The sequence below is a fragment of the Corvus moneduloides genome, chromosome 7 (assembly GCF_009650955.1).
Source record: "Corvus moneduloides isolate bCorMon1 chromosome 7, bCorMon1.pri, whole genome shotgun sequence".
NCBI lineage: Eukaryota > Metazoa > Chordata > Aves > Passeriformes > Corvidae > Corvus > Corvus moneduloides.
Genome location: NC_045482.1, coordinates 8,701,493 through 8,989,850, shown reverse-complemented (window position 1 = coordinate 8,989,850; position 288,358 = coordinate 8,701,493). Strand labels below are relative to the sequence as shown.

Here is a 288,358-nt window from a genome sequence, read left to right as displayed (position 1 = left end):
TATTGGAAGCCTTTTGTGGGGCTGTTAACTGAGACTGTGTGTTCTGCCATCCAGGGAGTAGATTAATTCCCAGGCAGTAGTCTTGTTTTCTTCTTTCATGGTATAAAAGTACTGTTTTGGTGGGTTAACTATCTGTACATAGCAAGGAACAAAGGTCAGGGATATGTGTTGATATTCTGAATGAAAGAGAATTTTCTAAGAAATTGCTGAGAAAAGTCAGGAGTTAAGAAAACAAGCTGGACTTCAGGCTCATGAAGACCATAATCACTCATCTTCTGCCTTCTGAGGTGCTGCTTGTGGAAAGGTCATTAAAAAAAAAAAAGCTTGCGTTAATAAACACAGGCGTGATGCCAGGAGACATGAAAATACCGTGAAGAGCATTGTCTCTCCATTGCTGCTGTTCGAGCTGTAGTTTGTTGTGGCTATGAGCAAGCAGATCTCAGGAAATTAATGAGCTGCCCCCTGTTAAGCATGGTAGAATTTAATGGAAATGTGTTCTTAATTTCTGGGACCCCGTTTTTTACTTCCTCTCTCGTACTTCGAAGGAAGTATTTGTTAACTTGCTAGTCATGCAAGGGTGCATCATAGAGGGGGAGGGAGGTGTCTGAGGAGGGATGCAGGTCTGATGTGTCCATGTTCATAACGGGAAGTGTTTTCCACGCTGGGATCCTGTTCCAATGTGTTTGCTACTTAGAAACAAATATGCAACATTTTATTTTGGCTTGCTTTTTACATTGTTGTGCACAAGCCTGCGTGTCCGAGTACATGGATTGGAGTCTTCAGAGAATTGGCCTGTTCATTACCAATTAAAACCAGAAATTACAGAGCTTTCGCTCCGGTTTAAGGTGGCATCTCTGAGAAGTGACTTTGCAAATGCTGTCTTAAACAGCTCAGTCTTTTGATGAAAACTTGAAGACTGAAAGCACTATGTTAATTAGTGGAGCAGCAAATCAATAAACGTATCACTGTTGCTTCATCCACTGTCCAAATAAATGAGTTCAGTATTTTACATCTGCATTTCCCTTCTTTACCTCTCACCCCACTGAGATTAAGAATTTAAGATCTTCACTGCACTTGCAGCTGTATGAAGGACAAATTAGAAACTGCTACTTTCTGTGACTACAACAGACTGATGGATTAGAGAATTTTTTTTTGAAAATTACTTTCATTGGAACAGCCAGATAAAGTAATCTATTTTAGATCCATCTTTGCAAATAGGTCCTGTTGAAAAGGCTGACTGCTAAGACTGTTTGGCTCTCTGAATGAATCTTGCTTTTGAAAAGTGTTTAAAGATTTAAGCTTAGCCGTAGACATCAATTTCCAAAAGCTTTTGGACTTCAAACAATGAGCTTAACTAGCCTCTAGAATAACATGAAAGGTAGCAAAATGTCTAGAACATCTACTGAAAAAGCCTCTAATATCTCTAAGTGTCCAATTTATCTCTGGATTTAACGTTAAAATGGATGGAATTTTTAAATGGGGAAAAAGTTCTTCTAAATTATAATCATAAGCTGCTCTAAAACACTGTTCTGAACTGACTGGGACAGATATAGTTTCCTACACACCTATTTTGCAGTAAGATATGCTGCTTGAGGGGATGATTTACTGTTTCTGTCAAAAGGAGCTCCAGCTCCTGTTGCAAAATTGTTAGAGACTGAGTCTAAGGGGATTAGCAGATTTTAAGTTTAAGCTTTTTAGTGTGTCATTTGGTTAATTTATGGTACCTCTTCTAGTGGCTGTGATAATGGTCTGCTTTCTAATATGATACCACGGATAGTTTTATAGAGAATTTTAATTGCCTTACAGTTAGCATTTTTAACTCCTCTAACCCCCTTCTTTGCTCATTCCTTTCCAGAAGTGAGGATTCCTGCTGTTGGACTCCAATTTATCTACTTATCCTTGCTACTCCTACATTGTAACACACATTCATTTTAGGTGTGGGGATGAGAATAAGCAGGTTTGTCAGTGATGGTGAATGTCGTCCTTAAATGTTTCCAGTTCCAAAATGATAAGGAGGCCACAGGGGGCTTGCCATGATGTGGCTGTATCCCCACAGACCAGATGTGGCAGTTGTCATGTTTCCATACCGTTTTAATTTGCACTAAAAGGGAAAGAAACAAGTTTTTCATCATTTGTCACCCAGTTCTTCAGTCAAATTTGTTCTCCTGTGATTGTTTAATATAAAATGTGATTTAAATGTTTTTTCAGCTTCTGGGTATGCTGTTTGAATAAAATTAATTTCATAACCTGGCACGAGAACCCAGGGGATATCAGAATCCTGACCTGCCTTCCTTTCCCTGTAATTTTTCCAAAGAGTCTCTTTGGGTGCTCAGCACTCCCCATAGGGAGTTCTGGGCTTGCAACAGGGGTGTGTGGGAAGGTCCTTGCAGGGGGCACGATTTTTTCCCGTAATTTTTTGATGGTGTCTGTTTCGTTGTCAGCTCTGTGTTGGTCACTGTACAGAAAATTGAGCCCGTCTGAGAAGGGCTGTTGCTTTTTACCACCCTCTTGTGCCTCCCAGTCCTCTGGGTTATTGTTCATTGCTGGAGAGCCGGTATTTCGAGGTGTTAATTAATATTTTACTTGCTTGTCGTATGTTTCTCAGGCCCACCCTACTGCATCCTTTTCTGGGATTATAAATGATGGTGTTTCGAATCCCAGTTTTCCTTGGGAAGTTAGAGTTACAAGCTGGCATCAAATTATCTGTGTGTCTCCTTATCACAGAAGGTTATTGGTGGAATTAATTTCCTTCTCATAGTCTCCAATTAAAATACAGTTTATCATGATGTACTTTATTGTGGCTCACATGAAAAGACTTTAATGGATTAATTTTCAGCAGGTGGAAATGCTATTTGTAAGGCTTTGGGTGATTTCATGTGGCACTGCTTATACATATGGGAGGAGAAAGAAAATTCTTGATCAGTTGATGGATTGTTTCTAAATTGGCTTTGTCCTTAATGTTACAGTTGCTAATAATGATTTATAATGCTTGACCATTTTTTCCTCCTTTAGGGGCAGATTTTAAAAATTACTGTATCCGAATGTTCTGTTCCAAAAAATATTGGGTTTGGGATTTTTTTTAGCACTTTTATTGTCTCATCCTGTTCCACAGATAGACACAGTGTCATGCTATGAAGGATAACCTTGAAAGCTGCAGTGTCACTGGTGGTGACCATGAATGTATTTGTACAACCTGAGGAAAGCTCAGTTTAATTATTAGCTATCAGGGAATAGTACTCTGGTACTAATAACTATTTCAGAAGTAATAAAGTTTCAAAGGATAATAGGGGCTGGTTTCTATTGCGATTTTTAATCTACTAAAGCAGCAATTAAGTGTGCCCTTCATAAACACCTGAATGCATGTTTGAATCCATTCTTTCAAGAAACATTGGTAAACAGCTCTTTATTTTTGAGGATATTCTCAAGTGTAATAGATGTCCAATACCTAAGTTTTAATATTAGGAGAATCACTTAGGTTTTGAAGGATTTTGATTTTAGTTTGACAGATGTGCTTGATAATCCCAAATCAATTTTGGTCAGATTAGAATAATTTGACAGGTTTAGGTGTTGATGGCGGGGGTGGGACCATTTTGCTCCAGTTGTTCTGCCCAGCTATTCTAATTAATCTCCACTTAATTTAAAGAAATTACTTACTGTATCTGATAATGAGTTAATTTGTAATTCAATTAGCAGCACCATTTGCAAGCCTTTAATGTGAGCAAAAACACCTGCTGAACTGCTCAGCCTGAGTGATACCTGGGCGGGGGTGAGACAGATCTCCCTCCCCTGGCATGCCAGGGCGGGCAAGGCCAGGTCACACCACCGCCCACAAAGATGGACTGGCACCACCTGCCTCAAATGCAGTAAATTTGTCCTCCTTGTAAGTAGCTGTCAAGTGGTGTGGCCAGGAAGGGCTTTTTTCCTGCAATGTTCTGTATTTGGGTCATGGTGTAAATTGACAGAACTATGAGGTTTAGAACACCCCATTCCTTGTGGGTTGTTTTAACCCAGTTGGCAAGGAAGTGCTCTCGCTCTCCTGCAATACTAAAATATCATTTTGCTTCTCCACAGCCCTATTTCCCACACTCCAGCTGCTGTGGAGATTTCTGGTGGCCATTTAGCAAAGATGTTAGGTCAGCGTTTAATTTGTTTTGCCTCTAGTGCCACTGAAAATGAAAGGATGCACCACAGAGTTTAGATTGTTAACAATGCTCAGAAGGCTTGGGGGTTTGGGAAAAAATTAAATAAGTGAATTTATTGGATAAATAGATATTTTGAGCTGTAATCTTGGCTAGACTGCATTGCTAATATTTTTTATTTTGAACAAAAAGGAGAGGTTTGGTTTTGAGAAGTTTATAATGAGAATACTGACAAACAGCTTCATTTTAAAACAACAAAACCCCCCAAAAAACAACCCTCTCTCAAACAACCCAGCCAACTAAAAGACCCACCAAATAGCCTGCTGATCAGTCACTTTCTAAAACTGTTTTACATCTGATTGCTCTAATTAATTGAAAAATGGAAACATGTTCTTAGCTTTGGGAAGCTATAATGCAGCAAGGAAAGTGGCTATAAAGTCATCTGCTCAAAATGCTTACACAAAGTAGCTGGCCCTCGTTAAATAGAAATTTTTGGGGTGGTATGATAATATGATCTGAAAGGCAGATAATGACATAACCAGAGTAAAAAAGCGAGTCTGCAGAAAAGTGGCACAACAGGAAGGGTGACAGAGGGTGGCATAACACTTAGTTCACTGGGAAAGGAAAGGACAGAGGAGGAAAAAGGGATCAAGTGTCTGTATTTCCTACTACACTGTGACTCAGGGTGGGATTTAAGCCAAATGACCAGATTTAATGCTTCTAATCACTTTTTTATTCTGCGGTTCTTTTTTTCTCCTCCATGACTAGCACCATTTAAGAAAAGACTTAACAGGCCAATGTTCATCTTAATTATGCCCTTTCAGGTTTGTGCACACTCACAATGCCAAGTATTCAAGGCAATCCAAATTTTTCCTGCCTTTGGCAGAGGGAATTAGATGCCTGCTCCTAACACTTATATCCTATGTGCTGTATGTCACAGCCCCATTGAAGTAAGAGTGGAAATGTTAAAATGAGGTTATGGCTTCTGAATATTCTAGATGTTTAGAATCACAAATAGAGGAAGGTAAAGCAGAGTTTGGCTGCCAGTTGAAAACTACTGATATGGATCCCTTCTATTTGAGAGTTGCTGGTTCTTGGCATGGTGGGTGCACAACTGCAGTGAGTCCTAAACACGCACACCTGTGTTATCTGCATTCAGAATTACACCAGGTGCCTCTTACAAAATTATTTTTAAATGAGCATCAATGCAAAGTGACAGCCACTGTTGTATTTGTTTGCTTTTAAAGTGTTCTAGGGACTTGGAGGTTTTTGTTGTAATGTGGTTCCCAAGAATTGAAGCTGCTGTTAGACCAATCACTGGCTCCTGTTATTTCTTTGCCTACCTGATTGGAAGACCCTTCCTCTGTTGTGTACTTTGAGAGCTCTTTATTTGTGGCTTTTATGAACAGCAAACATAAAAATCCTAAAATTTTGCCACTAAAATTTGAATTAATTAAATAACTGGGAAATGTAATTAAAATATCCTAGGGTTTGTTGGGTTTTTTGTCACTGACTTTTATGATTTACTGTTATTTCCATATTCCTGAAATATGGCTAAACTGGAATGCAATATTTAGAAATATATTTCCCTTGCATGCCACTCAAGAGGACATAAGCCCCACTTATGTGCTTGAGCTCCTCTTGAACAAGTTAACTCTGATCCTTAAACACTCTAACTCATTTCATAGTTCCAGCCAGGATTTTTTTCCATATGGTTGTATTAAACATATTCTTGGATTATTGCCAGTTTACCAGGTCATTGTACTATCACCAGTTTACCTACTCACTTTTTCATCTTACTGCCGAAATAATCTTTGTGTGCTCAGCACTTTCACAAGTGTTTCCAGCTATACATGCCTCGTTATTGAATTGCATCAAACCTGATCCCTTCAGGACCCCACTGATTCAGATCTGGTTTGCTGATGTTGCCTATATCTGGTAGAAGCTGTACAACTGTTAAGTCTTTAAATTTAGAAAGGAATTGTTGAGTAGTTCATTAATGTGTCCATTATAAAGATCTTTAATTATGTTGTGAACATCTGAGTTGAGATAATCCCGTGGGAAAAGGCTAGCTTGTATCATTATTTTTGCCCTTATTGGTCAGGTCTTTGGCCTTCTGTGCTTGAAAAGCAGAGGGAGATTTTTTCCAGCTCAAATGCACTTGTTATCAAATACTTTGATAATCCCATACTAACTTTGAAGTTATTTTGTCTTATGTTTATGTCAGACAATTACTTCCACAGGATCGTGGGATAATTCAGCTTCAAAGGGACCCCTACTCCAACCTGCTCCAAGCAGTGTTAGATGTGAGACAAGGCTGCTCAGGGCATTAACCAGGCAGACCTTGAAAACTTTCAAGTGTGGAAACTGCACAGCCTGTCTGGGGCCCCCTTCCTCCATCTTCATGGTGAAAAGACTTCTCTTATCCCTTTCACCTTCACACAGTTTCTATAAATTTCTGCAGTGTTTGAAGTTAAGGGAATTTTTTCATAGTCTTTATTAAACTGCCCTAAGTTATTACTTTAAAAATTTTCGTAAGTGATGAGACAACATATAGTTATTAAATCAATGCAAATCTGAGCAGGAATGGTTTTGTACAAACTTTCTGCTTTGACACAGAAAAGAGTTTTGTTGCGAAAACATTTTCCATTCAAAACTGAAGAACTGTGATGTTTTCCAGATAAATGAAATGTTGTAATTGTTCTGTAACAAGATAATGTTCTGTATCTTCAGAACAGACATCTGAGTGGCTGAAGGTTACTGCTGCTGCTGCTGGAAGTTGTCACTGTGCAGTGGGTAGATGCTCCAAGTCTAGTTACCACAAAAAGCATGCTGGGTTAGACAGCATGAGTTTGTGCTTCAGTTGGCAAAAAAGCTGTGCTGTCCCTGGGGACCCTGATCCAAGGCAGAAGGAAAGCTTTTCCAGAGCTGAGCTCTTTCTGTAGAGGAAATGGGATCTGCTTGCATTGTTTTATACCTGTTTTGAGAGTCTCTGCTGAACAGGCGTTTGCATTGGCATCCGAGGCTGCCAACCCAATGTACCTCACAGGCACTGCAATTTCGCTGTGATCTCTCCCATGTGAATTGAGGTATACTCTGGGTGAATTACTGGGAAGAAGGATGGGAATTGTGTTGTTCTAGTGGAAGCACTTTAGGAGCAGACACCGAGTGTGGGGAATGATTCCTGCACTGATCATAACACAGTGCTCTAAAGTGCTGTCCCTTTGTCTCCCAGAGCAGACTTAAGGGAGTGCTTTGGTTTATTAAATGTCATTTATCCCTCAGCTCTTTTAGTTCTTCTCAATCTTCTCTTCCTTGTAGTGCTGAGGAAAACACAAATCCACACTGGACAATACTTGGTAGGTCGTTTACTCAGCAAAAGTCCAGCAAAGTCACTAAGAGAGAGGGAGCCAAATTCCAAATAGCAGACAAGTGTTCATAATGATGGACTTCAAGCTATTCAAGCTTCAAATTGCAATTACTATTTATAGCAACTTTAAATAACTGGTGTCCACATTTAAAACCCCAGCCCCACCTTAGGGTAGACAAGAGGTACTTCAATGTGGGCCTTTGTTAGGATATATGATGTCATAAGGATGGCTGAAATGGATCTGTAGGTTTGCTAGCTTGAGCACTCTGAAAGTCTTGGTGTAAAGCTCAGTGTCTTTTTTTGAAAACATGTGATTCCCAGCGCTGTTGCTGCACTTGGTCGGGTGAAGTGTCCATCCAACTTGTGTCTTTTTTCAAACTGTAGACATTTGAGACTACTTAAGGAAAGAGCATTAAAAAAGGTGTGAAGCAGAGGTTGATATTTTTCCTAGTACACCTTCAATTTAAAGACTCCCTGGGGCAGTATGCATTAGCAAGTGTTCTGGAAGGTGGCAAGATGGCACACTGATGTGCCTAGGCTCATTTTGATCACTAGTTAGATAAATACAGTGTTAAAACTGAACTAGCATTTGTCATCTCTCCTACCCTAATAATTTCTTTCAAAATCTGTCTGATAAATCGCATTCAATCTGGGAAATTCAGCCTGACAGTCAAACTGTAAAAATCACAAGAATGGGAGTGTTCACCTAAGTGGCACACATAACCTAAACCCAGTCCTTTGCCAACAGTACACATGAATTATTATTTAAGTACTTAAATATGGTCCTTGCTTGAATTAGCTGCAAAAAAATGCAGCTTGTTTTTGGAAGACTCATCCAGTTGTTCTTTTTTATTGTTTCCATCACTATAGGGCAGAGTTAAGGCTGTTTGGATGCCCTCAACTGTAATTATGCTATTGCAAGCAATTTATGAAATGTTTACATGCATATAATGCATTGTGTATTAACTTCATTAACCCTAATGCGCTTTGGATCAGGTCCAACGTTGATGTGTTGCTGAATTTGTAAAATGCTTTGGGATACTTCAGATAAAAGGCACTGTGATAAAGTGGGAGTTAGTAATTACCATAAGCATGAGGAAGTGGTTATATTTGACTCTAGCCATTGACCCATAACTCTTGGAAAGAAATTGAAAACGAAATGATAGATACTGCAGAGTAGCATCCCATCAGAAAAGCTGTGCAATTTCCTAGGCTCTAATCTAACTACCCAGTTCTGAAGGCAGAGGGTGAGACATTTTCTTCTGGTTACAGTTAAACAAACTGCTGGATGCTTCTTTTTCCAGCCTGCTCTTTGTGCTGAGCTGTAGGCTCGCCTGAAGTGTGTCGCAGCCTCCAAAGCATCAGCATGGCCAGCTGCACTGTTCTGAAGACAATTCCTTTCCACAGTGCCCTCCTTCCTCTCAGCTGTCGTGACCATCCTTTCCTGTATTGCCTTGGCACCGTGACACACGATGCACACGGCGCACAGTCTCTGTGATCAATCACCTTCTGGTGATCTGGTATTGGTGTTTACCTTCATGAAATTGCCCTGCTGAGTGTTGGCAAGGCTGCAGATCGACATGGTCAGATACCCAGCAGAACAGGAATCTGCCACGCTCCAGATCTCATGAAATCTGGGCATCATCCTTTTGGCTGCCAGCAGTGAAACTTGGTTAGCAAGAGACAAGGAGCAAATATCTGTGAATTTACAGTACAGCACGTCTCACTGAAGCCAGGTTAGGAGGAATACAAGTGGTTGTAGTAAGTGTGTGCTTGCTGCAGCTGAGGGGGGACCTCATCCCAGTCTCCAGCTTCCTCATGAGGGAAAGCAGAGGGGCAGGCACTGAGCTCTTCTCTGTGGTGACCAGTGACAGGCCCCAAGGGAACGGCCTGGAGCTGTGTCAGGGGAGGGTTAGGCTGGATATTAGGAAGAGGTGGATTTTTGGAGCTGTTCTGTGCAGAGCCAGGATCTGAACTTTGATCCTAGTTGAGTCCCTTCCAGCCCAGGATATTCTGTGATGTCAGCATAAGAAGGGTGAGCACATTCCTTCTGAGGTGAGGTAAGGAAGGCAGCTTGCCTGTCTAGTTTGTACAGTCAGCAACTACTAAGCCCACCTTGTCCTTTTCTTGGGATTTATATTTGGGGGTTTAAGTTGTCTTTTTTTGCTTTTTGAACAGAAGATTGTTCAATCCCTGTATGTTTATATAGAAAATCCTATTGGAAGTGATCCCAGTGCTAACTGTCAATCACCAAATGTCACTATAGCATGGCCAAGAGCTCTCTGGGCAGTATGAAAAACATGGAAACACTTACAGAGACTTACATGAAAAAGATAAATAACTTTAAAACAATCATTGACTCTTCTATTGACAACAGATAATGGTGAAAGGAACTTGGGGATGAGGGCATGACCTCCAAGACTTGAGGAGGGCAGTGCACTTTCAAATGTAAAGTGAAACGTGCTACTGAAATCAGTCTATCTCTGCAAAGCCTGAAAGTAAGGTCCTGGAATGAAGTTTAGTTTTCATCACTCTTGAAAGAATCATACTATCCATGGCTCAGGAACATGAATTCATCAGCAGTGTGTTCTTTGTCCTGCTGAGGGGTGCCCCTCTTCTGGCAAGTGGTGGTTGGTATCCTGTGGATTGTAGTTCAGCTGTAGTGCTGTGTAGGGGCCTGAAGGCATGACAGACAAAAGGGCTGAACTTCCTCTCCATTTTCTGGTATTTAATGACTTTCCCATTGTATTAGAAATATTATTTATTGTATTTCCTACATTGCATGGTAAATATTTGTCATGGTGAGTAATTAGCTTGTGTGTCATAGAAAAGGTCACAAAAAGTGTACCATTTGACAAGAGTTGCAAACCATCGCTTTCTTCTGGTGCCAGTTTTTGTGTACAAAAGCTACTTCTCTCTGCTGCAGAGAGCACAGTGGAAGTCCCAAAAATGCAAATATCCTTAGAAGATGGATGTCAGAACCATCCCCATCATTTAGAGGGCAGCTTTGTTTCTGGACAGAAAACGTCCTTGATGTATTTAAAAACAAAATTAAAAAAACTCCTGGCAGCAAGGAGTCCAAACCCTCCTCTCCCAATGAGAAAGAAGTTACGTGTGCTGTGAGGCACTAGATATAATCTGCTTACAAAGAGGGCATATTTTTGCCAGTAAAGCAATTTATTTAGGAAAACAGACATATCAATCTAAGGTAATTACAAATTGCAACTGGAAAATTAAAGTAAGTACCTCAGAGGCACTTGTTGTGGAAGGAATTTTCAAATAGAAACATACTGGGTGGAAAAATACAATATGTATTGTTTCTGTCCACAGTCTAGATTAGTTGCTGCATTAATATGCACTAATGTACATTTATGCACTCCTGCTAATCATATCCAGAGCACTTCTGAAGTAAATAGACTCGCTGTGTTCCAGCTAGTCCTGTTGTACAAAGCACAGCACTAATCAAGCAAGTTATCTGTGCAATTAGGGAATAGAAATCACTGGGGGCATCATGTATTATGATTTGTCTGCTCTATTTTTAAGATCCTGAAATGAAAATAGATAATAAATTGTGTTAGTGGTAAATTTTTATTATTCTGTCTTGAAATTAGTGTTAGACAGGCACCCAAATGGCACATGTTGTCAGAAATTGCTGCCTTCTTTCATCCCTTCCCCCCTCCCACTCCCCATGCATGACATGTTGTTGAAGCACCTAACTCTCCTTCCTTGCCAGAAAGGCAAGAATGGGGCTACTGTTAGGTCCTGAGCTATCCTAGAGGCAGATGCTTTTCTCTGCCTTGCAATACAGGGAAGGAAGGGACAGAGGGGAGAAATCAGAGGGAGTCAGGGAAGCAAGTGCTCTGATCTGTGCAAAACACTCTGAAATGCCCCTTCTGACAGAGAGTATCTTGGAGTCTGGGGGAGGGAGGATGTCCTTGGGCTGGGCATCAGGAACCAAGAATTTGCTCTTTTTGTTTGACTAATTACCATCAGGAAATTTCTGGCAGCCTGAGTGTGGACATTCCTGTTGGAGCTCCAAAAGCAGTGTCAAAAAAGACTGTGGCAGTGGATGCCATCAGTGCAGACTGAGCACACCCTGGCTCGGGTGGGCCAGGAGAGTGACAGCAGCCAAACAAACTGATTTTTACAAAGTAGGAAAGGCTTTGCACATAGGGAGCAATCATCTCTTCCACACGTTTGCCTGAAACATTCATATTTTGGCTCAAATTCCTGAAATTACTTGTTGTGGCTTCTTCTGCATTTCCATTTATAGCCTCAGAAAACTGCTGTTATAAAACCACGACTAAGGTATGTCATTTGGGAGGGTGCAGCACCACACTGGTTCTGGAAGTCAGTAACCAAAGATGGTCCATGAATATAGGAGCAGAGGAGATATCGTCTGAACCAGGAAGGAAACTCAGAGTTAATATTTTTTCAAGCAGAAGTTACTTAATGAAGAAATTTAATCAAATATCCTTGGTCCTTCAGACAAGTCAGTGCAAAGCTGTGATGGAAAAGTAGCAAACAGGATCGGAGGTCCTTTACCAAAGTCTTAGACAAGGTAAATGTACAAGCTGAGAAGGATATATTCAGGTTTTCTTTATCATAACATATCATTTCTTTCCCATAAAATAATGTGAAATTGTGTCAAGGGATAGGTGACCACTAGTAGTTTTTAACCTAAATGTTGGTATGAGGATGCAGATTGTACTGAGTTAACTGTTCCATCCCTCTGGAGAGTGGGGTAAATTTCTAAATATGAATAGTTTTGAAGACTGGATACATCCCACTTGTTTTTACAAGTTGAAAAATAACCTAAATATATTTGAAGGCACTTTATTTTCTCTGACTTGGTTGTTTATGTCCAAGTGATATAAGCCAAGCACATGTGAGGTCTTTCTGGGGGGCGGTGGAGGATTGGTGTCAGTGTGCCATAAATAGAGCTCTTAAATAGTCAGGCCTAGGGGCTCTGAATAAAGGGCAGTTGTTAGAGGGTGCCGAGGTGGATGTGGACAGCAGGAATTTATCCACAGTTAGCTCTGAAAGAAAGCACTCCTTGCACATGTGTATTGACCAGTGCATCCCAGGGGTGCCTGCTGCCAGGTAATCTATCGATTGCAGATGGATTGCAGCAAGATGTACAGCAGCTGGAGCTGACCAAAATTGTTAACTGCCAAAAAAGTAGCTGGCATGTTTGATCATCTCCCTCCACGCCTTCCTCAGATTCCTGAATATATGTGTATTCACATCTGGCTTTTTCAGGGTGTTTGAATAAAGCAGGTTTGTTTTTTACAGACTTTCAGTAGCAGATAAATCAATAGTTGTAGTCCTGAGGGGCAAGGAGGTGACACTGCCAGCCAGCCACGGGACCTGAGCCACAGCCTGTGGAAATCATCTCTTGAGAAAGGTAAAACACATTCAAGCTGCAGAGAAAGGGAAAATTGAGCAAAGAAACAAAGTTTAGTAAACTTAGTAGAAACCAGAAAGGAGGAAGGGCTGCAGATATTGGGCAGACTGAACAGGACAAACCATGCTGTCTGTTCAGTGCTTCTGTCTCTCCATATTTCTCATGTTTGCTGGTCTTTGGAATTTTATGGGAGGTTTGAATTCATTTTCTTACAAGATTTTATTTTCAAAATTAAAATCCTGGGGTTTGTTAAAATGAAAGGAAATAAATTTATTATTGGGTTTTCAATATTCCAGTGTTTTTGTTATTGAGGTGCTATAATTTATAACCAGCAACTTTTCTAGGCATCTCTTCATTGTTTGATGTTAACTAGATGAAAAATTCAAATTGCAAATATGGATCTGAATCACAGATGTTTTGAAAAGAGAAAAGAAATCCACGTTCCACATACAGACCTTATAGGTGGAATATCTTGTTTTGGAGGGAGGGAAATAAAAAAAACTAAAAAAAAACCAACAACATAAAGCAAAAGCAAGCAAAAGCCAACCAAACCTCCAAAAACTAAACCCACACCCTCCAGAGGGTTTCAAAAAAGTGTGCCCAGAGGCCCTGGCTCAGTGAAGTAGCGCAGTACCTGCTTGGTTTCCAGGAGCGGTGCCTCTTTCAGCATCAATAACAGAGCACTTAGAGCACTGATCAAGCAACTTGCTCGTTTGGAGACAAGATTAGCTTCAGCTGATCATATCTGTACCAGCTTCTGTCTCCTTCAGACCTTTCTCCACTCCCTTGAACAGAAAACAAAAAGAATGTGTTTCTATACCTCCGTGGAAAATGGATTTGAGCTTCTCTGGAAATGTTACCCTTCTGTTTATACAGGACCTGCTTGCAGATGGGGCAATCAACAGCACTTTTGTGTGTGCTATTCTAGTCATCAGTGTCAGAAGGTCATGTTCTTTTCTCTTAAAAAAGAGAGGAGGGGTTTTTAATAACTCTTAATTTTAAGAAAATCTGCTTTAGGAAACATCTACCAGTCAGTGTTGCTTTGTTATACAGTTCAGTATGCCCCTATAAAACTCAGTGCCAAAGCAAAAAATGGGATGGTGAAATCCTTTCAGTCCAGAAACACAGCTGGACTGCAGCTCTGGTGCTTTGCAGAGAATCTGAGCTCTCTGGAATACACACTTGAATTGTCCTGTAGTCCCAAATACATGCCTTGGATGTGGGCCTCCATTTGATGGGATAAGCTTGGTAATTGTGGGTGAGAACATGGTGCCATCTGAGTGCTTGTCTGAACAGCACCTGCTCTGTCAAGGGGATCGTGTAAAATCTGTCTGGACCTTGGTGACTCCAGTGTTTCAGTACTCTGTCACAACATCAGAGCACATCCAGGTCCTCTGGGTCCCACTTTTGTTAATAGAATAACTTCACTTTTAATCTTCTTCCCACATCCTCTTCCTCCAGTTACCAGGTGAAAAGTTGCAAGGCTAATGAGGCATCCCTTTCCATGCTGGGCCCTCCCTGGTGTGTGTCAGTTTTGGTGTTAAGGGTAGAGGATAGAGGCCAGGGCAGGGTTCAGTGCCCAAGATTGCCTCAGGATCACTGTCAGTGTACTGCTAGTTCAAAAAAAATCTAAAAAAAGGGGCACTTTTTTGAGTAGCTGACAACAACCTATTTTTGCCAAAAACCTGTCTGTTCAGGCATTGAAGTCAATGGAAGTTTACAGGTGCTGTGGCTAAGTAAGTGCATTCCTTTCCACCTGAATCCAAACAATGTGGATCCCCATGTTCAAAAGCATGAAATATAATTGTAGGTAATGCTCACACAACACCTTGGATGCAGAAGGACAGCAATTTTTAGGTTCTGAGACACTTGGAGATGCGACTTTTGTCCCTGTAGTTGCCGAAGTTGTCTGTCTTATTTCTTGGATCCTCCCAGTACGACATTTCTAAACAGGCATCAGAGGATTTGCAAGGCAATGCAAAATGACATTGGAGATACCGGTCCCAAACAAAGACAGGTGAATATATGATAGATACCAAAAGGTCAAATTCTGCACTGACATTTACCAAGACGTCTCTGTAGGTCTTGATATTTTTTTCTATTATCCCTGTGCTTATGTTTTATATTCATGCTGTCTAGATTCTACAGTTCTGACCTCCAAGCACACCTCTTATTTTAACCATCTCTTTATACCTGTCCTCCTCTATGTGTGTCTAGATGTTAAAATAATTGCTATGTACCTTGCTATACATTTATATGAAGTTATTTAAGGGTGATAAATTGGAGTGCTGCAAAAGCATGAATATGTTTATAGAATATAGGCTAAAACCCTGGTTTTCTAAGAAAACAAATCCAGTAAAGGTCTAGTAGATAATTTGGGAGACCTTGAAAGAGGAAACTGTTGGGAGAATCCTACATTCCAGGCACAGCAAGTTACTAAATGCTAACAGTCATAGCTGTGGAGCAGAGAACAACATGATGGGAGAATTGCTGAGTTTAGGTTGCAATAGGAAGAAAGCATAGAAAGGTAGAGAACCTTTAAGGCTAGACTTGGTAGGAGCAATTTAAAAGTTCTTTGCAGGGCTTGTTTTACTTAAAGGCAAACAATAGAAGCAGAAGTAGGTGGTCTCATAAGTCTCATGTTACGGCCCTTTGTGGATACCATGAAGTTAAATGAAGTTTTGCCCCATTTTCTACGGGTAGCTAGGTAAAACCAAGATAATAACTGCAAAATAACCAGAAGACCAAACTTACCCTTAAATGAAGAATTTCTGAAGGCCAGGAAATAGTTGGTCTGAATCCTGAACTTTGCTCTTTGGATTTGTGAATGCATCAGTAACTTACATTTCTCATTGCTGCCTGCAGATCATGGGATGTGACAGTTTTGAGGGTCTCCATGTCCAGTGTGGTCTCATAGTGACTGTAATTTAAAAGGTGGTGTTTGAAGAACTTAAAGACGACAAAGTTAAGGTCTAATTTGTTTGGAAATGCTAAAGTGCTTTGTGCCACCTCGGTTCAACATCCTTGTTCATGCTCTAAAATACAATTTTAAGTACTTGATAATTTATATCAATGTGCTGCTTCTCTTTCTTTCTGAATTTGAGTATCTGCCATGGGTTGTAAAAGGATCTTGCAAAATAGAAGGGATTTCAGACTTAAAACTCTGTGCTGTTTAAGGTTGTGGAGGGGCACTCACCTTGTCAAAGCTTCCTCGGTGATGGGCAATTGCTTAACAGGGTCTTTTGTACAGGCAGTGTGTTGGAAGCATTGCTGTCACCTCTTGTATCTTCCCTTAAGTTAAATCAGAAGGACATAGCTGGCCATTAAAATGTAACATCTAAAAAAATGGTGTGAACTGCTTGTGAAGTTCCCTGTGAAGTAACTTCAGTTAAAGGTATTTCTGAGCTTTTTTCCTCTATTGTAAGCCCTAAGCCCTAACCCGCAACCAGAACATGATTGTAAATTAAATGTATTCATAGACGCTGCAAGACAAGACAATGCAAGACAAGACAATGAAGTGGGAATAATCCTGTGGTAATTGCATGGCTCATAGCAAGAAACTCAAATTTTCGTTTTTTTCTTTTCTACCCTTTTATACGTTAGTTGTTTCATCAGCAAAAATCTGGGTCACACGGGGTGGGTGTTCATGGGACTTTTAAAAACATTCCAGAATTAACAGAGCCATAGAAATATGAAGCATTCTTCTTGTAGTAATATTGCTAATCATAAAATGATATGTGATTAAGCGCAAATTAAGTAGTAAAACAAAATAACTGACTGAGTAAAAAGATCATTAAACTGAACAGAAGGTGATATTAGGAGCATAAAACCACTGAGAAACAAGTTTATATCAGAGTAACAAATAGGTTCTCTAATCTGAGATCTGTATCTCAGCTTGTACTCAAAAAGCACTTCCTCTCTTTTAAGGGAAACGGGTCTTTAAGTACTCAGAATGCAGGAGCAAGTTTCCCTTCTTGTCTGTCTGCATGAGGCAAACACGATTGGGAAAGAGATTACAAAGAAATAAAAGGACATTTGAAGTGTCAGTGATGACAAAGTATGATCCAATTCTGCTGCTGCTCTTTTTAAGTAGGGTGGTAAAACTGCATTTTTATGTAAAGTGACTTTCCCCTTTTGGTTCATCTCCCTATTTAAAGTGCATATGGAGAATAACTTGTTCCACTGCTGTTGCCTCCTTTCACGGGTGAGTTTTGATCAGAACTAAGCTTTTGATGTCAGGTAACGTTTATTCTATTTCATTGGAAACAGTTACGTGATCTCTGTCAAAGAGCAAGTGCTTTGCTTATCCTCCATCTGCAACCTTCCTTTTAGAATTAGCCCTGGGCGCTCACGAGTCACATCTCTGAACTGCTGCATCCCAACACGCTTTTTGTTTCACTGGTGAATTGTGCAAGTGCAAGCCTTTGTGTGCATAGAGCAGTTCTGTAGTTTTGTCTCCTGCTTCAGTGGATTCTTCGTGCCATTCCCAGGTTGCCTATTTTTTGTTGCTTTTGTGTGCAGTGCAGCTCGCTTCACTTGCGACGTGCTGCAGCTTGTGTGTGTTTGCTGCTGGTTGGGAGAGTCAACATTTCTCTGATTTTAGTTTTCCGTGACTCCACATCATTCTTAAATAAGGCTTTATTTGGCATGACACTGCATTTATTGTAAAAGGAAGAATAGGACAGGTAACACTCTTTAAAATTAGAAGTAACAAACTGTAATACAGAAAAGAAAAAAATGCAAGGTTGTTTAGGTATTTCAGTGAAACCAACAGTAGACTTTCCCAGTGATAACATATCAAATGTAAAAGTTGTGGACCAGTATTTTAGAGGAAAACTCTATTTTAGACTTTGGGTCACTAAAGAATATTACTGCTGAGGATGAGATTTGCAACAAAAAGGTACTAGAGTCCTGATGAGGGAAACAGAACTATAAAGCTCAAGTAGCTGTTAGCTACAGCACACTTCTGATCTAACCACTCAGCCAACATCCATATTGGAAATGGAAATAGTTTTCAGGAGAGGAATGAGGTTCATCCATTCTCTCTGAATAAACACAGTTGTCTTTGCTTGTCTCCCTCATTGTCCTCATCCTATGAACTTATATGTATGAGGCCCAGATTTTTTTTCTCTGTGTACAGAAGCAAGGCTTATTGCTGGCTTCTCTAACTTGGAAGCTTCTGTCTGTAACAATTTCACCAACAATGAGGATGTTTATTGAGTAGAAACCCACTAGAGGTTGGGCATTTCAATTAGAGAACCTCACTCCTTGCCAGGGCCTACCATAGCAGATGTCTCATTTTCTAATACAGTACTGAATTCTTCCTGACATTTAAATTTTTGTCATGGCAATGCTGTTCTGCAGATATGGAGGCAAACTAAATTAATCTGCTGTGCTTTAAGGGGAGGAGAAAGGGTTTGAGTCTTTGTGCATGTGTGTGTGAAGAAATGCCATGACAACTAGCAAAACTCTTGATGGCTTTGTTATGGCTGTTGTTTGTTTTTTAAGTAGTAGAAAAGTATTCTGAAGACATATGGAAATGCAAAACAGCCTAAGAAATGAGAACTATCTGATGGGATACATGACGAAAAGCAGGTGTACTGTGTGGGAGGGCAGTGGAATAGCCTCCAGGACTTTATTTATGAGAATGTCCTTTATCTCTGTCTTCCTACAGCAGACATGTGGCAAAACTGTCTTTTCAAAAGTGGATCAAAGAATGCTACCCGTACATTCTTCTCGTCTCCCATTTATCCTTCCATGTCTGTCATACAACCCATTTATTTTAGGCTCCAAGGAAAGTGGAGAATTAAATTTTCTGCCAACTTGATTTCAATGCCATCTTCCTTTGTTTCAGATTAATTGGTGCACAGTGTGATGTTCTTAAATAAGCTGTTCTCTAGCACATTGAAAGTGATGGAGAGGCAAGGGGATACGTGATAGTGACAGTACAGCTGCTCCCTTATAGGAGTGCTGTGGCTTTTCAGAGGTGACTTGTGGTCTTCAGGTTCTCTTCAGTAAATCACTGATGGTCCCAAGACCAGATAAGTTCAGTGGATGTCGGCACAGAAACATAATGTCACTTCATACTAAAATTTGCCCAGAGTCATCAGAAAGACTAATAACTTGCCAAGTACTGCTTAGGTGCCCTGTGCACCTTTAGGGTTATTTTCTCATGTCATGAGCATGCTGAGATGCATCTTGCAAATGAGTTGAGATGTGGGTTGTCCTTTCCTGAAGCTATTCAAGCACTGCCCTAAATGTTTCTTTTCTGATAATTTTTTCTAATCGAAGCATGTTAGAAAACTATTGGCTTCTGTTTACTTGAAGGTGAAGAGAAACAGCCATTAGTTGGACATTTTCCCTCAAAAAGGAAACAGTCTCTTTTTTAAAATCACAATTAAAGCAGCCTTGCTATTATTAGCTCCTTTGGGCAAAACCTCAATTACCCTGTCTCTAGGAGGAACAGTGAGGGCGAGTCAGGGAGGAGAAGGGGGAAAGTAATGATGAGAGAACAGCTGGAAATTAAGGCCCACAGAAATGTGGGAGCTTAGTCTCATCCAGCTCTGCCTTTGGATCCATCTCTGTTCTCGCTGAAATCAGTGGCATGGCTCCCACTTCCTGCAAAGGCATGAGAAGCACTGCTGAACCCACAGTGCTGTTTTCTTAGGATACGTATTTTGGAGATGAAGAGAAATGGAAAATCATCAAACACACTGTCAGCAGTTGCATAATTGACTGTTTGTCCACTGCTGTGTGATAGCTGCAGATAAGAACATGGGGCCTAAGCTCACTGTAGGTCCATCACTGCCCTTCTGCACACCCCTTGGTAAAGATGTGGCGTGACTTTCCAAGACAGATGTGCTAAAAGAAACAGAATAACTGGGATCATCTATATCCATGGATTTCATGAATGGTGTATTGGAAAGAACATTAAATACCAACACAAGTCCAAGTAAGAAGCCTGCATTCTGTTCCAAGCTCGCAGATGGATAATTCACTATGCAAGAGATTTTCATGACCAACATTTCAAGCAATCCTGTTTGGCTTGGACCAGCTTTCTTTAAAAAGGGAAAAAAAAATCTTAACTTTTTGTGTCTGGAAGTTTTGATTTCTTTTGGATAGAGTGTAAAGAGAGGAAGCAAAGAAAAAAGCTGCCTTGCGGATTCCGCCCCCCCACCCCCCACCCCCCTTTAAGCGACTGAGAGAACACAGGAATCTTTGTTAAATCCAGTTAAACTGGAAAGTGGTAACTGAAGGTTGGATGGCAATGAGTCTTTCATAAGATGTGTGCTATGCTATGAAAGGCAGTGCCACAAGATTTCATTCTAGCTAGAAATTTAATAAGAACCATGAAAGTGGTTGAAGTATTAATAATATTTTAAATACTTATTCAAAAGAGAAAGCTTTAAAAGACATCTAAGTCTTTGTGGTATAAGCTCTTTCTTAGACCATAGTGAAAGAACTTCTTGTACCATCCTTACTTCTCTCTTCCCTTCCTCTATTGCTTCCATCAGTTATCCTGCTTGCATTCTGAATCACAGAACTCTGTACCAAAATACTCTGGTTTTTCCCACTTTGAACAAACTGAGCCTGCTCATTATGAACAGCAGTCTCAAGCACATTGCTCCAGGAGACAGTGTTAAGTACTGCTCTCTGTTTGGCAAGCAACAAGCTGTGAGTTAATGCTCCTGGGTGCCCACCCTCCTATTTTTGTCTGATTTCTGTGTTTAGCACAGTGAAAGCAGAGTGCTGGTGATGATGATTTTGGTACAATTCATTGCACTGAGTTACAGTAACTGTCTGGCTAGAAGGATTCTACCTTAGCATGCTTGCTGATGCTCCTCTCACCTTACTGGGCAAAATTCCCTCTTGTAATTGGGCAAATGAGCCTTCCTAAGGGATGGTGCTTCGCCTGGTGCTTCAATGCCTGCGAAGCTGATGAGGACTTCTCATGTTCATGTTCAATATCTGTGTGCGTGCACAAGTGCATACTGCTTTTTAGGTCTTAAAATGCAAGGCCACTCTGGGGAATGTTTTCCTTTCTCCCAGAGGGAAGCTTTTAAATATCTATATTTAAATAAATGTAAAAACCTCTGCTAATTAGCTCACAGTAATAAGTTTTACACGTTCATTTTCTTACCCATGTCCACTTAACATTGTGGATAATGAAGACAGGTGATGTGAGCAGCACTAAAATGTCTATCTAATCAACACCAAGATGAGGTGTATGCTTGCAAGGGTGAGGCAAAACACTGGCGTAAACACACACAAGATACCTTAAGCATTTTTCCCTCCAATTGCAAATGTTGTTGCAACAGAAAAGCAAATATTTTGCCCTCTATTTTGTCCCACAGTCATCACTGCTAAAGTTTAGAGGTTGCTTGCCCCTTTCAGCTGCAGCTTCCACATGCGAAAATGCAACATTGCTATGGTAACAAGCTGCTTCTCCCATCCATAAAAATAAAGGGCCAGCTTTTCTTCCCCAGTGATAACATCTTCTGTTTAACTGCCTTGAGCAGTGCTGACAGGGGCAATCCTTGTTACAATAGCTGGTCCTTCTTGGTCAAACAAATTAGAAAGTACCTGCGGGAACGGACTGTGATGGACCCAGTCATAAATCCTTAACTCTGACTGATATTTAGTGCTCTAAACAAATGGATGAAGTATCTCTCTGGCCCTCCTTCCCTGCAAGGTGCAGAGCACTCGTGTTGGTTTCTTATTTGGAGTAATATATGATGTTGAATTCCAAGTATTTTGTTGTTTGATTTTTAAAATAAGGTTTCAACCCAGAGTGCTTTAGGTTAGACGCAGTCTGGTAACGAGTACCAGGGACTGCCATCTAAGACACTTCACAGGAGTAGAGGTAAAATATGGTAATTACAAAAATGTACACGGCCCCCTGGCCTAGGAGATCATTGTACTGTGTCCTCTGCTAGGATTCCTGGCCACCTCTTGCCAGCCTTTCTGCTGCTGTACCCACATGCCTCTCACGTGCCCTCTTGAAGGACAACACCGTTCTCAACATACAGTTGAAAAATGAAATGCAGAACGGGAAAGAAGAGTATTTTTACTCAAATGTATTTTCCTATATTTATGATATATTATTTCTAGCCTGTGCTAGAAATTACAGGCAGATACCTCACTGGGTTGTCGAATTTAGTCAAAGGTGCGGAGCTGAAAATCCAAGTGATCATACCTCTAAGTACCTAAATATACTAAGCTGGGGAGAAGGATGGTAGGACCTGTGCTGAAGTGACTTGCCACAATAGCCCAAGAAACTTATCCCACAGCAGTGAGATGGGCAAGGAGGGCAAATTGCTCCCACAAAGGGGAGAGGAAGATGGAGGAAAGGCATGGCATGGACATCCAGGGACTCAGGAGAAGTTTTGAGGGTTTTCTCTTTCCGTGGCTTGTAGGTGTGAACGGATGTGCCTGAGGCCAGACTGTGTTTCCTGGCGTGCAGAGCTCAGCAGAACATGTACAGGGAAGGGTGCTGCCCCCCAACAGGACCATGCAGCCACACAGGCTCCAAGAGTCCACCTTTTTCATCCCTGCATAGGAAGTGACTCTCCATCCAATATCTTGAATGATGGAGCCAGGCATAGAAGACCAAAAAAGTCTTCAGGGTGATATTATTTGCTTTCATAATAGAAGGAAACGAACAGCTGAGGGGGGCAGAACAGCAGTAAGTAATGAAGAATCAAGGGTACGCCTGTGTTTGATGGATTGTGTTGAGAATGAGCAATACCAGCTCAGTGCACTAGGGTCTGACTTTAGGAACATTTTCCTGATGAGCTCCCTGGTGGTAAAACTGTGTGTAGCTGCCATTTAGGGGCTTGTACTCCTAAAGTCAGTAAATGCAGTCTCATGGTTAGTGCAATGAGGCATTATATTCCTCTATTTTTTTAGCATTATCATTTTATTCCATTTGTTTCAGATTTCAAGGCATCCTAGTGTTCAGTTTTCCTTACTCTGAAATGTTCTCTCTGTTATTCAGGTGAAGTTGGGTACAGCAGGCTTAAAACTTGGTCCTCCCCAGCAGAGATGCTGTTTGGGATAAGGATGGTTTCGAAGTGTTGTCTGAAGTGACAGTACTTTGGAACTTGAGTGTACATCAATACCTGTTGCAATCTGTGTGTATTGCTCTTAAAACATAAACTATGAACAGACATCTAGAGCCTGAGACAGACTCCATAAAAGAAAATAATTACACTTAATGCTGAATATTCCCTGCAGGGCCTGCCACTGTGGGAAAATGTAAAGAATCGATACTTTAGGAGTGAACCAGAGTGTTCCAGTAATGTTCCAAAATGCATGTGTTGCCAATATGTCTGTATTTCACAGTGAAAGCTAATCCTTCCTAAGGTCTGAGGGCGTGAAGCCCTGTTACTCATTGGCTAATAGCAGGCTTCAGCCACTGACAAGTCAGCCCACTGATACACAGCATGGAGTGGTAGCTGTTGCTGCAAATGGACAAAAAAATATAGGTTTAAATAACTTACATGGCTTTTTGTGCACTTGGCGTACAAGCAATATCTTGTGCAAAGGTTATTCAGGGCCATTCCATCCCTTTCTGTACTTTGCTTAATTGGAGTCCAAAAGCATTTCATAGATAAAAAGATGCTTCTGCAAGCACATTTGAATTGAGGTCTTTGAGGTTTCAGAGAATTTTCCCCTGCCTTCACCAGTTTATAAGAGAAAGCACCTGGGGAGCAGTTTTCATTCCTGTAGCCATAGCTCGTGGGCTTGCTCAGCGGCGGGAGGGCAGGTCAGACAGTGTCTCCTCACGTTCGGCACAGCTCCCTTTGAAGCAATGATGTGATGCCATTCCGGGGTGATGGCAGTCCTTAGGAAGCCTATATTCTTCTCCCTTTTAAGAGACCAAAGGAAATAATTGGTTTGTAATGGTTGCCAACAGCGCAAACGCTGCGAGAGGGCTGTTATGTGTTTCTCTGCTAAGTGATCACTCCATGGGACCTCCTTTACCGATCCTGAACACACCCGAGGCAGCTCCGTACTCCTCCAAGGCACCCCTCTGCGTGTGCTCTGCTCAAGCTAAAAGGCACCATATCACTGCTAAAAAAACCTTGCAAAGTCTTAAGGCTGCGGCACTGCAGATGTGTGATGAGGGTCCACAATTTGTGTATCTGATCTGTGCGTCTCTTCTGCACTGACTGAGGGATTGACAATTGATTCTTAACTGTTAATATTGTTAGAAGTTTTTTTTCTTCAATGATGTTCAAGTAGAAAAGTCCACCAAACACTATCTTTTCTTAATATGAACATTTTAAATAATATTGGTTACTTTCTCCCTCCTTGCTTTCTTACCTTGCTCAGTAAAAGCCTTTTCTCCAGTAGACAACACTGAAGCAGTGTATCTAAGTATAATTTTTGCCTTTGAATACAACAAATAATTAAAGAAAACTGCTCACTGCTGCATGTGCTACTTCCTGGAACTTTACCATCGTTATCAGTTTGGAGTATAATTGCCTCTTTTTTTTTTTCCTGAGGAGGGAAGGAGGCATGCAGAAGTTTGATCAAATACTGTAAGATTTAGGTGTTTGTTCTTGGTGTCCTCAATTTCATCACCCTGTAAAATTAGTCCTCCTCTACCCTTTCCTTGTTTGTTTTTTTTTCCTCCCTTACTGTTTTTGGTTTTGTTTTGGGTTTTCTTTTCCCTTTTTTTAAGGTAGTGGCAATATCTGTAAAATGACCCAACAGTACAGACTGCTTGAAGAAAGCTCTCAATCTTTATAGATCAGTCTTGAGAATTTGTGATAAATTTTATCACCCTTTAAATGAAAATGTTCTTCACTTCTGTGTGTTTCTTGCTGTTGTTGAAGTTTTAGTGTGAAACCCCGAAGACCTCAATGGGTGAATTCAGGCCAAGTACAATGGGTAGAGGGGTGTGTTTATCTTGGAACATTTCTCACTGTGGAGAAGAAGAGAAAAGGAAAGGGAGAATGACCTTTCCAATCCTGTCTTGGGCCTTACTTCTTGGCGACAGAATGAAAAAAAAGAAAAAGACATCTAGGTTTGCCAAAGAGCATTATTAGAATGAAAACAGGCAAAACTCAATAAACAAATGATCTTCCTGTAACTAGTCAGCTACAGGTGTAAATTTAGATCAAATCGTGCTTCTCTTAGGGCAGCAACATAGTTTGTGACAGCACAAAGTAATTTTGCTATTTAGATCATTTAATTGGAAGTAGAGGGGGTTTGAGACTATGAGCAAAGCTCTGGGGGCTCCTTTTGTGCTTCTGGGGCATGGTGGCTTTTTGCCTGGGGGTCCTGTTCCTCTGCTGTAGAAGCACAGGACTGAAGATTTCCCCTCCCTGCCTGGCACTGCTGCGTTAAAACACAAAAGGAAAGAAAGATAATGAGGGTTTTTTCAGTTTATATCTGAGGGATGTGGAAGGTGGTGCAGAAGATAAATGCAAAATCAGGCTTCCTGTCCATATAAAACAAGTAATAATTTATGCACTTTTAACTGGCTGCACCTCATTACACAGTAGTAAATGTTGATGCCAATATCTTACAGCTGGCTTGCATTTGAAAGCCCTGCACATTTAATTGTAGGGTACCATTTAGAAGGGAAACTCTCCTCAATGACCACACAGGCATTACTGGAAAGGATATTGTGGTGTGCAAGAGACCCAGTGGTAGGCATCCAATGGTTTGCTTCTACCTGAACTTAATGGATGGTAATGCATCTTTTATGTCATGTATAATGATAAATTTACTACGCTAATAGGTCCATATGCCATAAGAATAGACCACTGCTCCAGTAAGTTCCTCTCGTCTATGAAAAATTGCTTGTGTATTGAGAAGAGGTTGACAGGTAAATTGCTGGATGCTACCATCTTTGGTACAATGATGAACTATGTCTCCAACAAAAACTATTAAATCAAAGTCTGTTAATGAAAGAAGGAGGGGAAAACAAGAAATTAGGTAAGGAAGAGAATCACTTCAATTCTCTTAAGTAAACATACATAGAATAGGACTGCTTTAAAGAAGGGCTCTGCTGGACTGCTGAGCTGCAAAATAATTCTTTAAAATATTCAAATATTAACTTCAAGCAATATACTTCCAAGGCAGTTGCCAATCCTTTCTTTTTCTTATTACCTCAGCATTCAAAAAATATATGCAACTATCTATTCAAAATTTATTGAACTATCAATATATTGAACTATCTATCAAAAGATATTCAAATACTTTGGCTTTTTTTACAAATTCAGAATTACTTGGAAGAAATCTGTCACATACCTAAGATCTTTTTAAGTTCCCTCCTTTCTCTCCCCCATTTCCCTTTCTCCCTCCTACTCTCATCCTTCGTTTTACTTTCATCCCCAGTGTGCAGTATGACCTCAGCTTAGTGGCAACAGGGAAATACATTACAGAAGAAGTTAAAATCACCTCTTTAGACCCTAGATGCAGATGGTCTCCCTTAAAATGGGGCAGTAGGGCAGCTAGGGGATGTGAGAGTGCTGGCAGACAGGTGTGTTTGTGTTTTTGAAGGCAAATCTCCACTGGGTAGGTGAAGGATCTCTAACAGACACCAGGTGTGTCTGCAGTGGGAGGATCTCAAGTGCATCATTAGCACCCATTATTTTGGTTTAACTGTAGCTGAAATATTTTAACATAAATTAAAAGTAGCATTTCTTACTGGCAATCTCTTCAGCAGTGAGAAAAGCATAGAAAAAAATTAAGATTGCCATATTTCAGCAGATTGTTGCAAATTTGGGCCGAGTGGAACTGTGTCATCTGATCCTGCTGGAGGTCATGGCTCAGGCCTTTCCACAATGGGACTGGATGGAGAATGGATGACATTTGCCCAGAATCAAAAATAAACACAATCATCATTATCATTACAGTCTCATTGTTTGCTGCACCAAAGCATGAATGTCACAACTGTGGGGGTTTTGTAAGGGCTATTATTAGATCTTGACCCTGAAAACGTGCCAGAACTCTGCTAAAAACAAAAAAAAAAAGGACATTTTATTTGAAAGAAATTCATTCTCCTTAAGCAAAATAAAAGCATGAATTTAACAGTCAGCTATCATCTTTGAAAAGCCACAGTAGAATTTCTTTTCTGTGAATAATGAGAGAAAATGGACAATTGCAAGCCAGTTTCTGCTCTAGGGGCTTAAAATCATCTCTGCCAGTGTCATAGAAAAAAATCCAATTAACCCCAGGAAGCATGGGGTCAGGCCCATATTTTGTAGGGTATCTTGCTAGTAGAGTCTATCCCAACGGTTCCAAACTCGTGGGGCAAAACAATTATCAGTGTCAGGCTGCAGTCTACAAGGGCTGCATATGCTTGCATCAAAACTCAATATGATCCCCCCTTTACTACTGCAGAAACATGTCAGCCTTCATTGTGCTGCTTTCCTGCACATTTGATTAAAGAATCATATAAAGTGAAGCTGTTTGAAAAAACACATATGGTACTTGAAGGATCTCAGATTTTTAATTATTAGTTTATCATGCCTTAAGTAACAGAGGGAAGAGTTGTGGTCAGGGCTGCGTGCATCTTGGATTTCCTTTCTAAGCAACTTCAGACAATGCTCTTGTACTCCATTAGCAGTGCAGATTTCTTCTCTGCTGAGGCCCAGGAAATGAAACCTTAAACGGGCCCAAGAGCTGGTAAACCAGTAACCCAAACGTCTTCATTGATTGGAAACCTCCGTAAGCAGAATGACCAGATTCATTATTTTCCCTTTGCTATTGACATGGCTGTAGTAGTAAGGCTACAACACAACAGCTCCTATGCAAACAGATTTTTTGGAGGCAGACCCAGCTCATAGTGATGACGAGTAAAGGCTTTTTGAGCTGCCGGGCCCAGTGCAGCACTCAGACTCTTGAGTGAGCTCCAACCTAGATACCCTGGGTACCAAAAGAAATGGTTTAGTGGCCGTAGTGTGAAGCCACCTTGCATTTTCTCTTTGGGTTTGAAGCCTGTTTTATTAGCCTAATTTTCGGTGACTCTGCCAATGGAATAAACACGTAAGGAAGAAAGCAAATATAAAAGCGAATGTTTATGAGATAGAGGTTGCACCCAGATCATTGTGAAGAGTAGAGACCTGCTGGAGGCTATTTCAGCACAGGACATTTTCCGGAGTGCACTTCTGGTCTCGGAAGCCTGTACTTTCAGTCCTCAGGCTTCCTCCATCAGCTCCTCTACATGTTTACTCTTTGCTTTTCCATCCATTACTCCAGCCTTTTGATGACCAAAATGACTCACTCTACCCTTCACAATCTGGGCAAATTTCACCTGTAACTGGGCTCTCACTCTGATATGTTGTTTATCATTTGGAGTAATGCAAAATTCATCTCTTGGTTTTAAGCTGTGTTTACGTAACAGGGACACAGTTCCCAGTCATAACTGAGTTTTTATGATTATTGTGGCTATCCACTCCTACAGAGTGCTGGAACAGTAGCCAATGCACGTATTATTAAATGCATAGCCATTTCCCAAACATTTTCTGGCAAATCCCACTAAAATACTCTTGAAAATAAAAAGCTTAATTAATTATGCTGAATGTTTGGGCGTTGGATCCAAAATACCACAATAGAGAATTTAAGGGAGGAAAAATATTTGAAAAGAAATCTTGTTACGTTCCTGTTTATGCCAAAAGCCATATAATTTTTCAGCTTTATTTGTGAATATAAAAATGGAAGTTTTATCCCCATGATCATTTTAGCAAGGAAAATACAGATACTATTTGTCAACCGTAAACAACTAGTTCTAATGGGAAGTAAAGACTCTAAATTGATGAAGAAACGAGCATGAGATAGGAGTTTATCAAGGAATTGCAGGGGATCCTGTCTGGGACAACACAGAGAATTAATTTCACAGTGCCATTGCTAGCTAAAACAAACTGATGATTTAAAGAAAAAAAAAGAAAAAATAATTCCCACCTCAAAATATCTTACCAGTATTTCCTTAACTGTCTTGCTTTCAAGAAAATACTGTCCTCCTTTTCCCCTTCGGCTTGTACTCAGTTTCAGGACATTTTCTCATGGCAGCCTCTCTTAGTTCTCTACCTGTGGCCTGATGCTACTGGAGCTGATGGTCACCAATATTCAGAATGTCTTGGTGGGAGTTTTTGGGTTCAGACAGCCATTTCTTCTGCAGTCCTTCCCTCTAAAAAGGCTGCTTTTCATGTAAGCAAAGAAACCTAATTGAAGTACAGGAGATCCTATTTTATGCTGTCTTCTAATTTATCCAGAAGAATAATCTCCTTGAGAAATGTAATAGTCCTTTAGTAGTTGTTCAGATTCTATCTAACATTTAAATATTATATCAGCATGGAAGCTTACATATCCATTGGTTTGACTCTTATATTAATAACACCAAGTCTCCAGTGTTTCCCATTAATTTTCTTTGGAAAGAACTTAGGCTGGATGCAGCTACTACACTGCATCTAGAGCAGACCTGGATGCCATATCTGCCTATATGATCCAGGCATCCACACTTGGAGACATGGAGGGAAAAAAAAACAATGAATCTTGCTATTAATAATAGAGTGATATTGTATTTTGTGGCCCTAGCTGAGGAGCAAGGATGTCACAGAAGAGTGAAATTTTTGTGTGAGTTAAAGTTCAAACCCATTCTTGAAAACAAACAGCGCTAAATTTAGCATGCTTTATCTACTCTGTTTCAAGCTCCCTCATTGCCACTTTTCACCCATTAGGCTGTGACATCCATCATCCTCTCAGTCCAAAGAGGCGAGGGATCTGATCACTTCAGCTGGAGGTGAGCAGAGAGTGCCCACCCAGGCAGAGTGTTCTGATCTCACTCCGCTTTGAAATATTCAATTAAAATATGTGTAAAGGATTGACAAGACCCACCAAAAGTGGCTCAATATTTCAAAGAGAAGAACTTGTCATGCTGGGCTGCAGGGTGTGAGAATCTACATAGGAGGGCAAAGAGAAAAAGATTTTTAGTTATAAAATATTCAGGAATATCTTGGCTCAGCTGGGGAAAGAGGATAGGCATTTGCTGCTGGAAGATAAAGCTCACAAGAAGAGTATTTCAAATTTAAACATATCTGTATTATTCATCCTAGCTTGAAAGAGATCGGGCAGTCCCTGTGCTTGGAGAAGTTGATTTTTGTTCTTTTAAATCCTGGGTTTAAGTTATGGCCACTGTGGCCATTGTGACACCGCTGGTTAGGCTGTTGTGAGATGGGTGCAAAGCCCCTTGAGTTTAAAAATGTGAATTTGCAACCCTAGTACAAAAAACACAACCAGCCTTTGCATTCTGTTTGGGCTAATTGCTGGCTTTTCAGCTATGTTTTTCCACAGTGACTGGAGATTTGCTTTACTCAGGTTGAGTTTGAAATCTGGTTTACTCTGACAAAAGGAGGAATACTTTCTCCTCCTTTCTCAGCAGACTCACTGCAGGCTGATGCCTGGTTTTATGCTTCTGACTCCTTCCACTAAGAGTAAAACTGGATTGATAGCGAGCTTTTAATTACTCTTGTCACAAAATTATGCTTAATTCTCTCTGAGCCCACTAAAAATGCATTTAAAGTTTTGCAGATTTTGAGTAGGTGATGACAATTTCCTGAAACGACAAGAATCATGAATTTACAATCAACTTGGTATTCAGAGGAACAGCCACGAGCTGTGCTTGCTCTTGTGAAACGTAAGCGACGGCACTACGAGGATTCCCTTCAAATCTCAGTTCTCCTGGTGGTACTTGAGCATCCTGAAGCAGTTACCTGTTTGTGACTTCCAGCAGCAGCTGCTCTTTTCTTACATACTGCAGGGGACAAGTTACTGTGAGAGAGGAGTGAGGAATAACCGGAGAATCCATGAGGAAGGGGATCCAGGAATGCAGCCCAGAAATGTCAGCAAGAGAACAGTGAGGATATGCTGTAGGTCCAGCATTCTCCTTCCTCACTGGCACAGCTCATAACTGAACAGACCCAGGCAGCTTCCTGGAGAGAAGTCTCAGCAAATGCAGCAGCTCTTCCTCACATCCCAACAAATCCACAAGGCTTGTTTCCTCCATAATTCTCCTGTCTAGTCTCACATGGAGAGCTCTGCTGCATTTACAAGGTGTTCAAGTTCCCTTTTCTCCACCCAGCTCTATTCCAGGCCCCACCTCAAGTGCCAGCCCAGGGATGTGAAATGTTGTTTCCTGATTACTTGCTCCCAGCCAGCATGTACATGTCCTGCCGTAGAAATGATTTGCAGGAATTTTTTTGAAAATGTCATACACACATAAATCTTGAGATAATTCCTACTTGTGCTGGTTTGTGGGGCTTGTCTTTGTGAATTTATAGTTTACAGGAAACCAAATGTGCACTCTACTAGAAATTACAGGAAGAAAATGCTAGTCTTATTTAACTGGAATGGGGAAAGCAGTTTTTCTAGCACTTTTGCAGATACTCCTAAAAAAGCAGTAGGGAAATTATTGGTACTGTATTTCTTTCTTCTTCCCTCTGCATGTGGAGCACACAGCCTGCAGCCTCTGGAAATCTGTGATTTCTGGCTTCTCTTGTAAGAAGTGCTGGTCATCTCCAGCTTGGGCATCTTTCTGCGGGTTTGCATTTTAGGGGCTCCAGTGTTCTACACTGGGGAATTCAGGTACCCTCCACAGTCCAGTGGTGGGAATTTCAGGAAATCCCACACCTGTGGGTGTTCCTGTTACTTCTTTGAGTCACTTTGCCGAAAAACCACAGTGGCTGGAGGCTGTTGCCTCCTCCAGGAGGGCGGTTCCCTGTTCAGTGCCCCATGTGTCCGTAAACACCTCCACCTTCAGACAGTGTCCCTTAAGGCTGTACAATTCAAGATGCAGTGTGGAAACAAGGGGAGGGATCTGCTGGACACCTCCACTTAAGAGGAATATTAGGGATGTGCTGGTCCAAGCTTTCTCCTCAGACACCTTTCTGGCTGTGCTCCATATTAGGCTTAGCTGAGCTCAGCTGAGTTCTTGTGATAGCCCTGCAGTGCTCTCCTTCCCTTTGTCCTTTTAGCATGAGGGCCAAAGGTAGCTCTCTTCCCCCTCTCAGGGAGGAACAGGCTGAGGGGGATCACTTGGTAAAATGCTGCAGCCCCTTCAATTCTGGAACAGGTAACTGTTCAAGAAAAGGTTCAGGCAAGACCTGAGGGTACTCTTTGGAGGGGAGAAGGTCAGTGAAGGAGAAGGTTGTGAACACGAGTTCACAAACATTGTCTCCCTCTGTTAGTTTTTTGCCTGTTGTTACATTCAGATCACAAACCCTCAAGTAACTGCATCTTTCCTTTTAATGAATGCTTTTTCACTCCAAAAATGCACACTGTTTAACAGCTGAAATACTTGAAGAATGTGTTCCTGCTATTTCTAAAGCACTCATATTTTGGCACCCCAATAGTCTTTGGGATGTTGCTAGCACTGTTCTGGGTGGGTCTGAGGGGTTTGGTGTTCATCACAGATCTGTGCCTGGCTTCCTCCCTATGGCTCATTCATAGAGTGGACACAAAGTAGATCTAAAGCTCTTGTTTTCTGTGGTAATTCAGAACGGCTTTATTCTTGACTATCCAGTGGAATTTGCAAATAAAGGAGCCTTACCCAGCTTTACAATCTAAACCTTTTGTATTTCCCAATATTAAGTGGAGGGCTTTGTTTCATTTTGCTGTTCGAAGAAGAAATGAGGTCTGGCATTCCATTAAGTGACAGATGAATTCATCCTGGACACATTTCCTTGTGTTTCAGGATGGAAAACAAGCAGCATGAATTGAACTCTGTGCCCACCCTCTCACCCTGAAATGTGTGTGGTGCCAGTGTGGTCTCCTGCAGACCAGCAGTAGGGTTGTGGCTACTGCAGGGTCTAGAAAGAGTCTAGACCTTTGTTACTGCACAGAAAAAGAGATCCTGGTATTCTGGAAAACTTGGCAAAAACTGACATAAGGGGAGAAACAATTGCGTCATGGCAACTTCCTTGTCCAATAGTTAATAGTGGGAGTTCACACTCCTCAGCTCAATCCTGGCAGGGACAAGAGATGACAGCTGGTCATATTCTGAAGTTCAAGATGGAATTTATTAGAGGCTGCTGTTATTAGCTCTGGTATTTCCATTGACAACCAGGTATGGGAGTCTCTCTTGCCACCTCACTCTGTCACAGGAGAGCATTAAGTGTAATTAAGTCTTGAAGATAATTGTTAATTACAGTTGTGCCACATCTCAGAAAGTGCCGGTTACTCCTCTGCTGTGGAGCTGGTCTGTGCTCTGAGCACACAGCCCTGTTGCCTGAGGTGGATAAGGCTGTGTTCTGAGCTGGGGTAGCTGGCTCAGCTCCACCAAAGCAAGCAGAATAAGGGGATGCACATCCACTGATGTTCTGACGTTTACACAGGTCATTCCAAGTCTGGTCCCAAACGTGCCAGCTTCAGTGGACTTTGGCTCAGGCCATATAAGTACAAGAACATTGTTCTGTAACACAGAGTAATTTCCATAATGGTAAATTCCCGGGGAAGAAACAGGTTCTGTTTTCGTTACATTCACAGTTGTGTTTCAGTCCTAACAGCAAACTAGAAAAGTCTCAGAAATATTCCAGTCAATCTCATAGCATCTTAAAATATCTCTCCCTAATTAAACAATATCCAATTCATTCCTTGTGTGGAAACAGAATGAAGCAATTCATCTGTGTCATGGTTTTGAGGCCACGATAGACAGTGTTTTTTGCTATGTGGATTGAATAAAGACCTATGAAATAAATTATTTCAATTCTTCAAGCTTAATCCTTGCCAGCCTCTCAAAATGCAAAATTGTGCAGTATTAAACATTGAACCCTTGTTTAGACTGCTGTATTTGCTATCATGCTGCTTTATTTTGATGGCTTTTGCTGCAATCTTGTGCAACTCTTTCAGAAACTTTTAGTATTGTCTGACATGTGATCTAACTTGACCAAGAAGATGCATATTCAACAATATAGATTCCACCAGGACAATCAGTATATTGGCATCAAATAAGGTTTGATCAGTATTTTGCTATCGAATCTAAGGATGAAGATGGCAGCATGGACTAGTTTGCTGAAGCTGCATGCAACTCCACCAGAATGTATTCATACTGTAACAGTCTATGTTGTAATATTAATTATTTATCTTACTTTACAATTGTTGGAAATGATCATAAATCAGGAAACTATGAGGAAAAGTAGAGGAATTCCACATAACTACCCTTTCCTGACTTTTCTTCAAGATCTTTCTCCATCCTACTTGGTTCTGCAAGCAGTGCCTTAAAGTGAGCTTAGATTGCTACTAAACCCTCAGTGCTCCCCAGCTCTTATGGAAGCCAAATTTAAGGTAGTTTTCAAAACGTGTTCCGTAGCGTTCGCTTACATCAGGACAGTGGTGTTAAATTAAGCAAGACATAATATTTGAAAGGGTTTATTAGGTATGTACGACCGCTCCAGGAAATGTCAGGTGCAAAGATGCCATCTGGGGAAGTTCCTACCTACGTCTGAATGGGATGTGAGCAGTGAAGGTCATGAACAGAGTGGGGAAGAGGCACTAAACCTAAAGTGACTCCCTAACTCTATGATCCTTCAAAACTTGAGCTCTCCAGCAGCATTCAATTGAGCAGTTGTGTTAAATATAGTGTTCAGCTTCAGCTTTGCGTTTTGGCTGTGACTGTTTGAATTCTCATCCAGCCTCCTCCACTCTGTCTGTCTTGGTAGTTTTCCTGCTTCCTTTTCCCTGCTCTTGGCACTCTGTTCCCTGGCTCCCTTGCCAGCTTTCTCCCCTACCCACCCTGCCACGGAGCCTGAGAAGGAACTTGCTCCCCACCGTGGCCCTGTGAAATGGGACAGCAGGACCCTTCTCCCTGTGAGGCATCAGACACGGCACAGGCTGCATCAGGTGCTTTCTCTTCGGATGGCTAAAGAGCAGCTCCTTCACAGCCTGCTTCATAGATTTGGGAAAGAGAGCAGAGAATGATAAGGGCTGCTGCTTTTTTCATTTTTTTCAGTCCTTCATCTCACAATGCACCTGCCTCCTATTTCTTTAAATCTGCAGCAGAAAGATAGGCAGGAGGCTGGAGGGGAAAAAAAAAGAAAGTTTTAAAACCATAACAACAGATCTCTAAGAAAAAGGCAAGTTTTATCTGCTTCAGCTGAGGCAGCCTGTGAGTTGAATTCTGCCAAATTCTTTGTCCATCTCCCTTTCCAATGCCCTTGTCTGCCCTGAGCACAGTCCTCACCTTCTCTTTTCTTTGACTATCCCCACATGTCAGAGAAATTCATGTTCTCATTTAAAATGCTAGTGTTGCTGGCTCTGACTTCTCATATTTTCTTTTCTTCAGACTCCTGTGATACTTGGATGTATTTTTCTAGACAGAGCTCAAGAATCTAAGGGTTATGTAAAAAGCTGTTTTTGTTTAAAGGAAGTATTTCTCTGGACTTCTTTTTGAATATGAAGAAAAGTTTGCAAAATAACTAAAATATTCTCTAGAGGCTTGAAAGTCAGCAAGAGTGCAATTCTCTGTTTATTGATATATTTTTGTTCAGCCTTTGTGGTTTTAGGCAATGTGACACAGGCTGGTTTAGAGCTGGAGGTCAGTAAAGCTGGATGAAGGGGCTGTTGTCTACGTCTACAAAGAGCAAAATCAAGATCCCATGTCCAAACCTGCTGGAGCTAGGTGTGGATTCACTTTCCTGTGCAGAGCCACCTCTCATCTCAGTATCTATGTGATCTGAGGTACCACACGTGTCCCTTGAAAATATGCATTTAGTCAAGGCTTCGTGTTCGCTTTTGTGGGTCAAAGCCCAGAAAAGGCCAAAAAAATAATATTCCCTGTAGCAATATTCTCTTCCCATGGCAGTGCCTTAACTCTGCAGTAACAAGGACTAAAAGTAATCACCCCAATATAATAATTTCCCTTCTCTGGTAAGAAACAAAAGCTCTGACACATAGAACAGCTTTGCTGCTATTTAGGAGAGAAGCACGAGTATGGTGTTATGACATTTGTGCTGGGGAAACTGAAAAGAATGAAGACAGTATTCTTATTTTTATTGCCCTGACAGTTCTACATCAGTGGACTATATGAGTACATATTGAGCGGTGTTGTCAAGAGCTCCAGCAGTTTCTCTCCAAAGGGAGCTCACTGCTAGTGCTGTTGGTAGATTCTAACGTGGCCTCAGAGGTCACATAACATCATCCTGAAGACTTTCATGTCTCTGACCTCTTCGTGATGGGTGTGAAATGGAAATCTCCAGGCAACGTGTATTCTCTGCATCTGAACTCAGGAAAGAACCAGAAAGATCTAGCTTTACTATCCCATCACAGAAGCTGAGGGACCAGAGTCACCACTGCTCTGTCTGAGCAGCACCACTGATCCACAGACTCAGTTCCCTCGCAGCTAAAACGCAGCTTGATCCCATGACATTCAGGTGGATGGGGACACAGAGCACTTTACCTTCATGTCCTCCAGCAGTTTTCTGCGGAATGGTAAAAGCACATTGCTCTAGACCTGCCCAGGCCCCTTCTCACCACCCAGATCTTCACCCTAGCAGTGAAGATCAGTGGCAGTTCAGTCAGTACTGTGGAAGGGCTGAAGGGGGGCAGTGTGTTTTATTCTGTTTTAGAGGGTTTATGATGATCTTGGACTGAAAATTTTGAACTTTCCAGGCAATCTATTTAGTGATTGGTGTTGAAACAGTTACCCAATATTTTTACCTCAAAGCAGAGGTTGTGTATTTCTTTTTTATAACAGATTTGTGTAGACCTTAGGAAACAGAACCCAGATCTTTAGTTGCATTAATTCAGTGACTGACATTTTTTTTTAAATTTTGAGTACTCATAGTGGTTTGATGTACTAAGTCAGTCCAATGTTTATTAATAGCTTTCACTTTATATTTGCTTCCTTATCTTTTTAATAAAATGAGAATATTACTGAATAAACATGGTACAGTTTCACTGATATCACCAAAAATGGATGTGATGACTGAATCATGACCACAATTAAAAGAGAACAGATAAATCTGGAGACTCAACTGAGCAAATCACCAGATTAATATGGCAGATAACTTGTCAAGGGTTATGCAAAATGTATTTGCTTTGTGGTACTTTGGCATGAGGGGAAGTTGAAAGGGACTATTTTGTTTCAATCCAGGGCTCGAGCCTGTCCTAGGCAGCATGGTGTGGTGACCTAGACAGCAAAGACAACACCAGTCCCTTCTGGCCTTAGGCCCTTGCCAAGTGACACTGCCCAAAACAGATGGCAATCCATCCTGGTTTGTTTAATTTGCCCTCGGCAGCTCTCTGTGAATGCGCTCTCGTTAAATCTCACTGTTGTTGCAAGTTTCTAATTTATTGTTGGTTTTTGTTACTCCCTTCTGCACAGTAAGACAGAATCTGTCAGCCACATAAATGCTATTTAAATCCTACACATTAGCAGTTTTTAAATGACATTCCTCACTGACTGTGGACTGTACAGAACTGATGGTGGCAGACCCAGAAAGGGGCGCTTTTGGAAAATGAGAATAGCTAAGGAGTAAATATTATTAAAAGTTTCCTAAAATGTGTGTATTCACATTCATTACTGGAACATGAAGACATTTTTTCATCATGATAAAAATAAAATGCCTTTGAAGTTTCTCAGCTGGTCCTTTTTTTACTTCAGTGTATGAATGTCCTGTGGTTGCTAGTGGCACCACAGCCAGTCTCTGCGGGAAGCTGTCTGTCAGGTTTTTGGGTGGCTTGACCAGGCAGGAGAGAAGTGGCAGGTGACATTGATGCTGGCCAGAGAACTGGTGCTTTTCCTTCCTTCTGCCCTGCCGTTTCCCACAGTCATTTCCCAATAAAGTGGTTTTGGGATCCTTTGTGTCCTGAGCAGTCTGGTGGGAAGGAGAGGGCACACTCCCCTTGCACCCATCATGGGTGGACTCCATATCACAGTGGAAGATCCCATAGCCATTTGGATTAATAAGCATGGATGCTGCCTTTCTGCCTAGTTTGTCTGGTGTTTTTTTCCTGGAATTGCCTCACTCTCTTGTAGCCAGGTGTTCTTCCAGAAAAGCAGATTAGGGGGAGGCAGTGGTTTGGTGCCAGGAAGAAGGGTGTTAATGCTGCCACTTAGGTTAATGGACATTAGTTCTGCTGACTGTGGGTCTAATGATCTAATCTTCACAGTCACTGCCTTTTCCTTACAGTTGCTATTCCTTGATCTAAATTAGGAAATTAATAGTTGTAAGATCATAACTTGCTCTGATGACTTTTAACCTAGAATCAGAAGTTGCTTTCTCACGCCTCCAAATAGATTGCTTTTCTAACTAAACAATTAAAATTTTCCCAGCTCAGCTGGAAGCTGAGCCTGTGTCCCTCATGTGTAGTCTAAATTGTACGTAATTGCTATTTAATTTCCATTAGAATATGAAACAGCAGCCTAAGGTTCAAAAGAGACAAGACAAATCCTGTAACCTTTACAGGAGCAGCATTAGTTCCGTGTTTGGGTGGTATCAGATTGTGGTCACAAGGGCAATTCATTAAGAAGTAGTTTTGCTGCTCTTTGCAAGGACTCCAACTTCTGCTTTTTCTCCAGAATAATTCCCATTTGCACAGAGTCGATCCTTGCTGCTGATGTAGAGGAAAAAAGCAACAGTAGGTGTCGGAGAGCAGAAACCATTCTGAAAGCAGGCAGGAGCTGAGCATGTACCCATCTGTAACGTGTGGGTTTCTATCACTGGAAAAATCCTTTTGCTTCAAGAAAAAACCCTCCCTTCCACTCCCACCTCCTTTGCCTCATCTCCTTACTGGGAGCAGTGCTTTAAAGTGCCACACCAGGGAGGGCAGGTGGGCGAGGACAGCAGGTCACCAGCCCATTTCTCAGTTGTGGAGGCTGAGCCCAGGGAAGGGGCAGACCTGTCCCCAAGGCCATGTACAACTTCTTAGAAATATTTTCCTGTTTCACATCTTCCATCAAGAATTGCTGACTGGCAGTGCCCTGGGAGAAGAGTCGATCCAGTTTTTGTAGGTGTTGTGCTTGCCCTACATTATATTAATATTTGTCCCTCTCCTTAGCCAAGGAGAATTGGGGAATGGCTCATGTGTTGGCTCCTGTATTCAGCTTTTTACTGCAATTAAGTGTTTAAAATGTCTCCTTGTCTCCTGGTACTATAAATATTTAGATAGCTTATTGTATGATTATATTTGTGCATGCCTCCTGTGATACAGGCTGATGAGAATTTAAAGAAAAACAGAAAAAACAACTCTGAGAAACTGGGGAAAACTGAAAAGGTCCATTTCTAGGCATATATTTGGGTTGTGTATAGCACTTTATGGCAGTTACTATACAGCTAGAACATTTCAAAATTTTCTCTTCCTGCAACAATTAATAGCCTACTAATAGCCATTTTTCATTACTCAGACTGCAGTACCCTAGGTGTGCTATCTCTGTTCCAGAGACAGGAGCTGAGTCTCAGGGTCGGATAAAATCTGGAAAGAACAGAGGCACAGAAACACAAGACTGGGGGCAGGGGGGATGCAGAATCAAATGATCACAGCAAAGGCTGGGACAAATCTCATCATTTTAGATGCGTGATTGGTTTTCTGTGTTAAACACATTTATTTCCCCTTTTCCCATCACATAAAATCAAATCAGATAAATATACTGGCAATTCATGCGGATTTATTAAACAGGCCTTAAAGTAATGTGAGCAAAGATACCTTTTCATGTCTCTCATAGGAAAAAGAATCCTGTTAAGGTTTTAGTTTAAGAAATATCAGTGGAGTGGTGTTGTTGGGGGGTTTTTTGCCATTTATTATTGTAGGGCCAGGATCCAAGTCAGCCCTTCATTTCAGAGTAAATATCATCCTTATTTAACTCCAAATATGGATACTGCATGTGTCTTGTATATTACTACAAGCTCCAAACCAATAGCTCATGTTTTGCTATTTCAAAGCACTGGAGCTTTGTTTTGTCCCTGTTCTTCAGGGGACTGCCGGAATCATTTGACTGAGGTCAGGAGATACTGACACCAAGCCAGACTGAACGACAGATGACTCAAACCACATAGCTAACTCAGATATAGCTTATTCATTGCTTGAGTTGGGTATAGATTTTGTTTTTCTGATCTCTCTGCACACAGATGAAATTTGTTTCCAGCCGTCATCTGCTGGAAGAATAGAGATGCCGTATTTAGCACAATCTAACTCAAAGCTCAGTGAAGTGTGCTGAGACATTCCTGTTGATAGCTGAAATTTAGGTTGGACCCATACAGTTTTGAACAAAATTCACATTATATTGATTAATCAAACTTTCAAAAGCAAGTATGTTGTCACACCTTTCCAAATCACACAGCTGTTTGCAGAGGTGGCCTTCCAGCATTTGGGAAAAGTGGGATCTGTCCAGAATGCTCCTGCAAATGAATCACAAAGCCCAGAGATTGCCTCCAATGAGCATCCTCTAACCAAGGAGAAGATAGCTAACTAAGAGCGCGTTTCCAGCTGACTCAGAGAAAACAGCTGCCACCAAAACAGCCCCGAGCACTCAGCACAACCTCAGCCAGGATTTTGAAGTGCTTTCTAGGTATAAAGCCAGAACTTAGCAACACAGCATTTGTAATTTGCAGGCATAGGTTTGTGTGTAAGGAATGGAGCCAGCAGGAAAGGGAAAAAAAGAAAAGAAAAAAACCCAACAAAATAGAACAAAACAAAGCAAAACCCCCCAAATTCAACATCAACAAAAAAAATCAAATTCTTCTTGCACAGTAGATGCAAAGAAGTGAGTTTATGTTCCAAGATGGGGAAGAAGCAGAATACCGCTTCTCGCTTTTGGGTGAGCATATATACAACAGCTGTTGTATCTGCAAAACTTTGTGAAAGATGTGGCCACTTTTCAGAAAGCAATTTACACCAGATGTCTTCAAGGAATGAGCAATTCAGAGGTGTAATTGGAACCAAGCTTTGTGAGCAGAGGAATGATCATTCAGTGGTCCATCTAGAGCTAGGTGATGTACTTTGTTTTGTCACCCAGAATTTTTCACTGGTTTGGTCTTCATTAATTTGGCAGTGTAATAGAGAGTGTTTCCCAGGGATAACACCAGGGAAGTTCTTCTAAGAGCCACTTAGATATTTGCCATCTCTGTATTCTGTTGACCTGCTTAGGGATGAGATTGTGGGTAGTTCTATCATTGAGGATGCATTTAAGCAGAAGAAAAGTGATCTGGCAGTATGGGAGGGTCTTTGTTATCTTTCATCATCCTCTGCACAACAGTAAAATGACCCATGACTAGGCATGAAGAGATCTGTGGGAAGCCACTTAGTTTCTGGTTTTGTCCCAGAGTGCCTACTGTATATGAAATGGTAATTTTCTTCTCATCTAGATAAAAGAAGTGACTTTACACTAGTATTTGACATGTCAGATTTGGGTGTTGTGGTTTTATGGTTGTTGCTTTTGGTGGGTGTTTTTTTCCCCCAGAAAGGGAGATGCTTTGAGAACCACAAAAAAAATCATGAGAAAGTGAAATGATCCTAAGTAGAACAGAATTTCCACCAATTAAAAAAATGTGAGCTTTAAAGAAAAATTAAGTAATTAATTGGGAGGGGGAAAGAAAAACAAACCACCATGTGCACTATACTTATGAAGACGTAAGTTTGTAATGTGTGTGCCCCGCCAGAACGGCTACCTCTGTTCTGTTATTGTATTCCATCCCTGAAAAAAGAGTGCATGGAAAGTGAGTGTAGCTCTGAAAGGACACTGGGGCTTAGCTTGTCCACAAGTAATGACTTTTCTCCAGCTGTTGGGGATTAGTGGATTAGATGCCATTCCTTATGTCTGTGGCTCTTAATGGGTGATTACCACATATATATGTTTTTCCTACTTCTGATGCTTTTGTTTGGAGAGCAGTCCAAATTTTTAAAATTTGGGATGCTAATTTTATAATTAAGTCTCAAGAGAAAAGTTACTGGGGATATATCATTGCAGTCAACAGAGGATGTAAATCAAACTGCAGGCAGAGTAGCAGTTCTCTGAAAATCCCAGCAATCCTGGAATGCTGCCTCTTCAGATGCTTTGGACTCTCTTCCTAAGGCCTCATTCTGAAGTTATGAGCAGTTCCTCTAGTGCTTCCCAGGCTGATTACATATTTTGAATCACTTGGAAGGAAACAGAGGGTGTCAGAGGGTAGGTGATCAGAAAAAAAAAAAGTTACGAGAAACAAGGTATGTAAAAATAATGTGCCTAAAATCTAGAAGACAAGTTATGCATAAGTGTCAGAAAAGGAGGCCTTAATTTTCTCCAGGGTTAGGCATCTTGGTTTTGTCTTTGAGGTTCCCTCTTTGTGTCCCCACATTGTGTGAGTGCCTTACTATCTGTTGCATCTTTCTTTATAGAGACCACAGACATTATCCTCATTTTAGCATCATCATACAAATCCTCACCCATAATCACACAGAAGTGTGTGGCAGAGCACTAAGGTCTCTTCTAGTTTTAGGACAGTGTCCTAACTTTGGACTACACTTTCAACACATTGAGCATCCACGCCAATGCAAGGTATATGCAGCAGCTGATGGCAGCTGGCACAGATTCATCAGCACCACATTTGTGTCTACTGGTGTCTAATTTGTCTCTAAAGACCCTTTACACGGGTCAGAGTTTCACACAGATTTTACTTGTAGTCGGTATCATTAGTTGAATCTCCTCTTGAGGTCCTTTGGTGTCTATTAAAAAGGAGCTCAGTTCAGAGCATGTCTAGGGTCTCTGTCCTTTTCCTATTTGTCTGCTTCAATGAAACTTGTAGGAATTTAATTACTTTTGAGAAATCTGTGATTCTCTAGTTTGGCTGAAAGCGGCCAATTAAATAAATAATGTATGAGGGAGAAAAGAGTTGCATGCACATAATCAATGTAATCCCATAAGCCCTGTTTCCACTGGAAAGGAGGCTGGGACCTGACCTCCTCACCGTGCTGTGAAGCTTTTCACGTCTCTAACGGCGAGGATGTAGCAGGAGTTATCTGCACTAAAAATGAGCAATAACTGAAAATGATTAATACCTCCATAAAGAAAGCACACATAAGAACTTAGTACTTGGTTTTGTTTGAAGCTCTGTATGAAGCTTTTTTCCCCTAAAGTTTTCACAGTGAGGTTGTAGGAAATTATTTAGCCCAAATGGGCACATGCACTCAAAACAAAGGTTGCAGCTGCAGCCAGATTAAATAATTTCTCGTGACAAGTTAGTTTTGTTGTGGTTGTTCCTCTAGTTAGATGTGAACCAACTGTGATTTCATTAAGAGCTTGCAGTGTTCTTTTAGTTGTGGAAGTCCTGATCTAAGTGACTTAGCTTTTCGAGCAATAGAGAGATGATCTCATTATCATTCAATGAGCCAGGCAACTTTTGCTGGTTAGAACTGCTGAAACTGATGGGACAATGATTGTCACCGTTTTGAATGCTCCTGTGGTTGCTTCCGGAGGGTATTACCTGGGAAGACTCTCTTAACATCACACACCAGTTACTATTTTGTCCACTGTTGCATGATAAATAACAGCAAAGAGAAATCTGTAACCTTGCTAATCTACTCTTTGCCAAACCACACATTTTATAAATAGGGCAAGAGGAAGACAAACCACTCCTTCCCATTTCTCAGCATAGATGAAGTGACAGAGTGGGAAGTGATTTCCTCTGTATTCCAAAGGTTTCATTACTTTTTATAAAATACCGTGTAGCCCATTAAGAGGAATGATAAATTATTAATTTTAAATTACAGTTCTCTAAATCAATACACAATATACATTTTGGTCACCGTATTTGTTTTCTCTCCTTCACTTACTTAGTAATTAACAAAATTCTGTAATGTGCTATGGGTCTCCTAGGTATTACTAACAGAGAGAGTATGTGGTAATTGCAGTTGAGAACCCCAAGCTGGCTATTTATTTAATGCTGGTGTATCTCCATGCTTTGTCACTATCTATAGCAGTGCTGTAATTTTGTTTTCATTTCGTACATTTTCCAGAAATTTTACTTCTAAGCCGTTTGAGGGTCTCTAGCAAACATATCATTTGCAGAATGCCGTTGAGCATTTGCCCCTGGAGCACCATCTCTCACGGGTAGGGGTTCTCTAGATGAGCAGTCTCGGCTCTGTCGCTGCTCCTCAGGCTCACACTTTCCCTTGGTCGTGGCTGGGCTGGGCACCCAGCCAGACACCAGCACCAGCCCTTGTGGCCTTCACGCTGTGCTTGCTGCAGGACCTCCTGGCACAGGGGAGGGACAGGCCACATGCTCAATTCCTGCCCCGGTGGGAAGTCAGAAATACATTTGAACTCGGATTTGGGAAGCGCTCCTGAGCTTAGATCCAGCCACAGCTTCCCCACCTCTTTGGGTCAGCTGTAACCAGCAAATGTGCCTCGGGGGAGCCATGGTGGGCAGCTCAGGTCTGCCCTGGGCAGCTTTGCTAATCAGGCAGGGAGACTTTGTCTTTTAAGTCTGTACTGGGGCTGCTTTCCAGCACAGGACAAATTTCTGCAATAAAGTGCTGGCATGTTGTCTTTAGGTACTGTATAGAAAGGTAGTAGTGCTTCTAAGAAACTGTTTTCTCTATATTTCAAGGTGCCAAGTTGGTTAAAAGTGCTTTTGAAGGTCAAACAAGAAAACGGTTGATTTTGATTCAGCAAAATAACCCAGATGCGTTTGTAACAAAAGTAAAGAGGATCTGACCAGGCAATCCAGAGCTTACTCCCCACATCTTCTGGGCCATTTTACATTCTCTGAATGACAGATATGTCATATGTATATTAGAACAGATTAATGTGACGGGGAGGAGGGTTTGGACTGGATCTGCCCCATCAGTATTACAGAAAAATGCGCTGTTATGGCAACACAAACCCTTAACAACAGCTAAGCCTGAGAGAAAAGAAACCAGTATTATACACAAATAATCTGTGCTTGAAATAAGTATTATTGACACAAAAAAAGAGAAGCCCTCTTCTCTGGGAAAAAAAGTTAATAGTTCTAACTAAAACTTGCTGCTTGAGGTGTGGAAAATCCCCAAGAGTGCCAGAAGATCTGTGGTACCACACGTAGTACGTCACCTGGCCCTGAGCAGAGTTAGTCTCTGTTACAGCAAGAACATGTTCAGAATCCTCCATCTGGGTTCATGAGCTCCTGAGCGTTCACGTTTCCTCACAATGTGTAACGAACGGTGTGAGAGCAGCACTGCTGCTACCAATAGTTCTGCCTTTCTCACTCCTGAAAGCCTTGGATCTGGGATTATTTTGCTTCATTTGCTGAAGCCATTGGCACTAACCTCGACTCTGGAGACATGTGATATTAAAGAATTTTGTATGCAGTGTTCACATCCAATCCAGATTGGTTTAGCTTTCTATTTGGACAGAGCTTGGAAGGTGCTAATCACCTTTCTATCTCCCAAATAGGGGCTTTGCCAGCACACAGCATTAACAGGCCCCACAGATTTGATTGTGCATGGTTGGAAAGCGTTCTGCCTCAGTATCAAAGAACATTTCAGGCAGCAGGCTATTAAGGCAGCCATAATTTAAATTGAAAAAGATGCTTTGGCTTAAGTGTGGGTAATAGACACTGTTCTCAAAACAAGGGCTGAAACTTCCCGATGCCACCTGGCAACAGAGATGGGGGCAATGTGAGGGAGTTCAAACCTCTCTGATCCCTAAACATTGCTCAAACAATTGTTTTCAAGTGTGTGAGGAATTTCTGCCTTCTGGTCACTCAAAAAGTACTTGGGTTTTTTTTCCCCTCATGGTCCCATATCTGTTCAGAGGTGGATTCAGGAAGTACCAAGATAAATGAAAGGTTTTACTTGACTGCTTAGTAGGCTTTTCTAAATCTCCTATGCTGTACAGTTTGCATTAGTTTTAGATTAAGTTTATTTTTTAGATTATCCACACTGGTTCAGCAATCCCTTCTAAAGCCCAAACGATGTAATAAATAATAGCTGAGGAAATCAGGAACCAGGCTCCATGTGGAAGAATCTTTTTAAGGCACACCAGATGTTCAGAGTGGGAGATTGAATCAGGGCACAGGTCCATAAAAGGAGAAGCATAATAAGTGAAATTCATTTTATCAAATTTATCTTAAAAAATTTTCATCACCATTACCAGAACAGTTCTTTAGGGGAAGCCATGAATTCATTAGATAGCCTGTATTTGCAGAACCACCACCTTGTCTTCTACACTTCAAGGTGAGCTTTTCCTTAATAGTTTCTAGTGCCGTAATAAAAAGAAATGAGCACAAGATTCTCTAAAGTTCATAGGCAGATAATAGCATGTAAATCAAGGACTAACTATGTTAGTCATGAAAGCTGAGGGAAAAAAACCCCGGCTAACTAAAATAACTAACACACATTTATTTCAGTGGGATTGGAATGTTAGCCGACTTCTTTCCAGTGCTAATACCAGCCTCCACTTCCTCATATGGGAGAAATATGGGGGGCGGGGGGGGGAAGAGGAATTATGACCTTGTGTGAGAATGGAAGCTTTTTTTACATGACTCATACAGCTTCTGGTACCCCTATTAATACCAGAAAGGTTACAGTTCACTGATGTAATTTATATTAACGTAGTTTAAGTTCAACAGTTCCTTCTCAAACCTGAGAGCAGAGTTCCATACAAGGCTTTGGAGAGTATCACAGATTGAGTGACACTCATCTTCTGTAAAGAGTTCAGGTTCATAAAACCAAAATAAAGCAGTATGTTCCCAGCTCAGCTCATCCCGACTTCTCAGTGAAAGTTCATCCTTTTTTATTTTTTTAAATAGTCTGAAATACTACATACTCTTCATGCAAAACAGGTAGCAGACCTAACTTACCTGACAAAACTTACCCAGCTACCTTCCTTAAATTCCCTCTGTAGCCTGTGGTTGGATTGGAGTGGGAGGAAGCAAGAGGAAAGACAAGAACACGCATGAACTCGGGAGCAGAGCTGGAAATTAGGAAGTGTTGTTCCACTGGAGGGCACGGAAGGCAGGTCACTCAGGACTCCTAACCTTTGCTGGTGCCAGTAAAAGCCCCCTGCCCTCACCCTTATTTTGCTTGTGGCTGGAAATGGTTTGGGCACACTGTGTATAACAATACTGTATTATGCTATTATCTTATTCTACCATATTACATAATACTGTAATATTCTACACGCTCACACTATTGCTTGATGGGGCTGAAATACTACAAGCCTGCATTTCTTCTTCCTATTATAATGGGAAGCAGCAGCTCTATGCCTTCACTTCTACAGATGCCTTTATAGGGCAAGATTGAGAGAAAAAGATATCATTAGTCTAATGAGTGTGTGAGATTCTAGCAATTACATTTTCTCCCTGCTTTGCTCCTGGAAACTGCCAGGTACCTATAGGGAAAGAGATTATGAAAGTTAGTTTTCTTTTCTCGCTAACCTAATGAGTATGGAAACACAGAGCTGGTGTTCCCTTGGCTAATTATTTAGTCAGAAATCACTCTGGCTGTCCCTGACATGAAACCAAGAAACAGAAGGAGTATAATAAATATAGACTGGGGTTGCTGACCAGGAAAATATATCACAGCTGAGTGGCTAAGGCCTCAGGACATGCTTTGTGAAAAAACTGCATTTAAAGTAACAATAAAATCAAATATAATTAAAATTTTAATAACATTTCCAGCAGAATTTCTAGTTTATATATTAAATGGCCAGGTGTGTGAATAAAGTTGTGGCGTACAAATCCTCTTCCTTGTTTTAGGAGGGATTGAATAGCTAAAAGAATTTAACTGGTTTTGTTTTCTACCTTTACTTAATTCACAAAATTTAGACTTGGGATATAAATCACTGCCTAAATTGAGAATGAGATCTCTTCTCCTTCTCTTCTCTTCTCTTCTCTTCTCTTCTCTTCTCTTCTCTTCTCTTCTCTTCTCTTCTCTTCTCTTCTCTTCTCTTCTCTTCTCTTCTCTTCTTCTCTTCTCTTCTCTTCTCTTCTCTTCTCTTCTCTTCTCTTCTCTCTTCTGCAATTCAATGTTATCTACTGTAGTTACACAGTACTAAAAATTCATTTCAATCCTCTGTAGAATTTCTAACTGTGAGCATCCCTCCTGGACCCCCTCCCCTTAGGGGTGTTAGTTCATGTATGCTTGAGAAAATCAACTCTAAATAGACATAGCTCAACTGTTTAGTTAAGAAAATCTGACTTATTAACTACATAACCCCCCTGGGACTGGCAGTACCTCTTCTTGCACGCTAACAGGGGTACTGCAGAAGCATAATCTCAGCTTTTCCCAGCCTACTTAAACAGCCCTTAAATCTCACTTAAAGAATTAAAGGGAGATTTCAAGCATGCTTTAGTGAGGAGTGCATTTTTGCCTTGAGTTATCAAAAACAACAAAGCTAAGAACTTTGCTATTTTTAGGCATGTCTGGGGAGAAGATGCCACAGTTCCATGCAATCCCTGTCCTGTCCCAAGGTGCAGTTGGAGGGGCTGCTTTGCTCCCGGCATGCAGCAGCAGCATTGCTCCCTAACCGGGAAGGTGTCTCAGCCCTGTGAAAGCCATAGGCCTCATATCTTGAGAGCCATCTACTGGCACCTTGTCTGTTATCAACCTATTGCATATCCACACACCCTGCTCGCTTTACAGAGCTGGCACAGCACAGATTTTACATCCTCCTGCTATGACAGGAATAAGAACCATTTAGAGCAGTCTAAGCTCATAAATTACCTGCAGGGGATCTCTTGGAGTCCTTCTTGCACCAGACTCCTCCACGCCCTGTCTGCATCCTGCAGTGAGGCAGTGGCTAATGTAGGACAGGGGATTGCAGAGAACTTCTCATAATTGCTGTGTATTTCTCCTGCACAGAATTTAACGGTGATTGCCTTGCTCCAAAGTTGTGGCAAGTTCTAGGAAGTAAAGGAAAAACAAGTGGCAAGGCTCTGTTCTGGGCAGTGTGTGCCATTTCCATAGGAAGCCAAAGCCTTTGCCAGTCCTATCCTCATATCCTCACCCATCTGGGGTGGAGATCCTCCAGCAGAGCTGCAGCAGGAGGAGGGTAGACACTCAACCAAGACAACTTGTGCCAGAGGGTCCCACTTCTCCCAGCAGCGTGGGACTGCAGGAAAGCAGGGTGTGTGCTGTGCCTGGAAACCTCACTGCACAGGGTCCGGGAGCAGAGTGGGGTCAGCAAAGACACGGATCACCAGCAGAGGAAAACACAGCTGGGTGGCTGTGGAGAGGGATGAGTAACTTTGTGGATGTCACAAGTGCAGAGGTGTCTTGCTCACCTTCAGTTTGGGTCTCCCAATATTAGATCCAAAATCCACTTCTCATGTATTGGGCAGCAAATACCCAGGATGCTTTCTGTTCATGTGTCACAGACCAATGAAAAATTACTCTGCCACTATTTGCAGAGTAGATGGGAGTGGTATTTAGGACTGCACTCTGCCTTTAATTCCTCTTTTTTTAAATGGAAGCTATTAAACTTTCTGGTTAAGGCAGCACGAGCTCTGTATTATTCCAGAGCTTTACTTGATGTACTTGACAAATGTTTTTTTTTTAATAAGTTACTATTTATATATATAATTTGACATCCATGTTTTAGCTAGTGAAGAATCTTCATTTGCATTTTTTACTGTTTGGAGTTGATATGCCTTCAAATAAAGGTAATTATTATTTAGAAATTGTCTGATCATAAAAAATGTTTCTATCATACACAAGCAATGACATTTTAAATTAAAATTTAATTACATGGAGTGAACTGTTTTCAAGTTTCAACAATATTTCACTGCATTGCTGTTTTGTTTCATTTAAGGTAAAGTTAAATACATGTGTGATAGCTTGCAAATCAGATAGGAGATTAGTGTGGCTTACTAAGATACTCTACCTGACTACTCCACCTGAAATATTGGTGGCATACATTAAACGGGAAGCAGTATTCGCTTCCCTTAGAACACCATCTCTGTGCGTGCTGTTGGTAGTCTGTTGTGTACAATGTCAGTATTGCCAAAACACCCCTTTCAGATCCTGAGATAGAAAGTGCCAAATGATGTTATACAAAACTGCAGCTCTTCTGGGCCTCTCCCTTCTCAGATGTGGAATCTGATTTCATAATATCTAAAGCATTATGTTTCGTGCATGCGTGTGGGTATGAGTGTGTGTGTGTGTGTGTGTGTGTGTGTATGCAAAAATTTCTACGGATTTTGACTTCTGATCCAGGTGCAAATCCTTCTTATGCAAATCCTTCAAGAGCTTTTTCTGTTATACTTGATTTTCATTGATGTTCCGTTCCCAAGGACAACTGGAAATGCTCCCATGACCCTTCATTCTCTGACCTGAGACAGGCCAGCTGAAGGCTGTCCACCAGGCTCTCACTGAGTGCCACACAGAACCACACCACCACTCTGGTCACACTTTGGCACGATACCACGACAGAGCAGTTGAACTTATGCCTATATTTGCCTGGGGTGTACAAGTGCCCTTTAGATCCCAAACCCTTGTGTTTAACGGGTAGCAGTGTCTTTGGGCTCACACACTGTACCCATGCCATGTGCTCGGGACAGCAGGGACACTCTCAGGACTGTGGCAGGGACACTCATGCTGGCAATGCATGCAGTGGTCAGACACTGCCCATTGATGCCTCTCATGAGTAGGGGCACAGGTGCCAGGTCTCCATTCCTACGCAAAAGGAAAGCATGGGCAGGATGTTATCTGTTAGAATGATTTAGTAATATATCAGGAGGCACAGAGCAGAGCTTACAGATAAGGGCTGGCACAAGGTGCTGAATACAAAATGATTGTTTATTGTTTCATAATGCAAGAAGTAGGAGTATCAAATGATGTTAGCAGGTGCCAAGGTTAGGAAAGTTATCTTCTCACACAGCATGAAGCTTGTGACCAGAGGTCCTCCTGGCTACCATATGTTTGCGTGGTTTGTGGGAAATTCATGGAAATAAAACCTGTTGGGAACTATTAACCACAGAGACACTCTCTGTCACCCCTGAGCAGTCCCATCTACCTGTCCTCAAGGCTCTGCTGGAGACAAGCCAGAAATGGCTCCAGTGACGAGCAGTGCTACATCTCTCCGTGGCTGGGCTCTCTGCTCTACAGACAGACACAGTTTCAGGTGTTTCTGTTGACAGTATTGCCAAGCAGAGACAGGACAGATAGGTCAGACTGCTTGGGATTTGTTCAGTTAAACTATGAATTCCCCTTGGTGGCTTGCAGGAATTGTATCTAGGTAGAAGGATCCTGTGTGGTCAGTTGAGGTGAGCTGAACTTAACTTCTGCAAGCTCCACTTTCATAGAGGGTGAAGCTAAAAGTTGACAGAGAAACACCATTTGAAAATGCTGGTTTATGTCTGAGTTGTTTTTCTTTTCCATTGAAACTGATTTATTACCTGCTAGGAAGAAAAGCAATCACTGCAATTCCAATGAGGTAAAGTAGCTAGAAAGACCAAAGATGTGCTAAGGCTGCACTTACTTTTACATTATAATTCTTTCAGGCCCGTTGTCTTAAAAACAACTCTGGGTAAAGGAGCCCAAAGATAGAAAATGAAAACAAGAAATTGGATGTTACGTTTCATCAGACAGAAGAAATTGTTCACATGGCCAAGAAACTCATGTCACACAGAAATTATATCGGTGAATAGTTGCTCTGGGTTTTCTCCTTGCAGGCCCTGGTTCTGAATTTCCATTCAATACTGTGCTGGGAAAAGAGCTGCAAAAATAAAGCTCAAGTCTCTCTACAACAGTAAAGTTCTCACCATCCACCTCTTTCTCTATCTGCTCTTTGAAAGGCTGTCAAACCATTGAATCCCTTGCAGTGCTGCCTGTCCTGAGAGAAGGAGGTGATTTCTACTGCTGGTAGCAAAATGTCCAGTGCTCCAAATGTGCTCATAAGAGTAAAGTTCTTTGTAAATTAATAATGAAAAAAGACTGTTACGTTGGCTAACCCTGGTAGTAAACCAGAGTTATGAATTTCTTCTTCTCCCTTGAAGATGTTTTGTTGCTCTTCAGAAATAAACACTGCTGAATAACCATGACTTTTTATAAATAATACACCCCCTCTTACAAGCTGCATGAAACGTTAAAACTCCAGAATGGACTACAAACAGGTTCATAAACCTTTAGGATCCATGCATTTCAATCCATCTATTTAAAACTGAAGATAAAAGGATCACAGTATTTATTTGCGTTTTCCATGCCCATTGTGCACTTTTTCCTGACATCAATTTCATGTGTGGAACAGCACCGAATAGTGTTCCAGTATGAATTGCAATACTTTGTTCTGTCCCTTGGCATGTGCCGGCAAATTCAGTTGAAAGCAAAGAGTAACACAAGACAGCTTTTTTGGCACAACGGGTCACCAAAGTAGTGGAATGTTTCAGTCAAAACTCAAAGTGTGAGACATTGCTGAAAGGCAAGTTGTCTTTCAGGCAAAGCTGAGACCTTTCTTCATCTTTATACATGAGAAATCTTGCTCTGAAGCAGTTAATTACAATGAAAAATGTGGCACTCTTTTCTCGTAAGTGTATATGAATTGCACTTGGATTCCATACTAGTTCCAGGGAACAACAAGCCATATTTCTCTCACAAGCAAGGGGGAGAAAAAGTCTGTCATGATATAGATGTATGTAATCTACTTGTTGTTTATAGACCCAAAGGATCCCTCAGAGCATTAAAAATCCATGTGATATCCAAGAGTGGCATACTTTGCATTGAGATATGTGATGTAGCTGAAAGCTGTATAAAATCTGTAAAACTGCATGTAGGTAAAGAGCTACTGCCTGTGCATTCGAGTGAAGCCATGTGTGCTTTTCCTGCACACATGAAAAATAGATGATCATAAAATCTGCTTGAGATTCACAAACTTCTGACAGAAACACGTGTCTAGGCTAAGTATGCCAACTTTTGGTCAAAGCAGGCCTGAAAATATACAGACCTGGAATAAGCATTGTTTCTCCACAGTGAGGGGAGAAATTCCAGCTTCATACAGAGCAAGTGCATACAGGTTGTGTGTCCTTCACTGGTCTTTGCTGGAATAGGTAACATCCTTTCCTTCTGCGTTGGGTCTTTTGACTGGCAAGTGGGCTTCCAAGCCTTTTCTGGTGGGATCTTTTGAATCAGACCCATGCTTTTGTCAAGAGGCATTACCATTGAAAATAGGGGATCCCCGCACTCCATTCTCTTTAGGATTGGCTGGGACCATGTTTGGGCAAGTCTGTTGTAGGCTAAATAGATTTTTTCACTTTTTTTTCCTTAGGAACTATAACTAGTGGCGGTAGCTTGCGTAGCTTACACACGTGTAGCTCTCAGTCTCTCAAGAATTGTGCAGAGTGGGGTTTGGTTGGGGTTTTTTCAATTCTGTCAATGTGTGTTTCATAAACAGGCTGTGATGTGGTGTCAGCAGGGAAGAGGCTAACTCAAATGTCCCTCGTACATTTGGTGGGATTTGTTCTTAGCAGCTGTGGAGCATTAGCCCATACTTTTAGTGCGGATTCAATGAAAACATTGTTTGTAAATATTAACTGAACTGTAAAAACTTTTTTTTCACTGATATTCTTGGCCAAGGTTGCCTTCCTAGGGCCTTCAGAGACATCAGAAACAGGCCATAAAGTGTTTTAAAGATAAGGATCCATGAACTTAGCTTCATAGTCTTTGGATAGACAGAGAAGAAAGAGAACAAGTGTTGTGTACCCAGAGCTTGTGTTTTTGAGGAGGTTTTGGTACACTCATCTTGTACCATTTGGCTTCTCCCAAGTTGTGGGAAACTTTTTGGAATCTGCAGCCTCCCAAGAGCAGCACAGCCAAGATATAACACAAGTGTGAATAACTGAGGTTGCATAATTCCTCGCCAGTACAGCGTCTCCTGGCCAAGCACAGCAACAGAAGGCATTACTCACAGACACAGCTACGTGGGACTGGGATCAGGTGCAGTCTGGCCCCTGGCCTCCTCTGCCAGCTGCTGCTGCCCAGTCCCAGCTCAAGGAGTGCAGTGCAGAGCCAGGACACACCCTGCCCTCGCTTTGAGATCTTTGAGGGCCTGAAACATCTCGAACAGCTGCTTGACAGCTGGGAGCTGATCTCCGAGCATGGGTACGCATGGCATGGCCACGTGTATTGGATAAATCTGCACCAGTATCAGCTGCCCTTGAAGCCTCTCATCGGCCTGTTTCTTGTAGCATAAGCACCTCAAAACTGTGCAGGCCTCAGTAAAGCTCTACAAGAGATGGGTCTAACACTCACGATGTAGCCTGCCCTCATCACTTTCTACAAGGGCTCTTCCAAGAGGGTTGATTATTTTTGCTGCTCATCTGGCATTAGAGTCCAACAGGTAGCTGCAAGGAACCCCACTGGTAGCTCAATAGCATGCCCTCAGTATTTCAGTGAGGAGATGCTGGTCACAATTTGTACCTCACACCAGCCTAGCGCTGCCTGCACGGTTTACAAGTAGTGGATTTTGTGCAGCGGTGAGATGGGATGGGCACATCAGGGAGTACAAGACTGTAGATGTCAACTAGCCTAAGTGTTGAAGTATAGCTGGGAATAATGTGCTACTGAGAGATGGTGTGTGCGGTGTCGCATTAAGAGGGTAGAATGCTTTGGAGCAAAGAACTACATGAAAAAATGATTGCATCTCAGTCTCCACAATTCAAAAAAAATTGCTAGAGAGCGTAATTGAGAAAAGGGGCTTGCGGGCCTAGCCGTCCCTTTTGGAACAGACAGGCGTATTCTTCTCTTATAAAAATGTTTTTATAAGTAGAGTTTTCATATCAACAACAAAAATCTTTTTAAGGAGAGTACCAGTGCTAGTCAGAGCAAACACTGTTCTACTGTGCCGTAAGGAGATTGCCCTTCAGACAGTTTCAGGTTCACAGTTCAGGTGTCATGTTGCGGCAATTACAGGACCTCTGGTGAAACTTCCACATCCCAAAGTCTGAGAACCAGCATACAAACAGAGGGGCTTCTTCGTTGTTTCCAAGCAGTGCCTGTTGTGTGAGTGGCTGAAAATAAAGCAGGGTGATTGTTAGTCAGCACCGTGAGCCTGAAGCTCGGTGGCTGCAGTGTTATACGGCACTCTGGGGACAACACGGGCCAGAGCCGGGTTCTGCTGCTGGATTTAATGGTACTCTGTGAAGGCTGGGTACACTCGTGGCATCATCTTGAGCGTGAGTTATTGTGGCAGGAGGGACACGTCAGAGAGGGTCTGGCTGCTCGTCTGGGAAAGACTGACCTAGCAGTTTCATTCCCTGTGTGGTCTGGCTAAAATGGTCCACAGATGAGGCCAGTGGTGCCTTTATGACCTGTAGCTACGTGGAAATGAAGGCAGGTTGGGGTGGAAGAAGGGAGGAGAGTGGAGGAAAAGAAGAAGAAGGGAATAGAAACTGCAGGCTTTGTTAATTGCAACCAGGAGAATGTAGAAAAGTGAGACCACACAGAAGAAGCAGGGAAGCGGGAAGAAGAAACAAGGGGGGAGCAGAAGGATAGGAAGGGAGAGAAGGACATTCCCCTGGAGAGGATGTGTGACTGTGGTAACTGGCCAGCCAGGACATTTTTGATTTTTAAGCACCTCAGTGATCTGTCAAGCAGAAAGCTGAATTTTAGCAAGCAGTAATGAAAAAGAGAAAAAAAAAAAAAAAAAGTTAAAACAAAAAGGAAGAGGGAAAAGAGGGAAGAGGGGACAGGGGAAATAAAAGGAATGTGGTAGTATATGAAATAACCAAATGGCATAAAAAAGTGAAGTAAGGAGATAAAATGAAGGAAAAAAAATTATCTGGCACCAGGTGCTCAGCTGGCAGATGCTCTGTAAGCCCACAGAAGATGAAGCATGAGATTCAGTGCAACCACTAGCAGGCAGTAAAAATTAGTATTTTCTTTCTGCTTAGGTCTTGATTAGTAAATAGGAAATTGTAGGCACGGATTTGTGTGAATCTTCATCAGAGTTTTAGAACACATTGGAATGTGCAAATTGATACCCTTTAATTGTAGCAAAGGCTTCTGGAGTACAGGTGGGCAGAAGAGGTCAGTACAGATAGCAGCAGGTGGGCAGAGCAGGGAGCAGACAGAGATGCACAGGGGAGAAAGGAGGCAGAAGAAAACCTGGTTTAGATCTTACAGAGATGCTAGACGGGAATTAAAGGAGCATGAAGTATTCCTTGGCTCCCGCATACCATGCCCCTGTATGAAGGGATAACAAGCAGTAGTACTGGTGCAAGGATTTGTGTGGACTCATCAAAGCGTGGATGCATTGAACATGTCAGCCAGTGTTTTTAAGAAGCAAGTTCTAAATCTTTAACTTAGGGGTCGAAAAGGAGGTCATACTTTCGGGAACAGCAAATTTCCAGCAGAGTCTCCTCGGACACATTCGGGGGTCTCCAGGCCCAGAGGGAACCGTACCCTATTCCCGCCTGCAGCGCCCACTCTCGGGGCTCGGCCGTGCGCTGCCGGAGCCCTCGGAGATGCCGAGCTGCCCCCATGGGCGGAGGAGGGGCCGGAGGAGGGGCAGGACCAGCCAGCCCAGCCCAGCCCGCCTGCCGAACGCCTGGCATCCTCCCCGCGGTCCTGCCCGGCCCGGCTGCTCCGCCGGCTGCTCCCACCGGCACGGGCGGCCGCGGGGTCCAGCGCCCGTGTTTAGAAAGCGCTCCCCTGCTGCCGTCTGCAGAAATCGATCCGATCTTTTTTTATTATTCTCCAGTCTAACGCGTCCTTGTCTCCCAAGCCGCCGGCCGCCCCATCCCGCCGGCAGCACGGCCGCACGTTAAGCGCCGGTCGGGGGGCAAGGGGTCCGATTTACCTGGCGAGTGTCTGTCGGCTTCGCTACGCCCGGGCGCCGATCGCCGACGGGCCCGGAGATGCGCGAAGGAGGGGGCGAACTTGGGCCGCCCCGAGCCCTGCGGCGGGGCCGGGGCAGGGGCTGGGCCGGCGGCTACCAACACCGACCGCGGAGGGAGGGTGAGGGGGACACTGCTCCTGTGCTCCCGCCGCCCGGGGAGCGAGGGGAGTCCCCACCGACCGTCCTGGCAACCGCCTCCTAAAACTGAAGCCCCAGATAGGAGCAGGGGAGGAGGATCCGCGGCGCAGGGCGCAGCGGGGAGGCGGCTCCCGCAGCCCCGTGGCACATCGCCGGCTGGAGGCGGCGGGATGCTGCTACGGGGCTGCGCTCCGCCAGCGTGCCTGAGGTGTGGGGGGCAGAGCAGCCCTCCGTGCCAGCGTGATGGTGCATTTTCCTCCGGCTCCGTGGCGGGGATGGTGGGATGGTGCTGCAGCCCGAGAAAACCTTGGCCGCTGCCTGCCGAGGCTGGGCAAGATCTTTCCTCTCTCTCTTCTCCCTGTTTTCCCCGCAGTGCTCGTTTCTTCCCCATGTCACCTCTCCGGCCCTCTGCCCTCTCCAGACCCTACAGCCGTGACCGCGTTTTATTTTCCTAACGTCGCATCCGCGCGTGATTAAATACCGGCACCCGGGCGCGCGGTTGGCAACTTCAGCAGCGCCCGAGCGTGTGCGGTGTGTGTGCGCGGAGGGTGTCACGGATGTCCCTGCCCGCGGGCGCGCTTGCCACCTGCGGCTCGGCGCCGGCCCGGGCCGTACGCGCACATGTCTGGGCGCGGAGGGGCGCGGAGAGGCGCGGCGCTGCCTGGCCCGCGCCCCGACGGGGCCGGCGCATCCCCGCAGCCGGCGGGACGGCGCCCCCGGGCGCAGGGGTGCGCAGGGGTGCGCAGCGCTGCCCGCGGCCCCGCTGGCCCGGCCCGGCCCGGCCCGGCCCTGCCCCGGGCGCTGCCGCGGGGCGCAGCGGCACCGCCGGCCCCGCCCGCCGGGCCCCGCATCCCGCTCGGCCAATGGGGGCGGCGCGGCGGCGCACGTGACGCGGCGGGCCGGGACCTGCTGCTTCCCCCGCGCAGAGGGATGCGGGCGGCAGAGCGGGGCAGGCGGCGGCGGCGGCGGCTGCGCGGCGGCGGCCCCTCCGCGCCCTCCCCCCGCTCCCCGCCGCCCGGCCCCTATGGCAGCCGCTCCCCGCCCCGCCGCCGCCCGCACCCCCGCGCCGCCCCGCCGGGCTCCGCCGCTCGCCCCAGCGTAGCGCCCGGCCGCCGCTCGCTGACCCGCTGCCGCCGCCGGCCGGGGCCCCGGGATGCCCAGCGGCCCCGCCGCCCGTCCCTGCCGCCCGCCGCGCCGCCCGGGGGGCACGCCGCCGCCGGAGAGTTGAGTTAAGAAGTCATGGTGCCCTGGGAGCCCTCCCCGCCCCGGCAGTGCGGCGGCGGCGGCGGCTGGACGCTCTGCGACTGCTGCTGCTGGCTGCTGCTGCCCGCCGTGCTGCTCGTCCTCGCCCGCCCCGACAAGCTGGCGGCCTTCCCTACCTCCTTAAGTGACTGCCAGACGCCCACCGGCTGGAACTGCTCCGGTAAGCACCGGAGCACCCCGCGCCCGTCCCCGCCGAGCGTCCCGGCAGCCCCGCCGTGCCCCGCCGGGCGCTCGGAGTTGCGCGGACGAGCCCTGGGGAGGCAACTTCAGAGGGTGATGCCACGTCCCGTTGAATGCACGGGAACAGCGAAGGCTAAAAGTCCCGGGCGTCGGGGCTCGCCGCCGCTCCCGGTGCGACCGCAGCCCCCGGGGCCCCGCTTGCCCCTTACTCCGCGGCGCCGGGCGCGGCAGCCGCGCCCTCCGCCGGTGCGGGCGGCTCCCCGGGCAGAGAGAGAGCCCCGGCTCTGCGCTGGAACGGGGCGCTCGGCTGCGGGAGCGGGGCGCGGGGATACGGCGCCGCGTGTGCGCAACCTGCGGGCGGCTGTTGCCGTGCGCACCGAACGGAGAGCGGATCGGGGTATGGGCGCCGCGACACCGGGAACCCGCTGCCTGTTCCTTAAAGTCGGGCTGACCTTTGTAACGGGTTTCCTATGTAGGTTAGGAGCTGGCCATTCTCCAGTGCGTAAATTAACTGGGAAATTAGACTGTAGTAGCCTTCTGAGGGGAAGAGCGTTATTTGGGGTACTGTGTGCATCGCACATGACGTGTTAGATCGGGGGGAATTTGCGCTGTGAGCTCTTCGTTTTAAACATGTAGCGATATGGTTAAGAGCACTCGGATGTTTTTTAAAAAATCAATGGATTCAGATCTTAATGGGTTTGGAGTCGGATATAGCTGTTTTGTTTAGTGTCTTGCCACTCGCTGTTGGAGTGGGAAGTCAGCTAGCGAAATCTGAAATTCATGCTTGTATTCGTGAACTGAATCTTCAGTCAGATCTGTTGGTTTTTCCCGGAGAATATGAAGGCAAAGAGCTCGGTTCACTCATCGGCTCGTGGGGAACCTGGCACTTCTCCTGTTAACTTAGAGGTCATCAATCTTCATTGGGATCAGGCAGACCATCGCAGAAAACACACAGCCTGTTTGTCTTTATTACTGGGGGCTTTGTTGTGTCATGGGCTGGAGAAATTCCAATTTGGACTTTTGTCCAACAGATTTGTGATCGGATAGGGATAAGCTAGTGACATTTCCAACCCAGAGCCATGAAATAGCATAATTACAGGGTGACTTTTGAGGAAGCCCAATCCGTGAAATAGAAAAAAAAGTCGGTGAGGTAGTGGGGGATAAGAACTCAGAGAAACACTGAGGGAGAAGCAAGAGGAAAAGTGAAAAGCTGAGGACAGGGAAGGACAAAAGAAAATCTGGACTCTATCACTTCATCAACAAGGTTGTTGTGCTATGTGCATTAAAATGCCATTATTCCGTATTGTTCCTCTTGCTAGACCAAAGCTGACTTTTTTCTTTCCTCTCTTTACATTTGAGGTTACGATGACAGAGAAAATGATCTCTTTCTCTGCGACACCAATACCTGTAAATTTGATGGGGAGTGTTTAAGGATTGGAGACAGTGTGACTTGTGTCTGTCAGTTCAAGGTAAGAAGATTGATATTTCGTTCTCTAATTCACTAATGAGAATACAAAACAAGGGTCTCCCTTTATAACCTATCACTTGGCAATTTATTTCTCTATGTGCAGAGAAGTTAGAGGGAAAACCTGGCAGCGTGTATAAAAGCTGGCAGGAGAACCAACTGGTGTCAAGAAGACATAAGTTTCTCTGGGAAAATGCAGACGCTGTGGCTTTAAATGTCCATTCTGGTCTGCAGTTCCAGGTTGTACATTTCTGATTTTTCATCTCTGCCCTTTTAACAAGGATTTAGAGTCCTTTCTAAATTCATTTCTGATACAGATCATGGCTTATTGTGTTCGGAGTTCTGATCTAGTTAAAGAAATGGATCTGTAATGTGCTTATGCAATATTTTCAGGAAGGGCTGCATAGTGACAATGCTTCTGCCTGTTTATCTGCCCAGCTGATCAGATTAAGGAGCAATCCCTCTGTTCCAAAATGATGAACTTCCTTTAGGTTTTATATAGTTTTAGGAGAGCTATTACTGAGTAGTAGGGGGTTTTCCTTCTATTTCTTCTCTCTTTCTCTTGCAGCTACATCTAAACCTGAGCCATTCTCAAAGTCCGACGATTTCATTATGAACGATTCCATTTAATGTTTTAGCTAACTCTCAAAACAGCTGGTCTTTAAATAATGACCTGAATAGAAACCGCACAAATTAAAGGAGTTTAAAGCATGTACCAGCACAGGATTGTACGTGTGTTTACGCCCCAGTGTTTCTCTGCATTTTAATGTGGATTTGTGCAGTTGTGAAACTTAGAATGCTGATTTGAGTGTTTACAGTAGAGCAGGCCAAATAGTGCACAGCTCAAGATTGTGCACATCTGTAATGATTATGTTAATATTGAGCTTTGATAGACTATTCACTTTGAAGCATAGCAAGTATCGTTTATATTTCTGGAGCCAAATGTTCCTTCGGAGAAAAAACCCAAGTGATAATTTCCTTCATTTTAAACAAAGAAGGAATTTTCTCTAATGAGAGCAAGACAGTAGTTCCAAAATGCTTGTGTTTCCCATGTTGGAAGGGAATTCATATTGACCATGGGAGTCTTTTATTCCATTTGGAGTTTGCGTGCAATCAAAATTTCAGTGTGAGAATGCTGTTCTGAGCATTTGCCTTGGCTCAGCATATGCAATGGTATAAGGGTTATGGTCTGGTCTGTTTCCTCTTTCGAAGAAAAATCTGTAAGGCAGTGAAACGTCTGTGACTTGTCCCATTGCCTGGTGGTAAGCCAGGGCAGATGTTGTGCCATGAGCCTTGGGAACTTAGAGCAGCCACTGAGAGTGCTTGGGTCTTGTCTTTGGTCCCTGTGTGATGTTGCCATGTGGCATAAAGCAGTGAACTCATAGCCTGGAGGGTGCTAATTCAGATATTGCTGTCGGCGGGGAAGAAGGCATTGGGAGCACTGTTTTTCCAAGGCAGGGTGCTGATGCCTGGTGATCTGGGGTAAATGAAGCTAAGTAAATCTCTCCAGGCTGTGTGGTCCCCTCTTTGAGAGGTGAACACTACAAGTATGCTGAGTTTAGCAGTTCTGTAGGGGGAAGTTGAAACAGATTTAAGGAAATCAGGTAGTTGGTATATGGATATGTAAATAAGATCAAAAGAATGAGTCAGGCAATTGTGGGCCCAATCACTGGGCAATAGGTTGAAATCAACAGCAATCTTTGGTTTCAGTGGCCTTTGGATCAGGCCCTGTAAACACTCAGAGCTCTTTGTCTTGCTGTGAGCCCTCTGTGGAGCCGCAGGGCTGACTGTGACCTTGGAGGGCAAATTACCTGTGGCTGATGCTGTGCCAGCGCTGCCCAGGGCAGTGTGGTGCCGGGCTTCTGTAGTCAAACGCGAGCACTTTGATACAGGCAGAGCTTGGGGGGATGTTAGCTTCTCTTGTAACATCAGTGGACAGTGTGACAAGCCAAAAAGATATGCCACTGGAGTAGAAAATTAATTTCTAGTGTGGTGTCTGAAGCTGGCTAAGTGAGGCAGAGCTGCGCAGGTAATTTATGTCATGAGTAAGGGGGCCCCCATCAGAATTCAGGGCTCCCATTTCAGTGACAACTCTTTGTGGTGATAGTGAGCAAATCAGTAGCAGACTCCTCATCACTGTAACTGTGTTTTGTTTTCTTCAGAAATTTGAGGGAATAGACAAGGATGGAGAGCTCATTTTGCTTCTGTACTGATGAAGAGTTCTGGGCTGACCAGCCTTTGCCTTGAGGGGCTGAAGAACACAAAAGTGGGGAGCAGAGCTTCTGCAGTCTTTCTTTGGGTTTGTTCAAACCAGAATCACAGATGCTTCGTGTCTGTCCAAGTGGAGTTAAAATGAATTTGTTTTTATTTGAAGGGGTGAATATGATCAGACTGCTCCGGAACATCCAAGTTAGACTTCCAACTGGAGAGCCAGCAGGCATGTGCTGAGAAAGAGGTTCATATTGGCTGGTTCTCTTGTCACAGTCTGCTGTGACACCTCACAGCAGGACATGTATTTCATTGAGAAACACCATGTCCCACTCTGATCAGGAGATGCAGACCCATCCCCTGTGCAGGACAAGCCCAGACTTCGGTTCTGGCAGGCAGAGAAGGCACTGGCACAGTGCTGGCTCCAGCCGGAGGGCTGAGCGTGAGGGAAACCACCACCCCTCCCTTCCCTCAGGCTCAGTGGGTCCAACACAAGGTGTAGAGCTGTGCCAGCAGGCATGTGGTTGGAGACATGGCTTGCTGGGGTCTGTACCTGTTTGCCCAAAGCCACCAGTCTGGCAGCTGGGCTCTTCCCTCTTACATTTCATGAGCTTATCAAAAAAATATTCCAGCTATTTCCATCAGTGTCTTTTCTCTTGAGTCAACAAGACTGTGGACAAGTCACTGTTTTTTATGGAAAGATGGAGTCCTGTTTTCATGCATGTTGAATCTTCCACGTGCTTCAGTGTTTGTGGAGCTGCAACATCACCTTTCTGACTTCCAGCTTTGTTGTATTTCTGGAATATATTTTTGGGCTACTTGGTTCAAGAGTTGGGTGGCATTTTGGGAGTAGTTGATCCGTGAAAGTAGGAGAAGGTCAAGCTTTTAACGGTGTTACCAGGAGGACGAGTTACACAGGTTACCATTATCTTTAGGAAACAAATCACCTGCTTTCAGTGCTCAGTACTGGCCCAAAGACTCCCAAAGCTGCTTTGTCCCTGGCTGTGGCAGTGGACACTCAAGGCTGCAGGTGCTGAGGAAGGCAGCCTTTGCCTGACACTTGGCTGAATTGGATGGCATCTATTTCCCTGCTCTACAGCTGTATTTTAAAAACTGGCATGTATAAGAGAGAAGTGGACAGTGTGGCACTGTGCTGCTGGGTTTAGTTTTGACAGGGATTTCCCTAAGGGCTTGATCAGTCCTTACTTGGGGATGAAGAATCATTCCTACATCTAGGGCCTGGTCTATTGACCCCTAAACCAATGACAAAAGCATGTCTCTAGACTGAGGAAACTGACATTCAACACCTGATATTCTCCAGTAGTAGCAGCAAGTACTTTGTGATAGTGATGAGCTGTGAGTACAGGATTCAGCATGGGCAAGTACAAGAGTCTAGCTGTAGTGGGTTAGGAACCACCTGGTGACAAACATCACAACCCTCTCCTCAGTGGTCTTGTTTTCTTCCCTGGGTAACTTCCACTACAGTTTCCAGCTCAAAGCCAAGGCAGGATCCATCTGGAAGATAACCCTCCCTTGCTCCCTGTGGCTCCTGCCTTTTCCATCTGAATGCTAGTTTTTCAAAGGTGCTGGTGGGAAGAGTGGACTCATACTTCCTGGGATTCTGGTGTCTCTCAAATGCATTTTAAAATTGCCAAGCTTTGGAAGAAGTTCCAGCCTAGCTCGTAGCACTCCTTTCCGTGGATCAGGAATTCACCATTTATGTGGGGCTGTCTGGCCTTTCAGATCTGCAGCTGAGTCAGTGTGAAAGATCGTCCCCCGCTCTGGGCAAAACCAGCAGAGGAGTTGCCTTTATGTTTCTCGGGCACAGAAGTTGCCGCTGTATTTCTTGGGCAAAGACTCCGACCTCGTTTCTGCATGTAACAAAGCCTGTTGAGATACTCCAGGCCAAATTCCTCACAAATCCTTGGGTGACAAGCAGATATTACACCTAAAGTAAGCATGATTTGACGCTTCATGCTTTAAAAAATAAGCACAATTGTGTTAATTGTCCTGGTTATGTATTCCAGATCGGCCTCCAGCAATTGCTGTTGAGCTTCTGGATGAAGTTGGCATTTTATGCTTGAAACATTGCTCACATTTGGAACATAATGGTGAAAATAGCCTAGAAACATTTTTAATCAACAGTTTAAAATCTCTGCATGGAGCCCTTTGTGAGGAGCAGAAGGAGAGGATTTCTACTGTTGTGGCTGCTGTTTTTCTTCCTTGTTCTGAGGGAAGAGGGTGCTGGGGGTGGGCAACAGCTTGGGAAGATTTAAGAGAATACAATGCAAAAGGAAAATGTCATTTGTTTTGGCCCAATCAAAATGTCACTCTGACCAACTATGAATAATTTCTTGGCAGCTGCTCTGTGTGGAGGCCTGCAATTAATGCAATCTATGCAATTGTTTGTGTTAATCACTTCTGTAGTCATTCAGTTTAAAGCATTTTTGACGTTAATATCCCTGATATTTCAGTTCTGTGTTTTACATTGTGCCCAACAAACACACCTCAGACTTTGTGGCATAATACAGCTAAATAGGATGTACGATTTCTTCTAAATTTTTACTTGGATTTAGGCAGAGGTGAGCATTTGTAAATAATAATTGTGATAATTCCATTTGTTCTAATTAAACAATGAGGCATACCAGGAGTAGGGTAATCACGAGATAATCATATCCCTGGTATAATTGCCATGTACAGGGCACATCCAAGTATTTCTAAGCCTCCAAGCATGATTATCTTGTGATAAATGCACCCGGTAGGTTGCCCAATTTCCAGTATAAAATGAAATGGTTATTTTTTTAAATGAACGAGAAGGGGAAAAACTGTCTTCCAGTGGTAGAGGAAATCAAGCAGAGCTCAGCAGGAGTTTGAGCCAAAGCAGGGGTGCGTGGTGTGAGAAACTTGTGCACTGGCTGAGCTCTCTGCAGTGCTGCCGCCCCTGCCCACTGGCCACCGTGGGGAGAGCTTGGACCTTTGTGGAGCATCCCAGCTGCAGCTTGCCAGGAACGGGAATGTCTGTGCAGAAAGAGGGATGGACTTTGATCGTTGGTGTCTCAGAAATAATTTCCCTGTGTCCAGTCAGTACTTAAATAGCTAGACACACACTTGTGTGTGTGCAGACCTCCGTAGCACTGAGGGCGTGTGTGTGCAGGAGGAGGGATAGAGAGAGCCTGTTCATGACCATTTGTCTGGAGCCATCCGATGGAAACACAGGAGCTGTTACTGCAGATGTGGGGAGTCATTCACCTTGCCCATATTCCTTCCCTGGGTATGCCCCCTGCTCCTGCTGGCAGTGAGAGACCTCTCTGGGGTACTTACTGAACACTTTGCACGTTCAGACTACCTTTCCCCTAATCTCTTCAAGTCTGATGTTTCTTTTTAAAAATACCCCTCCCTCTCTCTCTCTTAGTGGCTGTAAAGGTGAGGACAGGATTGTCAGTGTTTCCCTCTCAGTTGTTTTCCTAGGGTTTTAATGCTGGGAAGGAGCAGGGCGTGTGTGTGGGGACACCTGAATGGGTGCCATGCCCCCTGCTCGTGTGACTAACACTGCTGCTCTCTGTCCTTTCCCATCAGTGTAACAATGACTACGTGCCCGTGTGTGGCTCCAATGGTGACACCTACCAGAATGAGTGCTACTTGAAACAGGCTGCCTGCAAGCAGCAGAGTGAAATCCTGCTGGTGTCCGAGGGATCGTGTGCCACTGGTACGTATAACTCACTCCAGGCTGCCTGCCCACCTTGCCATGCCCCCCAGGAAAATGGCCTGTGGATGGCCATTTGAATTCTTGCTTTGGATTCATTACGGGTTAATTCTTTGCAGTTTGGGGCATGAGAAGTCACTGCCATCATTCCCTTTAAAGTAACTTAGTATAGGCTCACAGTCCATGATACACTGTACCCCTGGCACTGTTCGGAAGAGTTCAGCACAGAAGTAGATTTCTTTTTTAATTTGTATCTTGTGCTCCTGATCATCCTGTGCCCTGCGTACACTTCTGAGCTGTTATGACAAGTGAACTGGTAACAGATTAAGTGAGCAGATGTCTGATAAATGGGCATCTGGATTACCACAAACCTCTCCATAATCTGGAGAGAACTGGAGCATTATTGCCTGCAATCCAGTTTCTTAGGTTTTTCCTTAACCTTATAGGGCCAGATTCCTAGCTGGTACAGGAACCAGACCACTGGTTGTAATGAGTCCTCCCAATTTACACCAGCTGAAGATTTAGTCCAAAGCACACAAAACAAACAGGTCTGTGCCACCTTGTGAAAACTGACTGGCATATAAGGCAGCTTTGCTTAACTCTGAGCCTCGTGAGCTGTTTATATCTCAGCTTTTATGGAACAGGTAGAAAGGTGAATGAGCAAAATATGTCAGGAAAACCGAGTTGCTTATGTGCAGGAGTTCTTGATGTTTTTCTTTTGTGCTCAGTATCTGTTAGAGGTGGGCAGTGAAGTTGACTTGAAAAGAGCAGGAGTAAGCCTTTGTTCTTGAGAGAGTTCTTTAAACTTAAAGCAGAATTTTTTCTTGGCTGAGGATGGAGGAGTCAATAAAAAGTACATTAGACAAACTTTTTTCAGTTCAGTAATTTCATGTTTCATACACCTGAGAGAAAATAAACTCCTTTCCCTGGAAATGTTGTTCTTCTCTGAAGCTGTTACCTGACAATTTTCAAGAAGAAAAAAACATATGCTGCAATTTTTTTGTCCATAAATTGGTATTAAATGGAGTTCAGGCTGACAAAACCTACTGTGGTGTAGGATTTGTTCAATTTAGTAAATTCTCTCAGCACAGCAACTGGTCTTTTCTGGGTTCAAACGTTTTGATTAAAGGGATAATTTCAGCACATTGCTACAACTTTTCTGAAACTTGTTTGCCTGCTGGCAATGACTGTGTTGGCAGCGTTCCTTTGAAATACATTGTGGATTTCAGAAACAGAGAAGGGGGGGGAAAAAAAGTTTTCCTGAAGTCTTGATCAAGGTCTTTGGCCTCTTTTTCCTTCTTTCAAGGAGGAGTTCAGTTGAGAGGGGAGCAGCCGTTTTCCTTAGGTTTTCCCTATGGGATGGGGCAGAGAGAGAGGGTGCTCAAGAACCCCCAGAAGAGACCTGGGCTTCTGGGAGAAGTGGCAGTGAGCAGCCCTTGTGGCCATGCCTGGCAGGGGTCTGGGCACTGAAGGGTGGGGCAGGAGGCGAAACACGAGGTCCTTTTCCTCCAGGGAGCCAGAGAACGTGGTGGCTCACTGTGGCAGGCAGGCGAGAGCAGATGTTTATTTCTTCTTCCGTGCTGGGGAGATCTGTCACACCTGGAAAAGCAGCACTTCCCAGAGCCATGAGGGCTCTGCAATGCAGACACCTTTCTTTGCTCTTTCCTCAGCAGTTCATTTGGGAAGGAGCATCAGGACAAAAGATGAGATCGGGAAAATTCAGGACATGGTCGCTGGGAAAACACCATTATTTCTATTCCCCTTTTCAGCCACCTTTTGCATCTGTCCTTCGCAGCCTTGCTGGATAAATCTACCATTTGAAGCAATTCTTGCAACAAATTATTTAGCAAAGATTTTCTTTTTCTTTCTTAGTTTTGAGCAGTGATGGCATGTGCAAGTTCAGATCCACCAGACCTTGCTGCCAGTAAATGAGATCTAACAGTTCATAGGGTACTTTGATCCCAAAGCAGCTTTTCCAAACTCTTTCGCTTAATCGTGATGCTGATAAAGGCATAACTGTTGCACTAAGGGGAAGGATAGGATGGCAGCCACCCTCCCTTCCCTGCAGAAGAAACTACTCTTTGGTGTTATTTTTGGTAACCCTCCAGGAGTGCATTTCCGTGCTTTGCCTTGCTTACAAAGTTTCTTACTGAAGCTCTGGGCTTGGCAATTTTGTGATGTTGCACTTTCTAAGTTTGTGACTCTCATCATTCCAGGCAACAAAATGTCGAGCAGAGGAAAAAGAAAGCACTCAGCAACAGTTTTGAAACTCAGCAACAACCTTGAGAAAAATGACATTTTAATAATTTATCTGATGACTTTGAATAATAGTAATTTAATGGTTTATTCCAGCTAGTCATGATCTGATGAGATGTCACTGTTTTCTAAAGATAATGATATGAATTTACAATTGGTGTCTTCTGAAACAAATGGATTTTAAAATATTTCCTTGGTGAGGATTTGGTATTGACCAAGTGGAATAACTTTGCACAACTGTTGATAACAAAGATATATCGGTCTAAATACAACAAAACAAATTAGAGATTGCTAAGGACATTGCAGTATTCTATGGCTTACGTTATTTTCATCTGATACAGAGACTTTGAAGAAAAAAAAAGAAATGGAAACACGAGAAAGATGGCTTGAGTGAATTACATTCAGATTAGATCTCTATAATTTACCCAGGGATGCCATCTAACACGAGGTACACTGTACACTTGCTTTGCATGCTCACAGGACATACTGGAGCACATGAATGTAAATTTCTTTCTGTTCTTTTTTCAGATGCTGGCTCAGGATCTGGGGACGGAGGTAAGAGCCCTCTTTTAATATCTCTGTACTTTTGTGTACACACATTGTCTTCCACAATTTCGGATTCTGAGTGAATATGCTTTGCAATTTAGTTGTTGCACTACATATTGTCTTTCGTTCAGCTCTGTCTTTGAAAAAAGTGGTATTTTGCATTTCAGTCAAGCTGGAACCTAATCATGACATGCTGTTTTCTAGGGAAATTCAGAAAGCTGTGTTACTTCTAATGGGACTTGGAATTATTCATAGGTTGTGCTAGGAGCTCTATCTCCATCTACTGTTACAGTTGCACTCATTTGTTTTATGTTTAGGGTAATATTTCTTTTGTTTTTAAAACATGAGCCAAACCCTTGGCTCCTCCTCACTGGAGGATTCAAGCCAAATATTTTGTGGTAGCAGAGAGCATTCTTTCAAAGATATGAAGAAATGTCACAGGGAAAGAAGAATGTGTTTTTGTAAGAACAGCAACAGCAAAACTGAATGTGGAAATAGCCTGAGCCCTTTGTGGCATATGGGGAATACTGTAAAATGTAGGTAAACTAGCATTTAAGTTGGGGTTTATTTTGGGTTTATTTTTTTTATTTCTTGCTGCAGTCATTAATGGATTTGCTTGCCTGACAGCAGTCCTTCTTGGAAGCACAAGTGTTGGGTCTGGGTAGTGCCCTGCCTCGGGGTAGGGAGTGTGGCTTTTAGGGCTTGTAGGTCAGGCTTCCCTGGGAGGGCCAGGGCTAGTCTGGGTACCTGGGGAAGGTTGTCCTTGAGAGTTCCCTTCATTCTGCCCCAGCTCCCTGATAAGCTCAAGGAGCCCCATGGCAGGGCAAGGGCAAGGCCAGCATCAGGCGGGGAGGCTGCTGGGCTCCTCTGGCTGGGGCAGCCACCAGCAGCTGAGCCAGCTTTTGGCATGACACAGACAGCAGGGCTGGGCCCTGACCCAGTTTTGTGGCTGCTCCTGGTTGGGTTCAGGTTTTTCAAATGCAGTCACGTTACTTGGCAAAGTATCCCCTAGTCGTTGTTTAATTTTGGTAACCAGGATATCAGCAAGCACAATGTGTATGGAACATATTATTTTTACCTGTGAAAAGGTCAACAACATGAGCATGAGGCACTTCAAGGGGGCTGATTTTCTGACATCAGACTCAGGCTGTTTTCTGGAACTCAGGTCACTTCAAGATGCTTCAAGTCTGGCTCCCCAAAAACTGCAACGTGAAATATTGCTAGTTTTTTCCAGCTATTCCTATTTTACTCTGATGTCCTTGTAAATTGTCTTTTTAAACCATTACACCAGAAAAATACCTTTTTCAGTGCTTATCAGAAATTTACAATTTGATTTATATGTATGATAGGATTTACACACCAATGGTCAATAAATTGGTTTTCGAATGAAGTTGTACGAAATTCATCACGCACGTATCAAGGAAGACAGATAAGGTTTTCACTTTGTTTGGTAACTGAGGAGGTGGGAAAACAAACTTGGCCACTTTCTGAAGGTAATGAATTCCATTCTCAGAAAGCATAGGAGTTAAAAAGCATGATTTCCAAACAGTTTCATTTTAGAAGTTAAGGTCGGCAGAAGATGAGCAGAGCAGGGCCTTGGGGCTGATTGCGCAGGTAGTAAGGAAGCAGATTTGTGAATGAGACGGAACCAAGTTGGGACATGTGTTTAAAGGTCTACAAAGCTGCCTTGTATTATTCAAGATTTAGTAGGCAGCTATGGCTGTTCTTGAAGTACAAAAGTATATTTATGTGCCCTAAGAAGCCAAAGAAGCTAAATCCAGGCAAGTAAATACTGTCACTACATCGTTCTTTACTAGACATGGTCTTGTTGTAAAAGCTGTAATAAATTTTGGATGTCATCACAGTAAGCCTTGTAAAATCCACTCCAGCAGTCATGAGTGGGGCATGTTCCCATAAGGAACCTGAGGTCTTAGGCAATCTTGTGTTTCTGATTTTTCCTGAAAATTCTTTCTTTCTTGTGCTTCTCCAAGCGGTCTCAGTTAACAGAGTAACCAGTGCAGCATCTTTTTTATCAGAACTCCTGCCACAGGGACCCTGCCAGCCAGCCAGCTGGGAGATAAGGGAACCAAGTTTTCAACAGGCTTGTATCTCTTGGTTGGATTTCTTTGGTCTGATGAGGTACACATCCAGTAACAAATTAATTCAAGTTGTGTTTTTCTGGTTCTTAAAACATGGCAACTTTCCAGGTGGTTTCCCCCATGACTGACACCAGTTCAGCTCCCAATACTGCTGCTCCTTCAGTGGAGCTTTTCACATGAAGCTATAATTGCTAAAGGGCTCAGAAGAGCTGGAAAGGGGTTGGTGCAAGGGACAGATGCAGATAAGCACACCGTGTGGTCATACAAGCCTCCTTTTCTCAGGACACTGGTCAGAGCATGAACAAAACAGCCAGAGGCTGTGTTTCCCATCTGGGTTTGCAGGGAAGTCTTCTCAATTTACTGTGTGGGATTTGGGGTTTTTTGCTCTCCTATCAGGGATGCTGACATCAGAGAGGTCCCAGCTTTTCAGCATTTTACTGATCTTGAGGGCTTTCCAGAGGTGATTTAATCCTCTTCTATGCAGCAATAACATATAAAAGTCCCCTTATTTGTACAGTGATGAGGAGATCTTAATCTCATTTGATTACTGACCCTTCAGCATACACTTTTGGGGATACCCAGTAGATGGGTAGGACAGTAGGTGTTCGAGTTTCTTACTGCAGAAGACATTTTTCCCTGTAAATGAAGATGAAAAATGCAGAATCAAGAGCCATTTCAGTGTTTTGATTGCAGAAGCTGGGAGTATGGTGTGGAATTATTTAAAAACCCATATCCCAGAAAGATACTAATCAGAAAGCCAGAAAGGATGGATGTGAAAGACTTTATACAGAGAGTAATTTAAAGAGATTCCATTCATTTTCATCTATGCCATTCTCTAGACAACTGGGTTTTTTTAGAACCCAATGATTCATGTTTTGGTCTTGAGCAGCTTTATAATGAATTCTTGCTCGTTTCCTGGCTTCCTTCTAACAGCAACAAACTCAAGATGCTGTATTTCATTATAGCTCTTAATGGGCTAAGAACATCTCTCCTTGGTTTCATTTTCACACTGAGCACTTCTTTGCCCTCCCTGCATTGTCTGCACTCCCAGCTCTGTTGACTGGCTTTCATTCACAGTCTGATGGATTCACTGGGGGTGACTGTCACGCTGGGTGTTGCTGTGACCCCCTCCATTGCAGTGCATAAGCACCTACCTTGAATTAGTTTCAGAATCTCCTTCAATTTCCGTTCAAGTCCTGATGACTTCAGTGGGAATTCTATGGGGTCCTAGGTACACAGATCTTATCCTAGTTTGAATTTATGTTAATTCTTTATGATCTAGAATAAAGCAAAATTAAAATAAACCAACCAAACGAGTGATAATTCATCAATACCATCATCACCATTTATTTTACAGTAGCATCTAGATGCTAATTCTAAGATTAGGACTCCAGCATGGTACACCCTGACACTGTGAGGCACTTCTTCACAGAGAGGGAGAGAAATAAAAACTGTGAAGCAGTCTGGATATCCAAGCTGGGCAAGGGCTGGAAGCTGCATCACGCTTCAGTGTCTGAATTGGGAATAGCACATGCTGCTTCAGAGCCAAGCCAGTGCTGGGGCTTTTGAACCCCAATGTTTGTCAGCAAACCCATATGACATCCAGAAAGATTCAGAGATTATACTGCTCTTAAATTTATTCCTGATCTGTTAGACAAACCTGAAAACCAACAACCTTACAAGCCACCTTCTTTTCCGCCTCTCTCTGCCTCTCTTGCTTTGTGTGTGTATTTTAAGGATGAGCGTGGCTTGTTTGTTTGTTCGTTCTTTCAATCTTAGCTGGAAAAAAAATGAAGTCCTGCAGCTCTTTGTAGGTGCCAACATGTAGATTTAATGATAGATTTGGTATTCTGGTCTGCCTTTCCTGTTGACTTAGAGATGTGTGAATAAACACATACATATTATAAATCTGTATGGAGCAGCAGTCATCTTGAGACACTAACCCAGAGAAAATAGGGAGGAAAAAATTAACACTTTGAAGCCTATGTTATTTTTTTTAAGGCAAACCGTAACGCAGCATGTATATACTTTTTTTTTTTCCTTTAATCAACAGGTAAATGGCTACTTTGACCCAGCTGCATTTGCATTTGTCTCCATGCTGTTTTTGTATGGCTTACTTGAATTCAGCAGCTCTGCTGCTTTTCCAGTGATTTCCCTTTCTGTTTTATTACAGTGTTGATTGATGGGCAGGCCTATGCAGAACACGGTGAATATTGCTGTAAACGCTGTCCTAGCAATCGCACTTGAGCCAAAATACACCATAAAACCTGGAGTGTATATTGGTTTGAATGAAGCACTGTATAAAATGCAGTGCTGATAAACACACACATACACACATGTTCCCAATATACAGAATACTCTGGCTGTTCTAGTTTAGCCTTGGAAAGGTGTTCATATTTTGAGCTACAGATGCTTTTCCTGGGTTTAATAGGTGATTCAAGCTTCTCTCACGTGAATTTAGAATATTTGCTGACCCCATGTGCAATTGTCAACTGCAGTAAGGAAATAGGAAAGCTTCTTCTACCCTAATTTGATTTGGGAGATATAATTTAAAGCAGCAACAGAATGTCCAGAATCAACTGTAAGCAACGTGCACTGACTGGGTAAATACCTCTGGAGGGAATGTTTAAATCTTAAATGATTGACCTAACTGTGGATGGTCAAATATGTCTCCTTTGTTAAACGGGTTTTTACCTTGTTAACCTCAGCATGGCACTGAGCCCAAACCAATAAGCTCTTTGAAAGGCCGGGTTTATTAGCTCAGGCTCTTCGCTGTCCTAACATGATTACATGACTTCCAGTTCAGGGCTGGTGCTCATCTGACCTATATAAGAGTTAGGTCAGGGAAAGGCAGTTCATGTCTCTTTGTGGCCTTTAAAAATCAGGAAAGGATGAAGTTCCCATATGTTTTTGTTGACTAGAAGAGAAGCACTTGGGCGTTCACAAGTGCCTGACTTCTAGACCCCTGCCAGGGGCATTTTGTGCTGGGTAGGGTGCAGTAGCAGTTTCAGAAAATCCTAGGAAGGTATGGAGATGACCAGGATACCAGTTTTTGGATTTCTCTTAGGCTCTCATTTGAGCTAAGTACTGAGCTCATTGACCCTGCTAGGCTGAGATGTTTGAGCAAATCCCCATATCTCCTAGAAGCTCTCCAGGGTTATAGATAATGTACCAGCCCTGGAAGATGTTGGGTTTGGATTTAGTTGCCTGGGTTCTTCCTGTGTTTTGCGTGCTGCTCCTGAAGCTAGAATGCAAAGACCCAATGAAAAGTGGTGCATTCTGTACCTGTGCTTGCTGCGTTATTGATGGGCAGAAGTCCTTGCTGTGTTCCTGGTCCCATCAAGCAGGCTGTCGACACTGAGGAATGCCACGGGGAACAGCTGACGGGTAGTGAAAGAGTTGTGGCCCGTTTTCAGCCATTCATGCAAAACTGGAGAAAATGAATAGAAGATGCCATGAAGATCCCCAGACTTCTGTAGGCGAGAAGTATGAATGACGTTCATTCATAGCCTCTTTCCTGCATTATGCAATCCTTTAGGTTTTTGGCACTTTGTGTAAGTAGTTCAGAGCTACACAGGGATTCTATGAATGGAAGATGCTCACCTACATCAAAAAATACTGAGGATGCCCTGGTTTTGCTTTAGAAGTCAAAATTGCTTCTCTGCATAGAAACAGAGAAAAAAAAATCCAAAATGTGCTGTCTAATCGTGCAATCTGTAAATCCATGAATAACTAAGTCATGAAATCATCAAACAAATCCTATGATACTCCAGCAAACAGATTAAAAAGGGAGCGCTCGATCACAAATACTCATTTATTGGTCTGTTCTTGTAAACACAGCAAGAGAGAGATGTCATGGTCTAGATTTGTCTGCTACATCTCTGTAAACCTGGATTAATTTTCCTTGTGACAACTGTGGAGTCACTAGAGATTAGCCATGATGACAGTGAGGGGCAAATCTAGCCCACTGTTCTGCTTTTTTATGCAGGGATTTCTTCCACAGAGAAAAGAAATTGGTTTTAACTTTCAAATGGCTCTTCCAAGCATTCTACAAACACCTTATTTCATGGGGCAAGAGCACGTGTTCAAGCACGTGCCTCATTTCTATCACATGCTTAAATGCCATTGACTTTTGAATTTTTCTTCTGAATGTGGATGTTTTGCACAAGTGGGATCTGAGGCAGCCTGGGACTGACCAGAACCACTTCAGATCCTTATGCATCTCGTCATTATATATTCTGAGGTTTAGTGATTGGAGAAGCTGATTCACTGTGCACTCGCTTTGAACCGGTTTTGGTGTGACACGGGATTTTGTTAGATGCTCTCATGAGATCTTAAAAAATAACAAATGGGATGAGAACTGCCAAGTCTCTCTAAAGGTTCATGTATTTGCTTTCTGTGACTCCTGCATTTCAGACCTCAGCTGCATCTGGCAAATTTAATACATTCTGCACTGGATGTTTAAATTCCCTTTTGTCTAAGACGTTTTCTTTCCTTTCAGAGACTGGGAAATGAAACCAGAAATTTTGCCTGCTATTTTTGAAGTCAGTGGGAGCTTATCTGCAGGAAGGGCACAACTGATTCCTAGAGACTTAGCAAACTGGAGACAGCCACCTACTTTATGTAAATGCACACACACAGAGGACAAGCTTAATGAGTGTGGTGCAAGCCCAGGAATCCAGAGCAGCTCATAATCAAATCCAGATGAGTTAGAATTTTATGGGAGAGCATTACCAGTTCTTAAGATGTTGCCACAAGTCTTTTAGCCCAGGTTTTTTAATAGCTTTGTAGAAAATGCTTAGTTTCTAATTTAAAATAAACATTTTGCTTGTTGCTCAGGAGAATTCTTGAATAGAAGCCCAAAGTGTTTGACAGTAGGGAGATCTCTAAACTGAGGCACGAAAATACCACAACTCAGGGAAGAAGAGTCAAAACCATTCCATGTTATTTCAGGTGAATTTTTTAATGCCTTGGACTTCTTGATCCCATTTGTTCTACCTGCATGAGAGTTAGATAATGATGGTGCCTATTTAAGCCCATTAAAAAAGCAGATACCAAAGCAGGTCTCTTTTTACCCCTGCAGCCCCATATATCTTGCAGGTAGCAGTGTAAAGAAAGCTAGTTGAGGAATTTTAATGTTGGTTATTCGTAAACCCAAGAACATGGGAAAGTTCTAAAGGTCTGAGAGAATGTACATGTGTAGGTATTAAAAAGAGTAAAGGGGGGGAAAACGTCAGATATTTATAGGCCTGCCAATCTGACATTGATTGAGGTAGAACAGGGCATGCAGTCCCAGACCTGCTCAATAAAGAAATAAATGAGAATTAATGCTGAGCAATATGGGCTGATGTAATAGATTCTGTCAACTAATTGAAATGTTATTTATGAAGCTACAAGTTTGGTTGATATAGTGTACGTGGATGTCGGTGAAGCATTTGGCATGCTGCTACATGACACTATGATTAAGGAACAAGAATCATGCAAAATTGACGTGGTATGCAATTAGCGGAGTAAAAGCTGCCTTTCAGGATGTAATTACAAGTGGATTTATCATTGTTAGATGGACAGCAAAGCGATCAGCCTTATGCTCTTTATTTATTTGTTTGTTTTAGCAGTGGCCTAGGTGGGCACATACTTTTCTCACTGATCAGGTATCAAAAGGTATCTCTGGGGAAATAAGAAATGAGTGGTTCACTGTTTCAACCCGCTCTGATTTACACCACTTGTACTCTGGTACAAGTCCTTTAATGTGGCCAAACATAAAGCCTCAACCACAGAGCAAAGACAAGAAAGCAGAAAGTGAGTGGGAAAACGCCACTGGGAACAGTGATGCTCCAAAGAAAGCTGAGTTTTGGTAGAGAGTGCTCTGCAAACGCGGCACGGCAAAGGGCCACTGGTATGTTTACGAATCAGACTCTTGAGCAGGCGTAAGGATGTCAGAGTACCTCCACCTTTACCAGAGGAGGTGGCTGCAGCTCCAAAGGCCCTGAGAAGGAGGGGAAGCAGGCGGTGTACAGTCAAGGGCGTGGCTGCCGAGCAAATGCAGCCCTGAAAGCTTTGATGCCTTAGGCTTTGTCAGGGGAAAGGAAAGGAAGGGGTTGCTTAGGTCACCATCAGTAAGTACCAGCGTGGGGAACTCAAACGAGCAGCAGGGCTCTTTAGGCTGACAGACAAAGGTCTAATGAGATGCTGGGCTGGCAATTAAAGCTAGACAAACTCTGAGTGAAGTTTATATGTGTGTTTTTAAAGGAAGGCAATAGCACAATGAAGTAAGTGATTAAAAGTTATGTAGGATTCTGCAGTGCTTGAGGTTTTGACCCTTGGATGTCTGCATTGCTCTGCTCAAATGAGGATGAATTTGAAAGTCCAGAGCCTCTGTCACATGGAAGAACATGCTCAGCAGACCCTTAGTTCTAGGTACCATAAATTAGTTTACACATGAAATAGGCAGAGTTTAGCCTATTTTGTTCAGCAGGATTGCTGTGCTAAGCAGTCCAGAAAGGGATTGATTATGTGGGTGTGTTTGCTCATTTCAGAATCCACACAAGTGTGTTTCTCTGCCCTCTCCCATCTCACTGTGTACATTTACATCTGCAGGTAGTGGAAGCAATGTGGGCTTTAGTAGCAAGTGGAAAACTTCATGCATAATGCTCTGCTAATTGCTCTGTATTAAAAAATAGGCCACACTACAGTGCATTTCATCCTAACACTTCTCTATGTTGCCAGGCACTGGATAACTTCAGTAGCTCCTGATCTCATCTGAGTTGTGACGGGCCCCTTTGGGCCTCTCTTTGTCCTGCACTGCTTCCCTGATTCCCAGTGTATTTACTGGTCTGCTCCAGCTGGTGCTTGGAGGGAGTCCTAAAGGGGAGGAGGATCACCAGATGTCTCTGGAGGATCTGTCCAGGATTTTTTTCCTCCTCATTTCTCCAGGGGAGGATCACACCCAAAGAGCTCTGAAGTTCCAACCAGTATTGATGATGATTAAATAGAATTTGATTTTTATCTGTTACTACAGAGAGCTTCCCTGTGTTTGATGTGGTGTGTGTGTGATTGGGAGGCAAGAGAGAAGGTACTGGGGCAGGCTGGAATTGCTTTGGCTCATATACCTTGTCCACTAGACTCAGACAGAGAGACATCTTCATATTTGTTATAATAGGGCCTTGATAAATAAATAGCTTATTCTTTTGTACAGTGCTTGAAATTTTCATCAAAAGAGGAGGAAGCCTCTTACATGAATCACAAGGCCAGTGCAGGACAGGTCTGTGCTGTAATTCATTTAGACAAATGTTGAAGTGAATTGATGGACTCAGGTTTGTTTAGATTAGTGGCCTTTTGAAAAATGAGTTGTCCCATGTATACAATTTTTCAATCTGTTTACATCTAATTAGCTGTTCAGATTGGCTAAAATTAAGCGGTGTCACTTGTAACGCATTCAGAGGTGAGGATATGATAAAAGAGGCTCTTTTATAATCTCTTCAAGTGGCTCGGAGCACTGGCGTAGTGTGAACTGAGGGCGTGTGGAAGATCAATCTGTAAGGTGGAAGCAAATATAATCAAGCTGCAATCTCACAAATGTAGTGAATTGTCTAAAGCACCCCTCTGGTACTGATTCAGAGAGAGAGCAAGTTTTCCTGTCATCCTCTCCCAGGACTTCTTTTTGGCAGATGTGCCTGGCTGGCTGGGGTGTGGTGTGGTGTTGGGGCGGCTGCCCTTGTACACTGGATCTTTACCTGTTCCACTATTGATTCCTGCATGCTGCGTATTCCTCCCTGGAGACAAGTCATTTGAACAGCTTGAAATCTAAAAACTGATTGCTGCAATGTCAGGTTTCTAATTCTGCAGCGCAGCTGACAGCTCTGGAAAGTCCCTGTCAAAGGCAGAAAATACAAAATTCTTCAGCAGACTTTGTTCTGCCACCATACGGCCCCAGTTCTATTTTACTGCTCCAAAGCCTACAGGCTTTCACGTGTTTCTGACCAAAAATTCTGCTATTAATATGGAAGCTTCTTGGCAATTAAGCTGTTCTTATTGCTGCATCAGTGCTTTTAGACCGTGACCAGCACGCAGCACCCTCTGCATGGCAGCAGCAATTCACTTCTCGTGCTTAGTAATGGATACACATCCAAGGAGATTTTGGCACAGGTTCTCTCAAATATTTTTGAAAGATGTTGTTAGTCTTTTCTTTCTTCCTTGGCTCTCTGAAAGCTTTTGCTAGTAATGTGCAGAACAGTCCCCTGCCCTTGTATAGCAATCCCTGAGAAATGGAGCATTTGAGTGTTTGCAAAGCTGTGAGCTCTGCCATGGTGAGTATTGGGTGCTGTCACCTGGATCCTGCCTCCAGCATCCTGTGGCATGGCAGAGCAGTGCTGTCCCCTCTCAGCTGGACACTCAGCCCCGTAGTACAGGACACCATGGGCTATGGACAAGTCTCCCCTGCCCCATTTGTGCAAGGAGTGTCCTGGTGTCCTGTCTCTCTTCGCAGGACCTGGTATGCTGGGATCAGTGGTGGTGATGCACCTGTGTATCTGTGCTGGAAATGAAAGCTCAGCAAAGTGGCTCAGAACTTCAGGGGCAGGGTCCTGCCATTCCCTCAGGTGGCACAGGAACAGCAGCAGGGGCCATTTAAAAGCTGGCAGGAGGAGTGCCCTGTGAAGCCTTTGCAGGCAGCACTGGAGAGGCTCAGCAGATGACACTGTGGCAGCACAGCTCATGGATAAGATGGCCTGGCTGAGCTGTCCGTGTGCCAGGGATCTACCTAGACAGCAGCGTGGAAAAACTGACACTTGCCCAGGCACCTTTGTCATCACAAGCCCCTCCTGACCCAGCTCCCTTGGATACTGCCTATAGCTGCTTTTGCACCCCTTGTATTTCCCAAAAGGAGAGGGGAACTGAGGGCACCCAGCAAGTTACACAGTCAAAGCATGAGATGTCAGGGATCAGGCCCGTGCCGAGCCTGGCTCCATCCTTGCTGTTGGAGTTCTTTCTGGTTTCCTCCTGGGGTTTTTCTCCTCCTGCCCCTGTGGTGGTGACTGTTCCCTTGCTGTGGTAGTGTTTGGGCCAGGCCAGGTTCCATTGTGTCAACAGGGGAAGGTTGCATTTTCCTGTGGTGTGGGATCCTGGAAAAATGTGCTTCATCAGATCTGAGGCCCTCAATCTCAACGTTTCATCAATCTCCTAAAGGTAAGGGTGCCAAATGACTAAGCAGTGTCTATAGGCAGCAGCAATAACTTTGGGGTTTTTGTTGAAAAGAGAGCATTTTACACAGAGAGGAACTCTTTTAAAACCAGTAGAGTAAATCTGTCTCTGAACCCATTAGTGTTACTTATGGGCTCAGGATACAAAGGTGCAGCATGCACTAGCACCTCTGCTATAAGGAACCCTTTTCTGGATGCTCTTAGCTGCATAACAGCTGCTTTTAGTCTGAAATTTTCCTTCTATTGTCAGGAAGATTTTCTTGGATTCCCTTTCTATTTGAAAACACTACCATGAGCCACTTTTGAATTGACAATAATACGTATGAAGTAAAAAGTTTTGGGTTTTAGGCATTCATTCTTACTTGAAAAGAGCAGTTTTAACAGGCATGAGCTGGTACCGGGCAGTCTTCCACAGGATTTTCTGTTTTCTTTGTGCCTATCCATCTACCCTCTACCTGAGGTTTAGGTACCTCCTTTCCATCTCAACTCCTGTGCTACATTTGTTGGTTAAAAGAGAACCTCTTGATTTCCATGTGCAGTTATGTTAAGGTAAACCTGTTTTACAGAGATCAGCTACACTGAGAATAATCTAGGATTTGTTACAGTCCCAAGCCAGTGCTAGGGTGGGCAAATAAGTACCCTTAATTTGGAAGTAATGATGAGAAAATCTGTCAGTGATTTATGTATTGGAAAGAATATCTGAAGTAACTTTTGAGAGCATTACAGTTATCTGCAAACAATTACAAATGCAGAACACAAGAAGGCTTAAAGTTGATAAACAAATGGGAAGAAACCTCTACACATAGTACCCTGGGAATTCCCCAGGCTACTTCACCGTATTTTCCTGTCTTCATCTTTAGGTTTTCCTGCTAGATTGCTTTTCAACTTCATAGGAAGGAGGGATTTTGCTCTGTCTTAACTAGGGAATTAAACAGCTGCTAGGGGCAGAAAAAAATGGTGGCACAAGCAATCAATCTTTCATCGTATTACACAAGATGTATCTTCTTGAAGAGATTACTGGTGCAATCTATATAATTAGGAATATGCACCCCCATTTGTTTTAGATAATACGTGGTGGCTAGGCATATAATCTGCATTTTCTCCTTTCCCATAAAAGCGCTGTGCCTTCAGGATCAGGGCCTCAGTTGTCTCTGCTGTTCCTGTGTTTAATGGCATTGTAGAACTAACTGATGAAATGCTATTAATTTGGAGGGATGAAGAAGGAGCATAAGATCCCCAGCAGACTCTGATCTGACTGCAGTAAACTGCACAGGGAGCTGTCAGACTGCACAAGTTGCTAAGGTCAGGTTAAATTAGTGCCCAATTACTTGTACAATGGTAGTAGGTGCTAGCATGTATGGTACAAGTGTCACTGTATAAATCCCAGCAAATTCCAGTCTTAAATTAATGGCATGGAGAATTCATTTAGTCATGTCACTTGGCAGATGGCAGTGTCTCGGAGTGGGGCAGGCAGTGAAATTCTTTTTGTTTTTTAGGACTTAGTACAACTTTTAGCGTTATTCATAAGGGGTTGGACTGGTTCACCTTGGTATCTCAGCTGAGCTTATAAGCAGTTCTCATCTTCCTTACCTCCCATGAGGGGGAAGAATGGTGGTGAAGGTGCCATCACCTTGTGGAGACAAAAGTAAGCGCACTGTCATGGTCATGTTTGTACATAAACAGGAGAGGCAGGGGACACTGCAGAGCACCCTGGCCTGGTGACCCTTTGGGACACATGCTGAATACATCCAAGAGAGGTGGTGAGGGAACACAGTGAAGCACAGAAGAAATAACCAGTGGTGAGGAAGGGAAAGCTCTTCTGTTCTCATCCTTCTTGCTGTGGTTGCACTGTTATTGTCTGGAAAGATTTAGTGCCAGAGAGTTTCATAAAAGACAGTAATCCTGCAGGTTGTGTTACAGAACTTCTCTTCCTTTAAGGTAGGCGGTCACACAAGGCTGCTGGAACATGGCTCTCGGCAATAGCAGCCAGTTATGCCATAAACACCATTACGACAAATGTCTCGTTCACCAGAGGCAGCCACCAGATGATTTATCTAAACCTTAGTCTGCTGCTGGCCAGATTAATTTTTTGTATGTTTTACATTACACTGCCATTAAACAAATACTTTGAGAATTATAATCCTCTCCTAGCTTGAGTTTCATCAAAATGCTCAACAAAGATTCCCCTCTCTTTGGAGGAAGGACAAAATACGTGCTTTTTAAGAGCTCCTGTTGTAACCAGCGCCTCAATGTATAGTTTACAGGCATTGTAGAGGATTAGCTAGAGAGTACTCCGGAGGTGCTCTTCACTTGTCATCCTGCAGCTGACAATGTCAACTGAGGGAGAAGAATGTAGGTAAGAAATGCAAATAAGCCAAAGAGAGTGAAAATGTTGCTTTTTCCTTTAGCTTGTCTTTCAAAAACAGGTGGTGTAATTTCTGATCCTTTAAACCTACCCTTGAATGAAAGTGTGTTAGGGCGTGCTCCAAAACATTTCCCTACTAGTGCCTTCTGCGTAGAAACCATTCTGACTATGAAAAGCTGTGCCTCTGCTTTTACATTCAGAATTGCAATTTTGTAAAAAAAATTCAAGCTTTTAAGCCAACCACAGTATCCTTGTGAGAAAAAGAAGAGAAAGGTCAGTGAAGCCCATCCTTGATGAGAAGCAATCCCAACTGACATTCAGAAAACTGGGGTGGTAAACTGAGCCTAGCTCACGTGGGGCAAACATGATCAACCTTTTCACTCATTTCAGCTGCTGCTGGACAGTAATTTTCATCTAGATTTAGTCTTCAGCTAGATTTAATTGAGAAGCTGGTTTTGCTAATGAATTTGTCGGAGTTTACTGGCCCTGGAAGTTTTTGCTGTAATGCAGTCAGTATATTAAAAATGTATACCACAACAGAAGCAGTTTTGTAAAACAAGCTTTAATGCAGCATCTGCTTATTTGTGCCTTGGGGATGTGAGACAACAGCAAACTGCTTACTGCTTGAGAAATCAGTACACCACCACAGGCGTTGCTCTGGTGTTAGAAGTCAGGGCAGTGCCTTAATCGGGATGCAGATCAAATTGCTGTGTTGATAATTAGAAGACAATAAGCTTGCATGAAATTGAACCAAGATGAATTGAAATCAGGTAGTAATTTTCCTTAATGCTGACTGGAAGTAAGCCATGTCAGAAGGTAACCAGGATGCAATATTGTTTGCTGTTATAAAAAGGTCCATTTAAATAGCTCTCTCTCACCGAAGGCTATTTAACCTTTTGTAGGTATGAGCATTACAAGGGAGCCTAATGCATATTTTGTGTGCATTATTCTGCGTAAATGCATGCCCACAATTTTTATGTTTCTATGTGCATATTCATCATGGATCAGGCTGGGGTCAGTGTATTTCCAAATCATGTCACTGGAGATAGCCAGGAGCAGCTGTTTCCAAAGAAGGTGAAAGAAGCTTCATCCTTGAGCTACCCTAGTGGGAAATGGCTCGCTGAAAACCACCAACAAATGCTTGGCTTGTGCACCAATATGGGAGCGTAAATGTGAACATGAATGGTCTCATAAAAAATGTGTTTGTATGTGAGAACCAGCTGTGAATAAACGAAATGCTGGGGTCTGGTGATACGATAATGAGTTCAACAGCGATCCCCTTTGCTGGAGTGAAACCAATTTCACTGGATGTTCTGTTTTCCTTGGATTCTGAAAGCTGAACACAAGACCCTTCAGGATGCTGAGGACCTTTCCCTGTGCTGGCCCTTATCTTGTTTGCTTCTGTGTGCTCCTCTCAGCTTCAACTCCTTTGTAAAAGACATGTTGTTTTAGGGGAGCGCTGCTACTCTTGAGAGCATTTTCTTTCCCAGCATTTCAGCTTGTCCATTTCCTCCCCGTGCTCTTTGTGCACTGCTTTCTGTGCTAATAGGACATTACTAGTTATATCTTTATTGAGTTCTGTTACTAATTGTTTGGTGACTGACTGTGGCACATTCCCATAGCATGACATAACTGGTTTGTTGTATTTTTTCATAGCGCTTCTTTCAAAGCAGATGAGCTTGTGCTTATGTTGATCAGTAACTAAAAGGAAGGCAGCATTTGAAAGCTCATAGATACAGTACGGCTGTGAGCTTCGGCTTGCTCTCATCAGCAGCCTTATGGTGGGTTTAATTTGGAAATCATTATTTGGACAAAACTGGGGCAGAGCTGCATCTCAGCTGGTCCCGAATAACCTCGCAAACATCAGCCTCTCAGTGCCTGTGCAGCTCAGAGAGCAGATGCGCTGTTTATTTACAGACAGATGTAACTGGAAGCTCAGATCTACGCCTAATTTTGCACTGCTGCAGTGAGCAGTTCTAAAAAACTGTGTAGGCGCCTTGCCATCACTCAGGCAGCAGGACAGGAGACGTGCTGTGGAGCTTCGCCAAGGTAACATCCAGGAAACTTCCCATTGACTCCTCTCCTGCTCTCAGCTCCAGAGCACCACTTCAGGTGGTGATAGCAGTACAGAGCAGAGTATTAAGATGAAGTGTCGTTTCTGTGTATGGTGTTAATTCAACTATCAAAACCATCAGCAGAAGCCCTTGCTGAAACTGGAGGCATGAATAGGGAAGGGTTTTGATACCCTTTCTGCGCTCCATGCCGGAGCAGTCTGGGTGCAGGCAAGTAGAGATGACCAGTGACATTGGGTGGAGATTTATAATTTCCAAGACTGCAGCTGGAGGAGTGAATCTGGTGGTGGTATAGCTCTGCCTGAAGCCTGATAGCTAAATTAAACCATCCATGGCAGTGTGTAGGCATTTAATGCTTCCCCTAATCATGTAATACTGCAGAAGGAAGTACAGGTGATCTGAAACTTTGCTTCCTGAAGTCTGGTGCCTCAGGAAGTGCCTTTGTTTCTGAAATGTCTGCCTCTAAGTATTTATTCAAGCACTTAAGGATTATTCAGTCAGATGCTTACAAAAGAAATAAATTCCTGAGAATACGTGAAATGTTTTTCATCTATCATGTCATGACAAAAAGCTGATGTAACTTCAGCAGATACAATGACTTGTGCCATTCCTGAAGGGGGTCAGGATTCAAAGAAGGTCTGAGTTTAGTGCCTTCTGCTTAAAGGCATTTAAATGGCCTTCAAGCCATTTTTAAGGATCATCCATCCTTTTTAAGGATCATTTTTAATGATCCTTTTCCTGCTTTGTTCTTTTGGAAGCTTGCTTTCTCTAAATCTGAAGGCATTTTGTGGCTATTCCTTAGACCAGAAAAGAAGGAGAGAAGTGCTATGTGAGTGTCAGTGTTTGCATACGCATCATGTAATATATGGGCATATAATAAGCAAGAACAAGTTACTTATATTTTAAAAAAATCAAAATGATTGGTTCATTTATTTTTAAAGCCATGGAAAGCAGGATTGTCCCTTTTTTCTTTCTTTTTTTCTGAAAGGCCTGCAGCAGGCAGAGACTATGGAAACCTGCATTATTAAAATTGACAATCACAATAATGCTCTAAAATCCACAGGAAGAAGCTCTGATGATTGAAAAGCCAAGGAAATAATCAGTAGTCAAGGGCAGATAGGGTTCCTAAAGGGATTCCAGCTTGTAGAGAAGAAATAATACACCAGGAAGTAACAAATAGAATTAATTGGTTTTTCAAGTAGAACAGTTACAGAAGGAAGGAGGATTATACATATGTATTATTATTTAAATAAAGTGAATGAATAGAGGACTCCAGACCTGCGGGTAGCACACAAACACTACTAAGAGACCCTGGGCTGCAGAAATAAATCTGCATTACAGCTGAGCAAGGAAAGAAGATAACAAGGTGCAGCAGGTCCACTTGAACTTATTTTGGCGGGTGATGAATTTGTTAAAATGTTAGACTTTCAGGTTTTAAAATCACATTTTTGAACACCAAAAAGTTCCATTTGCTTTTCATTTGTTTGTATTTTCACGGGTCCTTGGTTGCTCCAAAATAAGCAGCTTCGGAGCTAGAATTCTGCAAGCCTGACATTTAAATGGCAGTTTCAGTTGTATGTAATTTTCTTCTTCAGTCCTTTTGGGAGTATTTTAGTGTCCTATTATGCAGTGACTGTACTACAAACTGGAGTTGTCTGTGTCCAGTGGATTGCATGTCCTCTTCCATTTCATCTCTGGCTCTAGGTGGGAGTTCTGTGTGGGAAGCTTACAAGATTTGAGAGATGTTGTTGTTTGTAGTTTGGCTGTGTGCTCTAAGTATGAAGGTACTGGATAAACATAAAATACTGTTCTAATTGTGAAGTGGAAAATCTTCAGCAAGTCTAAAGTCTGAAACTGGTCACAGCAGCTACACTGTTTCCATTAGTGGAAATCCCTATAGCATCTTTCAAATAGACTTCATGTGTTTCTCCTAAAAGGCATAAACCAACTTTTTGCTTTTCCCAGCTCTTATAATTACAAGGGATAAAAATGTTTAGGATTTCAACGAGCCTTTCTGCGTGAGTGCAGATGTGACTCTTGGTGACTCAACCATTTCCCAGAACTTAAGTCACCCTCTATGTAATTATTCCAAAGAATTATCCTTCCAAAATTAGAAGAAAAAAACATGTAATTACAACTGCAATATTAACATACTTAATGTCTGCCTAATGTCTGAGCATCAAGTCAGAGACCGTGTTTTCAAGAAGTATATAAACTGTAAGCAAAATGAATTGGGCCCCGCAACGTCTTCAACAACAATTCTAAATATATGAGCTCTGCGTCATTTATGCCATGATTGGCCATGGAAGCCAAAGAGAAACTGAGGAAAGTTACATTTCATTCTAAATGCTCTTTCTCTACCCTCTTTCTCCTTTACGTATTGATCCGGCTGTTTTGTCAAGCGCAGCAATCTCAGCTCAGCTCGCCGTGGGCTGCCGAGGTCCTGCCCTGCCTTTTGCTGGCCTGGCGGTTTTCTCGGCCCCTTCCAGGACAACACCCAGCAGGGAACAGCTCCTGTGCCCGTGGCTTTGTCCTCTGCCGACTGTTGCAGTGCAGGGCCTCGGCAGAGGGCCCGGCATGGGCCAGGAGTGCCTCAGAGGAGGGACAGCAGAGGAGCTGGGGAGGATAAACCTCTGTGTGAAGCTACGTGGTTGGAGTGGTCCGCAAGGATCGTGGTTGTCAGTCCCACATTTCTCTTCCTGATGGAAGAATTCACTTTTTAAAAGGAGCGAGTGTCTGTTGTGGAAAATGGGGAGGAGGAGACAGATCAGGCCAGAGGTATGTGTGCAAGAGCAGTGGAAGAAGAGATGCTGTTGAAAGCCCTAGAGTTGTGTTTTGTTTAAGGGCTTAGTCAAATAGAAACACTAGAGCCTTAAGTAGAATCAGGTTGTGTGAAATGAGCATCATCTATGAGTTTTGGTGTTTGTTTTTTTTATAACACCTGGTTGAACTCCCTCTTTTTTTTCCAGAGGACTTTGTTTTGTGCTTTAGCAGCTGGTTTGACTCCACCTATTTAAAAAATGAGTTTTGAGATTTCTCAGCCTGATTAAACCTTACTGGACTTCTGTTCACAAGGAGCTTTGAGAGCTGGAGTGTGGGAGAGGAAGGCAGCACTCTCACATAAGTGGTAGAAAATGTGACTTGCAGCACAGTGCTACATTTATGTGACGTGACATGCTCATGTGAATCAAATGTGCTATTTTTACGGCATGTATTAAATGTGAAATTGTGACTGGTGTTAGAGCAGTGCCAGAACTCCTGCCAATGTGCCATGTAATTTTATTTTAAGAATGAAAGGTCTTGAATGAGAACCCTGTATTTCCAGCAAATTTATTCCATTTGTCTAGGGTCAGCTATGCCCATAGGTCGTTGCCCCCTTTATGTTTGATTTCTTCCTTACACGACATTTGATTTCATCTCAGAATATGAGCAGAGAAAGCCTAGGTGGCTTCTGCAGCTGTAAAATAATGTACAGTGCATGAGAACATCCCTTTTGTGTGAGGTGTGCTCCACATCTTCAGCCAATGTTGACTGAAGTCTCTGGAGCTGTGTTAGCACAGGTCAGCAGAGGAAGAGCATAACCCAAGAGGTGAAGAGTTGAAGCACCCTTGGCTGGGAAATAACCCCTCCCAAAAGTGGAGTGGAACACCAAAACCGTGGTACTGTCTACAGCACAGACAGCCCAGGGGTCTGTTATTCATACAGAGATTATTCCAGAGCATGGTAAGTAGTTTGTGGATCCCTGGCTTGAGACATTTTGTTTTGCTACAAAAATGTGAGGTTTCAGAGGAGTTGGCTCCTTAAAGTCATGTCACGCTGTGCCAAGGAAAATGCCTGTCTGCTTTTAAAACATAGACGTGGCTTTGATCCCTCTGTGTCAGAAGGAGGTGATTAATGCCAGGGACAGACTGGCACTGGAGGAAAGGAGAGTCATGGTGGGCACCAGACTCCTGAGGAACCCCCCCAGCTGCAGCAGGGGCCTTTGAGGTGGTGGAAGAGCAGCAGTGAGTCACTGTTTTGGCTAATTGGGGTCTGTCAAGTTCAAGTACAACACTGGGGACAGAAGGAGGCAATACACAGATGAGTTTAGCAAAAATAAGAGTAGAGGGGGTTCTGATATTTACCTCTGAAGCGTTTCTCATCTCTCATTATGTTCAGCTAAGTTCACATCTCTAAAAATAAAATTTAAAAAAAAAATCCCACAAATATAACATGATTTCAGGAAATTATTTTATAGTAATTATAGCTAATCCAATTAAAGGTGATTCGTAATGACTGCAAATTAATTACAGAAATACTGGATTTAATGAGTGGATTACTATTTGTTTTGATAAAAGAGAAAATGCAAATATCAAGCTAGACTATTTAGTTCACTTAGATCACACTGAGCTCAATACTGCCAGATTTACAGTACCATTTGTTTCCACAACGAGGGAGAGCATAGTCGCAGCTGAACACATGGAGACAAATATCAAGCCCTTTTCCTTTCAAGGAGTGTATTTGTACGACACGGTCAGACTTTCATGATTTTCCTATAATGGAAATCAGATGTGATGTCTGGGGTCAGAGCTTGGTGTGATGCATTGTTAAGTACAGAAGTATCTCTTTTTCTTTTTTCAGTCAGTTTCTATCTAATTTTCAGTATAAGCTTGCTGGCTTGTGCATGGGTTGCTGCTTGACAAGATGCTTCCACGTACACACAAGGTACACACCACGTACCTGTTCTCCCATCCAGCAAGAAGCTGAGTCATTGCTGTCTTGGCTGATCCTGTAGTGGCCTGGTCCTGCAGCTGGGAGGATATGTGGAGAAATAAAGAGGTGTGTGTTTGTAGTCAGGCCAGGCAACTGGCAGCCTGGCAAACCCAGGGTGCGCTCAGGGGAACAGGCCTTGGTGGTACAATAAATGCATGGGCGTGGGAAGGGACGTGGGAGTGTTGCATCCTGCAGCTCTGAAGGGAAGCAAGGGCAAGTGCAGGGTTGAGATGTCCAGGGCTTTGATGGGTGGTGCTTTGTGTAGAGGTGCTGGCTGGGGGACACAAATCTGATACCACAGCTCTGCTTCTGCACCTTCCTGGTCACCAGTTGTGTGGTGTTATCCTGCTTGCCAGGGGCCTGAAACATGGGAGAATTTAAAAGCTGGCACCAAGGGCTGGCTGTGTGTGTTGAAGGTGGAAGAAACACGTGTTGATAAGGCTCAAGTCTTGGGAAGTCACCAGGTTTATAAAGCCAAGAGGACCTCCCATATCAGATAACGCAAGCGTCTTGAGGCTCTGATGGGGAACTTCCCAAGTTACCAAGCATTGCACGTGTAGAAATGCAGAGGCTTGTTCCAGAGAGGTGCGCAGACCTTGGCCAGGTGGTTCCTTACTGGGCTTGCCACCTTCATCACTTCATAGAACTCTTCCCCTGCCTTTTTCCCATCTTGTCCAACCTGTCACTTCATTCTGACTGTCCATCAGCTTCTTATCTAAGTGCTACCACCATGCCAACCACTTGCTCCCCTGGACTCGCTGCATCATCGAAGATTTTTCAGCTCTAAGTCGCTCTTAAGGCCTTGATAATGCAGTTGTATTAGCAGTTTTTCTAAGAGTCTAACTCTGCTTTTGTCATCAAAGGTGATTGACTAAATAAATGGAAATGAGCTTCCTTCCCAGCAGCTCTTGCAGCAAATTAGCAATGGAACAAACTCTGGTTCCTAAGGAAGTCAGAAACTACTGAGCAACCTGTAATCAAGGTTCTCCTAATGTTGTGTTTTAAGTAGACCCATTATCATAGCAATGTCTTCCTGAAAGCATTTAGACTTCATTACCCTATTAGAGAAATTAACATATTTTAGCTGATAAGCTTCTGGCACATTCAAAAACTTGCAATAATGCTGGGTGTTGAAGCTACTCTAAAACATGCTTTCATTAACAGGGGCTTGTGCCACATAGGAAATGTATAAATAGAAAAACCATAATTAAAATGCCGCATTATCTTGTTCTAAACTTAGTGTGTCTTGAAATTTAAGTATACAACATTATCTTTAGAATTTTCCAGCAGAATTTTTCAATTTTATTAGTATAGAGGGAAAGAAACTGGATGTGGTTGGGGATTTTGTTGGTTGGTTGATTGTTTTGTTGGTTTTTTTTTTAAAAAGAGCTGAATTTCAAATATGACTGTAATAATTGTCTTTTTAATTAAAATTGGAATAAGTCTTTTTAGACCGGTCACTGATTCTAAGAGATAACTGATCATTGCTGTGGTATTCAGAGGAGAGATTGCACAGGAACACATCAGGAAGAAATGACAAGGAGGATCAGCAGGGTCAATGCAGAGCCCAGTGTGAGCATTGTGTGTAATTGCAAAGTCAACAGAGAAGAGCCGGTTTATGCCAGAATTTGATCTTGAACAAGAATGAAAAATAACAGAGTCCATAAATATGGATGGAAGGAGAGCTTCCTTTTTTGCTTCTTGCAAAAATAGCCAAAATTCAGATTTCTGAATGCTTTCATGGTCAGAAGAATGTATAAAGCCAGTTCCTGTGGTTTGGGTTCACAGCAACTCTCTCCTCCAAAGGTCCTTAATCCAGCATGATTTCCAGCACAGCCTTTCCATCAGTGGGAGCTCCGGCTGGGTATCTCATCTGAATGAAGCCGCTTATTCTCATGAGGCTTGTAGGGAATTAGTATTCTTTTAAAATCTGATCCAAAAGTTGTGGGAGTCATGCAGAGATTGATGGAAAGAGAAAATCAAAAAGTTATTGTGCTTCTCTAGCAGTGATAGAAGTAGCATGTGATCTCTGGAGGGCAGATTTAACTATAGGAGAGCTAAAACATTTTTGTATTTGTGGTGCAGGGCTGCCCCACTCTGTTCCAAATCAGATTCAATCCCTGGCTGTAATGGAGTTGTGAAAGCTCAAGCTGCAGCCCATATGTAGAGCACTGCGTGGGCCCTGGGGTAACAGGGAAAGCATCCAAGGAGAGGGGATCAATACAGCCACTTGATTAGCAGAAGGGTGATGCAGAGCGTAAGGCTGGATCAGTGGATGACTTCTGATTGTAATTACTGTCACCTCTTCCAGGTCATTTCATGGTCTTCCAGATCAGGGAGATTTTACAAGTTTTGTCTTTTCAAATAGTCTGTGTTTAAAACTAAAAATAAACAAACAAAAATTAAAAAGCCCTCCCTCATTCCTGGTTCATTCACAGAAATCTTAGACCCATTATTTTTTCATGTTTCCATAAGTTAGACGTTTTTCACCTTTTTAAGCGGGACTGCAAATGCATCCAAATGGGGGACTGAGAAATCTCACATGAGCAGGTGAAGGTTTGAGTGCTCATACTTCTTAATGGGCCCTGGATAATTGGCTGCCTTATTAGTCAATAAGTGACCTTCTGTATGCTTCTAGAAAATAATATCTTGATTGATTGTGGGCGTGTGTTTTTGTGTGTTTGTTTCTGCTGATGGGGAACACCCCAGCAGCGGTCAGAGGCAATCTAGGTGTCATTTCCTGGGCACAGCTTTGTGATATATTGGCCGAGCTCCACACAAAAGTAGCAAGCTCCCATTCATCAGACTGAGCTTCAAAAGCGTGGCAGGGAGAGAGGGTTGTCTCTGTACTAATGATCTAATACACACTGTTTGTATCAAAACTGTCATAGCAAGGACACTGGTGGGAGTAAGAATGCAGTCAACTCAAAGCTGTGCTTCTGGCGTTATCTGGCACATTTGCAAAATACATCCTCAAAAATGTAATTATGCAGCATTCACAGAGGTCTCATGGAAAATGTGTCAAGCTGGATGTTTATTCCGATGGTAAACCAACTCTGACATTGCTCTCTATGATGAAATGTGATCATGTGTGGGTGTGTAATGATGTGTATTCATGCACACATAGGTATCTGCATATTATATGCAGGCAGAACTTGCATGGCATTGCCTGGGTGCATATTTATGTATTTGCTCTCACACGTGCAGCAAACGGGTGATTAGATGCCAAAAAAGGTACATTTTCACAGTAACGTTGTAAGGCCAACATGTAATTCTCTGATGCGGTGCCTTACATAAAAGTTGCCATGTGGCTTAGGCTTAAATCTGTCTTCCTCCTGTGCTCTAAAAGTAAGTTCTGTATTTCAAGTGGGGTTTTGAGGTCATGGGAGCCGCCTCACAAATGCATGGCTGCTGCGTTTCCTGTGGCGGGCAGGTCAGTGGGCAGCAGGGGCTCATCTCCTGCCCACGCCGGCAGTGCTGCACTGGGCAGGGAGCAGTCTGGGAACGTCCCAGATACAGCCAAGACACAGGTACAGGTAGTACAGGGACCAGGGAGTGCTTCCAAATGCTGCCTTTGGCCTCCCTCTGCCTGACTTTTAGCACAGCATTTGACTTTCATGGCCTCTGCTAAATTTATAGAGGTGGTTATGCCAGGAAACTCTGCTCTAAAAACGCTTATGGGCTCCGCAGAGAAGACAAGCAAGCGGGCAAGGAAAAAGTAGTAGCTCTCCTTCCATTTTACTGCTAAAGAACTGAGATGCAAGAGATTAATGGATGTGCCCAAGGTCATACTGGAAAGCTGCGGCAGAGCCAGGCGCTGAATCCAGATACTCTGCATCCTAGCCCAGTGCCGTAGCCATATTTTTTTTTCTGATAGTATTTAAAAGAAATACTGTTCCTGGAGAGTGGAACAAATCAGAAAAATAAGCTGCTGGTGTGCGAATGAGAAAAGGTCATTTGTTCTGTTTCATCACTTTGTTGTCCAAAGATCTAATTACTTTGGGAATTACCTCAATGGCTTTCAGTCAGTGCCTGTCTGTCTTAGGTCATTCCACACACCTCACCTTGTCAGTTTAAGGTGCTTTGTAAAGATTTTTTTTCCCTCTTAATTAAAAAATAATGCTTCTGGCCAGCTCTTCTGCACGTGTTTTTCAAACCTATGCATGAGGCTGAATACCAGTAGAGCCAAGCACTTGTACTCCTGACACCTCCTGATTGCCGTGTAAGAAGCGAAGTGCTTTTACCTGTAATATATCAGAGCTTTCCACAGATTGGAGATGACTTATAAATTGCATTGTGGAGCTTCTTCACCTACAATTGAAAAGTAATCGCCGGGGTGCTGGGAGGTGTGGGCCATTCAAGAACACAGAATTTCTACACTGTGCAGTCCCTCACAGCGCATTTTAAAATTAGGAATGACTCTAAATCAGCTTGTTTTAAAGTGTGTTTCAGTTCTGTTATTGCCTTTCAGTTTCAGGATCTTTAATGGGGCACTTATATTTTCGAGGTTTTTCTTCATTGCAGTCAGAGAGTCGGGCAAGACATCTCCTCAAACCTTCCCCCACCCACTCCATGGAATCACTTCTGTGTTTTCTTGGTTCCAACACCCAAGGCCTGAACAAAACGAGCAGGTATCATACGTATCACAGCAGAACCATGACAATAAGTGGGTCTCTGCAGATAGCAGGTTATGCCAGCACTGACCTGGAAGAAATAGAAAATCAAACAGAATGTGCTCATTCTCAGTGAACAGCACTTTCAGCCTGAAAGATACTTGGGATCAGTCCCCGAGAGGTCCTCTCCCACTCAACTTTGTAACTCTTCCAATTCTTTTTTACACTGACCCAGATTCTGGATGACTGATTTTAGGGAGGACTGTAAGTATATCCCTGAGTTCTCAGGAAAAGCTTTTCCTGGCCTGGCTTCTGGTTCAGCTGATCTTTGCATGGAGAGGATGGTTGCCTATGCTAACGCCAGAGAAGCTGTGCTTTCATGGGAAGACTTGAGTGTTAGATTGAGGAGCCTTTCTCTCTTCTTTCCACTATAGCTCACAAATTTCAAAACCACATTTTGCCAGCTGCTAATTTCAAGGGAGAGGTCCAGAGGTCCTTCAGCAGCAAGGCACAGCTCCTGGCACATGTCCAGTCAAGGCTGGCTCACCTTCATGCCATGGAGGATTAATATACTGGGGTCCAGGAGCTCTGGTCAGGGACACAGTCTGCATTTTGCAAGACAGGCAAGTACTGAGAATAAGTCTCTGCCCCTAGAAGTTTGAAATCTAAGTAGGCCAAATCTCAGTTAATGGCTTGAAAATAATTTTTACAAAGCTATAATTAGGTTAGATTGTACCTTACCCTCTTCTCTTTCCCCCTTCTATGAATGGAGACAGTGACCTAAAAGCTTTGTGCCTGACTCCATCCCTTTGCTTCTATAATTAACACTGTTTGCTTAGTATTTTCCTCACTGCTGAGAGGGACAAAAGCTTTTTTTGTTCCCCTTAGATGCAATTTGTATGATACTGTATTTATTTAGAATTAATGACAATAACCATGTCCATTCTGGACACTTACGCAATCAATCAATCTCCCTCAAATTCTGCACGCATTAATGAGCTCACTTGGGTGGCAGAGAAAACACAAGAGTGAAGTAGCCTCATTTCACAGCTTCCCCAAAAGTGTACCCTCATTTTCTCTTCTCCTCTTCCTCCTCTCTCTGCCTTCTCTTGCTCCTTGTCAGTGCAGTCTGCTGAATCTGATCAGTGTAGTACAACCTGATCTTTACCTGAGAGCATAGTTGCAAATTCAACCCAGAATAAGCTTAAAGTGGCTTCTGAAAGGAAAGTAGAGAACAAGACACTTTTTCAGCTACATCTTACAGCATTTGTTCATCTGGAGACACAGAAGAATAAACTCTTCAATGGAAAAGGTTTGGCTGTTTTCTCAGACTTTTTTAGTGTTAGGACATTGGCTTTCATCAAAGATCTTGAAAGCAATGGACAAGCCAGTTCAGTGGTGACTAAGTAAAAGAGCAGCAGGTGAAGTGCAGCATTTTTGTAACAGCTTCTGTGGCTGTGGGAGGCCACAGATCTTTACTGCCCTTATTGTAGAGATAAGCACCGTGGGCTAGGTTTTACAAGGCAGCACCCAGTTCACCTGAGCAAAAGAAATCGAAGAAAGGTCAGCCTGTGAAATGGAAGTCCACTCTTTGCAGAGCTCTGCAGAGTGCCATACACCTGTTATCACCCCAATGGGAGTTACCATGAAATGCTCGCACCGTTGGGGACAAAAGGTGTAAATCAGGGATTTTGGTAGTGCTCTGCTGAGGTTCTCTTATTTGCTGGCAGTGGTGGATCAGATTTACATCAAGTCCTAAACTAGCAAGCCCCAAATTGAATAAAGCTGTGTTACTCTGCAATTCCTTTTTCATGTCAGCAGCTGATCCAAGTTACTGTTGACCAAAAGTCCTTTCACAGTCACCTGGCAACTTCTACTGAATCACATTAATCATCCTCATAAAGATGTGTGGAGGTGAAAAAGCTTTTACCAGTTTCAGACTGAAAGTGTCTTTTGAAAGAATAAATGGAATAATTTTGTGGCATTTAAAATGCCACTGTGCCACGTTTCAGTCTGCACATCCTTGGGTGAGTTTAAAATTGCCCTTGCGTTAAGCACAGCGAAAGGGTCTCTCCAATGTGCCTGTAACGCTCTGCTGCAGGTCACACAAAGGATTGCTTCTTTTCCCCAATGGCACAGGAGTAGCAACATCAGTTTTGAAACTTTTGGACTGATCCGTCAGCTTAGTCCATTACTCAGCATGACCTTTATGATCTCATATCTTGTTAGAGACAGAGATTAGTGATTTGTCTTTTGAAAGATCAAACTCGTCATTTCTAGATGCTGTTTCATATCTGTATATTTTTATCATACTCTTCCTTGGCACTTCAGCACATGGTATGAAGCATTGGGTTTTAGCTCTAACAATTCTGAGAGGGGAAGAACCAGAACACTAGTGAAATGTCAGTATTATTATGGCTTAAAGAAGAATATTACAGTATTTACAGTCAGTGTATGTCTTCTTGTGATGAAGCTAAGTTCCTCTCTGAGAAGAGTACAGTTTTTTTCATTTTACAGATAAGCAACTGAGATATAAATAAGCATAATAGTTTTACTAAGATCATAGAAGGAGCTTTGAGAGAGGCAGTTCATCTCTCAGAAATCTGACCAAATCAGCTGATGGAGGAAGATTTATGCAAGAACAGAGAAGTCAGAAATCTCTGGGTGTGTGTAAGAAAACATCCACAACCACCCCAGACTTGTGCTTTTAGAATTGTTATTCTTTGTACCTGGAATTTGGTTTCTAAGTATTTCCTACAGTGAAGTAGAAAGCATTGGTGTTCATTAATGCTCTTCCTTGGTCAAAACTGAATGCTCAGCACAGTTATTCTCACAGTATATGGGGTAATATTTCAGTCAAGTGGTAAACCTAAAGACTGATAGGGAAAACCTATTTTGTTTTCCTTTTTGAGATTATGTTTTTTTAGCAAGAACCAAAGTTTGTAGTATTTATTGAACAAAATGCATGAAAGTTTATTAAGCAAAATAAATAGAGGAAAATCAAAATATTTAATCATACAACTACAAAGGGAGGAATGAAACAGCTTGGCAAATTGCATTTGCAGCACAGTAAAATGTGTACTGTGTCTGCATAAGTAGTAAATCAGCATTTTTATAACACTGCTATGGGAAGCCTCAAACTAGAGATATGTAAATATTACAAAGTACAGATATGTTTGAATATGAGAATGTAAATACACCAAACCATAGACCAAAATTAGGCAATCACCTCCTAATAATTATTTGTAAACATCCTGTTAATCTTAGAACTCTGCATTTGATGTTTCAGTACTCTGCTCAGGGATGATACATTGCATGTTAGGCCTCATTCAAATAGTCATTAGTTTGGAAGTTTCCGTTGTTAGCAGGATACTGGGAAGATAAATGATGAATTGTGGTTTCCTGATTCCATCTTTTCTTTGCTCCCCATAGGCCTCGTGCTGTCTCCTCTTGATTTATGCCAGAATCAGAACTTGCTTTCAGTCTGACTGGTCTAGTCCAAGTACAGGCTTCCTTCTGGGTCTGCATGAGGGAAATCAAACCCGTTGGGAGCTGCCACACATCTTGTCCCTGGGGCCTGAGAAAACCTCCATCTCCACACTGCTGGTTTTCTCTTCCGTGGCTCGCAGACTGGCTGTCTCTGGAGGCCTGCTCTGGAGATGCTTAAAAGCATTGGGAATGCTGATGTTGGCTTAATGGCTCCAGGTGTAGCTATATTTTGTCAAGAGAGCTGTTAATAAATGCTTTGGGAAGATGGCTTCTTTCCCAACTGTGCATAGCAAGGGGTGGCACTTGCCACCAAGTTTTGTGGTTTCGTCGTGGGCTCTGTGGTCTTTTGAATTTATACACAAGCTTAGGATCCTCTACATGTGATTTGTTGAAGATCTGAGATTTCTTTGATTGCTTTTGAGGAGTTTCTCTTGCCCCTCTGTGGTAGAAAGCAAGCTGGAAATGCAATCTAGAAACCAAAGGGGGGAAAAGTGTGCTTCAGATTTATTATTTTTGATGAAAAGCGTTTTTTAAGCTGGATTCATGGTTCCTGGGTCCTCTCTCATCAGTTTGAATGCTTGTCCTTGTTTGCTGAACCCTTGCTCTGCAGCCATGCTGCTTTGCTTTCTCACTCCTCTTAACAGTGCTGGGTATGAAGGTGTTTTATCCTGTTCAGCCAGTTTACAGCCATCCAAGGTAACTACAAAGAGTGAAAGCACAAAAGAGGCCTAAAGAAAGCCTGTGATTAAAATGGAGAAGAGTATGGAAAGGCAGGTCCAGGATTTGGTCCAAATATCCAGCTCAACAGAAATCTTTTAATTGCAGATCAGACCCCGAACACAGATGTGCTGTTCCTGTTCTTTGAGTCTGAACCTTGATAAAGCACTTTGACATGAATGGATCCCTGGGAATAAACAGCAGGTTGCCCGCACAAGGCAGTTGCTCCAGCACTGCCCGAGCAGTGGATGAGCTGCTTATTGCTCAGGGCCTCTGCCAGCCCTTTGACAAGAGAGTACAAGAGAGATGAAGAGCCAAAGGAGGGTGGAACCTGAAGAGGAACTTGCTCCAATTAGCAGAAGGCATCTCATCAGCCCGAGCTGAGCACAGAGCACACTTGGGGTTAGCTCCAGTCTCGCCTTTCCCCTTGAACAGTTACATAAGTATTTGGAAAAATAACTTTGCTTGGCAGAACACGGTGTACGGAAAATGAGCTCATTTCTCATGATGATTTAGATGCCACCGAGATTATGAAGCTAAGCCTTCTGTTTTAAAGGGTTGCAGGCTTTTAACAGAGATCACAAGGAACATCATGCTTTGGGATTTAACATTTATTCATTCAGTTCATCAAGTGCTGATATGCACATAGTACTTTGTTGCAGGCATCACAGTGCTGATAGTAGCCCGAGGTTATGAGCAAGGAATCTCTAGACAGTACAGAAAAGGTTGGCCTTGTGTAGTTCTAACCCAGTTGTCATATAATTTTCCCTTAGATCTGACTTGCACGTTTTGTACTTTGAACAAATACAAGCAGTGCTTTAGCTCACCTCCCCCTGCTTTCTGTTGATAAAGGGCTTTACCAATTGATTCTCGAAGGAGCAGTGAAATGGGTGATTTTTCTTTCCAGTGAGTTTCAGCCATACTGGGACTGTGATAAAATCACTGGAGCCTGTCTACTCTGAACACCAAAGTAATCAAAATGAACATACTACTAAATTTTTGCAGAAGCCTTTGAGTTGAAATTATTAAACACCTTGCATTTCCTTTGAAAACATTAACACTGCCTGGATCTCATCTTGCAGAGATCATGCAGTAATCAGAGCAGGGTGTCACTGAGTTCATGTCAAAATTTCACTGGCCCCATTCGGGAGGAGGGAAGGGGACATGATAAATACAGTGTAATGTTATTAAATCCAGTGTCCATTGATTTCAGTAAGGAATGATATTTCCATGTGCATGTCCTTCTCTCTTGTGCTTCATTTTTCCCCCATTTTGAAAGATGTTATTGCAGGCTTTAAAAGCTTACAAAAATGCTGTAATTTTTTCCAGAGAGGTGAGAAGTTTAACCTATAAATTCCAACAGAATAGTTGGATCTCATGGTAATTCCTGGGTTTGAATCTTCTTATCAGGAAAGAAGTTGTCCAAATTGACAGTCCAAATCTCCTCTGATGAGAGTCAGCTGAGTAGCTACGTACCGAAGTGGCAGAGACCAAATGGCTCATTGATCCCAGTTCTTTCCACCTCCTGACACATGTCCTCTATCTCCAAACCGCAGTAGCCACTGCACTTCTTCTCAGCCTCTGTCTTAGGTCAAACAGGCCACAGTCTTGTGCACCTTTTTTATTTCCCCTTATCTGCAGAAATTAGATTGAGAAATCAGAATTCCTTGAGCATGGCTACCTAGAGCTTAGCACAGCACTCCAATATTAGCAATGACAGTTTTTGTTTCTCCTGGTGGTGAAAACATGTCATCTCAGAAATTCTAAGCTTTTGCGCCTTTCTCGCGGTGCCGTCAGATCTCACAGTCTGTCCCTCACTGCCTCATTACCCCTGTGGCATTGCCATATCTGCAGTGTTTCTCCTGACTAAGGGAGTTCTGGTCATTGCTGCTGCCACCTAAGCTTGGCTCTAAAGTCTGGATGCTCGGGTGCCACTGGAAGTTGATGCTGCAGGTGACTTTCCTGTTGACTTCCTGGAGAGGGTTTTATGCTCAGATGGTGTGTAGCAAGTTTATTAGTGCCTATCTACCACTTCAGCTCGTGGCAACTTATCCTTCTGCGTCTCTCCTCTCCAAGGAGGCAAGGAATGCAGGTCAGGCATAGGGTCACACGTGGCAGGGGGTCTAAATTTATTCACAGATCCTTCCTGATGGGTAACATGAACAGCATCTGTGATTCGCTCACAGGAACTTTTTCAGCATTTTGCTGACTTGGAGTAGAACGATGGAGATGGTGTTGGTTTTTCTAGTTGAGAAACTGATGATAGTTGATGAGCTGGATGCCATGAGGCTTGTTCTCCATTAATGCTCCCTGTAACTGCACAGCACAGCGCCAGGACCTGCTGTACACAATGTGTTTTCATTTGCACTAAGATGTTTGGGGTTTTTTTCCTCAGAACTCAGGTCTCTCTATACTCACAGTAACTGTTACCCTAGAAATCTTCATGAAAGGTTATTGCAGTTGTTAGACAATTTGATGAAACAGCATTCTTAATGCAATTATTTGTAACAATGATGACAGAAATGAAGAAAATACATGTTAAAAAAACTTATAAGAAAAGTGGTAAAAGCAATATTGCCCACACTGTTGATTAACAGCATTCAGTTGCTTTGCGTTGCTCGTTACAGTGAAATCAATGGCCTTGTTCAGTAGTGCCTTTTTTTCTCCATTTGTGTAAATACAATCTGTGTTAATGAATATGATGTTTGAGCACATCCAAACTGTTTGTCTTGGGGACTACAACAGTTTATTTATAACCTCATCGGAATCAGATCAACATCCAGGCCAAGCTTTATATCTCTCTCTTTATTAAGAGCATGGAATAACTTTCATACAGTTATATATATGTTGCTAGAGCTGAACTCATGTAGTGCGGGGAAGCTCATAGCACTGGATTATTTGCCGTGTCACTAATGTTTTCAGTAGCTGCAAGCTAACCCTTTAGAAATCAGTCAATGCTTTTACTAAATGGTAACATCTAATTTTTGAGTGCTTTTACAAAATCCACACAGTTGATGAAAGCAGATTAAAGGAGCATGAAATTAGTGGGGCTTGCATCTCTTTATGGTTTGTGAGCTGAACTATTATTGGTCTCCAGACCTGATTCAGAATCTCAATAAATGAAGGCCAAAGTTTCTTATATTTAGGTTTCCTAAATAGAAGAGCTTTTAAATTACCTTCTTCACACCAGATGAACACCAAATCTCTTGTACATTTGTGTATGAAATTACCCTCTGTTCTTCTCTTTAAGCTGTAACAAAAAAGAGCAAAATGTTGAATGAACTAACACTTTGGCATGAATTTAAGGGCCGATGGTGATTACTAGGGCCTAGGGAGAAGTGTTCCCTGGGGCCACATTATTGCCTTGATATCTAATGATGGGCTGGCACTGACTGCATTTGGAAATCAAATAATGCATCAGACTGTTAAACTCCCATTAAAATGGTGGTGTCTAATACATCTGTGGACCAGAGCTTGCATTATTATGTAAACCCCAGTCCAGAGTTAAAGAAGAAATGCTCTTTGGGAGCACCTGGAAAAGGTTGGGGCTTGTCTACTGATCTGGATGACTGTATTATATGACTATTTTATTATTTACTATGATAATATACATAATGTGTTAAAATCCTTCTGGCTGAAAAAGAAGACCCAGAGAGTTCAAATTCTTCAAGCAGAAAGGTGAATAAGCAGAGACTGTTATTGCAAAAAGACTGCAGGATGCAGGCAAAGCTGTAAAAATTGATTGTGGTCACACCTTAACGTAGTAACTTCCCTCTTCCTTTTATGCTGATTTTGTTTCCCTTTTCGAGTATGATTCATGTCAGAAAATGATGGTCAGGAAAGTGTCATGAAGGTTTATTGACTTAATAGGTCTTCTATAAAAGCAAGAAAGCAATGGATGTATGGGTTTGAAATGTTTAAAAGAGCCAGAGAGATGGGCTGGACATCAGGAAGGTGCCAGGGATTCAAACACATGGTGGGGGAAGCAAGGGAAAAGTGTCGTGCTGCTGGAGGAGATGTAATGTTAAAGCAATACTGCACTCCTGGAAAGAGGAAGGCTGGTCAAAACACTGTTCTGAGAATGTTTCTACTGGCAGAGAGTCTTGCGTGTATTTGCAAGGTGCAAGAGTTAGGCTGTAAGATGGCATGGAAAGGAATCAAATCCCAGCTAAGGCAGACAACTTTTAGAAGCAAGAAATGTCAGGTGGAGGAAGATCCCCACTGTGTGATGCAAGACAGCAAGAGCTCAGTGGTGGGCTTGGGCAGGTGGTTTCTTTCCTCTGGGGAAGTGAGACATCCCTGGGATTTATTAAATTCTCTGTAATCTTAGCTTTTCCTGAAGTTGGTGTCTGAAGAACTGTTTAGCCAACGTGTATTGGGAAGCTCAGTTGACATTTTGTCATATTAATCTCACTTTATACACATGAATGTAAGGTACACACCCCTCAGCTTCTTCAAGTGACTGCTCGGGACGTGAGGGGATGGGCCACAGCAATTCCAGCCACATGTCTGAAAAAAAGTGCAGTGACAAAAATTTCTTGTTTGTGATGAGGTTTAAAACTCATGCTGCCAAAACCACTTCACTGTTTAGATCATCTGCTTTCATGCCAACATTAAGAAGAAGAAAAAAAATAAATGTTTCTGATACAATCAGAAGCAGAACAATCTGTGATTCCTAGAAAGCTCTGCTAAGCAAGATTTCCACAAACGTGAGAGTCTATTGCTTAGAAAAAAAAGGGGGGAAAGGAAAAATATTTTCAAGATGTAAAGTTACACTTACACTTTGACTTTTGGTATGGTTTTCATTTAAAAAAAATTATTCCAGTGGCTTGGTCACAAAAAAACTGGTTTTACATTTGATGTTCTTAATGAACATGGGTTCTCAACTGTCCCCAGATACTTTTATTTTCTAAATACAAAGACTTATTCTTCTGCCTTGCTGTACTTCACACTTGTGTAATTATTTTCTTTTTAAGATAGTAAATACTGCCTCATCTTCACAGTCTGTAGGGATACAGAAGTGCAAGCCCTACTGGCATTGCCACACTAGGATAACACGTAGCACGGAATTGGATCCAGGTATCTCTAATAGAAGAAAAATGCCCAGTGAATTGCAGCTTATGCCCGTTCACCTGCTCTTAGCACAGAATGAGTGTGTTGTGGCAGGGTCTGCTGCCCCTGAGGAGAGGCCCTATAACAGCCAGGTGTTTGCAGTGAGCCTGCACCACTGTGTAATGTACAGTTAGAGTCACTGAAATAAAAATACAAGCTTGAGTTCTTGCACAAAAAAAAACCTGAAGGTTTTCGTTGAAAGCAGAAACTTTTGCACTGAATGCTGCATTTGGGTTAAGAAGGACATTTTTTATTGGAGAAACATTAAATTTTCAGTGAAATTTAGTTTCTTATGGTTCCGTTTTTATCCATCTATTCACCAAGCACGCTAGGTGTGTCTGTGCTGCCTTTGGTTGCTTTGTTCAGGTCTGGGTTTGAGCACAGAGAGCCAAATGCCTGAAGACAGCTGTCAGTGCTGCTTTTAATGGGCAGAGCCTGAGTGTGATCCGTTCCCTCTCCCAGGCCTTGCACAGAGCTGGAGGGGGAACCAGCAAAGCAGACAAGCAATCTGCACAGCAGAGAGTTTCACCCGGAGCCTTTTGTGTGCTCCTTTTTTATGTGCTGGGTTATTACTGAGTTATTGCTCTCATACCAAGGTACATAAACGTTGTGGGGCTTGGGTTTTTTCCTTCTCCAAATGCACAGCTGTAAAACCCTCCTTGCTGAGAGAAAAGGCAGTGCTAACAACTACGCTTTCTTCGATGTCTCTTTGTTTCTGTTTGGTGTCTCTAGCTGAAAAATATTTTAGTCGTCAAAGGTTTGATCCAAGCTAAGAGAATATGCACATCCCTCTGTTTTCAGCAGAAGCTTACATTCATAAACCAGTTTTGATTAATATTAACGCCAGGTTTTAGATTCTCAGTTCAGATGACAGAAGAGACCTTTGAATATAGCTTGGCTGCATTGCCTGCATACTTAAACATCTTTGCATATTTCAAGACTGAGCAAAATCAGCCCTGTGCCTACAGTGGTACTTTTGAGGTGAGGACTCAGAGAAGGGCCAAGCAGTGACCTCTGAAGACATCTCACAAAAGAGACAAGGCACCATGATATTATGCAATATCACAGGGAAAGAAATCAGAATGAATCCTTTTAATCAAATAAAGATCAGAGTATTAGGACCAGAAGATAGCTTTTTCATCTACAGGAAATGAAATCCCAGATGAAAAATTCTCACCAGATACTCACAAATACATGCTCACTTCCAGCTAGCATAAGAGCAAAAATCAGGTTTGCCATTTCACCTGTAAACAATTAAAGAAGTGAGAACTCAAAGAACTGACTACCAGCAACCTTAAAATATGTCAGAACCTGAGCTTTCTGGCAAACTTGATGTGAATCTCAGTCTCATTAAGTTCTCACTAGGCCTCTAAGCTAATTGTTGGCACCAAGAAAAAATAACTGTTGGCAAATGATGGTACAGTGTGCTAGGTGTTAAAAATAACAGTGAAGCTATTGTGTGGTTTTCTTATAATGTAATGAATTAAAACAAGATAGATCCTCTAGGATAGGTGCTCAGTTCACTGATGGCAGTAGAGATCTTCATGGCTGGCAGAGATGCTCTCTGAGAAATTGCCCCAACTTCTCTGAGCTGGATTTGTTTTGCCTTTGTTTGATTTAGAATACCATTATTTTTGAGACCAGGCAATCACAGGCTATTATGTTTTCTTTATCTAATATCCTGCGCAAGAAAAGCGTAGCCCGAAACTTTCTAGAGATCCAGTCATAATATCTCATTTACCTAATCAGATCGACACTCAACAGAGGGGCATGAGCCAACGAGCCGTGCAAATGCTGTTCTGCAGCTGATAAGATGTTGTAATCTGCTACGTGAGGGTCAGAGCACAGAGAAATCACCTAAAAACCTCTGTTGATTTTGGTAGATCACACCCTAGGGCTTACTGACACGTGCAGTTTTTATATCTGGCAGAAGAGAATGTTATATATGTTCACCAACAAGTGATACCTGATGTTTTGGTCTGCATGGGCAATGTTCAAGACATGAATGGAAGATTATAAAGGCCTTTGGGATTTCTAGTCTTTCCATTCCATTTGTTATCACAACTAATTTCTGCATTTTATTTTTAATTATTTGTCTAGCAAGCAATTGAAAACACAGGTCACCTCTTGACTGAGTATGGTGTAAAAGATCATTTAAAAGAAATAGATTGACCAAGATAAATCCAAAGGCATGTGTGGCAAACTAAAAAGTGTACATAATTTATTTGCCACCTTTTTCAGCTGAAGATTTGTACACAAATATTAATATCTGAGGACAGGAAAATTGGTACAAACAACATAAAGTTTCTGTTGTGTTAATGCCCGTATTTAAGTTGGCTCGCCGTGCATGATTTTCTGATAGTCCTCTTTGATTTATGTGTGTCGCTCTTTTTGTGATAGGTGCTAAGTTTATGGTGTTCAAAACTTTGAAGATGCAACAAACTTTCTTGAGTCACTATCAGAGATGTGATAGTACATGTGAACTTTCTTGTGATTCTAGAGAACTGGACCTAGTGGCTCACTGGATCCCCTCCAAACCCATTTTTCTAAGAGAAGCAAATTTCTGAGGTAGTAGGAATGGTAATTTGGGGTTTTCTCACTGGATCTGGTATCGGGCCATTGCTGTTAAATGATTGTAAAGGCCACTGTAAGGGGAGAGGTGCTGACTTTCAGACACAACATCATTAACTTGTGGTCATTACAAAAATCTCATGATACTTTTAGAAAAAGTAGAGTAGTTAACCTTGGTGGCTTGGCCAGACTCCAGCTTTTGTAATTGCATCCTGCCTAACTAAAATTGCATTGCACTAATTCGATTGGATGGCATATTCTTCACCTTTTACCCCAAGCTGCTGAGTAGTTCTGTTCAATATTTTCTATATTTCAACCCAGAAATATCTTAATTCAGCGTTATTTGTTTTGAATTATAGTTCTTAAAGTGCTTTGAAATACTTCTGGCTGAAAGTTGCTGTCAGCTGTAAATGTAAATTTTCTTTGTTGCCAGCTGTAAAATCATACAGGATTTGACATCAAACGATCTATGCCTTGCACCACTGTGATTTGACTTGAAGAGCTCCTGAAAGCCCGGGCAGAGCGTGCCTTAAACACAGCTCTTTGCTGCAAGGATGCCAGGCAGGGAGCACAAATCTTTCAAAGCCAAGCAAGTAACATAATCTACCTATGGATCAATAGTGTGCCCTTCAGGGACACTGATACTCTGAGGCACTCGGGGAATTTGCTACGTGGTGTGCAAATACTGTGCTGGTAGTGATGGCTTCAGCTTTAAGAGCGCGTGGCCGTGCTCACAGCACTGCAAGAGGTTAAAATCCTGGTACACTACAGGCTTGTCTGAAGTGTGACTTTTGTAGGCAGCCAAGGGAAGCTTTTGCTTGTTTGCACTGAAACCTGTCAGGGGAGTTTGGAGTGGACTGTGGTCTAAATATAGTGATGATTGTTTTCGAAGCAAATCTTACATTTTTGTGACAAAAGTCTTCCATCCATGCATCAAAGCAATTGCACTTCAAGGGACTTTATCTCTGTAGATAAGGGTATGTGATACAGGAATTAGGAAAGGAATAAAGCTGGAATTAGTGCTAAATCCACAGTAATATTCTGCTGTGAGATACTTCAACCCGCAGTTCTTTTCAAGTTGCACTGTGTGCACTGCCTGCCCACTGTATGTACTTGTAATGAAATATTAAAGGAAGTTTCAGGCACCTGAAGGTGAAAATCACCTGTTTATTGTTCTTTTGGTAGTATCTACTGTGAGAGTCAAAACCTGCCCATGTCCCCAGAAAGCAAGCAGAGAATTCAAGGGTGAACATGAAAGAGGAAAGAAAAAATTTACCTAGGGAGAGAGGTAATAAAGACAGAGCTTTGTACTTTCCCTAAGTGTAAATTCAGCATTATTTTCCCTTCAGATAATTCTCTGTACTTCTTGATTTGTTTCTTGTGGGATGCAGGCAGACTGCACCAGCACAGGTAATTCTGCTCTTGGGATGGCTTTTGCTTGCATCTGTGGCTTGATCCAATGCTGACCAAAGGCAGCACAATGTTCCCTGTGGTGTTAGGCGAGCTTGAGAGTAGAAAGCTCAAGTGCTCCAACAGTGTCTTTATTCTTCCAGTCTCTTCAGAGGGGAGATGCTTAAAGCCATCTTTCATCCAAAAAGTCTGAAAGTTTTCAGGCTTTCACGTGCTCAGACTGGGGAAGTTTTTTCCCTTTTCTACTGTAGCCCCTCTTCCTAGGCTGATAACCTGCCCAGTGCTTGATCTGTCTGAGCAGTGCATCTTTCTCTAGGCTTACGTGGAGCCCAGCAGAGCTGCTGCCTGCCAAAGAGGGCAGGCATTTTCCAGCCAGGCCTGTCTCCTGTCCTGCAGAGCACTGCCACTCAACAGGCAGTGTTATATTATCTGAGACACAGCTTATAAATGTCATTAGAGGGCCATGGGTGTAACAATTATGGCCCAAGGAGCAAGGATAATGATGACTTTGTGCTGAATGTGGCACTAATCAGGGACCCTTTGCACCAAACGTATTTTGTAGTTCCTTGTCCTGGCAGGAGTGACAGGCAGAGGTAATAACCTGCCCACAGCCTCTGTTGCAGGGGTTTTTGGGAGCAGGGAGACCATCTCCCATCCATCATGCTGCTTTCTGGTGAGGCTGGAGCAGGCAGGGAGAGGGGAAAACATCGGCAGTTTATAAAACAAACAGCTGACCTCTTCAGTCTCCTGGCAGCATGACCGCAAATCTGATTTCAGATCATGTTTCAATATATTCAGTAGCAGCCGGGTTTTATTCACACAGAGCCAACCCCCTCCCTTAATGTGATGACTTTCCTTCCCTATCCAAGGAAATACTGTACCCACCCTTCTTCATTTCTACAAGTGGTTCAAATTGAGCCCACAAGGATTATTTACTCAACTACGTGCCTTGCTTCATGAAACACTGAAGTCTGCGAAAGGAATCATAGGCAGAGGTGTTGGGTTTTTTTTTTAAATACCAAGATTAACCCTTGCTTTTGGCTCTTTTAATATCCACTTGTATTCAGAGCATGCAGAACTGCTACCCAGACATTGTCACTACAGTAGGCCTGGGTGTACTTATTATAAATTTATTAAATCGCTGGTGGTATTCTGGACTCCCTTAGAAATGCAAAAGTCATAGAAATATGAACTTCATAGTTGAACTTAGTGAGTTGGCAGTTTTAACAGGTGAAGATGTGTGGTCTTATGTAGTTGGGCAGGCACAAATGTTGATGTAGTTAGCATTGCTCCTCCAAAGCCTGGTGATGGAGGCCCTGGTATTCTTTGTCATTTTATCCTGTGCTTTCCACATGTTCTGACAGTACAGGCTGACTTTGTAGTTATCTACACACCCAGCTATTTTTCTCAGGTATTCTCCAGCTGTGAAGACAAGTTTACATTAGACCTTATGGAACATCCTGCTCTACTGGAAACAGCTCTTCCACCTCTGACAACGACGTGTGGTGTTGCCATAGTAATTTCTTCGTACCTGTCTTTGGAATGTCTACCCTGTTTCATCGCCGCAGGCCCTGTCTTCTTCAAAGCCTTCTGCTCCATACTGGGATGCTTCCAGAGGAACAGTGACTGGCAGTGAAAACATTAGCCTGGGCTTCTGCCAAGTTGAGTTCAGAGTCTTATTCCCAAAGACTGTGACGAGAGTGGCCATGTTCTGGTCCTATACAAGGACGGTGTATGGTACATAATCCCAGATCCTACCCTCAGCATGTGTAAAGTTAGAAAATCCAGGTTTGTGGCCCCAGGATGAGGCCAAGTCTGCCAGGCCATGGCTGGGCAGTGGGAATGTACAGCTCTGCAGTGCCCATGCAGTGGGCAGCCTCAGCACAGACTCCCTGCTTAGGTCTCTCATGTGAAATGTGGAAAATGGTTTTCTCTCTAGGAAATGTTCCATGCATTTGACACATTGGAAAAGAATGCTAGGGACTCAAAAGGGCGACTAAGAGCTAATGAGACACCGTAAATGTCCATCAAAACCATCCTGTCCCCTTCCATTGCCTTCAGCATCCAGCAACCACTATTCTCCTGTGCAAAGTCACCTTTTTTCTCTAGCTCAGGACTCACATGACTGCTCCTGCAGGTTAACATGTGCTGGGAAGTAGATGTTTCCAGGATGATATTGGTGAGTTCTTCTGGGGCATTCAACAGCTTTGAGAGCAAGTGACAGGTAAAGGAGAATGTGGTGGCTATATTTGGTTACTGTAATCATCCCACCAGAACAAATGTCCTCGGGCTCAAAGGACAGCTCATCAGAGGATGACCTCTTTGGTGTGGGTCCATGGCACTTAATCTCTGGTATAATAATGGTGGGATTTGCTATCATGTGATCAACAGGTGACATCTTTATTTATCTTCTGAATTTTTTAGCAGATTCTTCATCTAGTAACAGAGAGGTTAGCATTGCGGATGGCTGCGTAGTCCTAAGAGCAATAATTTCAACACCTGAAATCCCAAACCCAATTAAGGCATGAAGATGGATGCTAGAGTATCTAGAGAGAATAAAAATGTATTAGTAATAGCCTGAAAGCATTATCTGCACCCCTTAGCCTTTTCTGTGGAGCAGGGTACAAAATTGCTATGAATTCAAGTGTACTTAAAAGGTTTGAAAAACTAGATTGCAACAGTATTGTGATCTGAGTAGACAGCAGAGGTTGTGGTTCCCTCCTTCCCATCTAACTCCAAAGTAAGAGGCAGTAGTGATGTTCAGAATTTGTGGAAGCAATTAAGGAAAAAGCCTTGGTGTCATGAGGCCTGTCCAGGATTTCAGGACTGGTTTATGGGCCAGTTGGAGAGCATGGACAGACAGGGTGACTGGCAGCTGCTCAGCCAGAGCAGCGTGGAAAGGGGGAGCATCAAGGACGTTTGGCCTTTTGCAAAGTACACACCAGGGGACACTGAAACATTATACAGGTGCTGGGGAATCCATTATGTAGGTGCTGGGGAATGCCTGAAATATTATATAAGTGCTGGGGAATGTCTGCTGGCACCAGACTGGTTGCAGAAGATAAATAAAAAAGGGAACAATGTTACCAAAGACTCCCTGGAAATAAATCACTGAACTCTGATTAAGTCTCAGGGATCTCAAGCCAAAAGAGTGTGAAGAAGGAATGCAGATAGGCTACAGGAAATTGAATGTCTCCAAGAATGACCTGTATCATTTTTTCCATTTGTTAACGATACCTTTGATGTGATTTAGAGCTCAGCTAGTTGGACTATTTAGATCCATCCATTTGGATACTGGTAGCAAGAGAGAAGAGTAGCTCACAGAGACAAGGTGTTTATGGCCCTGGCAAGGATTTTTGAAGCTGACTATAATGTTTTTCAACTGCTTAATGTCCTCATTGGCTTTGAAAGGGTTCTGAACCAAATACTGGAGAAGCAAGCATAAAGCAGGCGAACTGTTTTACCTTGGCAGTGGTGAAAGACCACAAATTATTTGGGATAGCATTTACTCAGATGCTTAGGTTTGCCACTGTTTTAGAAGGATGAGAAATAACAAGATTCAAAGCCAAACTTAAAGTAATAGTACTACTTGGTAAGTAGGAGCATATTTCAGCATCAGTATTTAAATAGGGGATTGCTTCAGAGCAATAAGAGCGTGTTCTGACCTGTCAGGGAGGCAGTGACAATCAGTACTTACAGATAGAACCAGGAAAAGACAGGTACCTGTCCCATAGGCATGTGTGACCACAGGCTGAGATGAAGCTTCTGATGCTGCGTGACTTCTGCTAATTTATATTGTAAATAAAAAGTAACCATTGAAAGGCCTGTAGTGGTTTAACCCCAGCCAGCCAAAATACAGCCCTCTGTGAGTCACTGTGAAGAAAATTAACTGTACCTCAGCCAAAATCAGCACAAAATCTTATGCTTCCAGAGGGAAAATAGATGGTCTGTAAATGTTAATATCCAGAGTCCAGTCTAAGTATGGAATTCTGTTTGTAAATGTATTTTGTAAAGAGGAGGAATAAAAAATGTAGGAGCTGACAGAAAAACATAGTGCTGTATATACCACTGAGATTAGCTCAGATGGTCAGAGCATGATGCTAATAACACCAAGGTCGTGCATTTGATCCCTGTATGGGCCATTCACTTAAGAGTTGGGCTCGATGATCCTTGTGGGTCCTTTCCAACTCAGAACATTCTGTAATTCAGTGACTGTATTTTTTTTTCTTTGTTTCAAATAATTGTAGTGTAGAATAGCTTAATGGATGTTTTTCCTTCAGCCGGATGCAAGTCCAAGAGCAAAATGGAATCCACTGAAGTAGGATATGTATATATGTCTTACAGGTCACGTACTGCGGGCGGTATTTTAGTAAACCTGACCACAAGTCCCTAGACACTACTTCTGATAGCAGAGAGTGTCTAATGCACACTGTTCTTGAGGGTAATTACCAGGAAATGCAGAAGGATCAATCATACTTGATGCACTGAGCAATTATATTTATTCCCTGAAAAGTCTTTAATGTTCATGGGATGCAAAGTGTGTGAATTTCATTTTAGTACGGAAATATTGTTAGGAAAACAGCAGCATTAATGAAGCAGAGAGGCACAGTGTAAGACCATGAAGCTGCTCAGACATTAGGGAGATGATCCCCATAAAATAATCCCATTTTAGATACATGAACTAAGAAAGAAGTGGGAATTTGCAAGCTGGCTTGGGGTCTTTGAGAAGAACCATCCCTTATGTGCAGACCAAAACCGTACAGGAGCAGATGTTGTGCTTGTCAGTGAGGACTCTTGAGATGGGAAACAGTGAAGAAAGTGGACCCAGATCCAGACAAGAAGGTGGGATGAGATGAAGAAGGCTGTGCCTGATTTAAGAGTGATAAATACCAGGCTCTTTGAGATAAGAGAGAACCATGCTTTGTGCTCTGCTGCAGGGTTTTGGATATGCCGGTGGGCACTTGGAGCTCTTTGCAGGCTTAGCTCCTGGAAGTGGTCCACGGTGTTGGCAGAGCTGGGTCGCCTGCTTTGCAGCCAGCTCAGTCACCAACTGTCAGGTCACTGGAGGTTTCTGTTCCTCTAAAGCATCTTTCTTGGAGCCAGCACAATGCATGGCTGTGTTTTTACCACTTGCTTCATTAGCTCTTTGATTAAACTACCTGTGATAATAAGACTGGGAAAGGAGATCTGTGTTTTCCTTAGTAAAGTGGTAACTGGGAGTGAGGCAGAGCATCTGGTGGATGGTTGTGTGGTGCAGCTGGGATCCTCTCAGATGGACTCCTGCTACCCTCCCCTGACTTCTGCAGCTGTCCGTGATGTGCTGCTGATGCTCCCACCAAACGCTGGAGGGCAGAGGATGAGTTCTGCTCTACCAAAAAGCAAGGCCGTTAGCGAACTTCCTACAACCACGGTTATCTTAGGAAAGAAAGGGCCACCAGCTCTGGTTTGGACAGCTGGGATTTTCTGGCCTGTCCAGATTCTGGGCAGTGATGCAAAAGCCTGTGCTGGCCTCCGTGGGCGTTCAGATTCAAAAGAAACCTCGGAGCACAAATCAAAGCTGATAATTGTTTCGGGTTTGTTTGACCAATGTGATCAGAAAGGTGGTGCTGCCTGGAGCTGGGAGGGAGGCCGGAGCTGGTGGTGGGCGGTGGGGGTTTGCCACCGCCTTCCCACGGTGCTGCAGGAACCACGCTGCCACCTGCCATGGAATGGGCAGGAGGAGCCAGCGCCTGGAGCTGCCTGTTTGAAATCCCAGCATAAGAGATGTGATGCAGACACCAAGTTTTGTTAAGCTGAGAGAAGGCTTTATCAGATGGTGGGTCTTTTATGAATCACCTCTGCCTGGAGGGCTGCAGCTCATCGGGGCTGCTGGCATTTTGAATAGTGATATTTTACCAATGCTTTTTCTCCTTTTCTTTCATTTTTGCTCTTTGAAGTGTCTTCCTGAGATTTCTGATGGGGCATCCCTAAACTTCCTCTACCCACTCAGCCAGGCCAGACTTGGGGGGGAGGGGGGGTGGTTTGTGTAGACCCTCCTGATGCAAAAGGATGAGAAAAGTCACAACCCCCATGGCAAGAGCTCACTGCAGTATGTCTGCAAAACATGCAGGCGCTAGGACATTAGGCAGGCACAGAGCCCCTGTGCATACTGTTAAAGGAAGAGTCATGCCTGGGGGAGGTATATAAACCAGATCACACACACCATGTAAAGTCCGAGCCTGCATTTGCTCTGCACCCTGTCAGTCCATTAACATGATTCTACTTGTACCCAAAATGGGAAAGCAGCTTAAAAAAGGCATTTGGAAAATAAAGCAGGCAAATAATCAGGCTACAGAGAAGATGCATCTGGTTTTTTTTAAGGTGTATTCACAAGTTAATTTAGGTAGGAAATTATTCTGACAGGTAGAGAGTAAAGTTTACTCCCGTAGGCTATTTGCGCTTTATTTAGGGCTTAAATGAAAGACAGAAAATTCTTCAACGTGGAAGACAAGCCTGTGGAGGTGAAATGTGGCTAATCCACTGCCACCTTCCCCCCGGTGTTCTCGGTTCCTGCCTGAGAGCGGTGCAAGGGGCTGGCAGCCCCCGTTTATCCCAGCCCGTGGCATGCTCAGGGACTGGGGTCAGAAAGCTGATTTCTCCACTACCTCTCTCCACATGTAAATGGACTCTTTTAAGCTTGCCTGTGTATGCTTCAGGGTGCCAGGCTCCCAAGGAGGATAAAACACCCCTTGGAGACACACATGGTTGTTTTCAAAACTGTGCTGTCAGTGGGGTTATAAGCAGCCTGAACTGGGACAGCACTGGACCACTGGCAGCTGCCAGAGGGCTTTTTAAACCCCTCGAATGAGCAGTTTTCTGTTTTTCCTATGGCTGAAACACGGATACAAGCTATGCACCTTGCACTTACATTTTAATGTAGAAATGTTATTGCGGAGCCTGAGGTAATTACCTGGTTGTTCCTTTTACTGCATGTAATTACAACAAAATTCTATGGGGATAGTTTATAGCAACTCGGTGTGAAAATAAGGTACTTGAAAGCAATGGTTGGGTTAGATGGTGTTTACGCTTCTTTCGCTGTGAACAGGCTTTGAAAAGAAATGTACCCACATCTACCATATGCTAATTATCTTGTCCTAAGACATTTTCATGGTGAACATGCAGGGCTTGGTCCCAACATGTTAGGAGGCAGCTCTGCTCCCCTGAAGTCTGATGGGCACCCACCTGAGAGGAGCTGAAAGCTGACCTCCCATCCATGAACTAGGAGGCACATCCTCCTTCCTCATCGTGCTATATGTCTGGGGCCACATCAGTTCCTGCATTTTAGTCTGGCACATACCAGGTAGAATTTATCCTCAGGGGTTTTCCTGAAGCCAAATTTGCACAGTGTTTTGAGCAAGAACAACACTGCATCGTCTATTGCAAATACTTAATACGTGATAACTGAAGACTTTTCCCTACCACACTGGGCCACGTCCTTTTTTTCTGCCTCTCTGTATGGACACATTGGATTGCACTCCTTAGCTGTGTTTATATTGTGTGGCTATGCATGGAGAATCTGGCTGCCTTTCTCTCAGATTTATTTTTTGGTCCAGATCCCCTCATCCCATGTTTGGGGGGAAGGCACAAGGGGTTTTCTGTCTGCTGAAATAGCATCGATACCATGGGTATGTACTCTGTGTGTATTCATACACACAGCTTCACTGCAGGATGAGTTCAGGTGCCTTATGTGGTGCTTAGCTGCCATTTCAGTGGCTAGGCTTTCTTGCTTCTTAGCTCTGTGCTCTATCTACTCAACCAGACATAAAGGGTTTAGTGGGATTGTTAGCAGAGGTAATGGAGAGAGTCCCGTTGATTAGAACAGGACCTGAATCAAACCCTTCATTTTTCCTGCCTGTCACATGGGACACATTTATTATTCTTGCCTTTCTTTTTTTTTCTTTCATCGGAATTCACTGCGGACATTTTTTCCATCATTATCTAAGAGTTTGTGGAAGGAAAAGTTGCATTTTAAAAAGTGCCTGCCTTGCTGCAATTTATTCAGCTCACTGTTTCCTGATTCTAGCTGTGCCCTCTTGCTCTAGCAGGGTTATAGAGGTTGAGTTTCCCCAGCGCTAAGTAGTGAGAAAATCTCAAGGTGATCAGGAACCGTGCATGTAATACTCTTAATTGTTCTGTGCATCATTAAAATGTTCACGCATTTCATGTACTTCGGGCTGAAAATTGCCCATTCAGCTTTAACAGGTAATTACAGGAGTGACCAGGCATTCACATGGCACCCGTGTGCTTATTTGAGATGACAGATGGATGTGCCTTCACCCGATCCATTATTTTGTATTTCCTTTCTGGAAGGCTGTGTTATCACTGTGCAGATAAACTGGGATCCTGCCTTGGGCCTGGCTGCTGTCAGAGGAAAAAGGAGGGGAGCAAAGCGCACCCCGTGTGCCCCTGGGCAGCTATGTGGAGTGGGCACTGGAGGCTGAGGAACCACCAGAGGCTGGCTTTGCTGTGGAAGGGCTGCTCACTGCTTGGAAACAGGAGCAGAGGGGACAGGCTTTGTGCTGTTCCTCTGGCAGGTGCAATACAGAAAGTGCAGCCCCAGGGGACGCAGAACAAAGGTGGCTGCAAGCCCTCTGCGCTGCGTGGCTCTTGTCTCTCGCACGGGCCGCCAAGGCTCCTGACACGCATTCCATCAGCCACAGGCTGCTCTGGTTGAAAGTAGGGCTCCCTGAGGTTCCCAGCTTTCCTGGCTGCAGATTTGGAGCTAGCATTAGGAGCTTCACTGTTACCATCACCTCCTGCCCTCCTCATCAGGGCGCAGTCACCACAGGTAGTGTCATTTTGGCGTGAGGGTGACGAGCTGAGTGCTAACACTGGAAATTCATTGCTGACTGCTCTGGGAAATGCATTACCTGTATTTTTGTATTAACGTAGATTTTGCAGCCCATTTAACAATTTTTTTTAAGTGTCTTCATTTTAAAGAGGTCTATGCCTTTTCTCTAAAAGGTATTTTATTATAATGGAACAAAATCTTGGTCAGTTGGAACAGATATATTCAAATCACTGTGTCTAAGGAAATAACCATCTCTCCTGAGAGAGGAAGAAGATGTGGTTGGTTCCTCTACCTCTTCAGTATCAGATGAGCTGAAATCTTGTCCGCAAGGTCTTAGGTGTGACCAAATCCTCCAAATTTGCAAGAGTCAAAAACTTTTAGAGATCATGCAGAAATATATACTGGCCCCATTCGTGAGCAGACATCACACACCCAGATGACATGAAGATGTTTTAATTATGTTACCAAAAGATGCCCCGTGATTTCAGTGGGAATTTGTACAAGTAAAGATTTGAGTTGTGTCCAGTGTGGACCCCAGCCATCCACTGGCTTGCAGAAAAGCTGCAGTCATAGGCACATAGTTCTGGAAGTATCTTCAACTGATCATCTCATCCATCCTGCTCAAGTCTGATGGGAACAGCTATAGTTAGACTGTCCCTCACTCAGACCTTGCATGGACCAGTCTCGGAAGCCACCTCTGAGCACACTGGCTTCATTTCACTGCAGCCTGTTCCAGCCCACAGTAATTATTAGAAGTTGGGGGGACAGAATCTCCTAATACCTAACTTAAATCTCCTTTGCTGTAAATTATGTCAATTATTTCTTGTCTCAGGAATAATGGATGTGGAGAACAATTGATTATCCTTCTTTTTATAGCAGCCTTTTTTACATTCCTTTTCATATCAGATGAGTAGTCTCCTTCCAGTCTTCTCCAAAGTAAAAAATTTCCATTCCCCTAAGCTCACCACAGAACTGTGTTTTCTAGATCTTGTCATCCTTGCAGTTCCCCCTTGGACTCTGCAAAGGTGGCTGTCCCTTCTTAAATGCTCTGCTGGAGCGTTTCTCTACATGAAACCAGAGTAGCATCAAACAGAGTGGGATAAGAATGTCTTATAAATGTGTGAAAATGTGAGGAAATAAATAGGCATTGGACTAGCCAAAATACTGATTTATTTTTTTTAAGCTCAGAATAAAACTGGAATTGAAGTTTCTAAATTTCTTCTGCATTACTCACTTTCTCTGCCAATTGTCCTGTTTTGACCTTTCCTGTCCCCAGGAGGTTTGTACTGGCAACTTCTATTGGATTATAACAATCTGGTCCTGGTTAATCAATGCACAAAGCTCTCGGTCTCTACTAGGCTATATGTCTGTGTTTTCTCCTCTGAATCATTCATGCTTTCTCTGTTTTGGTGTTCAGCCACTTCACTGCTAAACCTTCTGAGAAAACTGCTTACCCTCTTCATCAAAGGGTAGTATCTTGCATGTTTCTGCATCTTGTGGGTCTGAGTTTCCTCTAAGTAATTGTTCTTACTCTGCCTTGTATTTCAATTTTTAAAAGCTTTAACCCAATATTTAGTCAGCATTGGCAGCAAGAGACCATTCATGGGGTTTTATGTCCTGAGGGTAAATAGCTCGTTCCCTTCATTGTTCATTAAAAACAAATACAGTTTGCACCCTTTATCTCTCCCCTTAAAAAAAAAACAACAAACTTTACTATATTGCCCACCAGCGAATATTTCATTATTTATTGTTAAACTGCTGTTTCATACTCGGCATAAAAGATGTAAAATAGGATGGGAGGAATAGTTATTAGTGGTGAAGGGGAGAAGCAGACCCAAGCTATCAGCAGTTGTGGCAATGCCATTTGTCGCTTGGTGTCATTAGCCATGATAGCAAACCCTCTCAGCTGGCATGGTGAACCCTCACACCACAGAGCACTTGGAATCGCTCCTCTGTGGCGCTGCACCACGGAGAGACACCATTTCCTAACTCATTTCTATTGTTTTGAAATGAGATCCACGGTCTGCAGACGCGACCTCTCAAAAGGAGCTCCGTGCTTGATCATCCTCGTCGTATTTAACTGGGGTTTACAGTGTCCACTTGAGTCTACTGACACAGTGGGTGAGAAAATAGAGAATTAATCTTCTATCACATTCCCTTCTGTAGAGAAATTTCCTAATTAAACATAGCAGAAAATTACTTTAAAAGTAGCAGGAGGAGGGGGGCGGGGAAAAATCCTTCCTCTATGTGAGCATGGGCAAAATTAATTGAAAAACTGTAATTTATGCATGTAAAGCTTCTAACTGCACCTCATGTCCACAGTGATTTTGCTAACGTGGAACCAGCTTTGCCCCTAACAAGGACTTGTGTTAGGAAAATAGAAGAATGTACTATAATTACTGTTTTGCTTCTGGTCGGTTTGCTTCGGCTTTTCTGTTCATATTTATCTGTGTTTCCAAATTTGAGAAAAATCCCTTGATAATTACCTCTTCTCTGAGATCTTCTCACTGTGGCAGTTGTCACACACACTGAGAATTTTCCATTTTAATATTCCGGTCTATTAGCTGCTAAGAGCACAGATAAGATAACGAGAAATGAAAGTCCCTTTTTTAAGCATTTTTGTTTAAAAATGACAACTTTAAATGTATTACTCTGTTTAGAAAGAAAAATCTGAGTGGATGGCATGATGGGTAATGATATGTAAATGACCATTCATGCATGAAAATCAGGGCCACAGTTGAATGTATTAAGCAATGACTGATATAATCATTATTTTGGATTTTGCATCTGAAGAAGGAGGATTGCAGATATCAAGTGAATTGCATATTTAAAGAAAACATTAATGTGCATGTAGAATAAAGAATATTTATGACATTTTTGCATCAAGTATTCTAGTGTTATGCTGTTTGGACTTAAATAAGGTCAATATGCTGGGTTGATGCTTTTTATGCTATGTCTGGCTCTCGCTTTGGCAGATCCTCCCTTTCCCTGTTCGTACAGGATGCCATCAGAGTGCCAAGTTTGTAAAGTCAACCCTTGTCAGCTCCCTATAATGCATTTATCTACAGAAAGCTGCCTCTTGCTCACATGGGGGAGAGCTCAGGGAAAGCCAGTTGCTCACATTTTTTAAAAAGACCTAAAAATTCACCATGGCTGTGATGCCTTTGTCACTCTTGGGTTTACAGGCGCTTGCCACGTCAGTGGGATGGTGGGGGAAAGTTCATGCTGCAGGTCTGCCGGAGCTCGGGGGTTATTGCCCGGGAGGGGACAGTATAACTCACTCCCTTGCTTCCCAGCCAGGGCTCTGCAGCTGCTCCGCTTTCAAAGTGCTGCTTTCATGAGGAGACTGAAATAAGGAGAGGACGACTTGAGAGGGGGATGTTTTCCTGTCTCATCTCATTTTGTGCTAGGAACTTTAAAGGAAAAAGAAAATTCCATTTTGGAAAACGAGAAAAATAAGCTCCTTTTATGCAATATCTGCATTAACGGATTCCTTCTATCAAAGGCTGAAAATAGCTGTGGCACTAAATAAAATTAATGCATCTCGAGTTTGGAGAACATTATGCTGAATGTCCATGATACATTCTCTGTCCCCTTCGGCAGTAGCATATGATCAATTTTGCTACTCTGTCCTTACCTAATTATTGCTGTCGCTAATGAAGGGAAGTAGAGAAAAACATGTCTTAGTAGGTTAATAAGCCATCCAGAAAATTATATTAGCATGATCAATCCTTAATGATTATGGTTTCTCATAATATTAGATCACCTGAAAGGTGTTTTCTGTAGGAAATGTGAGGGGCAGTATGTATCATTTCACAGCCATTCTTCCAGGTGTGCTCAGTTGGTGTTCGGAGAGAAATTCAGACTGACTTTGGCTCAGGAGTTTTGACTGTTCTCACAAATACTGATTTACTTGGTGGAACTGCTTTATTTTATCATGCAAGGATCTGGACAGCAAGTACAGGGGGTTTTCTGCCTTCCCTCCATCCACAAATATTTGTGGGCAGGTGGTGTGCATGTTCTTTGTTTCTTTTCATAAGTTTTGGTGAATAAGCTGTCAGGCTCAGATCCATCTGACCGCCTTCCAGCTGGCATTTCCCCCCTTTCTCTCTCCATGATGATACACCTTCATTTGCAATCTTGTATCTGGTTCAGCATCTGTCAGGATTTTTTCATTTCTTTGGGGTTTTTGTCATTGTTGCTTCTCTAAGTATCGTGTAGCCACTACTGCAGCATACTCAGGACATGTTTGTTTTGAGGAAAGCATTGCTCTTAGAGCATGTCCAAGAAATTAAAGCAAATAGCAGAGGGTAACGATCCTCAGACATCAGACTCATCAGGCTCCTTTTTTTTATTTTATTTATTTAAAGATTTTCCCCGAATTAAACTGAATCACAGTCCTCCCTTTTAATTTGTTAATTACACTTCTGCAATGGTAATGCAATCAGTGAATATAGCTAAAGTGTTTGTGTGTGGGAATCAGTATTAATGAGAAAGAGCATATTTGCAAAGTGTGGTGTGTATCAGCTGTTTGCCTTGTGCCTGTCTGCTGAGGTAAGGCTGCTCTCAACTGGACCCAACTCAGCGATGCAAGGAGGCCCAGCTGCAGGAGGAGAAAGGCAAGAGTCCCTCCAGGTCATTTGTTCCCTGTAGTCCCTTTTGCACTTTGCATACTCAGGGAAGGTGGGGGCAGGGTGCACTGCCATTTGGGGCAGGGTGCACTGCCATTTGGGGCAGGGGAGTGCCCCCATTTTGGGCAGCAGAGCTCTTGCAGAGCTGAAGCTCAGCAGCTGTGGCCCCCTGGCCAAAGCAGCAAGGCAGGGCCTTTGCAGCCTGCCTGCCCTGAGTGACTTCACAGGTGACAAAACTCCGAGCAAGCTCATAAAGGTTAATCATGACTAAGTGAGAATGAAATCTGGCATTTTCCTGCTGGGCTTCCAATTCTCTGTATATGCAGTGTATTGAAGCTAAGTGAGATTAAATGTTTAAACCTTTTGTGCCATATGGCTCTCCCTATATCATAAACACGTCTGTAAAATTATACTCAGAAGGGCAACATTGTTCTGGTGTGAATGGAGTCCAATCCACGCTTTCCTGCTGCTTCAAACTCGAGGCTGAGTTCGAAGTGTCACACTCAGCCTGTTTGTCCTGTTGGTGGAGGTCTGGGAGGCTTTTTCTCCCAGTCATTTAAATTCTGGGTGACAGCACAAAATCAGATCCCCTGTTTAGTCAGAGACCTGGTGCATGGAGGCTCCTTCTCCTAAATCCTGGCCACCCTTGCAGGAGTGGCTGTGCTACTCCTTCATGAACTGCCCTGCCTTTCTGCTTAGGTTATCAGCAGTGCTGCCAGTGTTTCTCATGGCTTTTGTGCTGTGGACACAACTATTCCACTGCATAAACCATAAGCCAAGGAGTGCTTTAAGCCAGTAATGGTGCCACTCATGCACTGCCTCAACCTGCCCACTAATATTGGGAAGAAAAGGGAAAAACATGGCTTGATTGGGTTTTTTTCCCATTTGTCCCGAAAGATTGTCTTACTACCAAATATTTTCATGCAATTAACTGATGCCATATGTTTTCATGTTTGTTGAAGAGTAGGGTTATGTAAAAGATAGGATCTATGTTGCATAAATATTGTATCTCCTCCAGCAAGACTTGGAGACTTTGCAGCTGCCCTCGTCTTAGCTTCTGGCAAGTTCTTTAGGTGCCAGCACTCCTGTGCACCCCAAGCTGCAGCAGAGACCCAAGGACTACCTACCTACAGCCTCGGGAAGGCAGAAACACCTTCACATATGTCAGCAGGGATGTCTTTGCAATTATCTCTGAGATGCATTTTCCTCTTTGTCTTTAAAGGGAATTCTCACAGGGGAAGGAGCAGACTCAGGGATGAGCCCTGGTTGTAAAAGTTCAGAAGATCACATCAGTGGTGGCAATTGCAGATCAGGGAGTGCTGCTGCAGAAATATGAAATTCTGGTGTAGGAGCTGTGAAAGGGAATTGGGGATCCACTGGGTTGGTGGAGGAAGAGGCAGCTGAGGAGCCATCTCTCACGGCGCAGTCATGAGGTTACGGCCTGGCTGAACATGGGTTTTGACTGTCAGTTTTGGCCCCCTTCTGAGACCCCACTACTAAAAATGAGTTTGGCACACATCTGTTTGATGCTTTGGAGCCTCAGGGCAGCCTCAGCTCTGTTATGTGTATGTGTAACCTGCATTAACACCACAGAAATCAAGAGGAAGGAGTATCACATGGAAGAAAAGTGGAGAGGGAGAAGAAAGCTGTGCTCCTCTTCTTGAATCCAGTGAAAGGTAGACCCAAGTCATTTTTACAGGGGATCCACTTTACCTACTGCTGATTATGTAAATGGGACATAAACTAAATTGGACTTTCACTTGCTCTGGCACTCCCTTCCATTGCCAGAGTGATTTACAGAAGCTTTAGTGTAAATTAAAACCAGGACCAGTGTCTGCTGTCCACATTAAAACCCATCATTTCCCAAGATAATTGTGGTGCAGCCGAGACTAGGAGCAGCTTCCTAAGATTGGTTAATACCCAGATTTGGGCTTCTTCAGTGGCTTAAATGGAGTGGCATATTATCTCCTCTATAGTCTGCCTAAAAGATAGATTTGATGTCTGCAAGCAAAGACATGAAATTGCTATAGGCTTCCATTCTTATAGCCTGCCACCTATTTGATTTATGTGATAAGTGATCTCAGATGACCCTCCAAGGCACTGAACCATTAGAGAGTTATGTTGCACAGCGATAAGAAATCTTCAGAGATACCTAAATCTTCTTTTACCACTGGGAGTTTCATCTGTTCTGGAATAAAGAACATTTTTATGTATGATGTTGCTATCTTGCTAGCCATACTAATATTCAAAAGGATACACAGGCTTAAATCAATAGCAAAGTGACAAAGATCACTACTTCAGATAAAACTGAAGTAGTCACCACGTGGATGCCAGACAGCTCTTTTAGGTTTTATCTTTGTTCCTTTCATTCTCTTTCTTGAAAGATGAGTAGCTGTAAGGGTTCACATTTAAGACTTCTGTTAATCTTTCCACCAGGTAGGAAGCTGGCAAAAGCACCCTTTCAGTGTGGAAAACCCTGGAAAGTCACATCACCCATTTGGGACTTGCTTATGTAGGCTTTGTGAAACCATGGGTTTGAATCTTTTTTTCCACTGAATTTCTGTAAACTCACATGCAAGTTCCTCTCTGCCTGGAGTGAATGAAAGTGCTCAGAACCTCAGGTGGGATGTGAATTCTTGGCAGAGGTCAGGGAAAGCACAGATGGGTAATTTCTGTGGTTTATGTCCAACTGTAGCATCTCCTCCTACAGAGGAAGGCAGCGCTGCCTTGTATTCCTCTAACTGAACCTACATCTAATGCAGGGTTTCTTGACGGAATTTGCAAGTGCCATGTTAGAGCACGTATAGAGTCCATACATTCCATCTATGGAATTCCATCCTGGCCTGATCCGCTTCTTTCTGGCACACAGGACCAGCCAGCCAGAAGCAGCTCACACTTGACTCTGCTTCAGGGTAACCTGTGATGGCCGTTTTCTGACAAATAAGAAAAGCATTAAGATATTGGGCACTTTCCTGGACTGCAGCTTCCTATCTACCTTGACACAGTGCTGAGGCATAATGATCAGTGTGGCCAGGCAAGTCAACCTGAGAGAGGAATCAGACACCATCTTTTATTATTTCTCCTTGATCCTGAAAAATCTTCCAGTCCTTGCAATTAGGGCTACAGTAATTTCCTTCCAGGCTCTTTAATAATGGCCTTGATTGGTGACCCGTGGCATTGCATGCTCCCAGCTGTGGCCATGTCCACTTGGTTGTTTTGTTTGTGCTTTTGTGCATATTAAAATACATAAAAGCAGGGACTGATGCCAAAAAAGCTTTGGCAGCATTGCAGGCATGTTTTTACAAAAAGATGTATCTATTTCTTGAAAATTCTCCTCCAAGGAAGTGAGATTTCTCTTTAAATTAATGCAAGGCAGAGATGAATAGTCCCCATGTGCTATTTGGCTTTTTACTCAAAGCTGTTTATGAGGGGAAGCTCTTGGCAAAATTAAATGAGCCTACTCTTCCTCACACTGGCAAATACTGTCAGTGCTGGTCATCGTACACCTTCATAAATCTGCAGTGCTGGCAGCCCACAGACACCAGGCAAACGTCAAATTTTGTAGGGGCACCACACAATGGTGCAGTAACCACAGCTGTTTCTTGTCATCATTCAGAAAGCTTACAATAGGGTTTTATTCAATGAGCCATTCCTTTTGTAACGCCATTAGAGATATTCGCTAGGAGAAGCTGGCCTCAACTAATCGTGTTTAATTTTTTATCAAATGCACTGTGGGAGCTGCAGGAATATGCATGAGACAGCGACAAGCAAGTGGTGTTTATTTAGGATAAATACACTTTGAGTAAGAGTTGAATCCGTTCCCTCCTGGCCACGGTGGTACAAATGCTGACAAGTCCCCGCAGAGGTCATGGCCTGGCTTCAGACACGGGTGCTGCGAGAGACCTCCAGCTGCGCCTGCCGAAAGGAGAGAGCTGCAGGCCGACACATGCAGAGGAGCAGCGCTGCTCCTGTGAAACCATGCCCATCCCCTCCACTTTTAGCCACAAAAAGTGAGGTTTAGAGGGTGGGAATGCTGCCCATCTCGCCAGGGCAGACCCTCGAGCCCCCACGTTGGGTGACAGCTGGAGAAGGGTTCCGAGGTTTCCAAGATGTTGAGCTGTGCGCATGAGCCCACACCTCCCCTCACAGCAGCACCTCCCCATCTGCAGGGCTGCCAGAGCTGCTCCGGGTGGGACCTCGGTTTGGGAGAGTGCCGCTGGAAAAGCAGGGGTGGTGGTGGGAAAACGGAAGAAGTGACAAGAGAAAGAGAAGGAAGGCATGAAAGGAAGCAAGACAAGAGGTACAAAGTAAAGACAGAGCAGCAGTGCTTAGTAACAGTGTGAAACAATTTTTGTGCTAGTTATTCCCCGAACTCAGGGCATTCCCAGGCGGTTTTCTTGCTCTGATGAGACTCTGTATCCAGGCAGAAGCACAGCCTTCACCCACAAGGTGTGGGTGAGCTCACCACGGGGCTGTGCACAAGGGTGAGCTGCTCCAGAAGTGCTGCTTTCCTTTCCAGCGTTGGCTCAGCGTTGGACTGAAAAATCGTGAATCAGCCCTATGAAAGTAGCTTTTAAAAATTGTAAATGTGAGAGTTCCTGGTATTGTTATACTCACAAGCTTTTTTTCCACTGCTCTAAAGCTTAGACATACCTTTCAAAGCAAATGTATATGTGGAAGTCAAGATCCTGATACATTGAGATAATCCACTGGTTATGATTTTTAAGAAAAAAAAAATATAATCTGAGAGTCACAATATAAATACGAGAGCTGAAAAATACTGCAAATGGAGTCTGACTGGCATCAAAGCAGTGCCAGGCTCTATCTACATGGTCTTTAGCAATAAGATAAGAGCACATTTTATCAGCAATCTGAGCTGGCTGGGTGCATCTAGTTCATCCTCCAAAACGCTGCTAGGTATTTGCATCATGCCAAAGTCATCCCATTAACCTTTTCCAGCACTTGGCTGAGAATGGCAACACAAAGGTATCCAAAGATGGGACCTGAGGCAGTATAAACCCTGAGAAAGGGGATCTGATTCCTCAGGCAGCCAGCCTGGGTTTGGCACACCCCGGTGCTGTTTAAGTCACCTGGCCATATAGCAGAGAGGGGGTTTCAAGGAATCACCTGTGGTGCTCTGGAGAAACCATCAAAGGCACATTGGTGTGAAGGAGAATATTTCAGGTCTCCTTAAGAAGTTCTGTGTTGGCTCCTGAGCTGGGTGGAGACACTGTTTTCCCCTGCAATAAGGTATTTCCCCAGAGTGTTTATGGGTGTGGGAGAGGGCAAATTTGTATTTACCGAGATGGAGCCAGCCAGCAGGAGTAAAGCAGAGCAAGGCACGTCAGAGTTTGAATTTATTACCAATACTGTAGGCCATTTTCCTTTCATTTTGACTGTAATGCTGTTCTGAGCCTCTGCCAGGTTTCGAGGGCAGAGTCATTGGCGAGTTGACCCCCTGCTTCGCACCCTTCATTTTTCTCACTTTGCAGGTTTTCACTGAGCTAATGCTTTCAGGAAAAAAAGGCTTATTGATTAGAGTGAAGTCGCTTGCAGGATTTGGGCTTTTTTTGGTGCAGTTTGTGAGGTGTTGTTAGCCGCCTGATAGAGGTGCAGGTAGTGCTTGTTCTCACACATTTAGTAAATTCTGCTGGCTTCTCTGCCCTGCTTGCTTAGAGCTTTCTCACTTCATCCACTCACCTTCTCACCTGCCCAGAGCACTCCTGTTACGACTGAAGCATGTGGCAAGATCACCTCAGCTGTTCTGAAGAGCATCCTCCTCCACTACATTTTAATTTGCACATTGTCTTTCATTCCACAGTACAGAAGTGGCCATCAACTCTCATCTCCATGTGATTTTTGTTATTGCCTAGATTTTTATAGCTGAAAACAAGCATGTATCCTGTAAGGATGAGCTAGAGCAAGCCTTTTTTGAAGTTTTTCTTTCAACGGTACCAAAGGTATCCCACCATGAGGAGTCTAGTCAGAATCAGGGGTTGTGATGAGCACGTGTCTGATCACATCGATCAAAGGAAGACTACATCAGAGTAGTCATAATTCATAATTCATTATAGTCATATTTTGTATAGTCAAGTGTGTGGTGATGTTTTATATTGTTTCTTTGTTCTGTTCTCTAGTGTAGTTGAAATATATTGAATAAGGGTTATTATAATAGTCCTACAAAGCTATGTGAAAACTTAGCTGAGGCTTTCTTGAGTTTGCCCTGTTACCTTCAGAGGCGTGTTAGCAAAGAGAGATTCAGAGATCTGTGTCTGGCCAGTGTTGCCACCTGATTGTCTCTCACTCTCGTGGCTCATCAGCTGCTCTTTCCTCTCCCATTTCCTCTTCACAGTCTGGACTGTGGGGCAAGGTGCATGCCCTGTGTCCCGTGTGGCCCTTTGTGTATCAGATCAAGATGCTGTGCATATTCCTAACCATCCCACTGGAGCTGCTTTTCTGGAAATTGCAAGGAATTTATTTCCATCCTGGCTTTGCCACTCATCAAGCACCTTCTCAAGACACTGATAAAGGGTTATTCAGAAGCTCTAGCACAGAGATTTTGATGTACATGTTTTAAAACCTCTAAACCACCAATTCAACTCCTAATAGAGCATGAGTCTGGGAAGCTATGTGGGTAAAGTCCTAGCATGATTTTTTGGGTTGCAGCACCTACAGGAGACTTGAATCAAAGAGATTAAGTGTAAAGAGAAACTAGAGATGTTTACAGTGGAAGTGGGCAGTTTTGGGCTTTTAGTTTCTCCTGATGTTACAGGAAATAAGCACAGGGTCAGACCAATCTAGCAATGATACTTTCAATCTGGTTTTTTTCAGCTAGGGAAACAGAGTAAAATGCCTCAGAAATGGTTTCTTTCTTGCGGGAGCTGCAAACAATACAGATATTCTTGAAATCACAGTTATCTGATCTGAGTGCTGTGAGAATGCCAGAGATGGACCAAACGATTAAAACAGGAGCTGTTGTGGTTACCACAGTCCATTGACTCTGTAAATTGTGTGTAGTGCCTTCACAGCTGAGAATTTATATTGCTTAGGAGATTGACGTAGTCTCTGAAGTGACTTTCAGATAATGTTAGTGACCTCCTAAACCTTGTTAGCACATTTCTTTGGACTCTCAAAGTTGATAATCTTGCTAATACAAATAAGAATTTTGCAGCTTAACACTTCTCAGTTGTGTGAGTGGTAAGTGGTGGGCTTCAGTGATTAACCTCCCTGGAGCCCTACTATGTCCCTGCAGGGCCTTGCTGTTAAAACCTCAACAGTTGCCAATATGAGAACTACCTAACATGCGTGAGGAGAAGAATCATTCTCCTTTGTAGAAGAGGAATCCAGAAGCTAGATTATTTTTGCTAACAATTTTTTTCAGTTGGGTTAGGAAAGAAGTGCAAATCAGCAAGTGCAGTGAGGGGAAAAAAGGAAAAAAGAGTCACCTTAGAAAATAAGTATCCACTAGTCCTCAAGCTAGAAAGCAGCAGGATATATTGGGAAAATAACTCGTTGTAAGATGTCTTATTTATCAAAGCACTTATCTGCACAGCATGGAGAAAACAAGCCCTGTGTGTGTCAGTTCTGGGTGTGGGTGCATATGCCAGTGGGTATGTTTGTGTAGGGAGAGAAAACACACCTTTAAGAAATGTAAAGAATAATATTATCTGTGTTACTGACAACAGAAAGAGCATAAACAGATGAACAGCTGTCTTTTTTAGTAAGGACTGCTGCACATTTGCACATTTAATGACAACATGCACATTGACTATGGAAAGCTGGTCACAGAGCTTCTTCAGAAAAATATGAAGGAGTGACCTATTTCAAGTAGATATTCAGAACTGCAATGTGCCGTAGTGTGGATGATCTTCTCTAAATCAGTTACTTCTCTTCAACGTGCTCAGTCTTTCAAAGGCCTTTTTTAATGGCTTAATAGCAGTTTCACTTATTCTGTGATGTAGAGCCATGTGAGGTCCCTGGTCAAACGACACGTGCTGGACAGTTACGAATAGAAACATTACAGGGAGGAAGAAAGCGGGGCATATGTTTTAAATTAAAAGGAAATGCATGGGAAGCGATTTGCAGAATAACAAAATAAAGAAATTAAAGCTCCATTCCATAAAGTATACATTCTCACCCTCCTGAACTGGAGCAATTGTCATATTTCCGATAGGTGAGGAATGCTTGGCTGTTGTAAGAAGTCTTCTGCCCATAGGTCCCCTCGTCACTCATTACATGCCCTGCGTAGTATCTTAACCACTGGAAATCCCCTGCCACAGCTGGCTGTCAAAGTTATCTCCTCAATAAAAGAGATTTCTATATTTAAAATGTAAATGCAACATTGCAGGCATGGGTGCAGCTGCAGGGAGGTGGGGAGGGTCATGAGTGGCGCGGTGATGTGGGGCCAGAATCACACAGGCAGCACTTGGAGATGCTGCTGGTGTGAGGATGTGGTGCTTGGACACCTTGTCCCCCATTGTACATTGGCTTTTATAACATGTGAGCCTACAGAGTTTCTCAGTCATTTTAGGAGACAGAAAAACCACAGCTCAGACCCTCCCTGTAAAGCCTGACGATGCAGTAGAACAAAAATCCAGAGTGTGTTTTTCCTGGTTTCCCCTTCGGTTTTTGTTACATGAATTTTAAGGATATAAAGGTGAGCAAGTTAGTACAAATAGAGCAAAACTCTCTTTTTTTTTCCTCTTGGCATAATGAGATAATCAGAATGCTTTTCATAGGTGATTTTTTTTCAGTTTAATATAGTCTAAATTCAAGCATGACTGATAGGAAATTAATGCAGCATAGTCCATACCTAAAAATACCAACACTTCCTTCGACTATATTAAGGCTTAGGAAAAACGCATTTTAGATAAGTCATCTACCTTTGGTATTTCTGTGATTTCTGTCACTGTAGTATCTAAGTATATCACAATATTTTAATATACTTGTTTCCACATTCTCTCTTGGTAGGAAATTATATTATTCCTGTTATCACATAGTGGGAAGCATGGCAGAGACATAACTTGTCCAGGATAGGGAAACAAGTTTGTTGAAAAACAGGCATTGGAGTCACACTTGCTCTTCAAGGGGCAAAAGCCCTTTCTCCTTGAACAGCTTTGTGAAAGTCTGGGATTCTTGTCCTTTTTTGAGTAAATAATAAAAGCAGCTTATTCAAAGTCAGAACACTCTGACACAAAAGCCTCTGGTAACCACCTGGATGTACATCAGGCAGATAATTTGTCCAGTGGATGTCACTGGGGCTACCAACACACGTCAACGTGTGCACCAGCTTTGGTGGGTTGCACCCAGGTGTGCAGAACCCTGCACCCAGGTGTGCAGTAGCCTGCACCACGGTGCTGACTCCAAGTGCAAGAGAGATGACACTGCAGAGGCTGTTAGTGCAGATAACAACATCAGTCAGAGCAGACTGATGCTTAAAGTCTGCGTTGGTTTAATAACTCTGCAACTGGCAGAATGATATCGCTAGGTACAGTGTCTTGCTGGAGAGTGGTGTCTTTCAAAAGATATCAAAGGGTGTTTATACACTTCAGTAGAAACATAGATAATGTTTCCTTTGGGTCTTTTAACAAACCCTCTTCTTGGTGCCTACCTTAGTGGTCTCTTTCCGTCTTTCAATACTCAGCCATCAGTATTTTTTCTCAGTCCTCTTACACCCATATTTTTATTTTCCCTTTAGACCCTTCTTATTTTTGACTTAAGGGCCAGGTACAAACCTTACACAATTGCAGACATCAGCATTGACTTTCCCAGGTTTCAAATTTAACCTGTGCTGGAGATTGTCCTCTCCTCTGGACAGCACTAAATCTTTCCTGCCAGAGATAACTAGTCCTTGGGGCTCATAGCTGTGCTTCTGCAGAGAAAAATGTTTTGCCTTTGGAGTGGACTAGATTGCACCACATGGCAGGTAATTTCAAAACATTTTCAAGGAAAGCGTCCCCTTGGGGCCATCTCAAGGCCTTCATGGGTAAGGACACGACGCAGCATGCGATGCTATCAGTGCCCCTCCATTATTTTCCCAGGGAACAAAGCAGTGAGGCTCAGTGGGGACATGACCTTCCTGGGCTGCAGCTTGAAGGGGTCCTTGTATAAGGGGAGAGAGAAAAGGAAGGGTTTTTCTCTGGTTTTCCTTTTAGCTCTGTAATTGAGGGGATTTATCACAGGCCAGCATGGAAATCTCTGTGTTGGCCCGCTCAGGAGCACTGTTGGCCAGCCGTCGGCTTTGTGAGCAGCACATTAAGCTGATGCAGTGAATAGATTTTTCTAGAGAGAGAGAAGTGCTTTGCTACAGTGCTGTCTTTACTAATGTACATTCTTCTGCTTTCCATCAAACAGTCAATGAAGGCTCAGGTGAAACCAATCAAAAAGAGACATCGACCTGTGACATTTGCCAGTTTGGGGCAGAGTGTGACGAAGATGCAGAGGATGTTTGGTACAGTAATTTGCTCTACTCTTCTATTTTAATGAATGTTGTATTATTTAAAGGTACTGTGGTTTAGAAAGCATTACAAATGTTAGATACTCAATTTTCTGTACCCAGAGCTTCATCTCAAAGTAACTGAGGTGGTTATTACTCTGAAAAAAATGTGTAGAACACTCTGGTTTATAATTTTGGAACATGCATAGTTTAGACCAAGTTTAGAAACACAGTTATCCATTTTGTTGCCATTATAACTTATGTTATTCCATCTGGGGTTTTACGGCTTCATACTTCAGTAAAAATAGAATTGGGAAAAATAATTGACCTAAAGCTTTTCCAGTTAAAAAGTATCATTAGTATTATCATCATGTTAATTCATGTGTGGCATTAGAAGTGCTGGGAAATCTGTCTCTCTTTTCCCTAGCTTGCTGAAGTTGAAAACCTTGCCCTCAATTGCTTGAAAAAATGAGAGTATACGTTTAGACATTTTCTCAATGGAAATGTTTTTAATTTTTATTTTTTTAAAAGGGGTTACAAAATTATTCAGATTTTTTTGCTATTTTAAACTTTAATTACATAAGCTGCGGGGAAATAATTCTATCAACTCAGACTTTTATTTTTCATTTTGCCTAGGAAATATGGAAATTTATATTAAGCCAACTGTGAGCTAATAATTTCATTGTGATTTTGGAACAGCCAATAGATCAAAAAGGTCACTATTCACAGAGCTATATTTCTAACACTGCCCTAATGCCATGCCTCATGTTTCCCTCTAAGTAACTAAACCATATTTTGAGAGACAACAAAATAACCATGCCAACATTAGAGCTGTTGTCTGGATGGTGCTTCTGGAGCTATGGGCTAGTGGTAGCTAAAGAATGGATGCACAGACCAGGCAGTGAGATGTCAGTAAAACAGTGAGGTCAATAAAACAGAGCTCTAACGTGGAGAATGAGAATGGAGCAGAGAGGAGTCAATAAATGAATGGTGAACGTGAGAGCTGGGCCCAGTGTTGGGCAGCTGTGACCCCGCCCAGGCAAGGAATCCGTGCACCCTTGGCCAGGCTTGGAATTAGGAACAGTTCTTCTGTTCAGTGAAGAAGCTCAGGAATATGGTCATGGTTATCCACTGTGTTCATTTTGGTCTTGTCTTGCCAGCCTCTTAGTAATCAGTAATCTCCGGTTCTAGTTCTTAAAAAGCCCCAAGAAAACAAACCACCGAGTCCTTGCTCTGGCTCCAGTCATCAAAGGAAATTGTGGTGTTGAAAAACAGGAGCAAGGTGCATCATGGTTATAGGTTTCAGTAATGTAATGAAATTTGTGAGTAAGAAATTGCCTAATGTTGACTTTGCTTAAGAAAATTACCCCAGGTGTTATGATTTTCATTGTCTCCTTGACTGGTTGTCCTTGAGAGCTTTGGTGGCGCAGTGTAGAAACAAAACCGTGGTGAAATTAATATATCAAAATTCACAGTCTGGTGCTCATGTTTTCATAATTAAGTGTGCTTCCAAATTGGAAGGCAGGAGAAGAGAGGGGCAAGGAATAAAATTAGCTACAAGATAACATTATTAATCATAAGCACTGAGTAGCAGTGTTTATTTTTTTCCAGAAATAGCTTGGTAAAACTGCCTGATCCAACTTACCCCAGTGTTCCCACTGCAGCTTTTGCACAATCTAATTCCTCCCCTTTGAAACAGCTTGGCTTTTACGGAGCAGCATAATGATGGCAGGAGCTGAGGTTCTCTGTCTTTACTGACTGGCACTCTTTCTGCAGGGGAAGGTGCTTCTCGGTGCAGGAGCAGGGAAGGGCTGGTGCTGGGAAGATGCTCCCAGACAAACTGTTAGGAGGCAGGAAAGCCGATTTCCAACCTGAAGTACAGGCTCCTGTTTTTCATGTAAAGCCTGTTAAGGTTCTGCTTTGAAGTAAGCAACCTCATGTGCTGTAACAGAGCCCTGTTTTCCTGTCTTTGCCCCCTGATTAGCCTTGGATAAGCATCTTTCTAAACAATGAGCCTTCTGCATGTCAGCTTTTCACTATTCTTATTTCTAGAATAAAAGTGCACTATGTACGGAGGTTCTAGATCCCTCTTTCAAATATATGTTAATTGAATTTTCATGTTTGGCACCAGAGATGCATATTGCCCCACTCTCCTTGACAAGAAATGCCAGTTTATTATTTAATCACTATTTTTCTGTGGATTGGGTATCAGATGTAAGCAGGGCTCCTTTACCTATCTCACCTGACTGATGAGGTTTGTAAAATCCAAACAGGGTCCCTGGTGGTCCTGGGACTGTTACTGCAGGATGATAATCCCAGCACCTGCAGCGAATCCCTATCAGTCAGGAACAGTTTGAGGGTGCAGGGTGAGTGCCTGATCCACTCCAGGTTGAGAGGAATGCAGGCTGGTAGCAGTGCCAGACTTCAGGGAGCTGGAAATGTGAGGCTGGCTATTCGCCTTCTATTTCTAGGGTGCCAGAGCAGATCAGAAAAGAGAGCACAGGTGTGATAGCAGATGTGGTTGGGCTGCTGATGATTTACAGTGACAATTGACATTATTCTGCGTTGTCACAGTCTATATTTTGTGGACCGTTATCTCTGGTTTAATTCTTTTTGTCCCTTTTTTTTTTTGGTTATTCATTGCCATTTGTCACTCATTTAAATTGTGCTATTGTACTGTGTCACCTTTATTTTTAAATCTCTTTATTTGCGTTAAACGAATCTGTTAATGGCTAGACTCCTGGGATTCTAATGGGGGATTGGCACCCAGAAGATTACTTGAAGGGGGAAGATTTGTGTGAACATTTTCTGGAAAGTACAGAGAAAAGGCAGGAAAGAAACCTCTGTAATAACAGGTTTTCCATGGCATGCAGAAGCACACATGTGTTATTATCCTATTCTGCAGTCAAGTAGCATGAGAGTGAATGCAATTTGGCATTCCATTAGTGAATCTCTTTCTCTAAGTTAAAAACAAAGACTGTTCACTTGAAAGTCTTTAACATCTTGCTGCTTTAATATGTGAAAGCTTCTTGTCACTAAGAGGATCGTGTATTACTGGCATTATTCCCACCTTTAATGCATTTTGCACCAGTGGGCTTCATGAATATTTAAAGCAGGGCAGTGGCTGCGCTCTTTAGCACGGGGTTGCAATCTATTGGTAAATCAGACATTTGGTGTTGCTTGCTTTGGGTTTTATTTCTGAGCTGGCTAAGGAATAATTGATTTTGTAAGACGGGGCTACTCAACATAACACCCCGAGAGATACACTTAAAAGGAATTGAAGAATGAGGCGTAACATTTTGAACAGTGGTGTATTGCTCAGATCTTCCAAAAAGCCTCTACGAAACACTCTCTGAACATAAATAGTGCTCACCAAGTGGAGTGCCTGCTCTCTGCTGGAGTGGCTTAGTGTCAGTGCAGAACCACGTAAGAAACCTGGGTTCCAGCATTAATCTCCTCCTTATGGGCCACTGAGGAAATAAGAGCACTCCCTACACTGGACAAGCTGTGGTTTGGATAAATACTGGGCAGCTATTTCAGAGGTCCACCAATATGTCCAAAGTGGCAGGAGATATATAATAAGAAAGATCCTTTGGCTGAGTTTCCTGTTGGAAAATGCTGACAATGGAGAGGACAGGAGTATTTTCTTAAAACAAGATTAAATCCTGCAAACCTCTGACTTGCAGAGTTAATCAAAATCAAGATGATGAATTGGGGTTAAATATGCATACTTTCGCTTTGAATTCCAGTATCAGCAGGTCAGCCAGCAGCAGTGTGGAAGTGCAACACTGCCCACAGTAAGATGCAGGTTGCTAGCTGGAAGGCAGACACACAGAGGTGTGTGGTGTGCTCTCAGAGTGCTTCCCCTGCAGCCTAGCAGTGTCCAAGGAGGTGAGGAGGCCACCTCCAGAGTGCTCCTCTGCCTGGCCCTTTCTCCCTGTGGGAGGCTGCAGGTGGAGGAGAGAGGCAGCAGTTCCCTGGCAGGAGGTTGCCTAGCCCTGAGACGGGTCGCTTGAGGGTTGTGACAAAAAAGTGGGGTCAGTGACAAAAGGGGTCTAAATGCCTCTGCTGCTTCCTGCACAACATGGTCCCACTCACCCCAAGGACTCCTTCTTGGCTGGGTGTGAGATGTCATGCTCTGCAATAGACACCATAGTCATGGTAGGAAACTTTCCTCCCTCCTCATGAGCCTGGCCCACATTGGAGGGGCCTTTTCCTTCCTTGTGAGTGCACAAGGATCCCACTGGGCAGGTTCAGCTCAGGAGAAGATGTTGAAGCCCTTCTGCAAGGACACTGATGACCCCAGGCTGGGAGCTTGGAGGAAGGAGCTTGGCTTGTTCAGTGTGTGGGTCGGTGGGGAAGGAAGGAGCGCTGGCCCCAGTGCTGTGCGGCTGGGCGGCATTCCCGGGTGAGGTGGTGACACTGCAGCGTAATTACAGCAGGTCCCCTGTGTCCTGTGCTTCTGTCCACACGGCTGGGACAATAAACTCCACTTACCCACAGCAGGCAGGCACAAACACATACAAAAGATATTACAAAGATGAACCATTTCAGTCCCTCATTTCATATTTTACTGCTAATCACCGGTGCATTTAGTGTGGGTAAATGCTCCTATAAGGCAAGCGAACAGTCAGCAGCACGAGGAGGGTGAAACTGCATTCTCATGCAAATAAGTGGCTCTGTACATGGGATGTATCTGTGCAAATCATGCAGCTGCCATCTGCAGCGACCCCGGCAATCCATACTGCCCTAACAATCAATATTTATCTTTATTATAGTATAGAAAGAAAACATGCAAAAGAAACTAATGATTTTGCCAGCTTCTCGATCCACACAGCAATTAGGTCAGTCAGCTTTGAGTCCCTTCCCCCTTCCATCAGTTGCTCTCAAGCAGAGGATTTGCAAACAAGATGCTGTACTGCTATAAAAGTACTAAAAGGTAGTTTGAAGTCTCACATACATTACACGGGTATTGGCTGCTTCGTGTTCAGCAGTGTGTATAATAACTATGTGTGACCTACTTGTTCCAGATGCAGAAACAATGAGCTGCTTTAACATCTGCAATGTCCCAAGCATTATACAGTAGATACATTGCTGTTTTCTGCTGCTTTTCTTTCTCTTCTAGAGAAAAAGTAGATCTTTGCTCATACCTAGGCATAACACTTAAACATACACATTGGACTTGTGCTTCAAATAAACAGAGGAATGGAATCAAATCCTTAAAAATACACAATTCTGCAAAAACTTGAATTTCACTCTTTAACTTGAGATCATACCTAAGGCATGAAGTGAAGATGCTGCTGCATAAATCTTCACATAGAGCTCAGTAGTCATGTCTAGTAAGAGTCCAGGAAAGGGTTTGCAGAGGGAAGTAAAGGCACTGCAGCACAATCTCTGCGCTGCACAGCAGCAGATGACCAAGCAGGTTGCACCTTCTCACACCCATATCACTTATCTTAGCCTCAACCTGATAGCAGAGCTACCTCCAGTGCCTGCCCAGAAATGAGCCCACTGCTGTCTCTGTTAACTGGTAATGTTTCATTTGGTGCATGTTCTATGGTTAAAAGATTTTGAAATAAAAGGAAAGCCGCTGACTTCCAGGGAAACTGTTGAGATGACATGTTGAGGTAAGTGTAGAGACACTGTGCAGGGGTAGGAGTCAGCAATACTGGAAAAAGTGTAGCCTGAGCAACTGGAAATTAGTCAATGAAGGGTTTGCATGAAAGACAAAACATGAGGAATGTTAGAAAAAGCGAGATGACGCCTACCTGTCTGTATGTTATGTTTTCATTACAAAGCCTGCTCTGAGAAAGGGCCAGGTTGGAGGCTGGTCAGCCAGATCCTGCTGCCTGGAGTATGAGAGCTGAACAGACAACCCAGCCCTGTTTCTCCATTTGGGACTTGGAAAAAAAATGCCACATGAACGGACACAAAAGTGGGAAAACTAGCAAAATACAAAATTGTAGCTTGAGTTGCTGTCCACAGCACAAACGAGAACAATGTTGCAGCAGCTCCAGCTTAGGTGAAAGATTTGGCTCATTAGAAACCAGTGTCTAGACATCATGTTAGGGCCAGGATATAAGGTCCCCGGGTAAGCGTTGCACAAATGCCACGGTTCCTGTCAGGTTTCTCTCTGTCAAGCTGCTGAGATACTGTAGGACTCTTTCAGAGGGCAATTCCAACCTAAACTGGCCTAGGTGTAAAAGTGACTTTGTACCCAACCATAAACAGGGAAAGATCCCCGCAGACTTCAAAAAGACCCTAAGTCAATCCAAAAGTAAGTGGGTTCCTCTTTCTCAGGAGTCTGCAGAAGGAGCCAGGAAAGGTGTGGAAAAAACAGCTTTATCTTCAGCAGCTCCAAGAAAAGCTTGTGGTCCAGTTCTCCAGAGGAGGATGAGGGAATGAGCACTTTGTGTTTCTAAACTGATTGCACTACTAGTGGCCATGCTAGAAAGTTAAAGCTTGGAAAAATGATGGCTTGTTTGGCCATCTGGTGAAGTTGTTTTACTCTCTCTCTCTCTCTCTATATATATATTATTTGGGTTTAGTTAAAACCAGCCATTTTTCCCAGTCAGGTGAGTTTCACAGAATCACTTTACCATCTCTGCATCCTTCATCCTGTGCCAAAATAGGCTATTTAATTTTGAAGTGAGACTGATTCCCAACTCCTTTAGGATGATGGTTGGGAGACTTTGACCTTTCTACCCATTGAGTCAACACAATCCTTCAGAGGCTTATGTTCATTTGAGTAAGTCCTGCCTTTCCAGATTCTCAGGATTTATTTTCTTAATAACATTCTTTAAAAAAAAAAAAAGAAGAAAAGAAACTTGTTTTAACATAAGCCAAGATTGTCTGGAGTTACTTATACTTCATAGTGTTTTATTACCAGTACACTTTGGAACACTGTGGTAAATAATTCAGCCTACACAAAGAAATTGGCTATATTTTCTCTATACATCAAGGAAGTCTGTCGTGTAGACTATATATCATGGGTCTAAATGTTCTCAGATAAGTGCAAACCCACATTGTATTCCATCTGTACTACTCACCCAAGTAGGTTTTTAAGGACCCCATACGACACATCCGTCTCCTGTCCAAAAACTAGAATCCCTAACATTTGGTTTTGTAATAAAAAAGGCATTTTTTATCTTTTGCAATTACAGCAAAACCTGCTGTGTGTCCAGGGAATAATACTCTATACAGTCATAAAGCTTACAGATTTTTTTTTTCCTTAAGCTCCTCTTTTCAGATGCTCGCCCAAACTTGGTTTTCAGTTCAGAAGGTGAACTTCCAACTTAGGGAAGTCAATGAAAGTTATCCCACTGACTTCAGTGAAACAAAAGTTCTCTCCCAGTTTGATAACTATGGAGTAACTTCTCAGTAGCCTGTGGAGCCTTTTGCTGGTAGAAGGGAGAACAAACTCAGTTGGAGTGTGAATGCTCTGTCAGTCACACAGTGCAAAGGAATAACTTGGAAATTGTGATGATAAAAGCAGAATTTGCCTTACTGACTGCTTCAATTGCTTCAGAGGAAATATTGATTTGTCAAAAGCCAAAAATAGCTTCTGAGATTTTGGGGGGTTTTCATGTCTTACCGTGCCATGCTCTTGTAGGAGCAAGGCACAAATTATTCTGAAATTCAGGGATAGGAAGGCTTGTAAGAGACACGGTCATCATTTGTCTTTGCAATTAGGAGTCAGTCAACATTAGAGTTGGGGGAAAAAAGCTCCAATAATTTTAAAAGCATGGCTCAACATAGACCAATTTTCCTGTTAGGTTTCCATGGCCAAGATGCGTCTATGCAGTGTGTGGACAGGAGGCATGGTGGTCATGGCAGAGAAGGCTGGAGGGACAGAGGACTGTGGAAGCAGGGAGGAAATGTAAAGCTGACTTGCAGCTAGTCCAGTCGACTGTTTGCTGGAGAGTGGGGAGGAACTGCAGTGGCTGCCAACATTCAGGGGCTCAGGGAGGGTTTTGGGAACACTACCCAAGGGTGGGAGGGAGGTTATCCTCTCCTGCCTTCCTTCTGCCTGCTGAGAGGCTGGAAATTCTCATCCAGCATGAACAGCTGAATTAAACGTTTATGTGACGGGGCAGCTGGAGGATGTGGCGCAGCGGCAGCATCGAGGTGGTGCGGCTGTGGGACTGCGTTAACACCGACCCGTACCTGTTTCAAGGGTGCACATGTGTGGCTCAGCGTTGTGTGGGACAGCAACAGCATCCCCCTGTCTTTTCAGGCAATGTCAGCATACAACACATACACGTGACAGCATGGTGGAGAGAACCATTCCATGTGCACAGTTCAGCAGGGGAGCAAATGAACCCAGGGTCTGGGTTTTTTTTTTTTTACTCCCTGGTGGTTTTCAGTCCTGGGTAGGAAAGTGTCCTAGCCTTCTGAGCACATGGCTTTATTTGCACTGGAAGGAATGGTTTTGGCACACCGTTTTGTGTTCTTGCTGTAATACAGAGTGTTGTAAAGATCATGCCCAGCTCCTGCTGCTTTGTGAGAGGGACTCAGGAGGGTCCCTTTGGGCCCTGCAAGGGCAGAGCTGTGCGCTGGTGCTCCCCAGAGCTGTGCGAGACTGAGTTTGTACCCCCACAGTGACGTTGGTTGTGTAACCCCGTGGCTGGGAGAGCCTGGGCTCACCAGGCTGTGAAAGTGCACATAAGGGATGATAATATGGTAATGCACATCAGATATTAATGTACATTGACACGTAATCGTCTGCGTACATCAAGGCATTACAGCGTGAAAGAGCAAGTGCAAAGGCCTTGCAGGGCAACGTGCTTTTGCACCTTCTTTTTCCCCGTTTTCTCTTAGCCTTGTTATTTAAAAGTAAGCTTTCTCCCTCCCTGGCCCCCCATTTAGCCAAAGTCATCCCCTAGCAGTAAAGCGAGCGGTGCCTTCCTGACGGCCTATTTAGTGGCAATAAAAAGCCGATTGGCCTAATGCGCAATCAAGAAAGGAGTGACATTTATTGCTTCGGTTTTATGATGCTGTGAACTGAGCAAGATTTGGAGCCCGACAGTGCCTTCAGGGGGCAGGAGATCACCAGCAATGAATTGTATTTATACCTTTTCCAATTTCCTACTAGTGTTTTAGCAATAAATAGACTGTGTTGTTATTGAGTTTTATGTAAGTATGTTTACGAAAGCAGGAATACAACTTTGTAGCTCAGAATTACATGTGTTGGCTAAATAGATCAGCAGAGAGAATAACTATGTAAAACACTGGGAAAGCACTTACCAATTTATTATCAAATGTCTTAATAGAATGCTTCATCTCTTCCATCCCACTTTATGTTAACTATTAAAATAGAACTGCATCCATTGCAGAAGGTCGAAGGCTCCTTCACACACCCATGTAGGAACATCAAGGCCACGGTTTGTTCACACATCTAAACCATTAAAAATACATCCCATGCATTAAATATGAGCCTGAGGAAAACTCAATAGGAGCTGACGCACAGGGCTGACCTCAGCTCTCACAGCCCCTGCCAAGTGGCAGGTGTCCCTTCCTCACAGAGCCCATCTTCTGCCCCAGTCCCTTCCTGCGTGCAGGCTGCAGCTAAAAGCCTGTGTGAGATGTCCCCAGACGTACAGATTTAATTGCTATGTCTCAGCCTGCCCATTTTGTAACAGAGCTCTCTCCTGTGGAACAGCACAGGTGCCCCGGGGACATCTGTCCTGACCAGTGCACAGCACTTGCTCCTTTCAAGGAGCTGCAGATGCATTCCACTGATCTGTGTCCCAGACCTGAAGAAGATTATTCTCATCCCATTAGTTTGCTGGCAAGGACATGTCCTTGGGATGGCACATTGCAGTCATTTGTCTGTCTTCCTTTCCCTGGCAGTGGACTGTCCCTTGGGGCTTGATCCCAAAAGCAGGCAGCCACTGTGGTCAGCATGAGGCAGCAAGAGAAGAGGCAGATCCCCAGCCATCACTAATGCCTAGTTTTGTACAGCAGCTTTCACCTACAGACCTGGATGCTTTGAGGAAAAGAGGGTTACTACTGCACCCTCCTTCTTGCAAATGCAGTGATTTGCTTGGGTCCCAGGCTCATACCAGGGGGCTGAGATCTCATTTCACTGCTGGGCAGGATAACATGAGGTTATCCTGCCTTATTTCTGTGCAGGACGTGCCAACAATGAGTGAAGGAAAGCCTGGAAGTATCCCGCCAAAATTTCATTAAATAGCTAGACTGGATTTTGTTTTGTCATTGAAGGCAGCTGACCAAGCAGGGTAGCCTGGAGTATGTGGCCAGTTCAGATGGTGCTGCATCAGGCAGCTATCCCCAGTTAGAGCCTGGTGCTAACAGCACCAAGGCTGTGGGTCCAACCCCTGCGTGGGCTGTTTACTGAAGACGATCTTTGCGGGTCTCTTACACCTCAGAGTACCCGTGAATCTGTGAGGAAGCGGGAGGCACACATGTTTAAGGATGCAGAGAGGTTTGTGGGGAGAGCTGGTCTGGGTTTGCACATGTGGAGGCAGACTTTACATTGAGGAATTTCTTTACCGCCGTTTTCACTCATTTTAGAAAGGTCCCCACTTCCCTTCCCCACCAGCAGCGGATGGCTCATGTGCTGGAAGGGAGGGGGCTAGCAGCACACTGGTCTCTGCTAGCCAAAAAGCCATCATCCCTTTACTTTCACTGATAAATCAGTCCACTTTCCACTTTCAGGAATAACTTCTAGTGTTGTTAACAAAGGTTTTAGCAGAAATTTGCCATTGGTCCCAGAAAGTGCTGCAGTTTTTTATGAGCAGAAGGATCCTTCCTGCATGGCAGGTCCATGCCAGGACCTGCAGCTAGTTAGTGTCCCATGCTTCCCACTGGACATTGCAATATTCCCACTGGTTGTTCAGTCTGGGGTGAAGCTCTGGGATTTGTGGAAACAATTTTCGTTCTTCTGCTGGCTTCAAGATAGGAGTGAACAATATCAGCAGTCTGAGGCGCACAGCAATAAACCGTTCATGAAGGACAGCCTCACATGTTTACGCAAAGACTCAGCAAAGCTTTGTTTTAGCACAGACCACAGAGACGTGAAGGACACCAGCGGTAGGCAAACCATAAAAGGGCATGTATTTTATTCTATGAGTTTGAAATAAACTTCACCCATTAGATACCTGCAGACACTTGAACTGGCATGTGCACAGAATTAGAATTTTCTTCTCTGGTCACACAGCTAGCAGGAGGGTTTTTCCATGACTCTTCAAACCCAGTCATCAGCCTTGTGGTTCTCTGTTTGGCTTTAAAGTGTCCAGTGTAGCAAAGATTGCTTTATACAACTTATTACTTTCTAAATAGAAATTATATTTAGAAGGACAGGAAAAAAAAAAAGAGACATTTGTTTTGCTCTGAAGTTGTTAGCATACAACTCAATGTACTGTTGAGGGCACCAGAGGCATTGGGAAGCTAGGTGAAGGTTGTATTATAATTGGTGCTGGGAATTGTAAGAAGGAAGCAAAGGTGAAGTTTGTTATGTTTTTTGTCAAAAATTTAGTAAAAAAAGGTACAGGTCAAAAATTAAAGGGGAATTAGGACTCAAGTTGCATTGTCCTGCACTGCAGATTAAAGCATTTTTCATGAGCTGCAGTCTCCAGGATGACTTCTTGAAAACTGGAGGAGCATGAGACAAGCTCCTCACTGAGCTCTGGGAAGCAGCCAGTGCCCAGGGACTCTCCTCATGGCGGTACAGCAAGGTGTCTCCAGGAGCAGTCCATGGTTTTGAAACATCCTCCCCGAGCTGCCATGAAAAACGTGCTCTGACAAATCCGTGTGTATTTTTAAGCACTGCCAGTCAGTCCCTGCTATGCAGCAGCAGCAGCGTGGCAGCTGTAGCCCAGGCTCCTGGCTCTGTCTCCAGCTACACTCCTAGAGTAGTGAATTTGGTATGCAAGGAAGGCCATCAGTAAATATATTCACCACTTTAGCGCATTTTAGCTTGACATATGTCCAGTAAACAATATTTTGGGCTCTTGCAGTAAAAAAAAAAAAAATCACCTGATTATTCAGTGCTTCCTTCTGTTATGATGCTTTGGGGTCCTTCAAATCATTTTCATTATGCACTACATAATAATAAAAATCTCCATGCAGTATGCTGATAATTCTGTGCATGGTCTCTGTGATTTCTAATTGTTTGAATAACAGGATGCTATTGAAATGCCATGCAGAAACATTGCATCACCCTGAGGGAATCAAGCTTTTCTCCTTTTACTCCTGGTGAAGATAAACATTTGAACAGTTGATAGAGGTAAAATATCCCAGGGAAGCCACCGCGCAAAGTAGACATGCTAAAGCCCTTAGTGCAGAAGCAGGGCTACAAAGGACAAAAAGGAAAAATAAATTAGATAAATAAATAAATAAATAACAACCAGTGAATGGAAGGCACTCAAAATAAGCCATGCTTTTCTTCTCTTGTGATCTTAAAGCAGAAGAGAAGCACTAACAGGCCCAGAAAAGAAATACTGCATGCTATTTTTGTGCTGCCATTATAAAATATGTATTGTTTATTGTTCTGCACTGCAGCTAAAGTTTTGCATCAACCTCAAAAATTACAGCAAAATTTGTTTTGAAGGAGACACGCCGAGTCTCTATTCTTTAAGCCTCTTAATGATGTTCTTAAGAGTGCAGTGATAGGATTTCAGTCTCCTGGCAAGCACAGACAGGTTATAGGGTATGATTCATAGAAAGTGTAAAACACTGTGTGCCAGTGTGCATGATGAATATATTTGATATATATGTATGTCAGCATACCTGATGTTCAGTGCATGCCAAAGCAGGCAATGATGCCAGGCAGTTTTGTCATCCGTTGGGTGCCATCCTCTTGGGCTGTGCTCCACGTGCTGCAGAGACCACCGTGGGGTACCTGAGTTTGGCCAGACTACCAAAAGTCTCTGTTGACCCTGCCTTGAGGGTGTCAGGACTTTGAAACATCCTGTTTAACTCTCTGTTAAAGGGGTGTAAAGATGCCAGGCCATTGCTGCTGTAGGGCTGTCTGAGATCATTGTAGAGCTCACTGGTGGGCTTGGAGATGGGCTGAGGGGCAGCGGCAGAAGCTCGGATTTATGGGGTCCTTTTGACACTCACGTCAAAACAGAGGTGTGTCCAAGCCCCCTGGAGCAATCCAGTTTAGCTGCCCATGTGTGCAGGTGGCTTTGTGGGTGGGTGGTGTGCTGAGGTGGGTACAGAGGTGGCTGTCACTGCTTGCCAGTGAAGGGCTATCACAGGCTGTGTGTTTGAACAAGGTGTGATGCTAGTCTGAACAGGCTACCTGAGCTCCCAGAGGCTCACCTTGCCCAGTCCCTGCCTAGGGCTTGTTCAAGTGTCTCTGCATGGTGTGTTGAGGCATTAAACACCCCCAAAGCTGCCTGGGTACATGAGAGCTCCCACCAGCCTCCTGACACACAGCTGAACCGTGCTACAATGCCTGTTCCAGTGTCAAGGCGTAATGTTAAGCCTGGCTTCATTTCAGCTTGCCTGCTGGTAGTGTCAACAAAGATGCCCTGTGTACCAGAAAGAAAAACCTTGCAGGAATCCAAATGATAGAGAAGGCATTTGGGACTGATTGCCAGGCTCTTTATGCAGGCGTATACTGCCAGGTTTGCTTTAAATAGGCACTTATTGTCCTACTCGGAGGGGCAGGGGGCTTGCAGAGGACTATGCTGACATCCAAAAATTTGAGTTTCTGATCACCATTTTCTAGTCAGAGCAGAGGAAGATAAGAAATGTCTCTGGTGGAAATATCATAAATGTACAACTGTGTTTTTATGTATACACTGTTTTGTGGCAAAGGAAAGGCTTTGGGCATTTTTATGCTGCAAAATGTTGTTGGGTTTTTCATTGCTTTTTTTATTTCTTTTTTTCCTGGAGAAAGTGTATAACGTTTAAAATGATTGCAGAATGGAACTTCACCTTCCCTGTAAAATAGTGCTCTCTGAGACATGGTGGGATCTCACACTTGACCAAATTAGCATATGAGCTCTGACTAGTAAAAATAACACTAGATTTGCATTTTCACATTTTTAGCTCTTGCTTCCCTGTCTCTTTGGTTTTATGCCTTTTTTCTTGACTGACAATTCTCTTTGTGGCAGATTTATTGCTGTTCTGCTGTTTGGACCCTGTAATCAACTAGACACTTGGCTGAAGACGTTAGTCATTTCATTAAGTACTTCTCATTCAGATATCTCAGGCACAATTTTCTGTTGCTCTGGTTCCAAAAAGCAAATGACCCATGGCCAGCAAAGTCTAAATATGAATCTTTAATAAACAGAGGTAGTACCAACAATGCTCTCAGGTTTCCAAACAGCAGAGGGCTAATTAAAAGACGCTGAATGGGGAAGAACTGCCATTGGCATCTCACAATGACAGAAATGTGCCTGCATCTGTTCCCAGTGAAACCGCTCTTTTGGAAGCATTGTCTCATTTATCCTCGTTGCTTCCCATCAGAGCTACGTGGGAAACCTTCCTCATACTACGTGCAGATATTGCATAGTCTTTTTTTTTTTTAATTATTTTTCAGTAATACATTGCTGGAAACAAAGACCCAATAGTTGTTCTTATAGGAGTAAAGATAAAGCATGGAGTGCGTTTCTTTTTGTCATCACTGTGTCACTAATGATTATATTCCGTTCATGAACTAAGGAAATAGAGTTACAGCATTCCCCTACCTTTCATGGGCAAAGAAGCATTCTCTCATTTTATTGAGACTCCTCCTTAAAATGCAGTTCCTCCTTCCAGGGACAGTTCTTCATAGCCATGACTCCTCTCTTCAGTATCTTGCTCTCTGCAGGCAAAGGTATTCTCTGTGCCCAGAAAATAATACCATATGTTATTTGCAGAAGTGTAGGGACTTACGAGACTGTGCACTCACCTGTGCCTGGTTTATTGACCCCATTAATTTTTATGGAGACTGATTCAACAGAAAGCCCAGTTGGCTGTTCCAGCTTGGCCAAGCAGCCTGGTGCAGCCCATCACCACCACTGCTGGCACATAGACCAGACTGAGGGCTGGGCAGCATTTCTTCAGGATCTGGGCTGGAAAGGAGTTCTTTGTGCTTTTCTCTCATTTCTCTGGGGAGGGGAGAAGCATGTTAAACAGGTGAAATAGTGATGATCACTCCCAAAATGCCCGTGGGTTCCTTTGTGCTGTTGAGCACCCTCTTTGCAGTTCCTGTCTTGACAGAAGCTCCCAAAGCTCACAGACCGGAGTGCAGCAACACACAGCCCACAAGGAGGTGCCTGTCAGCATCTCACCTGCCTCAGGCTAAGCTCAGTTCTGCCAGCTCTCCCCCAGGCGTCCTCCTGGGCCTCTCCTGCATCTTATCTGCAGAGCTGCACCTCTTCCTGCAGACACCGTCTGGTTCATCCCGGGTGTGACATTCCTATGACAGGGTCCAGCAAAGTCATCAAGCAGTGCTGCAAAATGCACCATGGGGAGTTAGCCCAAAATCCCCTCAGGAGGTGCCCAGGCTTGCCCCTTGGACAGTCTTTTTAGTTTGCTTTGGTGTTTTTTGCTTCCATGATCCCCAAAGTAACCACACAGATTGCTGTATGTTCAGTTCCTCCAAGATTATCATCATATGAAATGAAATGGAATAAAATAAAGCCTATAAAATGAAGGGAATTCATTGGAGACTATCACAATGACCTGGAAGAAAGGACATAAGAAAATGAGCCTTGTTTAATGATTGTTTATAGTAGCAGCCCAAATTTTAATCAATTAGTGTGTGAGCCCATTACTTGAAGATGTGCAGGGCCTGTGGACCAGCATTTCTTCCTTTGTCAGAGCAACTGGGGTGTCTGCTGACGTCTTGGAGGCTCACCTTCCTCACAGAGGCTTTTAAAGCTGTATTTCTGACTGCAGAAGGCATGGTTAAATCCTACACATGCATTTTGTATATGTTCTTGGGTACAGTTTCATCCTGTGACCCCCCTAGGAGACCTCATTGACCTTCCCACGGTATCTTGAGCCCCAGCAACACTGAGTCAGCCTTTCTATTGCCAGGCTTTCTTCAGTGCTACACTTGGGAACACAGAAACCAAATAGATTTATTGGTAGAACTATAATCAGAAGTCATAGGCAGGATGTTAACATGGTCAAATGGTCAAATTACTCAAAATTCGAGGCCTCCTGGAGTGCCTCAGGGACTGGGAAGCTGCAGGCAGCCAGCCAGCCCATTGGACACACGCATGGCAGTGGGATGGGTGCTGCCAGCCCTGTGCATGACAGGTGTCAGGGAAGGCTCTCTTCAGGGTAGGGGACTTCTGTGTCCCCCAAGAGCTGAAGTCTTGAACACCGTTGGTACTCTTGCCTAACATACACTGCGGGGCCAAGCGGGGATGTCACAGGGTGGTTCTTGTTTAATACAAGAGAGTCCCACTTCTGCATTTTATAATGCTTCAAAAAGTGAAGGCACCTTTACAGCATTTCATTCAATCAAATGTATTAAGTGCTGTTCATTATGTATTTATTACCTCACTGGTGGATCCCACTCAAGTCTGAGGCATTCTCAGAGGCTGCATTTGCCTAGGCACACACGTTTGGAGTACATGCCTCACCTCTTTCCCTGCAATTTGCCCTTCTGGAATTTGGTGGAGTGGTCCAAATGGCAGACTGTTTCTTCCTCCAGTTTGAAAAAATGTGTTTGAATACCATCATTTTCCCTGATAAGAGGAGCACTAGAAATTAAAGAGTCAGCAACACAGGCACATTAATCTTCCTGGTGCAGTCCTACCTTTCACATTTCCTGACATTATATTTGATGTCAACTTAATTGTGCAGCCTTAAAGTAGGATTTGAGTATATAAGTGCAAAAGCAGTAATAAACTGCAGAAGCAAGCTAGAAGTTGTCTGCTGAAAACTGTGCAAGGGGTGGATGACGCACAGATCCTTGCAGCAAGGAGGTTGGGGCAACAAGTTTGGTGTTTTTTCAGCATCCATCTAGTTGGCCCTGAGAATCAGGCTTCACACAGGAGATCCTATAAGGCTCTGGAGCATACGGTGTCATCCTGGGGGTGTCCCTTTCTGCTCTCCCTGGCACACGAGCGATCTGACCCCAGCACAAGCCGCGTGTGGTTTGTGGTGCTCACGTGGCGCGTCCTCTTCGTGTGGCTGCTGCAGAGGTTTGCTTGGAAAGAAAGGCTGGTCTTGCAGTAGAGATTTTAAAATGGGGTTCAGAAAAACATTAGTTCTCTTCTCACTTCTGCTGGAACAGGTCAGGAAAGTATTTTTGGATCTTTGTGTTTTGGAAGGTATCAAAAGATGTAAATAAATGCCTGGTGGGCTCGGAAGCTCTTTGAAATCAGTGGGAGATAGGTCTCAGAGATACCAAAAATCCCACACAAAGTGTTTGCATGCATCCTTAAGCATTTAAACACCTTTAAAAATATGTCTCTAAAGCGTCTAACTCTGAGCATAGGTTCCTGCATCCCCTAGGTATTTTTGAAATTGCATCCAAAGTTGCTAAGATTTCCCCTAAAGAGCGCCCTTTGGTTGTAATTTTCCTGTTGGCTTAATTTTCTCTTGACTTGAGACATAATATATATTAACCTTCACTCATTTTTTGTAGCAAAATGTAGAGAAGTGAAGCTGTTTCTTAACTGGTTTATTACAAAAAAAGGGAGCATATGGCTGATTGTGTCCCATCTGAAATGCAAATGGTGGAGCTACGTGGAAAGAATTGCTATTACTCGAGCAGTAAATGTTTCCTAATGAAGTGAGTTTGACTAAGGTGGGAAGCTGGAAATGGCTGCGGAAAGAAATGATGATGGTTAATATTTCAGTGGAGCAGAACATTCTTATTCTGCTGATAAGGAGATTCTTAGGAAATGTGCTGGAGTTTTTTTCTTATATTCTGTATGTTTATCAGTGCGGGGAAATTGCTACACACAAGGAGCTAGACGCTTTTCTTCGGGTTATGAAATCATGTAATTTAATTTATAATCACAGCTTTTCACCACTGGCCTCTTTTTGAACTGAAGATTCCTGTGTTTTGTGAACATTTGGGGTAAATAGACCTACCCAGTGTAAAAAAAAATTCTGAAAGAGCACAACTACTGGTTCCACTGTCTCCCATCACCCTGGTCACATTCCTGGACGCCAGAGGCCAGACGGGGTGATAGAGGGATTTGACCCACACTCTAATTTCCTTCTTCCTCTTTCCACCAAAGTTTTGTGTATATCCCTCTACACCTCCAGTAGTCAAAGGTGTCCAGATGTCTGCTGAAAATGGGAGGTGGACTGACTTTTAAACACTTTCTTAAATCAAGCAGCGAGGCTAGAGGCTTGACATTTCCATTAGTTAGCTTTCCAAAGGGAGAGCTGTGGAGCTGGCGCCGTGAGGTTCAGCACAACCGGTGGGCTGGAGATAGAGCATCAATTGCATTACTTTGCCTGACTGTCAGAAGGAGCCGGGAAGAGTTTAGATAGCAGCATGTGCACAATTATGTGCTCAGAAGAGCTGGAGCAGCTGCCAGGTTAGACCTCTGGCTTTGTCCCCAAGCAAGATCACGTTGGGTTTGCTGAGGCTGAGCTGTCTGTTACACGGCACAGTTGGGGGACAGAAGATTAGCGTGCCTATGCTCTGCTGATGCCCAAGGGTGTCTGACATTGCTAATGATAATGAAATAGGAGAAACCTAAAGAAAAGAGTCTGCAGCCTGCTGTTGATGGAAATAATTAGGTTTCTCCATCTTAGAAGCAATGGCAAGGCTTGCTGGGATCAGTACGTGTCCACATTAGTGCGTTAGTTCGGATCCAGAGCAGACTTCGGAAGTGAATCCCTCCCTGTGCTCTGGTTCACATCTCAGGGCAGCCCAGGAGTTCACCAGCTGTGGTCTCTGGAGGTGGCCCTAAGCAATCTGAGAACAGGGCTACCACTGCCCTGCCTGCATGTGCCCACACTGTGCTCTTGGACGTGGGAGCCTTCACCCTGCACAGAGCACGACACCCAGCCAGGAGTGGTCACTGACCTTCCTGAGTAACACCTGGGTAAGGCTTTTTGGTTGCTGAGTTATCCAAGTGCTTCAGAAAGTGCTTGTGCACAACGTCTTCCCTAAAACAGCACTCTGCTGGTTTTAATAGTGAGTAGCCTCTCTGTGTCCAGGAGCTGGGGAGATCCCACCAGCCTGAGGCACAGAGAGAGTGTGGTCACATCCCTGCTTCAGTCCTGGTCTTGGCAGGTGGTTTTATTCCAGGGAGGTGAAGTGAGGCTTCAGTATCACATCTTCTGTTACAGTCAGAGTGCCTCTAGTCCCTGTAATTATTTTCAGAATCAAATCATAAATCAATATAAACCCACATTTATATGTTGTTACATACAATGGACAGCTCCTGAACAGAGGAGAATTTTGTGGCTCCCTTAGTTTGCAGGAAGGCTCAGCGGCTTGCTTTATCTGCGTATCTCTTTGGTTTACAAGAGATTACAAGTGGTAATGCTGTGGCACAGTTCTCCATGTAAAACACACTTCTTTTATCTTTCTTTTTGCTTGCTTTTATGTGCCTCTTCCCTCTCCCCACATCTCATTTCCATTGAGAAATACAAATGACCTCTCAACAGAACTTTCCACTTTCCTTATATTGATTTGCATTGTACAGTCAGGATAATACAAACACATTTCTGAGATGTATTTATGATGTCATGAAAAAAGTTTCTCATATTAGCCTCTTCTTTTTTCTCTTTCTGTATCGTTTCAGGTGTGTGTGCAACATTGACTGTTCTCAAACCAACTTCAATCCTCTTTGTGCTTCCGATGGGAAATCTTATGATAATGCATGTCAAATCAAAGAGGCATCATGCCAGAAACAGGAGAAAATTGAAGTCATGTCTTTGGGTCGATGTCAAGGTAACTCTCATAACAAAACTCATTTCAAAGAATGTTTTCAGTTTTTGTTCAGGGAGAAAAAAAAGAACCAGGGCTGGGTTCTTACTTGGCAATTGTTACATTGCAGTTTATACTGTAGAGCACAGGCTGTGCGCAGAGGCAGAGCCCTCCATGGTGCAGATGCAGTGAAGCGTGAGGAGGGCACCACTCCTAACCCTGCCCTTGGCCTGCCCACAGCAGCAGCAGCAGGGGACTGCCCAGCCCTGCTCTGGTTTCAGCATCAGTCACCACTCTCCACCCAGAGCAGCTTGCCCAGAGCTCTGTCTTCCAGGCAGCAGTTGGAGCCAGACAGCAGGAATGCCCCTCAGATACATTTTGCCACCCAGGGTGGATTTTTTGGTGCTCCCTTAGCTGGAGCAGCATGAGGCAGTCTCGGGAGACTCCCCAAAGATGTGCTCCCAAACGCAGTGCTTGGGCTGGTTCTTTGAGTGACCTGCACTGAGCCCCAGGATGCCCAAGGTGCCTAGAAAGAAGTTTTCGAATCGTGGCTCAAGGCTTTCCCTCTTTCCCCATAAATACAATGCTTCTCTGTGCCCAGCTCTTGAGCTACTACACCTGCAACCCTTGAGCTGACTTTAAAAACCCTGTTTTTCTCTAAAATAAAAATGAAGAAAATTTGCCTTTAAATAACTCCTGTAAATAAAGTGTCTACTGAGGCTCAGACTCTCAATAGCTTTTTTCCTTAGCTTCTGACCCATAAATCCTCAGTACATCTACTTACAAGGCCCTAGTATACAGGTGTATTAAACACATTCCAGTTTATTCCTAGCTCTTTAAAGTTAACCACCCTAAGTGGCAGTTCATTTCAGGGTACATATTAAAACTCCCCAATTACTTCAAGTAGAGCAGAAATGACAACTCCTGCTTCAGACTGATATATTTATCCCAGCTGCAATCTGTTACCACATATTGTTAGAAAAAAGATCCTGCTGTTTTCACCTGGCAGGCCTGGGAGAGCCTTGCAGCCAGCAGAGATGATGTGTGTGCAAGTGAAGTTAGCTCTGCCTGGGCACTGCGGCCAGGGCTTGGCTGTATCGAGTCCAGGCTCCCCAGGCAACTCAACACATTTCTTTTCACACAGACAATACCACAACAACTACAAAGTCAGAAGATGGGCATTATGCAAGAACAGATTATGCAGGTACGGTTCCTATTCTGTGAGAATCACAATTCACAGGATATGTGTAAGTCCCTTTTCTCCTTCATTTGCTAAGTTGAAGTGTCCTCATCTTCTAGTATGGTTTTCCTGGTTTACTTTAAGAAAACACTGTATTTCCATTACTCTTTCTTTTGCTACAAACTCTCTTCTTAATAAATGGGCTGCTTCTATTTTTGTCAACCTACAGATACTCTGGCCATAAAACACCTGTTCTGACAGAGGAAATAAGTACTGTAAATTATTTGCCAGAATTAGGAGACATTATTGAAAATTATAGAATCAGTGCACTAGATTGTGCATATTTTTGTCATGATATACAGGTTTAAGGACATGAAAATCCAGTGCATAGCACTGTTGGGATACCATGAAACACTGCCATAATAGATATTACCTGTCGGTGTTTAACTATGAAGTTAATCAGGTTCTTAAAGTGCGAGGGGTTTAAATGATAAATGGGTTTAATTTATTTAGAAGCTACAGTAAAATATAATGGCTGAATAGCCCTATATGGCACTTGAAATTAAAAACATGTAAATACTAGTGAGGTTTGGGAGACATTTTTTACACCCTTTGCCTGGGAGGATTGATTTAGAAATTGAATGTGTGTGTGCGCGCACACTTGCATGCAAATGTTCACAGCTCACACTGAGAATGAAACCCTCTGGGAAGGTCTGGTGAAAATGGGTCAGGTGATGCATTCATTGCTTCAGTTTCATGATATTTCTGTGGTTTTAAAGTGTTTGGAGAGAGTAGGTGTGGATCCCTGGGTTTGCCTGAGCTGCATGGCTTGGGTGAAATCTAGTTGACGGTTTCACAGGTGTTAACACTTCTTGCTGCGAGAGTCCTGAGGCAGTAGTTAATTCAGCTGGTCATCTTCTGTGAGGGTCCTCTGTGCCATCCCTGTGACAGTGGGGTACCCAGCCTTAGAAACAATTGTTCTGTTCCTACTTAAAACAGTGCATGACGATTGAAACATAGAGCTCTGATTAAAACATAGAGCTCTGAATGAATGATGTCTCAGTGAGGCAGAACAGTGCGAGGTGTTAGGGGTTGCTGCAGCACGAAGCAGGGAGGGTAGAAGTTGCCATGGAAAGAAAATGCTGGGATGAATTTCTAAAAGATCAAGGGTGAGCCATGGTCCAAGTATTTCCTACTGTCAAGGAGCCCTTCACTGGTGAAGACAGGGACATGCAAAGAGAAAACAGTCTTCAGTGTCTTTCCTCCAAACTCCTGATTACCCTCAGCTTTTTGTGGGAGGAAGTAGCCAGTTTTCTTAAAATGCTCGAAAGGCTGAGGTGGTATCTGGTGACGGGCAGGAGATAGGGCCAAGTAGGCCAAAATTACTTATTTTAAGTTAGAAACAAGGCCAAGTAATGTTATATTAAATCCCTTCTCTTTCTTGCTGGAGAGCTGAGAGTGCTGGCTTCCCCAAGCCAAGATGAAGGCCTGGAGCCCATTTTCAGTGTGCAGCCTGTTCTATGCTGCTGCTGCTGTCTGGTGGATTTGCTTTAGGATGGCAGTGACCCACGTCAGCGAGAGAGGAGACAGCACAGTTAAGCATGAAGCAACTGAGTTGTAACAAGAAGGGAGGAAAGGCAGGTTGGGGATTAGGGATGAGGAGGAGATCACAGTGGTGACAAGAGAAAGCCACGTCATGGGTCATGGAGGAAGAGGAGCACAGAAGGCACCTTGAGCTCAAGTGAGCAGGAGGAAGAGAACAGCTGTTGCTCGGGAGAGAGATGATATTTGAGCCCACACTCAAGAGGAGAGGTGGGATGAAGAAAATTGATTGCAGCAAAAGGTTGTCAGGGATTGGGAGCCAAGGAGGGAACTCAGGAGGGAACTGGGATACTGGGCAGGGAGAGCAGAACCATGGCACAGAGGAGCAGGCCTGTAGTGGAGATGGTCTCCAAGTGCCAAGAGATCAGAAGGAGTGTGGGAATAGATGGTCCAGTGAGAGATGACAGAGACCTGTGGAAAGGAGACAGGGCACCTCCCTTCCCTACAGCCATGGGAGTGATGGAGGTATCCTGAATCAGCAGTGAAGTCCAGTAGGTACCTCTGGCACAGGAAGACACCATCATTGCACCTTAGAAAGCCACTTCTTGGGGCTTCTGGTGTGGCTCAGGCCCCAGTGGGCTTCTCAAGGGTGGTGACTGTGTCGTCTGGGCGGGTCTCATCAGGTACTGTCCATTGACTGAACCTCAGCCACAGTCGCCTGTGCCAGCTGATGTCTTTTTTGTGTGTACCTAACTATTGCTCTGGCTTTATGTTTTCTTTTTCACATACAGTAACAGTATGTAGGGTGAAATTGCTAGTTCATGCGGGGCAATCTACATTCCTCCAGTGTCCCCAAATGTTTGTGGCATAACCCCGTCAGGAAAGGGACTGCTGTATCAAAAAGCTGCAACAACTCCAGCCTTTCAGAATTAATCAGGGAAAAGGAAGACAGCAGTATAACTGAGGCTCAGTGAACATTCATGCATTTGCCACACAGGAAGCTCTGTGCCATCCTCATGTTCTTTCAGCTGCAGAAACATTTGATGGTGAAGGCTGTTATAAGAATGTGGCATGTGCTACTTTCTTCCCACCTTCTCATCTCCTCAGACAGGAAATGTTGCCCTAACCATGGGAAAAGCAACAGTTCCTCAGCCTCTGAAGCAATTTCCCTGAGCCTGCGGCTTTCTAGAGAATACCTTTGTTCTCTACCATTTAATGGCACTAAAAATCACCGAGACCGTGAACACCACATGCTTTTAAAAACATTGACTTGTATGGACGGACTTTCCCAGGGGAGAATATAGCAGTGGGCATAATTGATGTTGTCAATTACGCCAATGCAGCTGTGCCAAATGCTCTTTGCAGGGACTGTGGTGGCTGAGCAGTGCGGGTTTTTCCATAACCACCCCCGCACGCCCACCATGGGGGCCCGGGAAGGCGGCAGCTCTGCGAACAGCCACAAGTCCCAACACCCAGCTGAGTTTTTCCATACCAAACTATTCAAACCGTCTGTTCAATCAGTATCTCTGCTCCCTCCTGTTCTGGCAAGCCTGCTGATACTCACCAGCAATGCAGAATCTTTCCGTTTGCAAAGCTGAGGGTACTCGTTCCTTTGGGGGGTAAATCTTTGCCTTAGGTTTGCATCGCTTCGGTTCTTAAGGGCTCTTGCTTTACACAGGCAAGATTTATGCCAGCACTGTAAATGCCTGACTAATATCAGAGGCCCCCAAAAAGCAGTACCCCTTTTTCAACAAAGCAAACCTGAGAAGAGTGAGCTGTAGGAGGCCCTTCTCTGACCCTGTCCCGCCTCTCCAGGGTCACCAGTCCGCCCTTGCCCTGGCTGCCTGTGCCATACACGTCAGCACGGTGTCTGCACACGTGTGCATTTGTGCCTCTGTGCAGTTCTGGCCTCTTCTTTTTCTGAAACCCCAAGGTATTTATCAGACTTGGGGAGATTTTCACTCTCCTCAACAAATGGCAGACTGTTGACCTTGATCAAGTTTGTGTGGTGAGATTTGGTTTTAGTGAATAAATGAATGGGTGCGATTTTTCCCTCAAATCCAATAGAAATACGCTTTACCTTGCAATTTCCATGAAAGAGCATTTTTGAGCATTTTAAGTGTAATGTATGTTTTAGAATGTAGTGTCTGAGCTGAAAGTCCTGTGATCGATGTTTTCTTGAATTTCCCCATTATATGCATAAATAAGGCTGTTTTGGTGGCATTTTGGAATTCAGAGTCCAGGCAATCAAGGAGTTCTCATCTTGTTAATCCACTTGCCTATTTATTTATATTCTTCAATATTTATATTCTCTTCTTAAGATCTGGATATTAGCAATTATCCCCCTAATGATTTTATCCTTTCTCATTATCAAATTACAGAGGTTTTTTTCCAAGCCATTTTGAGCACTATAAGGAATAAGTCAGTATGGATGTGCCATATTTCAGTGTTATATATTCATGAAAATTGTCAGTGAAGACACTGACAAATTTGATAGACCTATTCCATAATATCATCTTCCAGGCCAGACAAACCTCCCCATATGAGCATTGATTAGATCAAGTCTCAGCAGCTGAATGCCAGCAGTGCAGAGAAGCTGATGGAAGAGGGAAGGAGGCATTTTCAGCCCAAATAGTCTCCTCTGGTGAAAAATGTGCATCCTCGAGTGGTCAGTTGGAGCTGTATTTTTGGGTTCTCAGTGGCAGTAAACTCTCCTGCAGGCAGTGTCTTGGCCTGTCTTGCCAGAGCTGTTTCTGTGCCCGGAACCGATAATGAGCACAAAATGCTGCACGTCTTCACATGGCTGCTCTGTTCCCTGCTCACCCTCCTGGGTTCCCATGGGATTTCAAACGTACATGACAGTCTTGGATCTTTTTCAGACCGCTTTCTGGCACCGGGGCTGTCCTGGCACTCCCAGGGGTGCTTGGGCGAGTAATCCGGCAGATGGCTGTGTTGCCCAAGCAAACTCAGAGCTCCACCAAAAACGGCAAAATCCATCTGTGTCAACACATCATCTTCCCTTGGCTGGGACACGGCTGTGGGATGAGGGCCATGAGAGCCATCGCACATTACAAAGATAAAGGAGAGTCTCGGACTCTTCAATGAGTCCCCTCAAAAGTCCAGGAGTCTTGGACTCCAAAATAAACGCAATTCAGTCACAGCCATCTTCGTTGTGTGTAACAGGCCTGGAGAGTGGCCAGGAATCAGAACAGCAGTGCTGAATTTCTATAGTGACTGTTTTCTAATTTTCTTTTCCCCCCTGGACTAAAATATGAGAACTTCAGACTAGATTCCTTCTCCCTGTCATAATATTTTCAAAGTAGGTTCAGTTTGGAGTCTAAACCACTTGACATTGTCCATTTAAATTAAATTTTGTGTCTACTACTATGTCAGTCATTTGCTGAACTGCTGAAGAATAATAAAGCCCCAGAGCTTAGCTATGGGATATAAACTATGGTGCATTTTTGCTATGCCTTTGTAAACCAGGCTTTCCTTTCTTCTTAATGGAATTAGCAAGTGAGACACAAAGCTGAACACTGTGCAACCATCACGGCTAGAGAGAAACTATTTCTCATCTGCCGCGTTTAAAGAATGTGGGGGAAATTACATCCTTGCATATGCAGATTTGCTTGGCTTTCGATTCCTCAGACTTGGAGTCAGAGTTTGTCACACTAAACAAATAGATTATATAGAAAGCGTTCCTGCTATTCCATCAAACCACTTTAAAATTGAAAAAAACTAGTTTTTAATATTTTGACAGCTGTGTGGCAGTATGAATGCTTTCTAGCAACGGCCTCCACCTGCGGTCACACGCACACAGACACACACACACTGACCTGTGGACGAACAAGAATGGTACAATTAGTACAGTTTTTTTTAAATGGGAAGCTTTTAAATGTTGCTTGAATTGTATTTGCATTTACAAATTGCTATCTGCATTTGTTTGCAAGGTTTTATGAAAATATATTTAAGGTCCTCAAAAGGTGGTAGATGAGCTCTGCAAAACACAGGAGAAAAAAGAGCCTAGATTCTTCTGAGAATTCTATCTCTCAAACACAAGAGATAGATTACTGTGTTCTGGTAGCCTGATGGTCTCCAGCCCTTCTGCTGCCTTGCATCTCCTCCAGTGTTTTTGATATACAGAAGAAAATCTAAAAGGCAGAGATAGATACCACTTGGTAAGTCAATAAATCTTACTGCCAGCTAATTCTGAACTCAAGTCTGAGTAGCCAACAGAGTCAGTCCCAACGACTCTCTTGGCCCTCACACACTCCACTTGTCCTGGGTGTTTTTGAAATGAAAATTTGCAGCTGCTTCTTTTTAACTCCAGGGCTGTAAAAGGTGGAGTGTGGAAAGTCCCACTCCAGCATTTTTCATGAGGAAGGCTGGATGCTTTATTTCTAAAATAGGAAAGACTGGGGCAATAATGCAGTTGTCTTGCAATGGGCACTGCAGCACAGGCTATCCCAAGTGCTTTTCTTCTGTAGAACCCTCTGAATTTTACCTTCAGATCCTGCTTGGCCCTATCTTGCTGAAATCGACATAATTTTTTTTTGAATGGGAGACAGACACTGTTGTAGGGGTCACATAATAGCCTCACAAACAAGCCCCCTGCCAGGAAGGAAGCTGCAGCACTCCAGAGCACTGTGCCATGTGATTTAACAGCACTTACTCCTAACAGTCTCTTCCTGAGGAGCATGCAAAATAAAAACAGGCTTATGGAGATTTTAAAAACAAGCAAGAGGGAGAGAGAAATATTGCTCATTTAATCTGCCAGCCTCAAGAGAATACCTCACTTTTTATGGGAGTTCTCTTCTAACTTCGAATTGCATGCACTAAGCTTGGTAAAATGTGCCTTGGTTATTTTGGATTTCTGGGGGGTTTGTGGTTTTATAATGAGATAAATTGTGCCTTTTCATTACTTATGATTTCCCAGTGTCATGTTCATGGAACCTGTAATTGTTAGCATTAAAACTTAAATTAGGTCTCAGGTGAACTGCTAGACATCTCTTTACGTAGAAGGATGTAGCTCAAGGAGGAAGAACATTTCCATTTGTGCCTCTAAAGCTTAGCCCTTAATTCAGTCACTAATGAATGTGAATCAAAAGTTGCAGAATTTGTTTGTGCTTTCTTCCCATAATAAACAAATTCACTATTGTTGCGAGTGAACATTATAAAGAAAGCCATTTGATTTGCATTAAAGCTTGGTAGCCTGAAAGTTCAGTAAATCCAGGCTAAGAATTTGATCTGTAGGAAACAAACGGGAAAAACAAGTTCCAACTTGCAACACCAGCATTGGCATGGGCAGCCTAAAAGATACAAAATCAGACCAGGCTGTTTTACAGTTGTCAGCATCCCTGAAGCATTTAACTCCTGGAAATGAATTCAGGTGTAAATCTTCCTTAAGATATGGGGTGAGGGTGGAAGTTGTAATCCAAGTATATTTTTTCATCTGGGATTTCCATCAGAACTGTGAGAAATTTATGAAACTTGCTCCGAACACTTCTTCTGCTTGCCCAAGACTGTGTGCCTTACTTGTTGGTTTTCCCCTTCTGCTGTCATGTTAGCAGTCTTCTGTAACATTTTGTTCTCTTAAAGGTTATGGATAAAAACAGAAATTCTAAGTGCAATAGAGATGAGCAGACCTGAGTTCATGTAGGCATTTCTACAGATTCTTCCATTTGTGTCCCAGTCCATAAACACATAACGTTTCATTTACATAAGTTTGGTGTTATTTGGAGCACAAGAACCCATCTTCACGAGCAAACCTGAACCTTTCAGTACTTGCTGATCCTTTTGGTCCTCTGCTCTGTATCTGTGTTTTGATCAGAGGAATGGGTAAGCTCAAAAGCAGGTAAAGCTGGCAGAAAAGAAAGACACCTTCCTGCTTACACATAAAAATGTGATCCTCAAAACTCAGCACAAGCTGAATTGTGCCTGATTTCTCAAGCTGTCTTTAACCGGATACCTACTGCTTAAAAAGGACCTCTAATTGCAAGGGTAGGGACCCTTGGAAAATCACTTTTATGGTTTGTAATCATGCTAGTTGTCATGCTCTAGTTAAAGCAACTCCCAAAACTTGTTTTTGCTAACCTTTGTTTTCAGAGGTTTATGGGAATGAAGCAACATGATCTACAGCCAGTGTTCATCTGCCATGGATATATGGAATATGCACCGTAATTCCTGGCTGCAGCCCCCACCACTGTGAAAGGGTTTACAGTTATCCAAAAAAGTCTTTTTATATCTGACTAAATCACATTGTAGCACCTAGTTAATACTGCGTCTTTGCCACTTTTCAGGCCCCTCCTTTGAGGTAGATCAGCGTTAAAGAGGAGAGTTCAGTATGAACTCCATCTAACAATGCAGGCCACAAAGTGGCTTCACAGATCTGTACCTAAATTTACTGCAGACAGCCCCAGACCTACTGCACACCAGAAGTCACAGGGAAGCTTAAGTCCTTCTCCCTTTGGGATCTAGAAGGACTGTGCAGCCAGGTTCCTCTGTAGGGCCAACAATCTGACACTTAGGGTGACGCAGGGTGGTGGCACGTGTGACTCCTGGGGGACTCTGCTGTGGTGCCTGTGTTTCACACTGTATCAGCTGTGCTGCTGTTCTAGGTACCAGTCTGTAATCCCCAGCACTTCATCCAGTGCCAGGAGGATGGTAGGTACCAACTGTCTTTGGCATTCTGACACCCTGAAGGCGTTTCCCTCTTGATAGCATCTTCTTGCCTTTCTCAACTCCCCTGCTTCCCCTACAAGAAAAGAAAGTAAAAAAAAAAAAAAAAGGGAACTGAGACAAGACTCTATAAATCTTCCCCAAGGACTAGGGTGGAAAATTAATCCTGTTTTCTGGATTTGGGGAGGAATTTTCCTCACCCTTGGTTCCATCCTTCCTTTGGGCTCCAGGCACTTTGATATCTCAAGAGTCATCCTTGAAGGATACTGTTCAAGATGGTGCACAGCAGCTGTTTGCCATCCACTACACTAATTTGAATTAGTTGATAGATATTAAGGAGTACCACAGTGTATTTTTATGCCCAGCAGCTCTGTTTTAGGCCTAGTTTCTGTAAATTTGCTGTTAGGAATTACAGAACCTTTCCAAGGATTTGAGAGTTAAAAGTATAATGAGATGCTAGACTATCCATTTTCAGGAAACATCAACATTTAAATATTTGTGTTTGATCTAGTCTGAAATGTTAAAAAAAATTTATTTTGAAATATTCATAGAACTGAATTTCCTCAGAATTTTGTTTCATGGGATGTTTTGGCATTCTTTATGAAATGTTAGATATCAAAATACCATGAGATGAAAGCATATGACAGTTGTAATAAGTAAGTTGTAACTGTGAGGAAAGTTGCTACTTAGAGCTGACTGAAACATCCTCTTTTGTAGAAGGAGTATCATCATGTCAAATTGCAATACAAACACGAGATAATTTGATCACTTAGACACGTGCAGTGGTAACCTGAGCCTTAAGATAACAAAGGCTTTCACCTGGATTCAGGAGTATAAACACATCTGGTGGAATTAAAGGAAATATGGTTGGGGAGGAAAAGAAGGAACTGTGTATTTATTTTTAATAGACCTTCAGAATTAGGTTAGATGGAGACAAGGGGCAAATTTTGCCTGGTTTAGTAGATGTGAGTAAAGAAAGTAAACACAGACAAATATTTTGCCTCAAGTGTTTCACTTGGCTGATGGTTCCACTTCGTTCCATTGAATACACCTGCTAAATTGAATACACCTGCTAAAGGGTGTATTTACCTTTTCCATTGAATACACCTGCTAAAAGCCACACTGTGCACTGATTTTTCAAGCAATGCAACACAAGTATTCTTTTCATATTAACATTTAGTGTATGAAACCATGAGTGACAGAAACTCGTTTCTGAAGGAAAATGGAAAAGGTTTAGAGAAAGTATGAATTTTAGCATGAGATGCAGCATTTTGAATATAAGCTTTGCCTTCTCCCATACTTCTGACCATAGAAACATTGCTCTGCATTCAGGATAAACCCAGCCTTGGCAGTTTAAGGAGCACCTCTGTATCACTGAGCAAGCGGAAGTGCTCTTAATAACTCAGGTTTGAAAAGCAACATTTACCTGCCTAGAAAGGTGACTTCTTACACACTTGGGCTGTCATATTACCTTGTACCCATGAGCTGTGAAACTCTCTTCTTGGAAATACAACGGCTGTAAACAAAATGTGCTATTAGAGTACCCGTGGCAGTGCATGTCAGAATATAATCAACACTGAATCAAAATGCACTGCTTTGCCTACTGCTGTTATCACAAGCCTTAGCCATTTTAGACAGCATTACATAATGGCAAAATATTTTTCAGGGGGAAAAAAAAATTAAAACTCTCCCTGTGGTTTTAGTCTTCCTCTTATTTTATCTGTGGTTTAAAGCTGTGTCAGGTATACATCAAAAACACCCCTTCCCTAGAGTATTTAGCTTACAATTTCATTTAATAATGGAAGTGTACTTCCATCCAGCTAGGATGGAAAAGGATTAAATGAAAAGCACTGTTCTAAAATCAAGTAACAGTAGTGTAGCTCTGCAAATGAAGTAGCCATGGAAAAGCTTGTTATTAGTCTATAATATCAAAACTGATAAACTATTAGTGTTTTGTCAGGCATGATAAATGCTAAACATTTTCCTCTACAGATTGCCTCAACAAGAACTGTGACTGTTTTTAGACACATCTGGCACTGCAGATTTTTTTCCATCCTGCATTTCAGTGATTTAAAAGGCCTTGGCTGGGCAGCAGGATGTCAGCTGTTTGGTTTAAAATACTGTTATAAGAGTCAATAAGATTTAAAGAGGCAGTAGGTAAAATTCCAGCCTTGCTGAAAGTAGTGGAAGAATGGCCATTGAGTTTAATGGCTTTGAGATTTCTCTGTATGGCTTTTTTGTCCATTTTTATTCTTAGTAAATTTTCCATTTCCCAGAATTGCCCTTTCTTTTCCATGCAGCTTCTCCCGCTTTCAATATTCGCTCTAGAAGTGAGTGCAGAGTTAAAATACCAAACCCTTTATTTTCACAAATGCCGTCTTTATAGCTCACTTCTGTGGCACTGCTGTAAGACAATAATAACAGGTGTATAAAAATAGTAAACGCAGGTATTCATTTATAAAAAAAAAAAAAAGATGTTCTTAATAGACTTTTCTGTCTGTGCTTCAAAATGAGCTGTGTGACTGGTGATGACTCCCAGGACCTCTGTGGCGTAGAGAAGCTGTTCCACTCTTTATAGAAGGAAATTGCAGGGCGAGCTCTGTGCTTGCTTTCTGTCCCATCACACAGGGAGAGCCATGGGTCTGCATGGAAGGGTTTGGTGGGAGATAGGCAACCAGACCCAGTCTGCTGTTGGCATATTTCAGCAGGCAGAGTCTGGGCTGGATCCGTGGGGAAGTCAGCTCAAGGACACTGTGCTTGTGGAAGAGTTTGCAGTCAGCAGACAAGGAGAGGGACAGCTCCACAGCGGTGTCTTCAGCGTGAGTGTGCCCTGGAGGGGTCTTTCGCAGCCCCTCAGGCTGTGAGAGGCACTAAGTGTGTTCTGCAGCCTTGGGTGGGCTCCTCTCTGCAGCTCAGAGGTCAGCTCCTGCCCGATAGACCTTTGGCACTGGAGTAATAGGCAAAAAGCTTAAATTGTGTGGTGACATTGAACCCTTTTGATGCAAACCCAAGAGCACGGAAAGGTATTGGCTCTGTCTGTCCATCGCGGGGTTTCATGACAGATTGGAAAGTGTATCTTTGGTAAAACAGGTAAAGGAATGTAGCAGGTTTTGCTGCAGTGGCATTTTATATTGTTTTACCATTTTCTCCTACACTTAAAATTGGGAATAGTAAGGGATATCTCTCCAGCTCCAGGCATGGGAAAGGAAGCACACTGCTTGGTATGCTCCTGTTTTCCAGGTAGGAATTTCAAACATATAGTCTGCTTAAAGCCAACCCTCTGAGCAGCCACAAAAGATTTTAACAATACAGCTGGACTGATACAAAAAGCAAGGTTGTAGGCTGTGTGAACCCATTGCCATCACAGTTTTACAATGCAGGACTCAGGGCAGAGGGGTGAGTAAAAATAGCATCAAGCCACGCAGGATTCATCCCTCAGCAAGTGTAGCATTTGATTTGTACGGAGGAGTGATCACGAGTTTGCAACATGCCAATAAAATGTTTCTGAGCATAACAAAACTTTTCTGAATAGCCTGAACAAAACAGTGAAAAGTATGGCTGAAACCATGCTTTTAGCTAACAGCAGACATATCTCTGAGTAGTCACAGGCCATTCAGGGTCATGCTCTGGCAACTAAAATATCGAGGATATTCACAGGGGATTTGCCAGGCATGTGATTCAGGAAGTGTACAAAAATACCGCATATAGGAGTCAAGTATTTTTATTTCAGTCTCCTATTTTCTCACACACACTCCCCCCAAATTCTGCAGTTCTTTCTTTAGTTTCCTGGATGAATCCTCTCAGGGAGCATGTTTTTACAAGCACAGATGCTACCTTGGAAAAAAAGAAAGGAGGGAAGGGAGCCAAATGGGTGTCACACTTCAGCTTGGCAGCATCTTGCCAACATGTGCCCCAAAAAAAAGGAAAAAGAAGGACTGCTTTTAGTAATCAAAACTGAATATAAAATCAGTGCAAAACTATGACTGTAAAACCCTCAGATTATCAAAAGGACTGAAGGAAACGCCTTGTAGCCAAAATGACATCCCTGACCTACTTGTCCGCGCTGTCACGTACCTTGGGTAACCTTTTCATTGCCGTGCCTTCCTTCAAACCTCTCTGACAATTTTGCCATTCATACTTGCTTTTAGTTGTAATTTTTTTAGTTTGTTTGAAGTGAACCAGAAAGTAAAGTCTCATAATGCCATGCTGGCAGACATAAATATTAAGTCAGAGACCTTTTCAAACACTGCTTCTCTGTGGAAAACAATCCATTCAGACCTGGAGTTCCTACTGGAAATTAGGGGGCAGCCTGGTGATTGGATTAGGGTGTGCTTTTATGTGCAGCAGTTTCTCAAAAGGAAGTTCCTGCTTTGTTTCATTGATTGCCTGGCTGATTGTTCTGCCGGTAAAAGCTACGCACATAGCTGAAGGGGCAAGGATGGATGGAAAATGCAGCTCTGTGTTATGTAAGACGTGCCTGTTCTCTGGGTACGATCAGGTGGATACAGGTTGTAAGTGTATCTCCATTCAAACTGGAAGCATGCTTTGTTAATCTGCAGTTTAATTGCTTAAAAGCGATTTCTATCAGTGTAGTCCTTAAAATCTGGAAGCGCTGCTAGTTGCACCAGTACTTAAATTCCTGGAGCCCACCTGCATAGGTGCCAAAGAAGGGGAAACCTCAGGACATCTGGGATTGGATGTGCAAATTGGAGAGCTTTGGAGTCTGTATTGTTCTGGAGACTGGAGGGAAGAGGAAGAAACTGTATTTGACTTCCACATTTCCAGAGGGGGGCTAGAAATACGATATTAAATTTACAGCTGTGATCCCGGGAACACATCAGGCTCAATCATACATAGTACAGGAGTTAACCTGGCAGGAATTGCGAGGGCATAACTTAGGGCACAGCAAGGCTGCTCTGAGAGCACTTGCACCCCCTTTCTCCCATTTCATCATCCCCATGGAGGAAAAGATATGGCCTAGGTAGGCAGGATGAATCCTGTTTTATTTCTATATCGGCTCCTATCTTTCTGCTTGAGCCCCTTCCAAGCACACCCTCAGCTGGGAGATGGAGACATCATTAGTCATGCGACTGTCCCCTGGGGCAACGCCAGCCAAACGATCCTGCTCCCTCCACACATCAATATTCCTGACACCCATCTTAAAACTTAGGTCATGCATATCCATCTACTTTTCAAAAATGTCAGAAGGATACAAATATCCCTTCACTATTTTTAGAGCCATATCAAAAGTATTTATCAGCTTTCTGGCACCTCATCCCATTTGTCATAGTTGATGCCATCTACTAGTTGGCAGTGGAGGATGAGGTGCTCTGGAAATGCAGTGGAGGGTGGATGAAACTCCATAAGCTGAGACACAGTGAGGGTGACTCCTGGGAGTTGTTGTGCCTGATGTCACAGTCAGGAAGTGCCTCTCACGGTCTTCTGAGAGTAGACAGAGCCTCAGGGCTCACAGGAGCGGCTCACCCTCACCTCGGTGTTTCCCAGCCCAAGGGGATGTGGAGGGAGCAGGGAGCTCAGCCAGGGAGCAGGGCTGAGCTATGGGAGAGGAGGAGAGCTGATGTCTGGTGACCACCATCCACGCTGCCGCCCACCAGCCCTCCCACACCGCCTGGTAATGGATGCCAAAGGGCTGCTTCCCTCAGCGCACACCCTGGCTGTGCATCCCAGCTCCAATGTGCACGAGGATGGGGCTGTCTGTGTGTTATGCATAATTCATACTGCACATGCAAGGTGGTACAGGAGAAGTGCTGAGAGCCGTGTTTTTCCATGCACACATTGCTAACGGGAAACTCTTCCAGCTCCTCTGTAGCACATACCTCAAAGCCTGGCATCAGGCAGCTCTTTAATGTGCAGGTAACGTGTTCATCAGCCTCATGCCACAAAATTGGGCTGTTTTCATAGCACTATTGGTTTTTAGAAGGCAATGTATTCAGGTTGAAACTTTGCCCACATACCATCTGCTTCAGCCTTATCTTCCCTTGACAAGAAAGCTGAATATATAATGTCCACTTGACTTTCCTGGTGTTACATAAGGTTGTGGTTTTGTGTTAGGTCTGCAGTTTCGGAGCTCCTCAGCGGCTCCTGCAACATGCTCCTGCTCTTGTTTTCAAGTGGAGCATCAGTGACAAAAATCAATACCATCTTCATAGCTATAATGAATGTGACCCACAGGCTTTTTTAGGATGACCACAAGCTTCCATCATATGTCCGGAGCCTATTTGCAAATATTGATTGGTATTGCAGATTAGCTGTAGCCATTTCATATGAAATCTTAAGGTCTTGCAGTTCTGCTCTCCGAGCTTGGTTTGGTATCAAAGGTACAGCTATAAATCACAAGACCCACCCAGAGACACTACTGATAGCCAAGGTTGCCGAATTGTGAAAATTAGATGTTTCAGGGGTTTTTTAAGCTGCTTAAGGAGGATGGTTCTCAGTCAGCTCCAAGTGAGTGAAAGCACTGCTTTGGAATCGAAGCACTCTGTTTACTTGAAGTGGGGAAAAAAAAGTGGAACCTTCATATGCAAATGTATGGCATTTGGAAATGTCATATAGCCACATCTACATATAAATAAGCTGCTCTGGAGTGCTGCACTAGCCAGGCTGCTTTGATATAGAAATTGCATAGTAGCACACAAAGCAGAAACAGCAGGACACCACTTGGTCAAGTTCGGGGAGTTTTGTTCCTTTATCATCACTTAACTAAGTTAACTAATATTGCTGTGTCACTGCTGTGCTAGGCTGGGAAGGGTTGTGAAGAGCTGCTGGTTAGTGAGAATCATGTGTGTGCGCTGCTGGGGCTGTGCAGTGTAGGGATGGTGGTTTGTCTCCTGTGCCCCAAAAGATAGTGCTGCACACAGATATGTTCCTCTGGCAGCGTCCCTCCTAGCCACTCTCTGCCTCCTCTGCAGATCCATGCCTGCTTTCTCTGAAGTAGACACCATTTGGTTGTATAAAGAAGCATCTTGTGCTGCTAACATCCGCATACTGGGGTGGTATTTCCATCTCTATTTAATCTGGTATTAAACAGTAAATTGAAATTCTCAAGCGTACTTTTTCACAGGGGAGGACATAGAGGAGCCCTGATCTGGTTGTTCCTGTCCATTTTTTACCCCCTCCAGCACCAGCACTAATGAGTAGCTGGAGGAGAGGTGGATGGGAGAGAAAACAAGCCTTTGGCTGAGCTGTTGGGAGGAATTTCTCACAGAGGGTGACACCCGCTCCGCTCGCACAGTGCGCGTGTGATGGATCCAGCACTCGCCCCTCTGCCTTCAGGCACGCAGCCTAATTGGAGGGAACCTCACAAATCTCTAAACTGACATCAACTCTTTTTCAACACAGAATTACAATAATAATAAGGTTAACTCATCCTCTAAGGGCTCTGTCATGAGCCGCCTAAGGAGATCATATGCAAGGAGATAAACTATGACTTTATTTCTTTACACTGCTGGATTCTGAAGGGGGAGGATGCTGCTCCCACAGGGCTGGTGGCATCTCTCTTAGGCAGGAGAATCTGAGTGAAGGGAACGTCAGCAGCTTGCCAAAAACAAAGAGTAGCTGAGTTAGCACAAAGAGGGATTTAATCTATTCTAAGAATGGAGTTAGCACAGATTTATTCAATCCTGACACAAAAGAAGGCAGCACAAACTGTAAGGGCCTCTTTACCCAGGGCTTTGATAAATCCACAGTACAGCCCCACATCATTAAATCACAACCCTAGGAATGACTGCAGCCCTCAAGACCGGCCCCCGTAGTGGCTGCCTTAAAGAGCTATGTGTTATTTCATCCACAAAACTATGGAGAGATGGCTTGGGGACAGCTGACACAGAGACAGCACGAGGAGCCAGAGACCTCGCCAGTCTGCTGGCCTGGGAAGTGGCAGGTGCTGCTGGCACGTGGGGTGAGCTGCTCTGTGGAGCTGCTGGAGGGAGAGCTCAGTGCAGCATCCTCCTCTTGATGTCCTGGAATCAGCTGTGGAGAGCAGCATCCAAGAGCAGTGACTTCTGCTTTTAGGGGTGGCCTCAGTCAGGCTGAGAGGATGAAACGTGGTGGCAGGGAAGCAGAGGAGGCTGGACAAGGGGAGGCTGCAGCCTGCCTTACCTCCCTGAATGAAACAATCACCCCAGGGGGGAGTTGAGTCTAATATGAGCACCTGGACATGGAGAAAATGCTGCTTTGGAGCAACACATTAGCTCCTGTGAGGTTTTTCCCCTTTCAGTTTAGCTTATATTGCTGGGTGTTCCCATTCAGAAGTGCGAGCAATGGTTGCTGCCATGTACTTGCATCACTGTGCAATTTTGGGTTGTATTGCACCTTGTGTTGCAGTAACTACTTGGTAGCACCTCCTTGTGTGTGCAGGAGCCTTGCTTTGAGGAGCCTGTACAATCTCTAGGGTAAGGCATGTGTGAATTCAAGGGGACAACAGATACTGTGAAAACAAGGGGAAAAAAAATAAGAAAAACAGTCCTGTTTAGTTTTGAGTAGACAGTCTTGTTATGTATGCAGGAAAATGATTAACAAGTTGCTTGATTTCAATCAGTTTTCTCAAAGAGGGAAGATATATTCACAGATGTTGTAAAAAAAAGTGCTTCTTGATTTCCAAAGTTCAGCAACAGCTTTAACATATATAGCATAGCCCCCATATATATGCTGACAAGCTGAAAGTATTTTGTTCTCCATTTGAACATCTGGGGATTATTAGTGTCTTAATTCATTGGTTTGTATTATTAATTATGGCAGCAGGCTGAATAATTACGATGCATTGCTGCAAAGACAGAGCACAGTATTTTTTTTCAAAGTGCACTAGGACATCTTGCCATCATCTCAAACATAAAAAGCCCTAGATTATTTTTAAAAAGGAAAGTGGATTTTATCTTATTCCAGGGAACTGATTTGCATAGGGACATTTAAAATTAATAAATTACTGTGTTCAGCAAGCCTATTTTGTGCCTGAGAAAAGAAGTGAATGTAATTTATTTCACCATGTTCCATCTCTTTTTTTCCCCTTGGTGAAGCAGCTAATATGGGAAGGGTATTTTTTGTGCAGTTGATGTAGAAAAACTAGCTTCAAGTTTGTACTTGGAGTGGCTGCAGGAGGAATTTAGGCTCAGGCTGCAGCATAGTGGTGCCAGACGTTTTCAGCTGACATTTGGTGTCTCATTTTCCACTTGCTCTCAGGGAGAGTGGGCTGGTGAGCTCCCTCTTGAGCAGCAGCAAGCACTTCCTTCGGAATTCTCACTCAACGCCCACCCAAACAGTGATTTTCAGGCAAGCTGCTTGCACACATTTTCTTTGTTGTTAAGAGGCGCTCTATAATTGTAAAAGCAAGGTTTCAGGGGAGGGAACATGTGGGGTGAAGGTGCTCCCCAGGCTGCCCTGAGCAGCTGGCAGCAGCACAGTGTGGCCGTGCAGCAGGGCAGGTTTGCCAAGGATGCTCTGCCTTGGAGCTGGTCAGCAAAGACCCAGGAGGAATCTCTTTTCTCTCATCAGAGCTGGGTCTGAACTGGGATTTATCATGGCAGTTCTTCATTACAAGTGATTAGGAAGCCTGCCTAAAGACTTCATCCCTAAGTTGCTGTGGGACCTCATTTACTGTTGGATGCTATTGAAGAGGGGGGAAAGTACCAGCAAACCTGCTAAAGCAATTCTGCACTTTTGGAAAGAACAGCACCATTACCATCCTCCTCCTGGGCCTTTGAACCACTCCTGCAGATGTTTGTGGCCTGAGAAAGTTCTGTTTTACATCAAAAGAGCAGCAGTTGCTGACTCTATGAAGACTGAAGATGAGTAACATAAACTACCCCTAGGCTTATGCACAGGGTTCAGATTCCCACCTGTAGTCAATCAGCTGAAGCTCTTTCCCAAAAGGCAGGGCATCCCTGCCTTTGCTCCACAGGTGGATACTCTCTAGATGTTTGTTTTGATTTCAAGCAAGAATTGCACATGAAGCATCTTTCACCCAGAGCAGAAGAGCTTTCTTAAGAAAGTTTCTAATGCTATGCTCCACAGCATCTCTTTGGGAGAGCCAGCAGGGAGGTGAAAGGAGTGAGGGGGGTATGCTTCCAAAAGGGGCTGAGAAGGTTAAAGACATACATCTGATCCAAGAAACCCTTTTTCCCTTCATATGTCCTCTGATAATGTGGTGTGTGAGGAGTCACTACTTCAATATCAGCAAGAGCTTCCGTCTGCAAGTTTGACTGACCTCAGCAGTATTAAAAGATTAAATTATTATGTAAGTCAATTCTCCTTAACCACTTTTTCCAATGAGATAGGTGTCAAAATAGCTTCTGCTGCACATCATTCACTGTCTCATCCCTTATTTGATGAAATATATGTGTATATATGGATTTTCAGGACTTCCCTTGGTTTAGGGATGACTTTACACTAGGTGTTAACACTGTACACAAGCCAATATTTTCTCATATGGGCATAGCCTAATAGTTATTATTTCCAAAGCTCCCACATTACCTGCTGTACATCAGCTAAAATGCTAATATCAGAATTTACAGGCTGTGGCTCTCTACTTTGCTTGCTTGAAATCACCTAGAAAGTCTCACCGATTCACACATGAAGAATGACAGAATTATCAGCCCTGCAGAACTAATTGTTAAGTGCCTGGCAGTCAATTCTTGGATGCAAGAATCCTATTTTTGCCTAGATTTTTATTTTAATTCCTCTAAAGTGGATTGTAGGACCTTATGTCTGGAAAGAATTTTCTGGGCACTCCAGACAGTACTTCATATAATCCTCATCAAGGGCACTAATGGATTTATTCCTTTGTCAGCGGCACTACTGCACATGTTTGGTTGTGGAACAGAAGCTCCACATTAGCTCGGATGGGAGCTGGGGACCAGTGAGGGCTGCCCAGAGAAGAGTCTGGCTGCTTTGTTTTCATCACTTGCAGAGTCACATCCTGCAACCAGGCAGACTGTTCCAGATATCTGCTTTCACTGATATACTTACCTGAGGATCTGAAGGGTGTACATTCAACTTCCGAAGACTGAAGGAAAGCCATGTAGCCAAACTAGAAATGAAATTCAGAATGATACAAGATATATTTGAAATAATTCTTCTGCTCCTTCTTAATGAAAGACAGGAACAGGCACAGATATTAATTTAGACAAGATGGCTTTAAATAATTTATTGAACATTTCAGAAGGCAATCCATCAAGAAATGCAAGATCACTGTGTGGGTGGTCAGTCACACTGGATATCTTTTTAGGATCCAGTTTATCCCAGAGAAATAGCTCATCATCTCAGCATCTCCCTGCCATCCACAGAGAGGTTGGAGAACAAGAGTTCAGCTGGGAGATTTTTTCCAGTAAGAGAGATGATAAACTGTTTCAGGCTACACAAAGTAGCATCTGGCCTCCACACACTTAAAAATAATGTGTTTTGACTAGTGTGTCTTATTTGATAGGCTATCATGTCATGTGCTGGCACTAACAAGAGATGCGAACAATATGAAATGTCATGTTAGGCTAAAGATGCAAAAAATGCTGCAGAAATGCAAAAGATGTTGGCTTCATCAAAGTGACTTTTTCGATCAGAAAAGCGCCTCAAGATTTCTGAATACAATTGTTCTGGAGGGTGAGGGTGTATTTCTTTTTTGAAATGAAAAGGACAAGCATTTTGAGAAACATGGCAGGAATTTCTTTTGTCCAGAGATAGGAGAGACTGACCCAGTCAGTCCAATTTTTACCTCTAGTCTTTACAGCTGGCTTCTGCCTCAAATCCTGTCCATCACAAAGAGGTACAAGTCTGTCCTTCTGGCACAAATAAAACTTTCCCACACTGTTGCCAATAACAGTGCAGTAAGTCTAGTGTGTGAAGAGCAGCTACTGAATTTAACATTACTGAAACCTGAGTAACTTTGAATTTGGTCTTTGTCATTGCTTTATGCATACAGATCTGCTGTGCTTGGAAAAAAGTGGGTTACTCTGTATTTAGCTTTGCTCTCTACAGGTGTGAGGTGGGTGTGGTAGAGGGGCTCCTTAGTATAGTGATACTGCAGTTTGATTAGTGCAATTGCATCCAATACTGAATTTATAAATAATCCAAAGTTATAATAAGGGTGGAAGTCTTAATTTATTTAATTCAGGTTTAATTTTTTAAGATATGTACAGTTCTTGTTTGCTTTATAACCTCAGCATGGTTTTATTTTTAGAATCAATTTATAGTTCTTGTTTCATGGTGATGTAAACCCTGTGATGCGTTCATAAGGCTTGGTATCTCATCAACAGCTGGATTGCTGAATGGTGCTCACGTCCTTCCAGAAATGGGAGCAGTCAGTTTTAACATGAACGGACTTTTCAAAGCATGCCTGGGTGTTTGGGTCTCTACATTGGCTCTGAAAAGATGGGTTTTGTAATGGGAAAAATAACCTGGTTTGAGGCGGGGAAATATTTTGTGTGCGTTCAAAATGTGCTGAGAGGGAGAACTTCTCAGTCTGAATGAAATGATGTTTTTATTGTGGTCTGTATTTTGAGTAACCAAAACGGCAGATCAAACTAAATATGAGCTTTTCCCCCTCTCTGCCTTTATATTAAATCCCTGACTCTTTCAGAGGAGTCATCAGTCAAACTGAGATACAGATACAGATAATTTGTGTCTAAGTTTTGTGGGCTCTTCTGAGCCAGGTGACAAGTGTTCCTGTATGAAGTGTTTACCCTATGAAGTGTTTATCCTACAAATGCTAGCAAAGCTTGGGCCGTCTCATTTTAGATTCAGTAAAGCATTTTCCATCACAACATTATGCTTAGAGGTGTAATTACAAGTTCTGCATGATCCTAGATTTACTTTAAAGTGTGCTAGAGACCTTGTTAAAGAAAACATGGTTTCTACCCACATGATTGCTAGGCCTACAGCCTACACACAGTGAGAGCATCTGCACGTCCAGATAGGTCCTGGTCCCCCTTTCAAGTCCTAGATTAGTCTGTCCTGAAAGTTACAATTCTCCTCCATCTTGAAGTGTGCCTTTAAAAAAAAACCAAAAAAAACCACACAAATGATTTCGTACTGTTTTAACCACACTGCTGGCTGATCTGAGAGAGGAGGGATTCTTGCACTGAGTGGTGGTGCACAGACATGGCAGAGATACCTCAGTACCTGAGAAGGAACAATCAGAGATAAACACACACATGGGTGTGTGCACACAGAGCAGTCTCCTGTTCTTCAGAGAGGAAACAAATTTCCTTTGGTAATGGAGGATTTGAAGGAAATGGCATTATGTTCTCCACAACAGAAAAAAATGTGTATTAATAAGGATCCCATATTTCTCGCTGCAGTTTCCTGGACAGAAATAGATTTGAATGTGGGCCATAGCAGAGGTCCAGCACACCCAGAATCCATCAGGCACAGTGCATAGGTGGTCACTATATGGGTATGGAGTCCCACAAGTCCTGAGCACATCGGGATGTGTGTGTGTGCCATGAGCAAGTCCACGGATAGCTGACACATCACACACGTTTATTCTGTCTGGGAGGATTTCCAGGGGCATAAAGGAGCATGCATGGAGTCCTGGTGGGGTGACAACTCTGTGTATATATTTCATGTGTTGGTAGCCAGTGTCTCACTTAGAGGATGATAGGCAGCCAAAAATGTTTAGTGCCAGACCAAATGGACCTTGTGTTCCCACATTTTCTGATAGCACAAATTCCTGGGCGAGCTGTCAAAGGAGGTTATACCATACCTCTAACCTGCCTCCTGCCAGCACATCCTGTCTGTGCTGTCCCAGAGACAGCTGTCAGCCCCCAGCCCAGGAATTCTCCCTGCCCCTGATGCTTCTGCACTGCATGGTCCATAAGAGCCTCCCCCAGCCTCCAGGTATCCCAATGTAATCAGGGAACAGGGGGAGGCACACGGGCTTGTGTTCAGCATATGTGCATTTGAAAAGATGCAATAGGGATCCATAGTGAAAATCCTAAGGATGAAAGAGAAGCTAATGCTGTCAGCAGGGATGTAGAGGTTGCCTGTCATTCTCATTTGCTGGGAGCTGGTCCTCGCCTGTTTCCACATAAGGACAATATAACCAACTGTATTAGTGCAAGTGGTTAGAGACTCTTACAACTCTCCTTGGACAGCAGCGACAGAAAAGAAATTCATTATGAAAATCTGACTCTTGGATCTGCTGCACACACTTTTCCCAGAGGTGGGATAATACCTAAGCATGCCTGCTGCCGGCATGGCTGGCTTGGAGGCAGAACACAAATTGCAATTGTTTTATAACACTGGGGGACTTCCTTTGGAAGATAAAAATGCTTCAACTTATTTGTGTGCAAACTACATTTCCTCAGACATCCATCACAAGATTTCTTTCTTCTGTTTTTAATTAATCATGACTAGAAGATACTGTCACAGAAAAAGGAGTGTTACCATTTGAGGTATCATAAGTATTGGTTAAGTGGAAGAATTTGCCAAAATTACCCAGATTAATTAATACCTTGGTGGCCTACAAAATTCATGTGAGTTCATGGTGGTGACACTCTGCTTCATCCTGTGAAGTTGAGCACATACCTGTTTCAAAACTAAATGAAGCCTCCATTTGCATGGCTGCATGAAGGGATTTGCAGTCTCAGTGACTCTTTAACTGCTGCAGAAAGTCAAACTAGTTTAAAGTGCTGGATGCTGTGGGATGTGGAGGAGGCCACTGGGCTTTGGGGCACGGGCACACAGCACTGATGCTAAACTTCAGCTCTGGACTCCTGCTCTACTTCAGCCATAAAATTATCTTTCTGTATATGTTCTGTTGAATGACCTAAAGTACTGTAATGTGTATTACATGCAAATGTTTAGAGTCTCTCTCCTAACCTTGTCTCAGTTTGAGGAGACAGTCCATAAAGTATAACAGAATTAATCAGGTATTTTGCCTGTGCTATTCTGTCATAAGTTTTTGAATAGTCACGTTACTTTCTCTGGTATCTCATTTGCTGCAACTTGACAGGAATTATAAAAGAATGAGATAAAACCTTGCAAATCTTCACATCAACCAACCTGTTTGAAGGGGCAAACCCTTACTCTTGCTTCCCATGAACAACATCTTTCACATCTTGTTCTTCTGATTTTCCTTTCTTTCATATGTTGAGTTCTTCCCATCATTTCACCTTATCTTACGTGGCCCGGTTAACGTTCCCTTCACCTGTGTTCACAGAGAATGCAAACAAACTGGAAGAAAGTGCAAGAGGGATCTACATCCCTTGTCCAGAGCATTACAATGGCTTCTGCATGCATGGCAAGTGTGAGCACTCCACAAACATGCTGGAACCGTCTTGCAGGTAACCCTTCTCCTACCAGCAAGGGAAGGCTACACACAGGGAAATACTGACTTACAGAAACATTTTGTCTAGATCAGCTGTGGAAAATAATGGCAACCATGGCCCTTTGTGCTACAAAATCCATCAGACTTAAATTATTCAACGAAGTCCCAAAAGTGTATTGAGTTATGAACAATGTTAATTGACTGTAAAGCCATCCAGTAAGCTCCAGTTCTATTTAGATGTGTTTTTAAAAGCCCTTCACAAAGCGCTCAGACCACGCTAGGTACCCTCCTCAGCCTGAGGGAGAGGATGTGTCCCTGCTGTGGCAGGAGTGATGCTCGTGGGGCAGCTGGCTGGGGCAGAGGTGGCTGCTTCAGCGGGGGGTGATTTTGGAGGAGGTTTGGGCAGACAGGAGGGATCTAGTGAAAGCACTGTAGTGCTCCCACAGTGAATGCCTCCCTGCACAGGTGCAGATATTACTTCTGAAGTCCACACAGTGGCCAGGTGGCTGGAAAAGGACTATTACACGTGAAGCACCATTTCCTGGGACACTGGAATGGGAGCTCAAAGATAGAGAACAGACTTTCTCCCCAGGGCAGAACCTTAAGCCAGCTTCTCCGGGCTCACACAAACAGCCAGGGCACGTTTTGCTCTTTGCAGCTGCTGCATTTTAGGTGCTCCATTCAGCTGGAAAATGTCCTTTCCTCAAGGTGCTGGCAGCTGTGGGAATGCAGAAGAAAAGGGAGGAAGCTCAAGGCTTAACCTATCAGGATTAGTGCTCCACTAACACACATGAGAGGAACCCAGGCTGTCTGTCTCAGTCCCTGACAGTTGCTGCTGCCACTGACCTGGATTTTCATATCTTGCTTGGCCAATTAAGGGGAAACAGGACAAGGGCTGAAACTGTAAAAACACTGCTTGGCCCCAAAATCACAGAGCAGCGTGGAGATGTCAGGCTGCAGGATGGGAACTGGTGAGCAGTGCAACAAGCAGGATCGGGGTGGATGGCTGCAGCATCAATAGAGGGGTTTTTTATAGCAACCAGATGAAATGTAAATGATGTATCCACTTTCAGGAGCATCTAATCACATTTCATATGGAGCCTGGATGATTGCTTATCACCTCTTTAGGGGTAATCTGCATAAGGAACCACAACTCGAGGGCTTTTCACCCTCCCCCACCTCCCCAAAGAAAGGGAGAAGTCTAAAGTATGTTGTGCAAGGAACTAAATGAGTTCTCATCACAACGTGCAACTAGTTCCACTTGAAGCCAGTTATGTCTCGGTCCCCTGGGCACCTCCTGGCACTCTCACAGTGTTGTTCACTCTCACAGACCTTGGTGACACTGAGGACCAGAAGTCTTCCCTCTGAGAGGTTGAGCACTTACTGGTACTCTCTCTGTGGGAGTCCATTCTGGACAAAAAAAAAAAAAACACATAAGCTTATGCTTCAGCCACTAATTTTTTTTTCCAGATACAATTTTCCCAGCATTCCTTGAAAGCAGCAGGTATAACGAGAAAAAAATATGTTTTGTTTCAGATGTGATGCCGGCTATACTGGACAACACTGTGAAAAAAAGGACTACAGCGTTTTATATGTGGTTCCAGGTCCAGTACGATTTCAGTATGTCTTAATAGCAGCTGTGATTGGAACTATCCAGATTGCTATCATCTGTGTTGTAGTCCTCTGTATTACAAGGTCAGTATCTCTGGTACTTTACAGTAGAAAGAGAAAAGACTTTTGTTTTTCCTGCAATGTGCGCTGATTATACCGATTTCTGCAGTGACGCTACTGATAACAAATGCTATTTAATTCACCAACAAACATAAGATATCATCTGGTCCAGCCAGCCAGTGCTCCTTCGTTATTATGACTGAATTTTTACTTCCATCTTAATCAAACTTAGGGAGCAACAGTGCCTACAGCAAGCGAAGTTCTCTATTTTGTATTCAGATGCTTGGACAAATATTGTTCATATAAATAAGGGGAATATAAATACAGCAGCTGGATCAACACTTAATAAAACTAATCATATCTCCATCTGGTTTCCTTAAGGGCCCATTGCCTTAGTCCTAATCAGGCAAAGCAGACAAACTTTTAAGCCTGTTTGCAACCCTGCTGATTAAATGATTTCATTAGGCTTGAGTGCATGTTCAAAGGCACTGCACATGTTTTAGGGTCTTCCATATATGATGTACTTGGGGTTTTTTTCTTTAGTGAGGAGCAGAGGGTTGTGTGAATGGAAAAGACAGCCCCAGGGTAGTTCAGAATGAGAGGGGTAAATGCAATCCTTCCCCTCCATGTGTTGCTCTACTCCCCCACTTGACTGTGTTACTGTCTCTGGGAGAGCTTGGGGTAAATTCTGAAATGAACTTACCCCATGTCAAACATCTACGGGCTTCTCTTAGAAATCACAAGGTTAAATTAAGTCAGCTAGCAGCACCAATGAATCACTCTTTTACAAATTATTTTCTTTTTAAAATAAAAAAAAAAAAAAGGCCAGGTATCATACCTCCATATAAAATAAAATCTACTTTATTTCAGTCCCTATGTTCCACTGCTTGGCGGGAAAACAAGTGTAGAGCATTTGTGCCTGGAAAAGACAGAAAAAAAAACCTCATAAATCCTTCTCTGGCCTAAAGGCACAAAACAAAACCTATTTTGGCCAAACTGAGTTCATCACCTGAATGGCAACTACGGAATGAGTCAGGAGATTACAGGAGGTGGTATTCACAGAGGTAATTCAAAGGACCAAAAATATAGCATGTAATGAGGAAAGAAGGTGGTGAAGTAGCTGATAATGGAACAAATGGGTATTGTTTTGTGAAGTGACTGGTTTTGTCACCTTGATGCAGTGAGCAAAGTACTTTATTCTGAAGAATGAAGACAGGGAGCTCTGAGTGATCTGGTGCTGTAATGCAAATTACCCATCACACTGTTTTCATACAGAGACAGTACCTTTTCCCCCACACTTAGTAACCAAGTCAATTTATGATCTTTTGACTTTTTTCTGTAATGGATGTAATTACTGCAGAGCATCCTGCATCCCAGCATAATGATTTGAGATACATTTGCAAAAGGGTGCTCTTAAGTGGCCTAAGAGAAATCCTCATGACAAGGGAGTGTTGTGGCAGCATATGCATAAGCAATTGAGTTTATGAAGTTGTCTGCTTTGGAGAGCCTGACTGTACTGGTTTGAACTCCACACCCTGAGTTCTTGAAAGTGCTGAAAACACCTTGCCAAGTTCCTGGGAGAAAGAAGGGAAACTTTACTCAGAGGCCACTGCGGCCAAATTCTTTGCTGCTCATTTCAGTGCAACTTCACCTAATTAATTTATCAAGTGAGTTTGGTGCACTGTGTTCATTTGAGCTGCACAAAACTACCACTGTAATCTTCCAGCTATCATTACTATTGTTGCTCTTAAAATCTTACCTGTACAAGTGGTGCAAATCTGTGGGGGTACCCTCCATTGCTTTTAGGGCCATTGTTGCACAGACACTTTAATTGAATAAATGGGCTGCTGACAGCTGAGGTTTGCCCCTTCCTCTGCCTCCTGGGCACTTGTCCCTCCAATGCTCTGTTGCCACCATTACCATTTCTTTAGCCACGCAAACAACGAAGTCAGGGGATGGACTCAGCTGAAAATGAAACCAACAGAAGTGATGATTGAGGTTTTACTGACTCAGTTCCTGGAAGAGGTCGGCTGCTTGACTACTCATCACTAGTGCCAGCAATGGGAATAAGCTTCTGGGGTGGAGGAGTAGAGAACCAGAGGCCAGGAGGTGAAACAGTGAGGTACAGTCTACCCAAGGACTTCTAGCTTGGAGATAAGGCAAAAAAAGGAAGCAGTGATAAAAGTGAAGGAGGATGGCAAATAATATAGATATGGCCTAGTGTTATAATGATTCTCAGCAGTTTTCTTTACAGCTTTGCATTTCTAGTGCTTCCCTAATGTTTAGTCACAGCAGCTTATTTATGTGAAGAAATAACTTGATTAAAAATGAATGCATAACGTGTTTTACCTGCTATGAATCACATTGTGAGTAACTCGAGCTTTTGAGCAAAAGCTTCAGTGGAGGGAGAGAGGGAGGGCAGCCTGTGCTCCAGTACTTGGTTTACATCGATGTAACTGCTGTGTTCAGAAATGAATGCATCTCCCACACAGTGCACTACAAAGGACTTGTGATTAAAGAGTTGAGGACCAAGGAAAACCTATCACTCCGTTTTAGCAGATGATTAAGTCTAAAAAGCTGGTTAAATGCCAGTGCCCCTCTTAAGAATCCCTGCTGCACTTCAGACACGGCCCACCTGTAAATGCAATTGCACTGCATGTAAGCAGCCGCGGTGTTGGTGCTGGGCCCTGGGGCCTTCCCAAGCTCCCAGACATTGGTAATGTACAGTTGAAACATGGGCATTTTTGGTTCAAAGATGCTTTTTCATCATCTTAATTGGAGTAATCTCTACACTTGAATTGATTTCTCTCGACCTTGAAGTAAGCAACTGCATAGATACTGTCAGTGTTGGTTTGAGGAAAGTGCCTGTTCATCTCCTTGCTTCCAGCTGGAGCAGTTAGTGTCCACCATGGGATTGCTGACCATCCTGATCATCCCCCAGCCACCTGGCTCCTCCGTGTTTCATAGAAAATCAGTCTGGTTGTGCCCACTGTGCCCTGGTTCCCTAATCCTGCTTCGCATGGCTGAGCACTGGGGCAAAGCAGGGCTGTAACTCCTGATGCTGGAGGCTCGGCAGGAGCCCTGGAAGCTGGGCTGCACTGTGTGGCCGCGGGCGTTGGTGGGGCTGTCTCAGCTCGTGGAGGTGTCCCTGGCCGTGTCCTGCAGAGCCCACGGGGCCCCGCTGTGCATCCCTGGCCGGCCGGGCAGGAGAGGCCGCGCGGGGACAGCGGGCAGGAAGCGCTCAGTGCACATGGCACGCCGGCAGTGAATCAGCCCTGTGTTTGCTAACAACAGCTCCCTGACTCACTCCCAAAGTTTGAGCGCCTTTTCAGGGAACTCGCAGGGAATAATGAGTTTGTCATGAGATCACAGACCAGCTAAAGTCTGCCTTAGTTCTGTAATGAAAGCTCTGCCGTGACCCCTAAGAGCACAGGAGATACAGGCTGGTTTTTCCTGGAGTAATGATAGCAGCCTACTTCACTGCTTCCCAGGAAGGAACGAGGCAAAATATAGCCCACAGCCATACAGCTTCTCATGAGGGGGTGGTCCTGGTGGCTTAAAAGTGAGGCAAGTCAGGACAGTCTGACCCATATTTTGCTAGACACTTACATAATTGTATTCCAGCATTTTTTTAAATGCTTCCTAAGTTCTTAGGCTCTTGTTTAGCCTTTCAGTTGACGTCACAAAACTATAACATCACTTCCATTCAACGGGGGGGAAAATGACCTTTTTTACTTTAAGGGGTCAATAAAAATCTATTTCACTCTGTTGTGCTCTTAGTTATTTGACACAGAGCTTCAGGCAAGTGCTTTAAGCTCCCACTGCACTGAGAAGGTGCATAACCCATAGGGTTTCACACGGTGTTGCTGGAAGCCCTCCTGTAACAGAAGAACAAGCCAGCCCCATACAAAGGGAATGTTTTTCCATATCAGCATGGTCTGGAGTACTCTGGGGCCTGTTCTTGTGGCACTCCAAGAGGGTGTTTCAGTCTCTGTTGTGCAGCTGCCCAGTTTCTACCATAACCACCCTTGGCTTCCAGCTGCTTAGGACTTCCTGTGGCCTCCACCTGGGATTAAACTTCTCCGTGCTTTCTGCCTGCGGGTGCCTTTCCATGGGAGGGAACCAGAAACACACCATCAGCTTTCCATTAGGGGGAAACGTGGCATCCCCACAGCTGGTGTTGCTGCAGCAACAGGTTGCTGCAGGTGAAAGATTGAAATGTGCTCTCACTGAGGAGCACCATAGGTCCTGAGGACAGCCTCTGCAGCTGTCCAAAGAAATCTCAGATTTGGGGCTTTCCAGCACAGTTGCTTTCCACACCAAGCCAAGCAGCCATGGCATGGTGCAGGCACCTGTAAGTAAAGTAGCTGTTTGCTCATGGGCTGAAGCATGGAGCATTTCCATGGAGGCTAAGAGGGACTGCAGACACTTAGGGCCTTGGAAAGGCAGCCCCTGCAGCCACTTTGTAAACACATCACAGACCTGGGACGCTGACCAGGTGAGCATGAGACCGTCCTGGGTCTTCCACCTGTGCCTCGCTCAAAATAAACGCATTATTTAAAGCTGAGCAATGTGGTGCAGTTGGGACCCTTGTGATGCAGCAAGAGTGGCCAATGTTCAGGAATCTGAAAGTCTCCCTTGCCATAATTTTGTTCACAGTATGTTTTGGGGGGGTTGTGGCTTTTTTTGTGATGCCATTGCCATTAGCTTGCACAGTCCATTTCATTGAGGAGGAAGCACGCCGAGGGCTGGAGGATGCACCTCTCGCCCTCGCATCCCTGCTGCCCCTGCCACCTCTTGAGCAGATGTGTTGCTAAGAGCCGTGTATTCTCACAACTCTCTTTTCCAGGAAATGTCCCAGGAGCAACAGAATCCACAGACAGAAGCAAAACACAGGGCACTACAGTTCAGACAACACAACAAGAGCATCGACAAGGTTAATTTAAAGAGCGCATGTTTCCACAATGGCAAAACTAACTGCAGAGAGCTTGGACTACAAAATACAGTATTATAGACAAAAGATTAAGACAAGATCTACACATGTTGCCTTGCATTTGTGGTAATCTACACCAATGAGAACATGTACTACAGCTATATTTGATTATGTATGGATATATTTGAAATAGTATACATTGTCTTGATGTTTTTCTGTAATGTAAATAAACTATTTATATCACACAATATAGTTTTTTCTTTTTCATGTATTTGTTATATATAATAAATACTCAGTGATGAGAAAAAAATTGCCTTTCTTAAATTTGCTGTATCTCATAGCTGTGTATAGTCTTGGGATATTGTATATGGACACTAACAAATCTCTTTTTTTTTCTTTTTCCAGTTCTAGTGGCAATTTTGAGTCTACTGAACTCAGTAGTAGGGTTTTGAGTTGGTCCAAGATCAGCGACAATTATGGATGTGGGAAAGGTGAAGAATAATTTAACCTACATTGAGGAGGGATAAAATATTTCAGATCCGGAGTCAACTACATTTCATCAGCCTTCTTCTCCCATACCATCTATCTTTACTCTCCCGTAGTTTAGGAAGTCTTTGCCTTCTAAATTAAATCCTAACCGAAGGGGAAATGGAAATTCTCGGTAACCGCAATGAGAGTGTCGGGGGTAATGTTTCCATTTGGGATGGAATTAGGTGTCTGTCAAGGTGAACCCTACGAGAACACTTCGCAGAATCTCCAACTCTGGTCACTGGAGTGAGTGAAAATTGCTTCTCACTCTTGATTGAAAATTATTAGGTTAAAAAAGTTAATAACATAATAACAGCTGAAATGCCAGTCCCATTTGTACCTCGTGAACATGCTGATATAATTTATTTTTTCTAAGAGAAGGTGAAAACCACTCAGAAAATACCTTATGAATAACTTTATGGGTGACCCTACTCCATTAAATGTAATGAACCCAAATGTTGGCTATACCTCAGGAAAATAAGGGCATGTGTTTTGTCACATCCACATGATGGACAAGATGCAGAGTTATTTCCGTGATAGCTGAAACTCTCCAAAACACACCCTTTCGAGAAGGTAATTCTGCTCTAGTTTGTGCTATGAATTTTGAAGACAGCAGAGCGAGACTGAAGGGCAGAGTGGGGTAACATCACTGCTGCTGCGTAACATCCACTCCACTAATTGAGTGCCCCAGCTCTAGTCCCACTGAGTAGCACAACTGAGCTAAAGAGCCCTTGTAGCAGCAGTCCCTGTGCTGCTCCTCTCCAAAGAGACTTTGCCCAGGCAGAACATACCCAAGACAAGAGTTAGGAGTATTTTTCACTGTCATCACCATGTCAGAGTAAGACCTGGGCTTACCTGGGATGATGTCTCATGAGTGTGTTTCCATTTCCTACTTCAGCATCCGTCTGGTCACTCACAACAGTCACCACCAACCCCACCAATGACAGCCCACCCAGTCTGGCCTTCAGACACGGGTGCAGCGATATGTCTACTCTAACACGACTTTTGGTCTTCCCCCTCCCTACTCCAGCCTGCTTTGAAGTGAATCCATTGCATGATGTTCACACGGTCTCAGTTTTTGTCTTGTTCTGGGTTTCTTGGCTTTTTAAAGGTAATAAAAGGTGATTGGCAAGAGATGCTTCCAGACACCTGGTCTGTGCTGATTGATGGGAGTGGGAGTGTGGTGCTTGCACAGGCAGAGAGGCAGATGATTGCACAGGGCAGCTCTCTGGCACAGGGCAGCTCTCTGGTGCTGGCCTTGCAGGGACCTTCTGCTTCCTGGAGCCATAGGCTGGGCCGAGGCAGAAGGAGAGGGGGCTGCACAGCCACCCCCTGCTCCTCAGCCCTCGCCCCAGCTCTCCAATCTTGGAGCCTTGTTTTCAGATGGGAAGAGTGATGGTGTGGGGCAGGAGTGCACAGCAGAGGCTGCGAGCAGGTGTGATCCTGGCTGACTACACCACAGGGATGTTTCCATGCTCAAACCCACTGGAAAATACTCCTCTCTGTCCCAGTCCTTGCTGGATTTGTGTCCCACGCTCAGGCTCAGCAGTGGTGGTCTGATAGGGAGCGCAGCCCAGGCACAGCAGCGCTGCACAGTTTTGGTGGCACAAGATGCCCTCCAGGGAGACTTTGCAAGCTCTGGTAATTCATGCCCCAGTGGCATTACAATGTTCCCCCCTCAGACCCCTCCATTGCTACACCTGACACAGCGACAGCAGCGAGCTCCTCTGAGGAGCACTTCAGCAGCAGGTTGAGGATTAGGCTGAAGGAGGCAAACGTAGCCCTACCCTGCAGACACCTTCCCGTGCTTTGTGCTTCCTGAGAGAAGTGTTGGAGTCTAACAAGTGTCAAAACCGCATATTTTAAGCCAATTCCAAATGTCAGTCCCCCCACTGGGACTATCAGGTCTGGATTGTTTATTTCGGTCGCTTACGTTAGATACAAAAACAAACGTTAGCACATACACATCACCATGTAGCTAGAGCAGTAAACCTAATTAAAAAAGGCAAGGTTTGGCCTGGACAAAAATAGAACAAGAGTGAAAACAGGAGTCCAACACGCTGTCTCCAAACTTCCCGACATTATGAGCCTGGCTTTTACCGAGCAGTGGCACATTTAATCCCCAAACAGCCTGCGTTTGCCAGGTGTCATTAGCTGCATCCCCAGCGGCAGGGCCTGTCACAAAGCCTCACAGCTCCCCAACAAGGCCAGTGCTTAAATACCTGCTGCAGATAGGAGGGCAGAGAGGGGAAAGGAGTTTTCGTTTTAACACACAGGGGGCAGGTCCCACCTCTTTAGGTGTTTAAAATTTAACCTTCAACATGCTGGCATGGGCACACCTTCTGACAGTAATGGTGTCCTCAGGTTGTACGTACAGAAACAGAGATTTCTACCAAAGACATTTGCAGAAATTGTACAAAATTGCAGCAGCAAATTTGGAGATGTGGATTTGGGGTTGCTTTTTCCTTTTCGGAAGGGTCTGGAAAGTGCGTGTTTGTTAGATCCCTATGCTGGCCAGAACTGGAGACATGGCAATCTCTGTGCAGTTTAACAGAAGATGCAGGGAGGTGGACTGGGCACATAAGGACCCGGCCAGGCAAAGCCACAGCCGTGGGGATTGTGCCATGCACCAAGGCAAAGCCCAGCTCCTCCTCCTGGAGTCACACAGAGGGGTGAAAATGTGTTGCTGTTTGTCCTCTTTTCAGTGCACACTTGCAGCAGCATGAGCAAGGTCCCTCATGATGCCCATGGAGATCGACTCAGTCCTTGGGGAGGGCAGTAATTCATCCATTTTGGCTGGTTTTTTGTCATGGCACTATAGCAACTGTAAATAATCTCAACTACCAGCGCTCACCTACTTTAAAAACCACACTAAATGAGTGAATGTACAAAAACCACTGAAAAGACCAGTAATACCACACTCAATGTGATTGCTTTGGGGCAGCAGACATTACCCAGCTGCCTGCAGTCACTTGCTGGCCTGGCTGTTGTTTTACCACAAGCCATACCAAAAGTATAAAAGGTAAGAAGAGGTAAAAATAGGACTGTTGGTACACCCCTTCCCTAAGGAACAGCCTGTAAGATTTCTGGAGCAAGAAACCATGTCCTTATTTTGTATATGATGCATTTATCACAACAGCATCCTGACCTCAGTCCTCAAAATACAGCCAGGCATGCTATTGGCAGAGCCCCTCACCCTCCCCCACCTGGGATAGGCAGATGCTGTCCAACACCTTTGTGCCTTTGGATGCTGGGCTGGATCTGTCACCTGTAGCTACCACCCTGATGGATTGCAGTGGTGGGCGTTGTGGAGGGGTGTGTGACACACATCTCACCTTTCCCCACCCCAAATGCTGTATTAGAGGACAGGCACAGCCCCACGCCTCACCATCATGATGCTTCTCCTTAAAATAAAGTCTGATCAGGTGTTCATTATCATTTCCTTTCATCCAAAGATAATGAGACATGATTTACGGAACATTATCATTACAAGTATATTATAATTGATGAAGGGAGGCTGCACACCCTATTCTAACTGCTTGTCTTGCTCTGCACACTGAGGAATGGGGATCACCTCAACAGCAAAGACACTGGGGCAGTTCCTCCTCCATCAGGATGTCACCAGCATGGGCAGCTCTGGGCAGCCCAGCTTTGCAAGAGTTCTCTGGGTGCCGGCTGTGGGGAACCTGTGCTGGTGCCAGGGATGCCCGGGTGTGTCCTGTGCACAGGTTAACCGAGCGGGCAGGTGGACGTGGGTGCCATCTATCGCTGCCTCCTATTTTCCAGAAGCAGTCCTCAAAAAAGCCTCATCTTCAAAGAGCTTTCTAAAGCTTCTTTGAAAACAAAATGATTAAAGGCTATCTTCCTTCTCATCCAACATCAGACACATCGCACGCCGCATCCTTGCTTTCACCCCTGATTATGCATGCAGCTTTTCCCAGCTCCCAGTTTTGCGTCGGCATGGAAGTTACAACCCCGAATTAAAAGCGAAGTTCATTACTGCACATCAAAGCTGGCACTGTGCCTCAGCCAGCCTGGCCCTTTCTTTAATTTATGGGTGCATGGCCAGGCTGCAGCTCTGCTTGTAAGGCGTCTACAGCCTCCACAGGTTTGTTTTAAGGCAAGCTGAGGGTGTCTAGTGCTGCTGGGGGGGCTTTTCCAGATTATTCAACAACCTCAACTAAACTGGAAGGGAAATGAAGAAACACTGCGCCATTACACATTAAGCTTTTAGAGTAATTTAAAATTATTATTAATAATAATATTAATAATATTAATATTTTTTCTGTATTTCTGGTCTCAACGGGCCACAGCCTCTTACACTGTGCTCTGTCTGACATGGAAGCCAAAAATCTTTTTTTTGCCACCCCTGCCACACGGCACCTGGGGTGCTGCCCCCTGACAGTGCCACCAATGCAGCCTCTGCTGGCACCTGCAAGCAGGAGGGGCAGGGGGACAGGAGGGGCAGAAGGAACGGGCACAGCAGCTCCTACCCTGCCAGCCCTTGGGCTGATGCTTTGCCTTCAAATGTTTGTCATATTAGGTGGGCTTAATTTATTTTAGTTTCAGTTTAATTAACAGTTTTGTCACAGCAGGAGGGCTGTTAAAAACAGAGATGCATGTAAAAAAAAGAAAAAAAAAAAAGGATTTTTGTCAACTTTTCCTCGTTTTTTTTTTTTTTTTTATTTGCCGTATTGAATGCGAGCCACAAGGCAGTAAAATATTCCGCAGTCTCACACAGCAGCAGCCAAGCTGCAGAATAAAAAAAGCATGTGAGGAATCTGCTCTATAATGCTAACGAGGTGGCACCCGCCACCACCGCTTTGTCAATAAAATGGGAGGCCCATTTTGCGCAGTTCAGGGAGCACGGACACCCAGGGAGGAGCCTTGTGTCAGTCCCTCTTCCATTTGATATTCCCCGGGCTGTGGGAGCCATGGGCCAGCGCGGCGGGGTGTCATCCCAGCAGTGCCCCAGCCCCACGGACACCGAGGTGACCGCGGCCACCGCCACCTCCGCCTCGCTTTGCGGGGCTCACCGCCCCACCGTGAAGTCAAAACCATCGGAAGGTGAAAGATGTTAAGAAAATCTAGTAACACCTCATAAACTTGCCATGAGAGAAGCTTTAAAAGGGGCCTGGTTTACATGGGGTCACTCAGAAAAGAAGTGTAATTATTCAGGGTAAGATCCGGCCTCTAAATGCAAACGCGGCGACAGCCCATCAGCCCCGACGGCAGCGCTGGTTCTACGGCGGAGCTTTCAGCAGAGCAGGGATGAGCACAGGGGTGAGCGAGAGCCGTGTAATGTGACCTGAATTAGCGGCTATAGATAGTGCTTCCTGCATGTTTTACATTTTCAAATAAAAAAAGATCTTCTTGTTTAATGGTTAATAAAAATGATTAGTGCTCCCAGGGCATGGATCCTGACAGATGCAGACCATGCTGGAGGGACCAGCTACAAGACACGAGAGAAGATGAAACCGATGATTTTTTTTTTTTTTTTTGGTGGAGTACATCACCACCAGCATTTGCAAGTTAATTTGTAATATAATTATATGTTGCTTCTGTCACAGAAGCGTAGCACGTGTGTTGGGCCAGCGGCCTGCCAGTGCCACAGCCCAGCCAGCGCTGCTGCAGTGGGGAGCAGCCAAGAGCTCAGGGGCTCTGTGTGTGTGTGTACACACGGATATGGACACGTTGGGATCTATAAATGCATACATGGACACATATATGCACCTACGTGTGTGTATACACACGTGTGCCCTATATACACACTCATATACACACATGGATATACCTGCGTACTCACACATGTAATAAATACACACACACACAAAAATATCATTTTATATAGAAAAACAAAATTATATTTGTGTGATGGATACTGTAGAGAAGAGCAAGCTGACTGCCCTGCAGCACGTGCTGCATCAAAGCCACAAAGAATAACAGACCAGAGGAGCTGTGCCCTGCCCAGCTCCCTGTGCAGCTCCCAGCTCTGCCACCTTCCTAACAAAACCAAAACCTGCCATGCCAGCCTCATGGCAGCATTGCACCCTCACTCTGAAAGCTGGGGTGACTTTTTTTAAAATTTATTTATTATTAATATTATTTCTTTTCATGGCATGCCATGTGGAGGATTATGGTCAATAAGAGTTTTCTAAGAAATAAAGTCTATGAAAGTAATTGTTAGGAACAAGCTGCAATAGCAAATTGCTGAGTGGTTGCCATAGTGCAGGAGCACAATTTGAGATTTAATATCATTACTAATGATATTTACTTGGCCTGCAGGAGAGAGTGAGACTTGTTCTCTCTAAATGTCATTTGACTGCTAATATGTCAGTGTGCACACCCAGCCCGGCTGTGGGGAGGGACCTGCAGTGACCAGGGCCAGCACTGCCCACAGACAGCGATCTGTGCTGGTGTCCCCTGCCCAGGCTGTGCCAAGGAGCCCCCATGTGACAGGGATGGGGGAACCCCAAAGAGCCACACACTCGTGTAGCAACAGTGCTGGGGCTCAGGTCCTCCCTGGGACACCTAAAACCAGCCCCAGCTTCCTGATTACTGATCTTTTTAGGCTCATCTACACAGACTGAGAGCTCAGGCTTCCTCTCCTGTTGGGCTTCTCCATGGGGGGGCGAGACATATTGCCTTGCAGTAACGTGAGCCATTTAGCTTATTAAACGCTGTTCAATGCCCTGAGGTCTGTGCACATGTGGGACCATCAAGAGGGAATCGTTATTATTATTGTTCTTATTAGTCATAGTCATTTTCCCAGCGATAAGTCTCGTGTCCAGATGTCTTCCCATCCATCGCCTAAATTTTCTGATGCCAACACAAAACTGTTGTGAAGACAGACTAGTCCAAGTCCCACTTAGTGCAGGAGCAGAACATCCACACAAAAATAAATATATACATTTTTAAATTTAAAGACAAATGAAAGAAAGGGTCATAGTTGGCTAAAAATGAATTGCGCAGTGCGTAAAAGAGAAAACAGATTAGAGAAGATAACATTTTAGTTTAAGTGTTCCATCATTATTAATTCATTTGGTGCTCTTTATGATAATACCAATCATTTGGAATTCATTTGGTGTTTATGTGGATGTCATCTCGACTCCTGCGCAAATTCCAAAGTAATTCAGCATTAATGTGCTATTGAAAATGGTTACCAGCCACTACCTTCATTACTTCACCAGCACAGCCTAATCTTTCTTCTCTCATTCTCTAAATCCAAGTTCCAGTGTTTATTTTGCTTTTATCTTTATTAAGGTTTTAAAATGTAATGCTTCTATTTAAAAATTCTCCTTATGCTACGTGAGTATTGTCTTTTTTTTGACAGCATCAAAATTATGCAAATAAAAGAGGGGGTTAATGGTGATTTTTCATTTTATTGCTGGCATGTGACTGAGAAACAATTAAAGAGGCTTCAGCTTATCATTTACAAGAGTGAATTTACCGAGCTGGTACTTGTGTGTGCAGCAGATAACAGTGAACCAAATCTGGATGAAAGAACACCTTTACCATGTGGAGATCTTTGGGTTTGGGCACTGCAGATGCCTCAGGGGAAGGGATGTAGCTGCCACAGCCCTCCCAAAGGTGCAGGGTCCCCAGGGGGACCAAGCTGCCACTGACGACCCTTGGAGCATCCCTCTACTGCCAGCTGGAAACAGTGGGGTGGCAGCTGCAGAAATGGATGTTCTGGGTCCAAATCCCACCAACAGAGGAAAAAAAGGCTGCACTTTCATGTAACATTAACAAAACAAAACAAAATAAATAAGGGAGATTAAATGCAAAAACCTTATATTAAAGGAATATTAATTAGCTTTTATAGTCAGAAGCTTGATGGTCAGAAAATGCCAGATTGCTGGGAAAATAAAAAGGAAAATCCCAAGGCTGGAGTGAGCCCCCAGCTGTGCCTGTCTTGTTGTGCAGCTCCCTAATTACATGATCCATACTATTTTCCCCCTGGATATCTGCCTCTTTGGACCACACACATACAATGGCACACTGGGGCAGAGTGAAGTCTGGGCTTGGCAGCTCTCAGCATCCACAACTGGAGTGTTGAGCTTGCAACCAAATGACGCTCCCTCAATGCTGTTTCTTAGCAAATATCGCTTGTGCGAAACCAGACTGCCACAGCCCCGTGTGTGTGAGCAAAGGCACAGGGGTGGGGATTCTCAGTGCTCTTTGGCCCAGAGGGAGAGGAGGGCACACCACACAGCCAGCCCTCAGTCACTCTAAACACAGTTTTCATGGAGAGGAGAGAGGAGAGCTGAAGTCCCCCAGGTGAGCGACGGAGCAAACTCCATCAGCAGCGCCAGGTCAGTGCCCGAGTGGGAGAAGGGGAACAGCCAGGGCTGCTCATACCAGGGCTGACACTAAGTACCCCCAGCACTCACCTGGCCCCTGGTGATACCCCCATCCCACAACATGACCAGGTCCCACCTGAGCATCCTCCGCCTCTCACATGAGTGCAGAGCACAGATTTACAAGGAGAATAAAGGCCGTTGCAGAGGAATTTTCCACTTAATCAAAATCCTGCAAAGAATATGAATGCTTATAGGTTAAAGGAACCTGGCAGCTCTAACTTGTCTGTCATGTCTTTAAGGATTGCCATTAAGTCATAAACGTGACAAAGATTAAAGAGTTTATTAATGTTATTAGAGAGTTGAGATAAAATGCTATGCCTTGCAGGGTCTCTCTCCCTCTCTCACTATTTAATGAAAACATTTTCATCACTTTCTATTATACCAAATATTCATTTCAGGAGTCCTAAGATGATTTTATTTTAATTAGAAAAGATGTGGCAACCACCTGAAAGTAATGCAGTTAAAATACCTTGCCACAGTTCCCCTTTGCACCGCTGCCGTCAGATTAGAGTTTCCTAAGCCTTGTCGTGGCAGCAGAGCGAGCCCAGGGTGACTGAAGGAGCACAGGCAAGTTCTGTGGCATGGCAAGACCAGCACTCCAGTCCCTCCTGGAGGCCCTGAGAGCCAGCAGCACCTCAGCCCAGGCCTTGCAAATGGCTTTGTGCATGTCCAAAGTCACCGTGCTGGCCAAGGTTAAGGGGTGAGGAGAGCCACTGCATCCACAGGTAGGACCAGGGGTATGTTCCTGGGGAGCAAGCAAGGTGTGGGATAATCTTTTTCAGCTCCAGGAGATAAAGTGAGGTGCTGGCTGGTGGGGAAAAGCAAGTGAAGGAAAAGATGCTTAAGAAAATGAAAAAGGGAGTTTGTGACGTCCCATGAAAAGAGCTCTATCGTCTGCAAATTTCTGGCAACTATTCACAAAACCAGAAGAAGACAAGAAGCCAAAAGCCTTTCTTGGTGTGGGTGCTTTGACTTTGGTCAGTGTTATACCGTGACTGAGTTTTAATCCATGTTTAGAGCAGGTCCAGTCTTTTGCTGATAAAGACTGGAAATCAAACAGCACTGGGACAGTTACATGTTTCTTTGTGAGTCTTCCCTTCCAGCTCAAGGTTTTGTAACTGTATTTGTCAGGCAAGCAGCTCACAGATGCTCCTCGTTTTTAAACTTTCCAACTAACCCAATTTAATTTGTTAATTTATTCTGTAACCTGATTTACTGTTAATTTATTTTGGTGAGTAAGATATCCCAGCTTTAAGTTCCAGTTAATTAAAGGGGAGGGCTTAATGCTTTTGCTGCACAATATCTTCATGCCACATTGTATTCCATTTGAACACCACGCTGAAGCATTGCCAAAGTTTATTGCCACTAACTAATACAAATCCATACATCTGCAAATTAATTTCATGCACACAGCAGATTGCTCCTTGCAAACGTACCTTTAAGAGGGCAATATTGGCTATAGCAAGCATCACTTGTTGCTTAGCAACAGCCATAGCATTGCTTGGGGCAGGTTTATCCTAAATAGGAATGTAAAGCCCAGGGATGTGGCTGTCCACCGCTCTCACCCATCCCTGCAAGTGCTGCTCACACCTGCTTAATAGAGCCAGGATTTTTTAATTTTCTTTTTTCTTTTTTTTCTTTTTTTTCTTTTTTTTTTTTTCCCTCTGAGATGTGTTTCATTTTAGGGATCTTAAAAACAATCAAACAATCCTCAGCCATTAAACTGACTTTAAGCAGCAACCCAAAGCTTATTGTCCTATTCTGATCTTGTTGGCAATGACAACCCAAGTCAGCATGAGCATGAGCTGCTCAGGTTATGCTGTGCCACTGCCAGCTCAGCATTCTGCACTGGAGACTTTTAAAAAATTTACACACAGTTTGTTGCAATCAACTCAAGATGACAAGAGGGAAATCAGATTATATTAAAACCATCATGAGGATATCCTGAGGCTCTTCCAGTCTTCCTGAAGCCCAGGGAAGCCCCTAGAGCCAGAAGCTGTCAGCTCTCATCTCTTTTCTTGCGACCAGCCCCTGCTGTGACAAATGACCTTTGAGTGGCGCGTGCATTCCTGCGCCCACCCACTGTCTGTCCATCCATCCATCCATCCATCCATCCTGCTGTGCCTCCTCCAGCTCCTCCCCTGGGCGCTCTGCCTGCCAAGCAGCTCTCCACCGTGACGCTCCTGCCTGCCCTCAGCCAGCGGTGGGTGCCAGCCAGCTGCCACCCTGGGATAAAAGACTGGCAAGTAAATAATGTAACAGCATCCATTAGCCCTGTCTTGGATGGCCCAAGCAGAGGGGCCCACAGGCTTGAGCCCAAGTTTTTTAAAGCCATTATGCCGTGACTGTAGGCACGGCTTACTCACAAAAGATGAATGCAGGGTTTGCAATCAAGGGGAAATTAGCATCTCCGCCAGCAGAGAGGGTGAAGATGTGAGCCAGCCAGCACTGCCAGCAACCTTGATTCTGTTTTTGGCAAAGCTGGCTGGCTTGGCAAACACAATGGTAATGAGATAAACTGAAATACCAGGCAACAGGGCTTCTCTTTGAAGTAATTATCCTCCAGGGCAACAAGGAACAAGACGAAAAGGTTTTTAGAAACATGGTTTGGATGCACAGGGAACATTATTTGCATTCCTGAAGTCAGCCCTCTGCAAGGCTTGGGTGTGCTGATGCCAAGCAGGCAGAGGAAGGGCAGGAAAACCCGAGCAGCAGGTACAGCAACAAGGTAGTACAGAGAGAAGAGGAGCCCTGCAAGGAGCTTGGCAATGCTGATGTTAAACCCTTATTGGTCCTTAGAAATGCCCACTGGGGTGGCCACACTCTTCCCAGTGCACTGAGATGCTTTGTTTCAAGCATTTAACATTCAAAAAATGCATCTCCATGTAAAGGGTAGGACCATGGACTAGAGACAAGATGAAGGGTTAAATAATACACTGTCAATTCCCTCAGTCAGGAAGTAAGGGGAAGCAGCGAGTGGGATTTCATCTGGCAGGATCTGCAATGTCATGGACACAGGAGAAGGAGGAAAGGCAAGGCAAGGAAAGGGCAATACATGGCACAACTTGCTCCCTGGGGTTGTTTGTGACTAACCTGGTAAGCTGCTGGCTTTTTCCTATGGGCACACTTGAGCCTAATCTAAATTTGAGGTCTTAAAATTATTTTCCGAGTAACACATTGGCACCACCAGTTCCCCATGCACAGTGTGCCATGAGAAGCAGGTTTCACCAGGAGAGGCTGCTCCGCCCTGGGCAGGCAGGTGGGACAGTGAGCATGTCCCCAGCCCAGAGGGAGGGGACAGGCTGGGCAGGGTGCAGGACACGGCCTGCAGCTCCTGGCTTCCCCTGCAGACAGCAGGGCCTGTGTCAACACCCCTCCAGCACTTAGGAATTAAAATATTTTTAAAAGTAATTACAAAGGCTAAGCAGGTGAAAGCTCTATTTTTTGCCCACAGTCCTGAGGAGGAGGGAGCCACCTGCCCAATTAGCCCAGTCATAGAGTCATAGAATGGTTTGAGTTGGAAGGGACCTTTTAAAGGTCATCTAGTTGAACCCCCTGCAATGAGCAGGAACATCCTCAACTAGACCAGACTCCTCAGAGGCCAGTCCAGCCTGGCCTTGAATGTTTTCAGGGATTTCTGCTGGACCCTAGAAACCTTTCCTTCTAAGAAAGAGAAGAACCAGAGGGTGAAGCCTAGGTGCATTCTCCAAATCCCTTAAAAAAATACAACATTTTTAAGAAAGATTGTGCAGGAACACATTCAGGGAGCTAGCCCAAGGCTCCTGCCCAGGCTGGATCCTTGCAAATGGAGATTTTGGAAACAAAAACTATTCTATCAAAAGCCCCACATTTTCCTCTGCACCAAAAATAGTCCCTCCCTCTTAGAGCAGAGCCAACTGAGGCGAAAATGTTTATTACATAGGAGAATTATAAGAGAGAAGTGCCTGAATCAGAACAAAATATAAAAGAGGGGAAACAATTGTAAAAAGCTCTATAAAAGTTTTAATGGATCCTTTCAGATGTGGAGTGGCATTTTAATGTGATACTTAAAATTATTTCTCTTTTTTTTTTTTTCTCTTTAGCTTTTAGGCAGACCATTAATCTGAGGGGCTTTTTCTTCCTGCAGAGGAGTAATGCTTCAGAGCAAGCACCTACCAGATGCCGGCTGGTGGGCAAAGCACAGATGGGGTGGCAAAAGTCAGGGCCCTGAGCTCTGCAGCATGGAGAGGATGGTCTCCCAAATGCCACGCACCCAGTGAGATCTGGGAGCACCCGAGCCCGTGGGAGCTTTGCTGCAGGTTTGGTGTGGAGGGACAAACAGCCAGCACAAAATGGAGCGGGAACATCTCCTGCTGCTTACAAGCGCACAGAGACACAGCAAGGCAGTCCTTGCTAGAAGATTCCTTCCTTATGCCAAGGACCTACTTTTAGGATTTGGCTCCAGCCTATGCATTTCCATTCCTTAAAATTCTCCAACTCTGTGCTTAAATATCTTTGGCCTATTGCTGACCTTTCCGAATCCCAGGAACAGCCATTTCTTCTTGCTGATGCAGATGCAGGAAATTCTTAACTAAATCCTAACTGAAAGCCAGAAAAGCAGATAAGCAGGCTAATCCCATCAGACCCCAGGCTCCCTGGGACTGCAGGTCGAGCCCTTGCTCTGCAGCCCAGCTCAGCAGTTTGCTCACCCCTCTCTTGGCTGTGCCATGTGTGCCTCTCCAGGGCTGGGAAGGAAAGCATCCCCACTTTCCAAGGAGGGAAATATTTTGCTGCCCTATATTGACTTCCTGACATTTGTGGTGCGTGAAGCCAGTCTCTGGCTACTGCTCCCTTCACAACAGACCTTGCAGAAGTCTGTGGAAAATGCATTCAAAGAAACACATGTAGTTCAGGTGGTGGGGTTTGTGTGTATTAGGTTCTGGGAGCATAAAGCCCTCCCCTCCTCAAAATCCAAATTCTCCCTAGAAATATGTGATAATACTCAATCAGGAATAACCATGACTTTTAAAGATATGTTAATGTTAGTTAATAGGGGCAAATAGTTTCAAATGCAGTAGCACTGTATATGCAAAAAGTATCAATTTTGATACCTTCAGAGACTCTGCTCTGGTTTAGAGGAAATCAGAAAGAAAACAATGGAAGTAACTTAATCTAGAAAACTGTAGTGTCGCTTTTGTCTGAATTTGGTCTGCTTTCTCAAGAAGGGGTCTGGAAAACCAGTACAGGGGGAAAATGAAATCCCAGCCATTCACTCATTAATGAAACAGCAACAAACTCATTAAGAGCAGCGACTGCTGCCGAGGATGCCCCGTCTGCACCAGCTGCTCCACGCAGCAGAGCCCTGCCGGGAGCCCCAATTAGGCTGATGGAGCTGGCAGGGCCGGCGGGGGCCAGCCTGCCCCAGCGATTTGGAGAAGCAGGGCCCATGCGGGGCTGCCACAATGACAGAGACCCCACCGATGTTAAAAACAACACCGGCGTTCACCGCAAGGGCTGCTGCGGAGGAAACCCCACAGAGGAATGGTCAGGAGGGCGAGGGTGAGCGTGCTCGGCGCTGATCTGCAGTGCTTTTTCATAGCTCACACACACCGACCGCTGTGCCCTCCACCAACAAAGGCTGGAGGGCTCAGATCTCCTCTTTTCGCCTTTATTTCACACCCTCTCTGCTTCTGGGCAATTATCCCTGAGACTGCAGGCAGGCAGCATTAAAATCACAGGCAGCACAAAGAGAGTGAGGAAACAATGTTGGTTGGAAATAGCATAAATAAATTAACCCCCGGAGGTTAGATTTATCCCCTTGCCTTTCAGGTTCGTGTAGGACCGCTCTTACCGAGCCTGCTCATCAACAAGAGCCCTGTGGTCTCTGCAAACCCCAGCCATCACTTGGTTTGCCTGTGCTGCAGTTGCTGGCGCCCAGCCCTAACCCGAAGGACAGCCTAGCACGAGATCAAAAGACAAGTGGGCAGCCTTTCAGCTTGGAGTTGTCTACAGCCCATGTCCCAGAAGCCGACAAGTCTTGTTGTGCTGGAGGTGGAAGCCTGAAGGTCAAAAAACAATCCCATGCCTAAAAGTGAAAAAGTAATTTCAGAAGAGGGTGAGTGACATTTAGGGCGTGCTGCACAGAGAGCACGTGGGGCTGGGGCCATGCCTGTAGGACAGCTGTGTGGGTTGGCCCTGCTCTCCTCAAAGTTGGGAGAAAAATGATCCTTGGAGGACAGGAATACAATATCTACACCTCTGTTGTTTCAAAAATATTATTTTTTAAATGCACTTCTTCTACCAAATGGCACTTAAACGCCTGGCTGCAAGTGATCAATGCCATTTCTCCCCCAGGGAGCCGAATTTCTTCATCTCAACACACACCACCTGCTGAGGCAGCCACAGCTGCTGTGCCAGAGGCCACACGAGGAACACAGGGCCCCTCACACCAGGGCACATGAAAGGTCCAGCCAGCCCAGCTCCTGGCCCCTGGCTGCAGTCAATAGCAGAGGAAGGTTGTGTCCCTCAGCACGCTGTGTCCCTCAGCAGGGCTGCCCTGATGAACATGCACTGCTGCTGCCTTCTAGCAGTCACCTGCAGGACCTCTTCCATCAATGCCAATGGATCAACACTGGGGAAGGGCAGCCTGGGGACTTTGGGGTGGACAAATGCTGCACTGGATGGCCCACCCTGCTTTGTGCAGTAACAGCAAGGGGGACCTCGTCTCCCCTCTCTCTTCCTCCCATGTCTTCACAAATGGTACATGTTTAGTCAGTATTAAAATTGGGGTATATTGATGTTGTAATTAGTATTTGAATAAAGTAAGAAAAAACGAGAATACTAAGAAATAATAAGCTCAAAACCAGGAGTTCAGCAACCAAGCTGAAGTACTTCCAACCCTCTCCTGTCAAAAATAGGAAGAGAGTGAAGGAACCTCTTGACCATGTCCTTATCTCACCCTTGTGAGGACTCCGGGGACTAGAGGGCTGGGGGAGAGTTGTGTGCTTTACACGGCAGATCATTAAAGGCTGGTCTAATGGATGCAGAATGTATTTGTATGTCACCTATTACACAGGTACTCTGTGTTACACTGCCACAACTTCCACATCATCACATTCACCCACATCACTGGAAACAGCATCACCTCCCTGTGAGTCACTGGAACCCCCAAAGCCCCCACAAGTGCTAGATATGATCCTCTCACTGGTTTCACCTGCTCTCCCATGTCCCCATACCTTTGGTTGCTCCATGTATGTGTTTAGTGTTTCTAGATGAGATTTTTTTTTCTTGGGCATATCAACAAATCCTGATGACAAAACATGTCAATCATAGCAGGGTGAAGCAGCAAAACCAACAGTGTCACACAGCACTATCCTTCACCAGTCCAATAGGACTACCCTCCTATGTGAAACCTCTGGTCCCACCAGAAGAGTCTCAAACATGGATTATCCCCATTTCTGTGGCCTTTTTTGCAGTCGTTCTCTGAAGGGAGTGGCAGAAAGACAGCAGCTCACAAAGAGCAAATATGTCAGAAGATGTTTTGTGACAGCAACGATGCTCTGGCCATCAGCCAGGGTTTGGTGTCCTGCCCCTAACTGAGCACCACTGACTGCACCACACTGCTCCCCAGTGCTCCTGGCACAAAGAAAATTAATAATACTAACACTGTAGGACAAGGATTTGCAAAGGAAGAACACATCACTGCCCCTGATTTTGCTGGACGGAATTTGGGGACAGCAAATAGCCTTTGGTGACATCTAAGACTGATCTGGTCAACTGGTGACATCATGCTGAATTTGGTAAATACTTTTGATGAGGAAAGAAAACCCTGGATCCAGAAATAAATATTTTGAAAGAGGCCTTGACATTTTCTCAAACTTGGTTTTCTCACCTTGAATTTTTCCAGAAGGGCACACACAATAGATTTTAGACATTTTGTCCCTACCTGGTATTCTCTCTTTGTAACTAAAGGAGAGATTTATTTAAGCTGCTCTTAAAATTAGCTGCTGAAAAGCCTCTGCAGACAACCATCATCCTCCACAAAGAAAGTGTCAAGGGACACCAGCTAGCACTTCTAGACACTGCTGATGGTGAAACTTCTCCTCCCACTGTGTTTGGAAATTCCCACGTGTCTTAATGCACCTGGAAAGACTGCTGAAAACTGTTGTTTGCCCTTTAAAAGCAAAAACCCTTCAAACCTAAAAAATAATTACATGGATTGCACATGAAGTGACACCGGTAATATGCTGTTAAATAGAGATGTGCAAGGCAACAGACAAAAATGCCAAGATCAGAAACCGACTAATCCTAAAAAGCCAGTCTTACAGGAGAGACAGAGGAAAGAGGGAGAAAGGGAAAATAACCACGGTCTGAATAATATTGGAGAGTAAGTTCTGGAAGGCTCAGAATTAACCTTTTCCTAATTAATTTCCAGTTGCAAGGCAAAGGAAATCAGCCAGTTGAGAGCAATTTCAGTGAGATGGGGATTTCAGCCCTTGAAATACTTTAGCTGTCCTTTAAAAGCAGCAGGAGAGGAGGGACAGGAGCTGATGTCAGGAGAGGGGGTGAGGCGGAGCTGGGACACCGCCCCGGCACACGGGGCACAGCCCCGGAGCCTGCCCGGCCCAGAAGCACCGCGCTCTGAGCGACAGCGGCAGGGAAGGTCCATTACAGGGTGTGAGCCCGCGGGATGACGATCAGCAAACGCATCCTGAACAGGGTTGTTTGAAAGGCAATCAATTTTTTGCAAGAGGAAGATTATTCGGGAAGTTGGACTTCAAAAGACTTCTTTAACCTCCCACAACCTTCTACTTCATATGCTCCTATGATCAGCTCTTAATACTTTAAATATTACCATATTTAGTAACAGGAGAAGATGTGAAATGATTTGCTGAAGGTATAAAGTGAAGAAAATTTGATTTTTTTTTTTTAATTTTTTTTTTAGTCTGGATCTGCTCTTCTCAAATCATCCAACAACTCACTGCAAACATCCTGCATCATCCCTATGGCACATACCTTGAGTGCAACTTGGCCAGAAGCAGGGGGTTTTTTCCTCTTTTTTATTTTTAAACCACTTCCTTTTTATTAACACCCACACTCTTACATCTCAAGATGGAGAGTTCTCATGGACACAGGACTCTCACAAATGCGGATCCGGCAAATGACGTAGAGAGGATTCAGGTGGAGAGCAACACTCTGTTCTGTCTGCCTGGTCCTCTCAAAGCTCATTAGAGCATCAGAAGGTGCAGCCCTGCTGTCTGGCACAACGATGTTGAATCTGGGAAAATACACAGCTTTAAAGAATGCTGCTTGCTCCCTTGAACTACGTGCTGTCACACTACACAAAGCCGTTGATTGATGTGATGATAAACAGGGGAAAAATATTTATCAGCATTAAAAAGAAAAAAGAGAGGATGGAAAGAGTGCTGTGTTTTAATGCAGAATTTAGCATTAAATTCACCTCCCATTCAGCTGGGTGTTGTCCAAGAGGACAAGATATTTTTCTGAGTCAGTTAGATGGTACTTTTCAACTCAAGTCAGCTACAGAAGCCAGGATGCCCATTCATATTAGTCCTTGGATTTACATGTAGCTCATTTAGAGCAGCCAGCTTTTTTCTATCTGTGCATGAAGGTTAAAAGCATCTTGCTTGCCCTAACCCCGTGCTTGCCTTAACTCAGAAACAAACAAACCAACCCGCTGTAGCACTGTATAGTACACTGTAGAATAGTTGCTGTGATGTCTAGTGCTAAGAAACAGAGTTATTAGTGAAGCTCTGAGGTTGGGCAAACATGTTTGGCAGTGAGGGACCAGGCTTGTTTTGTTCTTCTGTACTTTTTAGGACAAATTTTATTAAAGCAAAATGCCAATGGAAAAAAATATTTATTGGGGGGGGCCTATATGTTTTATGAAAGGGAGTTTATCTAAGGAAAAGAAAACCAACAAAAGCAAAAACATGTTGCTTTATTTCTTCGATTACAGCTTTCCCCTGCTATGGCGTTCCTTGCTCCCATTCAGTATTGGATTTGTGCCTACTGCTCCTGGCAGGCAATGAAGAATCTGGAAAGGGAGATTCCACGGAAAAAGCATGCTAGGAGAAAAAGCCCTTCCCGGATGAAGATTGATTTTCTCAACCCTTCTTTCAGCAATCTGCAATGCTGTCAGAAGATTGTCAGAGAGAAAAATACTTTGGTGTTTGTTTTGGGTTGCTTTTTTGAGGGATGAGGTGCCTTTACAATAGGTTTGCATTACCAAAAATCAAAATCCTATGCTGAGGAAAACTCTAAGGTATGTGAGATTCCCATGTACTCTTCCTGTGCCCTAAATCCCCAAGCTCCCCCTGTCCTCCCTTTCTAAGAGATGAAGAGCAGAAGAGATGAATCTCCACTCACGGGGGAAGCTGGGGGACCCGGGGACCTGCCTGCAGCTGGCATTGTGCAGACAGGGATAAGTACAGTTGCCACAGATTTATTTGTGCGTCACTTAAGAGAATTCTTAGTGAAATGATTCAAGTAGCACCATGTGAGTATGAGATCAAGGTGAGAGCCAGTTGAAAAGCAATGGCCCAGCAGCTGCTTGGTTTGGAGGAGTAATTATGGGACAGAGTCTTACACATCTGGGTTTCACATCCATCTCAGCTGCATACTAGCGACAAGGTCATTACTCTTTGATAGCTCCTTGGTGGCAGACAGGAAATGCTCTGCAGGTCCAGACCAGTTTGTAGGGCACTGGGCTGCTCCTTGGGGTACCCTGCATGGCAGGGACTAATTGATCTTTGCGTTGGCAGTGTAATCAGAGATCTCAGGGCTGATTTGATGCACAGCAAGAGGCCAGCCTGGATGATAGGCTACCCCACCAGCTTCCCTGCCACCCAGAGAACAGAATCCTCTTCCACGAGCTTGCTCAAACACATTCAACACTGCAAAACAGAATGGACTGTGGCAAAGGATCAAGAGTAGCAGGGTGCACCCACTGCAACCCCTTCACCATCCTTTCTCACAGCAGGAATAACCTTTATGTGGCTGCAATGAATTGTCTGAGAGATCTCCAGAAAGGCTGGCAAGACAGCCTGGAGCCAGCAGACAGAGTCAGGCTTTCGTAGTTAGAGACCCATGAGCTAATATAAAACCAAGACATACATACACCCGTTCGAGGGCTGCAGCAGCCTCCGGGTGCACCTGGTGCAGGCAATGGGAGATTCTCTCAGATGGCAGAGGAGGAGGTTCACAGCTCTGGGGTGGGTTACAGGCTGCTGCAGGGCACCAGCAAGCGGTCATCTGAAACCCTGAGCAGCACCACGGGTTCAGTTCTGCAGCCAGCACATGTAAATAACTCCTGGTGAACTGTGCTTGGGTTAAAAACCAAGTTCAGGCCACTCGTGGCTGTGATTTGAAAGCGGGTTCACCGCCTGTAACCCAGAGCATGGCAGCACGCAAGAGAGCAAGTGTGAAACCCTCAGTGCTTGCTGCGTAAACAAACTCATTTGCAGCCTGACATTTTAGCCGTGTCCTATGTAGATGACTTTCTGCTTATTCAATACTTCAGAATAAAAATGCTTAATGCCTGTCAAGTAATAAATAAGCTATTAATACTGTGCACCATGGATGCTCAGTATCTGATTTAACCTTCTTTTTCTTCTTCTAATCTCAACAGGGGCTCTGAGAAATATGCAATTTTTTTTATAACTAAGTTGGTAAGTCTTTTCAATCACTGAAAGTAACTAGTATCATGAACAGACAGTAGTATGCATAGGGCATATAAAAGCCAGCAAGGGGAGAGTGCAGGTTAGAGAGAGGGAGAACAAGAGAGAAGATACTGTCAAATACCTCAGATTCTTCCAGTCTAGATTTCTGCTTTTCACATATAAGAATAAACAGGTTTCAAAATATTCCTCTGTGAAGAGGAAGTAACACTGGAGGTCCAGGATGCACTCCACTTTTTGGAGGGTCTCTGACCCTGTCTCTCCCAGGGAGCTGGGGCTGGCTTCTCCCCAGAGCCCTGTCAGGTCACACTGATGCAGCTTGCATGACAAACTGGCTGGGCAAGATTTACGTCCAACTTTGGGTTTTAATAATTTTATTTTAGTTCCTCATTTAACCAGTTCACACAATTTTCCATATTTTTGGGGAGTTTCACTTCTTTCCTTCTTCTTTCACTACCTTAATATAGGCATGCTACTGGTGACCTCTGTAAAAGGATAAATTAAAACCCACAGTGCTGTGGTGGGCAGAGGCTGTCATTGTCACTGAGGCCAGCTGGCCTGTGACAGATCCTGTCCGACTCTTTCTCACTGTTGTCATGCCCAGTCCTGTGAACCTGGCCCTGACCAGGTACTCAGGATTGAGCTCTGGGACGTGCACCCAGAGCCTGCTGCTCTTTCATCCTTTTCATGCCATCATGTCCCATCAGCACTGCTCGTCACAAACAGTAACTCAGGTTGACATCATTCCTACCAGAGATGAGAGCTATTGAATTATCTGAGGACAAACCTAAATACTAGCTTTTAAAGGATAACTGATCTACTAAAAGCTAGTATTGTTTTGGACATGCCATGTCATATTTGTCATGCTTGGCTTTGCACTGCACTGTTATCTTCTGCCATGTCATCAGAACAACATGAAGCCGCATGGCACAACATGACAGATGCCTCAGCAATGAAGGAAAGACACTCTCTAGATTCCAAGTCCATTATAGCTCCTCTCAAATAAAAGATTCAAAGGATATGAATGATGGTGTGTCTGCAGGCCAAAAGTGACTCAAGTCTCCCCAGTTATCTGCAGAAAACAGATCTCTGTTCACCTGCTTTCCGCATAATTAATGCTCTATTTTCTTCCTTTAAATGTTATTTCATTATCATCTTATTCCAAACAACCTGATTACAAAGTAGGGAAATCTATTCTTTCAGCTTTTTAGCAACAATAAAAATTGTGGATAAAGGCACAATTCCTTTTAAGCACAACACTCATCATAATCCCTTATTTACTGCTAGAAAATCTCCCCTCTGCTACAAAGAGGCATCACCTCAAGTAATCTCCATAGAGCAACACTCTATGGAGAACATACTGTCAGTCTTCACAGGAGCAGCCCATTCTTGTCCTTTTGAAGAAGGTTGTTTTCTTAAATGTTCCTCAAGAAATTTCAGAAAACAATAAATCATTGAGAACACATTGTAATGAAAAGCATCCTAGAAGAAAGCATCGGTATGTATTCAGTTTCAAGTTATTAAAAGCTTTCTCGTTTTTACTCTCTTTTATTGAAGATGGAAAGAAAAAGAAGACAGGTTATCCTGCCTTTCACTGAAAACTATGTCCCCTTTTTCCAGAAATATCCAAAAATGAAAGGGAAAAGTACCTCTGTTTCCATATATAGCTTCTGATCTGAAACTGGGAAAAACAAATAGCATTTTCTTCCAATGAACATAGCACTTTTGAAGGAAGTTAAAACATTGGTGAACATTTCAATCACACTTCCTAAAAGCCCATCTTCCATTTGGAAAGGGCTTTTACCAAAAACAACAAAACCCCTTCCCTGAAGCTCCGGCTGCCTGGTCTCTGCGACCTTGCAGATCCTCACAGCCACCACAAAGGCTTGGCTGAGGGAGCAGGTGTCGAGGACGAAGCCGGTTCTCCGCTCCAAAAGCAGAGCTTGTTCCCTGTAGGTAACCATGGGCCAACCTGCAGATCCTGCCATTTTTCACATCCTTTTAATATCACCTTTGTATCATTTTTTAATGGAGCTGCTCCTCCTGCTCCGTGCCCCACATATCCGCTAGAGGAATACAATGCACTGGCAGGTCCGGGCTGAGCGGCCATATGCTCTTCAATTTGTAACTGCTGGTGTCCTGACCTCGCTTTTGTCCGAGCTGCAGAAAAGTCCAACTGAGCAGCTGAAATATTCTCTTTTATCTGAAGCTAAGGAAACTATTTTCCCCCCTTCACAAAACTTAATTTGCTTTTCAAAGGAAAAAAAAAAAAAAAGCAAGTAGTTTATTATTGTGCTCCTCGAAGGTCGAGGAAATACACAGAAAATGCCTGGCACATATGGTATTTTTATGTGGCTTATTTTTTTCCCTTGTCTGCAAGTATGCAAAGAATCATTACTATTTGGCACACAGCAAAAGGAAGTCTCCTGTGCACAACTTGATTTAGTCTGGCCGATAAAGTGGCAGTGGATTTCTTCATTGCATATTAAGTTCTGCTGGATACCATTTGCACAAGAGAGCAAAATTGCAGTTTCATGATCTTCTATGCTGATACATTTCCTGTCAGACAGCTACATCTCTCTCTTTCCCCAAATATTAAAATTTCTCCCAGCAGCGACTCTCCAAATTTCCCGTTCTTGCATATTGGCTCTCCAAAGACAGTTACTCTTGTGAGCACAGAGGTGCCAGCTGGGAGCCAGGCACTGGGGTTCCCTCCTGCAGGGAGCAGGCTGGGTGGCCGTGGGACAAACAGATCCCTTGCAGGGCGGGCCCAACGCCCTGCTGCCCTGCACACCGCAGGGACAGTGCTGCAGGAGAGCTGGTGTCTTCCCAGAGCCTCTTCCACCACTGCCTCACCCAGAGTCTCTCTCTGCTTCTCAAAGGCTCTCACTGCTGGTGTGCCAAGGATGCTGCTGCATCCTCCTTCTACAGCTCCTGTTTCACCAACCTCCCTCCCTTCCAGCAGAAGCCCCAGGGCCCACATGCTGCCCAGATCCCAACCCACCTTGTACATGGGTGGTGGGATTCCCCTTGCTCACCTCATGCTAAATATTCCATGTACCTGCCAGGCTGTGTGCAGCCTCCTGGGTTGAATCCCTTGCCTCGGGAGCTGTGGAGCAGTGAGAGGTTTCTCCTCCCCAGCTCAGTGCTTGCTCCTCTACACAAAATACTACATCACATCTGAGATACTGATACCTTCCCAAAATGTAAGGGCTAGTAACTGCTGCTAAAGGAAAGCCCGTCCACAATCCACTGCAGTTACTGGCACCCATCAGCACGGTTGGGTGAGTTGTACTTGCCCAGACTGGCTGCTCGGTGCCAACAACAATGCAGGAAATCAGTCTCTGCTTCTCTAACCCATTATATTTCTTCTCTAATGCTTTCAGAGCACAATACAAACTGTGACTGACTCATAACAAACATAATACTTTTTTTTAAAAAAGCATCAAAAGGCAACATTAGTTCATGGACTAATTTCTCTGGGCTGTGTCCCTGGAAGGAGCAACCTGTGCTGAGAGAGGAAATGCCTTCCACTGGAATAAGTCCCATCAACATTGCTAGTCTCCCTGCCTAACAACACAAACCCCACTCAGTCATCACACGTTTAACAAACCAGCCAGTCCAGCCTCCCTTTCCCCAGAAGCTTCTGACCAGTGTCAAACAGCCCTGGCTGAGTGGCAGAGGTGGCAACGGCACGACAAGCATCACTGTGACAGATGGAGCAGGCTGACAGGAGGGAAATGTCACTGTAACCCAGTCATCAGAGAAGCTCTTCAGCAACAGGCAACCAGATTTCATGTCTTCAGCCCTCGCTGGGTGCAGACACTGCTGGCCCTGGTGCATTAGATGCAGCATCACTTCCTCCTGACCCATGTCCCATCCATATTCTCTTTCCTCCCCTGTCTGACTGGAGCCGACAACAGCCCCCACGAGGCACCAGCCCTCCCATGCTGGGCTCTCCTCCCACGCCCTCCACAGCTCTTCCCATTAGCCAGCCCTTCACCTTAGCAGTTAGATGGCCTCACACCTTCTCTTTAAAGTCACTGGCAGCTTGGATACAAAATTCAGTAAGATGATGATGACCTGTATGGTCCCTGATGTTCTTCCCTCCCCTATTAATTCCCTTCTCCATCCTTTCCTGCCATATTGTTTTACCTATTACTCCATGCCTAATAAATTATCAGTAATGCTCCAGCATCAAACATTTATTATCCAGAGCACCACGTGAGTAATGAGTGAGTTAACCTCCAAGTTTTGTCCGTATAATTCACACATATTGATTTTACATGAAAAGAACTCTTGACTTACATCGGATGACCCTGATAAATTTAATCTCTTTAATGCTTCTTCTTTCTAAATAAATGCAAAATGTTTTCCTCTGGAAAGTTTCTCACCAGTAAAATCTGTATCGAAACTTGGCAAAAAACCTCCTCCACTACTCTGCCAAATTAATCGATAAAATTAAAAAAAAAAACAAACCTGAATAAAAATTCTCCAATTTCTCCAAGCACTGGCAGCCCAGCAACCTGACAGTGTTGTTACAAAAGTGACAGGTAATCAGAGCTAACAGCTGGTGTCAAAACCCACAGCTGGAATTTAGCAGCAGACTGGGAGAGGTACCAGTTTGGGGCTATCTTTTCTCCCGTTCTCATCACCCCTCCTTTCCCCACAGCATTGCCTCAGGCTTCGACACAACCCAGCAAAACTGAAGAAAAAATTAATTTACAAAATTAAAAAGATGTTTTGCCACAGGAAAGATATCTAGCTGGGCACGGACACTAGTTGCTCCCTGCCAGGGCAAGGTGAGCTACTGCTCTCTGCAAAAATTCCTCCTCCTTGCCTCAGCTCCATGGCCCCAGCCAAAATGAAGTGAGGGAGAGAGGAAGCAAGGTGGGCAGGATCCTGTGCTGAGAGGGGCAGACACTGGCAGCCCTCTGGAAACACAAACACGTCCTTCCTAGGGAAGGGCGTATCAGGTAGTGCTGCCAGGGAGAGCTCATGGAAACAGAACGGTTTTGTTTAGGTTGTGCATTAAAATACGTCCACTCCCCTCTCAGCCTGCATATTTTACAGTCTTAGCATAGTTTCCCCTGTGGATAGCTCTGGCAGACTCGGTGATTTTTTTTTCTGAAGTGAACTCACTCACAAATGCATTTTTCAAGCTCCCACAACTTGAAGAATAGAAGTTGCAGCCTGAGGAAAAAAAAAAGCAAGGATCTAAAAAAGGTAACATTGCAGAACATTCAGGGGCTCAAACACACAGTGTTTGAAACATGTAACTCATTTGCATGGTTCTCCAGTTATTAATTTTTATTCCTTTTCATGGTAAAATGCTTTTTTTTCTTTCTGTGTACAAAGGAAAGGGTAGGGATCATGGTCACTTGGACTCCAAATAGTTGTTTTTAATCTGCAGGATGCAGGGAAATAATGAAGTATACTTGGCCAAATATTATAAAATGTTATATTTCAGCTACCCAAATATTAGAATTTTATAAACCAAAGCATTAGAAACATCTGTGCTGCAGCAAGAAGTCCTGTTTCCAAGCAAATGTAAAGGACAGAAGACAGACATTGACTGCTTGAGAACATCAGTACAGGATGAGCCACCCAAGTCCATGGAACTTTGCAACATTTTCTGTGGTGATAACAGCTTTGGGTCCGTCCTGGGAACAGTTATGCACTAATTCTAAATAAACAGCTTGGTACTTCTTCCTGCCACATAGCTCCTTTTGGTGCTTGGGAACAGAGTGCCTTTGCCACCACACCCAGTTTATCACTATTCCCCCAAAACAGCTATGCTAAACCTTATCATTCTTTCTTACTGAAGAAACACAGGAGAATCCAGGCAGGACAACTAGAGTGCCCAGCTAACCTCCACATCCCAAGCAGTGAATCCAAGCTCCTGGCACTCCTTCCACCAAGTAAGCACCCCATGCAACACCATACTGTTCTTTATTTGGAATTTTTTACTAACAAAACCAAGAAGAATAGAATAGAATAGAATAGAATAGAATAGAATAGAATAGAATAGAATAATCATCACCTAAATTACTTTTAGAAGCCCTGTAATAATAACAATAATAACAATGAGGAGGAAAAACATGAACATTATTAGTAAAAAAAACCCCAAACCCCAGTCTAGTGTTGCATGGGGTGTTCACTTGGTGGAAGGAGTTATGGGAGATTTGATGTATTACGTGTGAATGTTTTATAAGTGTGTTAATTATTATGACAATTATAAATCATCATCAGGATACTAATATAATAATAAATTTACTGATACTATATCACTGTATGTTGTCAGAGCACATCAATACGTGATTAATGTAATAATTGATGTATTTATTACAGCAGTAAGTTACTTTTTAAAAGCATGTCAATATACAATTGTTATAATTGTGATATTAATTATAGCAATAATTTAAACACTTTTAATTATTCTTATTAATTTAAGGCCTCCAGATTATACGACAGGCTTGAACTCCAGTCTACACCCACAATCTCTCTCCCGGACCATCACCAACACATTTTCCTTCTCTTTCTTTCGCCAGCCCCTTCTGAGGGGCTGCATTCCGCGGTATCTCCTGCCATCTACTGATGCTTGCGAGGAGGCAACGAGCGCGTTTGGCCGAGCGCGGGGCGAGAATTCCCCGCCGGCTGCTCCAGACGGGGTGGGGAGAGGCACCGCCGCCCCGGGGCGGTCACAGCCTGCTGCCCGGGGCGGGCCGGGGCCGGGCTCTGCCCGAAACCTCCCCGGGGGAGGGGGGAGGCGCAGCCCTTAATAGCGGCCCCGCAGCGCGGTGCCGTCCCGGTGCAGCCATGGGGGAGGCGGCGGGAGGCAGCGCGGTGCCCCCGCTCCCGGCCGCGGAGGCGGTCGGCGGGCAGGTGAACGCGCTGACCGTGCTGGCCCTGCTGGAGAAGCTGGTCTCCATGCTGGAGGCGGTGGAAGGCCACCAGCGGCAGATGGATCAGAGGCAGCGGGGCTTGGAAGGGGCCGTGCGGAGCATTCAGGGAGACCTGGTAAAGCTGTGCCGCAGCCACGGCGCCACGGGGGAGGCGGTGGAGAAGCTGCTGGAGAAGTCGCGGAAGGTGTGCGCCAACACCCGCGCCGTGCGGGAGCGCCTGGACAGGCAGTGCGACCAGGTGCGGCGCCTGGAGCAGCACCACGCCCAGCTGCTCCGCCGGGACCGCTTCAAGGTGCTCATCTTCCAGGTGAGAGCCCTGCGCACCACCCTCTCCCGGCCACCCGAGCCTGCTCCCGACCCCGAGGGAACAGCACCCTGCTGCTAACTCCTCGCGAACTCGGGAAAAGAGCTCGCTGGTTACTAACTCTTAGCAAACTTGGAAACCAGAGATATCTCTTTGCTAACTTGGCAAATGTGGAAGAAAAACCTTTTCACCTTAGCAAACTTGGGGAAAGAGTAGTCTTTTGCTAACTCTTAAGCTTGGGGAAAGTGCCCTCTTTTACTTTTAGCAAATTCAGGAGTAACGCCCACTTTTCCTCTCGGTGGACGTGGGGAAAACATGTTTTCTAACTTTTAGGAAACCTAGGAAAAGAGCTGTCTTTCTTTTTTACTCTTGCAAACTTGAGGGAAAAGCCCTTTTTTTTTTTTTTTTTTTGAAACTTTTAGCAAACGTTGGGAAAGAGCCCTCCTTAACTCCTGCAATCTTAGAGATAAAGGTGTCTTTTAACTCCTAGTGAACCTGAGGAAAGAGACCTTGTTTTGCTAACTCTTAGCATGCCTGAGAAAACTGCCACCTTTTATTCTCTGCAAACAAGGGGAAAGAGCCATATTTTACTAACTAGCATATGTGGGGAAAGGTTTGCTCCATTGTGTGTTTTGGGGGTTTTTTTAAGTAAACTTGAAGGGCCCTTGTGTTTTTCCAAACTCTTGGCAAACTTGAGGAAAGAGTCCATTTTGCAGAACTGCAGTAGAAATGTCCCTAAAAACTGCCACTGCATCTGCCCTCGGACGCAGGAGAGGGGCAGGGCTGCAGCTCCCTGTCTCCTCGTGCCCTGCTTCGCTCTGCAGGGCGGATTTGGCCCATTCAGGGATGAGCTGAAAATTGAGCTTAAAAACGCAGCTTGCCGGGAGTCCATCCAGTGATAGCAGCAGTTTGCATATTTTCCCCTTTTTAAGCAATGGTCTGGCTAGAACACGCCGTGAGCTTTAACTAAACACAGGACGTGACTTTCACATATTTAAAAAAATACAGGCCTCCACAAATCACTGAGGGAGAGCAGGAGAGCAAATGCTGGGCTGGGGTAGTCACAGCTCGGGCACTTCACCAGTGCCTCATGCTGAACTTGGCAGCTGGGCGTTACCTCTGTCAGCCACTAACTCTGCTCCTTGGGTTGTTGGGGTTTCTTCCTATTTAAACCATCCCAAAATAAGAGAGTGGTACTTGATTCTAAAAAGCTAGCAGGCCTGGTTAGTGCACAGGCAATTCCCCCAGAAAGGAAGCCCCCACCTCCCTGCTTATTGCTGTCCCAAATTACAGTCCAGGCTTGTCAGGCCAGAAGAGGAGGAGCTGCGGCATGTTTCCACCCGAGAAGGAATGTGGAAATTATTCCAGAGACTGGGTAAATTAAAAGACACATGTTCTGTGCAGTTCTGCAAGTAATTTAAGATCCATTACTGTATGTCAAAACAGTGCCATCTCCCAGGCCCTGTTAGATAATGACTGGCTCCTGCCTCCAGGCTCAGACCTAAACCTAGAAAATGTCCTGTGGGGTGGGTGCATCAGCAAGGCCTGGGGGAAGGTAATTTTTAACATTGCTCATACCTCTGAGCATGACGCTGTTGCAACAAGCGTCTTCCTCCAGAGAACTCAATATTTACTATTTTAGGATGACATAATGCAGAAAGGAAAGACAAACAGAGCTCTTTGTGTGCAGGACAGTTGACATTACCTCGGGCGGGGATCTTCCACTGGCAGTAATTTGCAGGGACTGGGTGAAAGCAACAGTGAAAATCACCAAGTTTGAGGGGTAAAGCAGTGTCCTGCTGGCTCATTTCCTGACACTAAATAGTGTTGTAAAGCTAAGGCCTGTTTAAACCTCTGAACCTTTCCTTAACACTGCACAAACCAAAAGCAAACAATGCAGCTCCATGTCCCCGTACAACAGATAAACAAAATCCACTGCCTGTCACTGGGCTGGTGCCTTTGGACAGCAGGTCTGTTCTCCACAGCTTTTACAGGGATTTAGTTGACTCTGTTCCCATCTCTCACCAGAAAATATGTCATCACAGTGCAGGATGATGAACTTAACCAGTCCCAAGCCTATGCAGATCAGGAACACAAAACTTAAAAAAGAAAAACTGCAGTTAAAAATCCACTAAAAAAAAAAAATCAGCTGTCAGCTGGGAATTGCTCCTGGCAGGGGCCTGCAGTTAAATGGCGGCATGGCTGTCTGGAAAGCCGGGATGGTCATCAGAGCTCCTTGGGGGCATGAGAAGGTGACTGGGGCAGGCAGCACCCAGGGCTTTCTCCAGTGGAGTTTGGCAGGAGCTGGGATTTTCCACTGAGAAGTGGCTGCAGCCAGAGGGGTGGCCAGGCTGTGCCCACACAGGCTGTGCCCAGGCTGTACCTGCATGCCCACCTCCTTGAAATCTCCCAGCAGGATCTTCTTTCAGGCTGGAGGAGGGACAATCTGGTAGTCAGCAGGGCCAGTGCCTTGCTAGGATAATTGTACAAGGGAAAAAACAGCAGGCTGGCTGGGTTTCTGTCCTGCCTTGCACAGGAATCCATGGAAAAACAATTGCAGGAAGGAGAAGTCACAGTAATGAAGCCGTATTGACGCCAGATTTCTGTGAAAACAAAGGGAAACCTGGATGTATGAGACTCCTCTTCAGCTGGGGGATCCTTCTTTTCCACTGAAAAAAGCAATGCCAAACTTCAGGGAGCATGTTTCTCATTAGAACCAGCTTCTCCAGCTTAGGGAGACAGCTCAATATGAAAACAATAATTCACATTTGTGATTCAGTTCTGCTTTCACCACATACCCTAAACTCCCTAATACTTGGTGGGAGCACTGAGCACAGCCAAAACACACGACTGAGCTCCAGCTCTGCATTTTATGAAATTGTGCTGCCACTCGCCAGCACCAGCTTTCCCCCTGCATATGCACTGAGAATGAACTGTGTTTAGAAAAGTTCAGTTATTTACATATTTTCCATTAAAATGCTCTTAGTTTTCTCTCTCTAGAATGTCTGCATATATTTCTTTAATTGGTGGCATATTTTAAGGGAGCTCCATTCCAAGAATTTGGGGATGCAAAAGTTGTTATGAATGACACAGCAATTCAGCAAAACACTGAAGTGACTGTTTCAAAAATCCTTGTTAAGCTTTGGCATTGTTCCCCTCTATTTTGTTCTTGCCCCATGACCAGCTTTTTGGTTCTGGTTTGGTGGGGGTTTTGTTTGCTTTTTTAGCTGCAAAAGCAAAATGGAAGATAAAAAAAGGCTCATGTTTAATTTTTCAATTAAATGTCATGTTTACTGGTTAAATGTCATGCAAATAGGACAGATAAAATAAGTCAGAATTGCAGCTTGGGGTCAAGCACACTAATATTCAAGTCTCTTTCAGATGCTGCTGTTGGTAAATCCTTCATCCTAAAATGAAGCAAGAGGAGGGCACAGAAAATTAGCCATTTGATTGTATCTTCTTGTATGGATCACTGCAGTAATCTTTGAAAAAGCAACTTCAAACTCAAAAACGAACGAGTGAGGGAACCAGAAGAATTACAAGTCAATAATGCTGTATTTCCCACTGGAGCCTTGCAGAGAGAATACTCTTATATTAATGACAGAAATACCTCCCACAGCTCTTTGGACTTGGACCAGCTGTGCTGGGGGAGGTCAGGGGGACGGTGCAGTCACCGCCCCAGCCTGCGCAGGACGGGCAAATGGGTGGGTGGCACTTTCCTGCTCCCTGCCCTCCCTCCCCACGGTGACATCCAAGTCTGAAGAGCACGTATTTGTGAGAAAGGAAAGTAGGTGGAGCTGGAGCTGGCTTCAGAAGGATTTGTCATGTTTTTACCTATTTTGTGTAGCAAAGCAAGTTTTAGGCTAGTGATCATTTAGGCATATAACAGCAACATACAAGAGGAGCCTGGACTGGGAAAATGCCATCTCTCCTTCTTGAAGGTCATGGCCTCATACAGCAAATGTAACAAAAAACCAAACCAAAGCAGATTGATTTCCCTCCTGCAGCATCAGAGATTCAGCAGGTCTTAAGTAAATTAACTGCCTGTTCACTCAGGCCACCCAGTTTGGTAGTACGCTGTTATAGATCTTATTCCTTTTTGTAAAAGATAAGGATGAAATTACGACCTACAGAAAGTTATGAAGAATGGCTGATCAAAGCCACAAGGAAGCACTGATTTTAACTATGCAAGTATTACTGGTGTTAGCAAGAGCTGTTTTATGCACAGAACTTCCCCTATTCTATTCATCTCCTACATGGAAAAATAAAATTCAGAGGAGCTAGCTACCTACAGTCAAGCCCATCTGAGAAAAAAATGCAAGGGGTGTTTTTGAACTCAGATGTGGAAAATACAAAGATGTATTGCTTTCTTAGAATTTTAGATTAGATCAAGAAGAAAAGATCAAAGTTTTACTTCTTTTGGCATGGAAAATAGTTATGCAGTTTGTAGCAGCTGGTATTTTTCAGTGTATTGTTCTAGTCTTCCTAAATGAAATAGCAGACTGCTTAAAAATGTATCAAAACAAAATATAGCTGTCATATAAACTTGTAAGACCAAAAAGTTATCAATAGCCCACTTAAAATGTGTTATCACTAACCATGTTTGAAATAGAAATGTCTGCTCCACCACAGAGCATTCGTGCTATACCACCCTCGTGTTTTCAAAGCATTTTACTTAATTTATTTTCATTTGCATTTTAATAGTTCCTGTAATCCTGAGGTCTTTCGGAAACATGGCATAGGAAAGCATGTCATTCCCATTTTATAAGCACACAAATAGATGCCCAGAGGCTGATGTTTTCCAGAGCCATGCAGGAAGCTTAGACAGAGGGGTGATCACTTGAATGCCAGTACTGCCTGATAGCCAAACACCACCAAGGACGTGCTTTTAATTGAATCCTTAGCTCATTATTATATGCAGTATATTTTTGTTTGGAGGTGGTTTTTTTTCTTTCTAAATATGGGTAGTTTGACAGTCTCTCTTCTACTCAGAAATTTGATAAAAATTGAAATCAAATCTATGTCTACATTCTTCTAGGGATTGCATGCAGTACTTCAGTTTAATATGAATACTGTAGCCAGAGCTAAACTGACCTTGAGAAGGACCTCTCAGACCCATCTCTGGCTCACACTGTGCTGTGATCAAACTCATATGACACCACTTTCCTAGATAAAATACTTAAAAAGTAACAACCCCCCTCGCTACTCATTAAAATCAGAGTTTTCTATACCGTTCAGGCACTTAGACCTGAAAGTTCAGATGTCTAAAACTGTGTGTGATTACCTAGGTTTGGAAAGAATTAACTAGACATGAAAACTGTGCTTTATACTGAGTTCTCATTCTCTGGGGAATAATTCAATGCTGCACCCACTCATGTAATCCACATTTCATTAACTGCAGTGGAGAGAAAATACAAATATTTGTACAGCAGTTAATAGTTGGTTTCACTTAAAGCTGGTGCAGGTTTCCTTTGTTTTGTTATCTTGGTCACTGTTGCTGATAGTTGCAACAACATTACAGGAGTCAGGAGAAGAGTGTGGGCTTTATGAAATGTTCACTGCAGGCAGAGGGCTTGTAAAGCTTTGTGGCAGTGTGTCTGACTGAGGCTACTGGGCCAGAAAGGTGTGCAGAAACCGTAGGAATAAAGCATATACAAACTGTCAAACCAGCATCCATTTCTTTTATACTTTCCATTTTTATATCCTCAAGGGATATTAACCAGCATACCTGAATCACTGTATAGACACAGTATAAAATTATTCTGCCCTTCTATATGGCATGTTCTTGAGTTCCAGGAGGGCTACAAAGTAGCCCTTGTTTTTAATAGAATCACAGAATAACAGAAACAATTAGGTTGGAAATGACCCCTTGAGATCATTGAGTCCAACCTATGACCCAACACCACCGTGTCAACCAGATCATGGCACTAAGTGTCATGTCCAGTCTTCTCTTAAGCACCTCCAGGGGCAGTGACTCCACCACCTTCCTGGGCAGCCCATTCCAGTGTCTAATCACTCTTCCTGTGAAGAAATTCTTCCTAATGTCCAACCTCAACCTCCCTGACACACAGTTTAAGTGTCCTCTTGTCCTATCACTGGTTGCCTGGGAGAAGAGCCTGACCCTCACCTGGCCACAACCTCCTTTCAGGGAGTTGTAGAGAACAATAAGGTCAGCCCTGAGCCTCCTCTTCTCCAGGCTAAACAACAACCACGTACAACAGCCTCGACAGCAAATTTAACCCAAGGCACTATTCTCTGCAGTGATCACAACTGTATGCTCAGTCCTGAAATAATGAGCATGAACTTGGAAGTGTATGTGGCCTTTTTTCCCCTTAACTGTGCACTCAGGCCCACTAGGGACAGATCTGAGACTATTAAAACCATTTCACTCAGCACTTACTGCTTTTTTGTATCTTAAGATAAATATGGAGGGAGGAGGGAAAGGAAAATCCTTCCAATGCATGTGAGGAAGTGCAATTGCATGTACTCTGTCTGGAAGTGATAAAAAAGGTAATTAATAGAGACTATGCAGATTTAAGGTTCAAAGTGCTGAGAAGAGAAGGGAGTGTGCAAGGAGCCTTATTTTCTTTGCAGGGTTAGATGCCTGCAAAACCTCCCACAGAACAGAATGTTCATTGTGCTGCCTCTGAGCTGCTCGGGGTTGCAGAGCTTCTGCGCTCAGTGGTCACAGACATCCCTCGTTACGACCTGCAGCTTTTGCCCTTGCTCAGCCTGTTTTGTTTTCAGATACCTTCTTTCTTTCTGTGTCCTTTCTTGGTTTTGTTTCTAAAAAGCAATACTTTTCCTTTTAGCTAGAAGCTCCTCTTTTCTATGCAGTATAATGTCTTTTTTTTTTTTTGTATACCATGAATTTTTATTCTTACATTTCAAGGAGTTGTCCTGTCCACATTTTAATATTTACCAACCAAATTTATTAGGGGTTTTTTTCTGTATAGCTGTAAAACAGGATATACTCTAACCATCATGAACTGCATGGTTTCTCAACATCAACAATCCGTTTTTAACAGCAATATACATTTTCCAGGAATACGGCGGAAGTGCTAACTGCATTTGCCATTTGAGATACTTCCCAGCTGCAACCAACACCTCTGCAGGGATATTCTCAGTCTTTGGCTCAAGAAACTGAGAGCTCTGTGGGGTTCTGTGACTTCTGGAGGTCTGCACAGTGGTCTGCAGTACAACCTCCCTCCCCACCACACTCTGCTTTCTCCCTAGCTGTACAACCTAACAGCTAGACTCTCATTCAAGAGTATCTAAAATAAATGACAAAGAACAGGATTTCCATTCTGCATACATTCCAAGTCACTTCGAAAGAGTAGTCTTACAGCTGACAGCTCATAAGTCTTAAACTTTACCAGATAATGGTTCAGTGGTCTTTGAGTGGTTTGTTACTGGTTAAGTGTATTGAATAAAACAATAAACATTCATCTCATCATTGGGGGGGAAAGAAATAATTGTTCAGGGTTGTGCTTTGTTTATTAAATTTGTGTCCTGTGAACTATGAAACTCAAATATTGTCAATTCTTTCAGGAGGAAAATGAGATCCCTGCCAGTGTTTTTGCAAAAGAGCCCATTCCCAGCATTACAGAAGGAAAAGAGGAGCCTGTGGATGAGAACAAAACACTGGAAGAAACCTTACACACAGTGGAGTTGGGTTCAGATGATGAAATGTTTCATGAGGGAGATGACTTGGATGACAGTGCAGAGGAGAAAACAGAAGAATCAAGAGCTGAGAAACTTAAAAGATCCAGCCTCAAGAAGGTGGACAGCCTCAAAAAAGCATTTTCCCGCCAAAATATTGAGAAGAAGATGAACAAGATCAGCACAAAGATTGTGTCACCTGAACGGAGAGAAAAGATCAAGAAATCACTTACTGTGCATCACCAGAAATCCTCCTCTTCAAAGGGCTCAGGTTTCAAAGTTTCTCCCCTCACATTCAGCACAAAGAAAGGCCGTGAAGGAGAAAGCCCTGCAGAAGCTGAGGACAGACCATCAGAAACTGCAAGCAACGAGCAGGCTGAGAACGAGGATGAAATGTCCTTCACCGACATGCACTCGGATATGACACCCAGCACCTCCCTGACCGAGGAGGGCAAAGCAGCTGTCGACTCTCTAGAGAAGGAGGCCAAAGTGGAAGGGAAGGCCATGATAAACAACAATATTGAGCTATCCATTGTGGAAGATGATGAAGAGTACGGGATGCCTCTAGAAGTTTCTAGCCAGAAACTGTACGATGAGAGAAACAACCCAGTTGGTGGGGAAATGGAACAGTCTGATGAAGAAACGACCCAAGCAGCCGTCCTGCAGGTGGACCAAACTGCGTAAGCATCCCAAGCCCTCCTTCGCCTGCCAGACACACACGGTTTTCCTTAGGCAAGGAACTGGTTTCAGCTGCACAGGCAGGAAAAGCGACTAAGCTTCTTTCATCCTTTGCTCTGCAGCGATAATTTATTGCATCGTGTTGGAATGCAGAGTGGACAAGGTCAATGACTTAGGCTGCAGCGTGCTCTGGTTTAGGCCAAGTCACTGGTGGTCATGAATTTTAGAGATGCTGCCAACTGGTGTAAGAGACTAGCAGGAAGAGAGTACGTCTAGTAGAAGCAAGCTGGTCAGCTGGCTTTCTTAGGTCAGAGGAATGCATGGAGAGTAGTCAAGACACCCAAGCATTTCTGTTGTCTTTTCTTCCCCCAGCATTTCACAGCACTGTGAGTAGTTCTGTATGTAAATGTAGTAATACCAATGAGAACATTTGATCTCAGTTGCCTTGCCATGCTCCATGAATAATAACAGCCTCAGTAACTCTGCACACATGTATAGTTTGTTTGGGGCTTTGCTCCACAGCGCTGTAGGACTAAAAGAGCAGAGTAGTTAGAGGGCGAAGCTGAAAATTCAGTTCCATCCATTTCAGTGGGGGAAAGATTTTTGCCAGTAGTCACTTGCTATTCATTTAGAAGAAATGACTGTGTTTAGGTTGGGGGGGCAGGGAGGGAAAGGTATTTTTCAATCTAACAGAGTTATGGAAATACATTAATGACAAGCATGAATGTGTGATCAGTTACTGCACCTTTAAGGGTTCAGAAATTGAAAAGGAAAAAATTGGTGTTTCATAGGAACATGAAGGTAGCCTGAAGAAAATATGAAATGCTATGAAATGTAAAAAAAGCAAAAATAACCTCCCACAATATTCAATCTATACTCCCAGCTTAAAGTATATATACTCAGATAACACAAATTAATTCATAGTCTTTATAGCAATATACTATCAAACTTTGCACCTGCACAACTTTGTATCTCAGAGTATTTTGCAAATAGCATAATTTATCTTTTTACAGATTATTTCATATATAGAGCTGTATCTACACAGAGTTAGATAATTACAGGGATGTAAGGACAATTTCTTTAAAAAGGTGAAATACTCTTTCAGGCATGTCCAAAGGGAACAATGTGTTGTGCATTGAACTTCATGGCAGGGATGAGTTTACGTAAGTATGCGCCTGCAAAGCCACAGGATTTGGTTCTCTGCTAATAACTTTGATCAAAGTCACCTACCTGCTCTCAAAATTAGTAGTCTGTAATTTTTCAAAATTAATTGAAAATGAGAGGTTACAAGGTAGTTTGTTCACTATGAATGTTCATTCCTGTCACTTAACAAAGGTAAGGGGCAAGGGAGGAAAGGGAAGCACAATACCCACAACAGTTCCCTTACATCCTTGGTTGTTTATGCAGTGGGTTATTTTTATTTTTTTATATATATATATAAATTCTACTGATACTTAACATTGCACTAAAAGGTTGCTTCCTTTTGTGTTTAGAATCACAAATTACAGGGGAAATAAAAGCTACAGCAGAAGTACCATTATGAAATAATTAACAGGTATTACTCCACAGGGATAATATCTGTAACCAGCAAATCACACTGGAAGTTAGTTAGTCAGAGCTTAGTGTAGGCGAGTACTATTAAGAGTTAAGCTCTTAAGTGCATGGTATCATATAGAAGATACTGTTTCTAAGAAAAATCATGGCATAACTCGTGCAGCTATATTTTTATTTTGTATTAACTACAATGGATTTCAATAATTTTTACTTGTAACTAACTATGAATATGACAAATAAAAGCATAATATAAAACACAGCCATGTCAGTCTTTGGGAGAAGCAGTCTGAGAAGCTGGCAAAGATGAAATTTAAAGGTCAAGTGTTTATTACTTCAGTTCATGTCCCTGTTGTACCTATACCATTTTCTTTCTCATCCTGTGCTGTTATTTAGCAATGCAAACACCAGAGCTTTACTTTCCAGATACTTGTCAGATTTCTAGCCCATCTAAATGTACTCAGGCACTTTCCAAAATCTGCTGGCTCAATCTGCATCTTTTTATTGGACTGCGGCATACTCCTAATACTCTAAATAGTCCTGAAAGCATATTTATATTGAAGTCTGTGTTCTGTTTATGCACACAGATAAACTCGTGTCTTCTGGAGTGCCACATAGTCTTTAGCAGGCTTAATTTTACTGACAGACCAAAGAAAGCACTTCTAACCTTTATGTAGCAGCTGTCAACCTCCCACAGTCACCAAGTGCTAACCAGGAGCCCCAGCATCATGTTTACATTTTGCTTTCGGATATGCTGGTTTGTTTGTCCTGCTAAGCTTTAATTCAAACAATACCCCTGGCCGTGCTTTATCCAGTTTTAGAGATGCTGAAATGAATCCCATGCACACTGTTCTAAGAGCATTACAATGCTATCCAGTAAAACCATTGGAAATGCAGATACTGAGCATCTGGGAGAATTAACTCAAATACCCACTTCAGAATATGGCACGCACACGGCCATCAGTTGCAGGACAAGAATTAAATGTTTTCTCCATCACAATTGCACATTTGCAGGGACAGGTGGGTCTGTAATCCTAAGAAACAAAAGAAAGCATGCTTTACACGAGAGGAAAATGTTTACTCAAGTTGTGAATGTCTGCTCTTGTGCTGTTTTATAAACCAGAGGAGGAAGCAAGCTCAGCCTCTCAAGATGTCCCCCAAGCTGTTTCTTCCCCTTGCCTTCCATTCTCAAGGCCTGACTGAAAACATCAGCCTGCAGAACTTACTGTTTGAGGGAGGAGACAGACTGTGGGACCAGCAGCACTGTATTCTTTCAAGTATCTCAAGTATGTGCCTGGATCTTGTCAGGCTGGCAGATGTCAAGCATATGCACGAGTATTCCACGATTGTGCTGACAGGTTTGCCTACATAATTACTGTTTTTAAAAACTGCTTGTTTACACTTCCTGACACAGTAACAGTGAGCTCCACTTGTACCATTATTCCTTTGAACACCTGACCTGTGAGCTGCTGCACAGATTCAGAGTTTGACCTCCACCGGAATCGGTGGGAGCTTTGCACAAAGAAAAAGGGTGTGATAAAGCCCTTATGGTATAAATATTTAAACTAGCAGCACTCAGCAGCTGCTGATACTCCATTTTCAATGACAGAAAACCAGCTGACATTTCTGTCCCCTTTTAGGGGAAAGAGCAAAGAGCATCCCGTTGACCCCCACGTGCTAATCCACGAGCCGGCTCCTCTGTGAAAAGGCACAGATACGGGTTTTCTGGACCATTTCACTGTTAAATAAGAGAGTGTAGTGAAAGCCATCACACAGGCCTGACTGAAGTGTGTTCTGTCTCTTTAACAGACAGAAGAAAGCAGAGAAGAAAAGGATCAGAAGGTAAAATACACCTGATAGCCCTTTACACTGATGCAGTGAAAACCCTTTGTTGTAGGTTGTAATGCCAAACAGCCACACAACTGATGACTGATAGTCACACACTTAAAAAAGAGGTAAGCTCAGAAGAATTAGTGAAGTAATGGCAATTTGTTAGAGGTCAAACTGTTCACAAGGGGCCAGTCCAACCCTGAAAGTCAGTGAAAAGCCTTCATCTGGCTCAAAAGACCCTTTGAGCCGTACAATGATTTTGGGCCACACGTACAGCTCCTGTGATCATCAGTAAGCCGTGTGCACAGATGCAGGACATGAGATCCGTGTATCTCCCCTATCCTATCTGCTTAGCTCATCACCCGAACAAAAAGTTTTCCTGCCATCAGCACAGCAGATGCAGCGGTGTGGCAGAAAGGAAGGCTCTGCCCTGCTTTGCAGGGTGCATTGTGAGCAAAACGTCAAGCTAAGTTCTGACTGCAAGGTCTTTGCTGTCGGGCTCTGCCTGTGAGGGAGTGGGTGTAGCTACAACTCCTGGAAACGTCACGCAGGCAGGTGGAAAAGTTTTACTGTGACCCACTAAGACACACACCCACTCTGGGTGTCAAGGGGAAGGTGTCACGTCGTCTTCCTGCAGGCAGAGGGAAAGATTCACCCATAGCAAAGCGAAGCAAGCACGCAGCTGTTTAGCCCTGGTATTAGTCAGGGTTTTGCCTCGGCAAGGAAACAAGGGGCAGGGAACAACTGGCAGAGCCCTGGAGGTGCTGACTCAGCACCCAAGTATTCACCGCTCCCTGACTCACAGCCCTGGCTTTCCCAAATAAACGGAAAAAGGCTGAGAGCCGCTTTCCACCACTCCAAACTGCCCGTTGCCAGGGTTTTGTTTCAGGATTTACATTTGAACCAGCATCCACCCCGGGCTGAGTCTAACTGCATGCATAAAGAAATTTTAATCAGCATACTTGCAGCTGTCATTGGTGGCTGATCTTTCCTGCCCTCATTTTGATCAAAATGCCTTTTTCCCCTTCCTCTCACTCCACCAAGTCATTTGCAGGAGTCTGAAGTGCACACTAATTCCCATAAGGAACTCTCCCTAACTGCATGTTGAGAACTGATAATCAATGTCATCTTTAATTTTTCTTACATGGTTATCTCCTTTAATGGAGTGTGCTGCACTAACTGAGAATAAATCTGCTTTGAGTTAAGCAAGAGATTGTTATTTATTTTTCTTTCAGATCAGAGATTAATATTGCTGTATGACCATTGGCAATAACCTCTTTTTCCATAGCAACACTAAAGAGAACATAAACTATGACTCATAATTTCTCTCTGGAGGACTTTTTTGTAATTATGATCATTCCACAGTTCCTAAAATACGTTAGCTGATATATAGCTCTGGTATAACAGCTTTGATTTTCCTTCATTTTAACACCCAGGCAGAAAGAAGAGACTTCCATTATTTTCTCTCTCTCAGGCTGAGCTAAACACCACACAAAGTATCATATATTCATTATTCATTATAACTGTGTGGCTCCTAAAAACTCCACAGCAATATTTTCTTAATAAAGGTGGAACAGGTTTACTCACTTTCAATAACCTTAAATAATACTGACCTTCTAAAAGAAAACTCATGTCCTTCCCACCATGGTTAGTAAATTGGGGTCTGAGAGCTGGAATTGATCCAAACTGGAAACAGTGTTATTCTGGGTGGCAGCAATGTTGCACACTAGCATTGCGCTCCTCTGGCAGTCAATGGGTTTAAAATCTCCAACATTTCCTCTCCTTCAGAACACAGCTGCAATACACTGTCCAAATTCAGTAATAATGGTGATACCTTTACTCCCTTCAGTGAAAATCTGGCTTTGGAACAACTTATCCATACAGCTCCCCAGAATATCTCAGCAGATAATCACATTGGTTCATCACAAGAGATTACATGACTTTGTGTGTGTGTGTGGTTGTCCTACATTTCCCTTACTACGCAGTCTGCTGTGTACTGGTGCAAAGTGCTCAGGAAACCTGTAGTGCCTGTTGCAGGAGAATAATTAGAAAAACACAATTAGCAAATTCAAGGACACACACATTCAGTCAACAGCCATAAACCACAGTGGAGAGACAGAACAAGCTTGCATCTCTCCCTGCTCCGCAGTGTGATCCCCAGCAGCTAAACCAAGCCCAGACTGCACCAACAGAAGGGAAACGTGGTTTGCTCTTGGCCTTTCCAGTACGAAGCTGCACATGCAGGCTCAGGCTTGTGCAGGCACACCGTGAAAGAGCAGAACATCAACTAATATAGCATCAATCACACTACAGGCTCCTCTACTCCTCCCTGAAGGTTTATGGAAAAACACCCTGAACCTTCAAATTTCTGAACATAGGGAGCAGAAAGTCACTGTAACCTCTATGCCATTATCTGCAGTGAGGAGACTCTGGCTTTGCCTTCTTTACTCCTTCCCATCAGGCTTGAGCTGTGTAGAAGTGCAGGTGATGTGAACTGTGATGGATACTGGAAATGTGCAAGACAGTGTTAGGAACAAATAGCACATGAGGGATGTCTACACTGCACACCACATACACATACTCGTTTAGATCAAGTACCAAGCACAGCCTAACTACAGAAACACAGCACTGTTAAAGAAAATTTATCTTATTCCTCAGCTACTTAGCTCCTGATGTCCTACACTAGTCATTGCAAGGGAGTTTCAGCATCTTTTCAGTACGCTGCCAGCTACAGTTATATATACCCTTATATTACTTGTTCCTTCTGACATGCCTGTAGGCAAACGAGCCCCGTGAGGGTGGCAACATGAGTTGCATTAACCAGCTGCCTGGTCCCTGAATCACTGCAACTCAACACAGCGCTGCCAGAGACATGGAGGAAGGGACACTGAGAACATCTGAAGAGTGGTAAACAAATTATATGAACACATGGAAGTTGCCTAGATTTGCAGTCAATTGTCACTTCCACACGGCCACAGTGAAAGCTATAAGCACTGTGTGGCTACTTCTAAGTAACCTTCATTTCCCTGCAAGGTTCACCATCCTACTGCTGGCAATAGCTGGAGATTGAAAGTCAGAGAGCAGGTTATGACTGAGAGCTGAAGGGTGATATGTCATTCAAGACCTGTGTAAATAGGTCCCGAGTAAAATTGAAAAGAAGGAGGTTTCTTTTGGCATATTCAGGCATAAGCTCTTTAGAACAATACCTATGTCACTGACCAACTCTTCAAAGGAAATAAAACTGCAGGACATGGAAATATATGCACTCCTGGGTTAGGCTGAACAGCACAGAGATCGCAATTGAAACGAGATCACGTTATGCTGTAGCTATTAAACATTATGTATGTCATAGATATGTAATATATATGACAAGCAGTTTCAAATAAGGTGAAAACCTGGAAAGGTTTTGATGGATTTTGAAGTGGCTGTATATTCTTTTGCTAAAAAGGAAATAGACTCATAGGATCCTACAAATCTAGTCCTAAAAAACAATGCACCACAGATTTTTTTTTTTTTAATTAGTTCTCAGTACTTCTTAATGGTACAATAGTTGACGTGCAGCCAGAAGTGGAGAGAGGCATTAAACAAGAAGTGTGTAGGAGGAGGAAGAAGTAGGAAAATGTGGATAAGAAATGAACAGTGGAGTGTGCATGAGAGAAGGGAATGTGTGAGGGAAGGAGTCGCTAGGAAGGGTGGGGAACTGGAGGAAGGAGCTGAAAGGCTACTGAGAAACACCAGCAGAGTGCCCAGAACAAAGGCTGGGACAGAACCAAGAAGCACCAACAAAAATGGGAAAAAGGAAAAACAAGGATCAATAAGGTCTATTGTTCAAAAGGATGGAAGAGAGAGTAGGGAATCAGAAATTACTGTGGGACAGCTGCCATGTAAGAGACAGCAACAGAGCAAAGAGCTCAATATTTATCATCTCTCTACCTGCCAAAATGTATTGCAGAGGCAATGCCCAGGATTAGGTCTAGAAGTGATTTTTACTGTGCAATGTGGTCAATCATTTTTATTTTGCTTAGCATTTTTGTTTTTTGTTTTGGATGAGAAAAGTTAGTCTGGAATAGGCAAATGCAACATCTTACACACATCAAAATAGCTCAGCCTGAGCCTGCAGAAACCCATGATGTTGATAGCACCGTGTCAGGCCTGCAGTGCAAGCTCCCAGACCACGTTTGCCATGTCTACTTGCTTCCAAGGCTTGGGGGAGAGAGGTCAGGGGGAAGAGGAGAGGTGCTGCAAACAGCAGGATGGGGTCTCCCCATGTCCAGACATTTAGGTAATTCCCCACTGAGTACAGACCTCCTGCAGACAAGGGGCAGGCAGGACGTGCTGGAAGCACTGAGGAATGCACCCCCAACAGCTGGATTTCACTGGCAGATCGCTGAATCCCAATGCGTCACTGTAACACAGCCAGCGGGATTTCTTTCCTATTGCAAACAGGTTTTTGGGAAAGGAAACCCAGCTCCCCTCCTCCACCAGGCCTCACCCCCTAGCTTTGCCAAGAAGCTGGGCTATATTAAGATATGAGGCAGCCATGCTGGCTGGGCCATTTTTCCTTCATGGTTGGCCTCCCATGGGAGTTGCTCCATTCTCACGTATCTGCTGAGAAACAGCTTGTTCTTTCTGGCTTTCCTCAGTTTCTTTATTTAGTGCTGCCACTTCACACAGTGGAAGCCAGGTTCTGCTCCAACTCCAGAACAGACCTGCCCAAGTCCCCTTCCTACCTTGCATTCCTCAAAAAATAAAGCAGCTGCTCTCTCCTGCTCCACTCCTAACATCTCCTAGGTTGTTGCCCAACATTTTATTGTACTTTTTCAGAAACTCTCAGTTTGCTATATAACTCTCTCATAAAATGGAAGGCTGTACTATGAATTCTTGTTAATGGCTTACAGGATGCAGGTTAACAGATACAGGGGTTTTCATAATTGCCATACATGGATCATTTCCTGTGCAGAAGAAGACATGGGGACAAAACAATGACAAGCTTTGGAAACAACAGAAGGAAAAACCTGGATTAGGGTTCTAATCTTCAAGTGGAAAATGTCTTCTCACACCTATTTGTTTGCTGCTGTCAAATTTCAGTGCCTGAAAGTCGTCTTCTACAGAAGAGAGGAAGGGGAAGATACCTCTATATGCTCACCTTCATATCCATCCTTACTATTTAATATAATGTTTAATGTTCTAAACCCTACAAAAAATATTTGGCATCCAGGTCTCCTTAATTTTGAAGACATCTGCACACTTATACCTCATTCTATAAACTAGTAAAGACAAAGTCCCCCAAAAGTTTTCCTCCTGATATTTTTTAAAAGTACCTATGCTATCTCAGTATTCAGCATCCAGCCTGAAAATGAAACTATTTCAGACAGTTCCCTTTTGCACAATGTAACAGCAGTCAAAATCTATGCCAGCATTGGAAGACTAACAAAATCAGTGTTTATAGAAAATCAGGGACAAGAGAACCTGAATTGGTCTTCTTGATCATATATAACCTACTCAAGCTGCAGCTCTAATAGGAGTAATTTCATATTACTGAGAGTGTTTCACTTTATAACGATTTCACAAAATCACTTTGCAAGTCTTTCACGCCCAGTTTTGCGCAATATTTTTCAGGCAGAGGCAATGTTCACACTGAGGCAGACACCAGCTCGCTCTGCCCATGCTTCAAGCCAACTGGAAGACATGGTAAATGTCAGATGTTGCCCCAAGCTAATATGCCACGTCTCTCATTAGGGCACTGCACTAACTGCATCCATATGGTGCCTGGTCAGCTCAAAATGCAGACAGGGTGAGATCATCTCTGCCTCTGCAATACTCCTAGGCAATGCAGACAGGGAGTTTTGCCTGCATGAACAATGCAGTTGCAGGGGGTGTTAATCCACTGTTGCTCGGTTAATGCCTCATCTACCCCAAGTATTGGACTAAAATGAATCTTCAGACTATAATTTAAAATAGAACAAAGAAATCTGGTAAATGTAGTAAGTACTGAAGCCAGAGGTAAAAATGTCTACTCAGAACTCAGCTGATTTGCTTGTTATAGCAGAAAGCGTGGCAAAAATCCCTCTCTGATGCCATCCTACTGGAGCAAACTGAAACATTATTTTGGTTCTGTAGATCCTAATCATCACCCTACAATCAGCACTTGGTGTCTGCTCTCATTTCTTTGTACAAGGCTTAATATGAGAGTAAGGGAGGGATCAGCTAAACTCTGCAGGGGTTTTCTTCTAGCCTAAATCCTCCAGGGAAAGTCACATGAAATATTGCCTGTGGACTCAGTAGCAAGGCATGTGCCTGCCCCTCCGTGGCACACAGCCCCATCCTCTGGGGCCCTGAGCAAAGCTCACAGTCACATTTATCACCAGCAGCAGCTCTCCTGCTGTGGCTCTGCCATCCACAGGAACACAGGGGCCTGAGGTGGAAGAAATGGAAAGATGCTTTTCTGACATTCCCGAGATCCACAGAATAATTACTTTATGTAGGTAATGAAGAGACTTTAGCCTACTCCTGTATCCCCACTGGGATGGAGACAATTTATTCTTTAAGGTTGTATATTATTCATTGCATTCTGCTGTCTTTCTCCAAATATTATTTTCACTCAACAGTGCAGCTGGCCAAAAACTGCAAGAAAAGCATTAGCTGAAAAAGTTATTTGTCAGGAAACAAGGTTTCCTCTTCTCCACCTAATGCATTCTAGCAAGTTCCAGCTACGTTGCTTCCTCCCAGCATTTAGCTTGAGAAAGCATGTGGTGAGATGGCAAGAATCTGAAAACCTCAAATGTTCATGATTATAAGCATTAACAGTTGCTATTGTTCTTATCTCAATAGTTAAACTTGCCCTTAGTATGAAATGCTATTTTTCCTCATTACTACAAATTTCTTTTTGCACAAGAATCTTCCTTCCATAGCATCACGATATTTTCAGATTTTCCTGTTCAGCTTTGAATACTACATGAATACTGCCTGGTGAAGAAAAACATACTACATATTATTTTAATACAGTGATCATTTGTTGTTGTTCCTTTGCCCAGTTGCATTGCTGTGACTCTGTCTTCTAAGTTCCTCACTCTTTTTCCCCCCTATCCACGTTTCACTACCATTACCACCATGATTTGCAGTACCAGATGGTTTTTCATAGGCTTCTACAGAGTGGTGCTGCAGCCACCCACCTGGTTTTTTTGAAGGGGCGGTAATGGGGAAGGTGGGGTCCTGACATGGATCAGCAACAGCATCCAGGAATCATTTGTTTTACCATCCACTTATTTACCTTTACCCTGACCAGTCAAATAAGAGTCCTCATGTTGCTGCTTGTCTTCAAATCTGAGTTTGTATGGGGAGATTAATTCTACTTTTGTATACATGGATGCAGTTTTGGAATGAATGCGCTGAAAGCAAGGGGGGCTGTGTAAGCTCTGCCTGTGCTGTGTAGCAGAGGAGATAAACATGAACCAGATTTCCCTGCACAGCCAGGCTGGGATTGCAGAACTTCTCTTTGCAGGAATACAGGAGTCCTGTTCGAGTTTCTTCAAAATACCATCTCTTTACTACCTTCAGGACTAAAAGCTTGACCTGGAAGGCAGTTGATGGATTCAAAAAGCTTGACCTGGAAGGCAGTTGATGGATTCAAACCAACTCCAGAATGCTTTGCATTTGATGAAAACCAAGATCTCCCTCATTGCTATGCCCTCCCCAAATACTTTAACTACATAAACTAGCTTTAAAGGGAGCCTGCTCTGAACACAGAGTGAATACACATCCACAGGACATTTCTTTGGATTCAAGGAAAAGTACCCAGATACAGCTCTGAGGAGTATGATACACAATATCTTAATTCTGACTCAAACAGTTCCTGTTTATCTTCATAGAGGACTAATGCAAATATTAGCTTTGGGATTTGATAAGGGACACATTAAACAAACACTGATGCCTGTATCATAAAAAACTGGCTCTCAGCCAGGTAAGTGAAGCTCTGCCTACAAATTAAGTATTACTATATTCAGGGTGTGCTTGCAGTGGTATTTTCTTCCACCGCCTGCATCTTTTTCAGTAGTGCATAAGCATATTTAATAGAGTAGCTTGCAGGGAGATTTCAATCACCCCCAGCACACAAGAAATGAGACATTTCTGGTGCCAGCTCAGCTGCACACAGTACTCATCTCCCCCCCAAGAACTCTGGTAAGAGCTACGGGTCTGAGGCGCTGTTTTGTTACTCCATTATCATGCAGTCATGAAGGAAACAACACTTTAATTGTTTTCTATCTGTAAGATAATTAATTACTCCTCTCTCTAAAACAGAGAGGCAGCAAAAGAAGGAACATGAACACTCATTTCCTTTTCCAGTAAACAATTAAAACACTTGTCAAAAAATACGACAGTTGGAAAAATCGATGTAAAATTTGGTAAAAGCTTGGCACTTTCAATATTGCACACACTCTCACCTAATAATCTCAACTAATAGCCTTACTAAAGCTGATTGGCTCATGAAAATTAATGGTGCTTCCTGTGGGCTACACTACTTCTCAGCATGAATTAGACAAGCAAAATATCCAGTGTTTTACAAAGGAATTTTGAAGAAGATCTACAGCAATTCCCAGGGAGTTCTTTTGATTTAAAAACAAAAACAAATCCAAACTCAGCCAACAAAATAAAATAGAAAAAGGAGGGTAAGTAAAGGTCACACTTAACAGAAAACAATGAAAGTTTCCACAGGCATTTACCAGCTTCCTTACTCTGCACCATGCAAATGTTTAAACACATTCTTACCAGATCTTCTAACAGATAGCAAACAGTCTCCCCCTTGAAGATGACTCCTACATCTTCTCAAACCTGTTTTTTGCCTCAGATTTTTCTGAAAACACTGGTACTGCCTAAAAATGCCAGAACTTGCCACCGAAACGTGCCACCTGAATTCAACAACACTTTTGGAATTTGGCTTACAGACTCCTTTTCCCAGGTCTCAGCCTTCTGCTGCTCACATCATGAAGGAAAATGCTGAAAGGGGTTATATTGCTCAGATTGGCCATAAATACCAACAGCTCCACCACTCATCTAAGAACAAATGTGTTTTTCCATAAAACTTGAGAAAAATACCAAACTTCAGCCAGTCCCTAAGGAACTGTCGCCTTTCATCCCAGTCCTGCTCATAATCAATTCCCTGCACAAGGGGGCTCTGAACTGTGACTGTGGCTCTTAGATACTACCACAATAAAGAGTAAATAGTGGAAACAACACCAGGTTTCCCCCGGGAGGATTGCATCCAGGCACTTGCCTCACAGCGATAAGCGATGATCCAAACAATCAGAGGCACAGACGGCGCTGCTCTCAGAAGAGTTCCTGTGTTCCCCAGTCTCAGGAAAGGTAAAGGAGAAGATTTCCCTCTCAAGAGCCACAGTTAGGAACGCACACTTCCCTGAGCCCTGGCTCGCCCCTGGCCCTGGTCGCTCAGTCTGCCCTGCCCTCAAACAATTCAAAGGAGAAAGCGCCAGAGTAGGAAACAGCACAGCTCACTTGTGCACCGTTTGCCATAGATTTGATGTGCGCTCTCTCTCTCTCTCTCTCTCTCTCTAACCAGCCCCAGGTTCAACAGCATCAGCTGTACCTGGGCATTGCTGTCTACTCAGGTCATTGCTGAGGTGACCAAACAAAAGTGTTTCAGAAAGACTGGCACTAACTGGAGCCTAAAGCAGTGAGAAAGCAAGGATGAGTACTGGCTTTTCCCCAGGCAGGTAAGCATCCATTAGAAAGCTATTTCCAAAGGTTTAGGATAGACGGTGATACCTGCCAGGTGATATAAAGCCCCAAGCATCCTCAGCAGCTCTTGTTCCACAAGCAGGTAAATAAGCTTCCCACAGCTGAAGCGACACAACACCCAGCTTTTGGATCCCATCGAACAGAATCACCCAGGAAGCAAGATCTATTTTGCTCAAGGGTAAAGAAGGTCTGTTCCCACAGGAGAGCTTCACTTCCTGCTTTGGGAAAACAAAATAGGTTGATTATGTCTGCTACAGGCTCATAAATCCACATCAGCTGCTGCCTCAGGGACAACCATTGCTCCTCTGGGTGACTTTCTTCCCCACTTAGAGAAGATGAACAGCTGGTTACGTATATCACAGCTCCAGCAACACACTTACCCGTAGCCTTATGCCACTGAAGGAGCAGGTTTCTGTCATTGAGACCACAGGAAAGCAGGAGGCAAGCAGAGGCAGCTTATTTTCTTTTACACCGGCTTTTTCAGGTCAGAGGACAAAACGGCAGTCAGAGTGGGCATTGGTGGTTGGCTTCCCAAATGGAACTAGAAGCAGACCAAAGAAGACAAATTTTAAGCCTGCATATGTAATTTTAATTTTTAAAATGACCGTGATTTGCACACATAGTAAAATAAACTTACGTACTAAAAAACAGCACGAGCCTAGGTAAGACAGATTCTGCACTGTGGAGAGAGGGTTGGTGCACAGATGTGCCTCACAACACACAAGCTTCCCCTGAGTTACACGAGGCTCTAGTGCCAGGGCCATATCACAGAGCCAACGCTGTTGCTCAGGATGAACTTTAGCCTGGCTATGGCACGGCACACCCTGTAACCCACTCCAGCCTGTACCAGCTGCAGGGAGGCAGCACCACTCTGGGCAGTTCTTTCACTAAGCCACTGCCTGTGTTCACTCATCTGGCTCCCACATTGTCCAGTGGGGCTTCTGACCCCAGAGTTTTGTCTCCAGGGACAGCCCTTGTGATACAGACAGGCAAAAAGATTAATCATCAGGAGCAGATTTAGTAAAACCAGGTCATCATAAAGCTCCAGGAACTCTGCAGCTCTGAATTTTTCTCGAAAAGCACATACAGCTCCACTGATACATCAGCTCATACCCACTGAAAATCAAGCACAAAATGAATTGGGGTAACACTGGCATTGAATAACTTGGTGCTTGTAAGAATTTTTTAAGACACGCTGCTTTACATGCATATGGCAAGTTTGCAAAGAACATAAAGTTCCTTTGTACCGAGGCAGAAGTATTATCACACGAGTTCTCAACAGTCTGTTTTTCCTTTCATAGCTGGACGTGTCAAACAGACCACAGCCAGCAGATAAGAAATGCCTACAGAACCAAAGTGCAGATTAGAGAGGCAGCGGCAGAAGCTGAGAGAACCATCTACTGCAGCTGTGAGACAGATCAAGGGAGCTGAGAAAAGCTAAGTGCAGATTCAAACTTTACATGACATTCAATCTATTACATAAATAAATAGGGCATTACAAGGCTGTGAAAACACTGATTTTTCTTTCCTGCTCGTTAGCCATGGACTCTGTGACATTAGTTGTGGCCAGCAGTGCTGCTCATGACGCCAAAAGGCACGAACACAAAGCAAAAATAAATTGGCCCCTTTCCTCAGCTTACAGCAGAGTTTTCATGTATCAGTGTTCATGAGGATACATGCATGTGTTTTCAGCAAACTGTCACAGCAACATTAAAACCTGGAACTATCGATATTGGGGTGCTCTGTGATTCAAAGATGTGCCTGACATGTAAATCGCTCCCTGCAATATACACGCTACCTAGAGCTAGCACAAGGACAGAGTTTGCATGTCCAGGAACAAATTTATGTCACACAGTATCAATGTAAGGAATGCAATAAACCATGCATGGACAAGGCCTGCAGTATTTTCCAGTGCTTTAGAGCTCCAAGTCAACTCTTATTAGGAATCCTGTCCTAACACTTTGTGTAAAGGAAGCTACGCAATATGAAGGGGTCGCTAGTAGAGACCCAAAAAAGGCCAGGAGATCGTGAATTTCCCTAATTCAGACAAATAGGGCTCTGATCAGGCATCCTTCACCCACAGTGGTGAGCACCTGAGGCAGCAGCATCTCCCACCAGATGATAATCAGCATTTATGGGTACTCTGGGGGCTTCAGGCAAGCAAAAATGCTGCATCTGTGGCAAAACCAAAGACAAGCATCTGCTGTCTGGGGTAATATGGGCAGAAAGCAGCACCAGCTAGGGGAACTTAATTCTCTTTAATAATGTATTGCTTGTTAAGACAATTGATTTGTGTTTGCAAGGGAGGAAAATTAGCTTATTAGGCATCAGGTAGTTTGGTTTAATTGTCCTGAATTTCCAGGTGGGAACTCCAACAAGCATTTAACAACAAATCCCTCTCTGTTTAATCTGGGTCCGTGAGCTGGATGCCAGTCGGATTCTGGCAGGTGCTTATCACATCTATGACAATGAGAATATCACCTGACAAACAATGCTCTGTGACCCCAGCTAACATTAAAAAAACTTATGACAGCCATTGAGATTTCTTAGCTGCTCCCCAGAAGAAAGGGCACAGAGCCTTCCTATTTTATCTGGGCTTTGTTCTGTTTAGGGACAAGAGCACCCTGAATACAAATGGCAGAAATCAGACTATGCAATTTTTTACTTTAGTGTCAAAAATATTGTTTAACAAAAACATATTAAAGACCATCTTGCTCTTCTTCAATATTACAGTCCTTTGATCTACAGCAATCCCACCCTCTGAAATTCACTGTTTCCAAAGCACATTCTTCTTGGTATGAGAACATCAATTCAAAATGAAAACATCGCATGAATGCAACTGTGTCCCTGATGTCAAAACAGGAACAGCATCTAAGAGTAAACACACAAGAGGTACATGTCATTTGTCCTTTCCTGAAAAAAGGAGTGGTATGAGGCTCTGAAGTCCATAATGCTCCTTGCAGCGCAGCATCTTTTTGTATGGCTTGAACCACTCTCAAGGACATTTTTTACCCACTCACAATAAGACAAATAAAACGGTTTGAAATGAAATTGCCAAACTTAACAAAAAAACATTGTGGCAGCTTCAAACCGCCTCCCCCCCATTTCCTACTCCATCTCAATGTGGCTGCAGATACGTTTATGTTGTGATGATGAAACTCCTACAATGTACAGACAGTACAAGAGCTAAGAAAAACATCCAGGGTGCTATTGAATTTCAATTGAAAATGTTACAGCACTTAAAGTATCCAGTTATTTTTACCTGGGGTTCTGGTGATTAACAAGCTGTGAATGTCAGATCCATCTAACTCACCCTGAAAGCACTGGAGAGGGCACCAAGGAACAGGTCCTTAGCACCACTTACTGAAACAATACAAAAGCAAGAATTATTATTATTGCTAGTTCCACTATTGCACTTCAATTCAACTGAAAATCTGCCCTCCCATAACACAAAGGTAACTCGGGTGCCTCGGGAGATGAAACAACTAGCATTTTCTCCAGCTTAGCTTGTATCATACCCCACAGGATGAAACTATAAGAAATCAACTTTCTCTATATGCCTCACATACACAGGTGTTTTAAGTCACAGCTCTGTCTTCTCCTCCCCTCTCCATGAAAGTGTCAGAGTGTTATGAATTTCAATTAAGATAAGACTGTGGTACTAAAGGCTTAACATGCCTCACTACCTAATATCACTGCACTGCATGCCTGCATGGCTAAGCATCAGGCCAAAGCAGGAGACAGCGTCTGCTTCAGGAAAAAGTGTGTAGTTGGGAATTACCTTCCAGTGGAAAATATTTAACCAGATGGGACTGTTATTTATATATGATGCATCCCATTAGCAGTGACTAACATTTACGGTATGAAATATCTCCTTATTACAGCACCAGAGTTATGACATGTTTTTAATACTTAGCACTGGGGTTTTTTTTCCTTCCCCAGCCCATACTTTCAAGTCATCTATGCAAGAATTACTGAACTATTATGGTCTGGTGACCTGCTTAGCACAAAGCAAGGTAGCAGCCAGAAGATAAGGAAGGGAAGAGAGGTAGTGGCGGGGACTGGAGTTTGTCACTGTGTTATGATTCATCACTAATTTATGTAGGATGCCGCGTAGCACAGGCGAAACCCAAGGACACACAGATGCATTTTCTGTTCTGCATATAGGTGGGGCTCAGTTCACAGGATTTCCCCTTCCTCTGACATTATAGACCTTCAAGGTTGCTTATCCGACAGGGAACGTGGTTTGGAATTGCTCTCGGAAAACCCACAGTTCACCCCAGCTGAGGGCGGGTCAGTGCTATCTCCTCAGGACAGCTCAGGCTGCAAACACCTCAGGACAGGAATTTTCTGGACCCGCAAAATTTAGCATGAGTCAGTGTGTGTTCACGCAAAAGCTGTATTTTCCTTCCACAAGATCTTGTGCTTAAAGTTACAGTATGTCCAGTGCATGCGTCTTTTTTAAAGAATATTTATTGCATGCCCAGCAGCACAAAGTCCTGGTGCAGCCATTTTGCAGGCAGGCAGTGCCCAGCTCCCACACCCGGGATAGCCTGGCCCCCATGAGGCCACTCCTCGCCCAGCTCCAGGCTGGCCGGCACTGCCATCTCTCCTCCTGAGCCCACGGACTCCAGCAGAAGCCAGCCTGCTCAAACGCAAGCTCCCCATGCCGTGACATTGAGGGGTGGCAGCCACGGCTGTGCCTCAGGACCGGCACTCGCTCTGTCCCCACAGCGACGGGAGCCCAAACATGGCCGCTCTGTTGCAAAGCGTGGAATATGTAAAAGCTTTCTCAAGAATGTTCTGTGTTGTTTGAGCTTTGTATACTTTCAAGCCCAATCAACAAGAAGGGAGATATAATCTCTGTGAGACAGCAGCTAGCAGGCAAGCTCTGGGTGATGCCCAAGTGTTAGAAAGACAAATTACTTGTGGGCAGAATTGCCCTGTTAAGGTTTAGGGCTTCACATGTTTCAATGATCTCCAACCCAGGCAGAGGTTACCAAAGCTTGGGAAGAAGGATGTATCCTTGATAGTGCACACAAAAAATGCAGAATTTACAGGCCACAAGGACATCTGGCAGAACCCCTAAGATAAGGATGAAAATAAAAAAGCCACCACAGAACTGGGCTGAATCAGCTCCAGCTGCCTAAAAGGTAGTTCTTGCAGGGACACATCACAACCACCAACTCATGGCCACTCACCCAAAAAATGCCCCAAGCCAAAAGAAGAGAAAGACTGAGCATATGGACCAATTAGCATGGGAAGCAAGAGATTAATGAACCAATGGAAGATATAATACTAATTAATAAGAGAACTAGGTAAGTTGTAGCCAATGAACATTGAGGCTTTTGTTTGCTAAAGTGTATAAATAGTGAAAAGTTTCGGTAGTTGTGCTGGCTTTGGGGATCTGCCACCCAGCTCCCCTTTCTGTGCAGAACTGCAAATAAATCAAGTATCTCAAATCTCTGTGTGGATTGGCCTCTTGCTCACTGGGGGAAAGAATCTAATTTGGGAGAACATCTCCACAGCACCAGGCTGCTTGCTCCCATTGCCCAAGCCTTCCCCAACAACAGCTGCCCTTACAGGCTGGCACAACCCCAGAGAGGGGCCAGGGCAGATCACCCAGCTGCATTCCACTCAGGATTTCTTCCTCAGCCCTCCCTGTCTCCCTCAGGCTGCAGTCTGGCAGGGCAGAAGCCCCTCTTACCATGGCAGGCACTAAAAGGGCACAAACCAGCTCTCCAGCACCCATCCACCCATCTGCATTCCCCTCATTAAGCCTCCTGTCAACACAGCCCTGCTGAGACAGTAGCTTTCAGAGCTGGTTCGTTTTCTGGCTGCACCTCAAGCCCTGGTTGAAAGCAATTAAAGCTGGTGCTGTGGTGCTGTGCTCCCGAGGGCCAGCCCTTGTTCGGGAGGTCAGGGCTGGCAGGGCGAAGCGAGAGCATGTCCAGCCAGCACGTCCGTGCAGGGGGTGTGTGCAGGCAGCCTGGCCAGGAGGCAGCGCAGGACCACACCGAAGGAACCTGTCTAAGCTCGGGTCATCCAGATCCCAGAGAGCTCAGAGGAAAATAAATATGGAAAGGAAATTCCCCTGTGCCCATTTCTTCCTCCTTGGCCTGTCCATCAAGTTTGTCCCTGCTTTAACAGGATCGTATAGTAGGACTGGACAAAACTTGCATGAGTATCCATGATCATCTGGTGCTTCTTTTTAAAATAGGGGTGATGATACATATTTTGCCTTCAGGAAGGCTTTCTTTGCAGACATAATCATTAAAAAAAAGGAGGAAACACGACCTAGACTACAGAAGAAATTCTGTTCTCAGAAAGCAACATCAGTGGTTCACTGTTAAATTGAAAGGATATTTTCCATGATGATCTGTCTTGGGTGACTTGAACACTTTCACAAATAATCTGGATGATGGAAAAGAGCATGCTTACTAATCCTGCAGATGACGAAAGCTTTAAGGAAATTTGACAACAGAATGAACATGATTTTGATAAAGCAGAAGAACAAATAGTTTTAAAAATGTAATCCAGTGAAGAAAAATGCAGTGGTCTACATTTAGTAAAGATAAGCACCTGTGTGAAATGAGGGCAAGGCAACGGCACAGGAATGTTTCTGGGATGTTTGTAAGGAATCTTTAAGATGTGTCAAAGTTATATTAATTCAAAAAGACTTAGATCATAAAATGCAGTATCTGTAAGAAATCCCTATGGAGCAAAAATAACAGAAGAGCCAACAGTCCTTAGCCCTTGGCTGAAATACTGCCCTTACAGAGCTACAGGCCAGATGGAGAGAGCCAAGAGTATCAAAGGAACAGAAACTATGACAATGATGCATTTGTCATAATTCTTTCAGCCATCCTGCACAAAGTGCAGATTGAATGAAAACATAACTAGCTGTCAGGTACAAGGAGAACCTTCCAAAACTAGGAGGAATCATCTAGGTATTACCTCCCAAAAGCAAGGGGGAAAAGTAATGACTTAAGATGTCAGTAGTGAGAGTTAGAGTGAACATCAGAAGAGGTGAGGGGATGCTCTTTAGCCACAGCCACCACGAAGCTCTAGTGAGATTGCTTGGGGAGGCTGAGGAGCCACCATCATCAGCTGCTAGTTAAAGCACGTTGGACAAACCTCCGCTCGGAATGACGTACTTGTAGCTGGCCGAGGTGGTGAGACCAGACCCTTGCAGCACTGAGGCTCCAGTTCTGTTCTCTGGCAAGGGTGGAAGTGAGGGCGTTGCTGAGTCAAGCCTCCCCAAGTCACATCAAGCATCCACTCAGCTTTCTGCTACCCTCTGCCTGCAGGAATGGAAACACCAGGCAGTTTTAAGAGACTAACCAGTCCTCCGAACAGCGCTGCTTAAAATACCTCCCTCCCTCCCGGGGCGATAAACAATCTCGACATATGAAATGTAAACCTGGAGTTAAGTCTCCGACTGGCCACAGGAAATACAAAATTGTATATTCTGACTTGAAGGGTTTATGCGAATCCAGTCAGAACTTTCTGAAGCGGATGCCTCAGATCAGGCCATTAAGTCCCTACACAGAAGCCTAAGTCAGTGGCCTCATTTTCAAACACACACTGAGCACTCAGCAGCTCCTGGAGCATCTAAGAAGAGATGATGATTGCTTGTCACATCTGAGAACTCATGCCACTTTGGCTCTGAAATGTCGACCTGAAAGCAATTTTCTATGCAATTTTTCACAGTCCTAATCTTGGTGTTTTGTGAACACTTTCCCTAGATTTTTTTTCCCCCAAATCATTATTTTCTTTGTGATGTAAAAATAAATATTTCACATTAAAGCAACTCCAAAGCTCTAACTTTAGAAATCTTCAATAGGTGCAGAACTTCAGGCTGAGAACTACAGCACGCTGAAGATTTTACCATATCAAACAAGAGTTTGCACTCCCACATCCCCTCCTGCATTCGTAATTACATTCTGACTCACATTATAATCACATTCGGGTCCCAGCCCTGCTTTGGCAATTTCATGGCTGCAGGCAGGGACATATCTCCCAACGCACAGCACACATCTCTGGGTAAGCCGTGTGGAATCATTGCCACAGTCAAGGGACTGACTCCTCACCATCTGAATGCACCAGCTCCTGCACCTGGACTTCTGGCTGCAACAGACTGTGGTGCAGAATCCTCAACAGCCTCTTTAATTAATGGAGGTGCAAAAAAAGGAACAGTGTTCTAGCATCAAATGGAGAGATTTTGTTACTGTCTCTCTGAAAGAATGCTGGATTTTTCAGAGCTTAGGGACAGGACAACTATGCTCTAAGAGGGATAAGAATTTGTTACCTACTCTTCTAGTAGAACAGGAAAAATCAATTTTACACCCAAACTCTTCGTATTTTTTTTGACGCAAAATGCATCAAACACATGCTTCAAACTGGAATTCCCAATTTTTCCCAGAGTTCATCCTCCACAAACTGTAAGAGCACATTTTGGGAATTTAGCCAGGAGGATGCACAGCCAGTAACAGATGCTTGCAATATTAATTAATGCTCAAAAATAGGAGAAAGGGACTCACTAAAAATGTTACCCTATTACTATGGAGCACATGCGTTGGGCCAGCTTACCCAGGGTAGCAGCATGTCCACAGCAGGAAAAGGAAGAGCTCCCGCTTGCTTTAATGACTGGTTTTCCTTGGATTATCAGTTGGCTTTCCTTAGTCTACTGAGTTTATCTCAGGTGGTTTATTTTAGAGGGCTGCAATTCATACAGCATCAAGTTTGCTCTCCTTTCCCTCATTCATCTTCATAAACCTTACAAACAGTTAAGAGATCTATAGGGAACCACACATGTACCAGAGAATAAAAACCCTTACCTGACCTAAGCTACTTAGATTTCAGCTATTTTAAATGAAGTACAAGTTAATTACAAACCCATTTATAGTATAGTAAAGATGTATTTCTTAAGAAAGCTTTATTTTATGTGTGTTTATGCTGTCCTCTCATTTCTCCACCTAGAAATCAAAATATCCCAAGGATATCCATGAACCATGCTGAAACTGGAAACACAGCCAGTGAGTACCTGCTGAGCCCTCTTAGGGCAGATGCAAACATCAACAGCTTCCCTTATTTCAGTAATTTTCTCTTCACAACTATTAAAACATGGGGGGTTTTGTCTTCACTTCAAAAATCCTACCTGACAATGAGAAAAAATCCCCTTCCAGTGAGTAAAGTCACCTTGACATGCAACAGCTCTAAATTCGGAAGCCGTTTCCCACTGTCACACGTGACACCTCCAGTTTCTCAGAATGAAGTCAAACACCATCCTGCAGCCCCAGCTGCTCCACCTGAGACAGGAGATGGCCCCCCATGCCTGTGTGAGACAGGTGGGGAGAGCCACGTGCCAGCACACGAGGTGCTGCACTGCCACACATCTGCCCAGGCCACCCTGCACGCTGCTGACACAGCCTGCCTCTGCAGTGCCTGAGAAGGCAACAACGCGCAGAGCCAGTAAACATTTCCCCAGTCTTAGCCCTCCCTATACATATTTTAGTACCTTCTGAAAACAAATCGGGAGCTGAAAATAAACCAACAAAGGAATCAACGCCAACAGGCTGAAGTAGCCACAGGTCTGAAGATGCAACAGTTCTGCAGGAGGCTAATAATATGAATATTATTTTAAATTTTTATTAATTATATATTTCAGGAAGTGATTTTGAATGCTACATCTCTTACCAAAAAAGCTTTTGTTACTGTGAATTTTTTTGTCTGAAGTTATAATTATTTGGATCCAGACAAAGAAGAACCAGCAGTGCACTTCTCTTTTTAAAATTTTGGTTGTATTTCAGGGTGAATAAATAAATCCTAAACCGGACATATCTATTAGCTAGTCCAGTCAGAGATGTTCAAAACAATATAGGCAATGATAAGACATTTGAGTTTGCCCTTAAAAACAAGTCCTAAACACTGAGCACCATCATCAAGGAGCTGCTTTGAGCAGAAGGGTTGGCTTGTGGGTAAGTCCAGCCTGATGGCAGGGCTCAGTCTGCCCGGAGCAGCCACCGTACAGACCTCTTGAGTATCTGCTGTCAGCCACAGGAGGGCAAAGCGAGCCTAACCAAACTACAGAGACCACAGTAAAGCAGCCAAACGGAGGCAGGATCACACGTGGGGAAGGGGAGAAGGTATCAGGACCAACTAAAGGAAATACAGACTCTTCCTAGACATCCTCCAGACCAAAGGTTTTTTCCCACTTCTCATTAGCAGCAGGAGCCAGCTCAGGAAGGGCCATCAGACAGTCCAGAGATGAGCAGCCAGTCACCAGCAAAGGGTTTTGAAGACCAGACCCACTTTGTGCAAGCGTGGTCCCAACTGGCAGCGCTCTGCATACCAGAAAATTAGGCCCAAAAACATCAATAGCTGTGGAGCCATTTGCCAATCAGAGCCCCGAGCACTGATTTCCAAGTAAACTTATTTGGCCATGGCAGAGACAGCGGCTATTCATAATTCACCCTCAATCAAAAACAATTTTGTGATTTGAAAGAATACTCGTTTTTCATAAGCACTGGCATCTCCCCAGCAATCAGTGAACTCCCTGGCAGCCAGCCAGCCACATCCACTGGTGGCAGCAGTAATTCCTTCTCATTATAATGTTTATTTGTGCATAGATGTGAGTCAGGTGAATTCGCAGTATGCATTAGAAAGACAAATGTATCACATACAGCAAAGGGTTAGGAAGGTGACTCTGGAGATTTATCTTTCTTTTTGTCACTAGATGAAAGCATGATCCAAATACACAGTTCTCAAGATTTCGGAGCTCCCAAATTTATTGCCAGAATTCTGCTAGACCTTAGCCTTTTACTTTGGCCATAGATTTCTTTCAGTTTTCATTAAATAGATGATAAAGGTAACCAGTGTGTGATTTGTTTTGTAACTTGGTTGAATTTTATTTTTTAATTTAAACACTCTAGAAACTTGTTTTAAAAGTAAATCTTATTTTTACCTTAGATAAGGCAGATCATTCCCAGCTTTGCTGCAGGACCTGAGAGAAATAAAGGGTGCTTTTTCTATGCATTTTTCATCCTAACTTAGGGCTGCTATATACTGGTATATTTTTTCCCCTCACTTGGACACATTCTCTTTTCTTACTATCAAAAAATCAAGTCTTGAGGGGACCCAACAGAGCACAAATGATGATGTGTTTTAATTTGTTCCTTGTGTGCTTACATCATCCAAAGGAAAAATTACTTCAGCACACACATGACCATGACCAGAAAGATAGAAGGCTGCCTTCCACCTTCACTGGTAGCACACTTTAGCCAAGGTGAACTCTTCTCAATGTGCATGAGTCAACAGCCCTGGCCAAAACAGCTTGGCTAAAAATCCATGCCTTCCAGTCTAAAAAAAACCCCCAGTATTTAAAATGTAGAAGTCTTACAAAACAAAAAGACTTTTTAGAATGGTCCTTTTCACCTTGAGCTATATCTCAAAGAGAAAGGGGAAAACATTCCTTCATGTGCCACCTTAAAAATAAAAAACAGCTGGGAGTAGTTGCCAATAGCACTCCAATATTATCACTCTGGTTTCCTCCAAAGAAACCATGGCCTCTAAAGCCAAAAAGCTTTATAATGAGGGGTTATGTATCTTTGCCTTGTGGTTTTCAAGCCAGATGCCCACCCCCATTGAACACCCCCAGGCTTTCAGGCCAATTTTATTTGATGAAAGCAATCTGATCACAAGACTGGAATCTTGAGGCCTGAGGAAAATACTGACCATCATGAGACTGCCTTGCAATGGAAGAGGGGTGAATTGTGAAGGGGAGAGGTCTTTAAACATAGAGGCTGTGTTTCCTATCCATGCCACTTGCGTGTTTGTGCAGGAAGCACGTGCCTGGCTTCTCCCCTCGGGTGGCAGGCAGTTCAGCTTTCCATCTGAGAACTGAATTTGCAATTTCCAGGTGTATTTCAAAAGGAATTTGAAAGAGCCTCTGCTTGTCTGCAGGTATTTCAAACCCATCACTCGGAGAGGAGCTGAACAGCTGCTACATTAAAGGGAAAGCCTGCGCGTCAGAAGCAGAAAAGAGGAAGATGCTACAAGCAGACCTGAGCAAAAGGCAGCTTATTATTTAGTCATGAGAACGTAATTAGGAGTGTAAGAGCACTGGAATATCCTAGCAGACACTTTCTTTGAGGCCTCCACCTTGGGAAGGCAAGAGGGTCTGCTGCAAATGTGTCCAGAATCGATGTCAGCTCTTCCTTGTCACAGATCCCTGCAAACTTCCAGGTCTCCCACACGGACACAGGCTAAAGTAGGACCTCCTGAAGTAAACTGGTGCCACCATGCAGATTTAGTGTCAAACTAAATCTGAAGAACAGTGAAAGTAATAGGGAGGACTGACTTTTACAACACCTGGGAAAAGGTATTGAACCTGAGGTAGCCTGTCCTGATGCATTCAGGTCTGCTATTAAATTGCCCCAGTTGCATCTTCCCAGGTGGGGATTTTTAGCTCACAGTTCAGTGGGGTTGCAGACAGGCAGGAGAAACGCCTAAGGCAAGAATGGAAAAGAGGGATGAGGCAGTAGCTGAGGAACCAGGAAAGTGCTATTGGACTGTGGGATGCAAGAACATGCACACAGGCAGAACAAAAGAGTATTATTTCAAAATGATGGGAGGGACAGGAACGGCTGAGCCAGAGATAACAGGAGTCAGCAGGGGAAGGAGCTCGGGTCAGACAGAAGCAGGAGGACTTCACCACTGGAAAGTTTAAGTGACAAAGAGAGATACTGGGGGTTAGCAAATACAGGAAAAGAAGGGAAAGTCAGAGTCTTTCTATACAAGGCTGCTTTGAGGAAGGTCAAGCTCCTTGCATTTGGTGGGCGGGAGGGGGGGATGGATAAGAAATACTTCTTAAAATCCTTGAGCTGCTTTGTGATCTTTTGAGTTACCTCGGGTTGAATTTAATTCACTATTTGCTTATAATTAGTTTTTGCTGCTAGGCGGTCATATTTGCCATTTTGAGTCTAATTAATCATTAAGGCACCTGGAGTCTTTGTAATGACATTTGAGAGATTCAATATATAAAGGCAGGTTTGCTTTGGTGCTTTGGTTTGTGTCTTTGCTGAAAACAAAGCCGGGGCAGATCTAACATCATCCTGCATGCTTGTAACACTGCATGCTTATAACCTTCAAACCTTGACAATCAGGTATCTTTATAAGCATTTCATGTGTGCACTTCTAAGTCAAACTGTATACTCGGAACATCTTTCACTGTAACTACTCATCTATTTGGTGCAGAAATAGATTTTTAAAAGCCAAATACACTACAAAGGATGTGAGGGAGTAAAAATACTTTCCTGTCCATACATGCTTAATCAGGGAGCCTTCTCAGGCTGTCATAGCCAGTGAGATGGGCCTCTTCAGAGTAGGATTCAGCATCATCAGGGTGAGTTTTCTGAACATCTAGGACAGCAAACAAACCCTGGGGAATGTCATAACTCAGGGACCGACAGCAGGATAGAAAACCTTGGACTGTGTGCTCAGTTCTGCCCATTTTTACATGGAGCAGAATGTAGCGTCTGCTAAAGCAAGGTGTTCCCAGGGGGACAGGGTGCAGTCAGTACAAGGGGGAGGAGAAGGAAGAGGAGACTCAAACCCAGCTGGACTCAGACCAGCAGAAACCTTGAGGCCACACCCTTCACGAACTTTAAGTAGGTAATAAAGCATTTTGAATAAACACTTCGTCATCTAAGCAGACAAGAGGAATTAAAAGGGTAAAATTTGTAACAGAAGAGTCTGTGAATATCAAAACTCACAAAAATTTCAGTTCTCACTGAGTGAATCAGACAGAATAAATAAGGCACATTTCTAACACTGATTTACCAGAGCTGCACTTTGCATTTTTGCCATTACGATTATAGTAATAGTTTTGACTGACAGAAGCTCATTTTTAATTAGCCAGATCAACCAAGGCACAACATCAGCATTTCTGAAAGCATCTGAAAAAGCAGCCTACTTTTGCAAGAAAAGCTTATTTTCATTTGAAGATTACAGGTTCTAGACAGCAGTAATATGTTTCTATCTGCCATTTCAAAAGGAAGACTTGAAAACATCAGGCAGTAGCACATGAAAGATTAAAAGATACAAGAAGATAGCTCAGAACCAATCCTGCTTCTCACAGGTCTTTCTTCCTTAATCCTGTCCAGCGACAGCCTTTAACAAGAACAGTATGACCACATTAATCAAGGATTATTAGCAAGAGATCTCAGTGCAGTGTTTTCAGCCACCCATCTCAGATGCACTCTGTGTTTCACTGGAAAGTGAACCCCCGAAATCGGCAACTGGAGAATCACACAATATAAAGTGAAGAGACCCCTCCTGCTTGGCAGAGCAGGTTGTGTGGTGGGCCAGAGCCAGCAGAGAAGCTGGGGACCAGGGCAAGGTCTGCTCCTCGGCTACAGTGACTGGAGATCACTGCCACTTTTTCCTGTGGCTTGAACTTCAACACTGTGCTGTGCAGGGAGGGAAGCTGGGAAGGGAGAGAACAAATGGCAGAAATACCAGATCTACCTTAACTTTTCTCTTCCAACCTGAGGAAGGCCTTGATTAATCCACAAACCTGGCAAAGTAATAGCATAGTAGAAAAGCTGTCCAAACCCCATTATCTCCACTTCTACCACAAGCAATGTTCTTGCTGCTTGAGACCTGTTTAACCAAGTGACATATTCCTGAAGCACACTGCTTTTCCAGAAAGCATTTCTGCTTGCAGTTATACTGCTTTCAGTTAAAACTGCTCAGGAGAGCAGGCAGGAAGGCTGGACAGGGGGCAAGCAGGCACACACACACTATGGGTTCAGCCAATCAGTGCCACAGTGACCATGGGGGAAGCTAGTGGTTGCACCTAATGCTCTTGCAGAACACGACAAGCAGAAGCAAAATGTGCTCTGCCTTGAGAACACCACACACCTGGCTATTTTTACACCCAAACCAGATGTTTCCACTTTGATGAAAACAGTCCAAAATAGTTTTTGCTTCAATGTGAAACAGACGCAGCTAAAAACTTTGAAAGCTGCAGCAAAGAGAAATCGTCATTCCCTGGACAGCTAGGACAGGGTGACTGCCAGCTAAAAGGCACGGAAACAAACCCTCATAGAAAATATTCCCGCAGCCAGACTGCACCACTTAAGTTTCTTGCTCCTCAGCTTCATAGTCTCCTTACATTGGGGTGCCTATAAGCATTAATTTCTTCTGTTGGGTGGACCTACTAACAACTACCCATAGGGACCTCTTTGGAAGAAAAAGCTAAGCCAAATACTTCCATATAATAAATTTAGACTCCACAACCACACAGTTAACCACTGGAAACACTAGGACAGAGTTCCTCTGGCAGTGGAGATCCTGATGGCCTTGTGCTCCTGCACACTATTAATTCTGCCTCTGATTTATACCAGATTTCCCCATCTGGCAACACAACCATTCACAAACCTTAAAGGATACATTTACAGTCTGATTGGCAAACTATGCTATTGTACATTCAGCATGCAAGGACTTCTTAGACACCCAGCTTTGGTTTAAATCCTCTTTTTCCTTTATTTTTAGCAGTCACAGCTCCTTTAGCTGACACCAGGGGCTTTGTCACTTCTGCTCAGCATGGGCAAGGTTTTCACTTTCCGTCATAACCATTTAATGGCACGCAGAACATGGAGACCAACAGTCTGATTGCTTTGCTGTCCTCCCCTGTTTTCTCCGGAGCTCATTTTGAGCGAGCACAGCTCACCCCTCTTGCAGCAAACCCGGGGCTCTCACCGACCTGGTCATTACCCTGGGGCATCCCTCTGCAACACAACCTCTCTAAATGCCACCTCCTGGGCACAACCTCGAGTGCCCATGGATGTGACACACATGACAGGACACTGCCTCTGTTGTTTTGGTACTAGCTAGATATTGAGAGCCATTATATTTAAGATTTAGCTTTTACTTCCAGCTGGCACCGGGCTCAGCTTTTCCTTCTCCAATCCCTGTAGCCTCACATGGACTGCAATCTTTGAAAAGCTGCTCCAGCTCTCCAGAAGCCGTAGCAAACTTGCACCACCTATCGACACAACAGAGCCGCTAGTTTGGGGCCGGAGAGGCAGCACAGAAATCCATGAGTGCTCCGTAGTACAGAAACTCATCACTGTACTCCCGGTATCCTACTTGAAATTAACCTTTTTTCCTCCTTCCTATGTATCCCAATAACCCAAAGGCAACATCTTCTCCGATTTAATTTATTCCTACTGTATCGCAAACTCAGTTTACTGCACGGACCCCGCAGGGAAGGGGTGCCCATCCCCTGTGCAGGTTGCAGACCCTGTGGCACCTCTCCTGCACACTTCACAGCAGGCACGGACAGATTGCTATTATCAGAAATACTACATTATATAAAATTTTCTCCCAGCATCATCTCTCCTCTCTGTGCAGCAGAGAGCTACAGATACTTTGGGAGGCTGTCCCAGGTGGTGACACCTGCGGTGACTTCTTTGAATACCAGTCACAGCTATGAGCACTGAACACAATAGCCACACAATGCCTGCCAGCAAACAAAGGATGCTATTTCTTCCTCACCTTTGACCACTACTCAGTGCCCTCAGGTCAGGGTCTCTGCAGAGGAGGAATCTCAGTGACCTGAGAACACAGCAGCCTCTCAAAGCACAGAGCTGGCGTGACCAAGATGGACATCCGTCCTGCCCAGGGCGCAGGAGCTGGGAAGCTTTTCTTTTGCTGCTCCTTGGAGCCGGAAGGGAGAGGACAAGCCCTCAGAACAAGAGCTCCACAGGAATACAGGGAGTCTGGCCAGGCTCTTCCCAGACGATTTAGCTGCTATTCAGCATGCCCCATGCTTTGACCACAGAAATGTACATTAATTCCACTGTAATGCGCTGAGCTTCCTACTGTGGGTATTGTGGATTTGCTCCATATTATAACTTGCAGGCTACAGCATTACCAGTGCACATTACATTTTTACTCCTTCAAAGCTCTGCGCTCCCTGGGAAAAGCTGGTTTTATTCCCATTTTTCCCCTTGTACTTGGCCCACGCTCTGCTTTCTTCCTGCTCCGAATTCTTTTCCAAGAATCAAATCAAAGCAATGGTGGTTTTCAGATTAGATTTTTCAGCATTTTCAGATTAGGTCTTTAGAAGGCATTAGATTTAGGTCATTAGATGTCTATGACCCTCAGGGATTGATTTCACCTTGTTCATAAAAGGAACATGGGGAAAATGTTACCATATAAACACCAAGGATTTGAACACCAAGCACCTCCCCATTCCTCATAATAAATCCTTTTCTCAGACACACATTAAGTCACGTCAGTTCCTGTGGAGATAAAGAAACGGAGGCAACACCCAGCAGATGAGACTTTGCCCAACAATGATAAAATGTACAGAGCAGAGGGCAAAAACCAGCTGCTGTTTGCTCGTCTTGGTGGTGACACCATTCTCCACCCTCTGCAGTAACAGGGGGTTCCTTCAGCCCCTTCCAGGACTCATCCTTCTCTCCCACCCCTGCAGCATGAACCTGCTTTGATCTCCTTGCCAACGAGCCCTTTGGCTCCCGAGTCTTTTCCAAGCTCACTAACAACATCCTGAAGCACACGTAGCTGATGGAGGATAAATGCCTAAGTGGGCACTGCTGCCGTCAGCTCAGCCCGTGGGCTCGCAGCAGGCAGGATCCAGCTCCAAACCTCCAGCCCAGGAGAACAAAGCTCTGGCCACAGGGACCACACCTGAAGCCAGCCCAGAAGTGATGAGGAAGGGGAAAGACTGGAGAACTCTTTTGTCTGAGTCCTGTTCCAGAGTCTAAACATCTCCAAGAGCCACAAAACATACACAGCAAACCTCAGAGACAACCAGAGAGGGGCCCCACGTGGCTTCAGAGTTGGTGCCATTTCAGAAATGCTCCAGTGGCCTCAAGCTCAGAAATTCTATGTTTTAGGTCATTTGGACACTTAGAAATAAGGTGGAACTTCCTTTCCTGACTGAAATAACACACAAATTCCAGGACAATCAACACCTGGGGAAAAAAAACCAAAAAAGCACTGACTTGGGAAAGCTTGGGATTTCAAAGTTTAAATTTGAAGTTTATTAAGGTGTAAAACTGCTTCAAACCTGTATCAAGTAGGAGGCAGCCTGCTGGAGAAAGCCAGAAGTACAATCCAGTTCTACTCAGCACAACGTCCAGCTGCCTCTTTAATATAACTGAGACCATTTCAGTGTTTATGTTACACTGATTCATCACATTAAACTATGATACGAGAGATGCAAAATTTAGAAACTCCTTTTTCTGGCAGTCTTCAAAGTCAGAAGGAGAAACCCCCTTTCACAACAGAGATTGTTGAAATGAATGAATGAATAAATGATTAAATAAAAAGCTATTTTAACCCTACTGGCCTGATCCATCAAACCTTTGAGACCCCAAGCACCTTAGTTGTGTGTTTTATACACTTACACCCAGGGTATATTAGTCAGCACTTGGAAGAGAAACTGCTGGCATCCAGAGGCAAATGTATTTCTTTTTTGCTGAGACTCAGCTACATACCATCTTTGACGCTCAGTTTTACATAGTGCAGCATCTGCCAAATGACAGCAGTCTCCAAGCACAGGTAAGAACCTCATGCCAAGAAAATACAGCAGTTATTTCATCGACAGTTTTGAACAAACATGTCTTAGCTTTTCAACGTGCCTGCTAGTATTACCCAGTCCATTACTCTGCATGAGCTCTACAGCTTAAAAGGTCTGTCAGATTTGAGGTATTTTAGTCCATTTTTTTCCAACTCTTTGTTTGATATTTGGAAAAAACGACACCATTGTCTTTCCTCATATATTGTATATCACTAGTTAATTGCAGAATAACCTACTGTAACCTAGAAAACTTTATTATTATTATTATTGACTCCTTCTCGAATGTTCCTTGCCCAGGTCACTCCCTTGACTGGGATAAAGTAAGCACCAAGGAACTGCAGTGATCCAGAAAGTACTCACCAACTCACGAGGGCCAGATTCTCATCTTTATTATAATACTGTTTCTTTCCAAAAATTATGTATGAGACAAGTCTTTTGATATTCAATAACCTGTTTACGGGAAATGACTCTACACAAAACATCAAATGACTTGACAGCAGATTGAATTTAAAATATGATTTTTTAAAATGCTTATGAAATTCATATTGCTTTAAATATAAATTAGCAAGAGTGCCAGAAGAGATGAATGTATTTCCCTTCCTGACTGCAGATAATTTAAATGTACAGTTTTACCTACATTACCTCTATTCATTGTTCTTTCCTGTTAAGGGATGAACTAGCTACTCTGCTGCCTGGTCACATAGATTTCCTGGAAACATCAGGAGGTGAAAGGATGAAAGGAGAAGCCTTTCAACAAGCACACTGCCATACCAGTGCCAGATCAAACCTGGATATCCCAGATCCACAGGATCCCAAGAGGAAAACAACATGGCGTGAGGGGTGGTATCATTTTGCTTTTCCAACCAGATTGTCACCTTGGTTCCAAGAACATTAACTGCGCTACTGTGATGTGCCACACCCTTAAGGAGAAGGCAGAACCCAAGATTCACAGATGCTTGTGGCTGAGAAGAATGACAAAAATCAGAGGGTCAGCAAAAGCTTACAAAGTTTTATTAGTAAATTACTCACTTGGCATGAAAATTGCTACAATAGCCCCTGACCACCTCTGTAGGTACACACAGTGGGGTTTGGATAAAGAGGGAGCGTGAAAGGGAAAAGAGACAGAGAAAGATTAATTAAAGAGGAGGAGAGAAAAAAAGATTACCAGCCCCAGCATGGATCCAGCTGATGGGGTGTCCAGGGTCCTTGGGGTACCCACACACCTGGGCTTGGTGGGGGTAAATTTTCATAGGTAGGCTTTCCCTGCCCTGGAAATTCTCTCATTTTCTATGGAAATTAGTTATCATGCACAGTCCATTCTTTCAAACCTTTCTGGAAACAGGTCAGAGGGTTTTGGTTGTCTTGATTCCCCCTACCCCCTATGCCCACTTCTCAGCCTCATGCCTGTGCTTGTGCTATGCTGGGTTGTGCTTCTCCCCAGGAGCCAGAACAAGGATGTTTGTCCCAGGAAAGTGCTGCCCTACCTCTGTAAGGCCCCTTCTCCCGCCACATCCTATTCTTTCTCACAGTGTGTTATTACCAACAACCCTTGGCTGTTACTACCAACAGTCTTTGGTTGGTTCCACAGCTCTCTGGCTATCAGTGTTTGAGACAAACACATTGGCCCCTTATCTTCTCGGTTACTGCAACTACCAAACATGCACGCGTTCAAATTAAAAGTGAAAGCAGACCCTTATATCCTCTGACCAGTGTTCACCCTATAGTAACATCCCTCACCTAAAGCAGTATTGTGTTTCACAGGGCAAATTCCAAACCTAATAATTATAATATTCCAGTGTGAATTCTTCCCACAGCTTTAAATAGAGTTGATATTCTTTATTTTCTGCTCAAAAATACTCTGTGTTTTAAAGCTTTGCTGCCTGCTACTCCAAAGTGAAGCTAATGGTATATGTGCAAATTATTTTGAAAGGCCTCTGAGCTCTTAAGAGGAAATATGCTCAATCCTCAGAATCTTACTATCATTAACAAATTCATACAGGAAGTAACAACAATACACATTTGATGGTTCGTACTACTTTGACAGAAACCTTAATGCTCACACAGATATACAGGCTTGCATAAAATCACACCCAAAATTTCACTTAATATTTGAATTCAACCTCATCCATGAGAAATAACCATCCCATTGGTTGCTTGTTTCCCATGCACTCAGCCAAACACCTCCGGATTTCTATTTTTGCAGTGGAAGTAAACCAGGAGGCAGCCAACATGATCAACCAAGGATAAACCTAACTGATCTCCACAGCCAGAATCCACATACTTGAGACAGAGTCCTCAAAATCCCAGCACCTGCACAGCCGTGTGCTATCTACACATCGGTTCCTGTTTCACTCTAAGTACAAAGTATTTAAAGACCTGGTAAAGTGCCACAGATGTGCAAAGATTAAGAGTGCTTCAACAGAGAGCGACAACTAAAATAAACCTCTCTGCATAAAATCAGCTCAGTGTATTTTTCTAGCCTCTATCAAATTACAGCATCCCCAAATTATGTTAAGAGAAGCCCTGTCTAAAATGTGAGGTGCTGTATTTCATCAACTATCTGAGATGACTCAGGATTACAAGCACTGAAATAAAATGGACATCCTGTTCCAGTTCCTTTAACTAAATTTTCTCCCTCAAATAGCATCAACAAGTGACTCAGTACAATGTCTTAACAAACAGTGCTTGTGCTGCAGCAATGTACTTGGCAAATAGCAACTCTCACAAATAAAACAGCCACATTTTACTGTAGTCACTAATCAAAAGATCTTCATTTTATCTTGGGAGGAAAAAAAAAAGCAAATCATGTATAATAACCAGATGGCAAGTAAACAAATTATTTTCATAATAGTGGGAAAACTATTTGTCTGCATTTGGATGAACCTATAAACGATGTCTAGGACTGAATTTGACTCCAAATTGTGACACCAATTTTATAGTGAGAATGTACCGCTCATCAGTCTCACCAAGACCAGCAAAAGGGACATCCTTTTCTCTCTCAGATTTTGGTTGGAGTATTCCAAGCAACAGTGCCAGCTAGGCCAGGGAGAAAATGGTTCACGGCACAGCAGGACCAGCCTGCGTTAGATCAGAATCCCTTGTGCAGGGAATTAACATCATTTGGGGCTGCCCACAAGCTGCACCTGTACACTGTTCTGGGGCTTTCTGACACACTAGAGACACAGGGTATCTCTCCCACATGTCCAGCTTCCAAGCACTGACTTTATTGCCACATCACTGCTATCAAAGCATCAAAGATCTCTATGCTAGTGTCTGCACTGTGAGTTTCTTACATTTGGGAATCCTAGTAGAACACTGGAAGCCTCTTCTCAAACAGCATTCTTCACTCCTGAGCAGTCAGCCAAGTTACCACACATTACATTTTGCGTTTTATCTGGAAAAAAAACAACAAAACAAACCACAACCTACATCACTAGAATACCCAGTTCTCAGTAAAAAATTCTGAATGCAAGAATAGGCCATTTGAAGAACCCACTCATTCCCATCAAACAAAAATCTCATTTAAAATAAACTTCTCACCTGTAGCTAGCTCAGTAATTAGGTGCAGATATATTCATTAGTTATAATTCAGAGATTACATGGGATAATAGCAAGCTCTAATAAGGAAAAATGACACTTGGCTTATGAACATGTGGGTTTGTGGCAATTTCCTTAAAGAGGAGCCTGCTTTATAAAAGCTATGGATACAAACAAAGTAGCAATTTTAATTGTTTACTGTGAGAAGTGAATATGAAAACAGTTCTCAGAAGCCCAGGAGACCAACCTCGCTGTTTCTTCCAAACATCAAGTAGTCATTTTGAAGCTTTTTTTTTTTGAGTAGTGGGAGCCCCAGGAGATCTGTGCTGCCCCAGCCCAGCGAGGAGAGAGGCTGCAGCCCTTGGGGAGAGACCAGAGTACCTGCTGAGGCAGAGCCTTCACAGCAGACAGGTGAGACCCGGGCAGCCAGCACCATCTGGCAAATTGTGGGTTTCTTTTCTCATCAAGGGTGCTGCAACCAAGTGGCAGGGCTATGACTGGGTGAAGGTTTCTTTTCTTGCTGCAGACTAGAAGAATCAAAACCCATTAGCTTGTGTTTGCCTTCTCTGCAGCCCTTAATAACCTCCCTGTGAACCTCCCACTGACAACCTTCAGCTGTCCCTTGCCTGTCAATTCATCTTCCTGATCTGCATATTGGGGTTAGCCCAGTCATACACACAAAATTCCAGAAATACACAGAATCTCCCAGTATTGAACACCTTGTTTCACCCTGACAAACAAAAGCAACATCAGTACTGCTTCCCCACATGACTCACCAGTTTTCTAGTAGATTTTTCAGCATCAGAGTTTCACCATGAGAGACAGACTGCACTGCAGCCTCCCTCAAAAATTAAACAGACAGCAGGGCATTGGATTTCACCACAAAACATAAAAGTACTAGCAATGAAATGTGAGCACAGATTTCGGGGAGGGTGATGCCATATTTGAAGTGGATGGAGCTGCCTTTGTTAGGTAATAACCTATCCTTATGTACCAGTGAAAAGCATATTGCCCCCTAGATTCACAACACTTATTTTTTTATATCTAAAATCACATGGTGGTGATGGTTCGGACATTCCCATGGATAACTACTTAAGTTTCAACCCAAGAAACAAAGTTGTAGTCTTCCAAATAGTTTTACAGTGACTTCATATTTAACTTGCTGCCCAGCAAGTCACAGAGCTTTTGGTCACCTCTAATACACTCATGTGGTCCAGATATGATGATATCAAAACAGAGGCAGTACTTGCAGAATGCCTTCCTCAAGTCACATGAAAGTTAGTTTTTTTAGCTCAAAAGAATTATTTGTTCAAACCCTCACAAACTTCATGCTACAGAACTACCAGAAAAAACATTATGAACACGCACCAAGCAATTTATTCTACCACAATGCTACTGAAGTGAGGCGCTTTCTTAGCCAATTTTAGAAAGTCAGATGCATAGGAAAAAAACCCCAGATCTTTGTCTTGTAAAATTAAGTATTTTTCTGTTGGAGAGAGAGAAATACTGTTTTTAACATAGATCTGTTATGAAAACAACACAGCTGTTGCTCATTCACTTACCCCCGCTGCTGCCATAGTCCCCAACAGCTGCAAAACCGGGCTCTGTCTTGGAACATTCCAATTTTGATTGTGACCCTCGAGTGGGAATGCCCATGAAAGGGGGACTGCTGCCAGGGCAGTTAGCAGCACACTAGGATGCCACCAGATTGCCCAAAACTTCCACATCAAGTGCACAGTCCAACTTTTTGACAGCTCAGATATTTCAAGCTACCCTAGAATGGCATTTGAGGTCCTAAATGCTGCTGTCAGCCCATTGTGCTATTTCTGAGTCTCACCCACCCCTGGGAGAGCCCAAGAACAACCCCCTACTCTGCTGTCTACTAAAGTCATGCTTTTAATGAGTTTCTGCAACAGCTCTTTCTGCTGAGTAGATAAAAAAGATCACCTGAGATTAATTACAGTAATAATGAAGAGCTGACCTTCTGGCAGTTAAGCCAGATACCTTCCCTTCTGAAAGGGCCCATCTCACAGGTGCAGGATGATGCTGTAGTTCTTCAGGGTAAGTTACTCTTCGTCTGCTTAGAGATGTGCAATTTGCCTTATTTTATAGTCATAGTCTCAAAACAACTCAAACCACTCTCATTTTCCATTTGCAGGACTCAGTGCTTTTTCAGAAGTAGAAAAACATTTATTTCCATGGTAAAAGGAGAGCAGACTTTGTTTTCTCCAGTATTAATGACTTCCGTCCTTGCAAAAAAAGATGCAAATCTAGATGCTAGAGATAACCAGGAGAGACAAAACTTACCCACCCTAGATTTAATTATTTTGTAGCACAGATTAGGAAAAGATCCTGGAGTTGAAGTGAGACTGACATCCCCACTTCCCAGCAGAGACTCCTGGTGCCCTGGGCATGGTGAGGAGGAAGAACAGCAGGTGGCCTGACCCGTTGCCTCCTCTGCCCTGGCCACGCACTGCCTTTCTCCACAGGGCCTCACATACCCCATGAACATCTAAAAACCTTCTAAGTATCCAGCACCAGAGCACGATACGGTTTTTGGGATGGCAAACGGCCACTAGCACAAGCCACAAGTCCAGCAGTCGCTCCTTCTGCCTCCCTATCCATCACTTCCCTCAAAAATTGCGATAGGAATAGGTATTTCCAAATACAGCCAGTCTGGTGAGACAGACTCCAGGCTTTGGTATTCAGAACAGCTCAGCCTTGGTTTAAGCAGATATTTTGTTGTTTGTTCAGCTCTTTTCCCTCATATCTTGGCACCTCATTGAAATGGGCTTTACTCGGCACTTACATAGCAGAGCTGTAAAGAAACCAGCTGGTTAATTTAAAAGAGTGCAGTCCTTACAGCTTTCCCCTCCGGGAATTTCTGGAAGCACACACACACAAAAAAATTTATATTGTAACACTTTTTCTACCACATCATAAGTTTTACTTCCAAAACCATACTCTGAGGGAAAAAAGTCTCACTATCACTCTGCATTTTGCAGGGGCAAAAGGAGATCCTAAATTAAAACTAAAAAGCCATATAAGAGCAGGATTATGGTCTCACCTCCAATCCAAAGCCACAAAGAAGTTACTGTCTCTGCCAAGAGAACATTTTGTCACTAAAATAGTTGCTGCTGCAGGCCAGCGTTAGCCCAGATCGACCACAGATCAATAGAGAACACCTGACATTCAGCTGGACAGGCCTAGGCCACAGCCCCCTGGAAGGGACAGGGACAGGTGGTGCCAAGAAGTTTTTATGATAAGGGACAAGCTTTGGATAGGGCAAGGCACGGAGCTGACACAGGAGAGAAGGAACAGACAGGCAGGGTCCTGAAAGCCCTTGGAAATGGCAGAGAAACAAACAGCTGAACCGCTGGAGCCACAGAAGTTCAGACAAGCCACAGAGCAAGGCCAGAGGCTAAGGAAGGCAAAAATAATCTATAAACCTATTTCAGCTGAAGACATGAAAGCAAAAAGAATTTGAAGGAAGAAAGGGGAGTACTGCCCTGTGGGAACAATGCATATGCAGTCATACAGCTATTTTAGTGTTCCCTTTTTAGTAGGATCAGATATTGTTGTTTGTTGGACAGCAAATCCTTCCAAGGCCATGAAGCCAACCAAGAAATCCTTACCCAACCCTTGCTCCCACAAACTATCCATTAAAAGCTACTCCACAGCTCTCCCTCGGCATTCTGCACCCCACTGCCCAGTGCAAGGCATGACGGTGACATTCCAAAGAAATCCAGCTCCACGCAGGGCCAACCCGCCAGATGCCAGAGGCACAGAGCTACCCCAGCAAGTCTGCAGAGTATTTACGAAGCCGTTTGCTAAATTATACAAAGGGAATAATTTGCAACGTAATGGTGTGTTTGCATTCTGAATATCTGATTTCCTGTTCAACAAATAACCTAAACACTCCCAACGAAATGAAATGTAGACAAGACTTTAAATGTTTGAAGAAAAGCACTCATCCAGAAAATTAAGGTCAACACAGAACAGATGGTGCCTCTGAAAAAATGTGGCTTCAACATTTATCTTTATGTAAAATAAAAATCTTTTAAAAACCTCCGGCTGTTTGGTGACAGTCCTACTTGAAATATTGGATCTCGCACTCCATGGATAATAAAGAAGCACTAAAAAATGACTTCAAAATACTAAATCTAAATAAAGTTCTCTCAACTACTGTGCAATGAGATTTTTGTGGGCACGTAAATACATATCAATAAAATATAGATTCAAGCTCTTCTGTAACTGCCATAAATATTGCAACCGCTCTCCCCATTTCCATAAATATGACCCACAACTCCCAAGTGAGAAGCTTTTTCATTTGCAGCAGTCAGGAAAAAAATGATCCTTTCTTCTCTATCAAAGTCTTTTGAAAGGCTGAATTTGAAGCCCAGCACATGGGGAGCTGTGAACAACTCGTTACAGTGATGCATGAAACACCTTCTCCAGCCTCAGCAGATTCCATCAATGGGATTGCAGCAAGATCATGGTTATTCTTGAGGGCAGGCAATGTCACACCCAGCTGGGGAGGGAAACAGGGGCTCTAATTGGGCAGGGCTGTAAATTACTTTGGTAATACAGAAAGGAGCTGGAACAAGCAGAAATAATGAGACAGACCTGTCAAACACCCAAAGAGTAATAACATGTTAGAGACAAACGAGAAGAAGTCGAGCACTGGCACAAGCAACAGTGCAAGTACTCCCAAGGCAAGGTAAACAACAGGCAGAGAAGGCTCAGCAGGACACCAGGTGAGCACCTCCACTGAGAAGATCTTCTCAGGACAGGTAAAAAAGAAGACAGTCAAAGAAACCACAGAGCTGCACAGCAGGCAGCTCTCAACTTTACAAGAAAAAAAAAAAAAAAAAACAAAACCAAAACCAAACCCAGAGCCCTCATATCCTGAGAGAACCAAATATTTTTGGAAGATAAGACCTGTGGTACCTAAAAATACTTTCCTGTGGAGGCCTCCTCCTGTGCATCACCCTGCTGACAGCTGGGGCCCTCTGACAGGCTGTTACTTCTGGTCACAGGCTACACACAGCACCTGAAGATAATCCCTTAAGCTGATTCCTCAGGGGCCACCTGCGTGCCTGGACTGAAGAAGAAGCCTTACCAGCTTTGGCCATCAAAGCAGCCACAGCCAGAGCCATTTGCTCATACCACCCAAACTAAATCACAATTAGCCCAATGACAACAGACTGCTGAAGCATATCCCCAAAAACACAAGGTAATTACAGATCTACTATCAGTTCTTGTTTCCAGTCACCAGACATCCAACAGAACAACCATGATCAATGCACCTCTTTTTTCCAGTGTGGCTTCCAGACATTTACATCTACTAGAAAGACTCAGATTTTTGTGCCTAATGCCTTCAGGTCCAACACCGATGAAGTTGCACAGAGAGCTCCCGCAAATCCTCTTGGCTAAAAAAACTACAGGAAGCTTATTGCAGCAATTTTCCCGAGCTGACACATCCTTCTAATTGGCTTCATGATACTGACTTACTGATGGTTTGGGTCCCACTTCATCTAGAAATTACCTCTGACTCCCCATACTACTGGGGAAAATAAGCTCAGCAAGAACATTTAGACTCACTGTCCCTAGCAATGGGCCCTGCCATCAGTAAAGCATAGCCAAAATGAAACCAGACTGGGCATTCTAGGGAAGCACTTGAAAGAATGGCTTTTGCACAGAAGTTTCTTACTTCAAGGTCATCCCAACCCACATCACAGACAGCTCTGATAAGCAACAGCACAACAGCTCACCAGAGACTTAAAAATAGTAGAGTTTATGAAGTTCTCTTTCTCTCCCTACCTAAGGCTTTTAAAAACTAAAATAGATATTTTATTTTCTTCTAGAAGAAGGTTGTGTTGATTTTGTTGGTCCTGTTGCATAGCCAAGCGCTGCTGCTGCACATAGAAATGTTTACCTGCATCAGGCCTCAACTCACTATTTCTAAAAATAAAGTAAGTCATATTAATTTGTTCCTCAGCACCTGGTGTTTAAAGTTATTTCCTGGCAACTTCTGCTCTCGGCATTTAAACATTTTTCATATTCACCTTAAGTCTGACAGCACTATTGGTTATCCTTCTCTGCCTCACTAATAATTTGGTTGATGGCATGCAGGTGGATTTCTCATAATTAAAAAACGCATTTGCAAAGTTTGCATTAGGTGATCTGAAAAAATAGAGCACTCCTTTCAAAGGTTAAATATAAGTAGGCTGCAGAGCTCCATGAAAATATTGCATAATTTAGAGATAAAAATAGTTTTGCTTTATTCAATCTAGGCTGGATTGGTAGATTTTTACTGCAATCAGCCTAAACCTCATCTCTCCAAGTTACATGCTCAAGTTGATTATAGAAAATTAAATTTAGTATTAATCAAGCTAGGAAGAAGGAAATTACAAAAATTAAGCTAATGCATAAATCATAGAAAAGAATGGTGGAGCCAGCTAGAGGAGGTCATTTAATGTATCTTCACACTTGTCCCACACCAGAATCAACTCCCCCTCTCCCTAAGCCACTCCAGACAGTTATTGTCCAACTCTTTCAAAAATTTACCCACAACACAGGTACCAAAGTCACCAGTCAGAGCCCTGCTGGGCCCCACCAGCCCTTCTGCTACAGGCCTTGCCATGGCATCCTCCAGCTACCGGCATTTGGGGTATCCCCCACCCCTGCCCTGGCAGGCACGGCCCAGGAAAGCAGCAGCCCCTCCCAGTCGCACAGGTCACTTTTGCTGCAGTTTTGGGCACAGAACTGCAGCACTTGGCACCACTGGACAAAAAAAAGAGCAAATCCAAAAGGGCAAGCCCAATTACCTAACTACAAAGGATCCAGACTCAGAAACACATATTTTTAAGAGTTTCCTGATTTAGAAAGAAAGAACTCTACATACTGGGTGTGGTTTTCAGCTTTTCCACACCATCCAGCGTCTTCCTAAATTATTAATTTAGCATCTGACAGATCTGCACTACCACTTTATCCCAGTTTTACAGATGAGAAACTACTGCCTGCACAGGACCTGATCCAAATTATCCTTGAAGTTGATGGGATCTCCCACTGACCCCCATGGGACATAGGAAGAGCTGGACAAGCATGGTTCCAAATTTCCCAAATAGCTGTCCAGTACTTTGCAAAGCCATTTCACCCTCTGGACATGAACCCAAAGAAAGCTTGGCAGAGGGCTCTGCTGACACACTACAACTGTGCTCCTGTGGAGTCGCAGTTGATGACGTATTAACCAATTTTGTCTTTTATATGCAAATGTATTTAACATGTAGCAGGCAGTCAGCCCTATAATCCACTCTACACAGCAGATACCATCCCATTTAAACTTGTATAACAAGGAAACGTTTAGCTCTGAAGGTACACTTGGAGCACAAGAATTTTCTTCTCTGAGCTACATCCTGATGTTTTCCTCCTTCCCTAATCTTACTTCCTAGGACAAGTACAAATCCAGACAGTCTTTATCAGCTGGGGGTGTGGGAGGCCAGTTTTAGATGAAGCTCTTACAACTGCATTGTTTTCTTTATGAGAAAAAAACCATCAGCAACTTTGAGAAATTAAAAACCCTAAATTAAGTCCTTAAGAGTTCCCCTTAGTCACTTCCAAAGTTTTTTCCTAATCCCTTTGAACTCTAGCAGTTTAATAAACAGCTTGTTTTGGATTAATCTTCTCATCCCAGTTACACACACACACACACACACAAATGTCCATCACAGAATAAATTAAAAAGCAGAGTCCCTATAAAGAGCCATAACAATTTCACATTCTCTGGAATCAAGAATAAAGGACTTAGTAGCATGACTAAGGCTGAAGTCAGAAAGAGCATCTCTTAATGAACTCCTGGGACGCCTGGGGCCCCTGTGCTCCTCAGCAGGAAGGGCCAGGCTCACTCCGCAGCACTGCACAGCCAGGGGAGCACCTGGCTGGGGCACAGCTCCACTGGGGTCATCACCAGAGCTCATCAGCCCCGGGCTGGGCAGTCACAGCCCTGCAGCCTCCTCAGGAGCATGCACAGGTGCTGGACTGAGGGGTAATTCCCCAAATTAACGGACTGCAGCTCCTGAGCCAGCCACCGGCAAGGGCTGCAGGGAGACAAGGCACCTCCCGGGCTCCCATGGGAAAGCAGCGCTGGACACCACACACGCAGTGCAAATAACTGCTTGGCTCAGGGGCTAAGAACAAAGAGTGTCTGACTGGGCAAAGCTACAAGCACTTGAGAAGCAAGGGAACAACCTGGCAGGTGAAAATACATGGGCCATGAAGGAGCCCAGGAGACTTCCCCAGGAACACTCCAAACCCCATTGCATTTACTAATTCCTAGTCCTATAAAAGCACTTCAGGAACTTCTGAAGAAAATTGCCTTCTGGTGGGGAAAAGATCCCTTGTTTTGGGAGTACGTACATGAGCTGCAGAAGACAGCCATAGCAGCCAGGTCATTACAAAACACAAGGTTTGTCTATGAAAAACAAGGGGTTTCAGCACCTGTCTACTGAACACTCCCCTTCCAGAGAACATGGTGTACAGCCCTGCAATGCTGCCAAGGGGGGTGTCTGAGCACACACTGCACTAAGGTATAAAAGGTGTTTTGTACCACCCATCACAGCTTTGCGGAAGCAGCATTCACTGCAGACACCGTTCCTGTGATTTGTGATGCTGAAGAGCAGCATTATTTGGAGAGCACAGGACTGCAACCTGCCGGTTCCAAGTTATGGCCAAAGCTAATTAAACGAGTTGTGAAGGCAGATTACATTTCACCTGCAGCACTTGGTCCAGCACTTATATTTGTTCTTACAGCACCTTCCCCTTTTCACCGTGGACACGGAGTGTATGACTTTCCCCTGTGCCCAAAGTTAGGACAGTATTTCACAGTACAAAACTGCTTTGCCACTTTTGAATCAGGGGAAAAGACTCATGCAGAGGATGGGCAGAAAAACTACATAGATGACAGCAGCAGAAATACAGCAGCACTCTTTCCACTGCCACTTTGCTGCAGTCTGCCATCAGTCCTGGGGCTGGGGCAAGTGAGAGAGGGGGAGCTGTTGGTGGGTGCTGAGAACCGGGTATCTTGTGATTCAGGTGTATGGGGGCTAGTCAGCTGCACTTCAGCACTGTGCACTTTGTGCCTGGATACATGAACACCTTCCAGTGTCCTCCTTCCTTTGGAAATTATCCAGAATGAGACTACCCTAAGTGCAGCCTAACCTTTAATAGGAAGACATCTGTGAAGAGACTCCCTTGACCTAACCCCTGGGCACCTGTGAACTGCCTTTTAATGTCAGCTGTTCACCACTGCTTGTTTGCATAGAGAGATGCATGTGTGTCTCTGTGAACCGAGGCGGTATAATCCCAACAGCTGTAAGGCAGGCTCCCAGATTCCTCTGCAAGCTGAGAGCTCACTATCTTGACACTGACACCTCTGAGGGAAACAACTTTGTCATAGGTTCAGTGGAAGATCAGAGGACCTTGAAAAATTATTATATTTAAGTCCATGTCCATTTCAGGGCACAGATTTCCCCTGCAAAGAAGTAAAAATTTATTAATAAACTGCAACAGTTTCATATAAGAAACAGGAAAGCAGGAATGCTACTAACCTTGAGAACATGAAGACCAGTCTCTTGCTTTTTTCCTCCCGACTGTACATCAATCATCCACTTGACTGCAGGGTTTTAATTTTAGGCCACTTATTAGCATTAATCATCTCAATTTTCACTTGGAATTTGTGAACAAGTATTCTGTTTATTAGCTTAATAAAAGCTCAGATGCATAGAGCTACAAGTATCAGGCACCTCAGCACACACTAACACAGGGTTGCCCTTGATTTTAACTTCTTTATGCCACAGAGAAGACCACCAGGACTTGAGATCCACATGAGGGATAGTCCCCAACATGCAATCACCTGCACATATCACTTGCTAACTTTACAGCTACTACTGGGCAGCGTGGCTCTCACACCATACTTACATCTTATGTACCTCTGGAACACATCACAGGTACTTCCCAGGTCTAGAAGTCCTCTTGGCTTCCTTCTCACAAGCACATCAAATGTCTTAAAGCAACATTGCAGAAGAGGTTGTCCATGCATCTAGACTATACATCACATTTATTTAAACAAGTAAGCAATTTAAAAGTCCCTGAGTTACACGTCGCCTCCTTACACCATTTCCCCAGAAGTGACTGCACGCTTTCTGCTTCACCAGTGAGCACTGTTCTTCCACAGCAGCACCCAGAGGGGAACTCCTGAAGCATGCCACCCTCTTGTGTCCAAAAAAAGTTTCACTAGTTCCACCTGCAAGTACCAGGAAAGCACTTTACCAGATTAGAGACAAACAGCCCTCAGGTGTCTGGGCACACAGGTCTCTCTAAACCTCCCTTCAGAAGTTTGTTGTTGCTGATGCTTGCATTTCAAACGAACTTCAGTATTTCACACCAAGCAAGGAACTTGCACCAATTAGAAGCAAATTTAAACAAATCATGACAGAGTACCAAAAGCAAAAAGTATCAAATGTAAACAACTTGTAAACATTAGTAACACAGTGGTAGATTCAAACAACATGAATGACCACAGAGACAATTCACAATTCAGAAACAGCCTTTTGTCATGAAGTCTTTATGGCTTGACAGAAAGAAAGTTAGATTTGTTTTTGATGTGGTTAGTGCAATTTTTTTTTATTTGAGAGGTCAGTTAAGAAGAGTTAAACAGATGAATCCAGTATGACACCTCAGTTTCTGAGTTGTTTTTGAACCTGATCTGAAATATGGCACTGGACTCTCATCTAGAGTCAAGGCATTTGTGATCTCAGAAATAAAACCAGCTATTTGCCCCCCAGGACACGGAGGTTGTGGGGCTCTTCAAGGGATAATTCATATTTCATATAAAACAGAGGAAGGAAAGCTTAACAGCATCAGAAGTGCAGCTGTGTGCTCAGCCAGTACCTCTGCGATCCACATACACAGCTTAATCTAATACATAATTCATTTGGAATGAAGTGAATGGAGGAAGGAGGAGTAGGCAGACTCACTGAAGAGGTGGGTAATGCAGCATTTGAGAACAGTCCACTCCTGGAAATTCAGACTCCTGAAAAGTAACCTTGGGCTTTTACACAAGGAGTGACTACAAAAAGCATATTCCCAAACACTGTCTGAATTTAGGTCCTCCTATTCTGCTATCTCATGCAAAGCAAGAACGAATATCCAAGCTTCTATCCAAAGCAAAAATCAGTATCACTTTCCTTGACAGTGATAATGGTGTTTAGAGGATTTTTCAAGTAGTGTACACCCTCCTGGAACCAGAACCAAGCTTCAAGACACTCACCACATCTGCAGCTTTGTTCCAAGTTACCCCTTCCCTGATTCCAGAGACACCACTAGTCTGGCACCACCATTTCCTTACACTTATTGCTTTTACAAGCCATATTCATTCCCAGGACACCTGGCTCACCAGAGTTTTTGCTCTTCCCCTTTGTTTCTCTTCCAATAGGAAGAGCTCCCATTTTCCCTAATGGAAGTCAATGCACACGTGCACAGGACAGAGTAGACCTATTAAGGCTACATGGCTGACCAACAGAAACAGAAATACATGTATGTAACTGAAATTTTCTTCTGTTTAGCAAAGGGCACCAAGTTTTAACTGAGACACTTCCACATGTGACTCTTACTTCCTTGTATCCACCTTCTCCCCCTACCCCCTTTACGTATGGGGAAGACTCACTGTGCTTCCCTGATGCAAAACAAGAAATAGATCACATCAAGTTTGCTCCATACACCAAAAGGTAAAAAAAAAAAACCAAAGGACAAACTGGTTCACAGTTAACTATAAATAAAAGTGCAGTAAGTGTTCAAGTAGAGTGTAGAGTTTAAGCAAGCTGTACATCCACATTTGGCATAGTCATCTTTTAAAGGCCCTGCGTGGGTCCCTCCCATTACTGACAGCAGGGGGAAGAGGCTGAACACTATTAGCTGGTGCTGGATTTACAGGTCCTCGTCCATTGCCTCTCCCACTACCTGCATAAATGTGGCCGTGGTTATACGTGAACGGAAATCCACTTGCTTCAGGTCCAGTTTGTAAACCATTTCCTAAAAAGACAGAAGAAAGGTTATCACGAGTTCCATGGGTTGAAATCACCGATTCCTTACATAAGTTTAGCAATAGGGAATACATGGAGTTTGCAGTAACCACCAAACCCTGAAGACCAGAAAGAAAAGCCTCTCTGACACTGCAAGACCCCAAACCACAGCTTACCCTTCCTCTCCTAAACTACCTTCCCTTCATTCCTACACCACTTTCTCAGCTAAAGCAAGAAGGGTCACAATAGTAGCTTTAGAACACCAGCTACTGAGTACGGGCATTGTGTAGCCAGGCCAGAACTAAGGTTCCCTCTCAGCTTAACCTGTTCAAGGCCTTGAAGCATTTTCATATTTAAGATTCTATGTTTAAATACAGCACAAAATTATCTGGATAAGTCAAATACTGGAATTCAGATTACCACCACTGCCATTTTCGGGAGCTAACCTGGCAGGAAAGCCATGGTGTCTAGCAAGACTGAAGTAATTTTTAAAGCCAATGTCTCAGGAAGTTTAAAAAAGCAGAATTTCAAGTCATGCAAAAACTTTTTGGAAGCATCAAAACAAAGGTTAGTCAAGACCCTTTACGTGATATAGGGACCCCAAATATTCTCATGTCCTTCTCTCCTACCGAAGAAATCCTCAAAACAGTTTCAGGAGATGTTCATGCTTACATGCTTGAGGTTCAGGCCCCTGTCTGAATGACTTTTTAGAGCCTAGTACACTTTTTTATCCCAAGAATGGAGAACCCTTGAAATAAATTTCTATTCCCATTAAGTGCTTCTTGTCTTTTCACATTTACAGACTGAAAAAAACTTACCCAGTGGCCCAAAAGTACAAGTACCCATACCACTTGACGCAGAAATATTATTCTGTTCACCCTGTGCCTTTAGAGAAAGTTAAAAAAAAAAAAAAAAAAGAGACATGGATCAGAGAAAGAAAATTCTCATTTTTACAGAAAGGGGATGATTTTTCCCCTTCATGTTCTTACAGTGGCTCCACATGGAATTTATCTACTACTTCAATTACTGGCTCATTTTAAGATATGTATCACTGAGTCCATTTTACCAGAAGAGTCACATCTGATCACAGACTAGTGTGAAATACTCAGAACAAAGAGCACTTTAGGCCAGAAGCTTCAGACAAGTTTAACGTACCAGTTTGTTCTGCCCGATGTGTTCCGAGTTGGGTTCGCTGTAGTTTGGCACTTCTGAGTACACCATGCAGAACCTGGGAAGAAATTAAGATTATTAGGAAGTTCTAAAGCCATTTTTTAACAGAGTTCTCAACTCCACAATTCACAGAGCATATGTTCTTGACACATCCCATCACCTAGAAGTAATTAATCCAGACCCCATAGTTCAGAGAATATCTGTAGGTATTAAAAGGCTCTTTGATCCCTTTATTGGCTTGTGGTGAGGCTGCCACATCTTCCTGGTGAGGGCATTTCAGTCAAGCAGAGGCAAGTATTCATTTACTCAAGGAGGTAAACTGGCCTAAATAAAACAGAAAGTGATGAAAGGGTTCCCTTTGTCTCTCTTCCAGCTGCACAATCTTGTCCAGCGCCCACTCACAAGGTCACCCAAGGCACTGAGTCATCCAGCCTGCTCCCAGACAGGGATTGCATTACACCTCTAGAGAAAACTCAAACACTCCCACATGCTCCCATGCTATGCAGTACCCCATTAACAATAACAGCACAGAGGAGTCCAAAACAGGCAATGAAATTCAAAGCATCCTTTTCCACTCAAGGAGACTATGGCAGAATAGGCCCATCAACTCACCACATGGAAATTATGGCATAGAGGAAGAAAGATCTGGATCATTGCACTGCTTGGAGTGGTTAAGCAGAAGTGGAGCTCCCACCTGCTGCTGGGAGGCACAACCCAGATAAGGACTCTCATCACTCCAGCCAGCTGGGTGACGCTCTGAGGTAAAGAATTCTGTACGAGAGAATCTGTAGATTTTTCTTTGTGTAATTCCATCTGAACACTGGGCATTTCTGAACCATACAGGAAGAGATGTAGCAACCCCAGAGCCCCACTTCCCTGATGACTGTAAGGTTTCCCACAGCACTTTGTGCAACAGTGGAAGTACTCTTCTGGTTAGAAAATGCTGCTATTTTTCCTGTTGCTCAAGTATGTTACTCATGTTTGTTCTTAGGCAGGAGCTGTTGCCCCAGTCTGTGGGCAGTTTAAAGCAGGCTTAAATGAGGCTTGCTTCTGCTTGGATATGATTCACTGGAATGACCTTGCTCATCCTTCTCTGCATTGCCTGTCCCTCAAGGATGACACACATACAAAAGGCTTCCACCAAAATGAAGTGGTTAATCAAGATAAGGCCTAGGTAAGCAATGCAGATTCAGTCCCTTGTCATTTATCCACTTCCTCCTCCATGGTGCCAATGATGGAAGCTGATTTTCCTCAAAGTACCTACAGTCCAGAGAGGGTCAGAGCTCATTATATCCATGACCAACTGAGAACACACTTTTGCTGCCCTAAATTTCATTTCCTAAGAGCTAGGTCTCATACTTACCATGACACTCTGCTGAGAAGAGAAGTATGAACATGCAATACTTACTCCCCAATTTTATGCAGCTCCCCTCCTCGTCCCGTGTAAAGTGTCAGACATCCTTTCCACAGAGATGCGTACCTGGGCAAAGAAAGGAGAAGTGAAGCAGTTTCCTAGTGAATGAGCTGACAGAGGAAGTGGAAGCATGCTATCTTCCAGGAAGTTGACAAGTATTACAGATCAGCATAGACTAAAAAAACTCCCAGGGCCCCCAATGTCACCAACACTAATGCTGTATAGATCCCCATGTACTACTTCTAGCAAAAGGTATCAGAAGCTCAGCAGACTCCCTTGACAATTCCAGGAAAGCAGCCAATTATTTTGAAATTGGATGATCTTTTGTTGACTGGAGCAACCCTTATGACTTGTCCTGCAGAGAACAGGCATTTTGCCAAAAGCAGTATCTGTGTTATATTCGGTGACAACTCCCAGTTCTGCTTTCAGCAGGAGCCAGGAAGAACCGCCTTTGCTTGCTGGAGAACTGCTACTGAATGCATATGATCAAAAGTGCTTCCATTCTTAATATAGGTCCTTACCAGATTGGGCTTTTCAAAGGCACGAGTTTGGCCACCAAACTCCAAGTGACATATAGAAACACACTGACATAGTTTTTCAATTGCAGGAACATTCCCTTACAAAGACAGTGTGAGTGCACTCTATTCTTTATAGTGGCACTTGACTTCAAGCACTGAAATTTGAGCCATACAAAACTTTCTGTGTAATTGTTCCCTTCGGTGAGGGGCATCACGTATGTGTAGAGAATGAGGAAAATGCAGACCAGAAACACAGGCACAGAGCAATGGAGTTAAAAGGAATATGTGTGTCTTCTAGCATAGGAACAGGGAGCCTCAGCAATTGCACTCGCGGAGTCACCAATCTAGACAAGTCACCACTTCCTTACGCTCCACGTTTATCTGTGGAACAGAGATAACAAACCTTCCTCTTGCCCTTTGCCTTATCTGCTGAGACTGGGAGACATCCGGCCACACACAGGGCCCTAAAGAGGCACCAGGGAGGAGGCAGGTTGGCAGGAGAGGACAGCACTGACAGTGCAGCGATAACCTTCTCCATACTTCAGCACCAGCAGGAAAGCACAGGCACTGTAACTGCACATACCACCTTGGGAGCTTTCCACCCAGAACCAGGAATAGTGTTCTTCACTTCATAGTGCTACCTTTCACTTTAAGGATTCCCTCACTGCCTAACCTTTAATCACCAGCTAGCTGGGCAGTCTTGTGGCAGAAAACAAAAGAAAAGCATTACCAAGCAATAAATGTAAGTCAAACATACATTTACTGGGAAAAGACCCAGCAAGTCATGTGACTAACAACCCCCAGCATAAAGTTATTCCACGTATGCAAGCATTTGTTTTTATCTCAAAAAGAGCTGGGCATAAAGCACTAAACTCCAACACTAGTTTCAAATTTACAAATATTAAGTATAATGGCTTCCTGTAAATGGGTTCACCACCCAGTGACAAAAGTAAGCATCAGTGTCTGCTTTTCCAGAAGAATGCATCTGCAGCTTGAAATTCAGCAAGGGGGAAAAAAAAAACCATGTTTACGTGGGGGGCCTGGATAAGCTTTTCTGCTTGTATCAGAGGGCATTCTGCACAATGAAGTCAGATTAGCCTACAGAGCTGAAATTCACCTGCCTTGCAATGGCAGCATCACACACTCAATTCTATTTAAATCTAAAATTGTGCTTGGAGAACCCTGTATGCCAGCATGAGGGCAATTTTCTGAAGATGAGAGCCAAACCAGAATGCATTTAGCTTTAGCCATTTCACTCCCTCCGCAGTCCTAAGGGAGCATGCAATTCATGTAAATGAAGGCATGACTTTGCCACCCACCAGAAATAGTGATGTCAGCTCATAAATTTAATACATACAAGCCAAGCTCAGTTTTTCACATTAGAGGATGTCATGACTCCCCATTTGCTGCACAGAAACACCAGAGCAGCTACAGTAAGCCAGTCACAGAGGGGAGTACAGTAACGCTGCTGAACAGCATCGCTCTTAATTTGTTTCAATGTCATCTACACACAAGGCTTTGTGCTGGCCCAGAGCTCTGGTTTAGTTCCACCCATCCCTGCACTCCACGTGCTCTCCACGCAAGCAGCGTTCCCCAGAACCACCTCTGCTGAGGAGTCAGCCCATTTCGTGTAAAAGGACATTTGCATAGGAGGAAGCAGCTGTAGTTTTGGTGGCAAGGGTCATCCGATTTAAGTCCAGAACTGAGAATTACACTCAAATGAACAACTTAAGAGCAGCTCAGTTAGCAGCCTCACTGAGTCACCTTTCACCTATTTTTTCATAAAAACAAATTAACAGGACCTTATACACACTGCAGTTCCACCATGTCCTGGACTGCTGTAGGCCAAAGGATCAGTGTAATGGATTTCTAAAAGTGTAACCTAACAGGCATGGAGAACTCAAATCAAAGTGCCTGTAACTTTGCTACTGACAATTTAAATGACACGGAAAAGGATTTTCAGATTGACTCTAACATTCTTTCTCACAATAAGTTTGGGGTTGGGTTTGTTCCTTTTTCCTCATTAAGTTACCTCTGAGAAATTATTTGCACCTAACCAAATTAACACACTCTACAGTGTAGCCCTAGCATGAATTCTTACAGTGAAACTGAAAGGGTTCTCCTCTGCCTGTCACTTTTGTTAAACTCATTCCAATGAAAAGCAACTTTTCTGCGTGATATGTAATCATCCCTCCCATTCATTAAGGAGCTCACTGCCAGAGTAAAGAACTAGCTGGGAAAATAAGAACATGCTTTGGACTTCCCCTGCTCGATTTACAGACCAGGACTGACTGTTGCATTCCCCCCTGCCTCAGAAGTATTCTCCTAGGAAGCTATTCTAAAGCCAACCCAAATCTCTTCACCACCACGTCCTCATTACAAACCCAAGCCCCTGCTAGCCTGTACACTCACACTAGGCATGTTCTGGCCTGGGAAAGGTGGGTTCAATTTGGAGAGTGACCTTAGGGCGCTGGCTCGGTAACAGGGAGAGGGTCGGAGGGGGCAGCCGTGTGCCCCGTGGCCCTGGAGGGGCCCCGCGGGTGACAAAGGGCTGCGCGGCCCGGCGGGCGCGGGGCGGCCCCGTACGCACCCTTTGGTCAGGCGGATGATGTCCCCCGGCTGGATGAGGCCGCCGATCTCGTCCCACACGCAGATGGTGATGCTGCCCGTCTTGTCCGCCACCTTGCAGGACCTCACCTCGTGCCCGTCCTTCGTCTTGGTGACTCGCCCTGCGGGGAGAAGCGCGGCTCAGGGGGGGCACAGCGCCGCCGGCCCCCCCGCCCGCCGTGACACGCGTGGGCGGCCCGGGGGTGGGGCGTGCCGGGCGCCACTTACCGATCTCCAGCACAATAAAGATGACATTTAAGTTTTTCAGTCCCGGTTTTATGTCTTTTATGAGAAAATACGTGTCGCTCGCCGCGCTCATACTGCGGCCGGCGCGGGGGTGAGGGCTAGCGGGGCGGGCCGAGCCCGCATCCCGCGGGGGAGCAGAAGCAGCGCGGGGCCGGGCAGGGGGGCACCGGCGACCCTCACAGGGGACGGGGACACGAGCACAGAGGGGCTGCGCGGTGACTGTGCGGCACGCCCGACCCCCACCGCTCCCTCTCCACACCGACACTACCGGCACACAACCCACCCCACCTCCCTCTCCCGCCAGCACTAAGGCGCACACGTGCGCCGCGCTCCACTTTATACCGGCTGGGTGCCACCAACGCGGGAGCTGGGAGGGGGTGCTTGCGGCGAATGGAACAGTCCGGGGCACGCGGAGCGCCAGGACTGGGTAACGGGCGGGCGCGAGCCGGCGCTGCCCGCTGATTGGCCAGCGCTGCCGCCGCCATCTTCTCCTTCTCTGGGCGCTGCCGCTGCTGAGCCGGGGCTGCCTCCTCGCGTGTCGTCCGCCAGCTCGCCCTGCCTCGCCTCACCCCTTCTGCCTCCCCTCACCCACTCTACCTTGCCTCACCCCCTCGCCCGCCGACTGACTTCCCTCCGGGGAACAGCCCCGCGGCGCCCCGAGTGCGGCTGGTGCGGCACAGCAGAGTAAGGGAGCGGCTCGCTGCCCTCCCACGCCATTTTAAGCGTCGGCTGTAACACCGAGAGGAGCGTTGTCTCAGGTGTCCCAGAGAGCGATCTCCCAGTAGTTCCGCCCTCCTTCACTGGGATTTAAAAAAAAATACAGATTTGTTAGGGAGAAGCTTTTCCGGGAGAAACTTGATCTCCACCAAGCAGAAAAGGCAGTTGTGGGGGCTGCGGGCACTTCAGGGCTTAGTAGGGCTGCTCCACATCATTCTGCTCCTGGCATGTAGGGGAAGCCAGGGATTGTGCAGTAGCCTGCCTTGAGCCTTCCCGTGCTTAAAATGTGAGCGTAAGTCCTGATGAGTACTAAAAAGTATCTAAAACATTCTGAATTCTGCTAGCAGCTTCTTGAGGAGATGTGTTATTCCCTTGAGCTTGGCTATGGGTACGGTGTAAAACATGAAGGAGGGGCAGCTTCTCCAAGTAGGAAGCCATCGAGGTGGTGGACAAGCCCGCACAGCCTTGTGACATCCTTGGCTGGCTGGTCCCAAGGAAACAGCTCCATGCCACAGAGCAGCCCAAAGACGTGCGAGTGGTCCTGTAATTCACCTCTTCCCCTTAGGAAGGGTAGCGTATCAGTGTACGTGCACTTAGCTGCTCCTTGTCAGCGCCAAACCTAGCTAGCTGGGCTTTCTATTTGTGTGAGCAGAAATCCATAGATGACAGCAGTTGTGAAATGTCTGGCCACATGTTCTGCCACAGAGGAGCTCTGGCCCAAGGAATGCTGAGCAATGTTTGTGTGTAGGCAGCGGAGCAGCCTTGCTGGGTGCCACTCAGGGCTCGGAGTGAAATACGCTGCCTGCAGGAATCTGAAGGGAGAGTTTGCTTAAAGCCCCTGCGAGCTTAATCCACTTCTGTCCCGAATCCTTCAGTGAGAGCAGATGAGGGGAGTGACAGACTTCCTCAGGGGCCTATTTCGTGGTAGCGTGAAAACTTTCATAGTCATCAACTGTATTTCAGTACATTAATGGCTTTAATTTAGTCACTTGGGAAGGATTTCAAACCAAATTCCAGGAATGACAGTGTCTCTGGCAAAGGTTGGACAAAAATACTTTTATCTTTATTTAAAACAGGTAAAATTTTTTCATACATAGGTAGTTTTTCTGCCTTCACTTCTTCCTTTTGTCTGCCACATTTATTTAGAGCCGTTGGAAAGACTAATTTTGTATCCTGTGTTTTCAGCCCTGAGCACAGTAGATTTGGGGAGAACCCTTCCATTTTTCAAGAGGAAAAAGCACAAAACAACCAGTTAAGAAAGTTTATTCACCTCATGGCAAGCCTCGGGCAGAAAGGAAGTCACGAGGGTGATTAGCTGAAAAGCAGAAAACACAAAAACACTTCACCAAGAGCATGCTTCTGTCGTGTGTCACTGGTAAGATGGTTTCAGGTGAACATCTGTCCAGGAAGGCAAGTGCCAGTGCTCCAGAGCAGCTGGAGAGGTGCAGAGGACAACAGATGTGGGCTCCAAGCCACCTTGCAGCCAGTACACCTGGAAATGCTGCACCAGGCCTGCAGCAGGGAGCACAGGGACCAGCAGAGAGCACGGAGGGATTTATTTTATACCAAGGTTCCTTTTGAAGCTGGTAGGAAGAGGTTTAAACTAGAAATGACAATACAGCAGGAGGGGCCCAAGCAATCTAGGTGAGTTCAAGAGCACACTGACAACTCCCTGGCGTGTTTGATTGAGGAACTAATAAGCAAGGGTGCTCTGTTGGACCTCAGAATCAAGGAAGAACTGGTTGGAAATGTGAAGGTGGGTCAGCATTCAGTGCAGTGCCTTTGAGATGGTGGAGTTCAGGATCCTGAGAGGGAACAGTAGCACAAAAGGCAAGACCACAACTCTGATTCTGAAGAGCAGACTTTGGCCTCTTTAGGGATCTGCTTGTGAGATGGTCCTGGAGATCACAGCGTCCAGAAAAGCTGCCTGGCTTTCAAAGATTGTCTGCAAGTGCTGCAAAGGTCCATCCCAAGCACACGCAACAAGAGGGAGGCAGACTCTTCAGTAGTGCTCTCTCACAGGGTAAGACACACAAACTGAATCACCAGATTCCACCTGAACACAAAAATACTTTTTTTTTACTGTGAGAGTACTCATAAACAAGTCAGTTGTGCAGAAAGGTGATGGAATCTCACTCCATGGAGATACTCAAAACCCAACTGGTTCACCATCCTTGCCAACCTGCACTAGCTCACCAGCCAGTTTCATTGATTCTGTGATTCTGTGAAATACTTCCTGTTTTCTCAAATGCAGGACACAGCTGCAGAAAGCTTGATGTGTGTGATAGGAAGGCAAGGTTACAAACTCCTGTAAGGGGCTGGGACTGTGCTGGAAAGGCAGAGTTGGTCATCTCTTCCCTTACAAGATCCTTCCAGATTCATTAAATACATTGTTTACAGTGTCTATTCTACCACTGATGAACAATTTTGCTCTGTTTGTTTCTCAAAGAGACACTTAAAATCTTGCTCATATTTTTTTAATCATTCCAATTGCCAGCCTCTGAGAGTGCCCTTGGTATTATCTAGCAGTGACTGAAGGATTCCTGTTTGCTGTGAAGGTGACCTGCAAAGCAAAACAGTTTTCCCCGTCATGCTTCTTTGTAATGTATAAAGAGAGCAGAATTATTATTATTTTATTTTGGTTTTCCAGCTCTTTTTTTCCTGTTTTGTTTTTGACCTCAGAACCATAAGGTTATGAAGTCACAGCTGTGGGTAATGGAAGCACCAGCTCTCTGACCTTGCTGGGGCTGTAGTCAGTCTTGCACAAACAGGAGTGCAGGGACTTTGATGCAGGTCTGTCTTCATCCTCAAGAGCTTCCAGCAAACACTCTGTAACAATGGATATGCCTGGAAAAGGAGCTGGGATGCCAGGACAGTGATATACACTGTAAAGGGAAGAGAGAGGTACATTGTCAATATCTTGGGTTCCCGACATTAAAAAAATGTTGATGAGTTCTGACTGCATGAATGGGTCACACTGAGAGCACCAAAGCTTTGCTCGTGCTGTTCACAGGAGTAACAGGGAGCACATCCAATGAACTGTGACTGCAGCCAAAGCAGGAGCCCTTCCATCTCTGAGGGAGATGGGTGTCTCTGAGGCACTCAGTGTCTTACCACACAAACCAAATTTAGCCTGCAGTGAATGTCTACAGCAAGGGTTCCACTGATGAAGTTAAAATAATTTCCAAGCTCGTTTGCTTGCTGCAGAACATTTTTCTTCTGTATGAAAGATGCAAGTGTTTCTAGGCTGAGATCCACAGGGAGGTTTCAGTCCAAAGCAAAATCAGGGTTGAGTTGCTAAAAGAGTTCTCAGCAGTTGAAGCCTGGCAGAAGTCCCGTGCATCTCAACAGGGCTGGGATTTCACCCTCTGGCTGCAATGGAGTTACGCCAGCAGAGACATTGGTCCAAACTCCCTATTTCTGTCAGTTGCTCAGTATTCAGTGCTACTGGAGTCCCAAAGTAGATCTTCCCACAAGAAATCTGCCAGCAAGAGCAAAAGCTAATGTGTAATATTTTATTGTATACAGAGATTAAAAATGTACAGATGCCTGCAAATGCCACCTTTAACCAAGCCTTACCAGCCCATTACCATATGTCTGACAAGCCCCTAAATTAAGCTGCAGGTTCAGGTTTTTAACATTGATGACACTTCAGCTCCCCAATGGCACATCAGTGTGTGCTCAACAAGCTGGCAGCCAGTCTGGCAGTCTGGAGACTCCAGCAAACAGTAGTTTGGTGTCTTCAGCATCTCGAACACACCATATTCTGCCATCAGGGCCAGTATTTCCCCAGGGAAATATGGATGACGCCTGGGAATGCCACACAGGTTTGAGAGGAATTTCATCCAGAAGTCGGTGGGGCAGATGCATTGGGGAATCCCTGCTCTGTTGGGGTCCTGTTCCCAACACAGGAACTCATCCAAGCTGCCTGCTACCCTCCTGCCTCGAGGCAATGTACCTGCAAGATGCCTGAAGCAGGAAGGACTGTCAGGTGTCTGATGCCAAGATTCCAGGCAGCTCCATCTACCTCCCTAGCTGTTAGCTAAGAAAGCTGAATGAATACCAGGGCACTGTAAATACCGCAGGGAGGGAAAAAAAAAGCGCAAGAGCGCAAGCAAGCAAAGCAAAGAATCAGAATTTGCAGCATTCTTATTCCTTCCAGAGGAGCCACATGCTTGTGCTGCTGCACTAATGTAGCCTTTTCTCCCTGGGTTCCACACATTTTAGCAGATGTGTTCATCTGAGAACCCAGTCCTGCAAGGTGTTTTTGGAAGTTACTCATTTCCCCCTTTCGATGAATCCCACACACATCATTCAGATGACTTACATTAAATTGCTGATGTGGGGCAGTTCTAGGGCAACTTTCCTGCTCAGCTGTGAATCATCTTGAACCAGAAATTTGGGTCTAACTCTGCCCCGTACAGATGGAGCGCATAGGAGCTAGTGCCTCTTCATCTTTTCCACTAGAGCTCCAAAGGACAAGTCTCAAAGCCCACCACCACTCAGCTGCTGTTTCTTGGGTCTCTGGTGAGTGCTGTAGCAAAACCCAGACCTCTCAGCCTCACACCTTCATCAAAGGGATCTTTAGTTAAAAGGTTAACAAGTGCAGATGGGGAGATTAGCACTTTCCCACTGTAGCTGTGCCAGAATAACCCACACTCTGTTCACAGGGACTCCAGTCACAGTCACCTAAACCAGTTCAGTAACTCCTGCTTACATAGGGAAAATAGATAGCAGCTTTACGCCAACAAAAACATGGAGTGATCCCTTAAACTGCCCCTGCCATGGCTGATAGAAGAGACAAATGCTTCAAGTTGGAGGATGAGGGCAGTTCCAGTGGAACGCCAGGCTCTGACAGACCTCTGCCTTCCTGCGTGAGCTGAGTCCCTTGTTTCACACACACGAGGCTCACACAGGACGGTCGGCACTGGGGAGTTGTCTGAAGTGGCTCAGATATATACCATTCAATTACCAGCAAGGCGAGCCCTTGCCTATCAGTTTAGCCAGGGGAGGCAACATTTCAGAAGGCTTTGCAAATGCCTTCTCCTTTTGCCAGCCCTGTCTCTGCTAGGAGTGATTCCTGCAGTCCATGAGCTTGTCCCATGGCAGCCCTGTGACAGCAGCACGTTCCCTTGGAGATGAGAAGGATCTTGTATCTCCTTCCACTGCAAGAAGGGTTTTGTTTCTCATCTCTTCTCCAGTGCCTGGGGGAGGTATGCAGACGCACCACATCACCCTGTCTGCCGCCTGGCTCCGTAGAGCCTAATGGGCTGGAAGTTCAGCCTTGTTCTTGCATCATCTAATGCTGACCTTCAAAAGAAAACTAGGGGATTTATATCCAGGAAGGAGGCTTTGAAAATTTAATTTGGTTTGGATTTACTTTTTGAGATAGGGATTTGTGTTTCTTTTCTATATTTTTATTCCTTTTTTTTTTTTCCTGTAGCAGTGTTGGCTTCTTTCTGAAAATTTGGTGGGGGTCTTAACAATATGGACTTCCACCTTTTGCAAATCTAAATAAGCAATAAGGGTGTGTTAAAGATGGAAAAAACCCCAGCCTTCCCACAGATGTGTTCCCTAGGCAGAGGAACCACTTTGTTCACACTGCCACAGAGCTGGATGAAGATGCCATGACCCCCACCCTGCCCAAGGCTGTCACCAGCCCTCCCCCCGGCCTGCGAGCAGTGCTCCGTGTGTGACAGCTGCATTCCTGTGCGGCAGACAGCGTGCCAGCCCTTCGCCAGCAAGGCAGAGGCAGCTACAGCACCTGGTGGGGGAAGGGGGTTCGGTGCTGGGATGAGTAACTGTGGGAATATGAACCCTCCCCTCGGTGCGGTGCAAACAAGGCAGCTGTGCTGCCGGGGATGTGGCTCGCAGCTGACAGGCACCAGGCACGGAGCAAGCTCCTATCTGCAGAAGAGCATGTAGACACAGCCTCGCTTGTTTAGCTCTGTGTTAACAGCGAAAAACAAATCCTAAGTGGACTAAACAAATCTCATAGTGGCAAAGTGCTTCATCAATTACTAATTCAGCCTCTGGCAGACTAATAGGGAATAAAGCTGTTTACCTCAGAGTATGACACATTTTTCTTTCTTGCCTTCTCCCTGTGGCACCTGTAGATAGATTCTGCTGTGCAAAGCTTTGTGTCAGTGACTAATGAGTAACAATTGCTGCAGATTTCTATGAGCTGCATATCATCATTGCTATTTAAGACATTAGGAAAAGACCTAAGAATCATCTACTTGGGCCAAAAAGGGTCAGTAGGTTAAAAAAAATGTTCTTTCAGAACATTTAACCTGATGATGCAGCACATTTCAAGTACCACTGGCAACAAGAAGAGGTTTTGTACCACAGCTTTTGTATTTCCACTTCCATTTTCTGACCATATATAACAACATTCCTGTCCAGGTGGGATAACAAAGGAAACTGTTCCTTCTGAAAGCCGTGAATATATGTGATATAAAATGGGGACTCCAAGTGGTCCTTTGGAATGAGCACCTCTGGGAAGGTACTGTTTGAAACAAAGTTGTAGTTTGGGATCTTTTAAAAGAGGAATTAAAAAGCCTTACTCACAGTGATAATATGTTTGTAGGAGCCATTTGACTGCATTCTGTGTTGTTGTCCCATATTATGTGAGGTGTGGGAGGGAATGGAAAAATAAACGGAGTACAGTCAAAGCTTCCTAGGACTTTCCAGCTCTTGCTGATAACAGACAGTTCAGGAACACAGGTTCCCAGATATTCCTGAATAATGCAGACAGGGCAGCACAGAATAGGAGCATGCAGCCAGTGAGTTACTGGGAAACAGGCATTGCACATTGAATTCCAACACAACTGAAAGGCTCAGGAGGGGCAGCACGGCCGAGTGACGTGGGCATGGCACACATGGGACAGAGCTGACATGGGCATGGCACACACGGCGACAGAGGTGACATGGGCATGGCACACACGGGACAGAGGTGACATGGGCATGGCACACACCAGGGACAGAGCTGGTGTGGGCATGGCACACACGGGACAGAGCTGACATGGGCATGGCACACACGGGGACAGAGCTGGCGTGGGCATGGAACACACGGGACAGAGCTGGTGTGGGCATGGCACACACGGGACAGAGCTGACGTGGGCATGGCACACACGGGACAGAGGTGACATGGGCATGGCACACACCAGGGACAGAGCTGACATGGGCATGGCACACACGGGACAGAGCTGACGTGGGCATGGCACACACGGGACAGAGCTGGTGTGGGCATGGCACACACAGGGACAGAGGTGACATGGGCATGGCACACACGGGGACAGAGCTGGTGTGGGCATGGCACACACGGGACAGAGGTGACATGGGCATGGCACACACAGGGACAGAGGTGACATGGGCATGGCACACACGGGACAGAGCTGGTGTGGGCATGGCACACACAGGGACAGAGGTGACATGGGCATGGCACACACGGGGACAGAGCTGACATGGGCATGGCACACACGGGACAGAGGTGACATGGGCATGGCACACACCAGGGACAGAGCTGGTGTGGGCATGGCACACACGGGACAGAGCTGGTGTGGGCATGGCACACACAGGGACAGAGGTGACGTGGGCATGGCACACACGGGACAGAGCTGACACGGGCATGGCACACACGGGACAGAGCTGGTGTGGGCATGGCACACACGGGACAGAGGTGACATGGGCATGGCACACACAGGGACAGAGCTGGTGTGGGCATGGCACACACAGGGACAGAGGTGACATGGGCATGGCACACACGGGGACAGAGCTGACATGGGCATGGCACACACGGGACAGAGGTGACATGGGCATGGCACACACCAGGGACAGAGCTGGTGTGGGCATGGCACACACGGGACAGAGCTGGTGTGGGCATGGCACACACAGGGACAGAGGTGACATGGGCATGGCACACACGGGGACAGAGCTGGTGTGGGCATGGCACACACAGGGACAGAGGTGACATGGGCATGGCACACACAGGGACAGAGCTGATGTGGGCATGGCACACACAGGGACAGAGCTGGTGTGGGCATGGCACACACGGGACAGAGCTGACATGGGCATGGCACACACAGGGACAGAGGTGACATGGGCATGGCACACACGGGACAGAGCTGACATGGGCATGGCACACACGGGACAGAGCTGGTGTGGGCATGGCACACACAGGGACAGAGCTGACGTGGGCATGGCACACACAGGGACAGAGCTGGTGTGGGCATGGCACACACGGGGACAGAGCTGGTGTGGGCATGGCACACACAGGGACAGAGCTGGTGTGGGCATGGCACACATGGGGACAGAGCTGACGTGGGCATGGCACACATGGGGACAGAGCTGGTGTGGGCATGGCACACACAGGGACAGAGCTGGTGTGGGCATGGCACACACGGGACAGAGGTGACATGGGCATGGCACACACGGGGACAGAGCTGACATGGGCATGGCACACACAGGGACAGAGCTGACGTGGGCATGGCACACACGGGGACAGAGCTGGTGTGGGCATGGCACACACGGGACAGAGCTGACATGGGCATGGCACACACCAGGGACAGAGCTGGTGTGGGCATGGCACACACGGGACAGAGCTGACGTGGGCATGGCACACACGGGACAGAGCTGGTGTGGGCATGGCACACACAGGGACAGAGCTGGTGTGGGCATGGCACACACGGGACAGAGCTGGTGTGGGCATGGCACACACAGGGACAGAGCTGGTGTGGGCATGGCACACACGGGGACAGAGCTGGTGTGGGCATGGCACACACGGGGACAGAGCTGACGTGGGCATGGCACACACAGGGACAGAGCTGGTGTGGGCATGGCACACACGGGACAGATCTGGTGTGGGCATGGCACACACGGGGACAGAGCTGACGTGGGCATGGCACACACGGGACAGAGCTGACATGGGCATGGCACACACGGGGACAGAGCTGACATGGGCATGGCACACACGGGACAGAGCTGGTGTGGGCATGGCACACACGGGGACAGAGCTGACGTGGGCATGGCACACACGGGACAGAGCTGACATGGGCATGGCACACACGGGGACAGAGCTGACGTGGGCATGGCACACACGGGACAGAGCTGGTGTGGGCATGGCACACACGGGACAGAGGTGACGTGGGCATGGCACACACGGGACAGAGCTGGTGTGGGCATGGCACACACGGGACAGAGGTGACGTGGGCATGGCACACACGGGACAGAGCTGGTGTAGGCATGGCACACACGGGACAGAGGTGACGTGGGCATGGCACACACGGGACAGAGGTGACATGGGCATGGCACACACGGGGACAGAGCTGACGTGGGCATGGCACTCACGGGACAGAGCTGGTGTGGGCATGGCACACACGGGACAGAGCTGACATGGGCATGGCACACACAGGGACAGAGCTGGTGTGGGCATGGCACACACAGGGACAGAGCTGGTGTGGGCATGGCACACACAGGGACAGAGCTGACATGGGCATGGCACACACAGGGACAGAGCTGACGTGGGCATGGCACACACGGGGACAGAGCTGATGTGGGCATGGCACACACGGGACAGAGCTGACGTGGGCATGGCACACACGGGACAGAGCTGGTGTGGGCATGGCACACACGGGACAGAGCTGATGTGGGCATGGCACACATGGGGACAGAGCTGGTGTGGGCATGGCACACACAGGGGCAGAGCTAGCCAGGTCCGCATGATCCCACAGCAACCCCAGGCAAAACAGCTGTGCAACAGGCTTTCAGGTTACCATTGCATGTCATCAGCCTCAGACCAGCTGCATGAACATTCCCTCCTGGCATCCTACACCTGCCTGCAGGTTAACCTTTAGAAGCCTCATTTAGGTCTCCAGGAGCTCCTCCACGAAAAGAGTGGAGTAGCCCCCAGGTACTCAAAGGGGATTTTACGCACACCAAACAATCTGTATCCATTGTCTCAGTGAATGTAGCTTCACTTTAGGAAAGAGGAGCATGATTCCTCCCTGGCACTGCTGGGGAAATGGTTATCCCAAGCCATCAGATGCCTTCACTGATTTCATTTAAAGTGGTTTGCCAGCTGGGTGCATTTCCACTATTGTAAAACTAGTACTACAGGAATTAACTATTGTTCCTGTTCTGCTGGATCTCCTTGACCAATAAAAGGCTTTAGTAATAGTAAAATGTAAAATGTAGCAAGTCACTCCATTCCCTTCCTGTTGCTATTAGATATGTGCAAAGGAGAGCTTAAGATTCGGTTCTTGTATGGACTAAATTTTTGTGTGTTTTTTGTGTATTTCTTGGTGCTGCCAAGAATACTTCTTGTCGAGGTTATATTTAGAGCTTTTCTAAGAGTCTCATCTTTGCTGCAGAGTGGTATTAGATAATACTTAATAGAACATATTTTCTGCAAAAGAATAATTAATTATTGCAATTTAGCTTAACAAGAAAACACAAATAAATTCTTATATAGCCAGAGGACCAAAAACTCCAGTTAATTCAGCTTGCAGTTGTATTATCTATTCGTTCCATAGTTTCATTGTGTTCTCCAGGCAAGCCAGACAATACCAAAATCTTAGCACACAAGAAAAGTATTTTGTATTGCAGGTATTTTATTACTGATAAAATGAATAGTATCTTATACCCATTTAGCATCTTCCATAGATGCTTCCACAGGAGGCACATCATCTGCGTGTTGTCATTTAGTCATCCATCTCTTACGACAGAGCTTCAGCTGCTGTGATGCAGAATTGAGAGACATCAACCCCTCAATAACACAGTTCAGTAACCCCCTAAGTTATATCCTGATTCTTGTCAGATGCCATGTAAAAGAAGATCCGTAGTGACACACATCATGAATATTTTTGTACAGGTTTTCCATATTCAGGCTCATTTTTATCTTGTGTTAGATCAAGAGTTTCTAAAAAGTTGCTATAAACCACACTTTAACCAGATGTTAATTTCAGAAGCTTGATGGCACTGTTCTGGTTTTGAAAACCAGCCCTATATTAGAACTATAATGAAACTCTTCAGTGTATATATATTAAGAAACCTTCCCATGGCATTTGTCAGCCTAGCTACCAAGGTGAAATCATGGCCAGAGATGTACATCTGACCATCCCTGTACTTCTGCAATGCACAGGGACCGTGGGGCAATACCAAGATCTCATTGCTGATTTGAGTTTGTTTGGTCTGTCAGAGACCTTCTCAGCACAGCCCCTGCCATAGATGCTCAGCCCCAGAAAACCCAGCTGAATTCCCTGCAGTTCCCCTCAGCCTTCTCTGAAGCCTGCAGGGCAAGGGAGCTCCCTCCTGATGGCCTCCCTGCATGCCTGTGGAACTGTGGTGTCATTTCCCTTCTTGCTGTTTAATTTTCCAAAATGCATCTGTGCCAACACTACTGGGTTTCTTTTCCAGCCAGATAAGAAGAAGTGGCTTTTCCTACTGCAATGTGTTCACTTCCCTTGAGTTAGAAACTGTGATCTTTACATACCTTTATTTATCCCAGTCAATGTTGCTGTATTTCTGAACAGGAATATCAGTAAATCCTGAAGAAGGTTAAAAAACCCAAGCAACCACTATTGTATTGTACTGTATTGTCATGCCAGGTTCTCTCTCCCAGGTTTTTTATCCTTTACCTCTGCAGTCACTGAGTCAGGTGGTCACTACCCCAGAAAACACACATCTCAGCTTTGCAGCTTTCCTTAATTAGCAGGTGGCAGAGCAACACATAATTAGCCATGAGTGTTGTCTGTTTTCAGCCAAGTGATGCACCAGTGGAGGGTGCAGGGAGCTCACATGGAGCATATGTCACACAAGCCTCTCCACACTGGCATTACAACCATGCAGGCTCTTCCTGGGAGAGCTCACCAGCTTACCCAACACCTCAGCAGAGAGGTGTAAGACATTCAGAGCATCATTTTGATAGCCACCCTCTAATTTCATGGTCTGGATCTGGCATGGAAGTACCTGGGCTGCACATTGCAGACCAGGTGAAGGGCCATATCAGAAGACTCAGTCTTTGTATCAACCATCACTCCCCTCAGCCCAGTAGCAACACTAATACCATTGGCAGGACCCCCATTGCTAAAGCTGCATCCCTCAACTGAAATTAGCAGTGGTGGATGATGCAAAACACTTGCTTTCTTTCATGTCAAGACCCAAGAGTGGGAAATACTAATTTTTACCACAGCCTGAGCAAAGATATGTCAAAACTAAACAGTTTCAGGTTTGTGGTAATTTAATCATATTCCTTCCATTTGTCAAATGGAATTTTAAAAAAAACCCAAAACAGTTGATTTTGGTTCATCTTGGAATTAACAGGTACCTACCCAAGCTGCCAGAGTACTCCATAGACACTATAGCTAAATTATTTCATGTCCCTCTTCTCCTACATGGACCATGTCCCCCCATCTAATTTTCCATCCCACTGTCCTCCCTCACCAGCGACAAGGCCTCATGTGATTTCCTTGGCTACGACACAGCACAGGAGTCACTGCCCTGCTGGAAGTCTCTGCCACGGAGGAAAATTGAGAACACACGGTATCCAAGCCACCAGTTCCCATGGACACTGTGCTGCTTGGGCAGGGGACTTCTCTTCCTGGCTGACCTGGCAGAAACAGCCTCAGCATTGCAGAGCCATGATCTTTTTCAGCAGGGAAAACACCTCACCTGGGGGAAAATGTGTCAAAGTACCACAGTTCTCCATGGGACAGAATTTGTTGTTACCAACTCTCCTGCCAAAAGCCCACTCTGCCCTGTCCAGAGAGGGTCAGCAGGGAGTGAAGGCTGCCCTGCATGTGCCCTGCCAGCAGGGAAAGGGACATGCATCAGCAATGACCAGGAAAGCGGGGTAAAAACAAAATCCCCAAACACAGTCTGACATTGAATGCCAGAACACCATCAGTGGAGCTTTCCTGGGCTTCATTATCAGGCCTGACAGCTTTGCACAAACACTGCCAGCCTGTGCACTGCGTGGCAGTGTCCCCAGGACTGCCTGTCCCCCACGACACAGCCGTGCTGGCCCAGCACACACCTGAAGCCAGCAGCCAAAGGGTTCATTCTGCTCACAGGGGTATCACTTCTTTGAAGAATCAGTCACTGAACACCAGGTAGTTTCCACAGCTGGTAATTAAACCGATTTGGACATCCAAAGGGCAGTTCTCTTGCCAAAGTGCAGCAGCTCCTGCCAGCCAGCCCTCCCAGCTCTCCTGCATCCTGCTGTTGCTATGGCAGCATGCAGGATGTGCACCTCAGTGCTTATTAGACTCCAAGAAACATTTCCCATGTGAGTTGGGCTGCACAATCACAGGCACATAACTGTTGAGCCATCATGGTATGAAAATTAGCAATGGCCACAATTACCCAGAACTTGAAAAGCTGGAAGAGCACTCATCTTTGTGCATTGGCCGTCCCCATTTAAGGATTTATCTCTTGACTTGCAAAACACTCCAATAAGCACTGTCTGCTACAGGTAAGCAGACATCCTTTTTGTTTGACAAAGGAGCCCCCTTCCTTTCCCTTCCTTTCTCTTCCCTTCCTTTCCCTTCCCTTCCCTTCCTTTCCCTTCCTTTCCTTTCCCTTCCCTTCCCTTCCCTTCCCCTTCCTTTTCCCTTCCCTTCCTTTCCCTTCCCTTACCTTTCCCATTACTGTAATTCCTTTAATATTTACCTCACATGCAGTGTTTATTCTGCAGTTAGAAAGGAAATTCATCTGCTGTGGCTGTTCTAGCGAGCCCTTGGATTGCCAGCAGCAAATGTAAACTCCAGTGTGACCTCCTGGGTCTGTAAAGCCTGTTGCCCTCAATCGTACTCTGCCATTTTAGTTTTTTAGGATTCCAAAGATGCCAAAAGTAATCTTAGTTTACATTAAGTACAGGTCAGAGACACTCACTGAAGCCAAGAGAACTACTTGCACGAGTAGGGCCTACTTGCAGAGAAAGGATTACTGGTAGAAATGGGGATTAAAAGACTGAAGCCATCGGACTTTAAGTCTCTCTTTTGCTGTGTCAGGTCTTGATTATGTAAACTGGCCACTGGAGCTGAAAGACTCCCAGGATGACGTTGCCTGGAGATCACAGCCCCACCTACATTCCCCCAGGGTTACGCTTGGGGCTTTTAAAGTTTTTGTCATTTTGGAGGACACCCAAGCCTAATTACAGTAGGGACTGGGTGCTGCCAAAAGCACAGAAGCTGCTCAGAATGTCTTCATACTGTAATATTGCAAAAGTGGCTCGCTGAAGCCGAGCAGTTGGTCCAGGCTGTCTCCCCGCAGAGGGGCATATTAAGGAGTGAGGCAGTGACAGGCAGTGACACAGCACACATGGCAGCAACCCTTTCAGGGCTGTCACAACACCCCACACCAGGATAGTGTGCACTAGCTGGCTGCCACGAGGGTCCTCCAAAACACATGGGGGGCAAGGTCACTAATAGGTGCAGGGTGACCCAGTGTGTTGATCTGAGACATTTGCTGCAGAGGGGGGAACACTGCGATGTTGAGTCATGTCACACAGCCACTGCTTTGGGCCAATGACTTGCCTACACTCTGGGATGCTGCCCTGCCTCCTGCTTGTTAGCTGCGGCACAGGGAATTTTGCCCAGACCATGGCCTGGGAGTGTGAAATAGAGTGGCTCTGATCTCTTTCTTTCTTTCTTTCCTAATTTCAACTGCAAGCATATCTGTCTTTTACAATGCATCAGTCACCAGTGAACTCAGTGGTCTTCTGCATAGGGTGGACATCAGAGCTCTGATGTCTGTGCTGGATGGGGGCTGCCTCTGAGTAGGACTGTCCTGCACACATTGCCTCGGTCCTGGTTTCTCTCTGGCCATCCACAGTGCTCCAAGGGAGGACCTGCAGCCTGGTAAAAACTGCTGTGCTGGCAGAAGCCACAACTTGTGTGGGGTGAGGAGGAACAGTGGGGAAAAGGTCCACACAGGAGCAAAGCTGAGAGCCTTTTCCTAGGAGCCTCCAGCAACAGCAGTGTTTTAAACCCCCACGTAAGTGCAAGCCTATATTTCAATGCCTGCAGGTTGCTATGGACAACCAAAGATTTCTAAACTGTTGCAGAGCAGAGCCCCAACACTCTGTACACTGCAGAAACACTTGGCATTTCTGTTACCAAGAGATCCATGTTGGAAAGTAAGGAATACTTTTATATAATAATCACTTTTCAACTGAAGATGTGGAATGTCCAATCACTCTGAGGTGAAGCCGATCCCTCAGGTAACCCCCACCCATTTAAATGCTCTAACACCTGAAATCACCTCCTCAAACATGCAGCCCCTTCAGATAGCCCACACAACGGCAGGGGCAAACTATATGGAAGCAAGTTGCTGGGATAAGAGCAGGTTCTCGAGAATGACAGGGGAATTAATGGGGGGAAAGGTCCGTGGAGTCAAGTTTCACCATGCATGTGGTCGTGGCTGCAGAAGCTGCAGCTCTGTGTAGAGAGCAGCCTCTGACTGCATGCACAGCACTGCACACCTGACCCACAGGTGGGATCTCTCCTTGCAAAGGGCCCACCACAGCATGCGCCAAGACCTGTGTTCCCTGGCCACCCCTTCCCTTGGGAAGAGGAGCGTCCTTCCCAGCTGGACGGGGCATAACAGGGCTACTCTTACGTGATTGCACACACAACAAGGGCTGTTCATAGAGCCATGACGAGTGAGCCAGGGACAGGATACAGAGCCTCTAAGACCCCTCATCCATCCAGATGGCATCCTTCATGTGCAGCACATCCTCATCTCACACGGTTTCAGGAATGAAGAAAACACACCCATAAGTTCTTTCTTTGGATCTATCTCACGAACATTAACACGGTGTTACTGATGCTGTGCCTTCTTGATGCAGGGGTGCTGTTGCCTGCAGTAAGAGTAGGGCAAACAAGGTAGAGCAAAATGATCTGCTAACATCCTGCAAGAGGTCTGTGGCAGATCTATGGCAGACTTGGGTCCCCAGAGCCTGCTGAAAGCATTTCAGTTTCTATCAGGTAAGATACCAAGGTATATCTATCAGGTATACCAAGATAACTATGAAATATAGTTACCCCATTTTAAGAGGGCGAAAGTGCCTGCAGAGTTCGCAGTCACAGAAACTCATCCCCCACAACCTCTTGCTGTAAGCACAGAAATGCACTTTCATTTGGTCTAAAGTGAAAACTGTGATATGGGAATATGCAGAATAGTTAGTAGAAGTACAATCTCTGAACAATTATTTGGCTTGGCACAGGGAAAATGTCAAGGAAGAAGATCTAGGAGTAGGTTTTGCTTATCCTACTCCATCTATACCCAATGCATGTCCTCCTCTCTTTCAGCAGATCTGCAAAGTGCCACCTAATTTATCTTCCCACCGACACAGGCACAGAGAGCACACCTCCATGATTAATGGACTTTTACACTCAAGGAGTT

The 288,358-nt window shown here is 44.1% G+C and overlaps 4 protein-coding genes and 2 long non-coding RNA genes across 7 annotated transcripts in view; 3 read left to right on the top strand and 3 right to left on the bottom strand.

Annotated features, from left to right (window-relative positions):
- Positions 1 to 47,796: 47,796 nt before the first annotated feature.
- On the bottom strand, positions 47,797 to 57,317 carry LOC116446830. Its single transcript, XM_032115217.1, has 3 exons — positions 56,613 to 57,317; positions 48,545 to 48,723; positions 47,797 to 47,836 (listed from the first exon to the last, which is right to left on the bottom strand). The coding sequence occupies exons 1-2, from the start codon at positions 57,178 to 57,180 to the stop codon at positions 48,686 to 48,688; spliced, it is 606 nt and encodes a 201-aa protein (XP_031971108.1). The 5' UTR covers positions 57,181 to 57,317; the 3' UTR covers positions 47,797 to 47,836; positions 48,545 to 48,685.
- A 451-nt stretch (positions 57,318 to 57,768) lies between these two features.
- Positions 57,769 to 183,471, top strand: TMEFF2 (transmembrane protein with EGF like and two follistatin like domains 2). The gene is made up of 11 exons (XM_032114970.1): positions 57,769 to 58,212; positions 59,592 to 59,701; positions 65,482 to 65,611; positions 68,393 to 68,419; positions 130,622 to 130,718; positions 150,395 to 150,543; positions 151,664 to 151,723; positions 175,086 to 175,209; positions 176,730 to 176,888; positions 181,714 to 181,800; positions 182,203 to 183,471. The coding sequence occupies exons 1-11, from the start codon at positions 58,029 to 58,031 to the stop codon at positions 182,297 to 182,299; spliced, it is 1,224 nt and encodes a 407-aa protein (XP_031970861.1). The 5' UTR covers positions 57,769 to 58,028; the 3' UTR covers positions 182,300 to 183,471.
- LOC116446715 lies at positions 173,388 to 178,892 on the bottom strand. The gene is made up of 2 exons (XR_004241326.1): positions 178,624 to 178,892; positions 173,388 to 176,603 (listed from the first exon to the last, which is right to left on the bottom strand). It is a non-coding gene; the product is annotated as an uncharacterized LOC116446715 (long non-coding RNA).
- A 25,692-nt stretch (positions 183,472 to 209,163) lies between the features above and the next one.
- Positions 209,164 to 219,728, top strand: CAVIN2 (caveolae associated protein 2). The gene is made up of 2 exons (XM_032114971.1): positions 209,164 to 209,578; positions 217,127 to 219,728. Exons 1-2 carry the CDS (start codon positions 209,186 to 209,188, stop codon positions 217,919 to 217,921), a joined length of 1,188 nt encoding a protein of 395 aa, XP_031970862.1. The 5' UTR covers positions 209,164 to 209,185; the 3' UTR covers positions 217,922 to 219,728.
- Positions 219,729 to 261,652: 41,924 nt separating this feature from the next.
- On the bottom strand, positions 261,653 to 271,532 carry NABP1 (nucleic acid binding protein 1). Of its 2 annotated transcripts, XR_004241325.1 has the most exons (7): positions 271,220 to 271,532; positions 270,975 to 271,113; positions 267,861 to 267,932; positions 266,438 to 266,510; positions 266,101 to 266,167; positions 262,811 to 265,292; positions 261,653 to 262,734 (listed from the first exon to the last, which is right to left on the bottom strand). XR_004241325.1 is itself a non-coding variant. In XM_032114972.1 (6 exons), exons 1-6 carry the CDS (start codon positions 271,308 to 271,310, stop codon positions 265,105 to 265,107), a joined length of 630 nt encoding a protein of 209 aa, XP_031970863.1. In that variant the 5' UTR covers positions 271,311 to 271,532; the 3' UTR covers positions 261,653 to 265,104. The 2 variants fall into 2 exon arrangements, 1 of the variants encoding a protein (XP_031970863.1); XM_032114972.1 differs by having other exon boundaries at positions 261,653 to 265,292.
- Positions 271,533 to 284,806: 13,274 nt separating this feature from the next.
- Positions 284,807 to 288,358, top strand: part of LOC116446914 — a 7,203-nt gene continuing 3,651 nt past the window's right edge. Inside the window, exons 1-2 of the long non-coding RNA XR_004241437.1 lie at positions 284,807 to 285,425; positions 287,802 to 287,940. This is a non-coding gene — a long non-coding RNA (uncharacterized LOC116446914). The remainder of the gene's footprint in view (positions 285,426 to 287,801; positions 287,941 to 288,358) is intronic.

Coding starts and splice junctions, on each gene's coding strand:
- LOC116446830 (XM_032115217.1), bottom strand. CDS start 57,180: ATGGGGAAGAAACGAGCACTGCGGGGAAAACAGGGAGAAGAGAGAGAG. Junction 48,724..56,612: donor AGCCGACAGACACTCGCCAG/GTAAATCGGACC, acceptor TTTACTTCCTAG/AACTTGCCACAACTTTGGAG.
- TMEFF2 (XM_032114970.1), top strand. CDS start 58,029: ATGGTGCCCTGGGAGCCCTCCCCGCCCCGGCAGTGCGGCGGCGGCGGC. Junction 150,544..151,663: donor GTCTTTGGGTCGATGTCAAG/GTAACTCTCATA, acceptor CTTTTCACACAG/ACAATACCACAACAACTACA. Junction 181,801..182,202: donor ACAACAAGAGCATCGACAAG/GTTAATTTAAAG, acceptor TTCTTTTTCCAG/TTCTAGTGGCAATTTTGAGT.
- CAVIN2 (XM_032114971.1), top strand. CDS start 209,186: ATGGGGGAGGCGGCGGGAGGCAGCGCGGTGCCCCCGCTCCCGGCCGCG. Junction 209,579..217,126: donor TCAAGGTGCTCATCTTCCAG/GTGAGAGCCCTG, acceptor CAATTCTTTCAG/GAGGAAAATGAGATCCCTGC.
- NABP1 (XM_032114972.1), bottom strand. CDS start 271,310: ATGAGCGCGGCGAGCGACACGTATTTTCTCATAAAAGACATAAAACCG. Junction 267,933..270,974: donor ATCATCCGCCTGACCAAAGG/GTGCGTACGGGG, acceptor TTCTTTGCCCAG/GTACGCATCTCTGTGGAAAG. Junction 265,293..266,100: donor TTGTACTTTTGGGCCACTGG/GTAAGTTTTTTT, acceptor CTGTCTTTTTAG/GAAATGGTTTACAAACTGGA.